The sequence below is a fragment of the Cyrtonyx montezumae genome, unplaced genomic scaffold (genome assembly GCF_038088225.1).
Source record: "Cyrtonyx montezumae isolate F1298 unplaced genomic scaffold, pur_monq_1.0 scaffold_13, whole genome shotgun sequence".
Classification (NCBI taxonomy): domain Eukaryota; kingdom Metazoa; phylum Chordata; class Aves; order Galliformes; family Odontophoridae; genus Cyrtonyx; species Cyrtonyx montezumae.
The window spans coordinates 19,398,462-19,686,819 of NW_027071859.1; the positions used below are offsets into that span (position 1 = coordinate 19,398,462).

Sequence of the window (288,358 nt, forward strand, 5' to 3'; positions counted from 1 at the left end):
TCAAATTGTGAGCATTTGTGGTGTTTTTTTCCTCCAATTCCTCTTTCCCAAATAAAGCTAATATGCAAACTGCCTTTTGTTCTGTTTTATTCATAAGATGCCTAAGGCATGTGTTCAAGAAGATAAATCCCAAACTCACCAACTTGTTTTTCCATGTGTTGAGTGTACACCTACAGCCTACCTTCAGCAAAATTTCATAACATCAATTAATAAATGCATATATATGAGATAAATTGCAACAGCATTAAAAAGAACTTAAATATTTTTGCTTTTATGTAATGCAAACCATGCCTTTTTAGCGAAGTAACTCTCTCAAGCATCGTCAATGCTTAGTTTGAAATATATTTATTCACATATAATAAACAAAGCAGTAGAGAAATACTAGCAAAGCCTATGGTAGAAAAACAAGTAGTGCACGGCAGTGCTCTCCCAGAATTGGAACAGACCTAAATTCTTCAGAATAAAGTGCTTTCTGATACTGTTCTATTTTGCACGCTTACTGAATCACGGTAAAGAAAATGAAAAGAAAAACTTCTTTAAACACATCAATAAACATAATCTAAATTGTAACTACAGTATGAAGATTAGATTGAGTAACAAGGCATCAAAGTGTGATGCTGACAAGGGTGTGAAAGTCATTTTGCACCTGAATTCTACCAGCTGCTAGGTTTAGTACAGACAAACAAGTTTCATCTGGAGAGTCCTCCCAGGTTCAGATATATATATCTGAAATAAAACTCTCCCATTTGTTTTTTCTAATGTTTTCTAGAACGGTTCCCCAGAAACATTAAATGCCACAAATTCCTGCAATGGGGTAGTCCACTATAAATAGAGTTCATGTATTTTAAGTTGATAACTGGTTTTTTATATCCCAAATAAATTTTTTTTTTCTCTTTTCACCAGAATCAGCTTTGTCCCCGGTCAATTTTCCCCCATTTTCCCTCTGCAGAGGTTTTTAATGTACTGGACAGAGATGTTCAATGCTACACATTAAACATTTGCCTGACAGCCTGATGACTCTGCCACATTATCTGGGCTCTTTGTCCTCTTAGCTGTAGTCTCTTCAAATATTGACACTACTCTTCATACACAGAAATATTCATGTTTAAAATATTCTCTGTGCAAAATGTCCCTGAATTTTACAGAGCTTATTTTCTGCCCTCTTCTTTAGGCAGCTGTGAAAAGTGTGATGTAAATCTTGACAGTCCTGGGACGGTGCTTAATGACTGTATTGCACGGTGGCTCATAAAACTGGGCACATATGTTTTTATGGACTTGTGTGGGTTCACTTCCATATTCCCAACTTTAGTACATTTCTGCTGAATTAGCTCCTGTTCTCATTTGACATCCTACTGAACATCTGGCAAGAGGTCTGGGCTAAAAGCAGACAAGGTGCCAAGCCATTTGTTCCCTCAGGGTTGTCAGCCCCAGAAGAAGAATCACTCAGCTACTGAGATATGTTAAATAAGAAATACAAGTAAGGCCTCACTTTTAGCCTATGTTAAATTTTGTTCTTTGTGCGAAGAAGGAACTCTTTAAAGCATTAACTGTGGAATACTGAAGATTTAGTTTCAAAGGTTCCCTTCAGACCACCACAAGTTGTATTTCTGTAAGTACAAAAGCAAACATTTTACCATCAGAGCTGTCGTAGCCCTGTTCTAAGAAGCAAATCTCTAAGCTGTGCTTTCTCCTTCTTGCAAAGAAGTCTTTAACAACCTGACCTGACAAGTGTGAGCAGGCCAAAATGCAGGAAGGGAATACTGTAGATGGGTCTAAGGAAGTACTGTGGCATGGAGATGCTGGGAGAAGAGCACTGCAGAGCACTCATAGGGCTTTGGATAAAAAGAAAACATTGGTAGTTTGGCAGCTTCAACAATAGGACAGGGCAGAAGGAAGGGAAGAGGTACAAATTGGGGATGCTTTTTGACAGCATAAGAAAAATATGACAATTACGTGCTCCTTTGCAGTAGCAGAAAAGAGTGGAAGCGGACAGTAAAATGAGGTGAGAGGGATTTGAGAAAGGGTCCCAAGGGTATTGCAAAATGAAAGAAGATATTGGACATGACAGGAGTTATTTACTAGACAAGCCTGATTACACTGATCATTGCCAATGTCCTCCCTATGAAGACACAGGCACAACCCCAATGCTTTCTTCCTGGGCAAGCAATTACCAACAGGGAACTGGTGCACATTAATACATATTAGCAGGAGCAGGTTAGCTGTCCTTGTTGAGTAATCACTGCTCAGCAACAACTAAAACTTCTATTGCAGGACTGATGTTTTCTGTTGACTGGCTGCTGCACTATAGTTAGCTAAGTGTCTGCAGGAGTCCAATGTTAGCCTAAGACCCCAAAGACAACCTGTTTTCATCTGCTTTTTAAATAATCTTACTGAAAACTTAGTTGTGATTCCTTCTCTCTGTAGTCATCTGGGTGATATTCATGCCAAACTTGGAACAGCATTCTGTTTCACATTTTTTCTGCCCTCTCCAGGTGATCACATATCACATCCCAGCTCTTTTGATATGAATCTGGCTCAACACGTCAACCTTATTTGCTTCATTTGTCTAATATCTGTCTTTGAGCTGCATTCCTGAAAACAAAGGAGTTTCATTTAATATTACCGTAAGAAAGAAAGATTTTTAAACATAAAATCTTCTTAATAAAATAGCTATGCTATGTTTTCTTGTCTAAAGGAGTGTCAATGGTACCTGTAAGTGTATTTTAGTGACTTCATTTAAGAATGTGTCCATGTATAAAGACACTTTTATCTAAAAATACATATCATCAAGTGCCTATTTGGGTGTAGATAAATAAGAACATGTTTATATTGTGTCAGACCAAAGGTCCCTCAATAATGGTTTAAGTTCTCTATCCTGTCTTCTGAGATTAGACTCACAGAACTCATTCAGCTACATCTTCTCAGTTAAAAAATGCACTCAGATGAAGAGGCTTAACACCTATTAATGTGTCCAACAGGAATGCAAATTTGACACATGAGCAGGCATGCAGTGAATTAATGGGAGATCAGCAGCTTGATCATGTAGGAAATGTCTGCACACAGCTGTCTTAGTCAAGCTGTCCCAGGAGCAAGATCATGTAGCCATACATACCACTATGATAGTGTTCAGAAAATAGAAATGTGAAAAGAAATTTAGATGTCATTCTGGTAATCCTGGTGGGCAAAGAGGGGATTAGCAAAGAGAAGAAACATTTTCTCATTATATGCCTATACATTGCTGGTGAAACAATACTAGAATACTGTGTTCAAAGGAATATACAAATAAAAATCTAGAGGAAAACTACAAAACTTGTTACTGATTGCTTAATCATCCTAAAAGCTTGATCTATGTAAATGTTCAAAGATTAAAGGCCCCTTGATCACAATTTATAAATGCCAAATCTAGCTGTTGAAGCTATAATGAAATTCAATGTCTGGGAGATGAAGCTAAACTAATTCAGACCATAAATAATGCTCTCATTAGTTATCTGTGTGCATATTAACTGCTGAAATAATCTATCAAAGATTGTCCATCACGAAAAAGAATTCAATTAATATTGGATTTTTATTTGATAGACATGCTTTAATTCAACAACATCTACTGGGCTTGAAGCAAATTAATTCATGGATGTTCAATGACCTATGTTACAGAAAAGGCTGAAGTAAAGAATTGTAAAGCCAATATCAATCAGTGAGTTCTTTAATTTATCCACCACAAATAACAACCTCATAGCTTGTTTATGTGCTGAAAGGTTCACGCCTTGATTTGTTTAGCCTAATCACAGAATTAAGATATGCTTTGCAGAAGATTTCTCCTTTCTCCCACTTCCAGCACCATAAAATCGACCAATAGAACACATCCTGCCGACTAAATCAAAATGCCACTTCATCAACAATCCTTTGCAGAGGTCACTCTGGGATCAGGTAAGGACATTTTCAACAGCACTTCTGTCCAAAATTATTTGAGAGAGGTGACATTATTTGGAACTGTAACAATATCCTACCAAGAGATGTCCTGAGACATTGTTATTAGTTTTGCATCTTTTAAAATGCATTGCAGCACAGCCTAAGAGCAACCTGCTCATTTGTCAAGATAATATATATCTAAGCCTGCCTCTGTTAAGCTCACAGTCAAGCATTTCTGAAGCCTAATCGTTGCTCTACCATTTTCTGATTGGGTGTTATTCACTTAACCTCTCTGTGACTATCTCAAATGACAACAATAATCTGCTTCCAGGGGACTTGGGAGTGTTAGGTAGCAGTTTGCAGCGCTCTGTAATCTGAAGTTATGTGACTGTTTCTCCATATCAGCATTTTGCATGGAACAGCTCAGTGACTTGTCTTTCACCTGTATCATGGAGGACCAACATAGATGATGTCTGTCAAGAACCAGCTAAGGGAACTTGGCCTTAATCTGAGGAAGAGACATTTCTTAGCAGCAAAGATATATCCTGTTCTTATACACAAATGAAAAACTGAAGCTCTTGGAACTGGACACAAGTATTGACATGGCTCACCACACATATCATCATCCCATAATGTTTTATGGACTACTTTCAGCAGTAAAAATTCACACATCTTTATTATAGCTTGCCATTTCTCTGTCATTACTTGTTTGCTAGCAGTTACTGTCTTCGCATTGGCACACAGAAGTAAAAAGAACTGTATTTTTAAGGAGAAGGTTGTTTCAAATTTGTTAGTTTTATCCAAATTATACCAAAAGCAAAGTGCTTTTGGTGCAATGTTTGCTTTCCTTCTATCATTTAAAGGAACATCGATAAATTAGCTTTACTTACAGTCTACAGTATACAGGTTAGTTCAAGGATTTCTTTGTCATAAAGCACTTACACTCATTTTTTCTATAATTAAGGGCTGATGTTTTATGATTTTTTTGCAGGTGAAGTTGTCCCAGATTTTTAATGCTGAATTTTTATTTGCCCATAGAGCACTCTGAAAGCTCTTTTCCTTATTCGATTCCAACACTTTTTTAAAGGCACTGGTATTGATCTTTCTGTAACTTCTATTATGCAGCAGTACCAATCTAATTAGTACTTGGACTTTTTCCTGACTGTTACTCTGGATGACGTTGGACGTACTTTCTCATGTCTATTCCTCAGGTTTGTTGGAAAAAACTTTGCCTTCTGTGATAGACCATGAGTTTGAAGGTCATAGTAACTCAAGTTACAGAAATTTTATTTCATAGATTGCACTTAATAAGTGATTTGTTCCTTATGGATAAAGTACTCACTTCTTTCCTAATGCGTCCAGCTACCAATCCCATCCCTGTACCAAATAGAACATGGAGAATGGGGCAAAATAAGAAGTGCATATCTGGATCGTCATGGTTGGGCTTCAGGTACAGTTGGTATTTTATTACTTACTGTTTTTGCAAAATGTTGCTGAGGATTAGATTTCCTTATCAATCTGTCATTCTTACATATTCACAGTATGTTTTTTCTTTGAGTTTATTCTCTTCTGTAGTAGTAATGATTAATCTGATTATCGTGGCACGCAGTTTTAAATCCAGTGACTTCAGCAGAATGAAACTATAACTTTAGCAAATGGGAATCTATTGCCTTGTCAGTGCAGAGTCTCTTTATACGTGCTGAGGGCTTGAATGCTCAGCAAACTCTCCTAAAATGATTTCATGAGCACACCTGCTATTTACTTGGCAGTCAGTTTGATTTCTGGTGGTGTAGGCAAAAGTGGAAATTTAGGTTTCATTTTATAGTGAAAAGTGAGTTCACTCCCACTGAAAGACCTTAAGGGAGCTTTCATTCCTCACAATCATTTCAATCCTTTCTGTTCCTGAACTGGAAGTACATTTTGAGGGATCTTTTATTTGTCCCATAGGATACATGGAATTGCTTTGGATCAAATCAAAATGAGAATTAGTTGGTACCCAAAAACCTAGTTCCCAATAGCCAGTCAGCTGGAGGGGATGGAACAGCAGAGATCTTGTACCTTGCCACTGCAAAAGCTGTCTCCTTAATACATATGTTTTGTCTCATTAATTGTCTTCTGCTGACAGTGTGTTCTTATTTTTTTCTTCAAATCCCAATTTCCTTGGGATTCATTGATATATATGATAAACTTTATGTAGTATTTTTCTTTTTCAAATCACCCATGTATAATTACACAGAACTACAGAATGGCTGAGGTAGGAAGGCTCCCCTGGAGGTCACCTGCTCAGGTGGGTTTCCAACTGGAGCAGGTTGCTGTTGATTAGGACCATTGATTTCTGTAGAAAATCAGGATGACTTCATACTTAGTGAAGCTGAAAATAATGAAAAGATAGTGTCCCATAAGAAGTTAATCATTACCTCAAGGCCTGCTTTATCTCTCTTTGTGTCTTTATCGGTTTAGAACTGCAAACTGACAAAAAATATATTTTAATCTTCCTTGTACTCTATCTGCAAATGCCTTAGTCTTCTGAAATAAAAGGATGCAACAAGCTGCAATAAACATCCATCTCGTGCATCTATCTTGTGTGCACCTAGTAAACAGACAGTGTAGTGCTGTAGAATCATCATTTTCCAGGAAAGGAGAGTAGGCATGTAATTGTAGCACCAGTTAGCCTGATCATGAACTGGGTCCTTCCATAGCCTCAGTCACCAGCTATGACCAACAGCTATGACTGCAGCCTAATCCTTTGAATGGAAGGAAACGCGCATGGTTACAGCCTCAGTCCACCAAAGAACCATTCAAGCTTTTCACTGTGAGGAACCCCACTGAAATCTTTAGAGAGTTGGTTGTGATGGTTTTTTTTAGGAAAATCCTGTTAGTGCTTCTGTTAGTGATGGCCTGTTAGCCATCACTGATCACAAAATCAAAATTGTTCAGAGAACAAGCGAAGAAAACTTGGTTTTGTTTTTCTGCAACACTCTTATCTCTTATTTCCTTAATATATTGTCCCCTTCTGTCTTCCATGCCGTATTAACAAGACAGCATTGCTGCTGTTTGGGTTTGTAGAGTTTATTTTTAGCAAATAGTTAAAATCTTATTCTAAAGAAATTTAAATATACTACATATAAAAGGATCTCCATCTTTTACAAGTCTAGAATAACCGGCCTTGTAAGTTCACACTCTTATCTTCTCATACCTCTCACATTTCTCTCAATCATTTCTAGAAAGATTTTTTATATTTTTTTTATAATTTGCTTTTTCTTTTAATTTCTTCTCCATTTTTTAAGTAATTGTTGCTCTACTAAATTTGTGTATCTACTGTATTCTCAAGGATAGAGACTTGATACTGTTGTAATTATTGCACAGTACTGCAAATTGTGAAATACCTGAGTGTCTCTCCACTTCAGTGAAGCTGAAAATAAGAAAACAGCTTGTCATCTTACATCCACCTTATCACTCATGGATTGTTTATTCAAAGAAGTCACCTAAACTGTTGATAACCTTGTCAGTGTGATTGATTTGGTGCCATTTTACTCATAGACCCAAGAGTAAATTTATTAGATTACTGACTGAGGCTACAGAAATGTTCGTGGCTTCCACCCATCATTGACAAGCAGTGATTGTGAGGTCCTTGACTTCATCTCAGATTGTTTCCATAGAAATTCTCTGAAGCTGCCTTACAGATGCAACCAAAAAATGGTTCACAATGTTAATCTTGGACCAAACCCTTGGCAGAGACCCACATCTAAGCCAGCTCCCCTCTGTTTTGGTTTCAACCTGGTAAACGTCATTTTGCCTCCTGGTGAAGCACCTCATTTCCATCCAGTGAAACCATTTGGAGCTAAACAAAACTCTAGAATAGTTAAGTGCACAGACTATAAGGCAGACAGAATTTTCCTTTGATTCCTGAAGAGGCGCTGGAGGGAGGTACCTACATGAGAAATGGGAAAGAAGACCTAGAGATTCTAGATAAACCTGAAACACCAGTTATACCAGACTTGATGACTACAGGTGTGAAGCAAGAACTAACTACTAATGTAGAATAACCTGTTCCAGTTAACACTGTTAAGACATACGCATTAGTGAGGGAGGAATAAAAAGGTTCAGCTGGAAGCTCAAGCTTGTACCATTGCATCATGCTTACTACCTGAAGCCAACCAGAAGCAACCAAGGAACTGGACACAAATGGTATTATTCTTGTCTATTATTTCCATGGGGAAAATAAGCTCTTGTAGTGCTACTGGTAATGCTGGACACTAACAGGTGAGACTCCTCAGAGAGGAACATAAATAGTTACTGGACCTAAGAGGACTGGGAGAAGAGGGAAGGGAAAGAAGATATGATGAAATATATTTAAGTAATGATTAAAGAGACATGTTTACTATAAGCACAGTGTGAAGAGAAGCTTGTAAAACATAAAGAGATAAGAATGCTTGGGAGTGACGTGAACTTAAGCAGATAAAGAACAATTGAAGCAGGGGTGCATCTTATGTATTGCAGGTTAATCACAGGACTAAAGGGAGAGAAGCTCAGATCTAGAGAAACTCTTAAGAGAAAAGTTTGAACTAAAAAGAGTGTTTGAGATAATCTTTCATCAAAATTGCACTAGATGAGGATTATAACAGTAGGGAAGAAAAAAAAAAAGTAGGCTATATTCCTTTGTATGGAAGTAAAAGAATGAGAAGGGAGGAAATGCTGAAGGAATAATTGCCCAAAGGCTGTATTTGGTGAGGTTCAATTAAACAGTGGGCAAGGAATTGCTATATGTCACAGGGTCAGTATAAGCAAGATGTAAACATCCCAAACTGTATTGACTCACAGATGAACTTATAAATGTAAAATATTTATAAGAAAAAAGCCAAATGAGTAACTCTCAACAGGGATTCAAGAAAAGGGTAGATGACAAACTGAGTATCATTTATGGCCGTGGTGGTGATGGGTTGATGGTTGGACTCAATGATCTTAATGGCTTTCTCCATCCTAAACGTTTCTATGATTCTGAAAAAAAAAATACATCTCCAGTTCTTCTATACTATCTGAATTATCTGCACAGCCCTAGCCAAGCAGAAGCAGCCTGTTTCATTGCTACTATTTTTCCCATAACTTAGTTGAAAATCTGGATGCCCAGCAAATCTGGATTTTTAAAATTTTGAGACTATCGAGTGCTTCAAAAAAACAAATAAACAAATAAACCCTGCTATTATTATTATCTGTTCTGGATCATAAGGAGTTAAAGTTGATTAACTCATATAAAAATGACCATAAGTAAAATAGAAAAAGAGTTTGCAGAAACGCCTGCTGATCTGCAAGTACTGATGAAAGCAGACCAGTGTGGGCAGATGAATATGTTATGCAATGAAAAGCCTTTCTGAATCCTTTTTACACATGAAAGCCTTGTAACACAGGTTTTTTGAAAGTAGCTGTATTGGTCCCTGTTAGCCAAGAGGCAAAATACCTTAAACAAGCATGTTCAAAGTGGTCCTTGGAATAACTGTAGTTTGCATGTAGGAATACTGCTTAAGTACTTGTTGTACAAGAAGTGGGAGAACTTTGAGGGTATGTGTAAAATATTAACCAAGTGAGATAATACATTTGCTATTGCCACAGAGTTCCCTTAGGCAGGGTGTATGTAGTACAGCTCCCACAGATTTGAATGCAGACTGTGAATTAATATGTGGTAAAATAACACATTTTGATTTTAAAAAAGAATTCAGGAAGCATGCTACTGAAAATATACAGTTATGTGACGGGTCACCACAAGCTGTTTGCATATGCACAGATCTGTGTCTGCTAATATGCAGGCTTTTTTGAAGAGTGGAAGAGAGGTTTAAAACCTGTTAACGGGATCTTGACTTTTTATATATATTATATAAAATATAATATATTATAGACTTTTTATTTATACTGATAGGACTTATTTCAACACATAGTAACACTGTTTGTAGATTTTTGGTATTCTGGAATTAAAATATCAGAGGTTTTAAGGCATAACTTCAGTTCCTTCAAATGCTATTCAGAGAGATTGTCCTTTTTTCTCTGTTCAGTTATTAATTCCTCTATCAAAGAGTCAAGGTTGAGATGCTGAGGCACCACTAAAAACAGTATATATAAAGGTAAAAAAGAGACTTTGTCCAGAACTCATCTATACTGATTGTCAGCCCAGCTCTTGAATGCTGCCCCAGATAGACTGGCATATTCTCAAACACTGTAGCATGAATATGAATGAAGACTTAAATATGACTGCCAGAGGAGGGCATAAGTCACGTTGACACTCCAACAGAGCTCCAACAGACACTCCAACATAGGACACTCTCCCCCATAGATCTAACACATTTTTACATTCTCATCAGACAGATTTTTGTGTTTCTCCTCTAAAAGTGGTTTCATTTGAACCACATATGAAGAAGGAACAGTACATAAAGTCTCTTCTGTTACTTAGTCAGCCATACTGATGGTATTTCTGCACTATTTTTCACCACCTAAAATATCATGCATAACATTCCTGCAGCAAGAGATATCTGAGCATGACTAACTTTTCCCCTAATGCTCCTTTAATATGATGATTAAACAGATTTTATTTTCTCCACATTTCGTGGCCACACTGTTCACAGTGCACACTAACTGTAGCCACACAGTTGTGCACACAAAACCTGCCTTTTGGACTCCAGAATCATTGCAGTGGTCTGGGACAACATTCTTGTCCCATGAAACAGCTGAGACCTGCTGCAGGAAGGATCTTGTCTTCGTTGGTGTTGTTCCAGCAGAACATAAGGTGGTGATACAAGATTCCTTGCCTCTGCAACTGGACCCATAGATAGCTTATGCTCTCAGGATACCCTCCTGCTTGACCTTGTATCCTCAATGCACATCTCCTAAGACTCTGCATGTAAAGCCTTCTAATACCAGTGAGAGGGCTCCATCTGCCTCTGAAAGTACACGGAGTAGGAAAAGGCCATGCACCTGTAGGGAATGTAGAAGAAAAGCTGCTAAAACTGAAGACATTGTTAACACCCACTAGCTATCTGTATATTAGTAGATACAATAAAAGAGCTATAAATTCATTACAGCATTTAATTATTAGCACGTTGCCTGGAAGAAGTTTGTCCTTTGCCAACTGGTACTTCTCTAGACAATTCCTGGTTTGGGGCATTGGTCCCATTTTGAGCAGGAGTCTAGTAAAAATGACCTTCAGAAAGCAGCATTTCTATGGATGTTTTGGAGGATAGCAAATGTGAAAAGCCCATTCCATGGGCAGTTTGGATGTAGCTACCCCATTCCTGAGTAACTGGCTGCACCATCCATGGGCCTTGGCCTACTTTATTTGGTTGTATAGCTGCAGCCATTCAGGAAACAAAACACAAATATTGTGAAATACAAGAAAAAAAAAATACTGTTCAGTTCTTGACAACAGGCAGGCAATACTCAATCAGTATATAGAAGCTTTTAAGTATGAGGGACAGTTCACCCAAAGTGTGGGTGCAGGGCTCCCTACCTGGACATGCTCTTTGTTCTTCCAGTGGTGGCATTTGTACCATCTCCAAAAAGTTTCCCCAGACCAAGATGGCAGTTGGGATAGTAAGATTTGAACAGAGCATGATGTAGAATACAACTCAATTGACCGTGAAAGAGAAAACTGAACATGGTGTAACTATGGAAGAACTATTTTGAAATGCTTGACATTACTGTAATTACCATAATGAGACAGCTATTAAAAATTGTCACTAAGTATGGTTGTAGCATCAGTAGGCACAGAAAGTAACACTAAACTATTACATCGTGTCTATGGCTGATAGTAATTAAAAAATTAGATTATGCTTGAGAAGGCAAGAAAGGCAGATGAGAAAAAAACAAACTTGGAAGGTAACATAGTATCTGCAATCTTGTTTTTACAGTATGATCACAGTGCCTTATGTTTAAGTAAAATTCAAATTTTTGGCCTCAAGCTGTTACAAATTAAAGGAATTCCTTAAGGAGAGCTCTGGGAAAAAATAAAATCTGGAGAAGCTAGAACACCTAACTTCAGTGCATCAGCTCCAGTAACACATCTAGTTGACCAAGGGGAAATGGTTAATGTAATCTGTTTGGATTTCAACAAGGCTTTCAGTACTACCTCTTACAGTATCCTTCTCGATAAAATGTCCAGCATAGTGCTAGACAAGTACAGGCTGGCAGTCAGTCACAAGTAGGGTCCCTGAGGGCTCAATTTTAGAACCAATTGTCCACAGTGATTTTATAAATGACTGGGATCTAGGAGTCGAGTGCACACTATGTTTGCAGCCGATGTTAGATTGGGAAAAGCTTTGACTCCCTTGAGGGTAAAGAGGCCTTGCAGAAAGAACTCGTAAATTTAAAGGTATGGGCAATCACCAGCTGCATGAAGTTTAATAAGAGCAAGTGCTGGATTCTGCATCTGAGATGGTGCAATCCTCTCTGATTCTCACAGCTCTGATACTATGCAGCCTCACCTTGAGCACTCACTGCAGCTTTGGACATCACAATAAAATGACATCAAACTATTATTATCCAAAGGCAGGCTACAAAGATGGGAAAGAGACTTCAGGGCAAGACGTATCAGAAGTGGCCAAGATCCCTTGGTTTGTTCTGCCCAGAGCAGAGGTGACCGAGGAGAGGCCTCATGGCAGGTACAGCTCCTCACAGGAGCAGAGCTGAGCTCTGCTCTCTGGTGACAGTGACAGGACCCGAGGGAACTGTATGGAGCTGCTTCAGGGGAGTGTCGAGTGGGTGCTAGGAAAAAACTTCTGCACCAGAGGGTGGTCAGGCACTGGAGCATGCTCCCCAGGTCAGTGGTCACTGCCCCAAGCTGCTGGAGTTCAAGAAGCATTGAATAATAATTGTCCTGTGTGGAGCTGGGAGTTGGACTCAGTGATTCTTGTGGCTCTCTTTCACTTAGGGATATTCCATGATTCTACATCACATAGGAGTGCAGTACCTTTCAACAACAGACTGGCCAACTTTTGCTTGTTCAGCTTTCTCATCTTTTTTTATGTTACCAAAGCAGGACTGGCAGCTGTGGGGAACAGAGGCAATTAAATGGATAACTAACACCAGCAAGGTGGTCACCAGTGACAGTTCCTACAAACCTTGTACTTAGCATATCTCAGTCCCTACAGCTTCTTTTCTTCTTCAGGGTTAGCAGACAGCTCTGACTGTAAGTTTTAGAACATATTTGCTCTTCTTGCTGTGCAAAACCAAATCGTTCTGTGTATGAGTCAGTGCACGTCATTAGGACCTCTGTCACCTGATTGTGAGCATGCCCTCTCTAGGAAAGAACTGTTTTGGCCAAAATTCCTTGCCCTTCACTTACTGCTGAGTCTGTGCCTCTTGGACAGAGACTAGGTTACTTCTAAAGTGTCAGGTATGCTTCAACACGTGACTCACCCAAATGACACATAGTGTCTGGGTGTGTGGACAAATCTTCCTGAGACTTCAGTCAAACCATGGTACCCTTGGGGCTGTCTATATAGGAACTCAGAGAAGCCCTACTGACAGCTTGCAGTGCCTCACGCTGAGCATATAAGTAACTTAGGATGGCTAACCATGTCTAAACTCCTGATGTAATTTCAGTTTCCAGGTTGCTCAGGGAGCCCATTGGCAACGGGGTTATTTGCCAATTAAAATAAAACTCTTGAACAAAAACAACCCTCCTCCCTAGATCTCCCTCTGCTGTGGCAGTGCCCAGGTTTCCACGCACGAGGTCAGCGCTCACCTCTCAGCCTGGAAGCTGAACTTAAGTCAGACCGTGAGGGTGTTCATGTCCCAAGTCTGGTTTTTCATCCAAGTTTGGGTTTCAGCTCTTCTATACCTAATGCTTTGTGTAAGGGAAGTAGTGGCTTAGTTTTAACTTTTCATTAATTTTTGGTGGAATCACACGGCCAGCTGTGGGACTGAGCTTCTTCTTGGGGAAAACCATCAGACAGCTCAGTCACTCATGTCAACACCAAACTGAAACCTCGGCATGAGTTCGGAGCACTGCAGCAGAAACCTCCCAGCGTGCTCTCCCTGCGCCCTGCCCAGCGCCCAGCCAGCCTGACTCACTGGGATATGACTGCCCTTCGCAAGCACCGAGAGAATCATGTAACAGCACTCCACGACATGCATTTTGTAATTTGCTGTCTTTATAAGACACCGGATAATTACAGGTAAGGGTAGTTGCTCTGACATCATAGCTCCGCTTTTCTCCCTGCTCAGCGCAGGTCGGCTCGTACCATTGTGGAGGGGGGCAGGGCAGAGGGTGTTCCGCGCGCATGCGCGCTGGGTGCATGGCGCCGTGCAGCCGACGGTGGCTGTGTTGCCGGCCTAGGCGACCCCGGGAGGGCTGTGGGCCGCCATCGTGGGCAGCGAGGAGCGGCGGGGCTGAGCCAGGTGTGTGCGCTGCGTTAGGGGCTCTGCGGGGAGCGGGCAGTTGTCGGTGCCGGTGTTTGTGTGGGGCAGGGGCTCTTGGGGCCTGGCCTGCCGTGCCCGTGCCCGTGCCCGTGCCCGTGCCCGTGCCCGTGCCCGTGCCCGTGCCCGTGCCCGTGCCCGTGCCCGTGCCCGTGCCCGTGCCCGTGCCCGTGCCCGTGCCCGTGCCCGTGCCCGTGCCCGTGCCCGTGCCGTGGGGTTAGTGCCCTTCACCGCGGCTCCTCCGCTTTTGGGTCCGTGGTGTGAGGTCCCCGTGCTCTGGGCTGTGGGAGGTGCTGAGGAGCGAGGGGCCAGGGCGAGCAGGGCACGGGGGGAACAGCCTAAATCACGCACAAAATGAACTCGTATTTAAATATTTAAACGTTTTCCAGCTCTTTTTTTTTTTTTTTTTTCATGATCTTTAGCTTCTGCGCGTTCAGGAAGTTCAGCTGACTTGAGGCACTGACTGCTGGACTGTTTGGTTAATTATGTTAATGTTGCTAACCATACATACAAATGCTGCTTGTCTGCATTCCATAATCCTGTTGCATTTTTTGGGGTTGGTTTTCTGTTAGAAAGTCATGTAATGTTTGGAAACTGATTGCTAAGTCTTGTTTTGAGATATGATCCTGAAAGCTCATTTCTGTGTAACTGGTCCCATGTGCTAGTATAACTTTTTCTATTTTCATGTCCCAAGTGTGTATGTGAGGTTCTGACTTGCAGCCAAAGGTGTAAGAAGTGGTGGAAAATCAGTAAGGGAAAAGCAGAATAGGAAAAGAATAGCAGTTAGTGACAGCACACTGCTGTTGAAATGTGAGTTTTGTGAGTAAGAAAACAGGATTTGCTTCTTGTGTTTTCCCTTCCTCTTTCTTAACTTCCTTCATTGCTTTCTTCCACTTTTGCTTCAAAACATTACATCGTACTAGTAAAGTAAAACTAATCCTAAACACGTTGCTTAAGTTGGTTTTCTTTGTTCATCTGTCTACCTGTCTTTTGATGACTGTGTCCAATGGCAGCAGAGCTGAAGTCTTAACTGCAATGAAAGTGAGTTCTGTATAGTTTACAAGGTGTGGATGCAGATGACTTTTTAATAAGACTCACTTAATTTTTTTTTCTTTTTGTTCCAGATGGAAAAGAAAGAGTTCACAGTTGCTGGTCCGCATAATAGCGGAGGCTGAATAGGTGTAGGGGTATACAGTGTGAGTGAGAAGTATCAAACTCCCTGCAAGACTGTGTTCTATTAAAAGGGAAAAAAAAAAAGAATAAAAAGGAAGACATAATGAATCCTGCAAATAACGATCAAGCATTTGGGACCATTTTTGACTGGGACTATCTCTTATGGGAAGTTCGTTTGACATTTTTAGCAGCTGGTTTTTTAATCTACCTGGGAGTATTTCTTCTGTCTCACTGGTTATCTTCCCGGATGAGTACCACTTACCGTGCCTTGTATGCAAGGGAGAAGGTGTTCTGGAATATGGCAGTCACACGTGGTGCATTTGGACTTCAGAGCTGTGTTGCCGGATTGTGGGCTTTGCTCATAGATCCTGTTTTTCATGCTGACAAGGTGTATTCACAGCAAAAGTGGAGCTGGTTTAACTGTTTAATAGCTGCTGGATTTTTCTTGCTTGAAAATGTAGCTGTTCACATGTCCAACATCGTTTTTAGAACATTTGATGTGTTCCTGGTGGTTCATCACTTACTTGCTTTTGGTGGCCTGGCTGGTCTAGTCATCAATGTGAAATCTGGACATTACCTACCTTTGATGGGAATGTTGCTGGAGATGAGTACTCCCTCAACCTGCATTTCCTGGATGCTTCTGAAGGTAAGAATTTCAGACTTTACAAATTACATTTGTATCAGTTTTCATGCATCTCACTCCTCTGCAAATAGTGTGTACAGTTTGCCTAGACAGTTCTGTAGCAAGGCTGTGCTTGTCTAACTGACATAAGGTTATTGTGCTATCTACTTCCACTGAAACATGATTGTGACAGTTCTGCACGTAGGCTTCTGTGTAGTGATGCGTGCATATGGCTTGTGAGGTGGCTTATAGCTAGTCTGAGCTTGGATTGATGTATACATGTGCTATGTCACAGCTCTACATGAAAAAATGCCTGAGGGGTTGTGTATGCAAAGGCTGTGAGTATGCAAAGGTTGTGTGTTTGCTTTAGTTCTAGGGATTCTGTACTTTCTTATCTTGAAGTAACAGTCACACTTGTGTATACTTTCTGTTCTTGTTTTTTCTAGGCTGGCTGTGCAAATACCTTTTTTTGGAAGGCAAACCAGTGGGTAATGATCCACCTGTTTCACTGCCGCATGATTCTCACTTACCACATGTGGTGGGTGTGTATTTTCAACTGGAATTCTGTGGTAGAAAACCTGGGACTGCTCCATTTTATCGTTTTATTCTCTGGATTATTTGCTGTCACATTAATACTTAACCCATACTGGACATACAAAAAAACTCAGCAGCTCCTCAGCCCAACTGACTGGAACTTTGAAAATAAAGCAACAGAAAACGGGAAGTTAAATGGTGAAACATCACAAAAGAAGGGGATGTAACACTGGAACTTCTGTTTCCTAGTATGCTATTAGACTACAGCAGAATGTGCTGCAAAGTACCCATGAAATTGAAACTTTTGCAAGAAGCTCATTAGTACAGACACTTCTTGCTGTTCATATTCAGTATGCATCGGAAGTATTTAAAAACATTGTATTTCATATGTACGGATGCATAAATCTTCAGCATCTTAGCAAAGAGTTATGCCAGCAGTTTTGTCACTACTTCAACAATATTCCATGATTTAGCAATGGCACACTGTAATGGTATCCTTTGTCCTAGTGCTTCAAAGTAGCTCTATAGCTAACTTGTCCACTAATCTTAGCTTGAGTCAAATTCAACTTTATTCTCATTTCACATACATTGGAGATACTGCTACTGAAAATTGCATTTAGAAAATGAAGGTCAGTTCTGACCCCAGATAAGGTATGGTGTGGATACCTGTGTGCCACTGAATATTTCCTGGTGGTTGAATTGATCACATGGCAGAATGCAGTCACGGTGGAGTTTGTCTTTTTTTTAAGTACACTTCATGAAAAGGAGGCAAAGGTTAAGTGCTGTCAAAATGAACTGTAGTTTCCAGGTTGCCTTCAGTATGAGAGTTCATATCCGCAGCAAACATGGATGTGGTGAGGAGTGGGAACACCAGTTCATTGTGCTGGTGGTCATGCTAGGTAATCGTGGTTCTTTCTGGACTTGAAATCTGTGAAAGACGAGTCAATGACAAAACCTTTGATTGTTTATAGTCCTCAAAAACTTTGCTGGCTGGTTGCTAAGATTATCTTCGTAGTTCAGAAACAAATAAACATGCAGTAGGTCTAGTGTTCCTGTTCTACTTTCCCTTATTTTTGGTTATTTTTGGAATACCTCTTAGTTTTAGAGAGTTTTAGAATCTGAGGTGACTCATCTTTGGAGAAAAGCCTGAGTCACCTCTTAGAAGTTCTGTTATTCCTTTAGTGTTTTTATTCTACTTTGAAGAACACAGATGATGATGCTATCAGTTCTTTGCACTTTATCCACCATATCTTTAAGTTTCTAGGTGACCTAGGGAACAAAGAGAATTGGATAGTGGTTTGGTGACTTGTGGAGGTTATTCTCCCACTTGTAATGACACTTGTTTCTGGATGCAGTTTTGAGCAGCAGATCACAGTATAAAGATCACGATAGAAGAGAGTGCCACCTATTGGCAGGAGAGTGACAAAGATTCCTAGTTAATGTTGATGTACTGTTGAGATAAAAAACACATCATTTGAAACTTCATCATATGCTGTGATATGACACAGATTTATTTACCAAAGTAATAAGATGGGGCAAGCCGAAGCTGTGAAGATCTTTAGGTTGAGGTGTATGTTAGAGGCTTTGTATCCTGCTCTGTGTGGGAGTGTACTGTTTAAAATGGCAGAGGGGAGATGGGGGGAGGAGAGTACTGTCTTGGTGCAATCAAGCCCATTTCATTACATTTGGTGGGAATGTCTTTTATTTTGTTTGGATGAGGAGGTTGCAGTGTTCCATGTTTCCCTAATAAGATTTTTGTATGTCTTAATATATACATAATGTACAATACCTAAAAGCACCTGTTAACCTCAGTGCTGCTAGACGTGCTAGAACAGGAGATCTATGCAATAATACAAGTAATTTGCTTCACTTTATATTTCTTTTGGTTTGAAGGGTGAGAGGGTTTTACAGTCTATATAAAGATATAATAGAACATGAAAATAGGCAACATTTCTTCTTCAGGTCTGTTACACAGAGCCTCTTTTCTTCACTGTGGGTTCTAGTGTCTAATTACGCCTACAGTGTTGCATTTCGACCCAAATAAAGGCTAGCTACAGTTAGTTTAGAAATGTTAATGTGAAACTAATCTCAGGCCTTTGGGGCCTCTTTTATAAGGCCTCAGCTGCCTAATACCTGAGATAGAAAGAAATTTGCCATGAACACTAGTAGGGATAGGATCAGGTCACAGGTTGTGCTGCTGCTGTGATTTGGAAAACTTATGCAAAATATTTTAGGGTCATTTTGCTTGCCTAGATGTCTGTGAAATACTTCATCCTGCTTCCTTGTTGGGCAGGTGTATTTGAGGAGTGCTGCTTGTGTCACGTTGAAGACTCTGAAAAAGATAACTGGTTTGGTGTATGCTTTTTGTACACGTGCACGTGTTTCCGTTGTTGTTTTTTAAAGCCCAACAAAACGTCTGATCTGAGGTTTGGACTGTATCCAAGCATCTAGTTCTGTGTTCATACATTCCTAAATCAGAGTTTGTTTTCCTTCAGTTGTGTCATGTTTTGTTTTCTTTTTTTTTTCCCTGAAACTGGTTGTCATTTGCTAAGATCTGTCTGTAGTATTTATTCCTACCTGCAGTGCTGGTGGTGATCCAGCAGCAGTCACAGTACTACAGTGGTGACTTTGGCTAACAGTTTCTAGCACGCACTGTTGAGCAATTATTTTGTTAAATGCCCATGTCCTTTTTTTTTCCTGCTAACACTGATCACCTATTGATGTCATGTAGTTACAGAAGACTTTTCTTAACCTCAGGGAAATTCCCACTTAAAGTGACTTTAGAAGTATTAATGAATTAATTAATTCAAGCCTGCTCCTCACACAATGTAATATTTGTTGAATGCATCTTTACATGGAGTGCATGAATAAAAGTATTTTATCGAGCAGTTGTATACCATGAGTTTCATTTGCTGATTAAAATAATGCCTTTGTTATTGTTTTTTTTTTTTTTACTTTATGCTTATAGCTGATTGTTCTTGTATTAAGACAACCTATTCTGAGCGGAGGTGATGTCCCATCTGTAGAAGTAGCTCTAAAACTTGTAAACTTGTCTACCTTCATCAACATTTAACGTTAGTGATCTCAGTTATATGGTTAAACACTAGAAGCTGCGCTGTTCATGTGGGTATGTACTAAATTGTGTCACTTGAAGTGACACATCTGGCTTTGTATTTGAAGTGCAATCTCTTTTTGCATTAGGATGTAACTATGAAGACACTTCACCTGGTGTCAAGAGATGCTTCATGGTTTTGTGTGAGCCACCATCATTTTTTTTTTTGAGAAACTGTTCAGTTGCTGAACAGCAAGATAACAATTACAAGCACTGAATGTGCCCGTCTTCAGTAGTGCTCTGCAGGACTTACTTCCTGATCCTTTTAGCATTACTGAGTTAAAGGAGAACAGCGTCATTGCTGGCATTTCAGCTATTCTGTTAGGAATGCACTGTGCAAGCAACTGGCTGGCATCATTTCAGTAGCTGTGTCTGGAATCGTGTCCCTGAGATTCACTGAAGCAGAAGTAGAGATGTTCATATGTAAATCTCTGCTTGCTGTGGAATGTATGTGGGTACAGACTGGGAGGGGAACAATACATAACAGTACTTGTGTGAATAAAGTCCTTTTTGTAAATAATCTGTAGAAGGAACTTGTTGTTAATGTCTTGCTATTCAGATGTTTTCAGTTAATAGATAAATACATTTCACTTTGTAGTTCTTGCCATAAACCCAGAAATGAATTGGCATATGCTTACTTTGACAGTGTTATTCAGCAATTACAATCTTTTGATCCCGTGTCGTGGCGCTGGTTGATAAGTGAAAGTCTCTAATTAAGCAAATTATGCCTGTTGCTCTAGTTAGCAGCCCCCAGATGGTTTTCCAGTGTTGGAAGAGACATTGCAGGCTCCCATGGACTAATTAGTGTGTTCTGCTAGTGGTGGTGTCACAGAAACAAATGTTCTCGCAGTACGTCATGCCTTCCTGTTCTCCCTAAGTGGAACAATAGTGAGGAGGAATGACAAACGCAATGACACAGCGAATGGCAACATTTGAGGTGGCAGAGACAAACCTGACATGAAAGGAAAGGAGCAGGGAACTGCTCACAGGTGCACAAAGAAGCAAGTGAACAAATGGACAGTGCAATCACCTGCTGCTGTTACTGTGTGTGCTCTGATGAGTCGGCTCGGGTCACTTCTGTACCCTTACAGGTATGACTTGAGCAGGGAGAGTTTAATGCCAGATTCATCTGGTGCTGTACACATTACTTCTGAGCTGAAATGTTTGTTCCTTAATATAATTCTCTTTTTAGCTTTCTCCGTGCATGGGATATTTAGTTTGCATTAAGATGACACTGCTTTCACCAGAATGTCTCCTGACATTTCAAGACTCATGAATGAATATGTGCATGATTTTAACACTGGTAATTGGTTGTAGCAGCTCCACGTGCTCACTGGGGCCTGTTTTGTTGTTGATGTTTTTAACAACACTTTCCTTTGTTAACTCTCTGTCACCAAAACTGTGTTCACTGAAGTTGAAGTATGTGGCTTGCACTAAATTAGGGCTGTTCTGTATTTCTGTATATTCTGTCAAATGGGTGATGTCAGATTACCCAGGTAACCCATCTTTGATAAATCCAGGGTGTTTATTCATTTGTTTCTCCCACAGTAGGGCTTCAGGAAAGATGTTATAGGAAAATTTTTTCATAATCTTAACTTCCCATTGAGAAAATATTTTTTTCAGACTGAAATTTGTGATATGCCATACCGGTAAACTATACTTTTACTATCTCTTGATCGAAGTATCAACTACATCAGCCTTAGCACCTATTAATCCTGTGTAAGCAAAAAAAGAAATGTGCTATGGTATATTGTTGGTGAAGGTTTACATAGATAATACTTCAATCTGGACTAAAAAAAAAATCAGATTTAGAATCAAGAGCTCTTGACAGTGTTCATGAAGGAGGTGCTAATGCTGATAAAACATCACAGTGTTGTAATACTGAGCGTGGTAAGTATTGGTGTGCTCAGAACTAACTGATGTTTCCCAGTCCTGTGCTGGTGCTTCAAGGAGATGTGGAGGACTGGGCAGCAGCAGGCATCATATCAGAAAACGAATGAGCAATGCTGTTATTAAACCAAATACTATTTTGATGTAATACTTCACATTTAAAAAATGTTATTTTATTATTATTTTTTCTAATATAGAATATCCCAAGTAGGCAAGGACCCATGAGGATTAATGAGTCCAACTTCTGGCACACAGCACTACCCAAGAGTTTGTTAACTTCTATACAACACCTTTACATATTTAAAAGGTATACAATGCATCTCTTTTGCTCTATCTGTACTAAACCTAACCCTTTTTTTTGTTGTTAACAGGATTCATTTGCAATACCTCTCTTTGTTCTTGCTGTTCTCCTCTGGACTTTGTGTTCCTCAGCCAGCAGTTTTGTCGAACAAAAAGACTGAAGGAGGAAAAAGGTTTCTGCAGATATGTTTGGTTCTCGAAGCAATCGTATACTGGAATGCATAACGGGAAACTGCTCTTTTCCAAACAGTGACTGCAGGAGCCCGGGGTCTTTGTTTTGCTGACAGCTGAGCTATTCCCATGTTCTGACTCATCAGTGGCTGTTTCTACATGGGTAAAAGCAGCTGCACTCTGCAGCACTACTCTAACCCTTATGAGTGAAAATGAGGCAAGTGTTATCCTAAAAGTTGCATCAGTCCTGTCTGTCCCCTGTGAGCATTCATAGAATCACCAAGGTTGGAAAAGACCTACAAGATAATCTGTCCAACGATCCACCTCTCACCAGCAGGTCTCATTAAATCACGTCCCTCAGCACAACATCTAAATGTTCCTCAAACACCTCCAGGGTCAGTGGTTCCACCACCTCCCTGGGCAGCCTACTCCACCACCTGACCACTATTTTAAAAAAGCAGTATTTCCTAATGTCCAGCCTGAATCTTCCCTGGCACAACTTGAGGCCGTTCCCTCTTTTTGCCTGTATGTATCATGTCTCATCATTATGTTTGGTTATGTGCCCAGCACATGTGCTGCAGTAGATGCATGTCCTTTGGCTGCTTAGAGATGAAAGAGACTTTTGCTGGAACTCCTGTAAGGAGTAATGAGAGAATGAGAGTAAGAAAATGGTGGTGAGGTCTCATTGTACATCTTTCACCTGTAAAACTGATTTAAACATCTCATGGTAAGAGATCCTATTAACTTTGGCAGCAGCCATAGGTGTACTGTAGTTATTGACAGTTAGTTACGGCTAATAATGATTTCATTGGAATGATTAGATGATAGCTGCTATTAGGACATTGCTGTAGGAAAATGCTAGGAGTGGAAGATATTTTGGAATGTAGTACCTTGCTGTATCATAACGTGATCTATTACTGTTAGATTTATCCAACAAGGTTTCCCCAGCAATTTTCTACTGCAATCAGAGCAGCGTATTGAAATCCTTCTCCCGCCATAAGAGGGTACTGCTTATAGATAATACTTTTCATCATTGAACGGGTTTGCTGAAGGCAGATTTCCTGCCATTTCAGCTCTTGAAACAATATCTGGATATGAGTGAAATACAACATGTTTTAAAAATTTACAGAAATATTACAGTCAGCTGTAATCATCTGACTGTACTGGAAACTGAACTGAATACCATAGTGGTAGTTCTGGCCTTAACCTTCCCATGTCACCCAATTTTTTCTCTTCATTTTCTTTCCCACATAAACCCTTCACAGCCAGTGAAAGATGCTTTACATTCTCTTTGTAACCAACTGCACTGAAAAGAAATAACTTTCTAAAAGACCTGCAATATTTTTGAAAGTAATGCTTTTAAATGTTTCATGTGGAATTCAATTCATGTGATCTCACACAAAGACACGGGGTATTTTTGCATGTACCTACTGTTAGGCTATAGAGAAATGAAAAATGTAGAAAAATAAGGTGGTAGAATGGTCAAATTTATTTTGAAATACCATCATTTTCAACCAGAAATGGTAGAAATATCTCAGAGTTTTCACATAATGATAATACACTTACTGTGCTTGGGCATATTTCATTACTGGCTGCAGCATGAATACACTTGAATAGGTTAATATCATCACTGGCTGATGCATGGACCTTTGAAGAACATTTAGTTTTACATTTTTCATATTTAAAAGTACTCTACAGATTTTAAATGGTATTGACCAATATTAAATAGTTGCACCAATTAACCAACCAAGTAGTTTTTGGGCTGCTGAAAAGGACCTGGTGGTACTGGTGGATGGGAAGCTGGATGTGAGCCAGCAATGTGCCCTCCAGCCCACAAAGCCAACTGTATCTGGGCTGCACCAAAAGAAGCGTGGCCAGCAGGTCAAGGGAGGTGACCCTGCCCCTCTGCTCTGCACTGATGAGGCCTCACCTGGAGTCCTCCGTCTAGGTGTTGAGTCCAAAGTACAGGAGAGACGTGGACCTGTTGGAGTGCATCCAGAGGAGGGACACAAAAATGCTCCAAGGGATGGAATGCCTCTTCTACAAGGTGAGAGAGCTGGGGCTGTTCAGACTGGAGGATGGTCCAGCAGGATGTGATAGCGGCCTTTCAATATCTAAAGGGGGAGGATGTAAGAAAGAAGGGGACAGACTCTTTGGAAGGGTCTGTTGTGATAGAACAAGGGGGTCTATCACCCCTTGATCTCAAAACTAAATGATCTCAAACTAAAAGAGGGGAGATTTAGATTGGATATAAGGAATCAGGTTTTTACAACTAAGGTAGAGAGGCACTGGAACAGGTTGCCAAAGAAGTGGTGGATGCACTCGCCCTGGAGACACCCAATGCCGGACTGGGTGGGGCTGTGAGCACCTGAGCTGGCTGTCACTGTCCCTGTTCGTTGCAGGGCGGTTGGACTTGCTGGCCTTTAAGGGTCCCTTCCAACTCAAGCGTTTCTGTGATTCTGTGTCAGGAATTGGAGAATTACAATGTATTTAAGAATATTTTTCATCAAGGTGTAACATGCGTATGTGGGTATACTGTAGAGTATGTTCTTGAAATAATCGTAAATGTGTAATTTTTTTTTTACAAGAGGGGGCTGTGACTTGTTTTCATGTTGAGAAACCTTTATTTCACTGTGCCGAAACAAGTTCGATTTTGTAATCTAGCAGAGGGCTTCATTTGCAGGGATAAATGTGATAAAGTTCTACAACAGCTACCATGGGATGGGCTATTCCCGAGCACGAGGCTGCGATTAAAAAACAGATAAATTCTAAAACAGTTAATATCTATTCCGCACGTGCCCAACTTTTCCGTCCCGGCCGCAGGTGCCCTCACCCGACTGGCCGGGCCCCGCGCAGTGCCGCGGGTGATGGAGCGGCCGTGCCCGCCCCGCCGCGAGCGGCGTTCCGCTGCGCCAACCGCGCGTCCGCGGGGCTGCGCGCCGCCCCAATGGCGGCGGGCCTTGCCGCAAAAGGCCCGGCAGCGGGCGGGGCGCGGCGGGCTGGGGCTGGGGGGGAGGTGAGTGGTGAGCGTTAGCTCTGCCAGGTTTCGGCAGCTCGGCCCGGCCCGGCCCGGCCCGACCCGGCGGTGAGTACGCGGTCCGGGCCGCGTGGAGCAAAGCGGGCGGAGCTTCGGCCCGGCCAGGAGGGAGGAGCGGAGCGGGGAGGGCCCCGCCGGCCTCGGGACTCTGGGCGGCGGCCACCGCCCTCGGCTGAGGACGTGGATGGTTTGGCCGGGGCTGCGCGGGGTTGCTGTGAGCCGGTGAGTCCCGGGGGTAACGGGACCGCTCCGCACGGCTCGGGGGAACGGGCTCTGCTGAACGCGGCGTGCGCGTTCCTGAAGTTTCTGCTGCGCGCTTTGAGTGCGGGCTCTGCTCGTGCGGTCCCCGGCCGCCTCACCTCCCCGCAGCGCTGCTTGAAACACAAAGCCTGCGTGTGCAGCTCCGACTTCGTAATTAGGGTTTGCGTTTGCTTCGCCTTTCTCCAGACAAGGGAATGTACCTGGGTGCTGTAGCAACGGCTCCTTCCTTTTTTATTTCATTTTTTTCCGAAGGAAGTGTTAAAATTGTCTTTCGTTTGTTAGCGACTGAGAGTTGGAGCAGCTGTGCAGTTGGTGGTGGGGACCCCAGAGCGTGTGGTTATTTCAGAAGGAAAATCACTCGTTAGCCTGGTGGGCTCTGCCTGCGGGGACAGCTAGTGAGGAGCTGTTGCAAAGGGTTGGGTTAAAGCACGTCCGGTGGTGCTTGTCACTTTGACCAAGAAGATTTTTATCTACCTTACATTCTGGCCTTTAATTTTGGTGTTTGCTCGACCCAGAGCCATGGCTCTCGTGGTGGCGGGTACGAACTTAACACTTAATTGCAAGATAAAATATATACATATATATTTGTGAGCTGTTGCAAAACTTCACTGTCATAGTAAAGCGCATATGTAATTTTTCTGCATGAGCCAAGAGGTAAGTTTTTTTGTTGGTGCTGAGAAGGCATAAGGTTTATCGCTGGAATTTGGGGCTGTGCTTTCAGCCTGCTGTGGGAGGTCAGGCTGCAGGCTTTCCTCTGCTACCGTCACCTGGGCGCTCTGATCTTGATAATCTGTCTGACTTGCTTTGTTTAATCCACCTTGTCTTTTTCCTTCCACCCCCCTGGCTCAGCAGCCCATGAACCAGTTACATGTGTTTATCTGGCTACAAAGAGTAGATCTTTAGACACCATCTTGAAATTGGATATTTCTGAAGGCTCTGCAGTGAAATTTCAGGGCAAACTGGGGACAGCTCGATTTACCTGTGCATGAAACACAGGATGTGATGTGGAGAGTGATCTTGTGGTGGGGCAGGCACTGTGTGGGACTTCTGTGGCTGACACCCACAGGTGGATGTGGGGGAGAAGGGACTGTGGAAGCAGGCTGGTGCTGGAGACTGTGTTTATACTGAATATAAGAAAAAGCTTTTCTATGATAAGGGTAGTGAAGGACAAACAAGTTGCCCAGAGAGGTGACGGATGCCCTGTCCCTGAAGACACTCAAGGTCAGGCTGGATGGGGATGTGAGGAACCTGATACAGCTGCAGGTATCCCTGTCCCTTGCAGGGGGGGGTTGGACTAGATGAACCTTAACGGTCCCTTCCAACTCAAACAATTCTATGACTGTGAACGTGCTGTCCAGCAGTCCCTGTTCATCACCTGCCAAGGAGAGCAGTCACTGTGCTATACAGTGGTTGTCATTGTGACACTGACAGGAGCTGTGCGGGTCGCGGGCAGTTGGATTGGACAAGTCAGTGAGTGGTTAGTGCACCACAGCTCGGGAATCACTCTCTCCCCTGCGAAGAGATGCCTGTCTTCGTGCCCCCTTCTGGCCAGGAACTGCTGTTGCTCTGCAGTGAGGGCATGGTTCTGCCTGCAGAAGCTGTGGTGATCCTTTCTCAGACCAGAGTACTATAAAACATAGTTGATCCTTCTTGAAATTTCAGTAAAACCTCGAATGTTGCCTTAAATGTAATAGTTCTGTAGCTTAGCTTAACTAAAGATTTTCCATTTTTTATTGTTTTTATGTTTTTTTCCTGCTTGAAGGTACTTTAGTGTCAGCACTAATAAATATCTTTATGAAGAAGGACCATCATCAGAGGACTCCGTCCGTTGGTTTGGAGTTGTTCAGTGGTCCTTGTGTAGTTTATAGACATTTGAAGGGGGACAACAAGGTTATCTAAACCTTAAAAAAAACTATTGTCAAACTTCATAATTGTTAATGGAATTTAGTGCAACTGGGAATAGTACATTACTCATTTGTATAACAGGAAGTATTTTAATTGCTTCTATATAAAGTAGAAATTATTTTTAGACTGTTATAAAGATTCGTAAACTTCAGTCTGCTTCTGAACAAGCCAGGAAATCTGTGGGGGAGGGGAAGAGGTATTTTTGATTTGATATTTCACATTAAAATGTATACGCTGTACAGAGCTACAGTTGTTTTATTCTTCATGCATTTTTAATACCACACTTCCCTCAGTTTTGTGGGCGATTGAGAAAGTAGCGGGGTGCAATACTCAGTTTTCCTTCTGCATATGGGATAGTTGTTTTCATTCTGGTTCTGTCAGGTGACTTCTAATTGTTTCTGACTTCTCTTTTCATCAGGTTTGTCCATTTTACAGTTTTAGTTTAGAGCTGTATAAGTTTTAGTTTAGAGATGTATAAGGGATATCGTGGGGAAATTGCCTTATGGCCTCTAATTTGGAAGGCAGTTTTGAAACTGTCTTAATAAGTTCATCTTCTTGGTGGCTTTTAAGTCTGCAGCTGCGTTTCCATACTATGCTTGGGTGCTTCTTGTAGAATGTATGTTGCTGCAATTGTCCCTTATAGATAGTTAATTTGGAGTTATAGCCATCACTGAAATGCTTTGTATGTAACTGTTGAGTACATCTTACATTTTGAATGTTTTGTTTGTTGTAGGGGGGGCAAGGAGCGAGGCTTCGCTGACAGTGTTAGGAATTACTCTTTCATTTTGTATGTATTCTACAGAGTGGGAGTGAGGCATCTTTCTCTCGTCCAACACCTCCTTCTGTTATGGTAGGAACTCACTATGGATATTTTTCCACCCTTGTTCATTCTTGAATAAAATCTCTCTGTTAGCGGAAAACTAATACTGAAAAGTTGTGTTTTGACTCTAAAAGTACCTTTAAGAGTGGAGAAATTCAGGAGAGCTGTAACCCCACTGACCTACTATTCTGTTGGAGCTCATAACCAAGCCTGGGAATTACGGGGGGAGGCTGCAGGTGTGCTGTGAGGGGAGAGGTGCTCCTTGTGATGAGAATGGATGGATGTTAGTGGGACAAAGCCAGATTCATACCATGATCTTGTATGAAACTGTGATTTAATTTTTTGTCTGTTACCACATCTTTCTCAGTAATGTCACTGTGTGCATGTGTAGTTTTGAAGAGAGCAGAATCTTGTGAGTCCATGGAAGGAAACTGCTACATTATGAGCTTCCTCTGAGATTTAAATCTCTAGGATGTTTTTTTTATAGCCATATTTCTGACTTTCACCAAAATACTGAAGTTGATTTTGGGAGCACGGACATGTGAAAGTACTAGTTGCTTTCAAGGGGAACAGTGATAAGTCGTGCTAAGCAAAATTTGAAAGATATTTTTGCAAACCTGTGTTGTTTTTTTTTTTTTCAATCAAAAACTGGATTCATGTTTTTATTCTGAATTGCTCGAATCAGCAAGACTGTGGGAAGTGATGCATAACTGGACAACATTGATTCATGTCCTACACGTTAGCTGCTCAGTCAGGAAGCCTGAAGCTTAATGTCAAATGTGTGGGTGAAGCAGTTAACCAGAGCAAAATAAATTGTTCTACTTACACAGTGGTGAATAGGGGCATTATCTTGGGGAATGTCTGTTTCGGTGACTTACTGTACTGTACAGCACTTGTTACTTGGGACTGTACCATGAATCCAGGCTATTAGGATCCAAGATCAAGGTCAAATGTTCACTCTCATTTCTGTTCTCTAGTCTGCTTTTTAGAAATACTTTCAAAATGATTGCAAAAATAATATGAATATTGTTTCTAGTCAGAAAGTTGGGAAAATGTGAGCATCTTCTAAGATTGCAGAGCTTTTTCTTGTGATCATCTCATTAAATATACATAAGAAGTATACAGTTTCAAGTGGATAAACATTATTTCCTTATCTGTGGGATGAGATCATAAGTTATTAAAAAGTAGAGAGCAAATACGTAAGTCTCCTGCTAGGGCCAAAGTGAATCTTGGGCTTAAAGCATTCTGTGTGTCTGATACTCAGAGTTCCCTTAGAATTTTATACATGATATTCTGTGTTGTTAAAAGTCGTGGATTGTCTATTTTGAGTCTTAAAACTCTTTTACGAAGTAGAATGATAGAAACCAGAGAAGAGACCTAATTAATAATTTTCTAATCAGAGGAATACCATTGATGTTAGAAGTAAGCACAGAACTTACATGGAAGACTTCCTTCCAATTTATTTATTCTTATATTTTTGAAAATGAGAGCTATTCTGTGTGTATGCAATTTCTATGCTTTTTCCCTAGTCTAATGGGTGTTTTAATAGCTGCATTTCTGAATTTATTATCTATTTCAGTATTGTTTTGCTGTTATAAGATCCAAAGAAATTGAAGTTATGTTAATTTTCCTAAGGCATGCATTATGACTTTAATTTATGGTTAAAATGTACTTCCATATTTTACTCCAGATAGTTGTTTTAGAAACACAGGAATAAGAGTCTGTATTTATATTCTTAATAACTTGAGTCATGAGGTAGAAAACAATTCTTTACCTGAGCACTTTTTAGTGGGCGGATATGATTAATTATCTGTAATGGTTTGTTTGTATTTTTTTTTCCAGGGATGAGTAGTAACAACAAAAGTAATGGCTGCTACTTTTGTGAGGACAGTTAGTAACCAAAGAACTGGAATTTTTTAGATAGAGTGGCTCTGTCAGGGCTGGTTTTGCAGTAAAGCAGTGGGAACTGAATCTTCAGTTTAGTGTATCATTTCACTTGAGTCATTGAAAAGAGCTTCTGATACATCTCCTGATACAATTTGTCATCACTATCTTGAATGACAACCTGTGATTGTAAAACCAGCATGCTTGCATTTAGTGCAGGTTTGTCCTCTGTTTTTGAGTGGAGGAATGAATTAGGTAAAAAAATGACCAGCTCTATCCATAGAAGACATCCTCTGCTGTCCCCTTTGTTTATTGTCCTCTGACAAGAAGTCAGGATCCTTGTGTAATAAGAACTTGTTTTGCGGGGGAATCAAAATAATTTTCAGGAGGGGACACTTTTCTGTGACAAAAGTACTGTATTCTATGTGTGAGGGCCATCAGAAGTACTGGAGCAAGTGCACGTTTTTGAATAAAATTTAACAAATCTCTGCATAATAATTCTGTGTATTATTGTAGCATGTACCCATATAAACTATACATAAATTTGCTTCCAAACTGAAGTGTTACACAGCATATGAGTGTCTTCTCTGACTTAGAAACCTTCATTAAGGTGTTTCAAACTGATGTAATACTTAGTCTTTGATATTGGTGGAATGTAATTTGAATGAAGCTTGAAAGATAAGATTTTGGAAACAAGATTGCTTTTCCAGATGATGTTAGTTACTTGAGTTCAATAAAAACTGGAGCATTTTTTTTTAAATGCTGCTAGTATTCATGTTTCTATTTGTATGTGTGATGCAGAAGGTCACGACCGTGGTCCAGCAACACAATCCTCTAGTTTGAATGGCACAGAACAAAGGCGTCAGTCCTGGCTAAGAGGTATGTGACCCTGGCATTTCTTGTAGTTCCTCTGGTGCCTGTGATTGTTTTGGTACAACTGGTCCAAGGGACGGAAGCCAAAACCCAGGGTGATGTTCCTGTTTTACCTGTGTGTATTCAAGCTGTTCCCATCACAAGAGATGGAAGAAGCAGAGGCTTTTTCAGCAAAAGTCAACTTCCCTAAGTGCACACTCAGGAACCTGCTCTGTTCCATGGTTTCGATTACTTTTAATCCATATTTCCCCTCATTTCATAAATATTTGTAGGTCTCAGCTTTCCCATCTGTAAACAGCTTAGTGCTGCAGTTCTTAATGTTTGTTAATGTCTGGGTTAACGTTTGGTTTGGATTCAGCAAGGTCATTCGCAGAGTGTCATTATGATCTATGTTGATGTACTACCAGAGTGAAAAAATGAGTAGGCAGTTGGGCTTAGTGTGGGCTAAATGTGTTGTAACCAGCCTGGAAGTTAATAACAAGAGGACTGCACCAGCCATCTGCTGTACAATGTGGTCTTTTTACTATTTTACATGACTTGAAAGGTGACCACTCCTTGCTTCTGAAGTGTGCCTGTGACAGCAAATTGGGCGGAGAGCAGCAGATGAGATCGACAGGAGGTGGGCAGGTTGGAGGAACAGGTTGTCAGGAGCTTTGGGAAATCCAGCAAGGACGAGTGCAAGGTTGTGCTCATGGGAAGGAAGAGCTCCTTCAAGGGGAAGGATTCCCCTTCACTTAGTGCTTGTCAGACCGCACCTAGAATACCGCACCCAGCATTGTATTCCCAGCTCACCCTGCCCCAATACAAGGAAGATATGGATTAAGTGGAGCAAGCTGAACACAAGGGTGCCACGATGGTGGTGGGCTGTGGTGCTGCCCTGTGAGGGACAATTGAGGGAGCTGTGCTTGTTCAGCATGGAGAAAAGAAACACTGGGGGCAGGGAGGTCTTCATGGCAGCTCACCCCCACCTGCAAGTTCAAGACAGATATGATCATAAATCTGAAATGATCAGGCTTCTGACTTGGTGCAAGAACAATATTTTCCTAGGAGAAAGGAGGAGTTTTCAAACAAATCTGCAAATGGAATCCTTGCTGTCTTTTTTTCCCTTTCCTCATTATGTACTGAGCAGGAATTCAGTCTAGGTTAAGAAATGTTGTAAGTGGTGCTCTAAAAAAAATAAGAGAATACCAATCAATTGTGTTCTCAGTGCGTCCCTGTGGATTGGTTCTTGTTCAGGGTTTGCTGCAGCGCTCTGGCTTTGAGCAGGATGCTGCTTCCTGTGAGAAATGGTGGTGGGAGAAGCCATCAGGCAAGTGGATTCTGTATGTGCTCTCAAAAATGTGCATCTGCAGATATATCCGTGTTTGCATTGTATCTGGTAAGAAAATGTCCCTTGACTGTTTCTGAGTCACAAATTAGGCTTTGTGTTTATACATGCAGAAAAATATACACACAAAAATTAACCTTCCTCTTTCTGTATTATTTTCTCTTCCTGTTGCTTTGTGCCCCCAGAACAGGCTGTCCATCAAATTTCAGTGAGAATTTCTCAGCAGGAGCTCTGCAGTTAAAGACTGAACAAGACTTAGTTGGGCATCACACAGCTATATTGACTATTGACAAGGGCACATAAGTATTTTAGACATTCAGAAGCTTTGTCTTCACAGTTTTGTTGTTTTGTTTTAATTTAATTATTAGACTTGCAGGCTTTCTCAGAGAAGTTACTTTGCAGCTTGCCTTCACTATGATTTCTTTTTGAGTCACAGTCCCTATAGATCAGTCTTCTAGTTTCATCTTTTCTGGTTTTTATTTTAAAAATGCTCACTCGCTCCTTCTTTTTGCGCTGTTAAGAATGAAGAATCTCAATGTCTCTGCAGTAGTAATACATATTCCTTGAAGAAAATGTAGGTAGCCTTTACCTTAGGTTTTATAGTTGGAAATCTTGGCAGCATGCATCTCTGTCAAGTTCAGTGGATAGGTACTGTGTCATTAGCTCTGACCACTGAGCTGCCTCATAGTTTTGGAGGTGTTTGCTATGGTCCTTCTGACTGTTGTGTAAGTAGTGATTTCTAGAAACTAGTTCTGATGAAGTAGAAATGCACATGTCGATCGTTATTTATGTCCTGGTAGCTGATTGCTTATTGCACAGTTAGAGGAAACTATCAGTGTGCAGCCTCAGCTGAGAGCCCTTCTAGTCCTGGAGTCAGGAAAGGTTATCAGGAATAATCTCTGCAATGTCATGGTAGGGGGGAAGGGAAGCTGAGTCGCAGAGAGGAATACTGCTTTCTTCTGTAGCCTTTGGACAAGTATAAAGTTCTTATTTTCTTTGCTAAAATTGCTGTTGTCTGTGGAATCAGAATTTCAGTCTTACATGCCAGACCACTGGTCTTCCCTATACAAGTGTTAGGGCTCCTACAGTTGTTTCAGTGACTAACCCATTCTGTATGAAGAATTAAGCTGGGAACTTGCGAAGTTGGAAAACTCCTGTTCTACTTTCAGTCTCTAAATATGAATGTTACCTATAGCTCAAAGCAATTTGAGAGGAGAGGGCTAGGTGAGAGTACCAGGAAGCAGACAGTGGAAGTGATGGTCAGCCCTTTGGCCAAAAAAGGTTGCCTGCCTTTGTGAAAGAATTTGAGTGTACCTTGGTTTTATTCCCAGTATTTGCTGTATGTTGGGTCACCTGGGGGAAAAAGATGACAAGGAGACAGTCAGTAGGCCACCACCATTGTCCACAGCACCAGCTGCAACCTCTTTACCAGTGCCTGAAGGAAAGGAGGTAAGGAGCTCTAAGTCAGGTGGGAAGCTGGAAGCTAGTAGGAAGTCTTAACCTTTGGGTTGATTAACATGGGTTCTTCATGCCTGTGTTTCTGTGATTGCTGTGAAGTCTGGAAGGAGGTTATTTATGTCATTAATTACCAGTAATTGTGTGTTTCAGGAATCGATTTTAAATGAGGGAAAAACCTTTGTACATTGGTAAAAAAAAAAGTTTACTTTGTGTCATTTGCAGTAGTTGTAGGAAGAGAGGACTAAGGCAATTGAATTGCAGTCCTCTGCTGCCTCAGGAGGTGTTGTAAAGAGGACGGAGCCAGACTTTGTTCAGAGGTGCACAAGAGGAGAATGAGAGGCAATGATCACGGGCTGCTGCAAGGGTAATTCCAGCTGGATGTGATGGAAGAGTTCTTCCTGACACGTTTGGTGAGGCATGGGGGCAAGTTGTAAAATCTCCACTTTTGGGGGTTCTCATAATTTGTGAGGAGATAAAAGCAACCTGATCGAATTTTATAGTTATGCCTGTCTTGAGTCTATGAGAGAATTTTCAGTGGTCCCTTCCAACTTCATTTGATATTTGATTTCTGTGATTATCCCTTAAATAAACTTGAATATTTGCACAGTTTGAGATACCTTTTAGAGATAATGACTACTGGAATCAGTGGAGAAAAAGTACCACAGCTACAAATGCCAAGTGAATTGTGTACTCCTGGCTGAATTGAACTGCCTGGCTTAATCTTGATTTAAATCCTTGTGATTTCAGTTAGCTCCCCTAACTCTCAACAGAAGAGTAAAAGATTTTTATATATCATGCTGTTGGAGAATGTTTCACGGTTGTATCTGGCACATAAAATGGGAAATATTTTATCTTTATGAAGACTATGACCAAAATTCACAATGCACAGGCTGTCTTTGCCACTAGAACATTTCTCTCAGTATCTAAAACACAGAAAAATCTGTGGAACTTGGAAGTTGAATTAATGCAATGTATAAGTGAACTCATATGGCATTCTTAAGTAAGAAAGATTATCTTTCTTCTTGTGAATTACCACGCTGTTCCTATCAAAGAAAGCAGGTCAGTGGTCAGGACTCTAACACTGGGTCTGTGTCCTTCCTCTACACAATTCCTGTGTAATTTGAAGCATGTCACTGGGCTAGATCAAAACAGAAAACAAGTTGGAAGCTTCCACGTAGCACAGTTCTGTATATGCTTATTGTAAGGATTGCTTGTCAGGAGGAAGCGTATTTTTAAAACTAATGTTGAAGCAAGTTCTACATGTGTTTAAAAACTGACATCCTGTTTAAAAATAAAATAAAAAAGCAGGGGGCTTTTACACTGCCTTCCTAAAGATGCATTTTGCAGAGGTGCTGTGACTAACTTCCAGAGCTTTACCAGTTTACTGCATTTCAGATTAGAAAATATGTGCTTCAGTGATGGTTTTAAGGAATGAGCTATTCTTTAAAAGAATAAAGAAATAAAGAAATTCAAACCATATTTTTCCCATATTTTGCCTGACAATTTTGGTTCGGCAAAATGCATTCCAGACATTTGTAATTGGGGCACACCTTTGAGCTCTGCAGATAAAACCTGTAGTGAGAGGTTTTTGGAGGGACTCGAGTAGTAAAAGTATGCAGTGAAGTATTTTGTATCTGACTGACAGATGCTTTATATGAGCATGAATCCTTTCCTAGCTCCAAAGTTACCTGTTTTCATCTAGGACTCAATTACCTTCTAAGGCTGCATCACGTTTTTAAGAGCTTCTTTTATCCACTGCCACCTTTTTGGTACATGGCAATTCATTTTGCCTCCATACTTTAATTCATTTAGCTTATTATTTCTCTACCATTCCTGAATTTCACTGTGTCTTTCAGCTTAACCTTTCTATACTTTGGCTACAGAGACTTTCAAAACACTTGAGCTATTCGCCATAAGGAACACTGACTCCTTGAGATAAACATCAATAGATGAGTCCGGAGCAGGACAAAAACTTATGCTTATATCCTTGTATGCTACCTTTACACTTAGAGAAAAAATGTTTTTTAGTCTGTGTGTGCATGTTTACCCTTCTGGATGACACTGGAGTATTGCTATTAAATATCATTAGGAGGAAGGAAGGAAATTTTTTCTTGTATGCTCCCTCTCAGAGTGTATTCAGGAGCAAAGTATGGGAGTGTTTTGTAGGTTTATCTTTTCTAAAACATCCACTGGAGAAAAGAGATGGTGTGCATGGGGAATGCTCACAAGTGTCTCAGCCCTCTGCAGAAGTGGAATTAAAAATTCTGCTTGAACCATTCTAAGATTACAGTCTTTTCTTTCTCCCTCAAAAAGTGATTTCTGATTCCAAAATGGAGAAAAGCATTATCAAAATTTCTGATCTTCGTAGGACTTTTCTCCCATTATCCTTTAGGATGATTTTGAAGCTGAATATATGCACCGGACGGACATCAGTAACATGTTTTAATAATCTGTTTGTAATTGTCACAGTGGGAGCAGGAGAGTACCAGATAGTTTGAAAACTTCAACTTTATTCATCTGGCTTATTGAGGTCATTGCACTTACTGGCTCAAGTACTGAGAACTATGTAAAAATTTGGACTAGATGTGTTCTGAAGCAAGAAGCCAAGCACATCTCCTCTCTTCCATCATTTTATTAGCTATGAACTTGGCCAAATTGAAAAGGAGTGTCTGCATAGCTGGAAATGATATTCATTTAAAAAAATGTTCGTTTCATTTTTGCAGGGTTTTTCAGTCAGCTGAAGGCGTGGTGGCTGCACTACAATGGACACAGAGGAATTCCCTCCCCCACCACCAGAAGGTAACTCAAATAATTTTTGTTCTGCAAGGAATTTCCATTGTAACAGTGCAGTTATATTTTCAAATGTATTTTGAAGGTTTTTTTTTCCCCACTTTTCCCGGTATGAATGTGGAACTTTCTCCTGGAAATACTGAACTGTGCCCCACTGAAACATGAACTTTCACAGTCTGCTCTGTTTTGTTCATGAATCTCACTTGCTGGTGTTGTGATAGCATGGCAGGACGAAACTGGGGAACTTTACATTCTTTACAGTCCCAATCTGCATACGTACATTTTCTAAGGCAGCTTAGTTTGGACCCTATGATCACACCTTTGTCTTGCATTTCATTGACCCCAAGCCCTCCTGTATGTGGTGCCCTGTGGAGGGCAAACAAGCAAAATCTGTGGCATGGACAGGATATTTCAGGCCTGTGTCTCAAACATCTGGACAAGCTTGCAGTCTGAATTGAGAGGATGGAGAGGAGTGAGCTATTAGGGCATATGCTGCTCGTACACAGGGTGTATTAAATCACAGCAGTGTCTGCTGAGGGCTGTAGCTGAAGGACCTGCTGATGCTGCAGTTCTCTAGCTCTAAGTCCTCAGCGTGCTGCTCAGCCGTTATGTGTCCTCACGGGACTCAGAGGGGTAAACATACACAGCTAAATGTCTCTGTGGTCAGATCATAGAAATTTATGGAAGATAATTGTGTGTGCTGGGCAATGGAACCAGTTCAAGAAAGTGCTCATCTGGGTTGCCCCTTGGCTGCTGGTACAGCTCAGGTTTTAGGTGGCACATAGATAGGATTTACAAAGACACTTTATCATTGTCTTCACCATTCTTGCTTCCTGTAAGAGAATATTGGCTATAGCTACTGTTTCCAATTTTTTTTCCTGTAAATGCATCTTTATTATAATAGTGTTTGGTGTTTGTGTGTTTTAGATCTTGAAAAGATTTGTCTTTTTACAGTTGGATGCTAAGAGACATCTTAGGAGGAGTATCGTATATGCTAGCCCTGATCTTGCTCTTCCCAATATATTTATTTGTTGAGACATGATTAGGTAGACCTATCATTGCACCTAGTAAGCTGTTCTTATTTTGGTAAAGTTGCTAGTACAGTCTGTGTAGAAAGTGACTTTCTGTCATCTTTCCATACATTTCTGATTTGTGTCTTGTGTATGTATTTGTGTGTATATAAATATATATTAATACATATATCAATATATATTAAAAAGCATGTATTAGCATGTGTGTATTAGTAATAAATGTTATTATTTAGAGGACATTTTACTTCCTGTTCACATAACTGTGTGAAAACTTTCAGCTATGAAGGAGGGTTTATTTTATTGTTGTTCAACTATAAATCGTCAGGAATTTAGGAATCATCGTCCTAAATCAAAATTGCTTTCTCTACAAAATATGAAATTGTATCTCTCTAGCTTAGACATGGCCACAAACAGAGATCTGTTACTAATAGTACCTAGGAAATAGGGAATGTGAGAGAAGCAGAGAGATGTGAGATCAGCTTTTAATGGGTTAGTTTTTGGACAGCATTGTTAACAGTTTTATTTATGCTCGTGATGTTGCTGAGGTTATTGCTGGCATAATGCTTTTCCTGTGCTTGTCCTGATTCATGCAGCCAGTACTCTTGAGTTTAACTCTGTTTTGTTTAGTAATGGTTACTGTGAAACTGTCTTATCAGTTAATCCATCTCCAAAGAGATGTAGTGTAGTGGAGGAAGAGTCATCCGTAAGGAATCGATATTTCCACTTGAGCAGGAGCTGCCAACGTTTGAAGACAGACAGCAATTGTGGCAGCAGCTCTAACTTCATGCAGTGTATCAGCATATGGGGTACTCTGACAACAATTCAGGGTTACGTAGTTCAGTACGATTCCAGCGTTCAAAGCTCATAATGGCATGAAGAACTACGTGCTTCACATGCTAATGTTGTTCCTTAATATATGAGGCCTATTGATATTAGTTGATACTCTGCTCAAAATGCTGCTCTGTGTCTCTGTATGCTTTCCTTGTCATTTCAAAAGCTTTGACAGAAATTACCGGAATTAGACTGTTTTTTGACTTCGCCAGTGCCAATATATTTTTAAAAAGCGTTTTTACAAAGGGAATATCAGTGAATTTTAAACAGCAAATTTTAACAGTTACACTAAAATACACTTTTATTTACTTTCTGGGTAGTTCTCATAACCCCTTTTGCAGGTGGGAAGCTGGAGAGAGCTGTAGGGCCAAACACATACCAGAATTAAAGGTAGAAGAGGTATAGGATTGGTTTATAATGGTCAATGTTTTCTTGGAATGCATATGCACTGTCTGCTGGTGGTGTCTGCTCAGAAATGAAGAACAACATCTGACCATGATTTCAGACAGTGGATAATTGGGTGAATTACCATAGCTTGTACAGGGGATGACACTCCCATGGTGTGCTAAGTACAGGGCTCACTGCAACTTTAAAAAATTTTATTAGCTGCTGTACAACCATTCTAAAATTTTGAACTGGGATGGCAGATCAAATCACTTGCTATTTTTTTTCATGCTGTATAGACTACTTTTTATTTTAAAGATGTCCACCTTTAAATCTAAATTTTATTCTTGTCAAGGTGGCTTGCTTTGTTTAACAAGTTACTTTCACAAGATTATTTCTACCAATCATAACGTTTAAAAAGGGAAAAAATAATGGTAAACCTGCATCTTTGCATAAGGGGTGGCTTAAGACTGTATATGAAAGCTATATAATTAAATTTATGTTAAAGAATGTCTTTTCTTTAGCAATAATCTGAATTTCTCCAATGAGAAATGTGAGTGCAGTTAAGGTCAGTAATAGAACTTCCTCTACCACTATTTGTTAGGAAAAATCTACATCCCATAGAAAAAAAGAAAAAAGGGATTTAACCTTTATTTGTTTCATTTATTATGCTTATGCAACATATTTGCTTATAGCTTTTTGGACTTTCCATCCATGTATAGTTAATTAGGCAGTGACAAGTTTGTGCTAGTTAAATCCCTTACTTCAGCACAAACTCAAGTACGAAGGAACTATTAAAAAAAAGCAAAAACACACCACATATTCCTTCTTCCAGAATTCATTACTTTAAAAAGACTTTTTTCTAAGCTTGATTAAAAATTCTCTAGTATTTTTATTTGAATACATTTTTATTGAATATATATGTTAGCAGATAGCAGGGAAAGGGGGATATCTGCAAAGGCTTCCTTGGCCACTAGAATTATCTGAAAAGTTCTCTGAAATTGATACTTGAGTTGCTAGTACTAGTTTTTGTTCACTTCTTGAATGTGTATGTATATATGAAATTATGAACAAAAGCCTGGAATTTATGTAGGATTTCATACATAAAACATTTCATGGCTGTTTTGTGAATTAAATAGAAAAAAATCTTCTTTAATAGTTAAGCATAAATTTGTTTATGAATGGAATTTACAATTATATTTTTAATTGACTGCTGTAATTGAACATAGTTATCCAAACTTATCTAGACAGAAAGGACATGATGTTCACTGCGGACTCTGCAGCTAAGAGAATAAAGCTTGTAATTCTCAGATTCAGGAACTGCATTGTGTTTCTCCAGTAGACAAGTCGTCTTCATGCTGACCAGTGACTTGAGATTGGATATTTAATGCTTGAATGATGTTTGATTACCACAGAATTGCAGGGATTGGAAGGGACCTCAAGAGACCATTGAGTCCAACCCCCCTGCTAAAGCAGGTATGCAAAGATAGGTTGCAGAAGCAGGCATCTGGTTGGGGCCCTGAATATCTCCATAGTAGAAGACTCCACAACCTCACTGGACAACCTGTTCCAGTTCTTCGTCATGGTAATCAGTGCTTATGCTATTACTTTATTAGGAGATAATTAGGAGATAGGTCTCTGGCTGGTCATTTCTTTACTTGAAAAAACACCTTATGGTCTCACAGATAAAACCTTACTCTTCAGCAAGGACTTGTTAGGTTTTGATCAGGGCTGTTCCACAAGGGGAGGCATCTCTGTGTACTGTGGGGGCTGGGTTCCTGAGCAGCCTCTTGCCCGAGGGAGGTGGGGGAGGTGGGGCGGGGTGCTGGGTGTCCAACAGGCTTCTGAATCTGCTCTTTCTTGTCTAAACATGCTGCTTCTTTGTTGTTCTGATTCACGGCAGTATCCCTCATGTGATTTCTATTTGGAAACTATTAGAAAACATAGGGTGTATTTCCTCACGCTGAGTGATTAATTCCAGTCATGCTAAGCTGCCTTTTACTATAGTTCTGAGACCTAAGGTCTGTTCTGTAATGAACTGAGTCTGACAGGGTAGGTTTATGAATAGTGATAAGACTTGGAGCATGGCTCCATTATGGTACAGTTCTGGAGTTGGGAAGAGACTTCCTACTTTGATTTCTATTTATAGGAAATTAAAACTATTTTATTAGAATGAAATAGTGAAAATTCAGTATTTAATAAAAGGACATAGTGAGAGTGAATTGCACTGTCCTTGCATTAATGCCAAAAGCTCTTTACCTGAGTGACAGTCATCTGTAACTGTACGTTAAGATGAGGTGCTGCTAGAGCTGGGTGTGGTGAAGGGCTGCTCCATCCTCTTGCTGACTTATGTCACTGTTCCCAACACTGTGAGTGGAGCCAGGTGGGAAACTTTCATTCTGTTCTGCTGAAGGTTGGAAACTTAAGATGTTCTTCAGTGGGATGAAATAAAGACATTTCCAGATGTTTTCTAAGCTGAAAGCAGGTATCTATTGGACTCCAGTTGTAAAAGCTTTTTATACAAGTTCTTATGTAAATGGTCAGGTCTCTAGAGCTGCAAATGGGATATTTCTTTATTCCCATTATGTCCAGACATAAAGCAGGGAGGCCAAGGACTTAAATCTGGATATCCTGTATATGATTGACTGCTGTGATTGTTTCTTCCTGCTTTTTTGTGTGTGTGTGTGTGTTTGTTTGTCTGCCAGTGCTGGAACACTAAAATAGTCATATTTCCTCTGTGCCTAACTAGGAAGTCTGTCTTGAATCTGAGAGCACTCTCCAATAAGACAGAAGTAGAAACAACTATACTATCATAAGAGATCCCATTGGGGTGACTGCATTTTCTAGTTAAAAAAAAAAAAGTAAAATCCCTTGATAAGCTGTAGCAGGGAGCTGCTGAATGCCTGCCATGTCTCACTCTATAGATAACTGTATTTCTCTGCTTTTTCTCCCTGTACACTTATTATATATATATATATATATATATATATATATATGCAATTTATTTAGATTCTAGCTGTTTTAACAAGCTGTTTTTGTGACTGAGACAGAAATCATGCAGTTAAAATAGAGCTTTTGTTAAGAAAATCGCTTGTGTATTTTATTTTTTATCTTATGGAAGCAAAGAACAGCAGGGCAAATGTGCTTGTTTTCAGTCTAGGGTAGGATAGAAGATGTTACTTTGTGTGATTGGGGGATTGAAATAAGAACACTGCTTAAATTAAATAGCATCTACACAGGGAGTTGGTCTTAGGCTAAATGACATTGTTTGTTAGATATCTATTTTCAACATACAGACAGTTACAAACGATGCTAGAAGGGGAGCCAAGATTTCAGAAGAATGAGAACAGAATATGAATTGTAGTTATGAATGGTCCCTTGTTTTTGAAGCTGGCAGTAGCTTGCTGATGTCTGACATCCCATTTGTAATAGAACAATTTATTTATTTCTGAAGATCACGTTGCTCTCACTAAATAAAAGAAAATGCACTGGTTAAGGTAAGCATCAATTATTTCATGTGACAATTCAGACAAGCTGTGTAACAAAGAGTAACAAGAGCATTCCCATTGCAGAAATGCACTTATGGTGTCACATGTCACTCTTAATTATGTGTTTTTCTTCAAGCCAAGCATATTTGAGAGTTGGAGGAAAAATGGAAAGAGATTAAACTTTTTACTGTTTTTAGCATCTAAAAAAGCATAATTCATTGGGATGCAATTATATATTTTTTAGTAATGTAAAATATTTGCTAGATGTTTGTAGCTTGCTACTTGAAGTGTTCTTCACTAGGACAGAATCAAGAGGTTAACTTTGACATTTTCATAACATCTGATGTTTTTTTTCTGAATAGTAATTTATAGGGGTTGTTTTTTTACTGTTCTCTCAGCTAGTTGGCAATGTGACTTTACTGCTTGACTTAACTTGCTCAGCCGTGTGTAGGGCAAGGCCCGGATACACCGATTGGAAAGAGCAACTGATAAAGAGATAAAGAGATTCAAAGGGATGCCAACAAAACTTAATCTTTGTTCTGGGGCAATTAATATTTTTCCTTAAGAGATAAATAAAGAAAATGTAAAGGAATCGGTACTGATTTTTTGAGTGTTCTTTCAAGGAATATTTATGTAAGTTATACATTTGTTAAAAATTTCAAATGGTGAACCAACATACAAGTAAACTAGTGGATTACTATTATTATTATTGCCTCTTTTGCCTGTTTGTGGTTTGCATCTTGTACTAACTGGCCAGGATAAATCACCGACAATTAATTGAGGGATTTTTTTTTTTAATTCTATGTCAGCAATTCTTATAAATATTCACTAACCATGCCTAAAACCTCTGTACTGTCTCCCTTTGTAGAATTTATGTAGGCAGAGTAACCTTTTAAAACATTGTTGAAATTCTTTTATCTTGTGTGTAAGAGACAGTAAAAACTTGTTTGCATTATGATGGTTTAGATAAAAGCACCTGAATTATTGAATGTAACATTTATTGGGTGCTGCTTACTTTCTCTACAGAGAGGAACTGAACAATCAATTCCTAGCAATCTGAGGAAAATGTGCTTGACAAATATTTGAGGGAAGAAGCCATACAGACCTCTATTTAGAGTTTCTTTATCCAATCCCATTCAAATAAGCTTTCCAGAAAAGGAGACCTTGTCATAGTTTCATGAAATACAGGGGATCATTTAGTTTGCCAAGGAAATGTCCTTGTGTTGTATTGTTAAATAGGTGTGGGTTTTAGCTCAGTGACTTCAGTTAGGTGAAAGCATACTAATTCCTGAAAAATCTGTGAAGCTGTTACAGGTTTCCCTAGGGTCTTGAAGGTCATTACCTTGGTGCTCCATGGAGATACACACACTGATAGGTGACTTTTCAGACTCTGTGTGGATGTCACATGGAGAGACAGAGGGAAAACTGGGTTCTGACACACAATGTTGTCCTGAGAATGCTGAATTCGTTTGGTGAAAGCATCCAGAGGGTCTTTGCAGTCTCTTGTATTGCAAAGTAAAGTGGAAGTAAAATTAATCGTCTGGGAGCATTTTTACATATCTGATTTTGGTGACTCCCCCTTGTGTTTGCACGTGAAGAACATTTGCCAGCTAAGTCTTCAGATGTCTCTTCAGATTGGAAGAAAGCCCTTTCCGATGTCCCATGTGGGCTGGCTGCAGCTTTGAAGCATGTGGCTTGGTTATGGCAGCTGTTTTTGGCCAATATCAGGGCCAAGGCAGAGCTTCCTTTCTGCTCCATGACCAATGGAAGGAGGTGATGAGAAGGGATCTGATGCTAATAGACTGTAAGTTCTTAAGGAAACATTATCATTGCTCAGCTCGAGCCTGAGTACTCTGAGATGATAGGGTTTCTGGTAGAAGCTGTTAAAAGGATATCGTAAAACAGGATTTTGAAGTTTGGTTAATGAACTTTGGTCTAAGAACAGTTTTCATGAGTTCGCTTGAATTCCGTGGATGTACTTTTTTGACCTGTAGCTGAACCTCATGAGCAAAGAAGAGCTCCAAAGACACATTACAACAGTAAGTAAAACAAATGCTAAGAAAGACAGTATTATGCAACTTGAACTTGACAGACTGTATCGGTGACCTATGCCCCTTCAATGATCTGCATTAGCCAGAATTTGGGAGTAGCTGGACTCCTGCTGCCCTGTGTCTGGGAAGTTGTCCTGCTAAGCCTGTTAACCAAAGCCAGATGATTCATACCAGCTTCAAGCTGCCTGTACATTTAAGCAGACAATATTGATCTTTATTGTTAATGTAACAAGGTAGAAAAGGAGTTTATAAACAGAGGATTAACGTCGATGTTAACGCTGACATCTTCCTCCCCATTATTTTCTGAGATAATGGATATGGCAGACCTGGTGTGTATATTAAACTTTGCATGTCTAGTTAGTGTCCCATAGGCTGGAAAAAGAGCATGAGTAGGTGAGAAGCCAGATGAAACCCAGAATATTTCCAGTGTTTCCTGACAGGACATAACCATTATGTTCTAGCTTTTATATTTTTCTCTTGTCTCAAGTGATAGTTTCTGTAAAGTGTAGGTTTATAGATTGTTTCTTCAGAATACATTGAGGAGAAAATACAAATAGTAGTTAAATCTGTTTAATTTTAAACATGTGAACAGGTTGCCTGCACTACTTTGACAGCATTATTAGATGGCATTATCTTTGGGAGAAGTAGCCTGTTGCAGTGTGGCCAACAAGACAAATCACTCCCCAAAGCAGCATGCAGCTTCTGGGCCACACCTTGGCCGTTACCACTGAAGGAAGGAGGCTGAGCTGAAGTTTAAGGGAATGGAGTGCTTTTAGGTGCACAAAGCTCTGCTTTTAGGAGTGCTTCAATTTTGAGAGTGCTAGTTAAAGGGTTATTCAGCCCTGGCCTAATCATCCAGAAAACAGGCATCCTGGTGGAAAGATGTTGCATATTTCACACTTTGCTTTGGGTGAGTTCCAGCTCTTCTTACCGTGATAGACATTCTTTTATACCTGAACGATATGTGTTTTTATTCTATGGAAATGGGATCTTGTGGTTCACCTGTTTCAGCTTCCCCTATGATAAAATGATGCTTCTTGCCTCACTGCACAGCAAAGTCATTTCAGTGCAAGGTATTATCAGATGATGCAGTGGTTTCATGTTGCTAATTAAACAGACTGTATTAGAGAAATGCATGTTCCTCAAGTAATTAAACAAGAACTGGTTCAGTGTAAAAAGTAATCATATGGAAAAGGATGGAATAGATTTAAAAAGTGGAGAAATAAAGGCCAAGCTAGATTACGCTTTCTTGTGGAGATTTCCTTAGCAAATGATTCTTTTCACACAAATACATCTACTATGAGGATAAATAATTTTCTTAGAAAATCTTTATTTTTATATTTGTTTTTCTTTTTTTTTTCACATGGCATGTGCATCCTGTGCTTAACCAACATGCTTCTTCCTTCGTCTTCTGAAGAGGAATGCTTTATTTTTCCAGTGACTTGTTCTTCTGCAGTTTGATTTTACTAAAGCTCACTTCCTTTTTTTCCATATGCGTACTGTCCTTTTGGCAGCATGAGTTCAGTAATTCATACACACAGCAGCCCTGATTGAGCTCTGCTACACATATCACTGTCAGGTGCCATGTCACATCACCTTATTTTGAGGACTTAGCTTGCAGCTCATCCACAATGTTTACTGGTGAAATCTTGGTGGCAGAATCTTCAAACAGTTTTGAGGTGAGCTGTTTACATTGCTGAACAGCGTAATTCATATCAAACACCTTGTGTTATCATGTTGGATGATGCTTTGAGTTTTTAACTTAAAGGTTAATTTTTAGTACAGTGAGCAGTAGGTAAGACTTTCTGGTATTTGCAAATCTTTCCTGTTGTCTTCTTCCTGCAGTCTGTTTTCTTTGACTTGAACAGGCAGATTCATCATTCTTTTGACTTCAGTGTGGAGTTTGCTTTTCATCCAGCAGAGTAATGTCTGTTACCATGCTTGACAACAGAATCAGTATGTAATGCATGTATGACATATGAGAAAGGAGGTTTTGCTTACTTCCTCACTGTTTATTTGGAGAGAGCCAGTTAATTGGTGTGGTTTTGCTTTTGTTTCCTCCACTGGAAGTATTCCTTGTATGCATATGTACTTTTTGTTTGTTTGTCTTTGTGATTGCTCTCCATAGATGCCTTTATTGCTCACATTGTGGTCATATTTTGGACATGTGTATGAGCTTTGAGTAATTAGCAACATGCTTGTGCCCTGGGGGTGTCTATCTCCTGTAATGCCAGCTTAGCACAAGTGCATGTGATTGAGGAGTGATGACCTCTGGCTCCCATCTGCTTTCCAGGGAAAGAAGTGGAGGAGAGCCCACACGTGGTTTTGAATACACTGTCTTGGTTTAGACATTTTTTTTCCAGCAAAGCGGACACTTCCATCTGCGGGCCTGTACAAAAGGAGCTAATTTGTGGGTATTGGTGACCTGCTGGAAAAATGTGAGGAGCCCTGCTAAGGCATCTGCTCCTGCTGTGGATGAAGGCTCTCCATAGGCACTAACATTCCTGACCCCATGTCAGTTCCAGGACTGACTGCGACGCCAGTGAGTGAAAATGCTCCACAAGTGTTTCTGTAGCCTGGCTTTGTCCTTAGAGGTGACTGTATGGGCTTTGAAGAATGTGGAGATGTGTGCTTAAGAATGTCCTGAAAAAAAATTACACATGCATGCTCAAGAGGACATAAAGGTATTTATTAATGGACAACAGAAGTTAGAAAATCCTAGCATGAAAGTTGCTTGGATGATACAAGCCTGTGGAAACTTTGACTGCATGTTACTTCAGAGCTGTTGCAGTGGTGTTTCTAGTCTTGAGTCCTCTGCCCCTCTGCTGGTCCCAGCTCTGTCCTTGCTCTCCAGGCTCCTGCTTTCCAGCTGAGGGGTTCCCATGTGCCTGCCCTCCTCAGCCACTTGATAAGTGTGCTCCTTACATCACGTTCCTTCTTTCTGTTCTTTCCTGTCCATCTACTCTGCACATCACACACAAACCAGCTGGCTTACTTGTGCACCTTTTTCCCTGTGTGGGTGCTAAGTGGACTAATACAATGTGAGAGGCTCAAACTAAATACCAGAGCAAAAGTATACTTAAGTTCAGTTTTCTTTTCTGATACTGAAGAAGTCACAGTCACATGTGCAAGATATGAGTGGGTAGAAAATATTTTGTTGCTTGCTAGCTGTAAATGGAGTCTAATCCGTGCTGAAAAGCTGCCAGGTTATCCAGTGATGACCTGCTAACGCCCTTTAAAAGTTTGAGCTGAATATGAATCATCTGCAGCTTTTGAAAGATTTACAGGTTGGCCAAACTGGAAAACTTTTGCAGGAACAATTAAGGCTGTTCCTAGCATTTCTCAGGACAGACAAATGTCAAGCTCCTGTTAAAAATTTTACCTCAATTAAAAAGAGCTCTAGAGCCCACTCAGCTTTGAGTGTAGTCAGCATGGTGTGTCTGGGCCCAAATAACTAGCTTTACTGAAGTAATGATAATTTTAAAAGCAGTTGTAATGATTTTCCTTCATGAGACTCTGAAAAGGAATGGAGTTCACAGCTCCACCTTTGATAAGATGAGAATATTTGTATGATTATGTGTATTTTTTCTCTTCCTGCAGCTTTAGTATAAGTTCTGTCTTGAGGCTAGCTTTGAAAGAGCTGCTTATATACTTTACTCACGTGAGAGCTACAGTTTCTGGGAAAGTTTTCAGGTGGGACAGTAATTCTTTTTTCTTCAGGGATCGAGGTTTTTTAATATATATATTTGGGAATCAAGTCGACCTCTTTTTTAATATTCCTACTGAATGTTAATTTTGGGGGCCTTTCATTACTTTAATGAGGATATTCTGAGTTCTGTTCATTCTAATGAAGTGCAGTCTCTCAGAAAATATCAAAGTGCTAAAATCTGTTCATACCCATTTCTTGTTGCTATATGGTGTCTTTTATGCTTATATAAGTAACTGTACAGACTGGCTGTTGAGAAATAAGAGTCTGGAAAAGCAAACATCTTTAGTTTTAAATGAGGGCTAAAGAGGATATCTGTGGGATGCATCAAGGTGAAATAATATGCACATCAGTTGTTCAGCATGACTGTTTTGCTTTATCACATTTATTTTTTTTAAATACAGAGAAGTTTTACTATGACTGGTTTCAAGGACTACGCTCATTATATGTCTTCTTTCAATCTCTAAAGGTACTTCTAAAATCTTAAAACAAACATTCTCATAAACAAGTATTTGATTGTAGTATGTCTGTTTCCAAAGTTCCAAGTTTATTATTACAGAGTCCCAGACCAATGAGTTGTTCCTGCTTAGGATTCTTCTTTTATTATGGTATTCTATGGAAAAAGTTCAGTTGACTTCTTACAGACCATCTCCAGTTTACATGGTTTTGCTTCTTTTTTCTTTTTCCCCCCATGTTCACTGTATTCAGTATACAACAAAAACGTATACAGCAAGTGCTGTACTATTTTGTCTTAAGTCATGAAAATTATTGGTGAAGCTTCACTAGCTTCATCTCAGCTTTAAAATTAAGGTCCCTCTCAAACTTGTAACTATTTAGCTGTATTACATTCAACTATAAATAGTTTAAGGTAAATAAGTGGTAAAGCAGATGGTGCCAAGAATGTTTTGGAGTTGGCTGGACAAACAAAAATTGTTTAAATTTGCTTATGCCTCCACAGGTCTCTCTAAACAGAGTTTATTTTTAAAGTAAGCATAAGAACAAGTAGCTTCACTGAGTAACAAATGATAGAGAAGTCATAATTCCATTTGCTTTTTTTTTAATGATTATAATGGTATTTATACCTTTTTCTAATTCAAAATCTACGATTTCACACTTAACCTGAAGGAAAGTTTCTCACTTCCTATTTGTGCCTTTTTTCCCCCATGTTTTAAAACTGCAAATGTAGATTTTTAAGAAAGAGAGGTATTTCTCTGAAACATCTGCAGTGCAATTGCTGGAGAATAGTAATGGCATATGCTAAGAAGGTTTAATTCCTGTATTGTCACTGCTCTGGCTGGCATTTATAAAGTTAAGAATGTGAGCAGTAGCAAAAGGGCAAATTGTGTTATTTGAAGTAATTTCAGATGGATTTTGTAATGCTGATGGATCACCTTCTCCTTCCTCCTCTTTCCCCTCCCCCCCAGATTTTTCTGTAGTCACAGTTGCATGGAAATCATTTATTTTTTTGTTTGATAATCTTGATTTACACCTAAATGATTGGAAGAACTGGAGCAGTCTTTACAAGCATTAAGTTTTAAGCGGCATCTTTTTGGTAGCTCAGGTTTGACTGTTCTTTATGTCTTCCTAATTTATTGTAGAACTCCCCAAGAGCTGAAATATGTTTTAATGTGTGTGCTTTTTATGTAAGACAAACAACTGTAGAAACAGTACATGTTTTCAAAACTGTAGTTATTCAAAATATATATTTTTTGCATGATGTAATCTATGTTTATCTGTAGTGCTGAACAGTTCTTCACTTGAAGCAAAGGACAGTAACCTCCACCCTCAGTTTATTCTTACTATTAGAATACTTGATTTCCATCAAATGAAGCAGTATGCCCTTGAAATTAGAAGTTCAAAGGAGAGTATTTTTATGTATGAATCATTACTTTTAAAGGATTAAGGTTTATTTTCACACCTGCAGAATTAAAGAAATGTGGACGTGATTTAAAGCCACAGTGCAGTTTCAAAACTATCTGAAGGAAGGTTATTTGTTTCTAATTTGTCTCCAACCTGGCATTTCTAAATGTGTTTTATCTAAAAAGGGAATTTCTATTTTTACTTTTGTCTTTTTTCTCTCAGCCGTAACCCACGGCTGAGACATTTTAGATAATTTTTCTACCTTGTATTGCCTAAATATTGAGTTCTACCCCTTGTTTATTCCCAGTGCAAAGTAGATGTTGGTATATAAACAGTTTAGTGTTAGCAACTGTAACAGACAAAGATAGGTAAGACCTTTAAAAAATATTTTTTATCCAAGTTGCGATACTTAATTCTTATGCTAGATGTTTTTTCTTCCACATAAAATGAGTTAGTTGGTTTTTGTGGGAGATGGGTAGAAAAGTTGAAGGCAAGCTGCACATTATTTGACCAGTATTTGCTCCTGAGTCCTGAGTCATTCTTTTTGCTTTTAGTGTCTCAAATTACCTTTTTTACTGGTGGCAGTTCTTGTCTATCTCTGACAAATGACACTGTGCTGGACTTGTGTGCCTGGGGAATTACATCGGTGTGAAAATGCTGGAGTAGAGAATTGCCAGACATCTGATACCTAACTTACCTTCATGTCCCCTAAGGAAAAGAATGGATCCTGAAGGCTCTGTAACTGGCAGCCATAAAACTTCATGTTTCCTCCTAGGTGTCTGCGTGTCTGACATGGATATTTCTTAAATCCATGCTCTTTTGCTGATTTCTAGAACTGACCTCCAGTGAGCAGGTAGATTCAGTGCTCTAACTCGAGCCCTCCTCGTGGCAACACCCAAATTTCCACAGTAGCCAAATCCTGTAGAAATGATAAGAGCACATTTAACAAATTCCTCTGTCTTCTTCCGCTCAGTATATAAAATAAAGAAGAGCTCTCATGTGCTTATAGTGATTGCTGCTGATCTTCACTTTTGTAGTTCAGCAAGAGCAGTGGCAGGTGGCAGTGTATGCAGCTAAAAGTTGTGGTATTCTGTTATTTTCTTGCATCTGCTTACTTATCTGTCTCGTCTGGATGGCTAACCAATATTTCACATGCTGGTCATAAAAAAAAAAACAAACAAACAATCAAAAACATTCTACTTGGAAACCCCAAACTTTACTAAGTTTGAACTACTGAAACCAAGAGAGCAGCAACAAAACCCCTTCCTTTCATTATTCCTGTGACTGTTGAGCAGCAAGCAGTACAAAATCAAGTTGGGTGGATGCTGATGCAGGAGTGTGGTTGTCTTGAGTCGCTCGGAAGAGCTCTGTAGAGTTTTTTCATCTTTCTGAAAAAAAAAAAAAAAATGTTAATGGACAAAGGCAAATATGAAAAGCCCTAATCTAAAGGTTGGCTTCTTACCAAAGAATTTTAAAAAGCATCAAAATTAAATTAAATGTCCTGCTGCCTCAGCCTTAAACTGTGACAATAAATGCAGGATAACCCCTTTCTTGTTCCTTGATATTTTTGCAATTAGTTAACTTTCTGTCCTACAGAGAAACTGCATGAAAGATCTTGTTATTTGTTGCTGTGATAAAATATGCTGGCTCAGCCTGCCTGAAGAAACAGAAGCCTTGGCAAGAATGCTGATTACCATGACAATCTAAGCAGTCTAGAGTTGCAGATTGTGTGGCTTTTATTGTAAAGATACAAAACGGGTCCTGGATGATAGAAGAGCTGATAATATCATCCTGATTCAGGAGATCCAAGTGCCCTTGCAAGACTTTGTTTTTAATGGTGCGTTATCTGAAGAAGGGAGAGAACCATTAAAAACTTCATTTATATGTTTATAAAGTATTTGTGTATTTGCAGAGTTAAATATTTATTTTTGTTTTGTAGTTAGGTGTTACAACATTTTTAAGGCAGAGCTGAACTCCTGTATAAGAGTGTATAAGATTTGAGGAGGAGCTCAGGTGGAAGGGCAGCTGGGCCAAAGACTTTCCACGGATGATGTTTCTGTATGGAGACTTCTGATAAAGAGTGTTCACTGCAGGTGATAGACATCAGGTGGTCTAGGTGGGGGGATGAGGCCCTTATGTAAAACAGAGAGAGGCTTCCAAGTTTTTTGTCTTCCACCCCTGCAGCTACACAGGATCTCTAAGAGAAGCTCCAACAGGTATCCTGCAGTGCAAACACACAGTAAAAATAGTAGCAGATAATGCAGGGAAAAGTTTTAAGTCCTCATGAGTCTCTATACTCGTGCAGATAAGAACAGTAGTACCAAGGAAAAGGGCACAGCATCTCTTCCCACTCTCTAGGCTTGGATGGAGTGGTAAGTCTGTGCTATAAGGTATTCCTAAGAAAAGACAGAAATACTCCCAACACTTCCATGTCCCAGCCGTATTAGGGTGTAATGGTTTCAGCCATTTTCAAAGGTGAAAGCTGATATGTCAGTGCTCCCTTCACCAGAATGCACCTTGATGACTGAAATGAGTGGTAATGGGGTTAACAGGTTTAAACCAATGATCTTATGTAATGTGCAGAGTGGGGAAGGAACAGCATTGCTGTTCTTTAATGATGTACATGAGAAAGTCGTGGACTGGGATTCTGATTTAGAAGTCTGAATTAGAAAGGAGAAACGACTTGGTGTTCAAATGTCCCTGTACAACTGTTTATTTTCTATTGCTTTCCTAGTAATTTTATTGTTTATATCAGAGGATTTGTTGAAAACTGCTTGAGTTCACCAGATCCAGTTTTGTTCCAGTGACCCAGCACTCTCAGGCATTGCTGTATGAGCTCCATTTGTAGCATACAGCACCTGCTGCTCATGTGAAATCATTATTAAGAATAGAAACACTTTTAACTAAAGTCTGCCTTTCTGTACAGTTCTAGATCATGAACCCAAAGCTGTTGGTACAAATGATGAAGATGAGGATGAGGGTGAGCAGTTTGACTTTGACAGTGGGGATGAGATACCAGAAGCGGACAGACAAGCCCTTGTGCCACCTGCTCCTGATCCTGGGTGTGACACAGAGCACCAAGAAGCTAATGTCACAGGTGGGTCAGACCGATGGGCTCTGCCTCCATTAGGCTAAGAATCAGGATTGATGATAGAATGAAATATATATGTAAAAAGTCTATAGCTCTAAGTCCAGGTGGAGGCTGTTGATAAGTGGCATCCACCAGGAGTCTATCTTGGAATTGGTGCTCTTCAGCATCTTTATCACTGACACAGACAATGAGATTGAGTGTACCCTCAGGAAGTTTTCATATGACACCAAGATGAGTGGTGTAGCTGACATAGTAGAAGGGATACCGTCCAGAGGGTCCTGGACAGGATTGAAAAGTGGACCTGTGTGAATCTAATGAAATTCAACAAGGCCAAAAGCAATGTGTTGCACTTGGATCAGGGCAGTCCCAGGTTACGTATACAGACAGGGAGCAGCCCTGCAGAGAAGGACTTGGGAATTCTGGTGGATAAAAAGCCAGACACAAGTCAACAATCCTTTTGCAGCCTGAAACACCAGCTGTATCCTTCAGTGCATCAGAAGGGAGGTGACCAGCTGGGAAGGGGAGGTTATTGTTTCTCTCTGCTCTGCCCTTGTGAGGACCTACCTGGAGTACTGCGTTCAGGCCTGGGGCCTCCTGCACAAGAAAGATGAGGAACTATTGTGGCGGGTCCAGAGGAGGCACAGAGATGATCAAAGGACTCTCCTGTGAAGAAGATTGAGGGAGCTGGCTTGTTTAGCTTGGAGAAGGGAAAGCTTTGGGGAGACTTCATTGTGGGCATCCAGTACTTGAGAGAAGCTTGTAAGCAGGAGAGAGATGGACCTTCTACACAGGCAGATAGTGATAGGACAAGGGGGAATGATTTTAATCTAAAAATGGTGAGATTTAGGTTAGATGTTTACTCAGAGGGTGTTCAGGGTCTAGAACAGGTTTCCCATAAAAGCTGTGTGCACCATTCCTGGTGGTGTTCAAGAGCAGATGGGCAGCCTGATCTACTTGCTGTCATTTCTGCCCATGGCAGTGGAGTTTGAACAAAACAATTTTTAAAGTCTTTTCCAACCCAATCCAACCATAATTCCATGATATGAAGAGCAATTGTGCACGTTTTGATTATTTGTGCTAACTATGCTTGTGGTAGATTTGATAGGGCAAAGAATGAATGTATGCAGTTTGTGCAGGGTTTCCCGTCCACATCCAATACAAAGCAATGGTCTCAGTCAAAGTGCCATGCTACAAGATAACTTTGCCCCCGCAACTATAATAGTTGCAGATGAATCTAGATGAGCTGCTTTCATAGCTAAGCTTACTGGTTGCTGATCTTAAGGTGATATGCATTAAAAAATGAAGTCAGAATGTCAGAATTTTGTTCATAACAGAAGTCTTACTTTTTTGAAGATAAAAACATTATTTTACAACACTTGCAGATGTTTTCAATCCTGAGATATGTTCTGGAGATTACTGTATTCTGCTCAAATTGGCAGCAGATGATTTTGCTGACTTTGATCCAGTTTCCTTTCGTCAACAGATATTGTGCTCATGGCAATAAGAGATAAATAAGTAATCAGTTGATTGTGTAGTTTGACAACTTGGAACTTAAATGTGCCTTTTCCCTGAAAAATTCTTGCTCGCTTGCAAAGTCATGCTTACAGCTGAAAAACTTCCGATCACTTGGGATCCAGTTCCGTAGCTTACTTCAAAATGGACCTTAGTTCCACTGCATTTTTTGTTCCCTAGAGGTACCAGGAGAAAGAGAGTTGTTTTTTTTGTTTTTTTTTTCAAGAAGGAAAACTTGGAAAGCTATTTTCTTTCCCTTTTTCTTAGCTGAGCATTTTCAGCTCCCTGAAGAGTGTCTCTCCAGTGAGCATTTTCTTTGTTCATGGCTGTTCCTGAAATGTTTCTTACATGTGTGTATATAGAGGATAAAAATTCCACTGGAATCTGACTTCAGACTTAGGGCTTAAGGCTGTTTGCAGCTATGGTCTTATTGCAAGCAAGAAGGTATCCTGGTAACCCGTCAGAAGCCTGCTTATTCAGTATTTAGGATCAAGTTATTCCTTTTCATAGGCATTCTTGTAGCTTAGTTGTTTCGCTGCTCTTGCATTCCTTATCTACAGAATGGGGAGGAGAGCCCCACAGTGTGGGAATTTTGAGTCGTAGATTGTGTTAATTGTATGTAAGGACATATAAATGTTTGGGATATTTGTAAAGACCAATATTAAGCAGCTTGAACAGGTACGAAAAATAAAACCTTGTTTAATTTTTCATCTAAAGGAGCAGATAACCTAGAAAAAAGTGAGAAGCTACAAGCATCAGAACCTTCTGCAGAAGATACTCCACGGAAAGTAAATCCCTACTCTGTCATAAATATTTCCCCAATGCAAGAAAAGGATCCATCCTCCTCACCAGATCCAAGTCCTCAAGATGAGCCTTCTAGTCCAAACATGACTGTTGGATATTCTGTCCCTGTGCCTTGTGGCTATGCTGTGCCATCCAATTTACCTTTGATACTGCCAGCATACTCCAGTCCTGTCATAATACGTAGTGTTTCTGTGGATGAGGAAGGTACAGTATTTTTGCAACTTTATTTGAAGGGGAAATCCTTGTTTAACTTGAGATACTTGTGCTGTTTTGTAAATGCTTATGTGGCATTCAGCCTTGTCATCTCTGGGAGATTTGTGACAAAATAGAAGAATAACTTCGTCACGGAGTAGGAGCTAATTTTTAGCTGGACTTAATAGGTAAATATCAGCTCATTTGGAAAATGCACACAAATTTTGAATAACAACAGGAAAAAAACACATTCTAATGGGACTCTGCTTTCTTCATTAGGATTGAAATAGCTAAGTTAAGATGCATGAGGAAAACAAAAAGTGAATAAACTCTAAAATCAATTATTCCTCAACATTTTTACATCTGTGATACTTGGACTTTGTTTTTGCTGGCAAAATATTGCAGGATAAAGACCAAGTTGAGACTCCTGTCTTGTCTTTACCATTAAAAATGATTAATGCTGATTCCCTTCTAATGTCATGAAATCATTTCCAGAGTCATGATTAAGTATTCAAGCCAGATGGTTTATTCTCAAACTCTTAGAATGCTTGAACTAGATTCTAGCAGAATTCTGGTCTCTTCTACCTTTTCTGAGTCCACTTCCATTTTTTCATTTGTGGATTTAGATTTGCTTGAGACTTTTTTCCTGATGATTTGGTGAATTTTGCTTGTCCTTTAGTGCATATTAAGACAGAAGAGGAAATAAATATGGATTATTACAGAAACAGGAACAGTCCCAGTGTTTTATAACCAAAATTGGCAAGATTGATGACTTAATGTCAAGACATCAGGAGGAACAGAAAGCTCTCCATGTCCTGTTTATTTTTTATTTTATATTGAATATATTATTGTTCAGCTAGGTTGCAATTCTTCTGTAATTCTGTGCACTATGATACTTTTTTTTTGCAGCCTTTGCTATCTACTGCCATTAGGCATATTAGAGTATATATGCAAACACATTTGTGCTTGATATTGCTTGTAGAGGAATATATGTTTGAGAGAGAATAATTAAATGCATCAGTCACTGTAATTTTCTCTGCCTAACTCTTATTACAAATTACCCTGTCCCTGTAAATGATCAGAGTTGTGATAATACAAAAGATAGTATGAAGAAACATACTTGTTTTATTCTTAAGCATATCTAAAACAATGTGTAAATTATTCACTAACAATATTAAAAAAAAACCACAACAGTTTCTTAAACTAAACTGTGCCACTTGAACCACACTAACATTTTATTCCAAGCATTTTGGTGATTATATATGTTTTTTTTTCTATTTAGCAGGTATGCAGTCAGCAACTGAAGAATATCATTGTAATTCTTTAAAGTCAGAGGAGCCCCAAAATAGGTGATTGACAATTCAGCATGTTTTAATGACCTATAAAACTTCAATTCCTGAGAAACCTTGGATTCAATAAATCAAATAGTTTATTCTTCATGTCATGTCTTGTGCTTTTGATTTTTATTCTTCTGACTCCTTAACTTTGCTTGTTTACCGAAGTTAGCACAGATTAAGGTCTAATACATGTAACTGTGTATGAAATTTTGAGGGAAAAAATATACAGGTTTTATAGAGTCATCATCTGCAGCAGGCTCAGTGCCAACATGCAGTCACACCAGCCGTGGCTGATGGAATTCTATCACTTTTCTATCTCTCTTTCAGTAGTTACTGCTGTTATTGGATTACCCTCCTCGTCAGGCTAAATAAGCTCCCCGTTTTCAACCTTTTTCTTGTGTGCCTACCATGTCCCTAACAATCTCAGTAGCTCTTGGCTAAACTGCAGTCAATTTCTGCACATCCTCTAGAAGAACAGTCTTAGGGAGCCAAAACTGGATGGGCTACTGCAGATTTGGCCCTAGCCATAGTGTCTAGAGAAGGAAAATGGCTTCTATCAGGCCATTACGAGGCTGTGCACCTGTTGCTGTAGCCTGGAACATCTTTGCTCCTATTTACAGTGGAAACACAAAGAGAATTTTGTGCTCTGGTAAAAATAATTTAGAAGTAAATTAGTTGTCAGACTATTAAATAGATTAGATTATTAAAATCCCAATTACATGCTGAAGCAGCGTTTTCAAGTAGTCGTCAGGCTCAGAGTGAGAACTGGAAGACAATGAGATGTTTTTATTTATTGATTTGTCTTTGTGGTTGTTTAAATGTATTGTCGTGTCAGTTTTAATGCTTTTATTTTATGCTGGTTTTTTTTTTCCCTGAAGTGAAGATAACCACGTCAAGAGAGAGGATGATGCTCTGGCCAAGTGGGTTGCAGATCCTGCAAATACAGCATGGATGGAAAGTAAGTATCAGTGAGCTCAGAATACAGCCATGTAAGGTGGTCACTCTTAAGTTGTGATAAGCAGTATATGTAATGTATGTTGTTATGTGATACATGTCTTACAGGAGTGTCCATGTTCATTTGTATTTTTTTCAGGAGTGTTCTGAAGTCCAATTGTGCCCCAGTTAAAAATTTTCAGTAGCATAATAAGATTATGTGTTTTAAAACAAAGTTAACATTTATTTTTCTGCTTTTTGGAGTCTATAATCACTATCTGAAGGACATTTGGCTCTACCATGTGTATGGTGGAAATTTGCTTAAGTTCACAGTATTCTCTGTGACTGTGTGTAAAACTGTTCTCCTACAGTGACTGGCAGGCAAGTTCTTAAAGAAGCTGGAAGGGAAGGAATTGGCACTATTCCTTTATATGTCCATTTGAAGGCAGATCATACAGTGTAGTTTGCTGACAGGTTATCCTGGCTGTTCTCAGATAGAACAGTGTGAAGGATCCCGCTGGTTTGATGGTTCATCTTAATGTCACTTGGAACAGTTGAAGAGTTGCATTCTTGTCTACCTCTCGACTTTCTAAGTTGGTCGTTACATTATTTACAGTTTTGATTGTTTTTCTGAAAATGTCAGTTACAGCTTTTTACAGCTAACTGGTATGGCAGTGAGCAGCACTTCGTAAGTGCTGTGATGTGAAAAGGAGAGAGCTGGCTGTGGTAGCAGATTTCTGTTTTCAAGCTACCATAGGTCATAATGACAACGTGGATAAAACTGCTCGGAATGTCACACATACCTTGTAATTACAGTTCCTATGCATTATTGCGTTATTGTATCTCCACTGTGTTATAGTTCATAAGTTCATAAGGTTGGAAAGGACCTATAAGATCATCTAGTCCAACCATCTATAGGATTATATAGTGGTTTGGGTTGGAAGGGACCTTTAAAGATCATCCCTGCAATGGGCAGGGATGCTTTCCACTAGATCGTGTTACTCAAGGCCCATCCTCAGACACTTTCAGGGAGGGACAGTTCATTTCTCCGGGCAACCTCTTCCGGTATCTACCAGTACAACCAAATTCTTTCTTGATCCTGCTTAGATTTTATGGGCTTTCTCATTTCTTTTTGTTTGTTTTGCTTTGCTTTTAGACCCAGATGAAGTAATTTATGATGACGTGCCAAGAGAAAATTCGGACTCTGAAACAGGTTTGAAGGCTTTGTAATATGGACCGTATACATGTTATTTTAAGTTAAAAATCATTTATACTGAACAGATGCATTAAGTTCTGTGTAAATAGAATTGGCCCTGACAATCATCAATGTATCTTACAGTGTTGAAAACTAAAGCTAACTTTTGACAGCATCTATCTCAGCATGTCTTCTATGCTTCTATGTCCAGATGCTGAGTTCTGATTTATTTTATAGATACTCCTCCAAATCCCTGAGTGATTCTATTCTGTATGTTAGAAAATGACAGTGCTGGGTGTTACAGCCTTAGTGACCTAGACAAGGCATAGTAGGTAGGGAAAGAGTGTTTTAAATAGCTTACTAATATATAATGCAGTATTTTCACAGTTGTACAGAGAATTGTTCTATTCTTGGGACTCCCCTTTCACATAAAGATTGTTGTTATATTGAAAATGTGTTCAGCTTACTGAGCATCAGTCAGAGGAGATTTGGGGCAGCTGTTTACCATTTGGCTGTGAGCCTACAAAAGGATTTCTTTCAGCTTTGCAGTGGTCTAGCTCCTTACTGTATTTGAAAGGAGGAGCAAAGGTCTTTAAGTAGTTGGTGGAGTCTAGATTTTGCATTCATTGGGAATGGTGAAGTTAGGGGTAAAGAAGCTTTTTAAAGCAAATTTTTGCTATGGTTGGTTGTGTGCTTTTTCTTCATTGTGAAGACTAAACTGAAGGCTTGGTTGTTGCCAACAAATTATGTTAGAGTGAATGTACTTGTTTAGGAACTTGGCATCTGCTATCATAGCTCTTCATTTCTTACTGAAATTGATAACCATGTTAATGATTCAAGAGAACAGTTTCTCGTGTAGAGCACCCATTTATCTTTAAAGCCTTAACATTTTCATTTCTTCTCCTTAGTGCTATCTAGGCACTTAGACAGTTTTACAAAAAGATGTTTTGCAAAATTTATTATTAAAATTGTTTCATTTAAAATTTGAGTTTATGTTGCATTTATGGATAATGTTTTTGTTAGTGGGAAGTTCCTTAGTGGACTAGGCAGGGATGTATTTGCACTGTGGCTGCTCAGCCAGGATGCAGCTAGAGTTTGAACAGTAGCTGTGAATTCTTTCTAACGTGGGATTTGGACATAATATAGTTTGAGTAGGGCATGTTTCCAGTGGTACTGTTATGTGTAACAAGAACACTGGCCATGTGTTCCAGTGTTGTCTTAAAGACAACCCACTGTTTTTCGTCTGTTTTTAATATTGGATTGGATTAATATTATTCAGTATTGTGCATAAAAAGGTCTGCATTGTTCTTTATCCCGATCAAGATTTTTGTTGCTTCAGCAAACAGGTAATTTCAGTGTAGCTTTCTTTTATTTTGGTTTCATTCTTGCAGAGGAAATGATTTATGACGATGTTGAAAACGGTGATGATGGAGGAAACAGCTCACTGGAGTACGGATGGAGTTCAAGTGAGTTTGAAAGCTATGAAGAACAAAGTGATTCTGAGTGTAAAAATGGAATTCCCAGCTCCTTTTTGCGAGGCAACCACAAGAGACATGTATGTATCCTGCAGTGCTGCTCAGTCATTGAGGTTATTCTCATTTTCAACACTTGCCTTTCTCTCCTGTATTTCCTGTCTCCTCAATCCAACTTCAAATGCCTTCATCTTTATAAAGGACGTGTAAATCTGTGGGAGTAGCAGGCCACAACAAAATGCAACAGGGAAAAGATGAAAGTATTAAACAGGAGCTCCTTAAAAGAGAGAACCTCAAGCTGGATGGAAGTGGAATTAAAAATGGTATCATTTTTCCATATGGGCAGTTCCTCACGTTTTCTTTTTTACAGCTGCTGGATTTGTGTAAGTGGTAAATGAGTATGGAAAATGTGAAGAACAAAGCCTGACAAAGCTTGAAGTTTTGGGATCCTTTGGGCAGTCAGAAGTAACCGAACTGGCAGTGTTCCACATCTGTTTGCCTTAGATCTGCATCACTTCAGTCACTTTAAAGGTGACTGAACTTAAAGAGAGAAAGTATTTTTGTGTGTGTGATCAAAGAGAAATCTGTACCATTTATTGAGGACAGAAGAAAGGTGGTGTGGCTAAAATGATATATTGGTGACATCTGTGCTCTGTGCCAGAAAGATACTGACAACATGGGTATGTGCCCTTCCTGTATCTTTTTGACTGCTTGTCAGGAGGAGATCTGCACTCCCGCGCTCTCCCTGCTTCATTTCCTCTCTTTTTATTCTTATGCCCTTACTCTGAGAGGAAAAAAAAAATAGTCTTGTGTGTGATCTGGGGAAGCTGTCAGTTCCCTGACCTGAGTGCAGGGGGAATGCCTACACCCAGGTGCAGTGCAGAGCACTGCTCCCCTGAGATGAGGGCTAGGCTCTGGTGCTTGGAGATCCTGCAGAAAACTTTGGGGTTTTTCTAATGTGTGCTAACCAGTAATAGATACCTGTGATCTGCTTTGTAAATTGAATATAGTCAGTGTGCAAAATGCTTCAGCACCCAGGAATTTGTAGGTGTAATGCAGCAGCAGGAAGGAGAAATACCAGAAACTGAGGACCAAACTTGTGCATTCTGCTTATTTTCTCATTAACCTAGGTGTGCTTGCTTTAGCTGCTTTCTGCTTCTCTGTCTCTAGATACTTTTTATCCTGTTGTAAATACTACTACTACTCTTACTACCACATTTATCACACCTTTATTCTAGGAAATGTAGTCCCCGTACACGTGCACTTTCAAACAGAAAAAGTTTGTGAACGTATTTGAGATGGGAATACTGAAGCACTTGTTCTTCTATGACACCTTTATTTTGAATTTTACAGGCTTCTTATCTTAATGAAAACAGAAGCCTCGTTTCTTTGTTTTCCTCCTGTATCCATTATCTGCTTTCCGTTGACCTCCATCCTTGCTGCCTGTCCTTTGGAAATCAGGGAGTGAGCAATTAGCTGGAAAACTTGATCCCACTCAAATCAGCACTTTGTAGGCTGGGTGCTGATGTTGTGGTTTTGTTGTTGTTACTGTTGTTTTTTTTTTGACCTGACTAGAACAAGTTTAAGCTGTTGCAGCAGTTTCTTTCTGGGGAGGAAGTTTTTCAACTAACCTGAAGAAAACTGAGTTTGGTTGTTGAATATCTTTGGAAGAGACTGGAAAGTACTTTGCACTTCAGCATGTAAGTCTTAACGTGGCTGCTTGTTTGTTCTTCTGAGGATAGAGGAGAGGAGTTTAGGAGTGTGTTAGCTGGTGCATGGAGAATTTGGAGAGACTGCTGCCCCTGTATGGGTCACTGGGAGCTGGAGAAGTTGGGAAACTGGAGAGGGGTTTTATAGGAGGATGAGGAAACATCTGAACTAGGATCTTTAAGATAAAACAAACAAGCCGCTGTATCACTATTTCAGCATAGGCAGAAGCAGCTCCCATTTTTACCTATTCCTTGTATCCATTCTTTTGACTAACTCTCACTTCTCCTCAGGTCTTACGATGGTTGTTAGCAGTATTTTCCCAGCATGTTTCCTTTATAGTCTTTCAGAGCCTATGAGGGACTTACCTTATTATTTTTTCAGTTGCTTGAAAAGTATGGGAAGGTTGGAGGTGTGATTTTAATTGTAAATGGTGGTATGACTTTCCTCAAAGTCACTTTTTAATTGTTTTTTTTTAATTATTTTTTAAATTTTATTTTTAAGAATTGAAAGTGTTTATACTATCAAATATTTCTAGGCTGCGAACCAGATGTTGTTCTTAATTATACTGCTGTAATGCCAGAATCATCGTGTTGGAGGTAACTGCATCCTAACCCATCCTAGTAGAGCTCAGTACTGGACCTACCCCTTTGTTTTCAGCTCAGTAAGCCTTCTCTTTCCTGATGCTTTGATCATTTGCCAAATAATTCTGTTGGCATCAAGCTGAGGGTTTTTCCATTGGGCTTCTTTTCCATTATAAGGCACGCCAAATATCTGTTTGTCTTTTTTTTTCCTATTGAAATGTTGACTGCTTTCATTTGGCTTTCTCAGAATGTTTAGTGATGATTAATTAGCACTCCAGGGCATTTCTCCATGATAACTTACCTTGCAAATGGATATATTCATACACAAGGCAGTTATGTGGTCATGCAATGAGGCTGTGATAGAGCAGAGGAAAGATGCATGCTTCTCAGTTCCCACTCACTGGGAACAAGTCTGTGTGTCCTCCCATATTAGTTTCTCCTTTCCCAACTTGCTAGTGCTGTAGATCTCCATTTTCTCAGGTGTCAGCAACTTTTGCAGCTTCATCAGCCTTTGAGAATTTGTCTGATTCACCATTTTGAAGGAGAGTCAGAAATGTACTGGATAGGATTTGCACTCCACTGAATGAAACTGATGCGTATCCGAACGGTGTGTAGGAGATGTGCGTAATGTAATCAATATGCAGTTAGCTTAGACTAAGTGACTTTCTCTCTCTTTACATAGCTGCCAGCTGACTTTCAGCAAGTCCAGTGAACCGCAGGGGTAAAGGTCCATTCGTCGGGCTGGAGCTTCCCTGCGTGAATATTCTCCTTCCGTTGCCTGTGTTCCAGTAGGCACACTGGGCAAACGTGCATGATATGCTCGAGTACTTTAGCATGAAGTTTGCACTGTGGGCTATTTGAAAAGATTGTGTCTTTTTGTACACTGTAGCTTTCTCATGACCTTACGCGTTTAAAGGAGCATTATGAAAAAAAGATGAAAGATTTGATGGCAAACACTGTGGGAGCAGTAGAGATTCAGCAACTAAAGCAAAAACATGAGCTGAAGGTAGCGTAGTTAATTTCTGTAATTAGCTATGTTTAAATTATTGCTTTTCCAACCCAGGCAATGTTGTCTTTTATTATTATTAAAAGATAATAATAGCTTGAAAAAATGGACAATAATTTGTTTAAAATGAGTTCTAAATGTGCTGGATTGTTAAGCATCTGTCTTAAAAATGTTTTGTCAATACATTTTTCTCATGCTTATTTCTGAATTGTAACAGTTTTCAGGAGATCAGATAGGATGTTTCCCTACCTTAACCCCATGGTCTGTGCTAGGAGTACAACCCCAGTGAGTTCCACAGGGCAAGTCTGACCCTGGCTCTTTGTCCATGTTGCATCAGATTGTAGGACTGAGAATCTTACTGCTATCCATTCTGAATGGAGCTAGAACATCAAGGCTGTCTTTGTAGAAGTTGTTTTATGCTAAAAACTTCAACTCAGACAGAAAAAAAAAAAAAAAACAACCAAAAAAACACCTGCCTGATTGCAGAAAGACAGTTTTGGTAGTATTCTAATGTAGCTGATGATGTCAGCACAGTTCTGGCGGTGGTGGTTTTGGCAGCCACTGGGAAAGGAAGAGTTACAAACCAGTTTAGCTTCCTGTGAAACATGTTTGTTTGTTTCTACTGTTTTGAATTTACACACAAATGAGTGGTCATCAAGTGAGACCCTTTCTCCAGGTTTGATTTGTATTAGGAAGAAGTGCTGATCTTCACACCTGAAGGTCTGTGGCTGTGTATACTTCCAGTATATTTATTTGACTTTGGGCTATTTTCATACCCCCCACTTGACAGTGTTTTTAAAAAGATGTTAGAAGTACTCTGCATGGTATGCTGAAGCACATTTCTATTATTCACTGAACATGTAGACTGTGTTTTTTATCTTACAGATGCAAAAGCTCATGAAAGCTGCTAGAGAAGGTACCAAAGATGGACTTGAAAAGACAAAGGCAGCTGTGAAGAAGGGTCGTTCTTTTATTAGAACTAAGTCTTTTATTTCTCAAGGTATGTGTCTGTTATTTTCCTCCGCATACTGTTGTTTTTTTTTTCTAGTCATCTCTGAGGAAGGATGTGAATAGCACAGTAGGATTTTTACTTGTACTGTGAGCTGAATACTGGATTCATGAAATTATGGAACTGTAGAATGTTGGAAGGGACCTTAAAGATCACCTAGTTCCAACCCTCTGCCATTGGCAGGAACACCACTCACTAGATCAGAATATCAAATCAGCTCTACATCAGCTAATAATAGTTTAGCATTCACTTCAGGTCACTGTGCAGTCATTGCATCTTGAGTAGTTTTAGATTTAGGATGCAGTGACCTCAGAATCTGAAAGCAAGACTGAAGAGTCCACTGAAAAAATGTGTGTAATAGATGCAAGCTAGAAATTTGTATATGGGGATTATAGAAATTAGGTTAAGTTACTTGATCTGTCTGCTTCCCTTTATTGAATAACTGTGCCTGACAGTGGAGGCTTTATCATGGTTATGTGATTTTTGGGTTTAAAAAAAAAAAGGGGGGGGGGAGTGTCTTGAATTGGGAGCTGTCACAACAGAAGGAGGTCTAAATTCAAACAAACATCAATATTCTGATATGGCCCTCAGAAACTACAGTCCATGGGTTGATTTTTGTGTGGGACAGGGAGTAGTAAGCAAACAAACTTCTTTCTTCTTCACAGTAAGTCTGAGAGGCAGCCTATTTTTCTACTCATTTTTATTCTCAGTTAATTAAATGGTTGTAACTTCAGAGCTTTTAGAACTATAGTTTTAAGAAGGCAAAACCACGAGACTGGGATAACATGTTTTTTAGCAAGTAAGCTGACTTAAACCTGTGTTGTATCTGTAAGGGCTAGTGCACATATCACATCCCTATCACAGCCTAAATTTAGGGAATTCACAATCATAGAAAAGAAAGTAAATTGCAGATTTAGTGGTCAAAAATGTATTCTCACCTTCTTGCTGTTGCACAGGAGAAAGTGACCTTCATCAGCACAGCAGTGTTAGAATGGACTCAGCTTTCTGTTTTACATATCTAGTAGAGGTTAGGTAGCAGATTTAGGATATCTATGGATGATTTTATACTTCAGCCACTTACCAAATCAACAGGGACCATGTGATTAATTCGTTGGTTAATCTCATAAGTTCCTCTAGCCAACAGAACTGCTTCCCTTAATTCCTTTTTTGTTATCAGCTGTAGTTTCTCACACAGTCCCTTCATTCTCCCCTGCTGGTGTCTGGCTGTTTGACCGGCTGTATGCTGCCACCTATCATTGCACTTCGGTCGTGCTTCTCACATATATACTGCCTGTGAGAAATACATAGGGAGCAATGTGGAATCCCTTATTCTCTCTTCTTGCAAATTCTGGCGTTTTGATATGTTTGGCTGCTGATTTTAGTTCAGCTTATGGATGGTTGTGTGGATTTTCTTGCACTGAATTACATTATGGATGTGTTTAATTTCTTCCCAGAAGACGTTTATTTCAAACCTGCAGGCCCTGGAGCCACAGAGCTTTAATCCTAGTTGTCACTCTGGACAGCCCCATACTCCTATCAGTAAAGAGGAAGGAAGGGGCAAGCAGAAGATGCATAGGTTATCTGCTTCTGTGTAGATTTTAGGACTTATAAATATCTTTTGAAAGTTGCTGTGTATTAGAGGACTTCACAGGTGTTACAGAAATGCTGAGAAATTTCATTTGTATGGCAAGTTGAGATAAGACTATTCCTCTAGCTCCCTTTTTATTTTTATTTTTTAATTTATACGTTCTAGAAGTTGATCTTTTGGTTATTCAATTATTTTTAGATCATAGATCATCATGCCTGGAAGAAGAGGAGCTAAATTTCTTTATTGATGTGGACTGCATGCATACAGAAGCAATTATGACTCCTATGCCTGAAGGATTATCACAGCAGCAGGTAGCAGGCTTTTAGAAATCTGATCATCTGCCTCTTTTTTGCCCCCTGCCCTCACCCTCCACCCCGCACTTTCCTTCTGCTCTCCATCAGTGGCTTCCAGGTGCCCTTGCTCTTTATGTTGTCATTTAACATGAAATAAGTAGAGATGTAGTTCAGATCTGAGTAAGTACTTTAAAAAAAAAAAAAGTTGTTTGTGTGGAGAATTGCATCAGTCCTGAATTTAGCCAGAAATGTGACATGTTTAGCATTATAAAATTAATATCTGCAATAATTATATTATTTTACTACCTAAACACTTCAGTGGTTTTTGGGTGAAAAATAAGAGTTAAAGCATTTTGTTGAGTCAGAAGACATTTCCACATTTCTGGAGCTCCAAGATTTTTGTTTTAAATATAGAGATATTCTGCATGCTCTCTGAATCTGAAGATTTCTAATGATTTAAAAAAAGAGAAAGTCAAGGCTATAGAATAGTTGTCCCCTTGCAGTCTGTATTAATGCTGGAAAACATCAGCATCAGTTTGAATTTTTGGCTGAAAATAAATCCTATGGACTCACAAAGCTGCTTTGTTACGATAAGTAATTGTAGCTGGATGTGAACTATTTTGTGGTGTCCTGAGTTGGTCAGTACTTTCAGAAAATGTGCAGCACATCTAATGATATTTCTTGAAAATCAAATTAAGGAGAGGTTGAGAAGAGTTGTATGGGCTTTTTTTTTTTTCTTGCCAGGTTTTATAAAATGTTAAAATAAATGTTTGAATAAAATGTTAAAAGTTGGCAAATTTAAAATAAATATATTCTTGTTGGAAAAGAGAGAGAGCACTTAATTTGGAATAAACTACTATTCTTGGTTATCTACCCAGGAGGAGCTGCCCAACTTAACAGGGATGGAGTTGGGAAAGCCAGAGCTCAGTTGGAGCTAGTGAGGTGTGATGGACAAGAAGAAAGGTTCCTTTCATGTGTGTTGACATATATGTAAGAAAAAGGAAAGTTAAGAAAAATACGTTCTGACAGAGGACACTGAGAAGACTGAGAAAGTCAGTGACACTTTTGCCTCAGCTTTTACTACTTAAGGACTGTCCTCAGGCCTTCAGAGCCTCCAACCCTACAGGATGGTTCTATGAGTTATTACCTTCAGCTAAGGGGTACTGGTGCTGTGACCAATTGGAATTAGATGTCCTTAAAACTAGGCAGCATATATTTAGTGGTGCTGATGGGAAAGCTTTTATCATCAGTGACTTGAAAAAATTAGATGTCATACTTATCGCCAAGAAGTGCAAGGAATACCCAAGGAAAATAGGGTCTGGCTGGCCTGACCTCAGTCCCTAGGAAGGTTATGGAGCTCTTGGGAGCTATTTTCAGATTTCCATAGAATCATAGACTCAGTAAGGTTGAAAAAGACCTACACGATCATCCAGTCTTGTTGTCCACCTGTCAACGGTAGCTCTCTCTAAACCATGTTCCTCAACACAGTGTCTAAACATTCCTTAAATACCTCCAGGGTTGATGACTCCACTACCTCTTTGGGCAGTCCATTCCAGTGCCTGACCACACTTTCAGAGAAGTATTTCCTAAGAACCAGTCTGAATTTCCCTTGGTGCAGCTTGAAGCCATTCCCTCTAGTTCTGTCACTAGTTTCAAGAACAAAGAGGCTGATTCCCAGCTCACTACAACCTCCCTACAGGTGGTTATAGAAAGCAATAAGGTCTCTCCTGAGCCTTGTCTTCTCCAGACTGAACAATCCTAGTTCCCTCAGCTGTTCCTCTTAAGCCCTGTGTTCCAGACCCCTCACAAGCTTAACTGCCCTTCTCTGGACGTGCTCCAGGACCTTGATGTCTTTCTTGCAGTGTGGGGCCCAAACTGAACACATTACTTGAGGTGCAGCCTCACCAGTGCTGAGTACAGAGGAGCAATTACAATTAGAATTTTGGGGAGGACAGGAGGATGGTTGAAAACAGACCTCAGGAAGTCCATTTGTGCCTGGCCAGCCTGAGTGCCCTTGAGATTTGTGGATAGAGAAGACAGGATGTCATTCATCTTTTCTTTAGCAAGGCCTTCATCACAGTCTCTAGAATTATCCTAGTTACACAAGACATATATCATTAATACAGGTAGATTATAAAGTGGTAAATAGTTTGAAACACCGTACTCATAGTGTTGTCGTTGGCAGTACAAAGTCCAGTGGGTTGCCAGTGTTAGTGGTGTCCTTCAAGAGCTGATGCAGGGCTGGTGCTGCTTAATGTCATTATTAACAATCTGGATACCTGCTGCAGTGCACCCCTGAAAGTTTTCAGACAACACTGAATTGGAGTAGACTGTAGGTACTATGCTGGAAAGTAAGGCTGCTGCTCAGGCTGACGTTTAGATGGAGAGCCTGGCTGACAGAAAATCCAGGTGGTTCAGCTGATTCAGACAGGACTCCTTGCTCAGGGACAGCATAACCCTGTGCTGTGAAACAGTCTGGGGGACAGCAGACTGCACAGCAGCCCTGGGGGTCCCAGTTGGACTGGGTGGACTCCAGAAGCCCCTTGCGACGTAAATTACTCTGTGATGAATAATCTGAATAACCTGACCTTTAAAATGTGCTTGCTTTAAACAGTAGGTGGCGCAATAGCTTTTGTTTAAAATCAGGCTCCTGTTGGACTACTGCATTCTGCTTCCTGTCTCGATTGTGTTAGCTTCTGCATCATTTTAACACTGTGACTTGAAATCTTATTATACGTTGTTTATGTTTATATGGTACTTTTACTAGCAAAAGTGTGAATACTTGCATGTGGCCCTTGTGTAAGATGTCGTGATAAACTGTAGGCACTATGAAGTATTTTGTTTATTGTAGAGCCTGAAAAAAATATTTTGCAAACATATTTATTCTTTTTAGAAGAATGAAGTGTGATGAAAAGCAGCGATACAGTCTCCTGCTGGAGCAGTCAATATGTTATACCCAATTAAAAAAAAACCCACAAAACTATTAAATCCAGATTAAATACAAATTAGGCACAATGAATTTTTACCATATAAACCTTTAAGTAAGGTCTCACATGATTTTTAAATCTTCTTTTGAAATGCCAGTACTTGAAAGAAAATCCTTACATGACCTGCATATAACTTAATAATATGAAATACAAGCGTGGAGAATTAAAGGCAGCTGCAGAGAATAAAGCAGGAGAACACAGAGAAGAGAGGAAAATCTGACCTTTGAGTTTCATGGTCATTTATGCTAGCTTAAAATAGGAAAAGAAGCAATTTTGCCTTGTCTTGTGCTTGTGGGTAATGTTGTATTTCTGCCCTCGTATTGCCTTCTCCCTCAAACAGAACACCACTTTTGAAAGCCTTGGGTTGAGTTGGATTAGGAAGTGGGTTTGGGTAAAAACAAATCCCTAAAAATAACAAAAGCTGTAAAACATATCAGTTAAAAGTTTTTCTTTTGCATCAGATCAATTCTCCATCTTCTGTGCATGCAATGTGCATTATTGCTGAGGAAGTGAAAAGAGGATATGTGATGAATAGTTCATAGCTGATATGGTAGTGTTTCCTGAAACTCTTCTAATTGTGTCAGTTAATATGGATATAGATAAGGTTTTCACTTAGGCATGGTGATATTGCCACCCTCTCCCCTTTCAGCCCAAATCCTGACTTAGATGCTTTCTAAATTTATTTGGCCTTGCCTTAAAAAGGCAATTCATTTTTGCTTATTTGTTCTACAAATCAGCCCTATAAAGGTTATGTAATATTAAAAAAAAAAAAAAAAAATAGAAAGAAGGAATTCTGCTTGAAGACTGATTTTGAATATGGTTAACTTGTTTTATTATATCTATTTACAGCAATAATCAAGATCATCTGTACTTATTGTTATCTATGTGAATATCTAAATTAATACATCTGCGGTTATAGTGTCTCAGAATTCAAGTTTGGAATAGGAACTGTCAGCAAAGACTGGAGTCTCTGATAAAACTGTTTTTCCTCAACAGGTTGTGAGAAGATATATTTTGGGGTCTGTAGTTGATAGTGAAAAGAATTACGTGGATGCTCTGAAAAGAATCTTGGAGGTACATTAATAATTTTGGCATTTTATAATTTGGAAATTTGAAATTAATCCTTAAAGAATCTGTAGGATGACTCACAGTCTTTCCTACAGATGCTTTAGGCTAAGCATTTAGAGAGATTTTATATGTATATACTGTTACATAAATTGTTGTTATTTCTCCTGTGTATAGGAGACCCCATTTTTAGATGGTTTTAATTTATTTACTTATCTTTTTCCCACAGCAATATGAGAAGCCCCTTTCAGAAATGGAACCAAAGTTACTGAGTGAAAGAAAACTCAAAATGGTCTTCTATCGAATTAAAGAAATTCTTCAGTGCCATTCAATGTTTCAGATAGCTCTGGCCAGTCGTGTATCTGAGTGGGATTCTGTTGAAATGATTGGTGATGTCTTTGTTGCTTCAGTAAGCAAATACATCTGAACAGATCATCTATTTTTATTTTAGGATTGTTATTCAATTGTATCCTTCTGTCTAGCTTGACCATTTTACTCCCATGTTCTTCAGTGCCTGCAGCAACTGTCAGAATATGTATGTACCATTCTGCTAAGAAACACGTGTCTTCAGCTGGCTTAGCAGATGAGAATATTGTGGCTACAATTTTCAGGCTTTGATGAAGCATTGAGATGCTTAACTAAACAGTTTCTTTTTCAGAGGAGAGAGATTCAAAAACCCACCAAAATTAGGGTGAGATTGAAGCTCCTTGTCTCTTCAAAAGCAGGTAGTTTTACATACACGGGACTTAGCGTATTTGTTGAAAATAGAAAAAATCACAGTAGTTAATGTCCTGAATTCCTCAGTGTGAAATGAGCCTTGAACACAGGTAAGGAATATCTGTAAAACCCTTAATGGAAGTCTATCCAGTGGAGGACTGAACTAGCCATTGTTTTGGATTAAGGGAAACAGAAAAGTTGTCGTGTTTGGTAGAAAGATGTTATTCCTGTAAGTATGTGGATGGAAAAGACTACCTACTTTGCTTAGTATTTTGCTTTGTTGCCTCCCAGCTGCTTGGCATTACAGCCTTTTCCTTTCATCCAGAAGAGAGCTGGGATCTGTGGTTTTTTGAGTGCTTTGACCCCACTTTAATGAAAAAGGAATGTTTACTAAAGATTTTCCTTTTAAACCTGATCTTTCTTGTTTTGACTGGAGCAAGTTGGGGCGTATTAATTAGACCAACTCTGCAGAAGAGAGGGATAATCTTTACTAAGTAAGCAATGGGCAGTCTGCAAGCCACAACATCTGCTTTCTTGATAAATGCCAGCTGAAGTTGGGGCATAGCTAGGATTGGGACTCCACTTGTTCATCAAATCTGGAAGGTAGGCAGCAGTGCATTACTGCTGTGGATCATGGGATCCCACCAGCTACTTTGAATCACTGGAGGCCTCTTGATTACTCAGTCCTCAAGCTCTACCCTAGCATTGTAGCCAAGATGATGCTATTTCTGTAAATTTACATTTTGTAGTTCACAGCTGCTACATCATTAGATCTCCAGCCTGTGTTTTGCAGAAACGTTATTTTAGGCATCATCAGTATTTCTGTAGGTCCAGTACTAAGCCAAGCAAAATCCTTTAGCACCTAACAAAATGAGTTCTTAATCTGTCAGGGCTCTAAATAATAATGCTTTCAGGTGTCTTTTGGGCTTATACTTAAGGCTTACCTGTTTATTTTTTCAGTTTTCAAAATCAATGGTATTGGATGCATACAGTGAATATGTAAACAACTTCAGTACAGCAGTGGGGATTCTTAAGAAAACATGTGCCACCAAACCTGCCTTTCTAGATTTCTTAAAGGTGAGTTATTATTTCATTACTGTATTCTCGGAATGATAATGCAATTTTAGATCCTGCACATGTTTTGACGTGCGGAATGTTGGTTTTTGTTGTTGTTCAGATAACTTTACTGGTGTTTATATGACTGTACTTGACAAAAGATTGGAATTCCTTCATTCCAGATGAGCTTCAAAGAGTAGTTCACCATTTGAATCCTTTTATTTAGGATTTGTTTTATGCCTAACCTCCCTGTTATGTTGTGCAGAGTCACACAGCTATACTTCCGTTCCACATTAATTTCCTATTATTTTTTAAATATTTTTTTAGCAGTCTGGAGGGTGAAAGTAAAAATATTTGTACAGAATGCTTATTGCCTTGAAGAATGTGATGCTTCCAGTACTGTTTTTTGTGAGCCTGGCATAAACAACAGAGCTGCTGGGAAGTCTCAGGAATGATACCCTACAGAGGACAGGCAAAATCTACTGCAAGGCTTTTAGGCTGTTAGTTGCTCTGCTGAGTGCCTAGAAGCTTTGCTTGTTCCATTTCCCCGAGAGTTCTGGATTGAGCTGTGCCTTTCAGAGCTGTTACCCTGCCTGATCTTTGGCAGTGGTCAGTCAAACACTAAAGTTAATATTGTGTGTTTTATTTGTATTATTATTTGTATTAACATTGGAGTGATTTACACAGACAGGGCTTCTGCACGTGCAAATTAATTTTTTTTGTTTTATCTGCTAGCCCTGATAACCTGATAAAATAACAAATCCTGATATGTTTCATTCCAAACAAAAATCAATACTTTTTTCCTTAATCCTTATCTCATTTCTTTTAATAAAGTAAATGGAAGTCCCTTTTTGTTTCTGTAGCACTAACATAATTATATTTTCCTTAGATTTTCTCTTAAAATCACAGTGGTTGTTACACCTTTATGGTCTCAGTCCTGAGAAACAGTGCAACAGCAGTAAATTAGACTATAAATCAACGAATCGCTTAGGAATTTTAGATTTAAGACCCTGAACAAGTACATTTGCTTTGTTGTCCTTGATGTTGAGCAGACATTTCATGGCACTGCTTACGTGAAAAGCATGAAAGTATTGCTGGTGAGGCACCATCCTAGCTGTAGTTTTTTAGGGAAGAGATTTCAGTTGAGTGACCGTGCCATCACCTCAATAGTGACTTTTTAAAAAGTGCTTTTTAAAATGAAAATGAGAATCTTTGCAGTACTGCTATAATGAATGGTAATGATGTGAAATAACTTTCAAGACCTCTTTTCCTTTTGTTTTGTTCCTGATTTCTGGAAATAAACAGTGTAACATTCTTGCATTGCAGCAGTGCCAGGAGTCAAGCCCTGATCGGATTATGTTGTATGGTTTAATGATGAAACCCATCCAGCGCTTCCCACAGTTCATTCTGCTGTTGCAGGTAATGAGTATTTACCAAATGGACTTAGCCAGGAGTGTACTCAATGCATTCTTGCGTTGCTTGCCTGTGAGCTTTCTGAGTAGCTATCTTCTGCTGGAGGGGTCATGCTACTGTGGGAGTGACCACTGAATCATGAGGAAATAACAAGGAAGAGAACATCAGTGCACAAAAATGTACTGATCTCTTAGTCTTACTGTACAGACAGGCAGTAAGTATACTGCAGGAAGATCTCAGTAAATTTGATTTACTCTAGGCTACTATGTTTCCTAAACTAGACATAGCTTCTAAGTCCCTTCACATGAAAACTGTAATTGGGAAGTACTACTTATTCATATCAGTTGGTTAGGTAGTAACACTTTAAAATACTAATAGAAACAGTGCAGTATTTTTTTCTGCTTAAGCGAAGTGCAAGATGGAATTCACAGTTCCCTAGTTCCAGAACAGCTTAGTGTTTGTAACTCCTTCCAGGCCACAACAAATCTACACAGTGAGTGCTAAAAGTTCAGTGTTGTACAGGTGTCACACCGAGCAGGCTCTGGGATGAAGGTCCAGGAATTACTGGTGAGATTCAGAAGTAGTTGTGGTGGGAGCGTGAAGCTAGGTAGCTGTGGCAAGAGTTTTAAAGGTAGCAGAAGAGATGGAGATTACTGTGGCAGGAAGTTGTAGTGAATATGTGGTGATATTTAAGTGCTGTGTGAAAGGAGCATTGTTCCAACGGATTCTTTAGAAGCTATCAAGACCTCCATAGAGTAAGTACAGTCTGCTACTTTTGGATGGGACCTGGGGGTGTTGGTTGATCATTGGCTGAACATGAGCCAACAGTGTGGCCAGGTGGCCAAGAGAGCCAATGGCATCCTGGCCTGCATCAGAAATAGCGTCCAGCCGGAGCAGGGAGGTAATCATCCTCTGTACTCAGTGCTGGTGAGGCCGCGCCTCAAGGATTGTGTTCAGTTTTGGGTTCCTTGCCACAAGAAAGACCTGGAATGTGTCCAGAGAAGGACAACAAAACTGGGGAGGGGTCTGGAGCACAAGTCTTATGAGGAGCGGCTGAGGGAGCTGGGATTGTTTAGTCTGGAGAAGAGGAGGCTCAGGGGAGGCCTTATTGCACTCTCCAACTTCTTGAAGGGAGGTTGGGGTGAAGAGGGGTTAGGCTTCTTCTCCCAGGCAACAAACGGAATCCAAGGAAATGGCCATAAGATGTATGAGAGAAGGTTTAGACTGGATATAAGGAAAAACTTCTTCTCTGAGAGAGTGGTCGGGCACTGGAATGGCCTGCACGGGGAGGTGGTGGAATTGCTGTCCCTGGAAGTGTTCAAGGGGTGTCAGGATGAGGAGCTGAGATATGGTTTAGTGCTTGTGGTAATAATGGTAATGGGTGGATGGTTGAACAGGATGATCTTGCAGGTCATTTCCAACCTTGTGATTCTATGATGGGCAAGCTGTCAGTGTACTAATGAGGAATAATAACAGTAATAAAGATAGTATAGTAGAGATAATATAGATATTTATAGTAATAGATATTATAGACTTTATAAAGATATAGTAGAAAGTATCAGAAAAGTTTAATTTTAAATAACTGCTTATACACCTACATACTGTAATACTGTTTTTTAAGATTACTAAATACAATGTGCAACTTGTAGGACTTGTTTACGTACATATTTTTGCATTTGATGATTTTAGATTCTTTCTGTGTACGTTCTCTCCATAAATAAGCTGTATGCAACTCCATCTGGTATCTTTTAAAAACTATTAAGATATCCTGGAAAATAACTGAAGCACTGTCTGAATATTCATTAGATATGTATTGGTTTTATTCTTTAAAGAAGGTGACATTAACTTACCATACAATCCATACAACATCCTCATGTCTTTTGCATTTGAGTTTGAAGTTGAACCTTTTTTTTTTTTTTTTTTTTTTGCTTGTTTGTTTTATCATTACTCCTCAGGATATGCTGAAGAACACGAATAAAGGACATCCTGACAGATTACCCCTGCAGATGGCTCTTACAGAACTTGAAACACTAGCAGAGAAGTTAAATGAACGAAAAAGGGATGCAGATCAACGCTGTGAAATAAAGCAAATAGCAAAAGCGATGAATGAACGTTACCTGAACAAGGTTAGAAATGTGTGATGAATGACTTATTGTTGTTAGTTTCTGGCCTTGAACAATCTTTAGAATGGACTCTGAAGGGACACCTGTAGGCTCTTCTGTGGTGCTTAATACTGTGGGGTTCTAGTGGTAGATGTGAATTGTGCATCATCTCCAGGACTGGATGGGTTTGCTGGTTTTAACCATTTGTGTGTGGAGGGGATAGTTGATTAAATAACAGCAACGTAGGTGTTTTGTGTCAGTGTAGAACATAATGAGATTCCTGTTTCTGTAGTTAAGTTTTTGTGCAGATCTCCCGTGTGAGAAAATTCAACTTTGAATTTGTCTTAGAAGCAAGGAGTTATTCCTGTATAAAGGAAGGAGCCAGTTCCTCATACAGCAGTGCTTCCAAGTGTGGAGCAGTTCAGGGTGTGCTGTGGAATGTGTTCATTATCCTCCTTGTTTTAAGGAACATCACAGTCTGTTTCATTCATACTCCTGGATCATACAGCATAAAAGTCTTTGAAGAACTATAGATGGTATTTGGTGGGAGGGGAGGAACAATTTTCTTTGAGTCTGTTAGTAGATATCTGCACTGTGAAAATATGCATGCTTTTTGGCACCATAACTGCCCTGTCTTTCCTAGTGCTTCAATTATTGTTTTAGTTAAGTTGCAGGTGATTTTGCTGTGGACTTACACTGGAATGGAGTAATGAGGATGTGCTAAAAGAATGAAAGGAGTGTTTTTGTTTGTGATTCATAAAAAGTCTTGTAGTTTTAAGAAGAGAAAGCAGTCAACCAGAATAAGCTCGTCTTAACCTATATATTGAAAATGAGAGACTAAGTTTATTGTCATGTTGAAATAGTATTTCCATTCTATGTGTGTTGCAGGATGGATTTTGTGATTTTACTTTCTTTTCTAGTTCTCAAGCTCCTGCTTTTTGAATTAGCTACTAATGATCGTGTATTGAAGACATAGAATACACCCTTTAAGATGTGGCCCAGATTTTCTTTTATCCGTTGACCTAAACTGTACAGTGTTATATTCAGTACTGAGAGGACTCTGTGGGATATACCTTGTGACTTAATATTTGCTTATACAAATTTGGAACAGTGCCAGTCAGGGTGAAACAGGCAGGGAAGGATGTGGATAGATAGGAAGTGGGTGAGTTACAGGCCATTTGGTTCTCTTGGTTGCTACAGAAATGTCTCTGACCTGTGAGGAACTGGTTCATTCTTGCACAAATTGTTGAACCTCAGGGCTTGAAAGAAAACTGCAGGAACAATTTACATGTCGTGCATCTTTTGTGCATGTCATAGTCTTGGCAGTCTGTGGAAATATGTCAGCTGCACTCCTTAGCTGACTTTGTGAGCCAGACAGAGAAGGTAAAAGCATTCTTGTGGGACTTGTCCCTTTGGGATGCCCGGAACCGTGCATAGCATTTAAATGCACTGCTAAAGAAGAAAAGAGGGAAGGAAACAACAGAAACTGTGGAAACTATGATTTTTTTTCTCACTAGGGGTCCTTTATCAGTATGGAAGACTTTCAGTGAGAACTGCATGTTCCTTATTAGGACTGCAGACCCTTGCAGGCCATACTTTTGGGGGTATATGCTACTGCTTCTGTAAACTTTTCTGTAAATTAAATCAGTAAAAAAGCTTAATTTACTTGGGAAACTCACCTGTGAGAGTTTATATTAATATGGAAAACGACTATTTTATCTTTTTTGCACTGGATGTTAGGTATACTGTATAATATGTCTAATATGGAACACCACTTGTTTTTAAAATCTAGCTACTCAGCAGTGGAAACAGGTACCTCATACGGACTGATGATATGGTTGAAACAGTTTACAATGACAAAGGAGAAATTATCAAAACCAAAGAGCGACGACTGTTCATGTTAAACGATGTGCTGATGTGTGCAACAGTAAACCTGCGGTGAGACTTAATTTGTATTTGTAAAATGACAATTAAAGCTTAAGCTGGAAAGCATGAAAATGAAAAAGGTTTTTTGTTTTTTCTATGGCTAATGAGTTCTATTAGTTGTCATAATAAATGGACAGCTAGGTTTCATACCTAGCACTAGGATAACTTCATTCTTATATATGTTTAGTGGAGTGGAGGCATGCTGCAGTAGGATTTTTTTTCCTTTCTTCTTCCTTAATTTCACACTGTCACACATCTGTAACTTGACAGAGTTTCCAAAATTAAAACAAAACAAGAACCAAAGTTAATGCATGTAGCCAGAAAAACGCTGGAACTTAGTAAAGAAATTCCAGCTGGGGAAGGGTTTTTATCTGAGACCAAACACTGAAGGTTGAAAGCTGAGGTACTTTGAAGAAGGCATTTTTCCATCATGCCTTCTGTTTTAGTTGGCTGTAGCTGTTACTGTTACAGTACCACTGTGTATGCCAAGGTCATACTCACATTCCAGTTTTGCTTGTATCATAAAAAGCTTTATACGTGTTGGTACATTCTGACAGAGAACTTGTAGACTGCATCTTCTCAGAACAGCTTTTCTTAAGCATAATATTAGTTCATTAGTGAAGTGTGAATGCAATGCATATTTTTGCATTTCTGTGAAAGCTTGGTCTCATGTTAATGAGCAAGAAGTACTATGTAACTTGTAAATGTATGACTACATTTCAGAAGATGCACAAGCTTATATCCAATTATCCCAGGACTTGCATTTTTTTCCTTCACAGTTTATTCCATTCTTTTGTAGTTTTTGATTATTTTATCTTTTTCTTCGACTTGAGTGCACTGGAATTTTTAAATAGTCTCTGAAGTGGCAACATGCACTCTGTTTTCCTTGTAAAAAGTTCATAATTATGCCAAGACTCTGGTTTCCTTGTTAAGTCAACAGTTCCAGTTACCACTGTTGTTCTTGTAGACATTAACTGGTCTTTAGTGCAGAAGGATCTACTGAAGAAACTGAAGAACTGAAGAAAATCATCTACCAAATTTAATGTATTGCACCAGCATCCAGTCCAGAGTTTTTGGTCCAAAGAAATGCTCATTTTTGAACGTACCTCTTGATTTGTGGAGCATCAGTTGTTTTCAAACTCTGTTTTGTGCATGCCTACAAATCCTCCCTTGGAGATTTAGTCTTCTTCAGAAACTTTACACATGCAGGAGGAATCAGCTCAGTTTTCTTAAGCGCTTTTTGTCAATCATTACAGAAATAGTCAGATATCCCAGGAGCCTTGGGACCATTGGTTCCATACTAATTTTCTATAACTGGCAAAAGACTCCACTTCTATGGAGTCCATGACCTGCTGTAGGTCCTTCTTCATATGCAGTCTAGATGACTGGCTTGAACCGGAGGCCTAATTTTTAAGAAGCAAGAGTTGGATGAGGTGGATACTATCCCTAGCAGTTAAACAGCTGTGTCCTGCTGTGTTTTCTTTCTTTTGAACTAGATCTAGAGTTCAAAAATATTTATTTAAGTTCTGGCACTTGTGTTTTTTCTGTTCATGCTTGCCTCTTTGTTGAAACAAAAGCATGACTGTGTTGTGAATAAGTAGCTGACTAGCTGGACCTTAGGACTTAGTTACTGTTCCAAGTAAATACGCTGGGCTGATTTCTCCCAAGCTTTTAACTTGTATATTTTACATGTACCTTTTACTCTGCCTCAGCCAACATTTTAGTCTCTTTTGTACTTGAGAGTAGATGTCTGCTACATATGATTGAATGTGTGAATAAAGGAATGAAAAAAAACAAAAGTAGCATGAATACTATTTCTATTTTAAGTGATCTTCCTAAGCATGTTGTTTCCTCTGAAATGCCTGTTGTGATATACACTTCTGTTAGCAGCAGCTCCCTTGTAGATTGCTCTCAGAAACCACAGCAATTACAAAAGGTCTGCTGCAGAGAACATCGTGCGTTGTAGGGCTCAGCTGAAATGTTTGATAGGCAGCCTTTGAGAGGTTGTCTTCACCTTTCTTCTCCTGGTGGTCTCTTGAAGGTTCTAACATCCATAGAACCATTTAAGGTTCTAAATGCAGCAGGTACTACTTACTAGCACTGTTGCAGGTATTGTCCTGAAAGACAAAAGAATCAGGAAAACACGGAACCAATGTATTGTGTAAGCACTTGAATGAAGATGTTCAAGTGCACACTGATCTTAAAAAACGGTAACTGATAGGTTTTTTTTTTTTTTTTTTTTATAGAAGTAAAAACATAGAGGATCTACCGCTGGTAGTCCTGTGCTGCCTGTAAATAAGTTTATTTGCAGCTGCACAGCTGATCTTTTCACTCACAGCAGAGGTTAGTCACAGAAGTCGTCCTGATGCATGCGTTTGTTTAATGCTGTGCGCAGAACTCAGGCTGATAAATGGCAGATTTTAAAAGTTAATATATAGGATGCAGTTAAACAGAGTGACTTGTCACTACAAGGATTTGTATTTCTTCCAGAACTTCCTATGAAAGCGGTGGCACTATGACAACTGGCCAGAGGTATTTATTAAAATGGAGTGTACCACTGGGACAAGTGGAAGTCATAGAGTATGGGAGCAGTGAGAGCCAAGGAGAGAACTGCAGGTTTCCACCCCAGCACTCTGCTGAAAATGTTATTGTTAACTCTAAGCCAAGTAAGTGACAGCTGTTCTGTGCTTATAAACTTTTCTTGTTAAAATCTGTATTTCAATTGCAATGGACCACAGAATACAAAATGTGGTGCATGAAGAGTTCTGTAACATGATAATACCTCTTTCTTTGGAAACTGAGACTCCATAAAGTAATAGAAAATCTCTTGCCTTGCAAAATGAATTACTTGTATTTGTCCTATTTCACAGAATCACAGAGTTGTAGGGGTTGGAAGGGACCTCCAGAGATCATTGAGTCCAACCCCCTGCCAAAGCAGCTCCCTAGCCCAGGTTGCACAGGTAGGCGTCCAGGAAAGTCTTGAATGTCTCCAGAGAAGGAGACTCCACCACCTCTCTGTGCAGCTGTGCCAGTGCTTCGTCACTGCTCTGTAAAGAAGTTTCCATGCATATTTGTGTGGAACTTTCTGTGCTTCAGTTTGTGGCCATTTCCCCTCATCCTATCACCACACACTTCTGAGAAGAGTCCAGCCTCATCCGTTTACCTCCTGCACCTTAGATATTTATAGATGTGGATCAGTTCCCCTCTGAGTCTTCTTTTTTTAAGGTTTAACAGACCCAGGTCTCGGTCTTTCCTCCTAAGAGAGGTGTTCCTTGCTCTTTATCATCTTTGTAGCCCTCAGGCTTTTTCAAGGTTTTATGCATGAGTACGTAAACAGTTGTAGAGTTTTAAGCCATGAATGTGTATGTACATGAATGTGTATGCAAAAAGGTGGAATAAGAGTCCTGTTACAATTGTTACTGGAGGGCAGAAGTTATTTCTGTGAAGCCCATAATATCCTTCAAACACGATATCAAGTTCTTCAGGAGAACAGAAGAACATTTAACATGAGCTTTAATGAATGGTTTTGAAACAATATGCCAATAGGTAACTTTCTCCCAGCCTCTCTACAGAATTGACTTCTGGCTCTGAATTTTGCAAACTCTTTCTGTGCTCATTAATCCCTTCTATAAGCTTGCCAACTATCCTCAAGAAGTATATGAATTTCAGTAGTTTACTCAGTAGCTTGCCCTTTATATGTAAATAATCATTTTGATAGATTTTGTCTAAATATTAGTTATGCTTACAAATACAGTATATCTAGATTGTGATCCCTGTTAATGGATTGTAATTCAGATTGGTTTCATTGCTGACTGGGGCAGTTTTCACACTGCATTTATTTATATTGCACACTTTTGCCTCATGAATTTATTTCTCCTTACAACACAACTGTGAGAAAATATTGTTTTAGAACTGTCTTAGGTACAGCTGCTGCATTTGATACCCTTCTTATTTTTAGTGGCAGTTAGTGTCTAGCCTTCTTGGTCCTTTGCAAATATCCTAATACCACCTTTATAGGTATTTGTGTCTCATTTTCTAGTATGCCTTTATTCTTAAAACTTTTTTAAAACATTAAGAGGCTGTTTAAATAACGAGATGAGAATTCTTAAATTATTATTTATCATCTGCTGTATGCATGACACCAAGAATAAAGTGCATAAGGGAGCATATTAATTAGAATCAGAGTTTCTCTTGTAGGAGCATGTAGGTGGAATAGTTTGTTGGACATTTTTAGTGCAGCTTTTTGCAGCAGCTTCATAGCTGGATATGCCAAGTCTTTCCCAGTCAGCAAAAAAGTGGGAGATGAGGGGGAAAAAAGAAAAACCTTTCTCCAAACCGTCCTGTAGAACCAACTTGAATTTCATGGTATGTGGTGACATGTCCCCTTAGTTCTAGTTTTTTTGTCTGTTAAAAATTAAAGAAGCTCAGAAAATAGTCGTCTTGTAGAGAGGAAGGTCTGTTAAAACTGTGGAATTGTTCACTGTTGCTTAATTTGCGCTTACCAAGATAGTAAAAAATTTTACTGACAGTGCAGCACTATGATGATAAAGATTTTGTCATCATCGAATAAAAAATACTGTATTTACCACAAATGACAAAGCATTACCAGAAAAATATTCATTCACTGCATGAAAATATATGACTTAGTCACCATAAAGTTATGTTTCCTTCTGTTTTTGAAGTATACCAAGATACTGATGTGACCTCATAGAATGTGGTTGTAATCTATCCAAGGTCAAGACAACCTAAACATCTAATGGTTAAGAGCAATTTGTGATGCTGAAGGCAAAATGCTAGCTTCCCATAGGGTAGAATCTTGTTATAGAGCTATGATTTCAGCTCTTGTTTCCAGTTTATGCGATCTGGAGAGATGCAGAGTAGTGATGATTCTGTGTAAAAGCATTGAATAATAGAGAGTCAGCTCTTCTACTACTAGAGAACTGAGAAAGGAACATTTCTATCTGCTGTGTTCTAGGTCGAATACCAGTTAGGCTGACTTTCACATTACTGCTGTGGTCAGCAAGGATTCCTGATGGCTTCTGGTTGTGTGCGTGTGAGGGTTACTGGTTGTTAATTAAATTTCTCTTATTGTGGCTTATTTTTCTCCACCAAAGTCCTTGGTATAAGAAAGCAACTGCCAGAAGTTTATCTCACTATTCTTGGTTAAATGCAGTTGGCAACTTGAGCTATCTCCTATGCTGCAAGAAAGGATAGAGTTGTTTAAAGATACAGACTTGTATGTGGGTGCTATATGAGAAAGTAATGGCTGAATTTTAATTTATTTTCTGTAGGTTGTAATATGCTACTGGTAAAAGGTTGAAAAGTTTTATTAGTACCTGTAAGTAAAGGGCATGCTTCAGCAGAAAAAAGGGTTGTGTAAGCATCTATTTTAGTGGCAAAATGATGCATTTGCATCTTTCTACTCACTTCTGCTTTGTGTAACAGTCTTTTTTTGTCTTTGAATTCTGCAGGAGAACCTGTTTAGGGGTTGTTCAGTTCATGTGTTCAGTTTAAGCTTTCTTGTCATTTGCCAGGAGATACTGTGTAGCCTAAGGGTGTGTGAGGGGAAAGCAAAAATTTCTTCTTTGCTTGATCTGTTACGCTCTTTCTGTCTTTGATGTGCTTTTGCCTTATTCCTGTTATTTTCCCCTAGAACCAAAACCAAAATCTTTTAGTTACAAACATAGAGAAAGATTGAAGTATCAGCTGTTTCGCTGAGAACTTTGTACACTTTGTAGTGCAATAAAATTGTAACTTGTGTATGCTCCCTATAACAATATTTAAAGTACAAAACATTTCACTTTTTTTTTTCCCCTAAAAGCAGAAAAAAAACCCAGCATGTTTATGGAATCTTTTTTCTTCGAGCAGATCAGGCAGAGGCTTGTTCCCTATATTGGACTTAGTCTTATTTGAAAGTCTGTGAGGATGAGCCTCGGCATACCAAGCAGAATCATTACTTTAACTTTGTGTGCCTAAGAGGTCTGATGTGTTAATTTTCATCAGCTAAATCATTTGCAGAAATTTGTGAGATGAAGTTCTTCTCTAGTAAATCAGCAGACTGCTTCAGCTAGGCTGTTGTTACTCTGCTTTCCAATACCTTTGATAGTGTGGGTTCACGTGTAGAAGCTGAAACCCATTTATAACGCTGAGAAGTTGAATTAATACAGGAAGGAAGGAACACTGTCATCATGAACAGGAAGTTATGTGTCCTTGATTTACTTGTACTGGAAGAGTTATGTTGTATAACATCTTTCAGTAATTGGTATTTGAAGTGTGTTTGAGGTGATTATGGGAACGTTTGATTTGTTTTTATGGTAAGATGCAATAAATACTATAACTCTAGGTGTAGTTGCTAAGCGTGAGAGATCAGAACTGTGATTCAAGACCTAAAAGGAGCTTGGCAAAAGGATTATCTAATATGGGGATAAATTGAGGTAATAAGTGGTTGGAAAGATCAAAAGAAGAGACACTCAAACTACATATCTTTGATACTTTATGTCAATTAATGAATTCCGTTCTTCCAGACAATTTTATTGATACGTGCATTGTTTTCACCTTGTGTGTCTACACAACTGAAAACGATGGGTTCAGCATTCACATCTGGACTATTGTTTTGACTTGCCTTGGTTTCCCTTTTGTCTTCTTTCTTTTGTCCAAGATGGTTACAGGTAACCTGATTTTAATGGTCCTGGGAGAATGGGTGTTTTGTTACTTGTTTTGCAATGGGTTTAGGTTTTTGTCCATGGGTGAGTCATGGGAAGCAGAAAACAGTCAAAGAAATTCAGACGTAGTCTGTGTAGAAGGGATCTAATGGAGAATACAGTTCACCTAAAACCACCCACAGGTGAATCAATACTGTAGATAAATGAGCACATAGAAGAATTGGAGAGTAATCCATGACTGTTCAAGTACTAACTACTGCTAACCTGAATTTTCTGTCTTTGTTTTGTTATTTGAGATTATCTAAGCATCTTAAGTATTCAGGTTAGATATTAGGAAAAAAGCTTTCCTCATAGGAAGTGGTGAGGCATTGGAACACGCTGCCCAGAGAAGTGGTGGGCTCACCATCCCTGGAGGTGTTCAAGAAAAGAGTTGTGGCACTGAGGGAAACAGCCTAGTGAGCATGGTGGGATGGGTCAACAGTTGGACGAGGTGATCTTAGCAGTCTTTTCCAATGTTAGTGATTCTGATTCCAAAGTAATTGATACGGTTGTTCGCCTGTCTTTTTTGCATCCTGAATGATTTGTAGCAGTTGAAGGAACTTCCCTGCTGACTGTTTCCTTGCTTTATTGTTTATTAGCGATTTTCTGTTGGCTTTTCAGAAAGCTTACTGCGGAGTTGTGTCCTATTGAGTTGATATTCATTCAGTCAAAAAGGACAGGGTGGTTGAATTTGTGGAAAGAGGATAACAAATTAAATGCTTCCAATGTTCTTGTAATGAAAAAAGAGGATGGGTGAAAGAATGGTGAATACAATTCATTTTTTAATCTACTCTTAAGTGTTTGTTTCCAAAAGCTATAAAAAATATGGTCAAAGGTAGCTTCTCTTAGAAATGTGCTATATTCACTATATTCTACTCTAAAAGAATGAGAAGTTGATCTTCACTCGTAAATCATCCTTCTACAAACAGAATCGCTGAAAATGTTTCACTGCTCCTTAAAGAGGAATAGAGGTACATACTGTCCAGAGTTTGTTTCTTAAACCCCAGTGTATACTGTTACAATTTCTGCTAACTATTGACAAGTGGTCAAACGTGGATTATGTGCTGAGATAATTCCTGTGTGGTGCTGCAGCGAGAGTGAACACACTGAGTTTTCTGTTTTCTGATCCTCAAGGCAGCTCAAAATTAGAGTGAGCTGTGGAAGTTTTTCCACACAGTTATACTTAAGACCATGCAATAGAGGCTCAGAGGAAACAAAGAGAGAGGCCTAAACTTATTGCACTGAGTGAGGAGCCCCTGCGTGTCAGCAGCACCTTGGCTGTTGTTAATTGTATTCATTTGGAGTGATACACAGCATAGGCTATTATATCAGGAAATAAGTATTTAATTTCAATTAAAAAGGCGAAAGAGAAAATGAGCAAGACCCATCTGTATAGCATAGATCATGCAATGTTGAATGTAGGTGATGACAGTAAAATCAAAAAGAATTAACACATTTTTATTTATGACAGAATTTTAGTGTTATTTTTTGTATCACAGGTTTGCAGTTCATAATGAAAATCAAACCTCAGCTCTGCTAAACTGACTTCTCTACTTTCCTGATCAGACTTAGGAGGATAAATCTGTACTCTGTTCCCACTTTCTTGTGGTTTTGATCTGTGTTGTTTTTGTTTGTTGTCAAACGTAGTAGTAACACAACACTGACATGCAGACGTGATACTTCTGAGTTTCCTTCTGCTTTATGCAGTCAGTTCTTGTAGATCTCAGTGTTACCAGGGTAACAGGTACTGTGTCTGATGGGCCACAGTGTGTTCATGCTGTTGTCAGTGTCTCACTCAGTGGAAGGGCAGAATTAGTGCTGCTGTCAGCTATTGCCATTGAAGCTGACTTTTGCTGGTTTGTCTAATAAGAATTGTGGAGTTAAGGAAGGAAATAGTAAGTTTTGTCATCACTTTAAGGCTGGATGATTGTAATAGAATGCCCAGAGTAAGCAAAACTTAAGTATTAAATGACATAGCAACTCTAGCATTGGTGATAAGAATTTAATTGATGGTAATGGCATGAATTGCTAGTTGAACCAACTTTCATCTTTGTGATGTGTGTAGACTAACATTGTAAATCTTAGTTTCAAAGCTAGTCTGCATGCTAAAGCAGATGTAACATGTTCATAAATGTAAACTGTCATTGATATATGTGAACGAAAGGTCAGAGATATTAAATAAATCTCACTCCAAATGCAACAAACTGGTGACAGGAAATAGGTCAGTGGTTGAGCAGATAAGTTTTCAGCTGGTGAATTATGTGTAGGATAAATCAGATGTTATATTTTTGTGTCACCTACTTAAAGAAAATACTCTGCTTTTCAAATGACTTTCAGCAAGGTTCACGTTCAGTTCTTAGCATCCTTTTCCTGACTTACCATCTTGACACAGGGTAGTGAAATGAGCTGAAATCTAGCTATGCTCAAGGGAGTATGGAATAGGGAGGTAAAGTTCCTCACAGTGTGATTTCAACATGAGATACGGACAGTCTAGTCTGAACTCCAGTGAAAACCTCTGTCAGCTTGGCAATTTGCAGACTTTCTTTCTGTGTGTTCACATGCTCACTTTCTCTGCCAGTTTTAGCTGATGTTCATCTTCTCACATCCAGTTCCTTTCTTACCCTTTATACCCACGCAGTCACACCATAGAGGTTGCATGCAGCTTCTCTCTCTTTTTGTGGGCAGAGGTTTCCAGGTCCTTTCCACCCTCTAATGGCCCCTTTGGGACCCTGTAAGAGGAAGAGGTGTGAAAGAACTGTGGTACCTCTTTTCTTTCACTCCACAGTCCCGTTGTTTCCAGGATGTTCCATCCTCATGGGAACAGAGCCAGGAACTGGAAGAGCTCTGACTTGTAACTGCAGTCAGGATACAGCCCAGGAAAACACAGCTGTCCTGATGGTGTATCATAGAGCAACTGTCTGTGTGCTCTGTGCCTGTCACTGCACTGGAGCTCCGATTTTCCTCCCTTTTGACATAGCTGTTACAGTCATCAGGAAAAAAATGTTTATTATGTTATACCTCCATAATTCCCTGCAGTGTCAAGATTATCTGGAATTTAATGTAATCCCTAAGCTGTGTGTACAACATATGAGCTGCTTCTCACCCTCTTAAAAAATTTTGCTCGGTGTTCTTGCATAATTTTACTTGTGAGTGGTACAGCACGATAAATTGCTTGCATTTGTTACTTTGCGCAGTATTTGCAGTTGCATGCTGTTGATGTTACCTGTGCTAATACTGTGCTCAAGCTGTGTGAGTAAGCAGTTCCGTGTCTGGACAGTAATTTTTGTGTGACCTGTTTCTTCAGTGCTGAGATCTGACACAATATTGAGACAGGTCTCAGCATTCATGTAATTACCACTTAAGAGCTGTCAGGAAGGCAAAGCACGTTAAAAAGACTTGTCACAGTTAAGACCTGGGAGATTTGTTTCCCAGATCTGTTTTATGTGTGATTGGTGGCTTTTGGGACTTGGTTCTTTATCTGTGATTAGAGGCCTGAAAAACTCCCGTCTTGCATGGCAGTGCGAAGAAGCACATTAAAGTGTTTTATAAGCTCAGGTTATCAAATTCAGTAATTAAGTTCCTAGAAATTGCTTATAGATGCTTACATGACTATAGTATGATTAGAATTTATTCCCTTGCAGGGGTTAGGCTCATTAATGTCTCCTCGTGTATATGATAATGCTTCTCGTGTTGGGTAATGATGATGATATGTCCAGACTGTATTCGTAGTTAGGCTTGCTTACCCCAAGACTGAATTTAATAGTTTGTTCTCCTGATCTCAGGATTTTTGTTGCTTGTCACTTAGTAGTGTATGTGCTGCTTCTTCCTGTACTGTGTTAATAACATTGGTAAACCTAATTCAGGGTCACTGTGAAGTTACACGTGAGTACAGCTGCTCATCTGTTCATTAATGGCTGTCAACTAAGCTTTTGTTTTCTAATTTTATTCCTGGTTTCCCATTTGCTTGAATTTCCAAACCTAGAGACCAATACAACCTTGTAAATCTTTATGGAGTTTGGATCTGAGAGTTTTTATGAAACCAGAAGTGAACTAGATTTGAACTACAGTTGCTCATACTTTTTCAGGGGCATGCAAGCAATGGAGATCCAGAGTTTCATCTGGCATAAAAGCACAAATGGCATTAAGGCAAGAAGTCTGCTTTTCTTTTTTCATTCATCTATGGGCTTGTTTGTCTTCAGATTCCCTCCCAGAAGCTAGGATTTTGGGTTCCCAAGACTACTTTTTTGGTACTTTCTGGAATTTCAGTTGTCTATTGAAACAGTGTTGTAAAAGAAAACCAGAAAACAAAACCTGCACGCATGCTTTCCTGAGGTGCCTATGGAAACAGGACCAGCGTGTGTAAGCGAGGCGAAAGACACAAATAGGAGTGATGTCGTGGGAGGAGCTGTCAAGTACTTGGCTTACATAACTGTGTGTGCAGGAAGCTTGTTCAGCATCTAAAAATAAAATCTCATCTGCTTTGTCACTGGCTGTAAGATTCATAAAGAATTTTCAGAGTTTTCACCACCCGCCTTCCCATGAGAGTGAGATGTGTTGTTATAAAGAATCATAGAATCACAGAAGGTGTTTTTTGTTTTTGTTTTTTTTTTTTTCAAAGGGCAAGGATGTAGTAATTAGCAGTGAACGTCGTTATCAATTGTTAGATAAATTACAGTATCCCCAATGTTCCCAGTGTTCATAATCTTTTTGCCAACTGAGTTGATCAGTTGCTGAGATAGATGGGTTGTGTTTGAAAATATTATGTAAATAATATTTTGTATTTGCATCAATAATATTAATTCCTCTAGACCATCTTAGGGAGAATATTTTTCTTAATCTATTACTCAGAGCAGCTAGAGGGAGTTTGTTCTCTGTATTTTGTATTCCAGTGTATCTGAAGGTACAGGATCCCATACCACGTGTATTGGAAGAATTCCTAAATTGCAGACATCGAATCTTGGATCTTATTAGTGCTTTCTGTTTTTCCTTCTGTAAATTAATTCTCAAGGTCTCTGGAGAACTGGAAACTATTTTCCTTAAGGTGTAAGGCTGCCTCTGGTTCCAACCTCATTCTTTTGGACATTATAAACTGAACAGTGATATGCTCTATCTGCTGTTCCTTTAGGGAAAATCACTGAAAACTTCCAGGAAAATCTCACATCTAAAGCAAAGCAATGGAGCAGTTCTGATTGCACTGAAATATTTTTAAATATTTTACTGACACACCAGTATCTTCAATAGGCTTAGGCTAAACTGTTTCATGACATCTTTCCAGTTTATTAGGAAATGGTCAAGAGCTCATCTGGTATCATTATTTCCCTTCCAGCACACTGCACAAATATATTAGGTTAAAATGTAGACTCAAGTGTTGTGGAAGGGACTTGTTTTAATGCATCATGCCTTCTTCAGGAGCAGCTTTTCAAGTTACCTCCTACATACATCTACTCAGATCCCGGATGATTTTTATGCTCAAAATGAGTATTGAATCTTTTCCAAATTTCTTTCCTTTGTAACTCTTGATGTTTCAGTATGTTGCCTGGCTACGCACAGATGGCTCAGTGGGAGGAAGCATTGTAAGTGTACTCAAAGACCACATCACAAATGGCAAGTCAGATTTGAGATCTATCAGTCAGCCTTTCAACATGGTCTTCAAATCTGGCATGTTCTTCAAGCATGCTGTTAACTTTGTGTTGCCCCTCAGAAATGCTGTGGCTTAAGTCAGGAAAGTGGCCTTTCCCAGTTTTGGTTAAGGCTTTTACATATGAATCACAGAATCCTTAGAGTTGGAAGGAAACTCTGAAGGTCATCCACTCCAACACCCCTTCAGTGAACAGGCTCACCACAGCTAGATCAGATTGCACAGGGACTGGTCCAGCCTCACCTTGAAAGTCTCAAGGGATGAGGGGGCATCAACCACATCTCTGGGCAGCCTGTAACAGCACCTCACCTCCCTCACCGTGAAAGATTTTTTTCCTTATATCTAATTTAAACCTACCCTCTTTAAGCTTGAAACCATTTTCCCTTGTTCTATCACCATATTAATGAACTTTCCTTAAGTATTATGCATTGTCTGACTTCAGGCTTTACATCTCTCGGTCAGAGTAGTCTGTCTGAGGACTTTGAATTTCTCTAATGCATCAGATTTCAGTTCATATCAGTATGTTGTTTTCAAAGCAATTTATATTGATGATTTTTGAACAATGTGGGGGAAAAGATCATTACTATAACTATGCTCAAAGCAGATCTTGTCAAGATTAGTTACTTTGCAGTATATGAGATACCCAGGAGGGTATTTGATAACCATCTTCTACTTTAATATGACATGTAATACAGATATACTTGTAAGAGTACTCGCACTATTGAGACTAATCCTGGCTGAGGCTTCTGTTTTACATACTTGCCATTTGGGTTTATTTCATATCACTTAAAAAAATAATTATCCTAATCAGAAATTAAGTAGAAGTTTTTTGAATTGGAAGGGACCACCTGAGCCATTATGTCTGCTTATATAGTAACAGGCATTTAATTTATAGGTGGCTGCGTCTACTCTAGGCATGGCAACACTTTTTTTATCCCTTTAGCAGCATAAATCTATCATAAATTAGTTACTCACAGTTGAGGAAACAGAACACATCAGAAGCTTGTGGAAAATGTGAGTAACAAATCATCACAGTGAATAAATTGGTCGTGTGGTAATTCTTTGGGATGAAGAACAGGGCACGTTCAGTTCAGGGTGACAATACCCAGTATGCCTGTAGTACCCATGAGAATTTAGAATTGCAGGGAACTGGATAGGCAGTGATCCCAAGGGAGTGGTGCTCTGCCAGTGCCCATTAAAGCAGCTGTTGCTGTGCTGGTCATGCAGTGAGAGCTGCAGCTGCTGGCTGTACTCCCTACCAGAGCAGCATGCAGCTGTGGGTCTGCCAGTGTGATGCTGTGGAATCAGCCAGGGGTGGTCACAGGAAGATTGGCTGCTAGGAAGAGGAAAAACACCAATGCGAGTCTTTAATTCAGGTCCTGGTTCATGTTGGTTCCAGAGCATGACAGATCTCCTCTACATAAAGGTGGTAATGAATCATTCCTCCCTCTGACCACATCCAAGGCATTTTTTCTATGTGTATATTTGTGCACAAATACTAATTTTGCCTGTACCAAGTTAAGCAGACTTTAACCACGCCCAGGGAGTTTCCAGCAGGCTTTATAAGTGGATTGATGTTAATGGGCTGGAATTGCTTCTGCTTCAATTACAATTACTTCAAATCAGGCAAAGCTGGTGAATTTAACATGATGGTCCACAGCATAGGTCTGAGAAACAAGAAGGTAGAAGTTCTAGTGTTATACTTACATAAACTCAACTAAAGATCAACAGTTTAACTTAGCTGCAAAAGTTAAATTTAACTTCCTTTTTCCCTCTAAAGTAATTGATAGCTTTTTTTTTTTTTTTCATCTGTTGTGGATACTTTTAAAAATAATGCTGAGTAAGGGGTTAGGCATTTTGCATGAATTTCTGGTTGCTGGCACTGAACTTACCTGTTGCAAGGAGGCACAAATTCTTCTGGTAATACCTTAGCAACAAAGGATTTGATGAAAAAAAAATTCCTCTGCTAACTTGCATGTGGCCAAGATTTTACCCTTGATCCGTAGGCGGAATGCAAAACTCTGCTTCCTGAGTGAGGTACGTGGTTATTTGTTACAACACGTGGTGTATTCCTTCTGTCTAAGTGCACCATTCTATTCAACATGTAGGGTGCGTGGAGATGGGAACAACTGTCCCTAAATTCCTGTGGTTTTTTTTTTTTCTGACATTGGAAAATAAAATTGTTTTGGAATTTGATAGCAGGAGTGGCTTAGAAATGGGAAGGAAATTACTTTATCATTTCTAAAAGTTTTCGAAGTACAAGAAACATATCTTCCATATCATCTGCCTTGGAATGAAGCCAAGAGTTTATCAGTGCTTTCTATGGAGAAAAAGAGAGAACGCTCATCCAAACTAACCAGCAATGTAATGGACAGGGAGCATTTTTATTGGGAAAAACTTTGGCTCTGCATTGAGAAACACATCTGATGAGCAGACTGTATTGCCCCCACTACCACCTACTTCACCCAGGAAAAATCCTCCATCAGACAATTCTCAGCTAAACCAACTGGTAGCTAATGCATTTTTAGCCACCAGGGATCCTGCACACTAATCCTATTTTAAAAGATGTTATAAGTAGCTCTTTCAGGACCTGATTCAGTGGTGAAGTTGCAGTAACTTTTAATTCATTATCCAGGCACAAATTAAGTGGTGAAATCTGAGAGAATTCTCTTCCAATGAGTACATTGTTATGATCTCTGTTATTTTTCTGCTTCATTTTCTGCCTGCTAAGGACCTCCAGAAAATAGCGATGATGGCTGACCATTAAAATTTTGTTTTAATTTGTCATCTTGGAATATCAAAGGATGAAAACGAGCTCTCTTTATTTACTGGTTTGGTGTTTTTTGGCTTTCTTTTCTGTGCTAAGAACTTGCCCTTTAATGAGTGAGCCTAAAATAACTTCAGTTTGTTCTTTCTAAATGACAGATTTTCATATACCAGGTTATTTTATTTGCTTTGACACTCTCCTTGCTTCCTTTTTACCTTGATTTATTTAAATACTATAAAACATGCATGATGCACACAAAATAGACTCAGGTGACAATCAGTGAATGAAATTAAAGATATATCCCTTATTCTCAAGGCTGAAACCAGAATATTTATGAAAGCATTTGGAGCTGCAGGGAGAAGCTTGTAGAGGAGATCGGTTTTCTGGTGTGATGGCAGGAAAATCCATTGCTATAAGTAGTTAAAGCTTGCTTTATGGCCTCAGTTGAAAACTATAGCTCAAAGTCATGCTGCCTGGGTGCTTGCTATTCTGTGGCACTGGGTAGTTTCCTGTCCCTGGCCTGCTTTTAACTCTGTCTTTATTTAGCTGCATAGAGTGATCCTGGCTTTTAGATTTCAGAAATAATCATAGGATCATAGAATGGCTTGTGTTGGAAGAGACCTTTAATATCGTCCAATTCGACTGCCCTGCTGTAGGCAGGAATGCCTCCCGCTAGACCAGGTTGCTCACAGCCCCATCCAGCCTGGTCTTGAATGCCTCCAGGGATGGAGCATCCACAACCCCACTGGGCAACCTGTTCCACTGCCTCACCACAATCACAGTAAATATTCTTCCCGATATCTAGTCTAAATCTACACTGTTCTAGTTTAAAGCCATTTCCCCTCATCCTGTTCATACATGCCCTTATAAAAAGTCCCTCCCCACTTTCCTGTTGGTCCCCTTCGTGTTCAGGAAGGCTACTGTAAGGTCCCCTCAGAGCCATATCTTCCCTGTAGTAAAGGGCTCCAACTCTCTCAGCCTGTCAGTAATACAGCTGAAATTCACTCAAGTGAAACTATCTGTCCTATACGAGGGAATTATCACCTTTTTACAGCTTTTCACTACATTTCGTCTCTTAAGTTTTGCATTGGTCAGATCCATAAGTATAAATTTTGGAAATACTTGTGGTGTGTTTTTCAGTGCAACAGTTTGGTTTGTGTAACTATGTAGTTTATTAATGACAGGTAAGTGAACAGGCTTCTGCCAACAACTCAACTAACTGCCAATTATTTAGAAACAGGCTAAATTTTGTTTTGTAAAAGCTATCTTTCTGTTATTTAAATTTGTGGCAAAAATTATTTCATTTGTGTTCTTTACAATGCTGAGTATATTATAGCTGTCATCCAGGTTTGACTAGACTTACAACATTGAATGATCCTTTTCTTTGAAAGCTGTCCACTTGAAATCAACAATTTGATGTGTCCAGGAACTAGCAATTCTTATGCTTGATAGTTCATAATTATTGTAGAGAATAGTTAGTAAAAAGGCTTAAGCTACAGATTAAGAGAGGTTTTCAGATATTGTTTTTTCAAGTGTTTGGACTGGAGAAAGTGAAATTGCAGCTTAATGAAATTTCATGGTCTACAATTGTAGAAGTGATAAAATTTTGTTCAACGGTATCTAGAAGCTCTTCCTCTTAGGTCTGTCTACTTTGGGTTTCTTTCCTTTCATTGTATACAGTGAATGTAGTGATCTTTTCCTAAAGACTGATTTGTTTGTGAGGATAAGAAAGGCTCCATTGTATTTTTAATTAACATTCAGAACAGGCAAAGGAGGGTGGATGGAAGTTGCATCTATTCTCTGCTTGGATAAGTAGTGTAAATGCAGCTGTTTGCTGCTCAGTGCTTAAGGGCAGTGCTTGGAAATCCTTTCATTGGTTCCATTTACCAGAACATCTACAAGCAAGGGAATAGTTTTCAGTTTTCTGGGCAAGTGCAATATCTCCAGTTTAAATTTCATTTTCCTGCAGTGAAATGGAGAATTCATAGATAAAGTAACCCGTTACATTTCCCTTAGGTCTTGTCGTTTTACATTTTCAAGGTTTCAGACAGATTTCTTCAAGGTTTCAGACAGATTCCTGCCTTAACGTCGTGGATTATGAGAACAGCCTTGATCTGTATGATAGCTCTGTGTTTGGTTTGTTGCATTTTGTTGGGCTCCTGGTTGGGTTTTTATTCCATGCTGGTCCCAGCCACGCAGTGCTGACACCCAGCTGCCCTGCCCACCACGGGTAGCACAACGTGGCCATCCCTGTGCTGCTGCCAGCCTGCAGCCCTGGGCCCCCTGTGCTCCTGCAGTGTAATGTGGAGTTACCTGGGGGGAAATGGCTGCCTGGAACAGCAGCATGCTGCTGAGTGCTCCTGGGTCTTCCATCAGCTGCAGTCCTCGGATTAATAACAGAATCACAGAGTTTTCCATGTTGAAAGGGACCTACAAGAGCCACTGAGTCCGCTCAGGAGCACTCAAAATTCAGGCCGTATTTTGAGAGCATTCTCCTTGTACAGTGGGGTTTGGCATATGGACTTGGTATACGTAGCTAGAGTTAGATTTACTTCACGTTCTTGCCAGCACAGCATTAAAATCCTCCTGGTCAGGATGATTTGCTGCCCACAGACTAGCTTCCAAAACTGTGTGTTGGTGGAAGGGGAAAGGACTTGTAGTTTGAGCGCTGCACTGCATTGAGATAAATAATCTGCAGGGGTTTCCTGGAAAAATAATCCAGCCTGGTTCCTGTCATTCCAAAGGGCAACATGCTGAGTCTGTGTGAGGCAGTGTGGGGCTTGGGGGAGGGAGGTTGTTGCTTCCACAGGAGCTGTATATTCATCCCTCTGCTAGCATTGTGTCTGGGAGCCAAGGTGCTAGCAGGGCTTCAAAAATTTGCACACTAAACTGCCTATTTTATCCTATCAGAATGCTTTTCTGAGTTAGTGTTTCTTCGTAAACGTACGTACTTAATAATGGCTTGGGCAAGATATTTCTGCTGCTACTAAGACTGGGTGCTGTCCTCAGTGCAGATCTTTTTTCCACTTGTCTGATTGCAGTAAAATTGCACGTGGTTCAGTGAAATGATAGGTTTGTGAGTTAGGTTCATGGATAGAGTTAGGATGTGGGTATACAGTCCTGAATTGACATGCTAAAAAAAATTTGGAGTTTAAAACAGACTCAGTATAGACTACAGATAAGTCTTATGGCTTTGTCACATGATGAATTGTCATATAACAGCAAGCCTGCTGGTTGGTGTTAAGCAAAAATTCAATTATCTAGAGATTTAAGGCTCAGTGAATCTTTGCTATTTGTCATAATTCTCATGAATTCCTATTAAAGATGTAGATGACGCTGTCCTTCATAATGGATGAACAAACTAAAAAGACAATATAAGGTGAACTAAAATGAAATGGGTATGGTAACACCTGTATATGGATATGTATGCCTGTATACAATAATATATTGCAACTGCTTCCCGTGATGCATTTCATAAGTATCTGTCTATAGGAACACTGAAAGCACCTGGAGCAGCAAAGTGAAATGGCTATGGTGTACACATAAATAAAACTGATTTTGGGATGTAAAGAAGACCCTATCTGCATATTGATGCATCAGTTGTTTTATGATCTTGAAGGGGCAAAGCCTATTTTGATAAACCTAATTTTCATAGTGTTAAGAAGCAACAATATGTATTAATGATATTACCTTTGTTATGCTTTCCTCCTTTAACAGAGAACTACATCTTTTTGTTATATATAACATTATGTTCTTGTTCATTTTAGACAAGCTGTATATGGGACCAGGGCAACTATACCATGATCTGCAGAACCTTTTACATGATTTGAATGTAGTTGGTCAAATTAGTCAATTAATAGGCAGCCTTAAAGGAAATTATCAGGTAATAAACAAAGCTGGATTTATTTTTAAAATGTATTCTTGTTGTAAAATAGCCCACTTGTTTTTCCCTAGGATCTGTGTAAGATGTTCTCTCTGTAAAGAAACCATCTTTATCTCCAGTAATTCGATTGCTTTTAAATGTTTAATGCTGTAAGTAGATTACAGCAGTCTTTTAATCTTGTTTTGCTTCGTTGTTTTTAAGTGTAGGTGGAAACTACAAGTGTCTTCATTTCCTCAGTAGCTGATAAGCTTATATGGAAACAGAATTATGTTTTGATCTTATGAAATTAGACTCTTACTGTTAGAGAAGGTAGTAGGAGGATGGTTGTTTGGAGTAAGCTCTTGATGCTCATACGAGCTTATAGTCTTAGCTTTCAGGGAGAAATTGTGGTTAAGTGCAAATCACAAAAGTGTTACTGGATGTTCTGATGATTTTTGAAAGCAATTTGCTTTGATTTTGTTCAAATCCCTTTCATTTAGCCTTTGTTCTAGCAAATAGATGTGGCATGCTAACACTGAATTTCAGAATGAGTTTTCCACATTTGTGAGACTTAAAAAATAAATCAGTAATGTTGCTTTCTTGTTTGCCTTTTGTTTTATGTTTTATATATACTTGAGTACATTTTGAAATTCCTACCTGCCACCACAGACTGTAAGTAAATGTGTGTGTATATGAAAGCTGAGTTTCTCTTGGAATATCCTGCTTCCAGAGTCAAGGGTATTAAGTAGAACATAAAAATTGATGCAAATGCATACTTTGAAGGACATTTATGGAAGCAGTCTGTTTGGACAAAATTTCACCAGGATATGGAGATGAATTTCAGCTGCATTATTGGAATTAGGCATACAGTAATATGGACTTTCATCCACTAAAATCATAGAATTAGAATATACAAAACCTTTCCACTTTTTGCTGCCAGTGACAGCCAACTACATTTGAAAAGCAAAACATTCAGTCAGTCTTTCCAGATAGAGATGTGTGAAGTAATTAGAGTAATTTAGATGAGGAATGAGGTCAGTTTATATTTATTTATGAAAAATACTTTAATTTTCATAAAATCTAACAATTGGTAATTAATGTCCTTTTGCATATGAATAACTTGGTTAGGTTGCAGAGAGTGAATGTTTGAGCATCTGACTTAAGCAGGTTGTAACTACACAGAGCTTCCACAATGGCTGTGTAAACATTTTTGCCTCGAAGATTTGAATAAAAACATTGGCAGTATGATTCACAGAGATTTTCTTTAGAAATAGAATGTATAGATTCTTGGCAACTGTTTGTTGAAATGGAGAAAAGGATTGTGTGTGCAATTGATTCAAATTTACATTTCTCAGTTTGACAAATCCTTAGTTGTGTTTTATACGTATCATCAACATCTGAACAGTGTGCAAGTAAATTAGATAATATGTGTTAAAAATCTTTTCAGGTATTTTTGAAGTGTTTATAAATTTGTCTGAATTTTCCATGATTAAAATGAGGACTAAGTGTGAGCCAGGTACTGGGAACACTTTGTACATAAATATCACCTTCAGTAGCTCATTAGAAATAGGTCAGTAGATGGTGTTGATCCTTAGCTTTTTTTTTTTATTTTAATTTTTCAGAATTTAAACCAATCAGTTGCACATGACTGGACCTCTGGTTTACAAAAATTGATCTTGAAAAAAGAAGATGAAATCAGAGCAGCCGATCGCTGTAGAATTCAGCTGCAGCTTCCAGGAAAACAGGACAAGTCAGTAGTAATTCTTGATTGTGAAACTTTCTAAATGGGTTTGTGCGTTAGGCAGAGTTGTACCAGAGAGGATGTGGGAATCTTTAGGTCTTCCTGCTCTTCTGTCTCTACAGTTCTCACCTCCAAATTGTACTTCATGTTAAAGCGTTAGCAACTTCCATGTTCCAGAACAGCACTGTAGTTTTTCTCCTTTTTCTCAACCTTAAATTCCTGATGCAAGAAGTCTTGTCTAAATCTCATACTTAGTACATTTAGAATGGCCTCTTTTTGTCTATTTGTTTTTGATTTATTTTATTGTGGTTTTTTTCTTGCAGGTCTGGGAGGCCTACTTTCTTTACAGCTGTATTCAATACGTTTAGCCCTGCAATAAAACAGTCCTGGATCAACAATTTGCAAATGGCTAAACTAGCCCTTGGTAAATCTTATTTTCTTACACTTTCCCTTTCAAGTTAAGATACAAAGTATAAAATGTACACTGTAATATATTCTTCATAGAAAATGATTTTTTTTGTCAAAATTCTATCCACAGATGTTGAAATTGCAGTACAGCAGATAATAATGATTGTGTATCGTTACAAAGTAATGATGATCTGTATGAGCTGTGATAACAATTTCAGTTTGGTATGTCTCAGTCAAGATGAATGAAATTACACTACATGACAGACTGGTGATGGAGTTACTCTGCTGTATAATTATCTTTTCAGATATTACAACTTTTCAGCCATATGCATTTGAGGCTCAAATTTCTCAGTTTGAGTTCAAGAAATTTTAGCTAGAAAATGATAGTAAAGCTGTTGGGTTCATTTGTTTAACTTCCTGAGCATGAAATAAACAATCGTGACATTTTAATAAGATAATTATTTAGTTGGATACGAGAAGCAAGTTTTTGTCTTTGGGATCAGAGTCACTTTTTTTAATATAATTACTAGCCTGTGCTAGAGAAATTACTGCTAACAAGTCTGATCTAAGTGGGAGCAGTAAAGAACATGCTGTCCTGTGATGTTATTAGTTTCCTGTGTTTCCTCAGAGCACCTAAGTTTCAGAAGTAACCTGGGATGTTGAGTGCCTAAGTTGAAACATAGAGGATATGCAAAATAGAACCAATTTTTGCCAGCACTTTCTCAAAACACGGTGTTTTTATGGCATCTCACAGAAGACAGATAAACAACAAAAATGAGGGGAAGCTGGACATCACCATCATTGCAGGAAGTGGATCCTTGGAGTAATGATAAATCGCACATGGTAGCAGTGTTACTTAGCTTGCAGAGAAACGGTCGTATTTGTAGGTGATAGATCTGGTAGGTCTGAGGAAAGGTTTGATAACATTTAAGTATTCAAAAGAGGAAGAGGAAGTTGTGCCTTTGCCTCTTTTAATAAGCTACTGACAAGATCATTAATGCTTTGCTAGTATCAAGTGTTGCTCTTTTGGTGTTGACAGTAGTTACATAATCTACTGTATTCAATTTCTGCTCAGATTTGTTGTTTATTCCAACAAAAGTATATATGACATGAGAAAAGCCTGATCAGTACTAACCAATTGTAAGATAATTATTTTCTATTTCTGAAGAGAGATGTAAGCAGTCATTCAGTAGAAGTGTCGTTGGGTGTTTGTTGTTTGCTCTTTCCATTACAGCGGAGGATAACCTGTTGGGTTGGTTCTGTGTAGAAGATGATGGGAATCAAATCAAAAAGGAGAAACATCCTCTCCTTGTTAGACACATGCCAGTGATGATGGCCAAGCACCAGGAGTTTAAGGTGAATAGAACTGATTATACAAAATTACAGTTTGTTTACTTTAGTGATGTCACTTCTAAGGAAATCTGTATTGTAAATACATCTATTAGTTCTCTTAAGTTACTGCTAATGTATACTTTGGTATAAGACCAGTAGCGATAGAAAATCCAAGAGGGTCACAGGAACACAATCTTTGAGACCTCACAGAGCAAAGTATGTAGTTTTATGTGATATGGCATTTATTTTAGGTGTTTGCTCATCTCTCAAGGAAACCAACGCATTGGAAATGTGTAACAGTTTTAAATGGAGCCAGAGCAGAGCTGCAATTTACAGCAGCTGAGGTCTGCTGAAAGTCCTCAGTCTCCTGTATAACTTCAGTCATTCATATCTTACTAGACACTCAGATTTATATTTATTGAATACTTTCTATGTCACCGTTGGATAAATAACCAAACTGATATTTTAAAGGGAGTTCTAAATACTCACATCTTCTTAGAGCCTATGTATCTGTAATTTCTGGAGATCTGTGCCAAGTGCCTTAAAGGCTCAGATTCATCCCCTGTAATCAAGTTTCAAAAGGGTCTGTTTGTTTTGAAAGGAAGGGAAGGTCACATGCCCCTACAGTTGTGTAATGGTCTTTGCTATGATCACTTTAACAGAAGACAGCGTATGGCAGAGTTTGCCTCAGCTCCAAGACAACTCTGCTAGTGTTACAACTCCAAAGGAGAACATAGGAGCTCAGCTGTCACTCCTGATGCTCTTGAGGGCTTGAGCTTGAAATCATCTAAATAGTTCTGCTTTTCTGCAGCTTCAATTGCAGTTTTGATGTAGAGGTACAGGTTGGGGTGGGAAGAGCCCTTTGCTTGACTGATCCTGCTATCTCTTAGCATACTGCTCAGACTGCCTGGTAGTTCAGGGAGTCAGTAACATCTGTCAGAGCAAATTTGCATCATTCTGTAAAAGGCTTCTATTGAGATGGAGAGCTAAACTACCAGGATTTGACTGTGAAAAACATCATCATTTTTGAGTAAGACACAAAGTAACATAGAGATGTAAAAAACAGCCTGAGAAATACCTAGCCAGCAGGTTAACTTTTTCTTTCTTTAGTGATGTACTTACCTGTCACAGCTATTGTAAATCACCATTATGAATAGATAGTTTCAGAATCACAAGCAGTATTATGTCATTGATGTCTGAAACAAGCACGAGTGTGAATTGTATAAGATGTTGTCTAAAAGCATAACAATTCCTCATCAGAAACCTTTTTACTCTGTTAAAAATATATTAAAGAAGCTAATAATAGCAAAGTGTTTATATAAAACTTTTTATTAGGGGAAATCAGGGAAAATAGAAATAAATCATAAAAAGGCCTTATTTTTAGAGCTTGTATGCTGGTGTTTCAGTGCAAGTCTATCCTAGCCTGGAAAATGATGCTGAGTCTGGTGTTGCTCTTGAGGAAGGAGTTGGGTTGATTACTTTTTCCTTAAATAACCTGGATGATAAAATCATGAATGTAGTTTTTAGCTTATTGTCAGTGTCATGATAACAAGAAGTGGGAGGGAGTGAAAGTATTTTGAAGTATAGCATTAACTTTCAAAATGAGTAGAACACTTGGAGAAGTAATCTGAAGAAATAAAGAGGGTGATAGTAATTAGGACACGTGCGTGGTATTCTCTGGCAGAGTTAAGTACCTTCACAAGTACAGACTGAGGAGGTGATTGAGTAGAAAGTCCATAAAAGCAATTTTTAAGCAAACAGCAAGGTAAGAATTGGTTAAAAATGTGATATTGTTACAAACAGCAAATAACCAATAGAATGAACACAAATAAGGTTCAGAGGAGGTATTCATTATGTAGTGTTTTACATAGTATTTTATAGATTGGCTAGAACAGGGTGTTCGGTTTACAAAGTTCTGCACTTTCAAATATATGGAGTTGATAGAGAGATGCCAGTTGTAAAAACAGCAGTCATAAGCAAGTATTTTAAAAAACTTACTTTAAAAGTTTAAAACAAGATTTAGCAAAGTAATTGAATGAACTAGTGATGGTGTTTGCTGAGCCTAGTGAAGAGACTCGGGGGGGGTTGTGACATATCGCAACCTTACTTGTGAAAGGACACTATAGAAGGGAAGGTTTGCTGATGGTTAAGATGAAAATGCTGGGTCAGGGATGACGTTAGGTTGGATGTCTGGGGAAGAAAAAGTGATGAAGTTTGAAGCTCTGTGAAGCTTTTGAACAGATCAGGTGGATAATTCGTACTCTTTAGATTTTAATGTATTTAGGAGTGGACAAAGAATGTGCTAGGAATGACACACACACAGTTGACCCTACACACTGGAAGCTGGATGGGCCAGATTGACTTCTTGACTTCTTTTCTGACATTGTGATATCCTTAAATGATTTCTTTAGTTAATTGTAGATTAAAAAAGATTGAGTCAGGCATATCTTTTTAACGTTAACTGTCTTTTGTTTCTGTTTGTTTGTTTGAAGATCGAATGTGCTGCTTATAATCCTGAACTGTACCTCTCTGGAGAAATGGAATCAGATTCCTGTTCCATGGAGCATGGTTTTCTATGGGTAAGTTTAGTCTTTGAGAGAGGTTTGTCTCCTCTTTTTGGAGTTGTTTTTTGTTTTTTGTTCTGACAATCAGCAGCATATGGATCTGAAATTATTATTTCTGTTATTTCTGTTTATTTTATTTAAGGGGACTTCTGTAGAGGATAACTAGTAAGTTTGTCTGTTTGATCTCACTGTACTCAGTGTGTGTGTGTGGTTGTTAGTGTTGCACGGAATGAATTGAGCACTGTTGGACATGTTATGTGCTGCATAAAGCTGTATGAGCTCACTGTCCTTTTGTCTGCATCCATGTTTGAAAAATGTTTTAGGTATAAGAAATCTGTTTAAGCATTTAAATAAGAAAATAATATTCTAGCACGCTATTATGACCTAAATGTGCTGAAATTGTAAAGAACAAGGTGACATCACCAATTTTTATTTTGTTTTTTCAAATGCTAAAGATTTCAGTAGGTTTTCTTGTTACTACAAAACCGAGATTTTGAAGGACAACATTTTGGAACCCTTGAGAGTTAAAGGTTAAAAATAGTTCTTGTCTTTTTCAGTGGTGGTCATTTTCAGGTTGACTTGTGTAATTGCTTTTTGGCTCCATTATTTGAAAGCAGTCAATACATGCAATACATTCTACATGTACATGTCAGGATAGGCCATTTCTTCTTTCAAAAAAAACCCAAACAGTTTCTGTGAGCATACAGGGGAATTCTGTGTTCTTAAGTCATGTTTTAAAACATATTATGAGCTGGATCATTTTCTTGTTCAACTTGAGATGCACTCTTCAACTCTACAGTATTTCTCCACATTAATGAGGCTCCTGCTGGAGATGGTCATCAGTCTTTGTCTATTTGTTTTTATTTTTATTTTTTCTCTTTCCAATTCAGATTGGCAGTTGTACAAATCAGATGGGCCAGATTGCAATAGTGTCATTTCAGAGCTCTGGCCCTAAGGTTATTGAGTGCTTCAATGTGGAATCACGGATTCTCTGCATGGTCTACATACCAGAAGAAGAGAAAATGAAAGAGATAAATGTGTCTCTCAACTCTGAAAATGTTCCTACAAAAGCTTCTAATGTACCTACTATTTGCCTTGGCATGGAAGAAGGAAGGTGATTCTCATTTTTAGCATACTGTGTGTGATTTATTCATTAGCTTTTTTATAAATATTATTTTTACAATGTTGCAGCAATTTTTTTAAGTATTGGAAAGTTTTATAAATGGCATAAGTGTTAAATGAGGAGCACATTGACCTCTAACAGTGTGATGTTGTTCGGGATCTGGCATGCAAGTAAATACCATTGCTGTTTACTGTTGATATGAGTTACTTTGCTTTGGTTGAATGGATGACCTTACTGAGTCATGACTCAATTGAAGAAGCTGTGTTTTCTGAAACTGTGGCTCAGTAAGTGAACAAATCTTGCTTTGACTCATGAAGACATCAGTATGCAACAATATGCAGTTTCTATAGGGCTTTCTGACTGGTACAAGTGAAGGAGAAATAATATCTGTGTAAGGAAAATGCTGTGTTTCCAACAATTCCAAAGTCTGCTTGCACTAATGCCTTTGTGTGTGAGGTGCAATCAATTCCAGATTTAATTATTCAGTATTGCTAACATACCCATGGTGACAATCTGTAGGAATTATGGGAATTTTAAGTGCAGTTGATGTCTGATTGTGTTTCTTTAATTCTCCCTAGTTCTATGGGTAATACTTAATCTGTTTTGTTCTTTCTAACCAGTGAGAAGTTTTGGACAGTTGTAAAAGGAACTTTACAGCATGATTCTTCCTATGTTTCTTTGGTGAATAAATGCTTCTCCATTTTATTTCCCTATACTTCCAGTGCCTTTGTTAAGTAATTGCAGATGATCTACTTAAATATTTTGAAGGGTCAAGAGAGTTCTTTCCATATTTGTCTTCCTATAAATGGAAGAAAATATTTTTCCCCACTATTTTTTTTACAAATCTCTTTAGTAAATAATCTACTAAGAATTTTGCAGATTTATTTTTTTTCTTGTTTCTTTTTGTAGTATTTCTATTTACAAAAGTTGCCAAGGCTCAAAGAAAATTCGACTTCAACACTTCTTCACTCCTGAAAAATCAACTGTCATGAGCTTAACATATATGTCGCAATACTTGTTTGCTGGCTTGGTAAATGGAAACATTGCAATCTACACAAAAGCAGAAGGTAATGTAGTGATATGATTCAATAACATCCTGAGGAACTTGCATGTCAGTATATTTTGGCAGAAATAGTTTTCCGTGATTATATTTTCCCTCTCTGTACAAGTTCTGTAAGCTTACTTACGGTTACAGGGGAAAAAAAGATGATTCTGAATTATTTTAGTTTAACACTTTCATTTCTCATTTTGAAAGATACTAGATAATTTGATGCTGTTCTCTTTTTTTTATTTCCTGCTGCAAAATGCATTTTATGAGATCTGATCTGTGCCCCAGTTTAAACACATTTGTCTTTAATATCACAGAAGTTCAGAAATGTACGTGATAATAGGCAGTTTACTCTGTTTTACATAACACTATGTTACTTCCACTCCCTGAGTAGAGTGTCTCTGAATGCAAATTCCCTATGGGTAGAGTTTTCTGTGTATCTCATGTGAAACGATGACTCAATTTTTATTTAACAGATATGAATGTTTATTATGTGTGCATCTCGTCTATTTCATAGTAGAACTCCTTTGTCATTGCAAGTTACTTCCTGTCTAGCTAAGTAATTGGATGAAATAATCTAAGTAAAGGAAAATCACAGATAATGCTTCTGAACCAGACTTGGGCTTCTTCAGAGCTGGTGTGTGTGCTTGTCTGTGCTCTTCGTAATGTCCCATGAACTTTCCCACAGTACTGCATACATCTGCACGCCAGCTCAAAAGCAGTGGGGTTTTGCTCAGTCTAAAACAAGGATTTCTAGGAGGCTCTAAGTAAAATGTTTGCACAGAGTCATCTTGTGAAGGGCAAAGCTGGCACTAGTGTCCAGTGAATCTGTGCCAGCCTCCGAGTGGAAAGGCAGGTTCAGTGTCTGACATCTGTGGAACAGTGTATCACAGTAGGTAACACAAGTCATGAAGATTTGGCTTGGTACAATGTATGGAGTTTTTCCTGTTGCTGTTTTGTTTTTTTCTCCAAGCTATGAAGAATCTGAAAGATGTGTTGGGAAGGAGATTTTCCTTCACCAGTTGCCATCTTCAATGCAGTGGGTTTCCTCTTGAGATGTCTGAAATGATGTCTGAAATCAGACATTACATGTTAGACTCTTTTTTTTTCCCACTAAATAGCAAATCTCTCCTTGTTTTGGAGGTACAGAAGACCTTGATCCCACTCTCACAGCATCATTTTTGGTGTTTCAGTTTCTGTATGTACCTGTCTGGGGTAGAAAGTTGAACTGCCATCTTCTCTGAAAGGGATGAGTGCAGTTGCTGTCACTCGACTCGTATGAAAAGGACCACTTGAAAAAGATGAGTGGCATCCTTAGCAGCATAGGTAAGAAAGGATGCATGGGCTTGCGTATCTGCAGAGGCAGTTAAGAGTGGAATGGAGCTGTTAATCAGACAGAATTATATTATAAGCAGGGGGTTATGTTGTATTCGTGAGGGTCATAGCGTCCTCTTCCTCTAAGAGAGGATTCTGTGCAGCTGAATATTCTAGGAACTCATCACATTCTGCTTCAGGATAGCTGAAGCTCTGAGATTGGAAACTGTCTTTTGTTGTTGTTATTTCTTTTTCTGACTCATTCTGTAATGTTTTCCTTCGCAGTTTGGTTTGTGTTTGTATTTCAGTCTCCCATGCCTCTTAAAAGTAGTGCAGCGCAGAGAGATGGTGGAGTCTCCTTCTCTGGAGAAGTTCAGGACACACCTGGATGCCTACCTGTGCAACCTGGGCTAGGAGCTGCTTTGGCAGGGGTTTGGACTCCGTGATCTCTGGAGGTCCCTTCCAACCCCTACAGTTCTGTCATTCTGTGAAATCAACTGCTCCCATATTAGCATCTGTATTCCTTATGGCTTGCTGTGGTCACGTGATCGTTCAGCCCTGAAGGGGTGTTTTTATGAGCACTGACCTATTTTGCCAGACAAAGGAATCTGAGCAGTTAAATAGGATGGACAGAGAATGCAGACTAAGAGGAGCTTTGTTTAATTCATCAGTGTTGTCTTCTTTTCTACAGAAGGAGTTACATTCCAACCATATATGAACCAACTTGTTTTTTGGTCTGTCATAGTAAGGGAGATTAAGGAAAGATTTAAAAGTGAAAGTGAAATATAGCCAACTGCATTACTGGACATCCTGATATGAAGCCTACATTCAGAGATGGACAAATGCTGTGTGATACACAGGTAAATTAGCTGTGCAGCCTTTTGTGTTACTCTATGAATAAAAGGGAGTAAGTAATCTTCAGGGTGAAACCTGCCAGCTTCTATTACATCTGTGATCCATGTTTCTTTCTCTTGTAGGGAAAGAAAAATAAAATAAAAAACATGTAGGGATCAGTTCATTCACTGACGTTCTGTGCCCGTATGTACAAAGATCCATGACTTCTGTTATTCAGTGTTCAGTACCAAAATAACTCTACTTGTTCATGTCTTCTTTAGATGGCTTATTACGTGTGAGCAACCAGCTTGTTTAGAAATGGCAAGTGTCTTCTGACTTTCTTCATAAGAGAGCTTTGTTCGGTTGATACCACCCAGAGTGCTCTCTGGCTACAGGGAAGCTTTCTCTTGAAGTAGTTTAAAGTGGATAGTAAGAAACACGTATGGTAAACTGAGGAGCACCTGCTGTGTTAGTGAGAGAGAGGAGGATTCACACTGTGGCTCCCTCCATTGAGGAGGGCAATCCATGTTTACTCAGGCAACTCTGTATTGGTGTGCTTTTACTTAGGAGTTAAAAAAGGTTTGAACCCGAATGTATTCAAACAAATTAGAAGGCAAAGTTAATGGGCACTGATATCTTAAAATCTGTGCAGTTCCTAAATGTGAGCTAACGTGGGTGATCATTGAAAATAGCAGAGGGGAAATAGAATGTAGGTTCAACTAACTATGATCAACCAGTATGTTGATCCTAGAAATACGGCCTTAATAATTATCTCTGATAATCCTTAATGTTTTTTGAGTGAGAAAACTAATTGGAGGAGCCAGAAAACTGCTAGTGCATTAAATGTTCATATAAGAATGGTGATGTGATGTGGGCTGTAAAGTTTATATGACGCTTTGCATTTGAGAACTTGTTTCCAGGGCTAGTAACTATGTAGTTATTCTGAAATATTGTGCATGCAATCATTAGGAATATGTCCAGGAAAAACTCGTGCAAATGAAGTTAAGGAGAAAGTACACTGTATTGTCTCTGTTTAACAAAAACCCATTTGTGATGGTTGGAGACAGCCCAGCAGATGTGTTTTCTGAGTGACATAATAGCAAAAAAGGTCAGCACGTGTTTGACTTCCATTCACAAAAGTATCTTAGGATAAGGAAATCACAGTCTTTATGATATATACATGTATTGTTCCTGGTATACTATTGTCAGTTCCAGGTACTTCCTTTCTTTGTGACAGTGATATACATTTCTTTCCCCATAACGTTCCTATAAAGAATATGAAGAGAAACAGGAAAAAGAATTAAAAATCAGAATGATTGTGACAAAGTCTATAACATATTACTTGTAACATTACTGGTAATGTATCAGTCATTTCAGAAAGAATTCGGTTAAGATGAGAGAACAGATGCAATAGAAAGGCTTGTGCCTTTGATTACAGTGCCTAATTTCTAGGCACACAATTGCAGTCTTGTAGCCTCTCACTTACGTGTGCTATACTTGCAGCAAACCCTTGTGTGCTCAGCACAACCAGTGTAATTCACAGCTCTTGGCATGCTCTGGGATGCTTCCGCTCTGCTCAGCACTGATGAACCTCAGTGAAAGGCAGACATGGAACTGCAGGAAAGAGTCCAGTAAAGGGTATGGAGATGAGGAGAGTTGAGAATTTTCAGCCTGGAGAACAGAAGGTTCAGAGGGAATGGTACCAATTTATATAAATACCTGAAGGTAATGTGCAAAGAGAATGTAGCCAGGCTCTTTTCAGTGATGCCCAGGGACAGGACAAGAAGCAAGAGGCAAGTGAATGCCTAAGCATCAATAAACTCCCTATTACTTTGTGTGTGATGAAACACTGTCACAGGTTGCCCAGAGAGCCTGTGGAGTCTCTGCACTGGAGAGCTTCCAAAGCCACCTGGACGTGGTCCTGGGTACCCTGCTCTGGCTGTCCCTGCTTGAGCAGGGGCTGAGCTACACATGCTCCCACCTCATTCTCTGAGTAATGTCCACACGAGCAATTCCAATGAGGAACTGAAACACAGCATTTATTAATGTCATCCTTCTTCCATGTGCTGCTGAGCTCTAGAGGAGTGCCAGTCTCCACTTGTGATTCACAGTGCAAAGCCTGCATCTATAATCAGTTTCTTAACCCAAGGATTATTTTTTTTCCTTCTTTTTTTTTTTTTAATAAAAAAAAAAAGCAAGATAGGAGGAAGAAGACATGCAGTCTCTCATTGCACAGTATCCCAGTGGCTAAGGCACTAGACTCCCAACTGAAGAAATCTCTATTTTATCAAATGATTATTTAATACATAACCTCTGGCTCTGTTGCCCTTTCACACCTGGACTTTTAGTATGTTTCTTGAAAGGCTTTGACATGAAGAAGTGACTGGGAGCGTTGCCAATTCCATTTTGAGTGGCCCTCACCCAGGTGACTCGAGGTCTCTTCTGCAAGTCAGAAGATGCTTGATTTGAGTTGTCTTTTGCCATAAAGAGAACAGAGTTCACACATCCATAAGAGGAGGCGTCTTAATGTATTTTAATGAGAGCAGTGTTTGCCAGTAGATTTTTCAGAGCCTGTGTGTATATGCTGCTAGGCTATGGCCCTAAGGTTTAAGAAATGAATGAAAGCTCAGCTTTGAGAATTATAATTGACTTTAAATGTGCTATGAGAACTACAATGGAGTTAGTCTGGGCTATGCACAGGGCAGAATTTTACATTCTTTAGGTGGACTGTACTGGTAACAAACAAAGGCAGCTCTGAAGTTAATTGAGAGCTTTGGTGACTTAGCTGTCTATGGAGGCCTCAGGACACTCATCAGTGATGCACTGAGAGGATTAAAAGTGAGGAAAAGGAACAAAATTAGAAGGAAGCGTAAAACATTTAAGAGAGGGCAGATAATTTCATTAGCAAGATGGATGTCTTCCAAAGTTGAAGAATGTACGTGTACTTTGACAAATGCCAGTGAGGGTGAGCATGTGGAAAGATATCAGACTTCAGGGCTTGGGTTGGGTTTGTGCACTGTCATGACCTGTCTGGAGAGTGCAGTTCTGGCATGTGATGATCAGCACTCGAAGTGGAGCTGATGTTCTGGTATTGCTATGAAAAGTAAGGAATTTTACTAAGCTGTTAGAGAAAAGCATGATACTGAAAAAGAAACTTTTGTCTTGACTATGTTATTGCTGTTAGCATCATTTCCTAATACTTGCTATGAGAAATATGCTGACACTATTTATATTGTTTGTATATTTCATGCTGGGGCTTCCAGAGCCTCTCCTACATGTTATTTTAGGTAGGGTGCTGTCAGTCACATAGCATGAAGAATTTATTTTACTTTTAGGAAGAATCAACTGCTTCATGTGTAGCATGGGACTTTCACCTTTATGCCTTGTTTAGAGCAGGCCTGGATCCTTCGGCTTCTTCCCATGCAATAAGAGATGTACTAATAAACTTTTTAGTTCTGTAGCTACGATCATACTCTTCAGTAGTGCTGTTTTATGTGCCATGTGATGGAAAAAATGTTTGTGCTCCACTGCACAAATTAACCAACAACTGCTGTTCCCAGGGCTGTGCTGGCAGCTCTGTCGAAGTCATCAATAGTGCTTCTGAACAAGAGAGGAAGTTACCAACAAAAAACCGTGTACAGTTCAGCTCTAGTGAAAGCATGAAAGAAGGGAAAGGTGATGCAAACTCTGAAAAGGCTTTCTGAGGAGGAAGATTGTATTTATCAGGTAATCTTGTGAAGACTTGGGAGCACCAGCAAAGACAAAAATATTAAACAATTTTAGAGATACGTTATGAGCATAGAATATCTTACTTTGATGCAACTTTGCAGCCTGATATGGACATTGCAGGATACTGTTCAGTGCTCGAATGTAAACTATGGCACAATGGAAAAATATAATTTTCAGAAGATGCATAAACAATGACATAGCATATATTGGTGTGTAGGTGCAATGGTGCTTAAAACTGTCCTCGCTTATTAATATTCATACAAGACACAAATATAAAAAAATAGAACGTACTGTTTATAGAGGCCCCTGTATTTCTTTTATGTATTTGACGCTGTACTCTGAATTTGTGGATGCCTCTCATTCTTGCAAATGCTTATTTCTGCAGTCCATACTGATGACTGTGTTCTTCTACAGTAATGTTTATGAAGATTACCTCAGACTGTCATGTCACCTTGTATGAGCTATTTATCTGTAAGAATAGATAGCTGCTTTGATGTGATCATTTTAATGTCTGAGTCCACTAAATCTCACAAATACAGTTATCTTTATGTGTAGTTAATACCTTCACAGGCTTTTCTCATAGAGTAGAAGGAAAATTCTTTTCCCCTGTTTCTTCCCATTTCCACAGGTGTCAGGCCTTGATCTTGTATTTGCTCAGGGGGCAACTTGTTTTTCTACATGCAGGCAATCCTCTGGAGATAGCATCTACGTTCTGCATATTGTCTCTTGATAGTATCTGTATGCTTACCTTGTAGGTAAGAGTTTGTAGCTTTTCAGTATACTACATGCAGGGAAGAACCAGAAAATCTACTTAAGATCTGATCACATCTATAAATATCTAAGGTGCAGGAGGCAAAGGGATGAGGCTGGACTCTTCTCAGCAGTGTGTGGTGATAGGATGAGAGGAAATGGCCACAAACTGAGGCATAGGAAGTTCCACACAAATGTAAGAACTTCTTCCCAGTGCAGTGACGGAGCAGTGGCACAGCTGCACAGAGAGGTGGTGGAGTCTCCTTCTCTGGAGACGTTCAAGACCCACCTGGATGCCTACCTGTGCAGCCTGGGCTAGGGAGCTGCTTTGGCAGGGGGTTGGACTCAGTGATCTCTGGAGGTCCCTTCCACCCCTACAGTTCAGTGATATTGTGATACTTTCAGTGAAATTGTGATACTCTTGCTTGCTTCTTTCTTCTTTTCTTTATTTCACTCTCTGAGTTAAAATATTTTTTTTTCACTCAGGTTTTAGAAGCAATGAAATTTGAATCGAAAGATAACATAAAGAAGCAAACATTAAACATGAAATCTGTGCAGGCAGGTATTGAATAGAGTCTGGTGAGACCTAGAGGGAGAGGCAGAGAGTGTGATTTAGACAATCTTGAAAGAATTTATGAACTAGATTCAGACTTTAAGTAATTTTGTTAATGGAGGGGAAAAAAAAGATTTGGTCAGCAGAGTAAAGTCCTGACCTTGCTTTTAGCTGGGAACTTGTGGTTAAAGCATTCACAGAATCGCATTGGATTACCAGGCTTAATCCCTTGCCTTGCTTGAGAGGATTAGTACCCATGCTTCCAGTTCTCAAGAGATTTCCATTTCCCTGGCCACTGCAAAATAAGGAGAGAGAAACACTGCTTGATTTCTCCTTCTGAAGTCATCCCACTTTGTATGACTAATTAAGCAGTAATTGTGGCAGGGACAAGAACACAGCTCATTTAAATACTGTCCTCATTACCAGATTAGAGACTCTTCCCCATGCCCTCTTTTTCCCTCGTCTGTCCCATATGCTGTCTGATCAGGAGGACAGTGATGTCTGCAGAAAGAAAGAAGTACAACAGGATGTCCTTATTACGTGGTGAGGGTTTGTGGGTAACACGACCCTGAACTTCAGATTTTTCCCTGTTTGATATCCAGTGGAATTGCCTTTTCTTTGCATAACGTTGTGGTAACAAAAAAGACTTCTGGTCTCAATCTTTTCCTATTCTTTTCCCATTCTGAAATATTAATACTAAGTTGGTTGGAAAGTGCTATACTGATGGTACCAACTGAAAATGGTGTTGTGAGAAGTGTATTTTGATACACATTTGTCAAATCCAAAATCTACATGTTGATGTTAGTCAGTGACATTGAACTCTGCCTTCTTACTTTGCAGAAAGTTGTTTTAGGAATTTTATTTCAAAATCAACATCCACCTGAAACTCATCAATCCTTTTCATTCAGACTGCTGCCAATGCTAGATAATGATTTCTAAAAAGACTACATCAAAACTAATAAAGTGGCTTTACATTTAGCTGAGGAGTTGCACAGGATTTGAGGGCGTTAAGATACACAATCAACAAATGCTTTAGGTGTAGAAAGTGTACCTATGTGAGAAAAAAATAACTTATTGCTTAGCATACTTGCTCTCTGTGCAAATGTACAGTCTTTGTCCTTCAGAAGAGGCAATAAGAATATATGGGAGTTTTGCTGTTTTCATCCCTGAAAAAGGAAATCTAGGGGTGCTACGTACTGGATGCAGCTGTAGCTTCTTTGCTCAGTATAACGTAGGCAGTGAGAACCAGGATAAACACACGTGTGCAGCTTCATTCTTGGAAGCCTTTGCACTTAACAGCATTCACAGGGTGTGGGCAGCCTGCACATAACAATTTAATTCGAGAGTAACGTGGTTGGCATCAAATGCAAACTTTTCCTCAAGTTACTTTATTACTTGTGGTGCACGTGAGTCATGGAGATTGAGTGACTGACATTGCTGGGAGAGCTCGCTGGCTAATAATTGGAAACACGCTTCTCCCTTGCAAACTGAAATTGTGAAAATGATTTTGACAGTCTGAAACTAAATGCCATTTTTCACAAAGATGCTTTGGAAACGCAGCCACATCCTGAGAGTGACTCAGCGAGGACTCTGTAACGCAGATTGCAGAAGCAATCACGAGTACTCCAGAGCACAGACATCATTATTGCTGTTACCACTGTTATTGTGAAGAAGTAAATTCAGTTCTTCTTCACCTAAGCAGATAGTAAAAGGTGGACTTGTTACACAGAAAAAAGTAGCACTGAAGTGCTTGCCTGAAGATGTGCTTATGTAGGTCTCATAAATCAAAATTTAAGTGGATTTCTAATTGAAACCAATGCAAGTAATGTAATGTAAACAACATTTCTGCAGTTTATGTAGAAAGAGGGCTTTCAAGTGAGGAACTGGAACCTTTTAACATAAAAACAGATGCATCAACAGACTCTGGTACTAAATAAGGGATAGAAGGCGGTATTTGAGATTGCTCAGTGAGTTTGTGCTGCAGAAATAAACTCATGGAAGTATTAAAATCATTATTCTGTTTCATATATAAAAGTACATATATGAAGGACGCATGTCCCTAGCTGTTAAATTTGGGAGAGATTAATCTGCTCCTCCTAGTTGAAAAGAGCTGTCAATTGAAAGTAACTGGTGGCATGCAGCTTTTAGTACAGGGCCTCTCAGTAACTGATCCTGCAACATGTACGTGTATGATGCAATTTGGACCTGTTAAATACACAGTCATTTGCTGTGGACAGAAAATATAATGGATTATCACTGGGGGGATGTTGAGGTTTAGCCCACCAGTGGTGGTTGTTCACTCTCTTGCACGCAGTGGGATGGGGAGAAAATTGAAAAGTTCAAGAACGTGTGGGTAGAGATGAGGGCGAAGAAAAGGAAGAGAAGAAAAAAAGATAGGCAGAGGGAATTGCTCACTACTCACTGACTGATGCCTAATTAAACTAATCCCTGAGCAGTGGCAGCCCACACCTTGGCCAGCTCCCCCAGTTTTGTTGTTCAGCATCACACCATACGTTGTGGAATATTCCTTTGGTCACTCTGGGTCAACTGTTCCAGTTCTGTCCCCTCCCAGCTCTTTGTGCACCCTCAGTCCCCTCACTGGGGGGAGCACCAGGAGCTGAAACGTCATTGGCTCTGTGCAGCACTGCTCTACAACAACTAAAACATCTCTGCATGGCCAATATTATTCCCATCCTAAATCCGAAACATGGCACCACACCAGCCACTATGAAAAACTGCATTCCAGCCAAAACCAGGGCAGGGGAATAATAGAAACAAAGCGAAAATATGGCACAGCATTCAGCTGGAATTAAAACAACAACTGCTACCAAAACAAATAAACAAGCCCCCTCCCCACTGCATGTTTTATGAAGCATTGAGTAGCACAACGTCTGTTCCATCGATGTGCAGAGTTAGAGAGCTATTGGAGCTCATTAGAACCCACCATAAAAAACTGGCTGGCTACTTTCCACATGAAGTATGATTCTGTCCAGTTGGAAGTTGATTTAACATGAAGTAGTTCGCTTGTGAGCTCCTTCTAAACTGGAGAATGCTGCATCAACTGTGGCTTGCTGACTGTGTTTTCTCTGGGTAGAAAAGCAGTGATGTGGGGACAGCAGTGTGGGATTACTTGTTTATCAATTAATCCTGATAAAAATGGTTCAGTTAACAAACACCTGAGCATTTTTTCCCTTTTACTATTTTATTACTTTTACAAACTTTCTATAAATTAAATGAAAATGAAACAGATGTAAATCAGAATGCAGCCTGAAGTGGCCCTTCATGAAGGTAGGCTCTGTGATATCACTGTGGCTGTTCTTTGTAGAATTCTTTGTGCAGCTACTCTTCTAGGTGCTCCTTGATCAGTGCTCCCAGAAGCGTTTTAAAACACGGATTGTAATTTTATTGTGTACAATCTTTCTTATTCTTTTTTCTTAAAGATGGGATGTGGAACATGGAACCTGAGAAGACGGTTAAACTGGGGGTTCTGCCTGTTAGAAGTCTGCTTGTGATGGAAGATACCATTTGGGCTGCATGTGGTGGACAAATTTTTATAATCAGCACAGTGACTCATTTTGTAGAGGTAATGCTTTTAAAATTAAATATTGCTCACGTGTTATGCTATGCTGCAAGGTATAAGCAGTAAAATTTAGCCATTAAAATCTCCTTTAAGAGGCTTCAAGGTGTAGAAAGCTTTTCATAAACTATGGTTTCAGTTCTGTTAAATCTTACTCTCTGCAGTCTGAAATGCTACTGTGATGTTCTTTGCTGGTGTGTGATGACGTGCATTTGCTTCTGTTTCCCCACCATGTTTCTGTAAAGTACTTGGGGGGTGTCTGGGAGGTTTGCTTAAAAATGAGATTGGAGGGAAAGGCAGCAAAGAAGCAGCCTATAGGAACTGCCTGTTAATTACAGAAGGCTTTAATTAAAGGAGATGGCATAGTTAGATGTGACTTCTACTTTCTTAATATGATTCGGATCCGTTTTGGCTCTCAGAGGCCTTCAGAAATGTTCCTTATGTAGAAAAACATAAAAACGTTGAGGATTCAAACTTATGTTTACAACTGCATTTTCCAAATAGTGTGAGAACTTCATTTCCATTACAACTGCAACGCTGCATGTAAAGAACATCTTGTTGGCCTGAAGCTTAGAGCACAAGTCTTATGAGGAGCGGCTGAGGGAGCTGGGATGGTTTAGTCTGGAGAAGAGGAGGCTCAGAGGAGACCTTATTGCACTCTACCACTTCCTGAAGGGGGGTTGTGGTGAGGAGGGGGTGGGCCTCTTCTCCCAGGCAACAAATAGGACCTGAGGAAATGGCCATAAGATGTATGAGAGGAGGTTTAGACTGGACGTAAGGAAAAACATTGAGAGAGTGGTCGGGCACTGGAATGGCCTGCACAGGGAGGTGGTGGAGTCGCTGTCCTTGGCAGTGTTCAAGAGGAGTCTGGATGAGGAGCTGCGAGATACGGTTTAGTGCTTGTGGTAATAATGGTAATGGGTGGATGGTTGGACAGGATGATCTTGTAGGTCCTTTACAACCTCGTGATTCTATGAATCTATGATTTATGAAATACAAGGAATTAAAAGCTCTCCTTCAATCTGTGATAGAATTACAGTGAGTGCCCATGATGTTTACAGCCAGGAAATTCATTCAAACTGGAATCTGTGTGAGATCATGGCCTCCTTCACTGTGTGCTTTGTTTTGTTTCATTGATGATCATGTTTTCTCCCACCAATTGTCTGTTTAGTACAATTGATTCTGTGAGTCACTGTCATGGGTTTGCAGGGAAATAGTGAATGTTCTAATTTCTTGCCTTTTTTTTTTTTTTTTAATCCAGGCTTTCTGGGTGAGTCGTTTCATCTAAGTAAACGTTTGAATCTCATGTTTTTTTCCTTTGTTTTTTCTCTAGTCCTTGTTGCCAACTTGGGTATTATGTTAAGGGAAAGATTTGGCAAGAGTGATTTGGATAGTACTTGTGATGGACTTCCAGCTGCCTTAACTGGGGGAGTGGAGTTGCCTCTGGGACACTTAGAATTTCTGTTCTAAACACTTCTGTGATAACTCTCTCTGATTGTCCCTGGAAAATACATAGCAACAGTTGTAGAGCACAATCAGATTGTTCCTGAACGTGCTTATATTAGGACAAATCTCTGTAAATAAGTCTGATAGTTCTCACTTAATTCAATAATAAAATTCTTCATAGATGTTTTTGGATACAGTTTGGTGTGCAGTTTTGGCACAGTAGAACAAAAGCAGGATTAGACTAAAGAATGTATAAAGCTTACAAAAATACAGCATGGCGTAGTGAATTGTAGTAGAGAAAGCAGAAGTTCAGAGAGGTAAAATAAATATTCTATCACTCTCTTATTCCCAGTAATTTCATTTTTCAGATCTTCAAGTTTTCCAGCGAAAACACCATAGGAGGTTTCTTTCAATTTCCAAAGTGCTTTTTAAACCAACCCATTGTTTATAGTGCTCAGATACACTTACTTTGATAGATACATAGTTATATATGAAGTAGTGCAACTGGAAGTGGTGTGTCTGAGTTGAATAATGCTTTTCATAACATAATTTTAATTAAGAATGTTATTAATTTTTCTGTGGTGGGCTGACAGTCATGTTTATTTCAACCAATGAGCATGCTATAAGTGTAATTCCTCTTAGAACTTCAAATAAGTGATGCTTTTCTGTTGCCTCTTTACTGATCCTAAGATACAGACAGGTACCAATCTTGTTTTCATCATCTCACCAGACTAAACAGCTCACTAATCTAAGGGTCTGGGACACAAGTCTTATGAGGAGTAGCTGAGGGAACTGGGATTGTTTAGTCTGGAGAGAAGAAGGCTCAGGGGAGACTCTCAATAACTCTTTGGAAGGAGGTTGTGATGAGGTTAGGGTCAGCCTTTTCTCCCACATTACTAGTGGTAGGGCTAGAGAGAATGGCCTCAAGTTGTGCCAGCAGAGGTTTAGATTGGATATTAGGAAAAAATTTCCTCCCCAGAAGAGTGGGCAGGCACTGCAACAGGCTGCTCAGGAAGGTGATTGAGTCACCATCCCTGAAGGAGTTCAGGAAACAGGTATATGTTGTATTAGGGGACATGGTTTAGTAAGGAAATATTTGTGATAGATGGACGGTTGGACTGGGTGGTCATAGAGGTCTTTTACAATCTTGGTGATTCTGTGATTCTATGAAATTTAGATTCTGCTTCAGAGGTGTATATTTTAACATTATGAGAACCAAAATACATTTGAGACATTTTCCCTGCTATGCAGAGTATAAGTTTTCCTGTAGGAAGGTAAATAGCAGCAAAGAAATGTTTGTTCTCCCTCTGTCCTTTCTGTTAACAGGTAATTCAGTTAGTAGTAAAGATTTGGTTTGAGAGTTTCTGTGTATTAATCATCTCTGCTTTGTCAGCAAGAATCCCAGTGTTGCTCAGGGTTGGTCTTCCCTTCGTGCAATTCCTTTATTTCTGCATGTTCAAGTTACAGCTGCTTGTTTCTTACTTTCCATTATTGTGCATACATTTTATATGTTCTGTCTCACATAAACTATTTTTAAAGGTATCGGGCTAGTTCTATACATTCAAGATAAAGCCTGCCTTGCAGACCTCTCCCTACTCCATTTAACTGCTTCTGCACTTGATAAGAGTATATTATCTTCTGAAAACAAGCTCATTTCACACCTCCCTGTTTTTCGAACTCTGGTTTAAATTAAAAAAAAAAAAAAAGAAAAAAGAAAAATCTGTTACCAAATGAGCAGATTTGGCATCCGATATATTGGTTTTAGATATTATTCATGTTCACAGTTTTTCTTTTTTTTTGTTGTTGGTTTTTTTTTTTTTTTTGGTCCGGATAAAACTCTCAATTCACTTGTTTTAATCTTGTGTTGCTGTAATAGTTGGAACATTTCAGGAAATGGTTTGATTGGGACAGTGCCCCAGAATGGCACAATGCCTCAAGCTCCTTGGGATGGGGCATGTGCAAAATGCAACATCTGTTGTTATATATTAATTATATTTTCTGATACTCTTTCTAAGAAGAAGAAACTTGTCCTTAGTCTTGGTCCTAAATCTGTCAGTGGTATTGCTGCTGAGTATTAACCTTGATCATGGAGCGTTCTCTGTGTTTGTAGACCCTTAGACTCTGCAAAGGCAGCCTGTGCTGGTTTAACAACAGCAGCAAAAAAAAAAGAAGGCAGAGAATTAAAGTCATCGATTGAATGTCATTCCATCTTGTTTTGGTTTGTCTTGTTTTTAAACGGTTGGCTAACTATATATGAGTGACTTGTTTTAGCAACATATGTAGAATAATCTGGAATTTTCAGTTGAATAAACGGAACAAATGGAAATCTTATACCTGAGCGTATTTTTCCCTTTTTTAAAGTAGTCAGTCATTTGTTTTATCCTGTGAATGATGCACCTCTCATTAAGCTTGAAAAACTGCAGTTCAGTTCTTGGCACGGCGGTTGGGTGCAAGTGGGCAACCCCTCAAAGGAAAGATTTCAGCAATGCCACAAGCTGTTGAAACAGTAGTTAGCTGTGTGTGACTCTACTGCAAGACAGACTTGCTGTGGCATCCAGGACGTGCTCTGCCACTGTGATGTTGCCATAGAATTAGAACAGGATTGTCTGAGAAAAACAAAAACAAACAGCAATAAAAAGGATGTGAATAGAGGGTAGAAAGGAATGTAGTTATGAGCAGTAGAATGGAATGAAGTTCAGTTCTTTTATTGAAAAAGAGAGTAAGTCGTTTTTGTCCTCAGTGATTGTATTTCATCTGAAGAAAAAATATCTTGGAAGAAAAACTGCGTTTCAGATAAAAGTGTAATTGAAACAGATGTCAAAACCTCTACACAAAAACATAAGCAATTGCAGAAGTATGTGCAGGTTTGGGTCTGTTGCTCTTCCATCTTAGAAGTCCCTTTGAAGGAGAATCTTTTTTTTATGCTTTTTGTGGTGTTGACAATATTACAGCTTTTCTTTAAGCATTTCAACAAACAGCTGTACCAACTGCAGGGTAGACAAAGTGGGAGGATAGTGAGTTAGCTGGTAAAAATGGAATGTGACAAAAATGCCTGTGGAAGTTGTTTACAGTGGCACTCACAGAATTGTTGTCTGTGGTCAAAACACCAGAGAAAATTCATTTTTTATCGTCAGCTTCATTTTTCTTCTTACTGCAAACAGTGCAGATTGCTAGTGGGATTCACTTAGAGGCCGGAGAAGTTTTTAAAAAGTCAGTTGGTCATCAGCAAGGCTGAGAGAACTGGGGTTATTCATTTTAGGGAAGAGAAGGCTCTGAGGAGACCTACAGCAGCTTTCCAGTACCTAAAGGGGACCTATGGGAAAGCTGAAGTGCTCTGTGTTAAGGAGTGCGGTGATTGGAGGGCTAATGCCTTTAAAATGAAAGAGGAATCAGATGTTTCATTGTGGTATCCAGACCTGCACACAGTGCTCCAGGTGAGAGCAGAGGGGACAACCCCTCCTCTAATCTGGTGGCAGTGCTGGACGTGGGGCCCTTGGGGCTGCCAGGGCACTCTGTTGGCTCATGATTGTACTGTGTATTCTGTCTGATAAAAAAAATGATTGCATTTAACTTGAGGGAAGTGGTGATTATGAATGTGCCTGTCACAGGTGCTGACCTTGCATTCTGCAGTGATGTTATTAGAAGAGTTAAATTAGAATATAGTAATGGTTTCTAGAAGTGAAGCACTGCAGAAGATAGACTTCTCCATTCATTTTTATAAAACCAAACGTCAGGAGAATAACATAAACAGTTTCTTTTTAAGTAATTCCCTTTAATTTTAAGAAGCCCATTTCATGGTGGAAAGTAGTAGTTCACAGATTACTATCTGTTGGGAATTATCTCTTCATACTTTATAACTTAAGGACCTCTAAGTAAGGTATTGGAAGTTATATTTTGTGAAAGCTTTGAGTTCTGTTCTTCATTTATGATCTTCATCTATTCGTTGAATTTAATTGAAGAAATTGAACTGCGTAACCCAAATATATTCAAAACACACTTGTCTTAGGCCAAGAACTCATCCTGAGTTCTTACTGAAGTTGGGATGCAAATAACTAAAATGTAGCTCTTAATTATAACACATAGAAGATTTAAGCATGCTTTTAAAATGATTAATGAGATACTTTTGCACTTTATCTACATACAGAGTTAAGAATGTATAATGAGAACTGTGAATATTAGTGCAGATATTTACTTCTGTATCCCTCAGGGAGGAATTTGTATCCAAGGAACAGTTTGCCATTTATTTAGCTAGGGAAATTTTATGTTTATCAGATTAGCCCTCTGTATTTGATAATAGCTGGCACAACATTAAAAGGCTTTGTTTTACTTCATAGACTGCTTACTTACAAGACAAAAATGAAACCAAAATATCACTACTTCTTGTTAACAATTAAAGACCTTTACTACAGCTTTATTTTACATGTTAACACAAATATGTTGAGAGGTTTCAGCCTTTCTGGAGCCATTCAGAAGTTGTAACTGTGAAGCCATTAGATGAAGGAAGAAAATTCAGGCACTGGATCCTGAATGGCTGGCATTACTACTTGTCTTCAGAAGGAGCATTTTGACCTTTCGTCTCAGCTTCAGCCGGGATGGAATTGTTTTCTTTAGAGTGTCTGTCCAAATGGATATTCCATACCATGTGACATCGTACAGAAAGAGTATTGAGGGAGGTGGGAGTTCATCCCTCTATTCCTCTGCTCGGGATTCTAGATGGGCATCGATCGGGGGGGTGGTGAGCAATTGCTTGTGCATCACCTTGTTGTGTGCATTCATATAGTCCTAACTATTATCCTTTTCCTTTTTTAGGGGTGACTTTGGCCTATTTAGGGACCTAATCGGCAGGGTTTGTTGGGAGACAAGTCTAAAAGGACAGAGGAGTTTAGGAAGGCTGAACATATTTTAAGAATGAAGTCTTGAAGGCAAAAGAGCAAAAGGCAAGCTGGATGACAGAGCCAGGGAGCAAAGTGAAACTGTTATAATCCAAGGGGAAATGGTTAGCAACCTACTACACCACTCGCACACCTGCTGATCTATGTGACTGGATAGAATCCACTCAAGGGTGCTGAAGGAGCTGGTGGAAGTGCTTGCCAAGCCACTTTCAGTAATTTACCAGCAGTCCTGGCTAACTGGGTAAGGTCCAAGTTGGCTAGAGTTTGGTGAATGTGATGCCCATCTACAGAAGGAGCAGACAGGAAGGTCTGAGGAATTCTAGTGAGGGGATTTCTGCTGCAGGTATAAGTAACCTTTTAGAAAAAAAATCTACCCACTCCCAGGAACCTCATTAGTGTTACTTTACCCAAAAGAGTATCAATAAAGAAGTATAAAATGTTTTAAGTCTCAGCTATTATAGGGTTTCCAGTTCCCATCATGCAAAATTTGCAATAAATACGTTATTTAAGTCACTGTTAAGATGCTCAACATTAATTAGAACTTCAGTTCACAAACTGAGAATTTTTGCATGCTAATGATGTTATGTTTCAGAAAAAAAATAGCATAAAAAGCATAAAAATTAACAAATCTTGCGCAGCAGTCAGGACATATCCTGAGCAAAGCAAAGAAAATGAGCTTTGTTCCTGGCACAGAGGACATAGGGCACAGTGCCTGTACTGAGAAGCTGATAATGAAGGTTGAATGATGTAACGTTTCCTCAAAGATTATTTGTTTTTCTTACAGAACCATTTTGAAGCTCATCAAGAGGAAGGTATGGTAATCTCTCACATGGCTGTTGCTGGAGTGGGGGTCTGGATTGCCTTCACATCTGGATCTACGCTTCGCCTGTTCCACACTGAGACACTGAAACACCTCCAGGATATTAACATTGCCACGCCTGTTCACAATATGTTGCCAGGTAGCTGAATCACACCATATGACAAAAAAAAGCACTCTGTTTTGTTTTGTCTCTATCACTGTTATTTTCCAGACTGCTGTAGATAAGGCCAGAATCAGAACATCTGTTTCAGTCTTCAATAGCCATCTCGTGACTGTTTACTTTACTAAATCACAGTCCCTTGTCTGCCCAAATGAACAAAGTGTGCAGTGAGCTCGTTGAGACGCAGTTTTAAATTTATATGATATAAATAAGCAGGTGGATTATTCTTTTTTTGGTGTGTGTGACCATAGAACAGGAGAGTGATGCAGTCTACCATGAAAAATGTGTTTCCTTTGCAAAGCTTAATATTTTCTTCTGGAAGTTGGCATTACAGTACATGATGGAGTCAGTCAGCCTAGGCTCTGAACCAACAAGGCACTTGCTTAGTGTCAGTTACATCGTTGCTCCCAGCAGAACTACTCACATACTCTGTTTAGGAGTACATTCAGTGTTTTCTTGTACTGAGATTTAGTTTGTTAAATTAAAAATGTTTGTTGGGTATAAATCCTGCATCAGAATATTTTAGTCCTTCATTCTCACCCTTACCATGTTTTCTTTAAGATCATGTTAGCCTTGCAATAAAGACATGTCCATTTCTAGTGTTCTAGACAGGATGTTTCTAACACACGTATGAGTGCAGTGCTGTTACTGACCAGCAGCAAATGTCCTACTGTTAAGTAGATTGTATGACTTAATTAATCATGGTTATGCAAAGAGATCAAGGCAAGTTTATAAAAAGATTAACTTTCAAGATGTTCTACTGTTTGTGGGGGGAAGAGGGAGGAAGTAGGGCCTCCCTTACACACATTTTCTGCTAAATATCCAACTGATTTAGCTGTAGTAGTTGTTGCCATAATAATAAAACTGATGATGTAACATTTTTTCATTTAGGAAAATTTTAGCTAATTATATCTCCGTGGTGTCATTCTTACCCATTTTAGTTTCTTTTTTTTTTCCTTTTTTTTTCTCTCTGTCTCTTCCCAAAATGCACTTCAGTGAATGGAAATGGAAATTTATTTTAGGAGCAGAACAGCACTTCTTATTGCAGCAAATGTTCCAAGGGAAGAATCCATTCTAAAAATGAAATGAATTTCAATTATGTAGCAGCAGCTCTTGGGCATGCTTATATTATCCCAGTCATGCTGCAGCAACAAAGGCTAAAAGACAGAGTAGTGGGAGGTTTACATAATAAGCAGCACTAAGAGCTTTTGGAACAAAGAATAAATAAAACTCTGTGTAGTATAACTCAAAAAAATCAAACACAGGAGGAAGAATGAAGTGGCTTCATAGTTACAAAACGAACATTTTTTACATTTTCTGTGGATCTTTAAGAACTGATTACTGCTTAGAAGTGTGGCATGTGCAACAGGACATCTTTTAATTTTAAAAAGAAACAACTCAGTTTTCTGAAATCCAATGAGACTTCTTTAATATGCATAAAGAACACATAAAAAATTAGCTTCTATTAAAATGAGTCAGAAGAAACTGATGTAAAAATATTGCTAAGGATCTTAGGAAGAGAGATTAAAAAGAAGAGTGCAGAGTTATCATGATATAACTTCCTGAAGCTGGACTCCTGTTGCCAAGTTCTTAGTAGGAACAGCAACGTGTGGCAGTGGCCTAACAGGCTGCATGGAGAGCTCGTCTGCATCTTCACTTGAAGCAGAGGACATGAAGTGGACATCGCTTTGTTTACATAATGAAATTACCATTATTTTGTTGACATACAAAAGAAGTAAAAGAAAAAATTACTGTCACTGTGTCAGAAAGGCTACTTGAATTACAAAGCTATATTTAGAGGGAGCTTGCAGTAATCAATTAAGACAGAGCAGGAGGTTTTCATACCCTTGTTAACCAGTTCTCAGGATGTTAGATTTTTCCCATTTTGGGGAGAAGACAGCTTTAAATACCACTGCCTACATTCTTTGTTCCAAAGGATCTGCCTCCTTTACTTTGAGAAAGATAAGTCAGCAGCCCACTAAGCAAGAGAGAATCAAAGAATAATGAAATATAAAGGAAGTAGCACAGGAAATTACTGTCATTATGATTCAGTGGAGTTTAATAATGTAAAAAAGCAGACAGAGCTGCAGACCACAAGCCAAAAGTAATTTTTTTTTTAATCATGATTGATTTGTAGAAATGTTTTATGTGTTGTGTTCACAGAGCTCTGGCGAAGGAAAGAGTTTGACTGGGAAAGTGCCACCTAGGTATAGGTCAGATTTTGGTTATTTTCATGTCAGGTGTCTCAGCTAAATAGCTTAAAAAGACTGAGGAATCTGCTGAGACGTCTGAGTGGGTTCTGGACAACTGTTATATCCCAGAACACCTTCTATCAGCTGTGTCCCTGCAGGCTGTCGTGCAGTTGTGCTCAGTCTCTAGGTAGTCCATAAGGATGTACAAGGGATGTAACTGATACTCCTAGTAACTCTGCTCTGTGCTCAAGCTGATGATTTTCTGGAGCTGTGGGAAGTTTTTCTGTGGGGATGCAGGTCTGAAAAAGTAAACCTGAGCTTTATGTTTAGAGCTCCACAGAACCATCGCTTTATATATCATCAAAACTACAAGCCATAAAATACTTTCTAATGTTGTATAACAAATTTAGGATCTCTTTAAAAATAACTAGAGACATAAGTATCTCCAAAAAGCACAAAGACAGTATAAAAAAAGAAGATTGAGTTGAAGAGCATCATCCTCACTATAGAGCATGCAACTGTACAGTACAGTGAGACTGATTTTCAGTAGCCTAAACTCAGCTGTTTGCTAGCTGACATACTGAGTAGGAGAAAAAATCTATTGGTATTTGAAGACAAATGTAAACATCTCACTAATGTGCTTCATCTATTAGCTTAGTACTTAGGACCAGTGATTGAATCTCAGCGGTTGAACGGTAAACTTTCACCCATCTTTGTCACATCTCCCACAGCCTTGTTAGTAAAAATAAAATCATTAGCACATGAGTATACTGTTCTTGGTCTTATTAATAATCTGGTTTTCAATTTCATTTGAATTTCATTTGACACTTTTGAATAATTTCATTGTACAAATGTTCCTCAGACGTGCTTTTTCAAGAGATTCCTCTGATCTTGGTTCACTGTATTTCTTTGCTCATATGAATGATGAAAGGTTCTCCTGCTGAACGGAGACGTTAACGTTAACACTGCTAACGTTGCTGTACTCTGATTGTATCTGTATCTCCTCTAATGGCACATGTGTGTTTCCTGGACACAGATGGGAAAGGCAAAGAGAAATCATATCATTTCCTCTCTGCGGAAAACAAACCATACATTGAGACTTAGAGCTTCCTTTTGTCCCCACCCCACCAGGTGCCACAGCATAACATGTGTTTGTTTTATGGTTTTACTGCTGAGAAATTATTAAAAGATGCATGAAAATCTGAGGTCAGCCCATTTGATTTGCTTTTTTAGACAGTTTTTTATATAGCAGGAAGAGCAAGGTCATGTAAGAGGATATGCACCAGTATGTCCTTGCACGTACCTAGGGAGCACGTGATTGTTGAGTCTGAGTTGGAAGATGAGAACTGAGAAAGGCTGAGCACAGAGCAGAAACACATTTAAACTATTTCTCCTTGTGTAAATATAATTGGTGGCTTCGGTTCTTGGTAAACTCAAGATCTTGGTAAGATTATTTCATGACTTCAGCAATTCCATCATTGCAGTTTACTTATTTAAAGCAATATTCGCTTGTTTTTGGCAGTTGTATTTCTGACTTACCCTTTGTAACTTGATGATTTCTATGCTGACTGCTCAACATGTTCTAGAGAACTAGTTTTATTACCTTTTTTTTATTTATTTGAAATATATACAAATAAAAGTCACAAAATAACAAATAAAAGCATGAGTTCAAACCTTGGGTAGAAGATAACGTAAGAATTTAAAACTACTATCTATTTGAATAGTATTTTCTCTCTCTTTTTTCTTTTCAGTTATTATATGCTGTTTCAAAGTAATTTCTCAGATGCAGATGTTTCCTGCTTTCAAAGATTTCAAAGCAAACACTGTTCCTTTTGACCTCACTGTAGATGTTTCACGCTTAAGGCTGTGTTCTGTGTTTAAGATTCTAAGTTGCTGGCTGGTAATTTGCTGTTTTCGCCTACAGAAACAGTGAGGAGCATGACTGGTTTTCACTGGGAACAATTACTAGTTGTCCATTGTTTCAGGGTTGGCGTATGGAACCATGCATATTATTTTTACATTTTAAACACTTGGAAAAGCATTAGAAACACGAGCGTCTTCCACAGAGGGTCCAACAGGCAGAATTAAAACTGGTGTCTTCTACAATAAAACGTTGGAAATTGTAGTTACACTGTTTGCACTTTGTAAAATGGCTGTAAGTGAAAAGGAGTGAGGTTAGGCCATCCTGCAGTTACCTTGTGTTTGCTGTGCCATGGGTTGGGGGATCTTAGATATCCTGTGTGGCCTGAGCAAGCCTGAACTTTAAATCACAAAGTTCAAATCTTGATTTTTGACAGCTCCAGTAAACAGAGGTTTCTGAGCATCCACATTTGAACTTGTTTTGACCTGTTATAAAGGTAAATGTAAAATCTGTACTAGCAAACAATTGAGGAGAGGCGAATGGTTATCACATGTTGTATGTACTGCTTTGGCGGTCTTTTATTGTGGATTACTGTTTTTCTTTCACTCTCAAGGCTGCCACATGTCATCACTCTAGGTTTTGATGTGTTTTTGGACAGCATGTGGTTGCCTGACGGCCCCTCACCCTCTCACTCCTGAAGCAGAAATCTGTGCCTCCAGTCCAACCAGTGCTGAGGGTGTGTTTTTGTGTACTTCGTTTTGGAAACTACATTCATCTCGCTCATAGAGGATAGATAAATAAAGCCTTCAAAGGCTTCTAATCTATCTGTGGACATAAACCATCTAAGCTTATCTGCCCGAGGAGGGATAATGCCATAATACCAATGTAAATAATGACGGTTTATGGAAAAAGCATAGGTGTCTCTGCTCTAGTATGCTATCAGTAAGCAAAAATTAAATTAATTTCCCTTCTCCTAATTATTCCTTATGTTTCCATGGCAGTAGTTGGTGAGTGATCCCCTTGCCCTTATCTCAGCCCAGAAGCATTTTCATCTCATTTTCTCTCTGTTCTTTTGAGGAGTTAGAGTGAGAGTGGTGTGGTAGAGCTGAACGACTGCTGTGTGAAACCACCACGCTCACTGAAGGCCTGCATGAGTAGGTGGAGTCTCTTCAACTTATTCATGCTAATTGCAACTATTGAGTGTGACCTAATTGCATTTAGGGTATTTTAGAATGTGTTTTAGGGTAGTCAAAGCTGAGATTCCAGATTTGGCCCTGCAGGTGATGCGTGCCTTTTACAACACACCATTACCGGATAAATATTTTGGTTTTGTAAAGTTCTGTGAAGAAAGACTTGGACTGTGGTCCACCTGCTGCTTTCCAGTTGAGTGCTTCAGCCTTCAGGCTTCAGTCAAACTGCTTCTTCCTTGTTTTCCAGCTGGGCTTGTGATTCATGTACTCTTAGCTGTAAATTGGCCCAGCTTCAAAGGAAGAGATGGAAAATTCATTCACTTGATGTACCATAATTAAGGTATTTTTCCAAGGTGTGGAATGTGTAGGTTCATCTAAGTGACATCAGAGTGGAGTCCAAATTCCCTACTTACTGGTGAAATGATTAACAACTTGAGAGCTCTGATAAAGATGGGAATGGCTGCTCTCATAGCACGTAACGTGACTTGTAAATCCAAGAACATGTAAGCTGTGAACCTGGATGATTTCAACACAGTTTAAACACTTCTTGGTGTAAACTTAGGCAGGAATTATTTTCATCGTTCTCCGTTTCTCCAACCTGTCAAGGGCATTTTTGAAAGCGAAGCATTGTGAGCAGAAATGACTGTTCTCATAAAAATAACAAAACTTTTCAGTAAAACAGATTTGTATGAGGTCATAGAATAGACTTCTGGAGTTCATTTTGTTCATCTTCTTGACACAAGCCAAATTACGTCTGGTTGCTTAAGATCTTGTCCAGCCAAATTTTGAGTATGCTCAGTTACAGAGATATTCCACTACCTCTCTGAGCAACTAGTGTTTGTCCAGCTTCATGGTGAAGAACTTTCTTCCTGCATTTAAAGCAAGTTTCTCGTGTTCCAGTGCGGTGTATTATCCTGTCACTGAGCACATTCTGACTCCTGTGTACACTTCCATTAGATAAGTGCGGGCAACTTGTTTTTTTCAGTCTCCTTGTACATTATTTCCCCCAGTGTGTTGATATCTCAACTGGCTTTCGCTGGATTTATCCCAGTATGCCAGTGACGTTGTTGTACAGGGGAACCCCAGTGTGGATGTGGTACTTCTGACACTATTTTGCAAAACCAAAACTCTTTTGAGTCTCAAGTATAGCGTGTAGTCGTGATACATTATTGAGCACTGAGAGGTTGAATGCCTTTCAGTTTTATTATTAAAAGTCTACGCTGCCAAATTTGCAAAAGCATATTTGTAAAGGTAATGTGTGTCTATTTTTAGATACCGTGGTTTGGAGATGTAGAACAGATAATACAAGGAGTTCAGTTGCATTTAAATCGTGACGTATGTAAAGTTGGGTACAACCCCACGATGTATTTGCCTTCCTGATGTGTGATTTGCTGAATGAGACTGTGCAGCTGATTGTGTGCTTGAGGTTACTTTGACCTTGGCAAGGATGATTACTGAAATAATACAGCACTTCCTGCACTTCACAGGGCAGCAGCGTGTTTCTGTGACCAGTCTGCTGGTGTGCCATGGCTTACTGCTGGTTGGAACAAATCTGGGCATAATAGTGGCATTGCCAGTGCCACGCTTGCAGGGAATTCCCAAAGTAACTGGTGAGTGACATTTCTCAAATGGATCTGGTACGGTGTTGTTATGCTGAAGATTTTTTTCCTGTCAGTAGTTCAAATGACTCTGCCAAACTATGTGTATGGTTGAAGCACTCGTCAGAGCTTTGTGATGAAATTCTATCTGTTCTTCTTCCTTATCTTTGAAATGCTTCTACATACCTGCCTGGATTTGTCTCAGCTGTTTGAGTCAGGACAACATTTTTTCTTTATGGAATAAGAATAGACATTAATCCTATCAGAGTACAGTAAAGAATACAGGAATGAGAGGGCATTGCAGGGAATCTTTCTGCCATACTTGGGGAAGAGATGCATTAGGTTCAGAGACATGCAAATGCAGTGTGTTCTCTGACTGGTTATTTGGTACGTTGTTTTTGTGAGCTTTCTTCCCAAAACTAGAGACTTGGAACATATGAGAACGTGTATTTCACTTTTTGACAAAGAGCAGTATTTTTCATTTTGGAGAGATGCGTTGGTGAGTTAGTTTCAAATGATCCTGTTTGAAACATATGAATGCTGCTGGATCATTTTGTAAATGTTTAAGCTGCTAGCAGAAGCGAGATTTTTTCAAGTGTATGTAATTCCTATTAAGTACCTCTTAGCCCTGCCACGGTTTAGTTTCAATTCTACTGTGGAGGAAAGCTGGCAGATTGTGTGGGGTGAGCTACTTGTAACTTCCTTCAGGGAAGAAAAGATACTATATGTAACTTTTCAAATGAAAATGAAATCCTCCATGTTAAGCAAAATACACAGCAGCAATCAAAGGGTTGGAAGGGACCTTTATGATCATCTAGTTCCAGTGCTCCTGCTACAAGCGGGGACACATCCCATTAAACCAGGCTGCTCACAGCCCCATCCAGCCTGGCCTTGAACACCTCCAGGGAGGGGGCATTCACAGTTTGTCTGGGCCACCTCTTCCAGCTCTCATCACCCTCACAGGAAAGAATTGCTTCCTGATATCTAGTCTGAATCTACCCTCCTCCAATTTAAAGCCATTTCCCCTTGTCCTGTCACTACCTGCCCTTATAAAAAGTCCCTCCCCAGCTTTCCTGTAGGCCCCTTTAGGTACTGGAAACATGACAAATGTTTCTTAGAAGATATGGAAGCAATATTAGGTAAAAATCGGTGCAGTACAATGGACGGTTGCGGAATGAATCAGTCTCTCATTTTGTTCTTCCACATTCTGTTTTGATTGTTGTGGTTTAAATCATCTGTATATTGCATTTATTTAGGGTTAGATCTTGTCAGATTTCACAGGTTTGGCAGCACTGCATTGAGATTTATAGTCTTCAGACACAGCATTTGGAATCTGAACCAAAAAAAAATTGCACTTTTCCCAGTTGTGCTTCCAGTACTGATAATTCATCTTTATATCATTGCTCTTTCTGCGAAAGCACTTCTTTTTTTTATCATAACCTGGAATGTATTAAGGAGTTAGGGACGGTTGGGATGAGTTGCAGAGTGATGGTCTCTTTTCCTTGATAGCCTAACTTCTTTTCATCTTTTAGGTGCTGTTGCATAATGCTTTTTCTTTTCTTGCTGTAAGAGCCCCAAACACTGATGTTGTTAGCGCTTCTGAATTTGGTGTTATGCCATTTATTTTTCATGTATTCTTATGATTTTCATGTGTAAATTTTCCTTGTACTGCTAGCAGCTGCTGCAATGAAAAAGATGTTCATATGCTTTTGTGGAAAGGTACAGGGGTATGGCAGGATTAACTGAAAGCCACTTATTTTCTTTGCAGATTACTGCAGAAGAGTCAGGATGTTATTTTTGTGTCAATGCCAAAAAAAGTTAGTAGAAAATTTCTGTACTCGTGCTGTTGTGAACACAGCACACGTCAACCTGAATTCGTTCTGCTGTGTTCCAACTGGTTTATTAACACAGACCCAAAACATCCTGATGGCACAATAGATTTTTCTTTCTACCCTTTTCTGTAAGTTGTTTACGTACAGTCTGTAGATGGACTGAATGCATATGAGAGGATTTTAAGAGTTATGCATTCCTATGCAAATTTAATCAAGTAGTTATTGTGGAGTGTTAATGGTTGAAACAAAAATCTTTGTCTTTTTCCTTTGGCTACAGGAAGAGGAATGGTGTCGTATCACGCACACAATGGGCCAGTGAAGTTTCTTGTAATGGCTACATCTATAAATAAGAAAAACAAAAACAAGTTAAGGAACAGCCTGCCTCGTGGCTCAGAATCTAAAGACAAAGACCAGAGGAATGTTATGCACAATGAGAGGCCAAGCTCTTCCAATAGCAGCAACCCCGATACTTCAGTTTGGCTGGGAGGTTCAGCAGGATCCATTGCACAAAAAAGTGACTTGTCTTCATCTTCTGGGTCCCTTACATCAAGTTCCCTAGAACACAGGCCAGAAGACAGTAACATTTATGAGCTTTTGAAGGATCAGAATATCTCTTTTAAAAATAAAAGACAGAGATCCAAGAAAGTGAAAGCAAGTTCAGTATTAGTAATTTCTGGTGGCCAAGGACACAGAAGAGTGAACAAGAAGACCAAGCAGCAACGACAAGATGAATTAGTGTCTTCAGTGATGGTCTGGCAAATCCCTCTCTTAAATATATGAGTGAACTAAATCCCAGATACTTTCTGCTATTAAAAAGTCTGATATCTTTATAAAGCAAGTGCCAGCTTAGGACCCAAACCAATAGACTTCATACCGTGGGATCAATTTCAGTAGGATTTGATCACATAATTCTGTGATCTGAAGCAGAGTCTTCACACGTTCTGTGGCATTAGGGTACTGGAAAATGTCTAGCTATTGATGCTGTCTTTCATACTCAGCACAGAAAGGATTTGTCAGACATTTAACAAGGTTTTAGACATTTTTTTTGTCTTATTTATATTCACATTTATAAATCCCATCATTATGTTCTATAGCACTTAGGGAAGGCAAGGAACACGTGCTATGTCACATGCTGGTTTTTGCGTATGTAAATCAGCTGCTGTTTCCTTTTCCAGAATGACACGTTGCATGGGCTGTAGATTTTAACAGATTAGCAAACAGTTTTAAACAATAAAATTCCTAATAGAAGCTAATATTAAATTAGTAATTACTATAAAGGTTTGTAACATCGTTCCATAAGCTGGAGGTCGGTCTGAACAAATGCTATTATATTAATTGATACTTGGGTTTTTTTGTTTTTGTTTTTCAACATAGAAAACAGATTTTTTTATTTCTAATGCTCAGTATTATGAAAAAAGTTGCAGTATAAAAAGTCCATTAATTTTCTCAGTGGATATAACGTGTCTGCTATTCTTTGTCATACAGAGGAAGTTCTAAGGATATTGTGGCACACGTAGTAGAAAATACAGACAAAAACCAGCTGTGCATGGCAGTGCTGGTGGTAACGCATTCCCCTCCTGGCAGTTTTGTGTCAAAGCTGGATACGGACTGAGCCATTATGAACAAGGTATGGATATCCCACCTGTAAATAATAAGCTCAGAAATATACTGAAATCACCTGTGGGAAGCTCAAGTAATCACGGTGGGTATTCATCCTGCATCAGCAGATCTGCGCCTGTGTCCTCAGGCAAATACCTGTCAGGGAATGTCACTGCACAAGTGCAGATGGCACAGATACGGTTCCCATCCGCTCACTCAGAGATTCAGCCAAGCACGGTCTGGTGAACAGATCCTGTAAAAATAGGGTGCACAATGTATTTGCATTTATTCACTCAGTGGGACAAAGTGTTGCTGTTTTAGAGGGCTGAATTCTACGCAAGGACCTAGTTAATCATTTTTTTCTTAATGAATGGATATATTTCCAAAAGGAATTTTGAGCTTGGGGATACTATTGACATTGCTTTTTGCACTGTAGTCTCTGTATGTGAAATACAAGACAAAGCCTTCAGCTCAGAAACATATTACAAGAAGTGGTGATGAGACACCTCGTTCAAAAAGAGTGCACTTAATGTGTGTTGAATGAGGACACTGCAAATATCCTCTTGTCAACAAGCTGAAAGATACAGAGAAATTAACACTCTTAGGTTTAATTTGGATGTGTTAAAAACTCTAATACTATCCACCAGTTCCGTGAAATGTAAATTAAATATATCCAGAGCAGAAAGTCTGTCAGATGTTTATGTTGACTAAAATCAAGTATGAGTTTTGGCTGCTTTTTTGCTTTTTTCTGGCACTCTTCTTGTCCCGGTAAATTATAAATTTACTCTGAATTTTCAGTCTACTCTGAATTTTCAGTCTGCTCTGAAAAGCAAACTTGAATCAAGTCAGCTCTAAAGTTGGTGCATGGGCTTACTCACCAAGTTTGATGGAGCATGGCAGTAAGGTGATGTCTTGCCTGCCATATGCATGCAGTCCAGGTCAGAGGGAATGCTACTGCAGTAAACCTTCTCCTGCTGCCACCAAAGCAGGCAATTCAACAATCAGATACACACCTAAATTCAGAAAAGGAGCCAGAATAGCACAAACTTTAGGAAGTCACAGAAAACATTTGGTAAGAGATTGGATTGTAGGTTAGGGTTCTCCTTACTGCTTTGTGCTTTTATTCTGCATCTTTCACTGTGATTCTTACCAGGTCCTCTGGGTGCTCCTGCTGTTGGTATGGGCTTAGTGTCAGCATCAGTCCCTGTGGAAAACTGAAGAGTGTCTCTAAGGCAGGCTGCCAGAAACATTTGCCCCCAATTTTCTTCTTGTTCTTGTTCCTGGATTACCTTGCCTGAGGGCTCAAGGCCAGCTGTGTTTTTTGCATTTGTCCACAGTCCCTGGGAGTTGCTCGTTTGCCCACTGTGTGGAAATACTACACTGTACAGTGTAATGTATGTGTACTGAAGGACACGTTAAATGATTCTCCTGTGTATAAAGCTATATGACCTAAGGCCCCTTGCTACACTACTGCAGAAAGGCCACAGGTGTGATTCTGCACGCTCCTTGGGTGTGGGCTTCCATGTCCGTGCTTTTGGGACTGGAAGACGATGCTCACTTTTTCATGGATCTTTATAATTAAGAGTGGTAAGCCTAGACCCCATGTATTAAGCTGGAAACCCACATGTGGAGTTATTGCAGGAGCTGCTAGCAATGAGGCATGAGAGAAAATTTTAAGTGATATTCATCCTACTTTCCAGCTGAAATGCAACTTTCTTTAATTTAATCAAGAGAACAGGAGAAACAAAGTACAAATCTCTTCAGAAAGCCCATTGATGTTTTGCCACTGTCTTTAGTAAGAACAGAAATAGATCCCTCATTAACACTTATACTGCTTTGAAAGTAAACATATATGTATTTGTCTTCCCAAGTGGAAAAGACAAGGATAAGCTGTACACCTTTAGAAATATGCATTGAACCAGATCTTCAGTGATGGAGCACGGCGTGCAATGCTTGTTTCCTGATACATAGCATACATGGTAAGGTATTGTCTTGCAATGAAAGCAGGCAGGAACCAAAGTTTCTCTTACAGCAAATGAGTAGACTTTGTAGCTATTTCCAACTGCTGCTGGGTAGACTGGATTTTGCTTTCTGGCACTGCTTTGCTAGATTTATAGAATTTATGCAAGATTTTAGGGAAAAGGGGGAGAAAGTGTAACCACTATGATATATTCTGTATATGTTTTCTAACACATAGTAGGGTATTTTATAACATGAGCCATAAAACGTATGTATTTATGTCCAAAGTATAAGCTGAGAAAATGTTTAATAAAAAATGTGCTAAAAATGAATTTCAGAAGTATGTTTATTGGGCCGCTGTATTAACAAGAGAGCTAGAATTTGGGGCTTGCTAGTAATGAAATAACGTGTAATTAGGACAAAAGAAGTTTTTATACTTTGTAGGATTCAATTGCAAATGCAATTTGTACAAACAATGCAGGCTCACTGCACATTTGACCTCTGTACTGATGGACACAAATAGTATCTGAGCAGGAAAATTTTCACTATGCTGTCTGCGGGGAACACGCATCATTTGGGTAGCACGTGTTGCATAAACACGAGAGGCAATGTTCCAAGTGAGTGTTGTAGAGCACAGCACTAACAGAGGAAATTAATTTTCATTTGGTAACTGGCAATTCGTCCCAATTAACGTGCCCTAAAGGATGTATAGAGAGTCCCGTGATGGTGCTTAAATTCTGAGGGTTTATGCAGCAGGCTCAGGAATGGCCTTTCTGTGCGTACCTGCACTATTACAAATAAAGAGTTATTGAAAAGAGATAAAAGGAACAACTCTCAAAGCCTGCCCTTTGTTCTCGTTTTTAACACCATGTCTATTTTATTTATTGTTCAGGAAAACACTGACATTTCAGTCCCTCTCCCAGAGTGCACTGATATTTCGTTTCCCTGCCATTCTTACTGCTGAAGTAGCAGACACAAAACAAAATTGAATGCCATGGCTGCAGGACGTTGTAAACTTGCACACCTCAAGATGGGTTCAGACCCAGCGGGAATTTGCCACTGCTGAATGGGTGGGATGCTGAGTGTCACAGGTTGCACACTGCCCCTTTGAGATGTGACACAATGCTGGGAAAGATCTGAGTTGTGATTTAGTGCTTAAACTTCACAGTTCCTCTCTGTAAGCCCAATTTGATTCTTTAAGTGCATAGAGACAGATTGCTTCTTATGAGATGCATTTGGTAGGAAAAATTTGCAGTTTGAAAAGTGCAATTAATGGAGGGCTCTGTAGGAGTCAGTCTGTATTTCAGTGGCTGATACTATGGGGTTATTTTTGATTGCTTTATTATATCTTCATAGTAATAATACTTCCTGCACTAATAACCCTGTTGAGAAGGCAGATTAATATTATCTGTAGCTTGGAAGAAACTGAGTTGTAAAGTGACTTGAAGCCTGTTTGTAAAAGAAGACAGATTAAAGACATTACAGCTTGCTAAGCCCACGATGAGCCCTTTAAGCCGTGCTCCTCCTTGCAGGCATTCCATGTGTGTGGCTGTTGCACTGCCCACACTGCATACTGGGCAGGAGCGGGGCGGTCCCTCAAGTGAGGGAATAGAAATAGGTGCACACGGAGGCTGATTCTTTCCACTGCTTTTAAACATTTTATGCTGTTGTAATGAGAGCAGAGATACCAGCACAGACTTTACCCCTATCACGGAAACCCCAGTGACTGCTGCAAAGAGTGTCAGTCTGTGGTGGATTGTAAGCTGCCTGCATCATTCCAGAGCTCAGAATTCTAGTTTACTTCCATCACTGTTCAGACTTGCCATCTTTATAGCTGTGCGTGGGATCTAAATTCTACTTTTCTCACAAATGCTGGACCCGCTTTGCTGGATCTCTCTGCTATCCGATTTCAGAAACGTGGCTCAAGGTCTGCAGAATTAGTTGGATTGTTGCTGCCTTGTACTTGTCCTTAAAGGCACGCCATTACCAAACCGCCGGGAACCAAACATGAAAATAGCAATGCTGAAAGAGCACGGAAAGGATCTCAAAATTTTCCAGGCAAATGAAGATCCACGTGAGTCTATTTAAAATGCAACAATGTGGACGTATGACCAGAAGCAGTTGAAGTGCTGTGGCCAAGCTCCATTGACTGCTCAATAAAAGGCAGTTAGTCATTCGCAGCACGACCTTCAAAGGTGTTCAAAGGGCTTTTTTTTTTTTCCTACAGCAAAGCACACCTTGACAGCAGAACTGCATGCTCTGTTGATATGTGTATTATTATATTCCAGGGATAATCATAGTAATCACTTACATGTGTCCAAGCCCAGAAGATGAGCCAGAGCACCTAGGAGGAAGACAACATGCCCTGGGGGAGAGCAAATCATTGTAAGCATTCACTAGAAACCCTATTTAAGGGATATTTTGACATCAGAAGGTTAAGGTGAGCCACTGGCAGTTTTTGCAGGCTCAGAAGTACCAAATTCCAACTAAAATCTGTGCATTTGCATTCCTGAATACCAACAAGAAAGGTTTTTAACTCATGAAATCAGAGACAGCTTGGCTGCAGGAGCATGTACTTCTGGTTTTTGCTATTAGTCCTAATTGGAGAGAAACACCATGGGTTTCACCTTCAGCATCAGGGTCACATTAAATGCTGGCATGAAGATATGTGCTAACTCACACCTACATAAGCAAATTGTAAAAGCTGTCTCCTGTGGATGCTTCTGTTTCCTTCCCTCTGCCAGTTGAGCGTTTGAGTTGCAGAACACACCTGTGAGGCTGTGCTCAGTGTTTTTTAATGTGCTCTTTTAAAAAGGGTTTATTTCCTGGAGAACTGGGTAGCACGACCTTTAATGAGACAGGGTATTTTTGTTTAGCTAAGATTTGTAACTTAAATAACTTTTCTATAATGTTCCTGTGAGCAGCTTGTGAAACTCTTAACCCAGATCAGAAGCTACGGATGCCATCAGGTAGCTGAGTTCAGCTGCTTCTGTGCTGCTGCACACAGGAGTGCTGCTCACGCATCCGGAGGCTGCGCCAGGTGGGATCTTCCAGCCAGTCCCACCCCTGCACCAGCCCCAGTGCCTGAGCAAGCAGAGATGGCTGCAGCCTGTACCTCTGTGTGGTGACACTTCACTGGTGTGCCAGCATTGTGGAAGGAACGTACCTACAGATCATGAGGTGTTTAGCTCCCAAGCTGTGGTGCTGGCCGTGGATGTACTTTGAGGAGACAGGCTGTGAGGTGGCCCATTATGGCTGGGAAGAAACACTGGCGGGGATATCTCATAGTACTGCAAAGAACAAGGTTAGGTTTTAATTCTGTTTCAAGTCTTTTCTAGTGAACCAGGAGATAACGTGCTTGCTATCCCAATGGTTCACCTAAGTAAATGCTGCACATCCACCATCCTTTAACCTGACCAAATACTTTTAACCAAATTAACAGCTTTTCTGCCTGCTCAGAGCACTGTTTCGGGTGATACAGCTCTCAGTAATCCAGTCTCTTTTGCTATGCTCCTTGTTCTTTTCTCCTAAATTAAAAACAATATTGATCTGTCTCTGGTACATAAAAACATGCAACCCAACCCCAAAGAAACTTTCACCATCTATTTTTCCTCGTGGCTATTACCACTCCTACGAGCTGATCACTCTTCTGGTGGTCTTCAAATTCTAATATTTGAGTACATCACACAAAGGATGTAATAAACAAAGGTAGATCAGCTTGAGTCCTCAGAACTACTGTTCTCTGAATACAATACATGCTGCGTAACATGCCTACAGCACGTATGCTTTTTGTATTCTAGACATACAGGATTTATTTTGCTGCTCAGCAGAAATATAATGAGCTGTTGTCCTGTGCCAGCAATAGCAATCACACCAGCCCTTGAGGCTGTTATAGAAAAAGAAGCATTTCACACACAAGCCTTAAGCTGTCAAACACAGGATGAGGAAAAGAAGCCAGTATTTTTCCCCTATTCATTTTGTTTTGCTTACATTTTGGCTTCTGGCTGTGAACCAGATCTCTGGATGTTGCAGGAACCACTGCTATCAGCTACTGCCACTGTGTACCTGATACTTACCCCAGTATGCACAGGTGAAATACTACTGGGTTTTACCTGTGACGCTCCCAGAATTTTGATGTTGTAATGTTTATTTGTCCAGTATGTCCTTGTGTCAATCTAAACCACAGAATAATAGTCTACCAACAGCTCTGCACATTGTGAAAGCAAGCCTAGTCGGTATGGGCATGCAAGTCCTACCTGGTGTGCTGGACATGTGCCCGTAACGTGACACTGTGCAAGAGCAGGCTGCACAATGCACCCAGTACAAAAAGGGACTTTGCTGGCCTGTTCTCCACTGGACCCATTAGGGTCTGATGCCTTCAAAGAAGAAACTGGGAATCGTTTGTTCATCCTGGTGTGGTCTAAAAAGTGAGAAGAGTGCCTACCTTTGTCTCCCAGTTTATTTTTAGGTGCAATCTTCCTATTTCCAGTGCAGAGCCTACTCGACACTGGGACAACATTTCTCAATTCAGATGTTTAAAATTAATCATTTACTTCTACACCAGCATGACTACAGCTAATGGAGAGAAACAGGTAATACCAAAGGATGATTCAACTCATCCTAAGATATAGTGTCTAAGTTAAGTGAGAAATATATTGCCCTCCAGACATGCTTATTGCAGTACATTACTTACAAGTGGAGCCTCAGCGACCTCAAGCTGCAGGAAAACTGGAGAAATAGAACTGAGATGATTTCCACAGATTTTGCACCATCTTCAGATCCACAAAGAATTGCAAGGCTAGTTGATGAGCAGCCTTATTCTCCATGGGACGTTCCCAGCCTATGAACCACAGAGCAGCAGTAATTGCAAAAATATGCTAATATGTTGGCATATGTCAGCTAATATGTTGTATCTGTTTACACTTTGAGGTTTGAGGACAAATGTTCACAGGGGACTGGGAAGAAACCAGCATTAGGCCAGGGTTCAGAAAACTTGGGCTGCCAAAAGCTAGAATTAAAAAATAATAATAAAAAGAACAGAGTTGTTTTACCTGATCTGCTTCTGACAATGCTCAGCGAGGGCAGAGAATGAAGACTGCAAAGCCAAATGCTACCTAGCTTCTCAGACTGGAACGTCTGCAGTGTTCACTGTGCAGCTCTTCTGCTGGCCCTGGCCACAGGGCACAGATGACCCCTAAATACACATAAATATGCTACTTCCCAGTCACTGGTTATCTACGAGCCATTCTCAGTCACCCCAAGCTGAAACACCTCTGTGTAAACACATACTAGAGTGTGACGTGACATTTAATCTGATGAGGAGCTAAATAGGTTCTGTAGTACTTAAAGTCATCGTATAGTAAGAAAGCATGAGCCAGAACGATGTTAAATGATCCCAAGTATGATGCTGTTGGCACAGTCTTGTTAATGAAAATGTAAGTGAGGCTTTTGAAAATCATTTCCCGGACCTCTATTTGTTGTCTAGTTTCAGTGTCATTTTGAAACATGTAGTATGCAAAATCACACCAAATAACAGGAAGATTTGTTCCTGATGTCAGAAGAGTCATTCCTGGCAAGCTGCAAGAGATCTGAAAGTAATGCATGGAAACTGCTTCCAGCGAGCCAGGAATGAAACACTACTCAGTAATAGATCCAATTGAGAGAAGAGCAGGAAATTCACAATTATGCTGAAGAAATATATCGTAGCCACCAATTATCCTAAAACCCCCGCAACACTATTATTATTACTTATTCACCTCATGGCCCCAGAGAGCACACTGGTCCCACAGCAGAGATGAGACATGACCTCAGCTTGACAACTAGCATTAAAATTAAACTCTGCACTTAAGTATGCACATAAGATAAGTGGAGCCAATGGCTTCAAGAGGTTACACTTATCCAGCACTGCAGGCAGGAGCTGCAGTGTCCTAGGGACAGAAAGGTTGTGACAGAAGCAAAAAGGAGGAGCAAGGGGACAAAATGACTGAGGAGACACCCAGCTTTGCTCAACCACCATCATCATGGAGCAGAAAGATCCCTGGAGGTCTTCAAGAAAAGGGTAGGTGTGGCACTGAGAGACATGAGTTGGTGGGCATGGTGGTGATGGGCTGAGGGTTGGATTAGGTGACCTTAGTGGTGTTTTCCAGCCTTCTGTGATCCTAGGAGCACGCAGCTACAGTGGTGATGTGGCCATTGCAAGGAGAAATGGAGGGATGGGTTCCTTGTGAGGACAGATGGAAGGAGCTCTGCACAGGAGAGCAGTGGGTGCTGCTGAGGAGGATGTGGAGCCAGAGGAGGGGGAAATGGAGAAGAGCTGCAGAGACGAGGTTTTAGTAAAGCATTATGGGAAAATGATACACTGTGAAGGCACTGTGAAATATCCGCGTGTTATTAACGGTTTACAAAGGCTTGGAAACGTGCTGTCAGTGTTCAGGAGGCTGCACGCTGCCACAGCCGAAGCGCAGAGCACGCACAGCGTGACATTTCAAGAAACAGGGAAACCTCTCTAATTCTGACAACCTTAATTAGAACCCAAACGGGATAACGTTGCCACCCAGACCCAAGCTGCAGCCGAATGGAAAACCACCTAGCCCTCATCCGGCTGTTTCAACCGCCCAAAACGCAGGGGCAGCGAACCCCTCGTAGCCCTATTCGCCCACAACGTGAGGGGAGGGCTCCGGAGCCGGCTCCGCCCGGGAGTTCCCCTCGGCTCGGCCAGGTGGGGCCGGCTCCGCCTCCCCCTGCCCTGTGGCGGCCGGCGGAGCAGTTCCCGCTTCGGAGGCGGCTGTTCCCGCCGCCGCCCGCCACGAGCACTCGGTCTGCGCCGTGGGTGCCGCTTCCTCCCGCTCCGGCAAACAAAGGCGCCGAGCTCCGCGCGGCCCCCGGGGACAGCGCGGCTTCTGCGCGTTCAGCCATTTGCTGCGCCCCTCCGCCTCCTTCTTTCCCTCCTCCTCCCACCGCGCTCCCCCTGCCGCAGGCTCTGCAGCGCCGTAGAGGCGGGCTGGCTTCCTGGAGCCGCGCCGCCCGAAGGTAAGCGGAGGGTCGGGCCGCTCGCGGGGATGCGAACCGGCGGCTGCTGGGAGCCCGTGAGCGGTGCTCGATGCGTGCGTACCCGCGGCAAGGGCGGGCTGGGGCGGCGACACGACTGAGGTCCCACCGAGGGCTGCTGCCCTGCACTCTGCAGGGTGGGAGGTGGGTCCCCAGCTTTCCGCGGAGGATGACAGCCAACTTCTCCAGCTGTATCGGGGAGAAGAGCTCTCTAGAAATACCGGCCCGGCACGGCAGTACGAATGAAGGGTAGAAAGTGGAATAGAAAGCGAGTAAATGTAGGGCAGTAACAAAGTAGAGGAGGAATAAAAAATAGAGAAGCAGTAACATGGAGCAATCTTTCTGTATGATCTGAGATGCTAAAGAGCGCCTCTGGGTTTTTTTGTTTGGTTTTTTTTTACGGATTTTATCATCTGTCTCCCAGAAATGAATGAAATGCTCATATAAAACGATAACTACTGCTGCGTTGCAGTATTCCCTGATCCAGCCCGCCACCTTCCCTGCCCGTGCTGTATTCCCTGGGCCCATCCCACGCCATATATTCTCTCTGTAATTAGGACGTCTGCTGCATGCCAGCAGATCTTGCAGCCATCCAGCACTGAGGGCATTGTCTGGTCAGGACCCGTTGAAGTGCCAAGGCCGGGCCCCTCGCTGCCCTACAGCCCCTCAGCCTGCGGGTCCTGTTCCCAGCACCGGTGGTATTGAACTCAGGGTCGTACTTGGAGCTGGGCTTTGCAGCTCTGCTCCTGCAACAGTTATGTGAAAGTCTGAAATCCTTAATAGCTTCCTTCCTTCTTCACTTGCATCACTTTCTTTTTGCGTAGCAAATAGTCCAAATAGGCGGGCAGAGTGATTGTTTGAGACGTCAGTCAATATTTAGATGTCTGTTGTTTGGCAAGTGCATTCAATGAACGCCATTAACTGGCTTTACTGGAGTAAAGCTGGATTATAGTATTTAGGGCTAGCCTGGGTTACCTTAGAGACAGGGCTGCGGTTAAATGACTGGATCCACATTTCGCCTACTGGGGGCTCAGCGCCCTGCAGTGTCCTGTTGCAAGAGGATGTTGAGGGCAGCTGGCTGCTAAAGATGGCTGTAATTAAAGAAACATTAAAAGAAACAGTGCTGTTTCTTTTAGAGTAGAATTTAACTTGGTTGTGGTGGTTTTTGTTTTAATCCTATGAGATCCTGCGTGGATTTTGCAGGGATTTTGCTGTTGATACTTACTGAAGTTCTGCAGCACTGCAGTGAGGAGGCTATTTCTTTCCCAAGAACAGAAGCTGAGAAGTTATTTCCTACTACTTTAGCTCCTCTGAAACGCTTGCTTTACAAGAGAGCATGTTTTCATTGTGTTTGATCTCACTGGCCTTCCTGGGACATGGTGGTAGTTAAACCTGCTGCTTTGCTTTTTACTGGAACGGTCATCTGTCATTGTTTTTGTTTTGCTTCTGTTCTGAGTGTTGTTTTGTCAGAGAGCAGGTGTGATTTATTTGGCTTTACTGAAGAAGAATTGCTTTACAGCAGTTGAGGGTTTGACAGCCAGCTTAACCTGATCTGTGGCTGAGCCATCATAAAATGAGAGAAAACCTTGCTCCTACCCCAGCCTGGGCCAAGACACCCTGCCCTCTGCCTTGTGCCAGCTACAGAGCACACAGCAACACAGTGAATGGATAGAGATTTCACCTTCTTCCTGCAGTGACCTGAGCAGTTTACTGATGTAGATTTTTACTTTAGGACTATGAGTGGGGCTGCTCCTGTGTATAGCATTTAAATCTGCAGGATTGGGCTGATTGCTTTTTTATTAGATGGTAATGGTAATCCTGCAGTCTTTCTCTGTCCTCCTTTGCTGACTAGCAGTTGTGGCTTTGAAAAATTTGTTCAGTAATCTACTTGTTAATACAACTGTGTGTTAATACAAAGAAGGGTTGGCTGTGTCCTTTGTTCTGCAGTGATCGTTTCCATCCTTATGCCACATCAGTGAGGAGAACGGGAATTCACGATCAGTTAAGTCAGTTTATTTTATGCAAAACAAGCTGAAAAAAATCCAGTAGTTTCTCAGATAGTGCGCTATGCATCGGAAGAAGAAAGACATGTCGCAGAAATGCTTTTCAGGTGCGGTATTTCACGAGCTGCCACTGCTATGCCTCTGGCTCACACAGCCCAGCTGACAGCCTTTGTAAATCCACATGGAAGCATGCCAGAAACTGCAACCTTTGCATACAGATCCACATGAGTCAGACAAGCAGCTTCCATGCGGTTGTCTATCTCAACAAGACTGGCATGAATTAATAGTCCTGAAATTATTTTGCACGTACACATGCACAGAGTGTGTACATGCGACAACAAAAGCTGTTTGTTCTTTCTCTGGACACTGACTGCTCCAGGAATGTTTAGGGAGCAGAGTGAGCATCTTGTTTGGTTTCCTACTGCTGGAAGGTTCTCAGACTTTTGGCTCATTTGGGGCTATCAACCTGTCTGAGATTGGCAGTGCTTTTTTTTTTTTTTTTTAACCTTGGAAACAGTTCTGCTTTTCTCTCTTGTAAGCAAATGGGAAGAACAGGCCCTGAGAACTGGAGATAAACTCTGCTTTCTGCGACCTATTTTTTTAGTGTTAGATGCTTAGAACCTAACACCAACCCTTTGCTTATGGAAATGGCATGGTAACAGTAAATGCTCTGATTCACTCAGTCAAAGACAAATCTCGTCATGGGAGAGCTTTCCTCTTAGCATGCAGTTTGCTTTCATCTCTTCGCTGCACTCCTTCAGTTCAATACAAGCTACTGTACACATTTGTATGTACAGTGTGAGAAATCCTGATGTTCTTGAAATTAATAGGAATTTTCCCTTGGCTACAACAGGGGTGGGATTTAATGTGATGCGAGATTCTGCACTTATTGAAAAGCACTGTGAAACTGATATGAAATGGTTGGCCCAGAGATTAAACATTCCTTGTTTAATGACAGCTGATAATAGAGTCTGAAGGACTTTGGTTTTCACAGCAAAGCAGCAGAGTAAACATTGTTGGAGTGTTACTGCTTTGTGAACTTTGGAATTAGCTGCACGTTGCAAGATGCTTTACGCTGTGGTACTAGAAAAGGAAGGCACAGACTGTTCACATCTGTTCAAACAGTGACATTCACAGGTGCCCTTGGTTGGTCAGGATGAGGTCTGTACCTCTCTGGTCTTCTGCTTTTGTGAGGGTAAGATCGGAAGGTCTTTGTGACAGGCAGCGGTGTTGCAAATGTCTGTTGGACTGTTGGTATCTTAGCCCTGTATCAGGATGGAATCCTTGCCATAACATTCTGCAGCCTCACAGGCTAATATTCTTCTATTGCATCCCCCAAAGCAAGCAACTTCGCAGAGAAGTGTCTGAAAGCCTTGCCATCTGTTTTGAGAAGGCAATATTGCTAGGTATCTAAATCTCTGTCTAGTCAGAGGCCACAAAACTTTAGACATGGGATCAAAATCCCCAAATGGTCAATAATCATAAATTGGGATTTCTGAGTCTGTGCTTCTACTCACACTTTCAGAATCCTAACTGTGAAACCAAGCACCTCTGCCTCATGTTCTGATCTGATGGCCTTGGTTCTTACTGTATGTCTGGCTCTCTTTAGCTCTGCCCAGGTTACGACATAACAAATGCAAGAGTAACACCATGGCTGCTGTGTCTGATGCAAATTTCATCATATAACAAGCTTTTATCACATTGTGCATGAATGAGATGTTTGGGAGGCTAGGCAGCCATGCTGCAGCTTTCTCCTCTGTGTAAGGAAGTCCAAGAGGAGATGTGGCAGTTCCGAGCTAGCTGTGATCATCATCCTTCATGATTATGCTGCCAGTCAGTATGTTTGTTCAGAAGGAGCACAAATCATTTGGTGGCTTGTTGGCATGTATGAGAGTGCAGAAGATGAAAAAGTGAACTCCAAAGTAAAATATAGCATGTGTATACCTTAAAGGTATCTACAGTGATCCACTAAGGACTTGATTTTCCAGCAGGGTCGTTAGCTGAAACAGAGAAGTTCTGTGGCTGTGAGACAGATTATTTGAACAGAAGATTGCTTTGACCTAATTCAACCAGAATTTATTGGCTTGGTACAGGAATAAAATTCTTTGGCCTGTGCTTGCAGGAGTAAATTAGATAACCAGGCCTCGCTTTCTGTGCTTTAAATTCGGGCTTATTAACTGTTACAAAATCTGCCATGTTAAATGAAAAACATATATATTTATTGTGAGAAATAGTGAATTACACTAAATTATAAATGTCAAAGTTGAGAAATCAGCACAGCCAGAAAGCCTTTGCCTCAGCACCCAGTTCAGCTTATGAAGTTCACAGTATGATTAAAGAAAGAATGTCATGCGTCAAATGCAGAAAGTGTGAGACTCTGAAAACAAAAGTGTTTTAATAGGAACCTACTGTCTTTCTGTGTCAGACTGGCCAGAAACTGTTCCCTTCTAGTAATGTAAACAAGTATGCAACTCACTCAATTTTCTCTTCTTCCCTTGTTTAGTTCCAGCGATGACATGGCGTAGCCTCATATTTTGTTGAGCCCTCGGTTTCACTGTTGCTGCTGAACATATTTCCCATTGCTTGGTGAAGTCAGTGCTGACACCTCACAGGTATTTCTGACAGGAGAGTCTAGCCACAAGAAGTACCTGTGACTCCAGCATGTGTTACTGCTTTGAGATCAGCACAAGTATTTTTAAAACCTAACATGAGCCGGGATGGACTGTGTCCCCAGACAGCTTAACTGAGCCCTGCCCCACAGAGAATAATGGGAAGAAAAGTGGGAAGTTCCCTTTTATCAGGGAACACAACCTTATAATCTCTTTTTTTCTTTCTTTCAGTAACATTTTGATTGTTTCTCTGGAAAGCTGTAGCCTGAAGGAGAGTAGATTTCCTCTCAGTACATAGCTTGATGATTTGGGAGCTCATCTGAGGGTTTTTTAAGCTTGTCAGTTAAAGGAAGGAAAAACAGCTTCAGTATTGGTATCTTTTAAAATAACTTAATTTGTTTTGGACACAGTTCTGGGCTAAGGAGCTGAAACCAAGAATTAATGCTCCTTAGTCACTTATATTAAGCACTTAATCACTGTAATCTTCATTATTTCTCCATTGGCTAGCCCTTGGGATGTAGCTCTCATGTCCCGTTTCTTAAGAATCTGGTGTCTGGATGCCACAGGTTCCCTTGCAGGAGCTGGATGCGGATGGATCAGCAGTATTCCATACAGCTCAGAGGCACTAAAATCCATTTGTTTCTTCCTCTGTAGGAGAACTGGGAGGTGCATCCCACCCACGGATCAGTTCTGTGTAGGAATATGGCCCCAGGCCTGTGCCATCTCCCTCTGCATTGGCCTGACTTCCATGAAATAAAGAATGTCAGACTCGTGAGTCACCTAATAATTCAGAGTAATAGGTCCAACAGTGTACTCTACCTGCAGCACTTCACTGGCAGATGGAGGTCTGCGCAAGCTAATTGTTTCCTTTCAGATTAGAGAGTATGGGCTTTGTGCTGTCGTGTTGGACTACATTTTCCAGTCCAATCTGGCTGTCTTAGGTCTATCTCTGTTGCATTGTCACCTGTTATATAAAACTACTCTCAGAGTCACTTTGACTTTGTTAAGAGGTGTGGCATATCTCTCCATCTTTGAATCCAGTCAGCTCCACAGGCTGTGTTGTGATAATATCTACAGAAATCTGTAACTATTTTGTAAATCCAGCTAGATGTAGTATAGCTTTCCGTTGTGGCTGTAGTGGTTCTAAACCTTCACTTGGAAAAAGTGTCTGGGTGAAAACAGCAAGGAAACTGTGTGTTCTCAAAAGCTGAGAAGGATGTCATCCACTGCATATCTGAAGGATCTCTGCCTCTCTAAGCATTGTTTACTTAATTGGCCAAGAAATCAATGAACCTGTACAGTCTAAAGGGGAATTTTAGTACCTGGTTTAGAGTTTGTCTGGAAGAAGGTGTAATCTATTATAACATTCTCTTGAAGTTTTTCTTCCACTTTGTTTTCATAGACATAAGTCTCAGAAGAATGGGGTATTGTTGGCCGTCCTTTGAAGTATGTCATGACTTCTCAAGATCTTTCTCAATTACAGTGGTGGTAGACTTTGATAGATTGCTGGTGCTTTCAGCTCTGTCATGTGTGTCCTTTCTGTAATGATACTAAAAGCAGAATCCAGTTTTATCTTAAACAGGGAATTTCGATTCATCCAAGTTTCTTGGCCCATCTTCTGCGCAATACATAGCAAGTGTGGTGTAAAAATTCAGTGCATTCATTAAAATCAAATACTTTCCTGTAACATGCAATGAAACTGGAATCTTCTTCCTATTATTTTTTCCAAAATGTTTGTAGAAATCTGTTGGTTTGCTTGACTTGGCTTTTTTGGTGTATATTCTCTCCCTCCTTTATCAGGATCATTACCAAATGACCAGAGACTTTGAACGGCTTTCAATTATTTGTTTGTTGACAGTACTGTTTAATGCTGGAAAGTGTTTCTGCAATCAGCATTACAGCAGTTAACCACACTAATACGACTGCTGGGTTTTCAGTCATCACAAGCTGATGCCTTTCTCATTGTCATTACTTCCGGTGCCTGGCAATTTCCCAAGGCTGAAAAGGATCACTAGATCTGTTAGTCTGATAATAGAATCATAGAATCACCAAGGTTGGAAAAAAGTTCCAATATCACCTAGTCCAACCATCTACCTACCACCAATATTTCCCCACTAAACCTTGTTTCTTAGTACAACATCTTTGACATTTTGTGTATGCTTCCAGGGGTTGTAACTCCACCGCCCTCCTGAACAACCTGTTCTAGTGTGTGATCACTCTTTCAGAGGAGAAAGTGTTCCTAATATCTAACCTGAACCTCCCCTCGCACAACTTGAGGCCATTCCCTCTAGTCCTATTCCCGCTTATGCGGGAGAAGAAGCTGACCCCCACCTTGCCACAGCCTCCTTTCTGGTAGTTGTAGAGAGCAATAAGGTCTCCCCTGAGTATCCTCCACACTAAACAATCCCAGCTCCCTCAGCTGCTCCTTGTAAGACTGCATTACGCACCCTTCACAGCTTTGTTGCCCTTCACTGGACACAATTCACAGCCTCGATGTCCTTCTTGCAGTGAGGGGCCCAAAATCAAACACAGTACTCAAGGTGCAGCCTCACCAGAACCGAGTACAGAGGGATGATCACTTCCCTACTCTTGCTGGTACTGCTAAATGCTATTTCTGATACAAGTCAGGATGCCCTTTGCTTTCTTGGCCTCCTGGGCACACTGCTGGCTCATGTTCAGCCAAGCGTCCACCAGCACTCCCATGTCATTTTCCTCTGCACAGTCTTCCAGCCATTCTGCCCCAAGCTTGTAGCACTGCCTGGAGTTGTGATCAAAGTGCAGGACCCGGCACTTGTTCATGTTGAACTTCATCCCATTGCCCTCAGCCCATCAATTCAGCCCATCCAGATCTCTCTGTAGGGCCTTCCTACCCTCAAGCAGATTCACACTTTCTCGCATCTTTGTGTCACCTGCAAACTTGCTGAAGGTGTCTTCAATCCCCTCATCTAGATCATCAATAAAGGTATTAAACAGGACAGGCCCCAGTACCAAGTCCTGGGGTATACCACTTGTGACCAGTCGCCAGCTGGGTGTGACTCCATTTACCACCACTCTCTGGCCCTGACCCTCCAGCCAATTCTTTACTTAGCAAAAAGTTTATCTGTCTAAGCCACGGTCTGCCAGCTTCTCTGGGAGAATACTGTGGGTGACAGTGTCAAAAGCTTTGCTGGAGTCTAAGTTGACTGCATCAGCAGCCTTTCCCTCATCCACCAGATTGTTCACTCGATCATATAAGGAGATCAGGTTGGCCAAGTGGGACCTGCCTTCATGAACCTGTGTTGTCTGGGTCTGATGCCGTGGTTGTCCCACACGTGTTGTGTGGTTTTTCTCTAGGTTGTCCTGTCAAATTTAATCTCTCCTGTGCCCCAGAGTACCTTCCAGCAAGGCTCTTCATTGGAGAACACTTAGAGGTAAAGAACCTAGCAGTTCTCATCATTTGTTTCAGAGATTGATGACACTGGAATGAGGGTCTTGGTCAGATGTCCAACATCTAGCCTTCTACACAGACCAGTGTGCAGCAAGGTGAAAATGTGTATTTCCTCTCTGAATATTAATTTATCTTTGAATATTAATACTCTGACCACTTTCCTGCTCAGCATATTCCTAACCTCATTATAGTTTTAGTGTTTAGCATACGTGTTCATTAATTCCTTCAGTTCATACTGTCAGTGGCTCTCCTTTCCATGAACCTGTTCTTCATTCTCCTCATTAATTCATGGGAACTTTCAGCATTCACAATATGCTGTGGCAGTCTGTTTTTCAGTTTTCCTCAGTGGTGGAAGTGCTTTGTTTAAGCTTCCACCCATTGGTTTGTTTAGGCCTTTCTCCACGAGGGCCATGTGTATGCAGACTTCTCACGCGTCCACACTTGTGCACAGTCTTGAGTCACAAAACAAACATACCAAGCCCTGAAGAAGTGCGTGCACTTCATTTCTCGGGCATACACTACCTGTTCTCCCTGCTGCTGGCACAAGCTTCCTTCTCTGAGGCATGGAAGTGTGGCTGCGGGGTGACAGAGGAAGGCACACACAGTGAGGAGTTGAAGCAACCAAGTGTCTGGCTGCGGAGTGCTGCTCTCAGTCTCTCTCTGAAGGGTTTTCTGTAGGTCTTAAGTTATTTGGTACTATCTGTACTCCTTCCAAGACGTAGAGCCTGGAATGTCCATCCATCCGTTTGTCCATCTTCACTGTAAACTGACTAATGCAGTAGGTGTAGAGGTATCTTTCTCCCTTCTGTTTCTTCCTGTTTCCCAGTGTATCCAGTTCAAGGACTGCATTCATCCTTTCAGCTGTGTCACTACACTGGTGAGTTGTGTACAGCCTTTCATTTAATGTGCTGTTAGCCTCTGTCCAGATATGATCAGGTATATGTTTGTATCGGGATATCTTATATGAAGGTAACCAAACTTCAGTTTGTCATAGAGATGACTACAGGCTCTCACCTTGTATCTAAACAGTAATTACAAGGCCATTTCTAGAACCGGAGGGGATACTCTGTTGCCATACCATTACCTCTGCAGTGCATTAGTGACAGACATCAGCCCTGGAGCTTTCCCCAGAGGTACTGTAACCCTGCAAAACCCTGCTTCTGACCCTCTTGTTTGTTAGACTTTCGTTCTTCTAAGAGATGTCAGAGATGACTTGCACTTAACCTCTCCCAACTTTTGATTTTGTGGGAGTGTTATTTCCTTCTTGGTGTGAGAACTCCAGAGGGACACCACTCCTCCTTAACTATTTCAGAAGAGTCTAAACTAGAAGGAACTAGAGAATGTTCCTCTCTACAGATACCATTGTTAAGAAGGCTTTTCTGTGTTCATGATGATTCTTCAAAACCTGTTTATTTTTAGTTTTGGTTTGCTAGCTAGGGTATCTGTTTCATCAAGATTTTGATAACATTTTTATTATCACTGATTTCCTCTCCCCTGACCCTGCCAGATGCACTCATATCCTTTTTTATCCTCTTGAGTTCCTGATGAGGAACTGCTACCCACGTGTTTCTTGTGTGGTCTGTAGTTATAAGCTGCATTTCTTAAATGTTTGTTTTTCATCTTCGTTGTATGAAAATGTTAAGAGATAAATATGCATGCCTCCAGTGCATGTTAGGAGAAAATTAAAGCACCCTGAGACGTAACAAGGAGGATGCATATGCAACTTGAGTGTGCATACATTCAAGGCATACATCCAGTAGGTAGGCTAAAACACTGGGAATGTATTGTTCCATTTTGAGCACTCATAATTATAAAAATGGAAAAAAACTCCACACATTCTGCAGTTTTCTTGGTGGGCCTCTGGAAGACAACCTTTTATTTTCTTAACTAGCCAGAAATTAATCGAGTGGTTGAGGTCTTGAGTTTAAATCTGTAATAGAATGCAAGATTTCAGATGCCACAAGCAGCTGCTTTCAGATAAGTGGCATCTATTTTCCAGATGCTTTCTCCATTTAGGTGAAACCTTTTATTTTTTTCTGAGATTTCACAGAGCTGCTTGGTGAGCAGGAGTGTATCAGACTGTTTTTGTAAAGGAGCAAACCTCTTTATACTTAACTCCAGAAGATTTTGTCTTCTCTCAGACTGAGCTGGTTGTTCTCAGTCTGCACAATATTACTGCCCAGTTCCACTTTTAACAGCCTTCTTTCCATTTTTAAAATAAACACAAGAGATGTTTTCTCTCTTTTGATGATCGTGCCTCTTTGGACTCCTTAATCGTCTCAATCAGATGACTCCTCTATCCTGAGGGAATTCTCCACTGGGGTAAGATTTGGCAGAACAAGTTTTAACAAAAGCATTTCCTGGACTAAGGTGGAGCAGAATGGCATTCTGTCAGATCTGAACTGGTCTGTGGTCTCTCGGGGAGGATAGCTTGTTAATGTAAATTAGAGTTGCTTATGATAGGGAAAGCTCTACTTTAATTTATCCTGGGACTGAGTCAGAGTAGTTTCCTTTTGTGAACCAAAGGGCAGTAACCCAATTTCTCCCACGTGCGCATAGTCCCCAGAGAAAGTGGGCCTTGCTAGAGGACAGGGTTTATGTCAAAGGTCGTTGGCATTGGTCAAAAAAAAGAGAAATAAATAAAGAGAGAACAAGGCAAAACAGGCATTTAATTTGATTTTATCAGAAGAGCTGCCAAATGAATGCTGTGCCAGGAAACTTTACCTGCAGCTCTTAATTACACTTCCTCTGTCACGATAAAAACTGTGCCTCCTTATCTGCTCTGTTGCTTGAAGTAATGCCTCTCATCATCTGAGGTTGGGGGCACACATCCAGGGTATTGCAAGCATGTCATTGCCAAGTCTGTAAATACAGTTCATGTTTGTTGGCAGTTCCTCTGTCCATTAACATTACATCATCTCTAGACCAAGCCCATGATAATTAAAACAGTTTCAGTCCATGTAATTTAGCTTAATCTGACTTAAAAGACCCCAGTATCAAAGGTGACATCAGTCCATGGATGCTACGTACTCTAGACAGCTTGCATCCTTTTCCAGTTCTTGTCTTCTTTGCCAGTTTTGAATAAAAGTACATAAAACTATGTTGGCTTTAATCCAAACTATATCATCAGGAGCTCTGATCTTTTAGAAGCAGAAAAGTTACCAAGTATCTTCCGTGACTGTAAGTTTTGAATGCTTTGTCAGCAAAAGAGCAATACAGCTTTCTGATCATTGAAGATAAGTAAAAAAGAGAGAGAAAAAGAAAAAAAGGAATTCAGTATTGTATTTCCATTGACCCCTTCCAGCTTCTTCCTGTTTTACAATAAATTTGTGACCTTTTAACTGAGGATCAGTTGTGTTGCTCAGTAGTAGGAAGGTTCTGCAGGTTCTGTGTACTGTTTTTTCAGCTTTATCTTTGTGTAATCCTTACGCTTTGTTTGCAGCAATAAAGGTGCTGAGATTTCTAGAGCAGTCTTTGGTTTGTGGGTTACAAAGTCCTCCAGACCCTCTTTTAGCTTTTCTAGGTCTTCAGCTTCCCTGTAGAGTTCTTTGTTGCCTAAATTGCATGTGATTCTTTGATTTGAATCCTCGTTATGCTCGGCATGAATTTCTGCATATTCCTGTTATTAGCTATAAATATACCAGAAGACAGTTTTGTACAGAATTCCTCTGCTTGCTATTAGCAAGCTGTACCATCAGCCCTTCTTCCTCAAAGTGATTGCTCAAGAGGATGTTAACGCGGGTGTTCGGGAGGACTGTGGTGGGTGGCATCTCTTTCTCAATAACGCTTCAGTTGCAAGGCAAATTTCTAACCAGGTAGATATCTGTATATGGCAAAAGGTATGATTATTGTGCTAGAGGAGAATCTCACCCTTTTTGCTTTCATTACCCGAGAACATTGAAAATACCGCTTTTTCTGCCTGCCATTTTTCCCAACTTCAGATATTATAATTGGTGATTTTCCTTTGAGATGTGGTACAGGCAATACATTTCACCATAGATAGATAACCCTGGTTTGGCAGTTTCCTGCTTTTGACCTCTTGCATTTGGTCACTCCTGTTTGATTTGGGTAGTGTTCTCTTTCAGTCCTCCTTTATTGTTTCACTTGCAAAATCAAGAAGTTTACAAGTCACAATAAGCAGAGGTGGAAGCTACATGTAGGAGGAGAGTGGAAACCCTGAGGAGAAGGTAGGGGAGGTGGTCAAAGAAGCGAGCTGTCTAAATCTACAGAAAATCACAATGTTGGCTGATGATGAGTAGTGGGGAAAAGCATATTAATACCCTTCAAATGTTAATGACAAGGAGGTCAGGCTGTCCAAGAACTGTATTGAGGTACAAGTAGAATATCAGCCCCTGGAAGAGGAGGCAGACACAGTATGTTTCAATCACTTATGTTACACTGATATTATACTGATAGCAGTTTTCTTTAAAAAACAGTACATCGCTGCTTGGCATCCTAGATGTTTTTCAAACCATCTCCATTTGACATTTGTCATTTTGCAAGTGTCACTAACAGAAGCTGCTCTTGTACGAAGCTGATCATTGGGACTGTGGAAGGCCTAGGTCAGAAAGTATATGTCTACAGTATAATAAAATAAAAAGTGGTTGGATAGTGAATTTGGTACTGTAAAGAGTCACTGAAAAATAAGATATCAGCAGGGATGCTGCCCAGTAATAAGTTATTAATGAAGCAATTTATCTTACGTACCAAGTGTACACAGGGAGCCCTTTATTTCAATTCATCTAGGTAATGCTACAGCAAATAAGTCAGCAAAGCCTAACCTGATGAGTTAGGTTCTGGCCCTTGGGAAACTTGCTACTAAGTCTATTCGAAGTTCATAAAACTTCATAAGAAGATCTTAAGTGCTAGATTTTAAACTATCTCTCAATGAGAAAATGATTGTGAAATCTGTTCTCTCTCGTAGGGCATTTTCAAGTGTTGCTTAAGCCTTGGAACAGTCTGAAAGGCTCAAAAAGCCAGAAATCAAACCTCAGTATTGATTTGTCCTCTAATTGAATGTTCTCAAATGTAATAGAAAGCCCTTTGTAGGGCAAACGCACAAGACAAACACATAGGAGAAGACTGATGTAAGAGAAGTTTGCTTGTGCAAGCACGGGTATCTAGATGCCATGACCGTGTCAGAGGTTTCCAGACAATGTCATCTACCAATTATGTTTTCATGAAAAAGTTTCCAAAAGTTAGACTAACGTAACGTTAATTTAGTGAGATAAATAAGTAATCTATACTGAGAGGAAATTTGATGCTATGATTTGCGTGGAATAGACTTAATTTCTTTCCAAACAGAACCTGGTCTACACATCTTCGTTGTATGAAATAAAGTGCTTTTGGACAATTTTTGTGTATTGTTTATCAAAATTTAAACCAAACCCAGGAAATTCATAAACAAACAGGCAAACTTATTTATTTTTTTTTGTGAAATTCTGAAAACTACATTTCTGAAATGGAGATGATAAAATTCGTTAGTGATTAGGCTGACAGGGACTAACCTACTTAGAGCCATGCTCTGCAGCCTTACATTTTCTCATTTAACAAGTCATGTTCTAATTATCTGTTGAGCTTTTTACTCTTTTCTGCTTTTCTGTAGCAGAAGTCTGAAATCTTGAACGAAGCCTGTGAGGTTTGATTACATCTTGCTAATGGATTGTTGCTCTGTCTGCTGTTATATATATGTCAGATTGCTTTTGTCATAAGAAAATAAACTTTGGTGTGTTTTGTGAACAATAGAAGTTGCTGAGTTCTGTTAGCCTAATTCTGTAGGGTAACTGTAATTGTATGGTGCTATTGATGTGCTTTTAAAGGAAACATAACTTTAGTAGTCTTGAACTTAGGAGTGAGCTGAGGATAAATCTATTTTAAAGCTGATCCATTTTTTATGCTTCTTTTTTTAAACAGGAGGAATGCATATAAGGAGCAGTGATATGAAGAAACCTTCATGAAGTTCATGTAGAAGAAACCTTGGCTTGTAGGAAATCTCCTTCTGGCACAGATTGCAAACAGTGTCTTCCCCTGAAATAGTTGTACGAGATGAACAGGCTGTGATAATACTCCAAACTATCTGACTGAAAGGACGTGTTTCTGTGTTGCTCAGCACAATTTGGGGACCAGTTGCTACGAGAAGATTCTGCACATGAAAACAGTTTAGTATTTTGTATAGTAGCAGGAAAAACAGAACTGCTTTGCAGGCTGTTGAAGTGTGATATTCATAAAGAGAAGTTTGCTTGGGCAGTGTCTTCTGACTGAGGAGAGGCCATTGCTTGCCAGGCCACGGAAGCTCAAGGCTCTCCGATGTCCTCCAGCAGGTGATGGGCATTCCACTGAGACCAAGGCCTGTCCAGACCAGTGCTGTGCAGCGCCAGAGCAGCTAGCGTGGCTGTGGCAGAGTGTGGCTCCATGGAGGGCAGCAGCACGGTGGAGGAGGAGGAGAGTGGGGCCGGGTCTGGAGCTCCGCCACTCACCCTGTCCTCCCCCTGCAGCTTCAGCTCCTCCCTGTGCTTCAGCTCTGCTACCTCTGAGCAGGGGGCCCCGTCACCATCCTCTACTGGCAGCCATGTGGTGGAGAGCCAGTGGGAGCTCAACAGCGTGGCCTCTGAGTCGGAGGAGGAGGAAGCGAGCGCACGGGAGCCGCCATCTGGCACACAGCCTACAGGGCGGCCAGCCGAGGAGCCCGACCTCGTGATTGAGGTGTCAGGGCAACGCATCCGGGCACACAAGTCAGTGCTGGCGGCCAAGAGTGACTACTTCCGTGCCCGTGCCTCGCGGGACATCCTGCGGGTGAAAGGGGTGAGCTATGGGGCGCTGCGGCTCCTCATTGACTATGTCTACACAGCCCGCATGGGCGAGGTGCGGCACGACAACCTGGCCGAGGTGGTGAGCGGGGCCCGTGTCCTCCAGATGCCCTGCGCCTTGCACTGTGCTGCCGAGGCCATGCGTGCCCAGCTGCGCCTTGACAACTGCTACCAGCTCCTCTGCCTGGCCAAGAAGCAGCGACTGGCGGAGCTGCGGGAGGCTGCCTACCGCTTCATGAGTGACCACTACCTGGAGGTGCTCCGTGAGCCAGGCGTCTATGGTCGCCTCAGTGGGGCTGAGAGGGACCTTATTTTGCAGCGGCGCCTGGAAGCTGGCCGGCGCTGTCTGTTGGTGGCTGAGGTCAGCGATGCTTTCGAGCGGCCAGGTGGCGGCAGCCGACCACAGAGCCGTGAGAGCAGCCGCCCGCAGAGCCCCTCCTCTGTGATGTCTTTGGAGGAGAGTGGCTCCCTCATCCATTGCTACCATGAGGCCAGCCGTGAGTGGAGGGTGCTGACGCGTCTGCCCGAGGAGGCCAATGCCAAGGGCTGCGCCATGTGTGTTCTCCACAACTACCTCTTCCTAGCAGGGGGCATTGTCGCGGGGCCGGCAGGCAGCGAGCCAAGGGCCCGCCTCTCTGACAAAGTCTTCTGCTACAACCCCCTCACTGACACCTGGAGCCAGGTACGCCCACTGGCTCAGCCTCGCTCACAGCTCAAGCTGTTGGCTCTGGACGGCTACCTCTATGCTGTGGGGGGTGAGTGCCTCTTCACTGTGGAGAAGTACGACCCACGGGCTGATCGCTGGAGCCCTGTTGCGCCCCTGCCCAAGGGAGCCTTCGCTGTTGCTCACGAGGCTACCACATGCAATGGGGAGATCTATGTCTCGGGGGGATCCCTATTCTACCGACTGCTCAAGTATGACCCCAAGCGTGATGAGTGGCAGGAGTGCCCTTACAACAGCAGCCGCCGGCGCTCTGCCGACATGGTGGCCTTCAAGAACTTCATCTATCGCTTTGACGTGAGCAGCGGCCGTGGCGGAGAGCAGGGCCCAGGTGGTGGGACTGGTGGTGGTGTCGAAGTTTTCCGGTACAACACGGTGGCCAAGCGCTGGAGCCAGTGCGCCAGCTTGCGGCCCAGCAGTGGCCCCATCCAGCCCTTCCGCTGTGCCGCCTTGGGTAACACCATCTACTGCGTCAACCGGACCGGCACCCTCCGCTTCAGCTTAGCCCAGGATGGTGAGGTGGAAGCGGATGGCGGGCTCAAGGGTAGCTTTGATGGGGAGCTTTTCAAAGCTCCATTTGATGCTAAGGGCCTCCTGCTACCCTTTGTGCTTACCCTTCCAGAGAAGGTGGAGAAAGCGGAAGACCAAGAGGGCTCCCTCTCGCTGTGAGTGGCCAGCCTTGCTGTGGCCTGCCAGTCAGAGGGCTGGGTTGTGGCTTTTGGGGGAACACACAAATTCCCTCCCACAGAAGGGACCCTCTCCAGCATGTCTGCAGAGAGAAGGGGCTTCCCCTTTTCCCCTTCCAAGGTTTTGGTCTGGAGGTGCTTGGTTATTTGGGTGTAACTCCTACTGCGTTTGGTGTGCTTTGTGTGAAAAGCCAAGCAAACCAGAGGAGAAGCTGCTATAAAAGGATAATTTCTGGATTATGTTTGTCTCGGTTCCTAATATCAGAGAATACTTTTTTGTACCTGGATTTCTAAAAATTCCTGACAGCAGTGTCATGACGAGGTGTTCCAGTTAGTATTGGTTGTGTGTGCCCGTTGTTGCAATCTGGGCAGGAGCCACTTCTGCCACTTCTTTTCTTTTCGCTCCTGGATGATTCCAGGGGTTAAGCACTGCTGTGTTTGTTCTTATGGTAAATCAACTATTTCCTCTGCTAGAAAAGTATAGGAAGATCATATCAAATGCAGCATTCGTAGATTGTTCGAGGAGGACGTGGCGCTGTGTGGTCCCAGGAATTTCAACCGCAGTGATGTAACAGATAGCAGACTTAAAGCTTTAAGCAACCCGAATGTGTTGCTCATATTTGGAATATATATTAAAAAAGAAAAAAAAGAAAGCAAGATACTTGTTAAAAATGCAGCATGCTATGGCAGATACGAAATGTTAATATGTTCTTTATTTGAAAAAGGCAATGGTTTCTGTATAAAAATACACTGTTTTATTACTTTTTTATCAGAGATTTTAAATTATAACAAAAGTGGACTGTAGCTGTTTGGACTGTAGCAGATTTACATGATCATGTAGACCACTAGAGCTGTGGGAAATATTTTGTACTTTAACTACTCTTTAATTAACTGCAGGTTGAGGAAAGTTAATTTACCAAATGTAAATTCTTTGAAACTGTCTGCAGACAGCTTAAATGTTTCGTTGTATGTTCAGTATCCCGTGGCAAGAGGCTTTTCCAACTTAATGCAAGACCATCAAAGGAGGACCCGGAAAACAGGAATGTGCTACACATGTTGATTTTGTTGTGCACTAGCGTGATGTTATTTCCCTATCTTTGGATTGAGAGACTGTGTTATTTATTTTGATTGATTGCTGTAGTCAATAAGCCCTTGTCAACTGCAGTACATGCTGATGGCGTATGCTGTCACTGGGATTCTCAACCACTTGGGTGCTGTTTGTGGAGCAGCATCCTAACGAGACACAACCCCAGAGAAATTCTTCCTGCCTGTGGGAAGTCGGAGCATACTTTTTTTGTCGCGTTACTTGGAACTGGAAAAGTATAAACTGTCTACATAGACAAACTATAATGAAAAGGGCACTTGCATTTATTTTAAAAACTTTATATATATAAAAAAAAGTCGATAAGGCAAATGTTTTAGCTTTACAGTAAACCACTGAGACCTTTTCTGAAAAATAGAAGCAGTGTTTTTACTATTAGTGATTCAGCCTGGAATTGGCATGGTCTGTGGAAGGGAATTGTTTATATTCAAAGTTCTGGTATAGATTCATATTTTAGAAATAAATAGGGACCTTACATCAAAGAGCAGCAGATCTTTTTATGTTTTATTAAGATGTTTTCATTAGCAGAACATTAGCATTCTTATATGTTATGGCTAGTTCCAAAGGGAGGCAGCAGGCTCTGTCCTAAGAGACACCGTCTTCACAGAAGACAGTAGTGAAGTTAATAGATATTTTTTTCCTTCCCAGTTTTTTTTTCTTCCCACTTCTTTTTTTCCTATTTTTTCCTCACTATCTGTCCTGAATTTTAATACAGCCGATCTGATTTGCCATCTTTAGAAAACATCTGTTTGGTTCTGACAGTTCTTAGTCAGTGAGCCCATTCCCAGTGAGCTAATTGAAGCATCTCCCAGGTGGGAGCTGCACTGTGATGCTTATCTTAGCCTCACTGGGGGACAGTGCAGTGGAATTGAGTACCACAGATGGTGTATTTGTTAGTGATTCACAAAGAATTATTTTGTTTTTCACTGAATGATGGTCTTAATTCTTTGACGAGAATGCTTAGAAACATTGACTCAATTAAATTACAGTGTTGTAGTTTGAGCAGGAAAGAAAATGATGTATTTGCCTTCAGCATCGTTTTTTATTGTAACTGTAGAAAGTATTTCAAGCTGTGTACTGAAATACTTAGGTGGATATTTAAACTAAAGTCTTACGTGCTAGGCCAGGTTTTGAATTAGCAGAAATACTCAAGTGTCAGTTCTGTCTTACAGTACAATACAGTTCTGTAGTTCAAAATATTTAGTAGTACAGTTTTTATGTTACAGCATAGTAGAGAATCAAAGGGAATCTTTGTTACTCTTATTAATTGGTCATTAATTAAGCATTCTTATTTCTGTTAACGCTTGAAAATGCTGCTAAACGAGTTTTGAGAAGTCTCCCTGATTTGAGATGCAAAAATACGTCACAGACTTTGAGGAAAGAATAAAACACATCCTTTCTTCCAGAACTTGTTGCTATATCCCATGAAGAAGTATACTTGGAAATGATCTTTACAGCACTATATGTCTGCCAAATGTGTGGTGGTTTGTGTTTTTGCTAGCTTACATCATTAGCAGAGGTTGTTTCAAGTGCCTTTCCACTCTGCTGTCACACAGTGAGAGCAGAGCCTGGTCTCCATTAGCAGCTGTCCATCACGCCTGTTTCCTTCCTACACTCTGCATAATCACAGCCCGATGCCTGACTGCAGTTCTGTGTTTCTGCCCACATTTCCTACTCTGTGGCCTCTCTTTCCTCCCTGCTGAGCCTGAGGCAGATGTGCTGGGAGCTATTTTTTTCTGCTGCTTGCATCTTTAGTGTATTGAAAAGATTAATGCTTGGGTACTAAAACCAGAATTTAAGTAGACTTCAGGAGTGGAAGACCAGATGATGTGATACCCAGGAGTTGTAATATGTTTGTATGGCAAGCTAAAGTGCCATGCCAACGTCATGCTGTGGTTGTCTATGTTTGTCTTTTAAAGCAGTTATTTATATAATTGCCCGAAGGCTGCTGCATTTGCATGGGAACATGGAGAGACAGTGTTTGCTTTCTTAGCCTACAATGATCTAACCCAAATCTCTGGAGGACTGGAGGACTTGGAGCTAATCCCTGATCTCTAAATATTTGAATTACAATATAATACAATGGTTTGTATTATGCACCAGTTGGCTAGAAGTCTCAGAAATGATCCAGATAGGTGAATTCAAACCACCATCCTCACTGAGTGATCTGAGACGAGCTGGAGAGCCCTGTTCCTCCCCACTCTTCTTTCTCCATGAATCTCGCAGTCCCCTCTCCCACCTTTCCCAGAGCATGCAGGAAGTATTTTCTCCGCGTCCTCTTTCCTAGCATGCTTCAGTTTTCAAGGTCATCTTCCAAAAGACATAGACTTGAATTCTCCTGAGCTCAGGCCTCCCACATCACACGTGTATTCCCAAATTTGGATATTGGTAGGAGAATATTGGTGCCACGTCCTATAGCTTCTTTCAAAGATTAATCTCATACAAAATCTTCAGAAGCACATACAGGCTCCTGCACCCTGAGCTCTGGTACATTCTGGGCTCCAGCTCCTGGATGGGTCATTCAGGATATGTTTAGGATGAGTCGGTACAATGGGACAAGTTTTCTGGAGAAAGTTTTTTCAGGCACGCTCTGAATTTTGGTTCTCCAGTGTGAGGTGAGGAGCTCCATGCACTGTACCAGGAGACTGTAGAGGAAGTTTAGATCCTGCTCAGGGGCAGCGCCTTGGTTAAGAGGCATTGCAGTGCATGGCATGGAAATGCCCAGAGCAGAGCCTTCATTGCATCTAAACTAAATCCCTGCATAAACAAAGAGACAGCCCACCTCAGCAAATGCTAATAGCAGACAGAAATGTACTGTTTCCATCTATTAAGTGGTTCTGTAAAAAAAAAAATTACTTACAGCAAAGCCATTGGTACAAATTCTGTTTACTCTTGGAAAATAAGTCAAAGGAATAATTGGAAAAGAAATAATCCTATTTGGTCAAAACAGGCACTGTTAAGCAACATGGGAAGGATGCTAATCATACCCTACTAAGGAATAAAGTTATGCAGCAGCTGATGTAAATTCTGTCCACAAAAACAAAATCTTTGTATGTAAGTACCTGGTCAAATTTGAAGTGATAAAGGAAGGAATGATTCATATGAAAGCTGTAACTCTGTGTGGTTTGGCTCTCATAGTACAGTATGCTAATGATCACTGTTCGTGAGTGGCCTGTTGCTTTTCTTGCTTTATGGTATCCGTTCCAATGACTGCTCTATGGATGGGTCACCCTTCATTATCACAAAGCTTAACACTGGCACTGGGGTGATTTGCTTTGTGTCTGAACTGACATGTAGTGCTTTCTCCTTGAATGAATCCAAAGGATTTGGAATTATCTTTCTTCAGCCTTTGTACTTTTTAGTGGCGTTGCTCTTGGGAAACTTAAGAGAGCACGGGAAGGGAAATGGGAGTACAGTGGAGGAGCTGTAGTAACAAGCATTTAATGATTTTCTGTCTACATCAGATGCACATTGGACTGAAAAAGGACATCTCTGTATAGCTATTAACAGTGTGATCCCAAGCACTGCTGCAGCAAAGTATGTTTTCATTTAAGTGTATTTACTGGCTCAACTCCTGCTCTGAGATAATTTAATGAAAGTTAGTAGTAACTCCATAATGAAGTAGATTACTGGCACTATTCTGAATTGACATAACAGCTGCTAAAAGTGGAGATTGACACCCAAATTCAGTAAAACCATACACTCAGAATATCTAATAATGCACTTTTCATTTGTTTTGGCGTAATTAATGCTGTTGTAAGAGCTGCTGGAATGAGCCCATCTGAATTAGGAAGCAGCAGGCTATTTTAGAGGCTCTCTAAGCATCGTGAATTACTCAGTGAGAGGAAATTGGAAAGTGAGGAAGAGGGAGAGGAAGGAGAGGAAGAACTGGGAAAGAAAAATACCTACTATATATTCAGAAGAAACAAGTAGCAGAGAAGGGAAACGGGAGTTTGTATTGAGACTGTGATGACTACATGACCAATTTTTTTTCCACGTATTTTTTAAGTAGCTTGAGTTTTTTTATCTATTATGTTGTTGGTCTTAAATTTCTGTACCTGCGATTCATCTCTGACAACCACAGTGTTCAGTAATCTGCTCTTTTTTTGCAGGAGCTTTGTGCTTTGCTTTTACGTTTTGGTGGTTAAACCTCGGACAAATCTGTGAAATCATAAAGTAACCGTGTTGATGCTGCCACTTGAACCAGGTTAAGCAATGGAAATGCTTTAGATGCTGTTCACAGTTCAGGTGAATTACATGTGTAACTGATGCATTAACAGTTTGTTTTCAACGTGTATATAGGTGAGGTCACTGTAAAGCTTTTTATGTACTCCAACTTATGCTGTAATGAAATAAATACGTACAAAAAGCTTATGCTCCCCCTCAGGGGTTTCTGAGTAACTGTTATTTTTTGTCATTGTTCTGATCAGTAAACTGCATTGTGTTTGCTCTTACCATAAAAAAAGAAAAAATTACATGGATGGTCACAAAGGCAAAATCTCTAGGAAATGTTTCTGAGGCTGAGCTAAAGGGAAAACTTTTATTTTGCCACGCTCTGAATGTTGAGAACACAAAATACTCAATAGTAAAAGCACTTTATTGAGTACAGATTTGCATAAACTCCAGTTGCATTGGCTTTTATTTCCTGTTAGTTTTTTTTTTCCTGGCAGAATGTGTGTGTATGCTGTTTGTCGGTTTTCCCAGTGTGCTCTGCTGTGCTATGTCACACCGGATTTTCGATGGCAGTAGATTTACAACAGTGTAAGTAAAAGCAGAATCAAGCACAACTTGAGCTTTGGATGTTGTCTCCTGCTTATTTTCTCATCAGTTAGTTTGCTGAAATGGAGGCATAGAACCTGTGTGAAAACTATAGGATTCATAGTGAAACTCAGTGGAGTTTGACATGATAACATACATGTTGCCATCATTTTTCTTTGCCATCCCAACATGCAAGCTCTGTTTTGGCTTTCTTACATTTTCTTGGTAACACCCAAATTATGCTGCTAGGTAAACCAGGATAAATTGAGTACAACTTAACCAAACGTCTTAGGTTGCCAAAAGAGTTGTTTCATTAAGCTGTGATCTGAATTTATTAGGATCTATATAGGAAAAAAGAAACAGCTTATGGATTAAATCTTAAGCACTCACCAATTTAAAGTGTATTTTTTGTTTGCTTGTTTAGAAAAAAAACCATTTCATTACAACATATATATATATATATAAACTGTGTCACTTTCTGTTTGTGAACCACATACCAGGAAACACAGTGCCAGTGCCATTTCATATTAAATGTATATTCCCTTTGGGTTCATTGACCATTGTCATAGAATCATAGAATGCTTAGAGTTGGAAGGTAACCTTAAAGGCCATCTAGTCCAACTCCCCTGTGCTGTAGGGACATGTACAGCTAGATTAGAGTGTTTTGAGTCCTGTCCAGCCTCACCTTGGCTGTCTCTATGTATGGGCCATCCACTGCCCCTTTGGGCAACCTGTTCCAGTGCCTCACCACACTGTTTTCCATATATCTAGTCTGAATAACTTCTCTTCTAGTTTGAAACAATTTCCCCTTTTTCTATCACAGGAGATCCTGCTAAAGAGTCTGTACCCTTCTTTGTTATGCCCCCCGCCCCCCACATTCATCAGGTTAGCTAGCCCATAGGCCCTAGCTTCAAGACTGGTAAGAAACATGAGTGAGCCCAATAACTTACATCCCATCATGACATTAATTTTCCAGTTCTGAAACTGATGCCAACAACTGTGGCACAAAGGGTTTGGGTTATCCTGATTTGGGCACAGAGCATACCCTTGTATCACCTGTGTCCCAGTACTTTAGCATGACATTTAGCATGTTTTTTTTTTAGTATCCACACATTTAGGCTTGAAAATTGACACAGGTTTCTGTAAGAAAACATCCAGAGACATGCAGTGTTGTTTTGATTCAGCTGAAGGCAGAGAAGTCTTGCTGAAAGACAAATTGCTTTTGTTCTTAGACTGCAAATAGTAGAGGCACACATACCTGGGAAGTGCTATTGCATACATTGTGATTAGCAAATATTCAAAACAGTAAGCTCGTGAAACACGAGCTTACAACCTATGGACAGATACGTGTTGTGGATGGAGACAAAGGCAGCTAATTATTAGTAATTATTCCTGATGCAACTACGCATAAGGAACAGCTCCTGATCTTGTTTCAGGGCCACATTGTCTGGGTACCTGTAAACAGAAAAGAAACAAGTCAGACTAAATATAACTGGGTGGCTAAAAGTAGATCAGGGAAGCAAGTAGCATTTATTACTTAGCTATGACAGCACCTGCAGGCTTGTGTTTGAAGTGAGCATGGGGAGCATCTGCACCTCCAGCAGCACCTGAAGCAAATGCAAGCAAACAGACTCAGCTGAGAGGGAGGAGAGCAGGCATGACACAACAGTGACACAGAGAGGAGCAGAACCAGGATCCTCCAAATGAGAGCTGTGCTGACAAGCAGCCCTTGAAGGGTAAGGGGAAATGATGTGTGCCTGGCAGTCCTGCTGCTGCTTCTCTGCCACGGTGCCCTCTGTGCTGAAGGTGATGCACACAGTCATTTCTTACCACCTGTTTTCAGTTTTTTCTCCTCTTTCTCTTGTTCTTTTTTTCTTCTGCAAGCTGCTTGGCTTGAGTGCCTCAATAGGTCATATGCGGGAGGCTGAATTTGAAAATATTACCAATTGGAAAACAATGGAATTCCTTTTATTTTTTTTATTTCCCTTGGGAAATCCTTAGCTCATTAATTCTCCCCCCTTAATAAAGCCCCACTTTTCCAAATCAGGTGGGGGTATGCTTAATCCACCTGCTCCTGGGCAGAATGGTGCAATGAACCCAAGCTGTTTGCTTCCTAAGGAAGGAGCTGTGAGGAGGTAAATGAGTCGTGAGGCAGACAACACGAGAGCTCTGCTCTTTTTGCTAAGGTATTGGTGCTCTCAGACGCTGCAGCCTGTGGCTCAGCAGAGAGAGAAACTGCAGGAGGACAGTACTGAGCAGGTGGGAGATCTCTGAGGAGTGGAGCACAGACTGAACTACTGCAAATTTAGGTTAGTTCCCACGCCATTTAGAAACCATTATCTCAGGGCATAATTTACTGTCTGCTTGGTAGTGTATTGTGGATTCAGTTGTTTTGTTGTGTTTGAGTTGTTTCTTGTGTTTGTTTTTTTCTTCCTCCTGCTGCTTTGCGGTTCTTTGCATTTTTGGAAAAGCTTTGCAGAGCTTGCATGCAGAAAACACGTAGCAATTTTTACTAATTTTCAAGGGTAAGTGAATCTGTCATCTGTGGTGATGGATTATACTTCTCTCACGTCCTTTTCTAATTAAATAAAATGCTGAATCTTGATTAGAAACAGGGAAATAAAAGATGAGATTAATAGTTTCTGAACTTCAGGGAAAACAAAGAAGACAATCAACTTTTGCTACTGTTACCTGTCTCTGCTTAGATCTTAATGAAATCCTAAGCTGGCAGATAACCTAAAAAATTTGAGTTATGCTGTTACTAAAATTTCTCAGAATTGTACATGTCCATGAGAGATCATAAACTTTTTAAGGCTGAAGAAGACCACTATCAAGTCCAGCCACTGACCCATCCCCACCGTGCCTACTGGCCGTGTCCCTCAGTGCTACATTTACATAGGTCTTGGACATCTCCAGGGACGGTGACTGCCACCTCCCTGGGAAGCCTCTGCCAATGCCTGCCTGCTATTCCTAAGAAAAATTATTCCATAATATCCAACCTGAAGTCCCCTGGCTGGCGAGCAGTGCTCTGTAGGTTCTTCTGGAAGCTGTACCTCTGCGTTTTTCCTTTACTAGTTCTGTGCCCTGCATATCTTTTGAAAGCAAACATGAATTCCAACTTCACAAACAAATCAAATATGCTTTATGATTTGATAACACACTTTGGAGGCATGGTACTCTGTCGCACCCTACTAAAGAAAGACCAAAGGTGCAAAATATTAAAGGTAAAAAGGGAGCGAATTGACTTTATTCATTCCTGACTCTTTGTTAAGCACTGCTTCAATTAACTAAGTGTTATTTTGATGCATGTTTTTGCTATGTCTTGCTCTGGTTTGCCTTTGGCAGAGTTGCAGTATAAAGGTGCTATGACAGCATGTGTTAATTATCACCTGTAAGGTTGGGTTGAAATCTTAATCCAGATTAGATGATGCTACCTGTTACTCAGTTGACTAGTGCACTGCAGACAAGGAGCTCAGCCTAGCATTCAGCTCAACCTATTGCTGTAACTGATAGTAGCCTTTTCCAGTGGGCTGCTGATGTGTAAGCACACATTAGCATAATTTATAGTTGCCTGCAACACATTTTTATCCCAACCTAGAGAGAAGTTGTGCCTCCAGCCAAGAAGAGGATGAAGCAGATCTGAAGCAGAAGCTCATCTGATACTCTCTGTTGTAAGCAATGGCTGCAAGGACGTTGGGGAAAGAGCCTGTCTGATTCCGGCTCCCTTCCTGACTAGACTGCCTGGCTTGTTGCCGGCCACGAGGAGGGAAGCTATATTTCCCTCCCAAGAACAAGGGAGGAACAGGAGATCGGTTGTTCCCTGTTTGTAGCTCTCTAGAGAGAGCACAGCTCCAGGTTTCCTCTACCTCAAATTACAAGGTAGCCTCTGATTCCCAAGAGACAAGGAATAGCTCAGATTACATTTTGTAAGGGGGAGCTTGTAGAAGAAAAGTTATTTTTGAAGAGGCAATGAAAAATCAGTATTTTCATTGGCTGCTCGTGGTATTGCTACTGTGTTTGAAGCAATTAGAACATGTAGTGGACTTCCTTGTCAGTCTTAGGGCATCTTGTGCACAGTTCTAATGTAGAGGTGCCCAGACAATTCTCAATTTTTTAAGTTGCCCAGCTCTCTGAAGCCACTAAAAGGACAAATGATTATTGTGGAATCCCAGAACCACAGGACAGCCTGGGTTGGAAGGGACCTTAAAGATCATCTAGTTCCAACCCCCAGATTACCTGGGAAATAGCTCACAGTGAGTGCTTTTCTTCTCTTCTTAGGCTGAATATATGCTCAGCTAACAAAGGAAAACGGTAGAAAACTGTATGAGCAATGACTGCGCAAAGAAGTTATTGTTAATTTCTGATGCTCTTACAATAGGAAAAGTGGGCAAAAGGAGGACTGGTTCTGTATCTGGTTCTGCCACAAACTCCCATCGGTGACTGGGCACAACTGCTAAGTCCTCAGTTTTCTTTGTGAAGTGTGTCAGGGAGGAGAAAGGTAATTCATCCCATCAGGTGTTGGAAATAAATTCTTTTTTTTGCTTGAGTATAGCACTATGGGAATGTCAGGTGACACTGCAGAGTACGTTATTTCTGTTTCATATTTTACTATGTTTTATCCATATAAAAAGAATATTTCCTTCCAGTGAAACAGAAAAGAATCAAAATAGTAGAGTAAAACCCTTCCTGTTTTGGTGCCTGCTTGTGGCCTTTAGCAGCAGCTGTTGTCACCGAGGCTCTGAGCTCTGACAGGTGGCAGATTGTCTTTCTGCTGGTGTTCAGAGTTCTGCAGTGCAGAAAGCAGGTGAGTTACTATGTGGAAATAGGTGGTTTGGGAATGGTAGTTCCTCACCTTCACCTCTCATCCATACATTTTATACTTGCCAAAGGATATGTAGTCCAGAGAGAAGTGGAAAGAAAAAGCAGAGTTCTCCCTCTCACTCTCTTCTCTATTCCTCTGCTCTGAAATGAAGTTCAGTATTTCAGTCTGAATATAACAGCAGTTACAAATGTTCAAGTTTTAATATTTTTGCACCTTGCCTTTTTAAGATTTTGGGGATAATTATGTCTATGCCTTAACTGTAACGTCCAGAGCTGCCAAGCAGTTTGTTAGAATCCACTGTGTGAATTCAAATGGGATGTCCATTAATATTCTCATCCAGATGAAATCCTATCTTAATTCTTTGTAGTGCTCCTAATGGACTTTAGAAAATTTAACGTCATTATAAATAAATTAATAAATATATAAAATTAAATATCCTAATGTTTTGGAGAAAGAAACAGCCATACAATTTCCTGGGAAGAGCTGTGTTTTTAGGTTTTCTAGGTCTTTTCAAGGGCTGCAAATCTAAATATGTGAAGTCAGGAGGACTGTGCTGATTTGTGCCTCCTGAGAACCCAGTTGCTGGGTGACTTTTGCAAGTGTCCTTTCGTGTGCAAGGATCTGATGGTTTAAGGACATCCAAAATGCACTAGCTATCCCTGTGCTAACCCCGTGCCAGAATTCTGCATGCTTTTGGTGGTGTAGTTCCCTGAACATTCAGTTCCTGCTTCTGTCAGCCAGCTGATGATTGCCATAGCACCTCCGGTCTAAAATTTCAAAACAAATATGGGGTAGCCCTGGCCAGTTCCCCGTAGCGACACAGGCAGCTCTGTCCTCATCCAGACTGGTTGGCGAGGCACAGCCAGTTGTTTTGAGGGCACAGCAGGTCAACCTGATGAGTTGCTTCATGCAGTCCTGCTATATGCAGCTTCGCCTTCCCTTCTACATTGGAAGATTTGTGATTTCTAAGCCAGAAATCCTCTACAGATCTGAATTTATCAAACTGGGCCAGTTACTACTCCTGGGTGTTAAAAGCCCTGTCCAGCCATCTGGGAGTGGAGGGGGGGGAACCCATGAAAAGCTCTCATAGAAAGAATCCTTATTATCAGTCTCCCCATATGTCCATTTTCTAGCTTTGTCCCAGGCTGCTGACTTGCATAAAATTTAAAGCTGAGTGTATCTAAGCTTGGCTATGTTCTTTTAATAGTAAAGAGGGCATTCTCCTGAAGCCTGGGGCTACCCAAGACAGGCACTACAGCTTGCTGATCCCAGCCTGGATATTATGTACTTCAGACTGATTATGGTTTCAGTAGAAACTCCACTTAGGAAACCACACAGAGCGCAGGTAATTGGAAACAGCATCTGCCACAGGGGTCTTCCAGAGCTTTGCACTGGGCTTTGACTTTGTAAATAGGAAAGGGCTGTGGTTCTGCAGTGAGGTTGTGGTTCTCTCAGTAAATTTCATAAAGGAAACAGAGACCTTATTGTTTCCTCTCTCCTCGTGTAGTTTGCCTTGGGTTTTGTTTTGTTTTGTTGGCTTTTTTTTCCTTCCTTTCTCTTTGATCTAAGAAAACTACAGGACAGTTCCTTTAATTAAGGAGCAGTAGGCAAGGGTTTGCCTGCAATTTGTCTGCAAGGCAGTGTTTATGATGACAAACAGAGCTAAGCCTAAAGGTTTTGTCTTTCTCCACATCTATATTTGGAAAAGCGTGACACTTTTCCTATGACCTTTTTAAGGGTATAGTACTCCTTGTTTAAAGCATATCTTTCTCTTCTATTTTTCTTTCTTTTCCTCAAGGGTTTGTGCCTCGGCAGACTATATACAAAAGACACTTCTTTCTCTCGTGTCCACTAGTATTTTTATGGGCTTGGTGCCAATGGTAATTACTCACACCATCTTGTGCAAGAGCTATAAGCTTCACTTCTATGGCTGTTGTTAGGTAACTGGGATTTCAGTCATTTCCTTAGATTGTGTTGCTTCTCACTCTTGCATGCTTCTTCCCTTTTCTGACTCTACCCAACTCCTTTTACTACTGCTTATAAAGTGCCAGATGTGAGCGTAGTTGTAAGCAACCACATTTTCAGAGCAAATTATTTTTGATGCTTTATTTTACAGTAGTCACATGGCCAACTTCCCACCTAAAGAAAGGATTATTTGATTCACTCTATAAAGTATGACTGGTCAAAATCATCTCTGGTTGAACTCCTCCTCACTCAGCATCTCCTAGGTGACAGTGACTGCACGTACTCCAACGTATTTTAAAATAAAATATCCCATGGTTACAATTGCCGGTTGAATTATGGGGATAATAGAGGTGTTTGGTATCTCACATAAAGAACTCCAGGAGACCACTGGGACTGTAAATACTGTGCTTGTTAATCCGGATCAAAAAGACCCACATGGGACAGAATGTAAAGTGCTGGTTGCAGTGTTTTCATTTAAATTGTCTGAACAGTGTGAACATCCACGGAGTTGGTTCGGAGTTAAGAAAAAAAAGGGAAAAAAACATTCAAAAATATCACAGGGTAAAAAAATACAGTTTTGAGTCTTTTGGTGGATTTTGGTAGGACTGTTGAAAAATCAGTAATTACTCATTGCAGGAAGAACAGAACTACTGCCTTAGCGCTAATAGTTGGCATATAAATCTAACTGAAGCAAGCACTCATAATGCAGAAGGCAGCTGAGATGTGTGTAACTGTGAGCCAGTGGGCTTGGTGACAAATATTGAAGTGCTGCTGTCAGTACAGGAGTGCTGGGACAAGCAGGAGGAACGGTGATCTCTTGCTGCTGCTGAGACATAGCTGGAGCATGAGCATGGAGGAGGGTTAAGAGATGTGTTCATACAGAAGGTGTGCTCCTACACCCAGCTTCCTTCACCAGCACTACAAACTGCAACTCTGGTAACTAACTGCCATATAAACAAAGCAGAGACTTGTGTTTGTGGCAGATGATAGGCTTGCAGTGCACTTGGGAGCTGTGCTCAGCTCCTGCCCAGGTGCCTCCTCTGGGTCACACATCTGGCTGCTTATTGCACTTCCCTAAAAACATGTTCTACGTCACTAGAATATGCACCATTTGTATTTTGTGGTTTCCGATCAGGATAAGGAGGAACGACGAAGGCACTTGCAAAGACAATTGGTTCATTTTTAAACATTTTGAAGATTTGAAAGAGTTGTTTTTAATTGGATACCCTGGGAAAATAGGACTGCGTGTTACCAGTTGCAAGCGCAGTCTCAGCTTAAAGGCACTAATGGCGTGAAGTACAGCCACTGACCCTCGTTAAGAAAATATGGTGGTGTCCAGCCTGGTGGGGCTCTAATGCTGCTTGTCCTATGGCTGAGGCATGCAGGCTGAGAGTAGCTCAGCTGAATTCCAGAGGAGTAGAGTACTCAGCACTGGTGAGCCTACACCTTAAGTACTGTGCTCTGTTTTGGGCCTCTCTCTAAAGAAAGACACTGAGGCCCTTCACTGGACACAATTCGCAGCAATGAAACTGTAAAGGGTCTCAAGCCTTATGAGGAGCAGCTAAGGGAACTGGGGTTGTTTAGTATGGAGAATGCTCAGGCAGACGTTATTGCTCTCTATAACCTGAAGGGAGGTTGTGGAGAGGTGGGAGATGGCCACTTCTCCCATGTAACTAGCAGTAAGACTATAGAGAATGAATGGCCTCAAGTTGCATTAGAGGAGAATGGACTTTAGGAAAAATAATTCTCCAAAATAGTGGTCAAGTGCTGGAATGGGCTGCACAGGGAGGTGGGTGATGCAGTTACCGTCCCTGGAGGCATTCACGAAACACTTAGGTGACGTACTGAGGGGAATGGTGATAGGTGGCTGGTTGGACTCGAATGATCTTAGAGGTCTTTTCCAATGTTGGTGATTCTAGGATTCCAGAGGAGAGCCACAAAAATGGTCCAAAGGATGGAACACTTCCCCTACAAGGACACGCTGAGAGAGCTGGGGCTGTTCAGCATGGAGAAAAGAAAGCTTTGGGGAGACCTGAGAGCAGTCTTTCAGAACCTAAAGCGGGGAGGGGGTTGTAATAAAGAAGGGGACAGACTCTTCAGCAGGGTCTATTATAATAGGACAAGGGGAAATGGTTTCTAACTAAAATATGGATATAAAAACTGGATATAAGGAAGAAGTTTTCTTTACAATAAAGGTGGTGACACACTGGAACAGGTTGCCCAGAGGGGTGGTGGGAGCCTCATCCCTGGAGATGGTCAACGTCAGGCTGGACAGGGCTCTGAGCAACCTGCTCTAGCTGTAGGTGTCCCTGCATATTGCAGGGGAGTTGTTGGACTAGATCAACTTTAAAGTTCCCTTCCAACTCAAATGATTCAATGATCCTATGACTCATGCTTCTCAGGGAGGGAAGGTGGAGGAGCTGCGGTAGGTCTCTGAAGCATGTTGGTCTTCAGACAGGCAGCAGCTGGCTGTAGGTATGGCCTGGTGCAGATGGAGTGAATTAAGCTGGCAGAAGGTTGCTCTGCTTGTGTTATCGATTCCAGTCAGGGGAAAAGTTCAATGCTATGATTAAGAAGATAACATCTTCTGACAGGATAATCTGCATTTCACTTAGGAAAGCTTCATGGTAGAGCTTAGTAGGAAAGTAGGCAAAACATTACAGTTTAAGTAATCAAAATGCTTGGATTTGTCAGTGTTTCAAATTGTTTTTAAAAGAACCTTGAAGGAATGACTGAGAATGTGTCAGGAATGCATGCCCCTTGTCTCCTGGTATCTACTCTCCAAACTGGGCTGTAGTGTCATTTCCTTTACATCCCATCAGACATTTCGTCACTCCATGTCACATGTAGTAACCGGTACAAAAGAGACTGAGAAAGGCATCTGGAGAGCCCTTCAAGCTCCTGGTTGTATTAAGGAGCTGGGGTAATAAAAATTCACGTTTCCCTGGATAGTGAAAAAGGCTGAAACACTTTTTCCCTCACTTGTGTTAGAACTCTGACACATTGCCACTGAAACAGAAGATTAGCCTCCCTTCCTGTATTTTGTGCAAAATGTGAACCAAAAAGTAGGTTCTGAGAGATCTGGGTAAATGAGACCTTACAAATGTAGTCTTCGTAGCACATAGCGATAATAGGGAAATATTCATTTGCGTGAGGATATAAAGGCCCTACAGAGGGATCTGGATGGGCTGAATTGATGGGCTGAGGGCAATGGAATGAAGTTCAACATGAACAAGTGCCGGGTCCTGCACTTCGATCACAACAACTCCAGGCAGTGCTACAAGCTTGGGGCAGAATGGCTGGAAGACTGTGCAGAGGAAAATGACATGGGAGTGCTGGTGGACGCTTGGCTGAACATGAGCCAGCAGTGTGCCCAGGAGGCCAAGAAAGCCAAGGGCATCCTGACTTGTATCAGAAATAGCATTTAGCAGTATCAGCAAGAGTAGGGAAGTGATCATCCCTCTGTACTCAGTTCTGGTGAGGCTGCACCTTGAGTACTGTGTTTGATTTTGGGCCCCTCACTGCAAGAAGGACATCGAGGCTGTGAATTGTGTCCAGTGAAGGGCAACAAAGCTGTGAAGGGTGCGTAACGCAGTCTTACAAGGAGCAGCTGAGGGAGCTGGGATTGTTCAGTGTGGAGGATACTCAGGGGAGACCTTATTGCTCTCTACAACTACCAGAAAGGAGGTTGTGGCAAGGTGGGGGTCAGCTTCTTCTCCCGCATAAGCAGGGATAGGACTAGAGGGAATGGCCTCAAGTTGTGCGAGGGGATGGTCAGGTTAGATATTAGGAACACTTTCTCCTCTGAAAGAGTGGTCACACACTAGAACAGGCAGTCCAGAGGGTGGTGGACTTACCCTGGAGGTGTTTAAGGAACATGTAGATGTGGCTCTGAGGGACATGGTTGGTGGGCACTGTGACCCTCCAGGTTGAAGGCAGTCCTATACTGAGAGAGCACCATGATATTGAGAGATATCGGGCAAGAGAGAGGGGCATGTGGACGTGCATGACTTTGCTGCAGACAGGTTTGGATGCAGTTCCTGCTCCCACAGTTTATGTTGCACAGTTTTGCTGCAAAAGGGCCCTGGGCCCAGGGCTGAGAGCCATCTTCCTTGCTTGGCTGCAGGCCCAGTGCTGCGGGCAGTGATGTCTCCTGCTGTCTCTCCCATCTCCAGGCGCTTGCATTCCTCTCAGCAGAGGCGCAGTGGCTTCTGTGCATCTGTCTTGCTTAATGAGTGAAGCCAAAAGGAACCAACACAGTGTGTTGTGCAAGCAGGAGTGCAGGACTGGGCTTAAATTTAACTTTGCTCTACTTCAGCTTTAACTCACCCCATCTTCCATTGCCTACCACAGAGTTCCTTTGGCATCTCATATTGATTCAGCAGCGTGGAGAATTGAGCCCAGCGCTGGAAGCTTAGCCCCATCATTGGAGCAGCAGCTGGACTTATTGCTCACGCAGTTCTCAGACCTCTCCCTGGCTGCTTCTTTTCACGGCAGTTTCTCTTGCTGTGTCAGATCTGTGGTAAATTATATTGCTAATATTTCAGACTGTGCCTCTGTGTACAAAATGCTTCCTCTCTGCTAACAACTTGCCTGCAAGGGATTAGTGCTGCAGAGCCTGGAAAAAAAAACCCAAAAAACCAAAAACAGAAGAGAGAAGTGTTCCTGTTCCCCTTTGTCCGTGTGCGAAGTGAGTGTGCGGCACTTTGCTGGCTAGGCTGCACAAAAGGGCCTTTCTCTGTGCTCGGCCCTGGAGCTGTTCCTGCACTGTTCCCACTGCTCTGCTCACTGGATGCCATTCAAGGAACAAATTGGGGGAATGAAATGGCCTCTGCTATTCAAAGGGGTCGCTGCAGCTTATATAAAACGCACCAGCTCCTTAAAGCCACGTCTAATTCCTCAAGGTGATTACTATTCTGCATCATTTTTTGCTTTTTCAGTTTAATACCTTTAATAACTTGAAAGAGGATCGTATCATCCCACACATGTACATTATTGTTCCTCCCTAGTTGGTATAAGATATCATCAAGCCTTGACTAGAATAACTTCTGTATTGACAAAACATTGTACTTATGTTTGGCAGTGCTAAAATAGTGTTACTGGTGAAATGCTGTACCCAGGTAAGTCAATGGAAAAAATGAATATACATATTTTATAAAGTAATCGGATGAGATTTCACCTGGGGCTCCACTGGGATTGTTATGTGTGGAAATGTAGTGTATGCTGTGGTGTCCCTGCTTGAGCCACGGTGCAGGGATTTGATTTAGTAGTTGGGTAGGGATAGTGATAGGAGGATGGTTGGACTAGATGATCTTGTAGGTCCTTTCCAACCTTATGAACCTATGGACCCAGTGACCTCTGCAAGTTCCCTGCAACTTCACCCACTCTGTGTATCGGTGGCTCTGTTAGTGGCACATTGCTGCTGTTTTTGCAAACAAGCAAAGAGAAATACCTCGGGGAAAAAAAATCTCATTTAATGATTGGTTATATTAAAAATAGGTCTTTTCTAGAGTACTTTGCTTTAACTGGTCAGGACAGAATAAAATGCTGTGGCTTCACCTTTCTGCTCTTTTTGGAGGATGGCTTTGAAAATGCGTAGGAAATTGCAGTGCAGATGTGGACAAGCTGGCTGCAGTTCCATACAGAGAACACAGCACAAGAAGATTAATGAAATAAGTAAATACAGAAGAACTAGAAGGTACACTAAAAAAGAAGGCATGAAATCTCACAACTGGTGAATCTAATACATGAAAAAAACAAAATGATGTGAAAATTTGGCAGATGCTTTTGCTGCCCCAGGTTATGACTGGAGTCATGTGGTTTTCAGGCAGACACCTCTGAGAGACTGCCTCACCTTGCAAATGAAGCTCCAGGTGGGTGGCAAACAGCTCAAATGCTCTGTGGCATATCTGGTTCTGTAGGTGCTCAACATGACCTGGTTGAGTCTTTGTTCAGGAGCTCACCAGAACAACACTCATCTCCTGGATGTATTACGAGGCCAGCTTTCCTCCATCTAATCCTAGAAAGTTTAGACAATGTAAACATTATATTTTAAAAATCTACTCCATGTCAGCTTACCAGATGAGATCTTGGGAACCCTACCTATGCCTGCTTTAACCATTTGGTCTGTCCTCATCTTGTAGTGACAAGAACAGTTTCCTCTTACTTCCTTTTCAGATTTTACCTTTTGCACCATCCATGCAGAGGTGTCTGTGGCTTTTTCCATATGAAGTTGCTGGCAACAGAAATTTACTCTATGACAGCAAGGAGGAGTTTTGCTTGTGCAAAAGGAATGAATGGCACAAAATGCTGCTTCTGTGGATGAAAAATTACAAATGAAAGGAAGGGAGGGAATAGTTGGCCAGGTGGCAGAATCCCACCACACCCCTCAGGATGTTACTGGAATGCAAAAGAAATTGGATTACAAACATCATGATGCAAATACTGTACCAAAGAGAAATTAGCCCTGAGAAAATTCTGAACAGCAGCACTATTTGTGAAATGGAGATTAATTTCATTTCTCTTCTTGGCAGGGGTGAGACCAGCTGAAATACTTCACCAGCTTTCAGGCACTGACCTTGGCTGGAAATGTGGACCCACTGGAGAGAATTTAGAGAGCTGTAAAAAGAACATGTGGATCAGAAAATGAGGAAAGTTTTCAGAGCAGTGGGTATGCTTAATCCAGAAAATGAAACATTCAGTAAGGAACATGAGAAGCTTTCCACTATAGAAGGCTGCTATTAGAGAAGATAAAGATCAGTTGTTCTTTTTGATTCTTTAGAAAACACATAATGAAATCAGACTTATTCTTCCTTACTCTGCAATTAAAAAGTCTCAGACTGGATACTGAGTAAAATATGTCCTATGTCGAAGTAGTAATATTCTTACCAAAATGCCTGAGGATGCATAGCATCCTCATTTCTTAGTTTGTTACCAGAAATCTCAATGACTAAAAGGTGTTTAAGAAAAACTAACTTTGTTTTTCCTAAATTCTTGGAGTGCCTTCAGGCTGCAAAGGGCTACTGAGTAATTTCTTGATAAAATGAACAAAGATATTTTGTTCCTAGCAGTATATACTTCTAATTTTCTTGAGAGGACTGTTGCAGTGGCTCACCCTTTCAGAACTAACTCTGATACTGAGCTTAAGAGAGAACTAGACATGTCAACACAAGGAAAGTAACTTGGAAAAATAAAAACTCCTAAGGAAGTTAAGCATGGGAAGTCATTGACTAATTATGTGGTTAATGAAAATAATGTATGAAGATGCTGTGGGAAGAAGAAACAGTTGCAAGCATGTGACAGAGTGACCTTGGCAAAGCTGTACATGCCGGTGATGAAGGAAAATCTTCCTGACAGAGAGCTGCAGAGGAGCTGGTTGGAGAGTGGGTAGATTAAAGCAGTAGCAGATGAAGTGTAGGAGGCAGCAAAGAAAAGCTGCAAAATACGTGAGGATGAAGTAAAGGTTTTCCTTCCCACTTCCTAACATTACAGGGTAGGTCTTTGAAAGAGCTGAAAAAGAAAACATTCTTCAGCCTGGAGGTGCTCTGCACAGTTCCCAGGGAGGACGGAGTGTCGTCAGATACCACTGCCTCACTCCAGGCGTGCCTGTTCAGATGTAGTTTGCTGTTTTGGACACCACAAATGGTATCTGGATCTCATATTCCTTCTCCTGCAGCTAACTGCATGTACGTAGAAAAGTCTCGCCTGTTATTTCTTTACTCCTGTTGGGTCCCGAATTTGCACTTCAATGATTCCATTCCTTCATTTAATTTTGTTAGTTCTAATTCTGCATGTATTTCTCTCTTGCTAAATTTACAAGGATATTGGTGACCTCGCCTTAAAATGCTTAAGTGACATAACCAACATGCTACTTCTGTGGTGCATATCTCTTATCCTAGAATCTGAGCAAGTGCTCCATTTTTTAAATCTACCAGTTATATACCTATAAACACTAGCCATATATAAATATACGTATACAATAAGCAGGTTATAGCTGTTTGCAAGGTCACACCCACACTATAAAGCTCTCAAAGCTACCAAAAATGGAGGACCATGTCCAAACTTGCATGGGCAATGCATCCTTGGCCATGCTGAGAGCAGCTTGTACACAGGAATTGTTTGGGAAAATGACATGTTCTAGCCCCAAAGGGTGCCAAGGAACACTCTAACCCCATGACAATATTAGTTCCTGTTTGATTCATGATTAGCCACTGTGTTCTATCTTCAGAAATCGTTCTTGGAGAAGGCGGTCTCTGCAGAGTCTGATCCAGACAGGCATAAATGGGACAACAGTTTGGCCAACCTTGGCCTGTCTGTTGTCCATCTTGGCATGAGCAAGTATAAGAGATCTGTCCTGCCCACTTTGTCTTTGTCCCAAATGGCTGGTTCCTTTCACCACACACGCTGCTGTGCAGAGCTGATAGGAAACTTAACCGTGGCGTTATCTAACCATAATGTGACTAACATTTACTTGAGTGATTAACTTCAAGTCTCAAGGTCTATGTTCTCTCCTCCTGTGTGTGATTTACCATGCTAACAACCTCCCACCCCACATTTTCCTTACTGTCAAACAAAACTTTGAATCTTCTGGTGTTAACACTCTCTTGCTTAAATTTGTAAACCTAGGCATAGAAGTTTAAGCTAAAAGCTTAAATTCTGTCACTTCTGAGAGGCTTTGAGAAGAGAATCAGATAGGCTGGTTTCAGACAGTCTTACAAGATTGATGAACCTGAGGAGAGGGAATTCTCATCTTAGAAATAAGTGCTACTGCTTGTGCAGTTAAATACAAATGCAATGAAATTTGTCTCCTCCCCTTTTGCCCACCTTTAACATCTCTGCAACTCTGACACTATATCTGAACTAATGCACGATGATGACCAAATTTATATATTTATTTCAGAATGGGATGAATTGCATTTGTGCAGTGCTTTTCTCCACTGGCAGCCTATGGCGATGAGTTCAGGTATATCTGTGGGGGTAACCTTTATAGTAATAGTAGGTTGCATCACATTGTAGGACAATAACCTTGCAAGATGGTAAATCATCATCTAGGGGTCAACTGTGAACTGTGAAGAAATAATAGCTGAAGGCCAAAATGAATATGAATCAGAATGATGCTGTGGATCCATGGTTGTGGCATTGGGTGTGTAGCACACAGAATTTTGATTCTCAATCCCATGTCTTGTTATAACACTGAGACCAATGTTTTCTACAGGGGCTGATCTATGAGTCAGAGGCCATGCTGGGGAGCTATTGTGTTTCTGAAGAGGTTAGGTGCTCAGCAGGCAGCCATAGCTGAAAGGTCTCCAACTACTATTGCTTGTGGTAAATGTGATTTCCTAAGGGATGCTGTCTTTGCTGTTGTTTGGACAAACAGGGAGGTATGACATGATGCTGCTTGTGTCATATTATTTTACTAATGTCCTCCTTTGGAGGTGGAGGAAGCTTCAGTCTTGGTCAGAAACAGATATGTAAACTTTTCTGAATTTTGCTGGTAAGTTATGGGGACCTCATTTCTTTCTTTCTTTTTTTATTTTTAAGAACAGTGTTTTTAAGAATTAGGTAGCCAGGGATGTGGGGTTTAGAGAGTCTGTGTTTTAGCTCTGGAGTAGATATTAGTCTCTAATGGAGTTAGATATTAGTCTCTAATGGAGTTAGATATTATTAGATATTATGAATCGAGTTCCAAATTCAGCTCGAGCTCAGTTCTTCAACTTCAGGCCCCTTTCTGCCCCTAATTCGTTTATCCTTTGGAAATGCAGCTTCTCGCGGTGAACGCGGCGGTGTGAGCTCAGAACTTGCCTTGGAGCCCCATCTAGTGGGCAGCAGCCAGCACTGAGCAGTTGGTGGTGCTCTGAGAAATAGAAAGCATTAAAAGAAGCTGATAGGGAGATCCCTACGGAACGTAATAACTGCAAACAAAATCACTATGTTCCTTCATTGCCTGCTGACATTCTGCCATTTTGTTCCTGTTTCTAGTTCCATACATAATGTTATTTTGCCTTGACATACTGAAGAATTTCCAGAACATAGCGGGAGCATATCTCAGTACTACATGAACAAGCAAACAAAAGGGGCTAAAAAAGCAATGAAGCCAAACTAAAAAACAAACCTGCCCATTTGTTCTGTACCCCCACAACCTCTACATTTCTTGTACTGTTTTGGAGGAACTGGGCATTATTTCACTGACTACTTTGTAATCATTGGAAAATGATTCCAGTATGTCAGAATTACTGTGCAAAGTAGTCTATAAATTGAGAGGTTTCTTTGGTAACCTTGGAAATAGGAAGCATTCCAGCACTATTAACTGGTCTGTCAGAGCCAAATGTTTTAAATCTGCATTTTACCTTGAAATAACTACTTATATACTTGATTGCTAAGATGGTTTATTCCAACATGAAATATTGTGAACAGTGGTATGTACGTATTAGGAATAGAAAAGAAAATTGCCTAAGGAATGGAGAATGTTTTAAGGCTATACCCAAGTTACTTTTACAAATGACACCTTTCTAGTCCATCTGTCAAATGGATTTAGAGAACCAAATTTGGGTTTCAATTGCACTTAAGTAGTTCAGTATTACCTGGGGGAGTAAGGTGGATAGCCAGACAGAACATATGGCCCTGACTGTCTAAAAAAAGAGAAGAAAGAAGGAAATAGCTGAACTATCTCATAATGATAAAGTTGTTCTCCCTGACAAATGTGTTTTACAGAACTAGCTATTTTCAAGGGGCTCTCTGTAAACTCTATGTGGCCCACTCTCTCAATTTAAAATAAACCTGGACAAAAACACTTTATGAAGAGTTTTTTGTGCTATCTGTATTTTCATAGAGGATCACAAGAGGCAGAGATTGAGTACTCCAGAATTTTTTTAATGGGGTGTCTTCACAAAAAGATATTTCACAAAGGATGGTCTGATTATTTTCATTAAAATGTATAGCAGAGTTATTTAAGCGCCCTGCGTGAAATCCCCTGGGAAGAGATACTGAAAGACAAATGAGTGTCTGACTAAAATAAAAAGAGCATTGTTGGGAAATGAACCTTTTTTTTTTTTTTTTTAACTTTGACTATTGAACCATGATCTTGAAGTCTTCTTCATTTATTTTTTCCCTTGTGTATTTTTTTTAAACTTAGTGAGGAAAAAGGACAAGTTACTTAGTGGCTTTCCATGTCTTGAAATTCATCTGACTTCAGTTTGCTGCTTATGAAGAAGAGTTTGTAAGGGAGAAATGTCTCTGCGTGAAGAAAGTAATGGACAGATGATGTATCCTTTTTTCTTATTCCATATAAATTTTTACTATTTTCTGTTTCTCTCATTTATTTATTTATTTATTTGACCTCTGCATCAGATGTCACTTTTGCAGCATACTCACAGTTCTCTCTTTTGACTAGTTTGGTTTTACACTGTCTCAGGAGTCATGTAGAGAGTGGGTCAGAACTTCAGCTGCGCAAATTCTTTGTTCTTAGGCATGGAAAACCTCTTCCTTCCCCAACCCTTCACCTCTCTTCTCTTTTGTACTTTGTGTCTTTCAGTCTGTAAGAGCTAAAAAAGTTTCTGAAATAAATGATCCTGGAAAAAATGACTTTCAGAATAAATGATCTGAAGCACAGTGCTGGAATTACAGCAGCTGGAATGGTCCCATAAGAGCTATTACACTGACCAACAGTTGTCCTAGTTCAGCTTCTGACAAAAGGCATGAAGGGCTGACAGAGGTGAATAATGATAATGTTTTCAGAGAATAGATTTTATTTGTATTGCAGCTATATTCCACTCTAGACTAGACAGAAAATGTCTTTTTCACCATAATAATCACTAAGTTTTTGAAAAAAAGGTTCTCAAACTGAGACAGTACTAAAACTCTTGATAAATGGAAGTCCTCCCATTACCCATACTGTGGATCAAGTCCTGGCCTTGGTCTCCTCTGTATTCTCCTATTTAATTACTGTTTCATTATTCAGATTTTAGAGAGACTGGGCATAATGTCAGAAATGTTTATTTAGAGAGGGAAGATTTAAATCATTTTAAATCCATGTAGCAGTTATTGCCAAAGAGGAGGAACAGCAGTGGAGAGTACTCCCAGACAGCATGAGACTGAGGACAAGACATGGGATAGTATAGGTGTTATTGTTAACGTACAAGATATATGATGGCCAAGATACAATGTCCAAGTGCCATGGGCACTGAGACTCTCACAGCTTAGTGGGCAGACTGTCTCTTAAGATACTTCTGCATAGATTTTGTATTTAAAGATATATTTACCTGGAGGTAGAGGTTCTTTTTGGTACAGGTATTTTGCATAGAAATAAAATTTTATCTGGAAACTCCTAAAAAAACCCTAGTCATCTCCCCAGAACATCAACTCCCATGCAAATATTTTCACATCATGCATGGCTAATGAGTCATACTTCAGATGTACATAACCTAGTGCTGAGCTTTGGTAAACATGTAAGGCAGTGAAACTCTTTGAGGGAATGTGGCTGTGTTAACCTGTGTTCATGAGTAAACAAATAGATCTTCATGGCCTTTTTACCTTGGGTTTAACTTCACGTTGATGAAGCTACAGACTGCATGGATTGGTAAAATGTTAGATCCTCTTCTGCTGAGTGCAAGTAGTACTTCATATATTATAAATATAATACTAAATATGTACTTGGATTTTTAATATTGGTAGTTTAGAAGTTTTTTTTAGAAGTTTAAATAATTGACAGTACCAAAATAGTTACTGAAACTTACTTATTTAAAACTGGAGCTTGAGGGTCATCATTTATTGCACAAGTTATATGGGACCTTAAAAGAAAATTTACCATCTTTGAGTGCCCTTTGTTTAAGGGTGAATATATTACCACAGAAATTCTGTTCTCTTAGTTTGAATTCCTTACAAAATGCTGTATTCTGTATTGTGAGTAAAACAGTAGACATTTCCAGGTCAATGCATTTTCACTGATGGTCTACATTATGTAGTGTGTTTGAACAGAAGTCTTTGGAGGAGGCTTTCACCATTTATTTCAGTTTGTGTTTATCATCTCTTGTCCTGACACTGGACACCACTATGAGAGCCTGGTTCCATTTTCTTTACACCCTCACTAAAGGTATTCACATGATCCCCCAGAGATATGCATTCACATGATCCCCCAGAGATCTCTCTTCTCCGGAATGAACAGCCCCAGGTTTCTCAGCCTCTCCTCTTGTGTCAAATGTTCCAGTCTCTTAATCATCTTCATGGCATTTCACTGGAAATATTTATTTAAGAATACATAAAGCAATTAATTCAAAGATGGTGAATGAAATATTAGTTGGTAATCTTACAAGATTATCAAGTAATGAAACATATATATTTGACATATATATATTTTGACATATTTGGACAGCTACTATTTAAATTCTTTCCTGGAGGGAGCTGTTGAACTTCGGTGCTGATCTTTAACTGTAATCCATCTACCTGGAAAGACGTCATTGTACTTGGCTCTTCCTCTGATATCTTTCATACACACTCTGATTTATCTAACCTCCTAGATCAGTTGCTGTTTCCTGTTTTTTTCTTTCAATAGATTAGATTTATCAAACAAATGTTTATTAGATTTTCCTCTTTGAGGTTCTTTGGTGCAAATTTTAAGTGTGCTACCTTAAGGATGACTAAAATTAGACGAGGCCTACTGTTAGATCTTGTGTCCTCTCCCTGCCTATGGTGAACAGTGGGTACTTCTAAAGAATTTAAAGACCAAGGCAAACAAGTGTGTTCTGCTGCTCCCCGGAGTAGTTTCCTTCCTCTTAATCAATTTCTGGTCAAGGGATCCTTGAGAGCAGTATGGTACTTTTGCAGCTGTGAATTCGGAAGGTGTTCCAGGTGCCCATGTGTTCTGTCAGCAAGAAGTGTGACTCCACAGAGAGCCCAAGCAGAAGACTGAGGGATGTTATGCTGTTAAACTTATATGTAACCCTGCTAATTCTATGTCTTGGTAAGTGGTGAGAGATGGTGGCATTGTTTTCCTGGCTCTCATCTCATTTTCAAGGGTTGCATCAACAAAAAGACACTTTCTTTTCTCTTGCTTCCTGAAAGTTATTCATAGGATGGTGGGAAAAGAAGAGGAATAGCAAAAAGTGATAATGATCAAGACGAACAGTGAGCCAGAAATCCAAATATTGAAAGAACTGTTCTCTATTACTTGAGATGGTGGCTTTAATTGACTATTTCCAAGTATTGTATTGAGGTGCTGTTATTTCCCAGGGCATATGACGTGCTAAGAAGTTTCTGCCTAATTCCCATTGGAAAGGGTGTGACATTGCACACGTGTCCTTTCTGCTGGTAGGGAGATACACAGGTGTTCTCTTTTTAAAAACTGGGAACATAGGCATTATTTCCATAGAAGATATATCTTGCATGACTTTAAAGCACACGATAGATCAGAGAACCACAGAAAAGCAGGCCTCATTCATTGTTGCTTCTATTTAAACTGATCAAATCCAGAGGAAAACTCTTACTTTCCCTTGCAGATACTTCTTGCTGGCTCCTTTTATGATTCCTGTGCAGACATGACCTTCCAGCTAGGCTTTGAACCACCAGCCGTCACAACCACTGTTCCACTCTTTACACATCAATACTTTTTCTACCTGAGATTAAGCAGGAGAGAACTATCTACAAAGTACAATACACTGTCTTTCTGTACACACAGGTAAAGTTCAGGCTGAGGCTTTTGTATCGCAGAGGAGTAATGGAATGCAGTCTTGCACAGTTAGTATTACCTGAAACACTTCATAAAATAACCCTAAAGTGTCCTTTTTTGACATGATTCCTTTCTAGAGGCTTCTTTCTTCAAGATTCTATTTTTTTTTTAACATAGCACTGCAAACTGTTACTTCCATTGCTTAAAGTTTATTATGACCAGTGTCCATGCCACATCTCTTATTATCCAAAGATCATCACATAATATGAACTTTCTTCTTCATTGTGTACTTCTGACGGCTGTCTAGGGAATCATTTTATTTTCTCCCTAAACTTGGAAAATGACAATTACAAATATCCCAATGCAAAACTTTTTCATGATGAAAACTTTATCTTTCCTTTCAAGACTTTCCATGCAGTGGAAACTGAACTGCTGATTTGGGTCCCTTTGCCAGGAAGAGGGCAAGGATCGGTCACTCCCTGAGGTATCCTAAGCAATCCCAATGGCTTCGATCATGTTACGATGTTGCTGCTGTTGTTGTCCTGTTGTAAATGCCCAGACATCTTGACGACTGTAGTCAGCTCAAGATTTTTTCCTCTCCCGCTGTGCTCTGAAGTATTTGTGTCACTTGGGGAATACTGCCAGTGGATTGGATCAGGTACAATCATAATCAGGCAGGCCATCGAGAGAGGGAGGACAGCTGTCCTAAGCATTCAAAGCTTTGCATTCTCTGCAGCTCTGAGGTGATCTGGGCCTCAGGATATTTATTAAGCTGGAAGAAGGCCTTTTTTGGTCTTGCAGCTCACTGAATCTGCTTACCTATTACATAGATGCTTTACAGGAGAATCCAGAATGGTACCTAATGCTACCTGATTGCAATAGAAATTCAAGAAAGAAACAGGTTTAATGCTCCTTGTGGAGATAAACATATACTGCCACTTCTGCAGTGCTATTAAGCTATTTGAATATCTGGAATCCATAACTTCAACTGTCTAAAATCAAGAATGATGAACAAAAGCTATAATTAAAATGTCAGTGAAGCAGGAATCCAAATTTATATACCTCTATCTCTAAAAGTTTTTTGGTCAGCAACTTAAATATTGCCTTGTGATAAAAAATATAGTTGCAGAAGAATACTCAGTAAGCCCAGCACACAAAACAAGACACAGGTTAGCTGACATAGGTAAAACAAGATAAAAAAAAAAATAGACCGGAATATCTAGTATAAACTTACATAGTGTAATTGTGGGAAACAGTCTCTATTTGGTTAAATAGAAAACTTTGAAATCAAGTATGTGTATAACTTGAGGATGAAGGATGCTGGTGTCAGCTACCCTGGAGACACATTTAATGACACCTGACTGTCAAGGAGGGAGAAGAGTAATTTGACAGTTAAATGGCATGACGAAAGAATTCATTGAAACCTCCTGTCAGGAATATTTGTTGCTGTAGAACAGCTGAGGGGTGGTAGTGGTAGCTGTGAGAACTGGTGATCACCAAATGTATCTTGGTTTGAAGCACTAGCAGGTCTGCAGCACTGTTGCTGAAGTCCTGGTGAATTGACTTATTGGTATTTCTGTAAAACAATAATCAGTTTCCTCGTCACTAAAAATACCAAATTATGTCTCTTAAGAGTGTGTAAACTCTGGGCTTGGCTGGGCTTGACAAGCTCAATACAGTTATTGTTGGACCTATTTGTACTGGACTCAATCCTTTTGTTTGTAACTTCTGAAATGTATGTAACTAACAAATTTATAGAATACCAGCAGTAGCACTAGCAATTACAGAGCCCAACTGCTACCATTTCTAAAGAAAATCATGCATGAGCTGCATTTCCAATGGTTCTTGTCTGTTCACAGTGAAATCCTGCTCTGACCTCTACTATATTATTCCTTTAAATTGCTGTCCTTGTGAGTATTTAATCCTTGAACTAAATCATAATATATATATATATTTTTAATGAGAGTTACCTGCTGCCAGGAATATACAAAAGACTTAGTACTCTAGAGCACATTTATAATCATACATAGATCAGAGAGTGGATCTTGTGTGACATGGGTCATACATTGCATAACTAAGTACTTCCACTGACATGAATTGATGAATATGTCATGCAAAGTTCAATAACCCTAAATAGTAGGATATGCCTGAAATTGATACCATTTGGTGATCTCACATGCACTCACACTGGACTCCTGCAGGTGATCTGCTGTGTGATCTGTTACTTAATTTTTCCTTCTATTTTTTTCCCCCAGTGAAACAGGAACAGTTAATTTCTGTGTTGCCTGTGTAGAGATAAGTGGAATGTGAAAATGTTTTTTCTCTGTAAGAATATATGACTTTGTTGTGTAAGGAGGGAGAGAGGACAACCAAAAATACAGAGATAAAAAGTCTGACTATGACAAAGTCAGTAACAAAAATGTGTTTTGTTACGTTATTTCATGCAGGTAGTGGAATGTGAGAATGTTTCTTCCAGCAACGTGATTGAGGAGCTCCTAGCGTCAGGGTGACAAGAAAAGATGAAGACAATAAACAAACATTCAGAGACACAGACCTGACAAGCAGTGATGGAGAATGTGAGGAGAAACACAGCTCACCAGTCTCGCTGATTGATGGGCTATCCCAGGAAGACTAACCTGGACTTGGCAAATGGTAAGACTGTAAACTGGGAAGATATGAGGAATGTAGAGATTCTGAATACTGGACTGGGAGTGGGAGTTGGTAGAACTGTGCAAACAGACGAAGGTGTTAAGAGAATGGGGGAGGAAGTAAAGGAGACAGAGGAGGTTCCCTCTGAATATCAGGACGCACTTCTGTGCTGTGCAGGTGTCAGAACACTGGTGCAGGCTGCACTGAGTCTTCGAAGTCTCCTCTGTGTGTATAGTCCTGGGCACCCTACTCTGTCCATCCCTGATTGAGATGGTGACAGAGGTCCATGCCAACCTCAACCAGTCTGCAGTTCTGTGACTTGGTGTCATAGTTTTATGATTTTTGTTATTAGTATTCCACATCATAATATCATGTAGTGCAGTGGGAGTTAAAGAATTAATGCTCCAACTCCAAGGATCATTGAAAGCTCTGGGTATACCTGTCTCAGAAGAGAAGAAGAGCTATGTCCCCCAGAGGACTTTGCATTACTTTGTATTTTTATATTTTCTGCTCAGAGGGAAAGATAAAAGCTGTTTTCATGTCACGAGACACTCTCTGTCCTTTTGGATAGACTCAGCAGCAGGTGCTCACTACCATCTCACCTTCAGCATTTAGTGTAAGGCCTTCAGTTTATTGGACACTCTCTTGCTCATTTTATTTGATTTATTAGCTTCAATTCCTATTATATCGAATTATATTGTATTATTTTGCATTCCAATATCTTATTTAGTAAATTAGCTTTCCTCCTCAGATCGTTGCCACTGTTTTGTTTTTAGGCCCATCTCCCTTTCCCTTTTCCTTTTCCTTTTTCCCTTCCCAGGGCATGGGTCTGTGGGTCCCCCACCCCAACCATCATGGAACTGGGCTGAAGCAGCCCGCAAACACTTGGTTGTCTGTGCCTATGTTTGATGTGAGTCCTATGTTTAGGAGCAGTTGATGCAGTGCCTTGGCTTTGGTAGTCTTGGAGACCATGTTAATGTCTTCTATGTATGCATCTGTGTACGTCTGCATGTCTCTGCCAGGCATGCTCAGCTTCACTGTTGATTGAACTTGCAAATGGAAAGCAGCAGCTGTGTTCCCCATCCTGGCAAGAGATCCTGGGTCATAGAATGAGGTCCAGTATCTGGGCAGGAGGGAGGTTGCTCCTAACATCCTTTATAAGCAACCTGAATAAGCAAACTGTACTGCCCTGTGTTTCCATGGTGAAATCCTGACCTCTTTTTTCCCCAGAAACCCAGGAAAGAATATTCAGAGCAGGGCCAGTACTGGATAAGTCCACGAAATATGACCATCTAACTCCCCGTCAGTGATGAGAAGATGGTCAGTTCCTACTCACTCTGCTGGGATGCAGACATCTTGGATGTCATCTGATTATTAAAATGGTGGAAAATAGGTCTCATGCTCTCTACAACAGTATTCATCACAGCTGGCATCTACCAAAGCCTGATGGCATTTAAACACGTTCTGTATGGTGTTACTTAATGGTGGATTCAGGGGCTGTAGCTGTCTTCCCAGTGCAGTGATGTCTTCAGGGCACTTGACGGCAATGTAACTGGTTCCTGTCTCTGTCCTCCTACCAACTGAATATGTCTAGATTTCATCTCTCCTTGCTGACACTGAGATCAGTTAAGTGTTGGTTAGAGTTACGTGTTGGTACTGTGGATGCCTGCAGAACATTTCATCAGACACTGTGAGACACTTGAATAAATATACCAGAGTAAGACAAAATCACAATGGTCCTTGTCATTGTACCTGGTTGAAAAAGAGAATGCCATGGTAAATTAAGAAAGGGCGGCTTACGGGGTCTCCTATGGTATGGCTTGTAGTAACTAAATGCAGCTAGCTCAGCCTAAAATTTAGCAAAGCACTCTTAGTTAAGCAATCCCACTGTGTGAAGCCCTGATTTTGATTAAAATATCACTGTCAGCCCATTACCAGCTTTAGAGTATTTTATGCTGTCCAAAGCAATGTAAAATATGTTCTTCTTGTCACTTGCAATAACTCACAAAAGAAGAATTTGGAATGCTTTACCACATGAAGCAACTCTATATTTTCTGTTTGTGTTTGAGCTAACCCACTGTCAACTCCTTAAACAGGCATTAAATCAAGAAGAATATGATTCAGAGCCTTCCTGAGTCAGTAAAACCTTACTGCTGACTCTGGTGTGCTCCAGAGTAGGTCCTTAGACAGCAGAGTGACACATTACAGTTTAAATACCTTTTAAAATGTTGACTCAGAGAATCATGGGCATGTTTGCCTTCTTAGATATAAATAAGGATAGTTATAAAGAGTTTGACTTTATTTTATGTTTCAGGGAAAATGTTTCCAACATGCTGTATATTCAGGTATTTGAGCATTTGTTCCAAGTTTCATATTGTCTGATGTTCTGGATGCACTTCAGTCTACCTCTGCAGAATAGTCTGGACGTTTAAAACTGCCTCTATCAAGAGCTTTTTTGCAGCTGTTTCTGTCCTGTCTCCCAGCAGCTCCACACGCTTCCCTTGGTTGCAAGTGTCTTCTCCTCCTGCAACCATTGTGGCTCTTGCATGCGCTCATCTTCACACAGCCTATCCTCATTTCTGGGAGGGGTAGTTGGAGCTTTCAGTGGTGTGCAACTGCATGTATCTAGCTCTAAAATACTTGTGAGTTGTGTGTCAAAAAAGAAAAAAAGGCTCTAGTAGAAAAATGAAAACAAGCAGAAGGAAGAAGTAGAGAAAGAAGTGTCCAAGCTTCTCAGGAGCTGGGATGGGGCTTTCCTTTTCCCACCTGAACAAGGCTGTCAGGTACATTTCATGTTTAACGTTTAAATGGGCAAGAAAGTTTTAGAGTACTTTATATATTCTTCTGTTTTGAATAAGAGATATTTTATTCGTCATATACCTGGCACCCATAACTGACAATCTCGAGCTTCTGACCAAAAGCAGTAGTTGAGTAAAGAGCCTGATTTCTTTATGTGGTTAGTCTTGCATCCATTGTTTTGCCTTTCATTTATAGCTACAAGAGAGGTGCTATGACCTGGATAACTATGAAGAAAATCCAAGGGATGTTTAATAAAATCACAGAATGGCTTATGTTGGAGGAACTCAAGGATCACCTAGTTCCAGCCCCCTGCCATGGGCAGTGTTGCCTCTCACCAGATTGGGCTGCCTAGGGCCCCATCCAACCTGACCTTGACCACCTCCAGGGATGGGGCATCTACAGCCTCTCTGGGCAGCCTGTGCCTCACCACCCTTTAATTGAAAAATTTTTTCATAACATCTAAATTAAAACTCTCCCCTCTTGGAAAGTCATTCCCCTTTGTCCTACCATGATCAGACTGTGTGAAAAGTCACTCCTCCTCCTGCTTGTAAGCTCCCCTAAAATACTGGAAGGCTGTAATAAGGTCTCCCAGGTTTGCTTTATGATTCCCAGGGTACACTATCCATTGTCATGATGCAGCATCAGAAACATTATCAGAGGGCTTTATAAATAATTAGGACTACTGCAGAAATGAGGAACTTCATTTCTAGTTACCAAACCAAGTCATATGTGACTATAAATATACTAAAAGCATTTGAAGAAATCAAGAGCTAAAATATTAAAGCCAGACTTCAGAACATATCTTACACAGATGTAATAGGTTTTCCTGGAAACGGAGAGAGAAAAATGCACAGGGCCAACATTAAGGCACTCTTGCAGGCAAAAAGCACTGTTGTATTTCCTTTCATTACTGTTTTGATGTTTCCTCCACTGGCTAATAAAGCTAATGCATCTTTCTTTTTTTTTTTTCTGAGCTCTCTTGCAGGTCTTGGTCTGCCTCTTAATGGGAGAATGGGAGTAGCTGAGCCATTACTTAAGCCTGTGTGCATGTAAACATCCCACATCAAGGGACTGGTGTAAGATAGATAATTCCAAAAGACCACACTCACTAAAGGATTTTAGCACAAGCTCAGTTTTAAGTGCTTGAATAATCCTTTTGATACCCTGCTAAATCTCGGGTTTAAAAAAGTACCTCTTAGGGAAGAATTTCTGTTTGGGAATTATAGGGATCAGGGAGAGATGCCTTTAAAGAGGAAGTTTGTGCCACGCCATAATCTAATTTTTTTTTATAATTAATATGTTGGATCATTTTGGGATTGTAAGTGCCCTGCTGCCTAAATTTCAGTACCACTGAGTGACGCAGGATTCTGATTCTCCCTTCTACTCTATATTGTGAATAACTACAATGAGAAGGAGAATTTTTTTTTTTACTTACCTGCAAACAGCTTGGAGTCAGCCCTACTGCATGACTGTTTCTTGCCCTGGTCTGCTCCCCAGAGCTCTCAGGATGCACTCTCACATTTTTGACATCCAGCCACACCCTGAGGAAATAACTTAAAATAGAAGAGAGAGCAAGTGTTAGGACAGACTGACCAGGCTCTACATTCCTCCACTTCTTTATAGAAAATAAATATAGCACAAGAAATTTACAACAGAGTGTAATGAGAACTTTAAATTTTCTTGAAAACCTACCTTTTACCTCCTAAAAGATAATGAAATAGGAGAGCAGGAGCTGTATAAGTAAAGGGGGTTGTTCTGTTTTATTATGTGCTAATTACTTTGACAGCTGCTTCTGTGGAGACATCTATGATCAGTGCATATGCAGTCCACCATGTCTGTCTGTGTAGATCTAATTCTGTCAGACTGAGTATTTTAAGATTGAAGGGAGGAAGGCAGAAGTCTGCATCAAGGAAAGGGTAGTCCTAGATAATGAGAAAGTGAGAAAGATCCTTAACCAGAGTTATTTAGGTAATTTGGATGAATGCTGCAGATACAATTAGAGTCAGCTGGTTAAAGGCTTTTCCACATCCTCCTTTGCTTCCCTTGCATGTGTGCATAAGAAGGAAGTATGACTTAAAACATATTGTTCGTGTATCAAAATTTCTTATACCATGCACTGAAAAATCTTAGTTGACATTTAGTGACTTTGGTCTTGATGCCATTCTAGCAGAAGTAAATTGAAAATAGATTTTGTTGTTTTCCAATATTTTGGACATCAGTTAATTGCCGTTATTATATGCTGATGATTCACTGAGTAGACTCACCCTTTGTGCCATTATTAACTCTGTTACGAGGTACCATTAGGTGTGCCATTAATTCCCAGTAATGTCCTTACTTCCAGACAGAAAAACAGGCATGTGATTGTTCCTTTATTGTCATAAAGCCTTGTTAGGGACCTGTTCCCTTCCTTTCCTGTCACTCCTGCCTCATGGCAAATCTCTACAGGGTTGCTTACCACCAGAGGAGGGTACCACCACTGAGCCCATGCTAGCTAGCTCAAGCAAGCACTGCTGTCCCATCACATCTGGATGTGTCTGAGCCACGACAGCAGTCCTGTGTGATGCTAGCATCTATGCTTCTGCCCTGGACTTACCAGATGGAAATCTGGGAACCCTATAGGCTCTGAATGTACATTTTAGTTGGTAGTCATCAGGGGATCACCAGTATCACAGAACTGTGTGCTTTGGGTGGTTTTATTTTCTTTTTTTCTTTCTCCGTTTTTCTTTTTTCTTTTTCTTTTTTTCTTTTCTCCCACCTATTGTATGTGTTAATTCGTCTTATTTTACCTATGTGAGGTAGAAGAATCTCTCTTAGGTCAACTAGTGACATTATGGAGGTGGAAACAGTGAGTAGGAATTGGACTCTCCTTAAATCCATGTCAGTAGGCTTTTTATATAGTTGCTGTGTCTTAATATATTGCAGTCATGTTCTCCAAAATCCAAGGTGCTCTTAAAGAGGCAGGGGAGAGGCTCATTTTACAGCCTGAGGCACCAAGGGGATCTCATGTCTCTACTAATAAGATTCTAGAGTTTATGACTCCTTACTGGTCTAAGTTACTGATTATTTTAAGTCTTCAACCACTTCTAAATTAAATGTTTAAACTGTTTTCTCATAATAAACCGTTTCCCATGTGCTTGGTGTTGCACTTCCAACTGAAACTGCTTTAATCAGGACTGAGGTCTGTCTTTTATGAGAGTATAGTTTAAACTGCATATGGGTTAGGGCTTTTCTCTTCCTTATACCACACCCTTACTGCCTATTAGGCTGACCCCAGTTTTGGGAGAATTACTTGGTTAGTTCTATATATAGCATTGTATCTGCCCTTAAATGGGAGCGAAGGGGCAGTAGCCTTTAGAGAGGGGAATTATTTTTGTTTTCCTCAGCCAGAGTCTACTAAGCTGGGAAAGGCTGGTCTGCTTCTCTGCTTTGCAATATTTCTGTATCCCTTGGTAAGTCCATTCTTCATCTAACTTGCTCTTGTTCAGAGAAAGGGGAGGGATTATGGGGAATGTGTTGCATGTTGAGTGCTTTTCTGTACATAATAAATAATCATTCCTTCTTTGGGGAAAAGCAGCTATAAACAGGACACTGATTAATTTATGAAAAAAGCAAATGAAAAACGAAAGTAGATTTGTTTCACGCTGTGCATAGCTAGTTTGATCTTAGTGTGAATTATGTACCTTTATTTTTCTTTCTTCTTTCTTTTTTTTTTTTTCTGAGTATACAGAATTACATTATACCAGTATATAGTTCTGTTGGTATATGTGCATTCACAGTTGCACATATATTGATAAAGTCCTTATTTTTTTTGTGGGTTCATGATATGTGAAGAAAACATAAAACGTGAGTTTTATGATGGATAAACTCAAAAAAAAAAAAAAGCATAAAAATTCATCCTGTAGTAGCTGGCAAAACTATTTGGTATGCTGAGTAATGAAATGTAGCTGAGACAGAAAGTTCTAGTTTTATTTTTTGTCTACCATACTTTTAAATACATCTTCAGAAGATGCATTTCTAGTGCATCTATTGCTTTAGGCTACGTGATGTGTTCTGTGCCAGATAAAAATTCCAGCCAAATTCCACTGATAGTGTCTGTGGAAATCATGTTCATACTCTTGAAACTTTGCCTGTGGGTTGATAATACCTGTGAGCCAATGAAAGTATCATAATGAAAGATAACAAAGCTTGGGATGATGGGAAGTGGCTGAGTTTCATCATCTCACTGTCTCGCATTCCTTGCTGTCCAGCTGAAGGGATTTTACTATACTTGCCAAGTCAACGGAAATCTTAAAATCGTGCTGGAACTTGTTGCATATCCTTATATATTTGGAGTGCTGGGATGTCAAAGTTTCAGGTCAACATGGCCAAATGCAGCCACATTTAATTTCCAGCGAAATATTCAAAATTCTTAAGAAAGCTTCTACTTAAATAGAAGAGGGTACATGGTGCTTGGCTTATAGCAGTGATAAGGCAAAAGATGTTAGATTGTGGTGGTGGGTTGCTGTGTGTGTGTACTCAACTCCCTTCCATCACAAGAGCTGTGAAAAAGCCACAATTGCAGATCAGACTTGTAAGAATGCAAGAACCAAAGCTCCCTGCATGGCAGTGACCTCACTCAGAGGAAGGGTAGCTGGGGGGCAAAGCCACGGCCCTGCCTCCTGTCTGCACACTGCAGAGCATAGCAGGTGGTGGACTTTACCAAGAGTTATAGCTGTGACCATGATTTGTGTTAAATTGCCTCCATGCTAACTGTGATGGTTAGAAGGTAAAGCAGACCAATGTCTTTGCAAACAAGACCACTTTATATAGTGAGGTGTTAAATGTCTCCTCATTCATAATGTGAACTTATTAACAAAAACCAGATGCATCTGTGATGGTCATCATCAGATGCTTGAAAAGGTTGCTTTGCTGGATGTTCAGGTATCTAGAAATTGGTAAGGGAGTCCTTTTTTTAGGTTTAATGAGGAAAGTGATGCATGTATTTCTCAGAATGATTTGAACCAGATCAAACATCTCATCCACAAGGCTTCTGTTTAAAACAAATATGCAAAACTAGGCAATTCTATTCCCAGACAATTGAGACATGATCAGTAAAATATGAGACCAGCTGTAATATAGCTAAAGACAAGACAAGGAAGAAAAAAAAGACAAAGAATTTTGAAGCTTGATGACTAATGTCTGGAGTTCCATATGGTTTAAGCGTTGTGAATTCCGTATGCTTTTTTAATTTCAAAAACATTTATATTCTGTTGCCAAAGAAGTTGAAGCTGACTTCTTATGATGCAGAAGGAAAAAAAAAACAAAAAAACAATGGGAAAGACAAGTGTCTTAAACTAACAGTAGAGTATGAGGTTGAGTTTCTTTCTTCAGTTTATCCTCTTTTGTATAAGATCTCAATGCAGACATACACACAGGGATAAAAGACTGAAGAAAAATATTAACATTTTAGAAGTTTATTATTAAAATGGAGAAGATGTTATCAGACCCCCTACGTGCCATTCAGTTTTAGACTGCAGTGTCTATGAGTGGCATGATTCATGCAAACTTTACAAGTATTCTACCACAGTGAAGTTTCCTGGGGGAAAATGTTCTTATGTATCTGCTGTAATTTCTACAGAATTGCTTAAGCTATCTGGAAAAAACTACATGTTTTCTGAGGCAGAATGGTAATTTTTTAAGAAGGTTATTAGAAGCAAATGATGTCTGCACATACTTCCCTCCCTCTCTCTTCTTCCTTTCTTTTTATCTTTCTTTGTGACAGGTAAGTAGTATGGAATTAATTGTATTTTAACAGCTAAATATCACGACCTTTCATGTACAAGAGAAACATTAGTTGGAAAATTAGGGCTCCTGAAAAACTTACTTTGAGTAGCAAACAGAATTACAGATTTTCAGAGGGAGCAGTTCCATGGGGAAAATCAGAACAAACCTTTGATTCAGTGCAAAAGTTCGAAGTTATTTAAGAAAGATGAGATGCTGAGGAGGCTCAAGGATTTATGCCCATAGGAGCAGGACATACTGATCTTTCAGCCAGAATGAGAAAGATAGGCTATGTGAGGGCAGACAAGAACTTGAGAATCATTTTTGGCACTTCTGCAGATAGACAAGGACAGAGATGAGCGCAGAAAGTGCAAGTTGCATGGTGTAGCACTGACAGGTCAGGCAGAGAGAGTACATACTGTATAGTGCATCTCTCATGACACGAACCTCCTCAGTCAGAGAATGCAAGTTGTCTATCTGTGGCGACCACAACTGTGTTCTCTTTCCCATGACATCTGTCAATCCTATCCATCAATTTATTTGGTTGTGTGCCTGCTCTCTGAGGTTAGGTGAATGATCATGCTAGAATTTACTGCCAGTCCTTTAAATCTTAAATTAACTCACTTATCAAACTCAATTCCTTCATATCAGACGCTTGGCTTCCTGCTCCCAAATGTGGCCCCTTGTCACATGGTCCTAGATTATTGCTTTCTATTCAGGTCAGTATTACGATGGCATGAAACTATGCATATTCTTGCCTCGGAATTCTGCTATCTACTCTCAAGTTTTTTATTCACATATATAAGTTATACAGATGCTACCAAATGTAAGGAAATGTATATTTGTGTAAACTGATTTGATCAATCTAACTTACACAGATTTTATATTGTTAATCATCATGGGCATTTTGGTTGATGTATTATTTTTGTTCGTATTTAATATTCCTCTGAGTGCTTTATATAGCACACAGATCCTGCTGATGTCAGAAATATCATTTAGAGTCAGAGAAATAAATAGCTATAAAAAATAGAAATGTAAGGATACAAAGGTACTATGCTCTCCCAAAAGAGTTAAAGTCAGATAAGAAATTAAACACCTTGAACTGTAACTCTAGATCTTTTTCTTGAAATCCAGGGAAGTTAATTGGATCTGCATGGATGAATTTCAAGGGTTGTTTTGTGACCAGTTCCCTTAAACTCTTGCAGTCACATATCACTAGAACTTCATGAATAAAATTAACATTATTAATTTTTTACAATTATTCAAACAACTATTTTGTCTTTCTCTTGGGTTATTTATGTCATCCTTTCATTGATTTCTCAATTCCCCATAGGGAAATGCACTTTTTTCTTTGATGCCTCTGTCAGATCATTGCCCACATCTTGCTATTGGATCAGTTCCACTACCTGGCATGCCAGTACAATCAGGTTTCCAGTAGTGACTAAACCCTGATTTACCTAAGTCAATAAATTCAGTGTGGCTAAGTTGTTATTTGTGTATCATGTTAACTAACTCTGTTTCTGGAGCGTTGACTAAATATCAATACATATTTCAAACACCTTGTATAAATGTATATCAATGGAAAACTACAAAACCAGTCAGTATTTTGTTCCTAGTAATACAATAGAAAATTATCTTATCCTAAACTCGAGATACCCTATGGGTTCTGTAGATTCTGCTAAAGCTGGTTTTACACTGGGGCTGTGATTTTGCTCTTCAGATAGTCATCTTTGCAGGACTACTAAGTATTAAATACAAAGTCTGCAAGCATCATTGTAATTAACTGACGATGATTATTGTACTTGGAACTGTTGCCAGGCAGCTCCCCTCTGTGTTAACAGAAGGCACAATGAGTCTGGCTGCTAACAAGCTCTGCTAATTGCTTGCATGTAGGCTGGGAGCAAAGGACTATGCCTGTTTGTGTTCTATAAATGCTTGGGTAAAAGTGAAAAATATCTTAACTGGAATTTCGAGATTTGTGTGCTGGTTAACAGAAAAAGACATGCTAGTTAAAATGTAAGTTTTACGTTTAGTGGGAAAGGCAGAACTGTAAACAGCAAAGATATTTCCTCCTATCTCAGAAATGAAAATAACCTCGACTGCGATCCATCCAGGCATATGGAAATTACTGTGCAACCCTTGTCCACAAATCAGATCTCAGGGGAGTTATACACATAGCAACGCATAAGTTGCATGTTGATAAATTCATAGAATTTTTTAATGGGGCCACATGTAAACATGAGTAGCTCTTCACAGCTGAGTCAGCTCAATCTATGGGTTTGCCATTTGCACATTCATTTAAGTGAAAGGGCTAATTAAAAATAGAACAGAAGGAACATAATACTATTAACTGTTCGGTTAACATACAAACTTATGAGAAAGACAAATGTCATACACACAATGGGTACACAGACAGCAGGAAGAAAATCAGTGTTTGATCTCTGCAGGCATCACATCATGTTCAGATACCAAAAATAGGAGAAGCCAAGGCTGCTAATCTGTCTGTGTAACTGTGTTTATGTAGCTAAGACAATGTGTTACTCCTATAATGAGTTAATAGGTCCAAGTCAGCTCAGCATTGTGTTAGGGCACGTAACCAAATCTGCATCTCTGCAAGGTGTTGTGCCATGGTATACTAACTTGAATGTTAACTTTCTTATTTCTCAAGAAACGTTGTAATACATTTTCTTAATGTCTCTAACTGCTGTTATAAACCTGCTTTATTTTTGTCTCACAGCATATGGTATTTTGCCTAAAGCTCTAATTTCTGCGTGTGTGATGGTAGGTTTCACCTCTCTTTAAAAAAGGAAGGAAAAGGTAACTTTTCAGAAGGTGCAGCTGTCAGGTGGAAAATTATAAAACACTGCCTGATTAAATCTTATGTCTTTTTTTTATCTTTTTACTAATTTGTTTCTGCTATTAAATCTATCTACTAAATACACCTAAATATACCTGCAAGGAGATTTTTTTTTTTGAAAACAAAGACTAGGTGATGTGAAAATGCCATGACTTGGAGGAGTCTGATTCAGCTTTTGAATACTTGAAACTAACATTCATATGGAGCTAAAATTTATAGTACCATGTGCTGGAAATGGGGTATTTGTGGGTCCTTCACCAGAGTTTAAAGTTAAATTTCTTCACACTTTAAACGTTGGTTTTCTTGTTTGCTTTCAGTGAATCTGGATGTAATTTTGTAGGGTTCAGACAAATTGCCAAACACACACAAAAAGTGGAGGGACTTATTAAACTTAGTTCCTGTTTTTTAGTGAATCATCTTTCCTTCTTCCTAGAAGTCCAATGTGCTCTAAAAGTAATCTAGCTTAGATTTTTTCAAGAAAAAATTGCTGCAACAAGATGTACAAAATGATTTCTTCTGCATACACAATCTGGCTAATAATACAATTAGTAAAATCTAGGCCACACTAAAAATTCATGCAAAATTCTTGATTATATTTGTGATTTCCAACAATATTATAGTTGTCTCCCTATTCTTAAATAGGAATTTCACAACTTTTTTTTTTTTTTAACTTGAGATAACATTAAAAACTCTGGTACTTGGAAGAAAACATCACTGCTTTCAAAACAAATATTCCATATTTTAAAGCCTATTTTAAGAAAATGGATTGCATGTGCTTTTCCCAACATACAAAGAATAATGAAGTAAAAAAAAAATCTTAAAAATTGAAAGTTGACACTGACATGGTGTCTGAGTTTATTTAATTTTGAATTGGATTTCATTTTACCAGAAACATCTGTTCTCCTGAAATAGTTATTCTTCTAATTTTGAAGTGCGTATTAATTTTCCTCCTCAGAGCACAGGTATATGGTAGCAGATTGAAAATAAATTAAAATCAGCCATTACTAGTGCCTTTGAAATTAATTAATGGGAGTTCCCACTATATCTAAGCAAGCAGGGCCTGATGGCCCCAGGGGTTGTCATGGACCCCTGGGTCACAGGGTAGGCCCCAGGAGGGCTGGGCAGGGGCAGTCAGGTCCATGACTACCCTGTGGCCTTGAAACCCTTTCACTGTGGCCCCTGAGTGACCTAGCGATGTTTCATGACACAGAGGTGTGTCCCAGGCCATGCCATAGCTACTGGGCAAAAGAATGCATCGAGTAGAAACAACTGGGGCATTCTCCTTTCCTTTAAGGAGCAAATTGGACATTATTTCAGGAATTTGTCTAACTTCAGGATTTGACGCTAGCTACTTTATAGACAGGAAAATTGCTTATTTTGTCACTGAAGAGCAGCCTTCTCTTGGGGAAAGTGTTGGCTGTTTGTTTGCCTGCTGGAGTCCTTCATAGCCATTTAGGCCAAGTGGCCCAGGAGCACAGAGCTCCACAACCAACTGAGTATACAAATAAGACTTACAGTTGCATAGGCTGGCACCTACTCAAGATATGGCCAGTAGCATTCCACACATCTGCAAGTTTTCATCGTGTTCCTCATGAGCATAAAGGGATGCGGATACCTCTGTCTGCTTTCAACACCTCAGCTAGGAATTAATGCTGACACAGTGGGAAACATTTCTGGGAGCTCTCCAATCTTATATCCTAATCAAACTTGGCAAATGTTTTGGAGGCATTCTGCAGGACCACAAGAATGAGTGGTCTAGAAAAGAAAAGAAACACATGAGAAAAAAACTGCATGAGCCAGCTTAGTTTGGTTTATATAGGAGAACAGAATGGAAATGTGAATGCAGTGTTGGAATCCTCAACCTGCTGCTGCAGAGTGGGTGAATACAATCTATTTTGTGTTGTCATGGTGAACTGGGCTAGAAATGGTGAGTGTAAATTGCAGCAAGGGATAAAGCAAAAGGATTGAAGAGTGGAGAGGTTAAATACTTATAAAATGTCCCAAAAGCTGTCAAGTTCTGTCCCTGGAGACTTTTAAGGAGATATTAAATGACATCTAGAGAGAAGACAAAAATGATCCATCAAGATCTTCTTGCTCCATCATCTATGATTTGTGGCTTACTTAGAGGCTAATCAACAGTCCGAGGTGACCATGTGTATAATTGATTGCTCTGTTTGCCACAGAGTGATGAAATTTTGTACTTTTGTACTTGTACACATGTACATGTATATATCAAACTTAAGTATCTGAAACGTATGGCTAAATGTGATTTCATTGCAGGAATTGCTGATTTTAACAAACTGAAGTATGTCATCAGTAGCAGTGCCATTTTACCAGAGAAGACACAAACACTTTGATCAGTCCTATCGCAACATTCAGACAAGATATGTACTTGAAGAATACGCAGCAAGAAAGTGAGTACCATGTATTTCTCATATATCGCACAGAGATTTTTCTGTTCTGGATAAGTCAGGTATTAGTATCAAGATATTTACATTCTCCTCTCCCTCACTGGTGATTTATTCAGAATGGTACTTCTTCCATAGAGATCCTTTTTGTCTGCCATCTCCCACAAGCATAGCTAGACAATCTAGTTACATAGCAACTCACCTACACAGGCCTTTTATATGAGGTTTCATCCTGTTTACTACCTCCAAGTTGGCTCTGATTGAAACTCACTCTGACTTAAGCAAAATTACTGTGAAATAAACTGTAAGTCACAGAAGCAGTTTTTAACTCATTCTTCCATACAACATGAGGAGGATATTCCTTCTCCTGAAATTGGCTATTCCTAGTTATGCCTTTTTTTGTCAGTCAAATTTTTTCTTTCTTAAAAAGCCAACTGAGCAACAAAGCAGTTTCAGTTCCTCTTATGGAATCTCAGAGTTTTAGTTTTAAAGCCTGGAATTTTGAATCTGGGTTGCTTAAGAATTACTGTCCTTTCTCTTCAGTAATTAAGTTGCCTAGCAATTAAGTTGCCTAGCTAACTGTCCAGCTTCTGCAGATTCCCTTATGAAATAGGGATTTTACAGGGGAGATTATGTGAAGTGTAGAAAGGCAAGAATATTTAGAAATATGCAATATTATAGGGATTCTATGTACTTTGATTCTTAGACAAGCTAGTACCCTTGTGATTCATTAAACAGTGCTACCACAGCACTTAAAGGATTGGAGCTGAACTACAGAGTATGTATTTAACAGAATCAAATGAAATAAAATGTCTAATGACCTCAATTGATGAATGATGGGCATTAAGCTTCTCAAGGTCAAGTGGGAATCAGAGTATCCTAGTAGCACTGGAGTTAGTGAGAAATGAAAAGGAGCATCCTTACTGAAATATGCACAATTATTGAATTCAACTTGTTTAAAGTAATTTATTTGACTTTTGTGAGTGCATTTTTCCCCAGAATTGCTGGGTTATAGCAGTGTTTTTTATATTTGAAGGGCTGCTTCTAGACAGGCTGCTCACTATGAATCAATTGGCCTGGGAAAAACAACATGCAGACTCTGTGCCAGGAGGGCACGCAGCTTGGCTCATGAAGCAATGCAAGAATCCAGGAAAAGGTAAAGCTCTGCTGGTCCATCTGACCTGTGTGGTGGCTCTAGTCCCATTCAGTATCTCTCTTTTGCCAGGGCTCTCTTCAAAGTCAGCAAGACTGAAGTCTTCTCTGTTACTGTTTGACACTAATCTATTTTGGCTAGAATACTATATCACTGAGTATCACTTTCGGTCTCATATTTCAATCCAGAGTTGTTCCCCTTAATCCCTAGGCTGGTCCTTGAAAATAGCTTTAAACTCCATAAAAGTTAGATTCTGCTTAGGATCTAAAACGTTTTCAAACAGATCTACTTCACTGTTACTACGTTTCTGGTTTGGATCAGTTTAAACATTCTGAATGCTTTCCTTAATACCAAGATGGCTTATTGTCATGTCTCTATTACAGCCTTGGTATGAAGTCTTAGAATAAATATGCTGGCAGCAATACTCCTGTTAGAGAATCTGTTTCTGCTCCAGCATGCTTTACAGTGACTGCAACAAAGATATAGAAGGTGTATGATACAATAATGAATTCTGCCTTATTTTTGTAGAAATGTGTTGAGAGTATCATACACGTTTAGGGTTCTAGAACTTTCTTTTGAAAGATACGTCCTAGAAGTAGAATGTTGCAGGAGAATAAAATACATTTGCATAATATAACTTACCTTTTAAAAACCATCTTAAATTTTATCAAAATTAAATTATACATGGCAAAACAAGGCTGGCATTCAAATTACATTGAAGTAGCAAAACCAAATATTTAAAAAGTACTAGCAAAAATAATAGCTTAATCTACTTGTTCACTGAAGATCATGAAAGTCATCTCGCTTCATTGCATCTTGGGTTATACTTTTAGATTCTGTAATTATAGCCATGTTAGAAATTTCTGATAGCTCCTTGCTTTTGTGCTGTTGTCAAGGCCAAGTAGTGTAGGCTGCTTACAGAATCATCACGAATGAAGGAGCAGGAGTTAGCTCCTCCTAAAAATGTTGATGAGCTTTTTATAAGAATTGTGAAAAATATATGCATTTAGTTCTTCCTTAGTTTCCCCAGGTGGCTCACTAACCCTTTTAAAAGCCACAAATTTCTAAAGAGGTTTTCTCTTACTTGTAGTTTCTGTAGCATGTCCTTCTTGCTCCTGTCCAAAGATAGTTTTTGTGTATGCAGCGGTTCATCAAATTTTTGTGAACTCCTTGGTGTGTATCTGTCAGGTGAGGCCATCTGGTGCAGCCCTTGAATCTAACAGTGCTTCTCAGGTGCTAGAACCAAGGGCATACCAGAAGCATGGCCCAATTTGTATCACAGTATGACAGACATAGAAACTGCCTTCACTACTCTGCTTTATTGAATCCTTTGGAAGGAAAGTTTAAGGCCAGAGGGAAGCTAACCAGGATCTTGATCTTGAATAAGGCTGTGAAGTGTCAGGTAAATATGATCATGACAGCTTCCAAGAAATACAAAGCTATGGTACAACATATACAGGGGAAAAAATAGTGAAAGAATCACAGATTCACAGAACTGTGGGGGTTCGAAAGGGCATCAAGAGATCATCAAGTCCAATCTCCCTGCTAAAGCACGTGCCCTACAGTAGGTTGCACAGGTGGGTCTTGAATATCTCCATACAAAAAGTCTCCACAACATCTCCGGGCAATCTGCTCCAGTGCACCACCACCCTTATTGTAAAGAAGTTCTTCTGCATGCTAGTATGGAACTTCCCATGTTCAAGTTTTAGACCATTACTCCTCGTCCTATCAGTAGGTGCCACCAAGAAGAGCCTGGTCTCATCCATTTGCCTCTTATCTCTTTTTTCTATACTTATAAACATTAATCGGGTCCCCTCTCAGTCTTACCCAGGCTGAACAGACTCAGGTTTCTCAGTGTTTCCTTGTATGGGAGATACTCCAGGCCCTTTATCATCTTTGTGGCCCTCCACTGGACTAGGAGATCCCTGTCTTTTTTGAGCTGGGAAGCCCTGAACTCGACTTGCTAGTCTATATGTGGCCTCACCAGGGCAGAGTAGAGGGGAAGGATCACTCCCCTTGACCTGCTGGCCAAGCTCTTTTTAATGCGTCCCAGGATCCTATTGGCCTTCTTGGCCACAAGGACACACTACTGGCTCATAGCCAACCTGTTATCCACCAGGACACCCAGGTCCTTCTCCACAGAGCCCCTGTGTATCAGGTCAGCTCCTAACCTGTACCAATACATGAGGTTATTCCTCCACAGGCACAAGACTCCGCACTTGCTCTCATTAAATGTCATCAGATTCCTTCCTGCCCAACTATACAATTTGTGCCATATTCATCACCTCACATGCTCACTAGGATATGCTGGTAGATAATTCCTAAACTAAGTTTTCCATCCTGACATGGTTTCAAAGCCCTTAGCTGCCTAGTATGTATAACTGATAATCTTAAAGCTTCACATTGGTTGTTCTTATCTGATATTTCTTTCTTGTTCTACAGGACTCATGAGCAGAAGTCTCATGCTAGTGATGAAAAAAGGATCAAATTCGCCAGTGAGCTGTCATCTTTGGAAAGAGAGATTCACATGGCCAGGCACCATGCTAGGGAACAACTGGATAGACTTGCTATACAAAGAATGGTACAGTACTGATTTTTTTTGTCCCTATCCAGATACAATTATAAGATATACTAAGATTTAGGTCTATGTTTCAAATATTAGTAGTGACTTAACGTATTTTGACATTGTGGATTTTAGATTAAATCTTCCAGACCATTTCAGTCTAGTGCTGCTTCCTTTCTTTTCCTACTTTTATTGTTTTCCTTTGTTTAATAGGTAGAAGAAAATATGGCTCTGGAAAGGCATGCTTTTGAGGAAAAAATAAGTCGAGCTCCTGAAATTCTAGTGCGTCTGAGGTCTCACACTGTCTGGGAAAAGATGTCTGTGCGTCTTTGCTTCACTGTACAAGGATTTCCTTCCCCTGTTGTTCAGTGGTAAGAAACTGGCCTTATCCAAGCCTCTAAAAATGTTGTAAAGTTTTCCCCATTGGGAATTTATGGCATTACTGATAAGCGACACATACATAGTGGCTATGTTAAAAACACCTCACAATCCTCATGTATGTGCTTTATCCTAGTACTTGACACTGCAATGGGAAGAGTGGTAGGAAAGCATGCTGAATGGCCACGTGCAGTGTGGGAATTAAACCTGAGCATTTCAGAAGGCAAACTGTGGAAAGCATTCTATTCCTTTTGGCCATTCATTTCCCTGAAGATGAAGCAGAAAATGGCACAACATGCTAAGTTCATGGACTACTTGCTAGGCCAGGTTTAACTTGCAGAGCACTATTGTTGCCATGGGCAATTGCCACACTGTGTATTTGCTTTGTTGTCAGCTCCTGTTGAGGTGAACACTGATTGACTCTTAAGCTGCCCTCCAGTCTAGATAGGTGCTACCTGGTATATGGTGCATATATCTAACCCTATTTCTGTTTCCCTTTTGTGAGCTGAAGGGCTTTACTGTGATCAAAGACAAAGTTTGCTTCCCATCCTGTGTCAGGGCTAGTAGACTGGAAAGTTCAAGTCACATCCTGTCTTTTTCTACTGCCATCTCTTCTGGTCTGGGTGCATTCCTTTCCACTTTATGCTGCAGTGATGGTCCTCCTTCACCTTCATGGCCTGAATGTGTATTTATTCATATAATATTGGAAAATACATGAGTAGAGAAAACATATAGAGTTCTCAGATTATAAAAAATGGTTCCCAAAAGTAAAAAACAACTTAATTATTGCAATGAATAGAAGCTGCTATTAATTCATTTTTTTCTTGATTGACAGGTACAAAAATGAGGAACTGATTACCCCTGCAAGTGATCCAGCAAAGTACAGTGTTGAAAACAAATACGGAGTACACGTGTTGCATATAAACAGGTATACAGTAGATTTTTATACTCTATGCAAATTCAACATACTTCTCTCACATTTAGACTAGAGATAGTTCACTAAATAGCTGGGTATTATGTCATGAAAATGAACTGAAAATGAAAAATATATTTCCATTATTTAGCTTTGTCAGTCTATAAAAAGATGGTAAAGTAGACATAAGTGGCTGAAAGAAGTAGTTCCTTTTTTATTAGAATTTTGTTTTCTGGTCAATCCAAGTAAAAAACCTGTATATTTAATGTTGTATTCATTCTTTTTAAGTTATCTAGAAATTCATCTGGCCATGGCAACAATACCCAAAGTTAGTTTTTGTTTTATTATATGGTAGGTTTCATTTCCTCTTGATCTCCATTTGTTTGTTCTCTGGAAACTAAGGAAGTGTTAACTTAGAGAAAAAAAATCATCTAATTTATTTTGTTTTTCAAACTGATGTTAATCTTGCAGTATAGAAAATGCCTGTATAGAACACCTTTCTAAACTAATGCTCCTACCAGGCTGTCTTAAACAACTAAAATGTTGCCTGTTGCTTATGAATCAGTACAAATTATTTTTTTAAATATAAAATCCCAGATTAAAATGAGGAAGTAGCAGCAATTTCAATTATTCAATTAGAAAATTAATATCTAGAGAAGAGGCACAAAAAACAACTTGTAAATTTCTCCAGAACATTAGTATCAACTGTGGTCAAACAGCTGGAATATTTGTAGCTAGCACTTGTCTAGTCAAACTTTTGATCTTCTACTGTTTTCACCTGTCAGCAGTGGAATAAACCCTGATCACAGCCTTGTGGCTTTAGCAGAGAAAATGACTGCATAATTCTTTCTACTTCTGGAAGGGAATACTCGTCTTTGTTCCTGAACTGAAGTCCAGTTTGACTTGTCAACTTTCTGTAGCTCAGAATAGGAGAAGAATATCCCTGTACAGAAGTTCTCAGACAGAACCACTCTTGCTTCTTAAGGGATATTTCTCAAGGAGTAGTAGTACTTACAAGTACCTCTAAGATACAGTCTTCAAACCCAGGATATCAGTAATCTCCTGACTGCTCTCTGTATCCATGGGATGTCTCAACTCAGCTGGTTCTATCCTACCAGCATTACTTTTGGAGGTGAGGTTGAAGGAAAAACACAAGTTACTTCACTGCAATCCTCTCCCTTGCAGGGGATGAAAAAGAAAATTGCTTTACTCTGTCTGGGTGTGTGTGGCAGTGAGTGATAGATGAAACACAGGTGACTTTATGCAAGTAAATGATTGTACTTGTGTTTCTATTGCTTAGAGTTAATAAGCTCCTGCCTAGTGAGTCCTGACACTCAATATGTAGCACAGTATCCTTTGGTGACTTTTAGGGTGTAAAATGCTTTTCGAGGAAGCAAGAATCAGTGAGGAAAGTGCTTTCTGAGTGCCTGTAGCTACCATGTTGAAGCTATCTTATAATTCCCTAGTGCTATTTTGTCCTTCTGGTACTGGTTATCAGTCATGTGGACAACATTCACAAGCACCTTTCGGATTGTTCAGATACAGCTGTACTTATTCACACATACCTTTAGAGCCATTGACTGCCATCCACTTAAGAGTCCATACCTACCTGTTGACATTCACTGTTCACTAGGTGCATAATGCTTTATGTATGCATAAGTGGTCACTCATGCTCAGTCAAGCTGCCCTCTCCAACTAACACTGCTTTGTTCTTTTTCTGTTCTGTCTGGTAGTGTGGTCTCTTTGCTAGCCAAGGTTACCTAGGTGCTCTCTGATAGGCCCACCTTCTCCACTTAAAATAATACTGGGGAAATACAGACCCAGAGCTATAATTTGTTTACCATACACTCATACAGTTTATTAACTTAAAAAAAATAATAATAAACTCTATTTGAGTAGAGTTTTTTATTACTAATCTGCTTTATTTCAAAACTTCACCATCAATTGTTCAACGCTTTCCAAAAGTTGGAAAATCAACTGTGGGAAATGGAAGAATGTTTTGATAGTTTTTCTATTGCTAGTATTAGATGTACTCCTATTAGACAATTAAATTATATGTATTTGGTTAATAGATATTTTAAAGTTTTAAGTAAATATATATATATATATAAATTCACTTCAGATCTTCCAGAAATATCTCTATGCATGCATATTTGGAGCATTATTTTTTTTCCTAGAAGTAGAACAGTTTGGATTTTCTACCTATCCACTGCAGTGCTCTTCTCAGCTGTTCATACCAAAGTGCTGAGCTGCGTATCATCTGATCCACAGCCACTCAGAACTGCCTTGGAATTTCTTGGCTACCTTTTTAGCACATCAGGGAAGCACAGGGAGTGAACTTTTCCTTCTGATGCAAGTGTGATATTTATTCCTATGAGTATTCCTTGATCCCAGTGGAAAAATTCTTGAGGTGCCAAAACGAAGACGTCACCTTGTCAACTTAAAGCAGTAACTGGACACAATTTCATCCCTCCCATTTGCTGTATTCCATGGCCCATGTCTACAGCAGATCATTTTCATTTCTCAGTCTCATATTTTCATGATGCTTTGTGCTCAGTTTACCACTTTTTCTACATTCATTCAGCACTATTGTTACCATACAGTTCAACTCTTGCTCATTTTAAACTGTTTCAATTTGGAGCTTGAGCTCAAGATCTCCTTATGCAGTAAAGAAGGGGGATACAGAGTTTTCATGGTAATTCTTGAACACCTCACAGTTATAGGGCTCATTTAACATTTATTTCTTTATACCATCTAATTTAACTACAGATAGTCAGGTAATCCATGAAAATATTTCTCTATCAGAGGTAGTCAAGATTAGTACACTTTGTTACTCTATAGCATGGCTGAAAATATTTTATGTTAGTGTATACCTCAGTATTTAAAATATAAACATTTTGAATTTCTTAGTTGATGCTATTTGTTTAGCCACAGGGTTTTGTTTTATTTCCTTGTCTTCTTCTTTTTGTTTTTCTATGATACATGGGCTAGTTCTTTAACTGATATGAAAGTCAAGTTGCTCCTCCAATGAACTGGTTTTACACAATCATGAAGGGCTACATTATGTATTCTGATATAGTGATAGAAGAGACAGTAGCATGCTCCAGGTGTTACAAAAGCCCTGCAGTGAGCAGGCAGATGAACTGATGGGAACTGATAAGCAGAGAAGGAAGTTTGATTTTCTAGAGCTCTGTCAGTGTGTGGTGCAGTTGTACACTACCACTTGTACAGCGCTCAAAATTTGGCAGTGTTTATGTTTTATTAGGTCTACCTCCCCTTCCTGTTTCAGTAAGTCACTGATTAAAATAAAGTTACATCTAATTGCAGCAAGAAAGGGTTTGTGGTTCCATCAGAGAAAATGTGTGGCAAAGCCAGCAGAGTGCAGTGTAATACCTACAGCCAGAAGGAAGAGCTAGCCTCTAATCAAGCACTCAGCTCCTAAGCGTCGTTAGCACTGCTTTAAAAAAGAAAAATAAGCTTAAAAAATGGAATGAACCTTCTTTTCTAACTATTCTCATTTAACAAATGACACTGTGCAGTCAGTACAGTGCTATTTTAGTTTGATTAGGAACAAAAAGCTTGAAATGATTTAAGCTGGAAGTACGGAATGAGGCGTGCCCTTCCTCCTGCTGTGGGTGGAAGTGGGACAGAGTACAGGCACTGCAGCAGAGGTGCTTCTGTTCAGGAGACAGAGCCTTAGAGCTGTGTATAGTTGATTGTGTTGTGATAGACTTCAGGTCCTGGTGCTTTGCAGGTGTGCAGTGCCAGTGTATGTACAGGAAGAAGGTATGGTGCGCTTCTGTTCTTTCTGCTTTGCAAAAATGCAAACAACATCCCCCACATGAAATGATCTATAGTTTTCTGACCTGTCAGTTACTGTCCCCTATAAACTGCAATGGTTGGGAGCCAGTGAGATGGGCATGAGGCAGCGTCAACCTCCATAGGTCCCCTATTCAGTAAGAACAGAAACCAACCAAACAAAAAAAATCTATCAGGTTCAGTCTGACTAGAGAATCAGATGATGAGATGGTAATCTTGCAAAATGTTTCCACATTTTGGTGTCATATAAATGTAACACTGAACATTTTGTCATTTCTGTTCAAGGAGGCAATTTTAACTCTTGAAATTTTCTATGTCATGCTTCCTGCTCTTGACATGCACTGAATTGTGTTCTCATTCAGGCAAAAATATTATCTTAGTCTCAACCCCTGTGTTTAAATCTACATGATGCAGATGGGTGAATACATGCATTTTAAATATAATTATCTGCTGGGGAGTATTCTCCACACAAGCATTAGAGCTTCAGAACCTCATGTGGATTCAGGACAATTTAATTTTCACAAAAATTATTAGTACCTTGGAACATGTGTGAAGTGTTCTCACACCTCATGCTTTCTAAATGTACTCTATGCATATTTTATCTGACCTTTGTAAAGGTTGGAAAATACATTCTCCATCGTGACACAAGGAAAAATGTTGGACAGGCTACACCTCCTCTCCTGGGTACTTCAAATATTATTTATAGATGGTCTTGACTCAATGCACTTTAAAGTGCATCTAGAGAATCTATTTTTTTTATAATCACAGAGTAGAATGTAGTTTTCAGGATAATCCTCAATCTGAACATTATCTGGAACTGAAGGAGAATTAGGATTTGATGTACCTTGCCATCTTATTCAGCTTCTTTTGGAGTGTGTATTAAGCCAGTGTGATGTGTAGTTCTGGCCCACTAATCTCATACTCCTCCAATATCAAGGCAGGCCATTGTGTGTTAGGCTACCCAAGATGGTTTGATTTATCCCTTTGTGACCTGGGTTAGAGGTCATAGCAAGGTTTCAACTATAAAATGGTTTCAAAGGAGTGACCTCCAGAAAAATAGATAGAATTGCTAAGAGCTCTTAAAATGCCTGAACTGTGGAATTATTATCTGTATGATCAAAATAACAATAAGTACCTTGTTCCTCATCATAACAGTTTTGTAAAAAATAAGTGAGGTCAGTCTTGTAAAACTAGTTCTCACACCATCACTAATACAGACTATTCAGTCAAATAGGTCCTTTAAGACATTGAGATGATTGGGCAAAAGAAACAATCCTTTTGTGACTCTTCTGTCTGTTCTGGAGACTTTTATGATTCTCTTTCATTTTTATGATTTTCTCTTTCCTCTACCCTGGAGACTCAGAATACATCAAGGGAGGCATTTTGCTGTTCCTTATGAGAGCGAGAAATTATGGAGAGGACTGAGTAGCACAGCTATGTATCTATTTGAAAATTTAATCAGATATCTGCCATGCTGTTCCCTTGTTTTCTGATTTTTTGATGCTTTGAGTGAATTCAATATTCAAGCAGAATATGGCCTCACATTTGTTCAGAATACTTCTCTCATTTCTGAACTATTTTTATGCCACGTTACTGTTAATAAATTATGTTTCAGTTCCTGAATCCTGAGTGATACTTATAGAAATTAATTCCTATTGATTATTTTATCTGCTGTTCTGCTGGAAAATGAAGCCAACACTGAGAGCAGATGCTGACTATTTTAAAGTAGTAGCTGACTTAACCTCACTGTATATATGCTCTTATTTCATCTGTGTCAACACTCCCGTAAGAACAAAATGTTGAAGATCAGCTAAGCAGTATTTGAGAGGAGCCTGAAGTTGTGCATTATTTATGAAAGGGAGCAGCCTGTTGTAACAGTGGTGGGGCTGCCATCCATCACTCCATTATGGTGTGTGTGTTGTAAGCTGTTCGAACTGTATCCAGCTGGGGATGGATCACACTGGCCCTGTAGCATGGCTCCTGGAGAAGCCTGGAGGTGTAGGTTGGAGGAAGATGTAGTATACCCCCATAGGTCTTCAGGCAGGGTGGGGAGTGGCCTGGAGAACAGGAAATCTTTATGAGGCATCCCATATTTTATGGGTATCTAGGGATGAGGTCTGCAGTGTATGCTGTCTCCTGAGCTGTGCCTAGAAATCTTTTGGAAGCTTTTACACACTAACACATGCCAAAGTCTGTTCTAGCTGGGTGATCCCTGTATATTACATATCTTATTGTGTATACTGCATACTATATAGTACGATGTAGTATATGTATTTCCTTTATAATAGATGTAGGGCAGAGTGAGTTGTACAACTTGAGTTCTGCCCACAACCAATTTCCTAATGCCCCTTGTAAAAACCTTTTGAGATGCCTCATTTGTTGTTGGCTTGTTCCATTACAGCAAGTCACTGTACTGAGCTGTGAACAGTGGGTAAGTTATTTCAGTATAGAAACATTGACTTAGGAATAAAACAACAACAACAACAAAAACTGTACTAAAGTTTTAACTTACTTTTGACACTTTACCACACAAATGTTGATACAGTGAAACTGGGATACTAAAAAAAAAAAGGTTTTTATTATTAAGAAGTTAATGTCACCAACTCCAACAGGTTTCAAGGAAGTCCAGAATCATTTATGCTTTGTGTAGATTTGTGAACAGGTATTGACATTTTAAAAATAATTCCAGAAAACTCTGAAATACTGAATAACATTTAGCCAAGTATTTCAATTCTTCTCTAGTGTTTTTCAGGCTTACTTGCAGCCCAGGCAGTAGTAGAGTGCTAATGGGCTTTACACTCTAACTCCAAGCTCTCTTAATAGGTGGGCTAATATCAAGAGTTACTCCTCTGGCTTTGATAATTAAACGTATGACTGATTCGGTAGCAGGGCGTGCTATTTTGTGAATTGTGTGCCCAAGATTTGCCTCTAGGAGGAGCTGTGACTCCTGTACATTCAAAGAGTTAAATCACAATTTAGTAGAGCTTTCATCCAGTTGTATTTTAGGCATCACAGTACAGATAGTATCATTTTTTTATAGTATGACACTGCCCAGAATATATGTGAGAGCTGAAAAAAAGGTGTCTGATATGCCTGTCACAAGTGCTACATGACCCCAAATTGGCTTTCTCTTCTGCAATTTACTTCAAACAATTTTATGTATTCTTTCTTCTTTCACACCTGGGAGATAAGACTTCTTAGAAGACAAGTACAATCATAATTTCATCCCTTTAATCAGGCAGTTGCCAAGAATATACAAATTCATTCATTCTTCTTAGGGGAAACTAAATGTGTGCATGTAGGATTTTCTATATCATCACTGGAAATTCCTGAAGGGTCTCCATTAAATGCATTGGAATACATAGAAGCAGGATTTAATTGTTTGTATTTCAGATAGCACTCTGATTAATTGATGGCTAAACATAATAGAAATTCCAAGAAATAGAAAAAAAGGTAATTGCCTCCCAAAATTTATGTGCAAATGAAGAATTAGTTTTCTTCCCTTTATTTCAATTTTATGTCATACCCATTGGAGTAGTATTTCTTGTGGCTGACCACATCTCTAATAGAAAAAGGTTTGGACTTGTATCTTCATTAGCCACATATCTGATAGCATAAATTCTTCTTCAAGTTAGGAAGTAGTAGGTGAGATATTCCACCGCTGGGCACTTTTTACCATTAAATAATGTGTTGGTTTTTTTAAATTATTTTGAATTCCCTCATATTCTCCTTACACAACAGATACATTTTTTCACTAAAAAAATAAATCAAACTGAAATCTTTATGGCACAATTTAGGTCAGATTTCTTTCTGTTTTGTTTTATTTGTTTGCATTTCCTAGGAGGTATGAGAGAGGCATAAAATGCTAGTATCTACTTTCTGTGTATCACTGTAGAGGGATGTACTTCAGCAAGAGTCACATTCTTTTCTTCCATGTATCTCTATTAAAATGTGTGACAGAAGGGCAAGACAGATTAAGGAGAGAAGTTACATAGCGGAAAAGAATAGCCAGACTGATATACTTGAGCTCTCTCCTTTTGATCATTCTCTAAAGGTCATCTCTCGTTTGCTCAAGTTAATGCAACCTGCACATTAATCCATGATAAAACTGCAGCAAAAAAAGTACCAGCTTTTTGATTGTCTTTCATCAACTTTTACACTGTTCAGTGTGAGCAAAGAGCTTTGCTCAGAGTTGGCACTGGTTGGTTTGTGATATTGATCATTAAGAGCATTTGCATTTGGCCTGAGTCATTTATTTCCTTCTTTTCCATTCTCAGAGCTGATTTTGACGATTCTGCTACCTATTCAGCTGTTGCAACAAATGTCCATGGGCAGGCATCAACTAATTGTGCTGTGGTTGTGAGAAGTAAGTTTTAATTTATGATTAAAATAAGAAATAATTATCACATTCATGTTGTTGAATCTTTACTGTGTGTTTTATAGGGTTCAGAGACAGTGAAGAGCCTCACCCAGCTGGGATAATGCCCTTCCACTGTAAGTAATCTATAAAATTTTTGCTAAGGTAGTTTATATTCCCTTATCATTATTAAGAGTCATAATAATGTCTTACATATGAGAAAATTAATTGTAACTTGTTTCTTCTGGTAGCAATATTAGCTGTCCAGATGCTTTTTCTTTTTCATTTGCATCTATAGATCAGAATATAGTATACTAGAGAGTTCTATTTTCTATACAGATTAGATAGCAATCTGCTTGTGCCAACTACGATTTACTTAAGCTTGTTTTCATTTTCTCATGCATAGTGCCACTGTTGCATGATGTTTGCTTCACACACTTCGATGTCCAATTTCTGGAGAAATTTGGAGTCACCTTTGCAACTGAAGGTGAAACACTGACTCTTAAGTGTTCTGTGTTGGTCACCCCAGAGCTGAAAAGACTACGGCCTCGTGCTGAGTGGTATAGAGATGGTAAGTTAGTTCACTGAATAGAAGCTACCTGGAAAATGCTAGAGGAGACACCAATCAGTTTTGAACATGAAATTCACAGGTTTTATTTCAGAATAAAGCAAATAAGCATATCTATTTAAGCATTTATAGACTTAATCTCTCCTTAAATAGTGACTTGGTACACCTTTTCTGGAGCTCACATTTGCAGCAAAGGAGGTAATCTCATGTTGTCTAATAACATAATGGTTAAAATGTTTACTGACCAGATGGAAATCTAAAGTCACTTCCTCACATGAGCGCCCCACGTTGTTCCAGTTTTCATCCACCATGAATTATTGGTGCTCTATGAAGCAACAGCTTATGGCCCTTTCAGATTAATAGTGTTGCCAACATAATTCCCTCTTGATAAGTAATGGATATGTACATGGATTACATTATTTCCAAGAGGTGTAAAGCTATATCAACTGGCAGAATTTATCCCCAAATAGAGCAGGAAATCATGAGGTATGCACCTCTGCTATGTGCTACAAATCTCTGTTGAATCTCTTGAGATCTGAAGGCAATGCATAAATACAAATGATGAGAAGGTTAATAATTCGTAGAACATTATTTTCTGCCAATGTTTTTATGATTTTTAAGATGATACTACTCTTTAATTTTTCCTAATATTTTTCAGTTTATATTAATCAAATAATATCAATTGAGTCCCTGAGAAGGATGTGTAAGGTTCATTTATAATAATCATACACAAAAGAAGTATGTGTTTATTCAGTATTAATAAGCTTCACTCATGTGAATCTTATTGAGGTTGTCTACTAGACTCCTAGGGGTGTATGAGTCAACTGAATCAAATCCTCTAACTGTGGTTTGGGATTCAACAAACATGAATATGATGTCTACAATTCATGGTCCACTTAGAACAGTTTAAGATACTGAAAGAACTAAATCAAGATAATACTTCTGAAATGTATATCCAGTCTTAATAAAAGTTCAGCTGGTAACTGGAGCTTTCTGATATTGATCTCTAGTGTAATATAAACATTATAAAGTGATATGCACCAGCATTCTGCAATTATTTATACTGTAATACAGAATAAAAAGTAGAATTCAAAGGAAAAAATCAGAGTGCTCAACTGAGCTGATATTTTAGCAGACTAAAATAACTGATGAAAAGAATCGTTAACCTATAGCATTTCCCCCTCTATATATGAATTTTCATAAGAATATTGTTTTAGGAAACATATCTCCTATGCTGAAAACAGCAAGTGAGGACTGACTCACACTAACTCTGAGGGTTTCTCTCGATAAGTCTTGGTAGAAGTGATAGAGTATAACATGTCAGTGTACTAGAGATTTCATCACAACTGTGAGGCTATAGTGTTGTAATATTATTGTGGTCACAGGTACATAAATACCTTCCCTATTAAAATTAGATAATGTGTTTGTGGTCTCTGAAATTTACTCTTCTTGGTTTTCTTGTCAACCATCCAGGCTTCATTAAAAAGAGACTTCTTGTTTTCTTAAAGGATTTGGCCTTCTGTGAAGGAAAGTTTTTCTGCTCTTACCAAATACAACTATCATAATTTTTGGTGTAAGATACACTAGGGAGCTACTTTGGCAGAGGGGTTGAACTAGATGATCTCTAGAAGTCCCTTCCAACCCCTACAATTCTGTGATTCTGTAATACCAGGCAATAAAGGCTTGCTTGTATTTTCTGTATATTAATTCTGGAGTGTCTACAATTCCTCTCAACATGGAATGTACATAAGTGGCCTTTTATTCAGAGGGGCTGGTTGCTCAACTTCATTTTTTTCTTCAGGATTTTCCACAGAACTCATGCACTGGTTAAAGATTCTAGGTGGAGATTTTTTCATTTAAAGTACCTCATGTCTCTCTGCATAAAGTGTCAGTTCCACCGTGACATGACAGAAAGGGAACAGGCAGATTTTCTTGGCAAGGAACTCATGATTAGGGAACTCATGGGAATAAATGTGACTGAATTTATTTTATACTCTTCTCTTTAAGCAGCTGTACGCTTAGATGATCATGTAATTTACTGTAAGTTTTAGTAGCATCTTATTATCTGACTGTGTTATTTTTTTATACCTTTCTATGTAGCTGGAAAAATGAATTCCTTTGTGATTGCTTGAGTATCTGGACCAACATTTATTTAAGCAATAGAATAATAAACATTTGTAGATATTCATTTCCTTTAAATATAATTCTGCTGAATTGATTAGAATAAATTAGTATGCAATAGGTCTTAGGGAGTTAGAAATAAAAAATAATCCAATCAATTATTTAAAAAGTTGAGGTGAAGAAAGTCCCTTGGCCAGCATAAAATATCCTGCTCATTCATTTGCTCAGATTTCACTAGGCAATCTGATTAATTTGCATTAATCATGGGTCACCACCTCTCACCTGTGAGAAATTCAAATTTAATTTCATTCACTGCTCAGCGGACATGCCTTGAGGATTTAAATTCAGTGTATGCTTATAGCAGTCCAGATTAAACAGAAATCTCATTTTTAAGCTTGGAGGAAGAAATTGAGTAATCTGACATTTGACCTAAACAGGTTAAAAAACTTATTAATAATGAAACAAAGTTCCACCCCGCATTTATTACAGGGTATGGCAGGTTTTCATATAATTTTTTCAAAATGTGAATAACATTTTTTCTCTGTCAGCATGTTCAAAATAACAGTGATGAAAGTTCTGAAGTTTGCACTGTATAGGGTAGTCTGAGACCTTATAATCCCAAATTCATTGAAGAAATATGCTTGGGGAGACACAGTACTTTCTGTAGAGTTTTTACAGCATCAAAGCACCATCCCTCTGAATAAAGTTAGTATAAAGCTGGTGTAGTTAGTTCCTCTGATTAGCACAGGGTTACACTAAGACATTGTTCTGGCAAGTGGGCTAATGTGGGTCTTCTGTTCTAGATGTATTGATAAAGGATTCAAAGTGGACAAAGCTCTATTTTGGAGAAGGTCAGGCAGCTCTGTCCTTTACTCATCTGCACAAAGATGATGAAGGTTTATACACCCTGCGGATGGTTACAAAAGGTGGAGTGAATGAATGTAGTGCATTCCTGTTTGTCAGAGGTAAGGTTTTCACCTCTTTCTTGGAAGAAATGTAAAATAGCAGTGAAAGAGCAGTTTTATTAAAAAACCCTGTGCAATAAATGAAGCAGAAAGAAGGATGGTATTGCGGTATTTAATAGTAGTCTGTACTAGAAACAATACAGTTGTTTTACATGAGTGAGAGCTTCAAGAATGTGTTTCTTCTTGAAGGTACATCATTCTTGTAGAGAAACAGCTTCTTTCTTTCTTTCTTTCTTTCTTTCTTTCTTTCTTTCTTTCTTTCTTTCTTTCTTTCTTTCTTTCTTTCTTTCTTTCTTTCTTTCTTTCTTTCTTTCTTTCTTTCTTTCTTTCTTTCTTTCTCTCTTTCTTTCTTTCTCTTCTTTCTTTCTTTCTTTCTTTCTTTCTTTCTTTCTTTCTTTCTTTCTTTCTTTCTTTCTTTCTTTCTTTCTTTCTTTCTTCTTTCTTTCTTTCTTTCTTTCTTTCTTTCTTTCTGTCTTTCTGTCTTTCTTTCTTTCTTTCTTTTCTTTCTGTCTTTCTGTCTTTCTTGTCTTTCTGTCTTTCTGTCTTTCTCTCTTTCTGTCTTTCTCTCTTTCTGTCTTTCTTTCTTTCTCTTCCTTTCCTTCCTTCCTTCCTTCCTTCTTCCTTCCTTCCTTCCTTCCTTCCTTCCTTCCTTCCTTCCTTCCTTCCTTCCTTCCTTCCTTCCTTCCTTCCTTCCTTCCTTCCTTCCTTCCTTCCTTCCTTCCTTCCTTCCTTCCTTCCTTCACTTCCTTCCTTCCTTCCTTCCTTCCTTCCTTCCTTCCTTCCTTCCTTCCTTCCTTCCTTCCTTCCTTCCTTCCTTCCTTTCCTTCCTTTCCTTCCTTTCCTTCCTTTCCTTCCTTCCTTCCTTTCCTTCCTTTCCTTCCTTTCCTTCCTTTCCTTCCTTTCCTTCCTTTCCTTCCTTTCCTTCCTTTCCTTCCTTTCCTTCCTTTCCTTCCTTTCCTTCCTTTCCTTCCTTTCCTTCCTTTCCTTCCTTTCCTTCCTTTCCTTCCTTTCCTTCCTTTCCTTCCTTTCCTTCCTTTCCTTCCTTTCCTTCCTTTCCTTCCTTTCCTTCCTTTCCTTCCTTTCCTTTCCTTTCCTTCCTTTCCTTCCTTCCTTCCTCCTCTCTCTCTGCCTGCCTCTCTCTCTGCCTCTCTCTCTCTGCCTCTCTCTCTGCCTCTCTCTCTCCCTCTCTCTCTCCCTCTCTCTCTCCCTCTCTCTCTCCCTCTCTCTCTCCCTCTCTCTCTCCCTCTCTCTCTCCCTCTCTCTCTCCCTCTCTCTCTCCCTCTCTCTCTCCCTCTCTCTCTCTCCCTCTCTCTCTCCCTCTCTCTCTCCCTCTCTCTCTCCCTCTCTCTCTCCCTCTCTCTCTCCCTCTCTCTCTCCCTCTCTCTCTCTCTCTTTCTCTCTCTCTTTCTCTCTCTCTTTCTTTCTCTCTCTTTCTTTTCTCTCTTTCTTTCTTTCTTTTTCTTTCCTTCCTTTCTGTCTTTCTTTCTTTCTGTCTTTCTTTCTTCACTTTTTTTCCCAATAGCAAATAAATGTCTTTGTACACTAACTGTTCTGTAATTGTTTTATCTGCATTACCAAGTGGGAGTGAGCCTTGTTGGGCATTCTCAAACTCTGTGCCTGGCCATAGGTGGAGACACAGGAAAAATATTCCCACTGACATACCAAGCACGCTCAGCTTAATAATCAGAAAAAGAAGCAAAGTAAGAAATTAGCTCATTGAAGAAATACCGTTTTCACAAGAGACATAGCTAAAAGGAAGATAAATGCATTGAAATAGATTAAAGGTCAGAATTTGCCCTCACATTTGCATATACAACTCTCAGTGAAGGGAGAATGAGCTCCCACGTGTACATCTGTGCAAAACTTAGTTTTTCCCTATTAATTTTTCTTTATTGAACAATGAAAATAAATGGCTGAGCAGTGCTTTCATTCTCTTAAATACATTTGACCACATGCTCAGTGGTGGCAAACTGGTGCTACCACACTGAAGCCATTGGAGTTGTAGTAGTTTTAAATCCAGGGAGACCTGAGCTGGTCTTGGGCATATGTTGTAATATACCTGCAGAAGTGCCTTACAGCATATCTATGTGGAGTGGAGAGGCATGAATGACTTTTTGAGTGTCTGAGATCCATCTTCCTCACAGGAGTAGCCCATGGGCTTCATCAGCTTTGCAATATAGTCTAAACAAGTCACTCCAATCTCTCTGGAAACAATATGCAAAAAATTTTTAGTACCATTTAACTTCTAAGATAGAAATTATCCAACTGAAAAAATGTTCACTAATTTATAGTAAAATCCCTAGATTTTCTTCTCATACCGGTGAGTTATTTTTAGGTACCTCAGTGGTCCATTTAGCGCTTTGTCTGATGTATTCACATGCACAGAATCTTGGCCTTGATCTATGTTCTCCAGAGTCTGTTGTGCCCTTGTTAGCCTTTCTCTTGCCTGTTTTTTCCCTTTCGTGTGTACAGGGATTGCAGTTTGATCGAATTTCAGCCATCTCAAAGTTGATTGCTTTTGAAATATGGGAAATTATGTTCTCAGAGCATAAGGTTCCTCTTCTAAAATACTTCAGATTGAGCTGCAAGAAACATGCATAAAAGACAGCAAATCTGCAGGCATCTTTACAATATGTAGATTTTTATTAAGGGACAGCACTTAAAAAAAAAAAGAAAATTTGAAAAAACACCAAGATTTATGTTCAAATTTAACTTGTAATTTTTACTTGCTTATTTCAGGGAAAATAAAAGCATAAAAGAATACTTTTGGACTCTCTACAGGATGTATTCATGTTATGGAAAACCTTTTTTTTTTTTTTTTTTTGAAAGAAATCTGTTAAAAGACTTTATAAGAAGGTTTGGTTCTATATGAGTCAGTACCTCAAAAATGAAGCCACACAAGGATATCATAATGAAAGTACATTCATTACTTAGGCCTGTTGGTACTGTAAAAATTTATATAAAAAGCAGCCTTAGAAATGAACCAAGAGTTTGAAAAATTTTAATTCCCTGAGAGATTTATTTTCCTCAGCTATATATTTATTACTGAGTACCTTGGTCTAATCAGTAACCTACTTAGCTGCAGCTTTCAGTGGGAAAGATCAAAAACACATGGGATAGCAGGGCTTTTAATTCCTGTGAAATGTAATGCAGGTTTGATTCTTAAACTGTTTCCAGAATAGTTTTTATCCATGTGGAGAGAGAGATACAGGTCTGATTCATTAGTGTAGTGGATTAATGTTTGACAAATCTTGTCTCCCATTCACATAAAAGTCTAGCAGAGCAACTAAAAAATTTTCATAGGGAAAACCTGTGTTGTAGATTTCACAATCAAAACTGATTTAATTTTATTTGTGATCCAGATGCTGATGCGCTGATCCCGGGAGCACCAGGGGCTCCAATGGATGTTAAATGCCATGATGCTAACAGAGGACTATGTTATTGTTACCTGGAAACCACCAAATACAACCACTCAGAACCCAGTCATTGGATATTTTGTTGACAAGTATGTAAGCATTGGGATTTATTTAGTTTTGTTTATTGTCAAAACCACATGCATTCTGAAGAGTAAAAATGTCATTATATTCCTGTATACTTATATTCTTCAGCTGTATTTTTTTTTTTGTGGACTCTAGGCACTGTAAGTTACCTACTTTGCTAAGTTACTAGAATGTTTTCTGGCACACTTTTAGCTGATTTTCTACTACATTCCTGGGCAACTCTGGACACTGTCTTGGAGTTAGCAAAGGCAAAAAGTCCTTCCCAGTAAACATTTGCAAGCACCCACACTTTATCACACAATGAAAATGCTCAGTAGCATGGATGTGGCCAAATCAGAGAATGAGCCCTGGCACTACTTAATTTACAGGAGTCAGAATCTATGGATATCTTGAATCAGATTAAGACTTTTTAATCTGTATACCGCAAAAGCTGGAAACTAAGAGTTATTACATTATCTTTTTATTTTAGCCATAACTGTTATAAGAGGAGCTTGAGGCATAGGCTCTCAGGAGCTGATAGTTTAAATGAGAATGGCACTTCTTTCTCTCCTCCAGTCTACTCTGCATTTTGCTCACTTTCAGCTCAGTGCAGGCAGCCCAGGATCAGAGAGTCCAATTGCCATTTTGTATCACTCTTTCACTGAAGTGCATGGCTGTCCCTTGAAGCTAGGGTAGAATACCTGACCTTTAGTGTTTGAAGCTGACAGTCAGCTAAAAACATTACTGAAATGATTTCACAATGTGCAATGCTCTGCACTTAAAAGCAACGTTTATTTTCATTGTTATTTGCTACCCTGTAATTTAGAGTAGTTCAGAGACAACTGTCTGGGAATTGCTGGAAAATATTGGTTTATGAATAGCAGTCAGCATGAGGAGATAAATATAAAAACTGAGGACTCTACCAGTTATATCCAATTTGTGCAGCACATAGACCATGGGAATATTTCATCTATTTTGTATGTAATCTATCCAGCTGTTCTCTTTGACATTTTGCCTGGATTACTGCAGCATGAAGTAGCCTTTGATCATGACCTTGTTTTTCATGGTACTGTCAGGGCAAAAGGTGGTCATCTCCATTAAAGTTTATAGTAGCAGGAGAAAAAATGTGTGGGCACACAGTGGAGCCAGTGTGTGGATGTCACTGTGCTTCTTGATGCCTAAATAACTGAACCACGGTAAGAGAGAAAAGTATGTTTGATTAAAAATATGACAAGAATGAGAGAAAAGATTAGGTGAAAGTTGCAATTTCAGCATGTTCTGTAGAGATGCATATAAAAAATAAAAGTGGAATAACTTAAACCTTGTACAGCAAGACAGAGAATTAAATTGTTGCAGAGTTGACAAGGACAAAAACAACCCACAACTGTGCAAGAAAAATGACCTTTGCAATTCCATAATGAATAAATATGAAGAAGGTGAGCACTAGCTGTCTTTTGATAAGAAGAAATAAAAAAAAAAGTGTGGCTTTTATTAATAAGTGATATAGTTCAATGGCTTTTGTGATTCTGACTTGGTGTGTGTAGGATGGTGTATTTTCATTGTGAAACAATGCTGATAAATGCTGTCTTCTGCTACTCCAAGATGTGAAGTAGGTCTGGAGAACTGGGTCCAGTGCAATGATGCACCTGTAAAAATCTGCAAGTATCCAGTGACTGGTCTTTATGAAGGACGGTCTTACATCTTCCGTGTGAGAGCAGTGAACAGTGCTGGCATTAGCAGGCCTTCTCGAGTTTCTGAACCAGTTGCAGCTCTTGACCCTGTTGACCTGGAAAGAACACAAAGTACGTTGTACTAGGCTGGGACACATATTGAATATTTGATCTTACTTCTTTTTTTTTTTTTTTTTCTTTCAGATTCTGGTTGCTAGATAAATTCAGGAGCAGCTTTTGCTTCTTCCTTTGAATGAATACCTCACTAGTTTCAAGCTTAGGGGGATATAAATGCAACACCAAGGTCCACATGAATAATTTGTCAGGACTTGGGGATTCCATTTCAGTTATCATTGGTTTTGCTTAGCATTCGATATAAACAACATAAATTACTACAAGGAACAATGTTTTCAGAAGAGCCAATATGCCCAAGCAGCTTGTATCATTTCCAATGTGATATGGACCCAGAGGTCCCACAACCTTCTGTTTGCTGGCAGTAACATTTGGAAAAGTAATTGAATATGCCTGCTTTAGAAAAAAATAAGAATAGAATTATGATATAAATTAATCAACCCATGAACTGATATATTTATCCACATCATTTTTTTTTTTTTCCCCCTCAGAGAAGTGCCAGTACTGGCACAGAACCCCCCTGCTACTGGTTGGGGTATCTGATATTATCACTTTCCTGGCAGATAGAAAAATTATATGTAACAAAATAAAACAAAACAAAAAAACAAAAACCCTTTCTGAAAGCTGGTCTTGTGCTAAAGGCCACTTAAGTCCTAAAGTCTGCAGAGAACCCTTATGAGAGTTTCTCCATGAGAAGAGTAAACTGTCATGCTTCGGGGACTATTTTTATTCCATATATCATATATTTCTGAATCTTCTCTTTAGCATGCTTCTTTTATATAGAAAGGAATTACATTCATTATGAAGATAGCACAGCACTGTCCCAATATAGTTTGTAAAACCTTATCCGAAATACACTCTTTCCATTGCCTTTATGATTAATTCCTATTGCAAAATTCCAAATCACAATACAATTGTTTACCAGACTGTGACAGAACAGAATAAAACTACCGTGACTATGGTTCATACAGTTCATCATGTCTTAAATAGTAGTGTCTCACTCAGTTTACCTATGTAAGTAAATGAAGCAATACATGACTTCTAGCTAATCACAAAGTTATGGAAATAGAAGTACACAGTCTTTTTAATAGATGACATACAGTAATTTGTAACATTTGCAAATATGTTAACAGATTCAAGAAACTAACTGAAATTTTGCTTAACAGCTGTTCATGTGGATGAAGGAAGAAAGATTGTAATCAGTAAAGATGACCTCGAAGGTATGTTATATTTCTGTGATTTCATTCCATCTGTTTTAATCCCAGGAATTCAGCATTGTAATTTGAAACAGCTTGAAAAGAAATCCTTCTAGTGAAATACGCTTTATAATAATAAATATAGTCATATATTTTGGCTTGCAAGCTTGAGAGAACACAAATGAAAGGTAAAGGTGTAAAAGGACAGCCGGTGCCACTCTCCTGACTGCACTAATTGCATTAAGTGCTGAGAGTATCTCCTCACCTTTTTGTATTGGCTAGTGCTAAGCTGCATTTAAACAACTGAATATTGTGTTTTGTCACTCACATTTCCTTTCCTATCCTTCTAGGAGCTCAATATAGTTGGTTTTGTTGTTGTTGTTTTTTTTTTACACAGCATTTAATGTTCTGAACAAGCTGTTTCTGCTTTCATAGAACAAAACAAAACAAAACAAAACAAAACCCACATACATAATCCATCCTGATTATGTAATAATTATGTAAAATATCTTTCTCCGAATGGAGATGTTGTTATTAAGGTTGAAGTTATGGACTAAGCATTGTTTTTTCTCTAGAGAACAGTATCAACCACTGACAGCCTTTGAGCTAAAGCCTGACTTTCTTCCATCTTTGGTTGTTTCTATATGCTGTTTTTTTTTGTTTTCTTTTTTGACTTGGATATTGACATTCTTTTTACTTAAACTGTCAAAAATGTTAACTATAATGGCTTGATAGACAGAAAAATCTATCTACTTTCTTTAGCAAAGTAAGCTTATAATGCTGTAACTCCAATAATAAGTTAATAAAAGAAAATCCACCTGAGAACAGGTGTAATTAAATGGAGAATTAGAAGCTAAAGTGTTTCTCCAGTGCATAGGTTGGATAGATGAAATTTCTCTATTTTGGCCATGGTATCCTAAATGAATCTGTATGGATAATATAGAATCCAAATCACATTTTGAAGCAGAATATGTTTGTCCTTTTTGGTTTCAAAATACATATTCCTCCTTTCAGGATTGCCTTATCATGATCATGGGGGTTAAACAGCCAAACTAATATAGGTATGAATAATGATATTTGGATTTCTGTTTCATTATTTCTTCATATTTAATAAAATAATGTGATTCATAAAAATCACTAGTTTAATTTGTGAAATTGGAAAACATTATTGAAAAAGTGATCTCATAGACCACAACAGATTTTTTAGTGCTCAGTGACATCTTGTTCTAAGAAAGTGGGCTTTATCATCATGTTATATCATAAGAAACTGTCAGCTTTGTTTTTTACAAGGACATAAAAAATACATTGAGTTATGTAAAGCCAATTGGAAGCCTTTTGACTACAATCATTGTAGTCAAAATGTAAATGGTTATTTCTCATGCTTAAAATTGTTTTCTTGACTACAAGTTGGCAATTTTGTCTTAGGCTTATCTGATTCATGTGCCTTTCTTAAAGAGAAAGAGTATCTGTAGGAGATCAAATACTAGAAAACACTATGAGAAAAAATAGATTTTCTTGGGATATGTCAGTTTACTTCTAAATGGTCTGGTTTTGACTGGAAAATGTATATGACAAAATATATTTTTTTATTTGTTTGTTTGTTTTTGCATTGTGAGCCCTATAGGTTCTAGAAATGTTTATATTTCCACAATTTAAACATTCCTATTGAAATATGTTTATCTTTTTTTATTGTTGAAATCTGGAAATTTAGGCTGCATATGCTCCCTGCTAGTATGAGAAATGAATAAATTGACCTTAAAACAATGAAATATTTCTTTATTTCTCAATTATAAGCCATAAAAGAATAAAATATTTGCAGGTATTTGCTGAATTGTAATTTCTGAACTATTATGATGAGGAAGATTCACTCAGAGCTGTGTAGCTGTGTCTGAAGCGTTCCTTCATAGGTCTGGGCTTTACAGCACTATAATCCCATTGGCATGGAAACTGGCTTCTTCTCATGCTATGCAGGGTGATAGTGGACATGAAGAGCCATGCTGAATTCCTTCATCCTGGAACTGGGCATGCAGGTCCTGCCTCACCTTCCTAGTAGCACTACAGTGCAAGAACGGAGAGGGATTTGGTTAGGCCACTCAAAGTGGTGGAGTCACCAAAGGGTTCTACAGTTTTTAGAAATGCTTTAGGCTGGCTGGTAATACCATCACGTTATATTGTAATGAGTTCTTGTTCATTCCTGTTTTTCACTTTGTTTTAAGCTGTTTCTCTCCTTCCTGTTCTTCTTTTGCAGACATTCTCTAGATTAAGTTCTTATATTAACACATTGGGCTTCTGTCTTTGATCAAAAAATACATCTTATTTGCATATACGAGGAGATTTTTCCAAGGCATTCTGCCCAGCAGATAAAAGTAATTCAAACGTGATCAAAGAGAAAAAATGTGTGACAAATGCACAGCTTGTCAGGGACATATTTAACTTTTACTAAAAAAGTAAATAACTAACTCAGTTCCTCAAAATGGAATTGAAGTGAGCAAGTGGACCGCAAGGATGATATCATAGCTGAGATTGTGCTGCAGGGTGGGAGGTCAGAAAGATGAGCTGTAGCATGAGCTGACTCTGAGGTTAATCCACTGTTTAACACTTGCTATGCTTATTGCTCTTCCAGGCGATATTCAGATTCCAAGCCCTCCTACCAACGTACATGCTTCAGAAATCAGCAAAACATATGTTGTGCTCAGCTGGGATCCACCTGTTCCTCGTGGCAGGGAGCCACTGACGTATTTCATTGAGAAGGTACTGTACTGTACAGATGCATTTGACTGTGAGGGGTTTCACTGTCACATGCAGTTATACTCAACTCATTTTTAGAGCTGCAGAATGAACAATGAAACTGGCACTTTCTGAAATTTCAAGGGATTTGGTAAAGATATATCCTATCTGTCTTTCTGTCTGTCTGTCTATCTATCTATCTACCTACCTACCTACCTACCTATCATCTATCTACCTATTTAACTACCTATCTATTCCACAGATATGCATGGACAATAAAATGTCTTATTACACGATTTAATGAATATTGACATTCAGGGCTTGGGGAAAAGGCTACCCCTCTGCAATTTGCTTACTGCTGTCCAAACTGAGAACAAACTGCAAACTACCTGTGTAAGGTAGCAGTTTAATGGAAAAAAAGATCTTAGATTTCAAATCACTGCAGAAAAGACTGCTAGTTTGTACCTTGTCTGTATTAAAGTAGGTGTTATGCTAGTCCTGCAAAAAAGCAAGGAATAAACAGTGACTTGTAACTTGATGCTCGCTTTTCTTTTTGCAGGCTTACTGCAATTTCTACTAGAACTCAACATTTCCAGTTTATTCCCTGTTAGACCTGGAGAGAGGCAGCTGTCACTTTCAGATTCACTGCTGCCTACCAGTCTTCATTGTTGCTTTTTTTTTTCCCTTGGACTTGATAGGGAACTTTGTTAGTCACAGTAGGGGAGTTTTGTTCTTTTCTGTTGGCTACAAAGATTTAAATACTCTGTCCCCAAGTCAGGCATCTATATTAAGTATGTTGAAATACAGCCAGAGGTTGTAGTCTTTCCTCCTTGCAACATTTTGCCATCACTTCAGTAAGTAAATTGGGCCTCATACCCGACCTCTAAAACTCCTACATGCCAAGCTATATTTAGTTTTTATGAATGATGTCTCTAGCATATGCCTCCTCTTAATGATCCACAAACAGTGAAACCATACATAAAACTGCCACACATTCAATTTCCATCTTAAATATTGTGACAACATTTTCTTAGGACCTTACTGTGCAAGTTTTTTCTTTTTTTTCAACTGTTCAGTGCATTCCTTTGAAGCTCATTTCTAGTCAATCATTTTGTGGCTATTTCTCTACATTTTGCAGCCTATTATCTTGCAGTCCCCTTCTAAGTCACTTTGAAACCTCCAGTCTGAAAGCCCTTCATTTCTACTTTATCAGCATAAATTACCAGTAGAGTGCTGTAACGTGAAGCTCACTCACAAGATTTCCCACAAAATATGTTTATGATTTCTCCCCTTCTGCTTTTCACATTCAGGAAAACTAATGTCAAATTCCATAGAAATAACTATTTTCTTGTCAACGGTTTATGGGCAGGTTCGGCCTGGTTCTGTGACAATTGGTGCAGGGGGCCCATGGACCCACGCCCCAGGAAAGGGGAAGGGGGAAAGGGAAAAGGGAGATGGGCCTAGGAACAAAACAGCAGCAGTGATCTGAGGAGGAAAGCTAATTTACTAAATAAGATATTGGAATGCAAAATAAAACAATATAGTACAATATAATTAGAATTAAAGCTAATAAATGAAATAAAATGAGCAAGAGAGAGTGTCCAATAAACCAAAGGCCTGTGTGCTGAAAGCGGACAGCAGCAAGCACCCACTGCTGAGTGGATCCCAAAGGAAAGAGAGTGTCCTGTGACTGCAGACAGTTTTTATCTTTCCCTCTGAGCGGAAATATATAAAAATGCAAAGCATCGCGAAGTCCTCTGGGGAATGTAGTACTCTCCTGAGACAGGTATACCTGGAACTATCAATGATCCGTGGAGCTGGAGCATTAACTCTTTAACTCTAAATGCACTACATGATGTTATGATATGGAATACCAGTACCAAAAATCATAAAACCAGGACTTTTCTATTTATGCAACAAAATACCATGTCATTTCTTCTTTATATTTATTCCTGGATGTATATATGTTCTCTTATGTACAAGCTTAATTCAAACTAAACTATGAATTTTGAATTAGATTTTCGTTCTGTATTAATACATCAACTGAAAAATGACTTTTGTTTTGCCAACTATGGTTCCCAGGAAAAAAAACAACCAACCAACCAAACAGAACCAAAAGAACTCCAACATCAAAAACCCCATATAAGGGACATTCTTTCCATTACAATCTGACATCAAATATGGGATTTAACTTAATTTAACTACTTACAATCTGAGCTAATTACCTGCACTTTTCTGTAGCAATGAAAATGGAACTCTGTCTGTATTAGATAATGACTTGGATGAGGCACGGCCTGAAAATTCCTACTTGTTTCCAGAATATACATAATTTATCAAGATGAAAAGCTCAGATGTAAGTTTCTGTTGAGTAGACATTAAGATTTAGTTAATTTCAATATAATAATGAATTAGAAAACAAATAACTGCATATTTTACAGGAAAGGCTTTATATATCTTCAGAAACATTGTACAGCAGTGGCAGAGAGGAACAAATGAGTCTTAATTAAATGCCAAACTTACTGACAGAAACTGAAAATGAAAGACTAAAAGGTTATTATTATTAGGAAAAAAAGGTTCATTACACTAATTAATACCTGACTGTAAAATTATTTGGCACATAAATAACTTATATGTGTGAATAGCCCATTCGGTACATAAGTGTATGTTCAGTTTTTGTTTTGCTCGATCATTTGTTAATTTAGGAAAGCACAACTTCTAATTAATATCAAATAAAGAAATCTCAGTCCTGAAGAACAAAAAGATATTTAAAGGCCTCAAGAGACATAAATTGAAAGTGAGTTCTCCATGATGCATATCAATGTTCTCTTAAAGCATTTTTAACACACAAATTGAATCAAAATGAAAATAATAAAATATAGTATTGATTCTTGCCTCTGTGAAACCTAAATGCAAGAATTAATGTTTTTCATGTTGAAACATAAAATTATTTTTAAAAAGCTCAAATTTTCCATCATATTAAAGAAGAAAATGTTACTTTTTTTTTCTTTTTTTTTCTTTTTTTGACAACAGTAGATCAATTCAGTATCTATGAAAAAAGATTTTGATAACTGGGCTCCAGATGTTTACTCTTTTATTATCTACCTATAAAACTCATAATGTACAGTGTAGTTTCCACAGACCTATGAAGCATTATCCCTTCTGTGAGAAGTCTGCAGTCTATTAGGCTTGGTTCTTGGACTCTTGGCTTGATAATTTATGAAAATTTAATTTTTATGCACGCTTCTGTGTTGGAAGGCAATTTATTTATGCTATTTAATGGGCACTTGTGTTCTACTAGAGGTACTGAACTACAACATGATTAATCTTTCTTTTGGGTCAACAAATTACCTGAGGAATCTAATGGACAGCAGAACTTTCTGAGAGTGCTGGTTTGCTGGTTCTCTTTTATGTGCAGTTATGATACTAATTAGCTCAGCTACTTTACCAAAAGCATATAACAGAGAGAATTAAAGGTAATTATTTCATTTGATGAATGCTTTTAGGAATGTAACCTTTCTACACAGAGTATGTAAAGATGTGGCAGTGAGTAGGGTAACATCACGCCACGCCATACCTTTCTGCTTAATCTGGATTATAATGAACCTTTGGGTATACAAGTAAATTTTGCAGAGCATGAGATCTTTGGGACAAATTTTTCGGGACCAGTCATAGCTGACAGTCATGGCCCTAAATGAAGGTTATCTGTATGTACAAGACAGTGTATATGGAAGTCTAGACAGACAGGGAGACAATGAAGCACTCAGACCTTTCATGTAGAGTAATTGAATGCACAAGTTATGAGAATTTGCATACACTAAAACAGGACATTTGAGAATAATCATCTTCCATTAGCTCATGAACAAATTCATGGCAGGATGCAATATAGCAATACATTTATTTTTGACAGTTCCCAGAAGAAATGTGCAGCTTTTTTCTTTTTCCTTTTTATTTTTTTTTTTTTTTCAGTCCATGGTTGGCAGTGGAAGCTGGCAAAGAGTCAATGCAGAGGTTGCTGTAAAATCTCCTCGCTATGCAGTGTTTGACCTTGCAGAAGGAAAACCATATGTCTTCCGAGTCTTGTCAGCAAACAAGCATGGCATCAGTGATCCATCTGAAATCACAGAGCCTATTCAACCACAAGATACTGTTGGTAAGGCATTAATTGTAAGGCATTAATACTAAAGACAATTTATACTGTACAAAATATAAAGAGACAACTAACATTGTAATTCGATTACTCTGATTACAATGATAGTAATCAAATTCATTTGCGTTCAATACTGCAGAATTTTAAAAGGACCAAGTTGTTAAATTTTGGAAATATTCCAAAATTTTCATAATGATCACAAGTCTCCTTGCTGAGAACAATAGCTGCTAAAAAGCGAAGTGAATTTTAGTTAGTCATTCCTCACAGTGCTCTACATATGTGACTTGTCAAAAGATAACATGGGTTAATCACTAACTTAGATAATTACATTGTCTGGCTCAGGAAATTATATACTACTTAATTTCCTACATTTTCAGCTATATAAGGTAGCCTTTCCTTTCTTTGCTAGTATTCTAAGTTGCAAATTACATTTGGTGCAGAATTCCAGTGCATACAGAGTATATTTCAGTGACAGGGGAAGATACATCTTCATGGTCAAATGGCAACATTCCACATGAAGACTAAGTATGTATTCTAATGCCATATTCAGCCTCACAAGTGAAAATTTAGGGACTGGTTATTCCTCTTGATGCTGAAATATTTGGTCTACTCTTGCAGTTTAGCAAAGGTTAAACAGAACAACCTTATATATTGACAGCTGTCACATTCAGAGAGTGTAACTTGTAAGTACACTTACTAGAAGATGAAAATGTTATTACAATATCTGATATACCACGTTGCAATAAATGTTGATAGATGCAGCCTTCTTTATATTTACCATAATTTTTAAAAAAACATCCCACTAGCTTTAGCTCGATCTCTTACTATATAAAATGAATTAAAACCATCTTTTGTTTTATGAACTGAAAGCATATAACTGAAAAGGCATATAACTGAAAGCAGAAAGCAGAAGATTTTATTTTAAAGCAAAATTGCAGGAGTACTTTCAGAGATGAATTTAACCACCTGAGCTAAAATACATCAAATATACAACTTCATTTAATTTCTCGCACACAGCACTATTCAGCATTCCTAAGGGTAGCTGAGACAACTTCATGGGACTGTTAAACATTACATGCAGATTATGGATTTGCTTCCTCTCTTGAGTTAAAACTAGAGTGTATAAGGCTTATGCTAGGCCATTGAAAATGACACAATTGAATTGAGAGGTAAAAGTGGATTGAATTTGAGATTGACATCTACATTTAAATTTCTTTATGTAAGCATCTATGTAGGTGCTCTAAATTTTTGTGCTCTCATTATAGTGAGAGAAGCCTGAAGGATAAACTCGCAGACCAGCAATGAAGCACTTATGTTTGAGTAAGATTAATTATTCTCAACACTCTACCTCTGATCAGAGGTTCAGTTCAATTGTCCAAATGGACACTGGATCACAGAATGGCTTTGGTTGGAAGGGACCTTAAAGCTGATCCAGTTTCAACTCCCTGCCATGCACAGAGTCACCACCACCAGGTCAGGCTGCTCAGTTCCCCATTCAAACTGGCCTTGAATGCCTCCAGGAATGGGGCATCCACAAAGTCTCAGGGCAGTGTATTCCAGCACTTCACTACCTCCTGAGTAAAGAATTTTCTCCTAACATCTAATTTAAAATCTCTCTTTTTCTAGTTTTAAGTCGTTATATCTTGTCCTGTTACCTTAATATAGTGTAGAAAGTCAGTCAGCATCTTTTTGCAGGATCCTCATGAATACTGAAAGGGTGCAATGTGCTCTCTCTGAAGCCTTTTCTTCTACATGCTTAAACAAAAGCATCTCCCTCAACCTTTCTTCATGGGAGAATTTTTCAGTCTCAGAATTTAAAAAAGAATATTTAGACAGTACTATAATGTAAAAAAAAAAAGTTGCATTTTGTGTTCCTTTCTTCAGCTCTAGTTCTTTTAAATTGACAAATTTGAGGAAACTAAATGCCTTTGATAAGAGAGTGCTGAATTCCTTTCAACATACAATGAAGGGCTGACACTGTTCCTTAAGTCATGAAAGCTCAGATAAATGTTTTGTAGTGTACAGACTGGGCTGGCTGTCACTAAGTCATTATGTTCCCATTTAGTTATTGAAGTTTCTCTTCAATCTATGCACATTCAAGTTGTTTGAACAGATACAAATCAACAGTGAACTTTCACACATGTAAAGTGAGCTATGTGCTATGCTCCTTTGGGAGGACTGGAGAAAACATATGGAAGAATGCTTTGTTCACCTCTACTTATTGCTGTGGAGATTGATCCTGGAGTTCAGGTTCTAACTTGGGCTCAGTTAGATTAAAGGCATATAGAGGAACTGAGAGGTCCAGTGAATGGTAACCAAGATGCCCAGGGTCCTAGAGATTGTAAGTGATGAAGAGAGTCTGAGGTAGCTGGGTTTTAGACTGGTTACTTACAAAGATTATTGTGCCAAACTGTTCTTAGCAGATCCAGATGAGGAAACATAGAAACAGAGATAAACTGTAACATAAAAGATTAAGGCTGGACAGTGCTTTCTTGGTGAAAAAGGTGTAATAGTACAATACTAGAACAGGTGATGCAAGGAAATTTAAATTTCCATTGTTAGAAGCTTTCAAGATTCAGACAAATACATCACTATTTTGGCTTAGAGTTAGTGATAGTTTCACCAGGTGATAGGATGGAACAGATGATCTCCAATATCCCTTCCATCCAACATTCCTATGCTTCTGTGAAATCCACTGAGCTTATTTTAGCTGAACACTTAGCATTCAAACATATGCTTAAAGATATCCTGAACTGTGGCTTTATCTGAATTGTGGTCATCAATTATTGACTGGAAAGCAGTATTTCCTAACTCTTCATTTATAGTTTACATGCATTTTTTGTTGATGCACCAGGAGCTACATATAAGCATCTTATTTGAGAAAGAATTCTTAAGAGAGAGCACTTTCATTCCTGTATACCTTTGTAAACTTTATATACATGTATACATACTTGAAAATATTTTCCTATAATTCAGTCTACAGAAAACCTATATAAAATCATACTAGTAGAAGGCCTAGCAGCTCAGACTGTTTTCTGTAAGTAAAAAAAAGAAACAAAAAACATATAAACACATACACAGAATATAGACAACTTTACAGTTAAAAAAATATTAAAAATAAATCATATCATAAATAATATAATGTATAGAATTAATATAACAGGAAAAAACATAGGCAGGATAATTAAATATTGTATACATGTACAGCACTGAGTCTACTTTCACTTATTTTTATTTTTATGTGTTTCATAATTATACATATTTTTCTCTTTTTCTTAGTTGTCCCATCAGCACCTGGTCGAGTAGTGGCCACAAGGAATACAAAAACATCAGTTGTAGTCCAGTGGGATAAACCAAAACATGAAGAGAATTTGTACGGCTACTACATTGACTATTCTGTGGTGGGATCAAATCAGTGGGAACCTGCTAACCACAAACCAATTAAATACAGCAGGTATTGACAATTCTTCTGAATTTTGGGGAGTCTTAAAAACTGTAGTTAGTTTAACTGCTAAGCAATGGTGTTCTCATAGAATGTAAATGCTGAATGAGTGTGAGGAAAACAATAGTCTGCAGATTCTGAGCTAAGCTTTGCTGGGCAAACTCTTCCTGCCCCTGTCTACCTTTCTATTCTATCTAAATGGGAATCCTTTTTTGTCTATTTGATTAATCATAAAATAAGGTTCTAGAGGCATGATTCTGAATGTCTTGGGCATGAGAAAGTGTAGAAGTCTTAAACTCTTGGTTATGTTAAAAATGAATAGACCTGATGCATGTGATAAAAAATATGAGAAAAAGAAGGGACTCAGAAGCTTTCCAGCTTGTTTCTCCTAGGAGCTCAGAATACATGAGGAAAAGGCATGTACTTTGGCAAAAGGGCAAGCTGTGTCTGCTATAGATTTGGTGTGGAAAGTGCATCTTTTGCTGAGATCGCAGTGAAGAAAATCCAACTGTCCAGTTGCAAAAATATCAGGGCTTTCTGACTTGCTACATGTATGTGTTAAGGGCATTATCTCCTTTTTCTATCACTCCTATCAAAATGCTAGACCTTACTGTACTTCTGATCATATTTTATTCCCTCATAGAAATATCACATTTACTATGTCATTCCTCAGGCAATTTTGTTTGTAACAATCATGATTACTTTTGTTGGAATCATTCACCAATTGCAAAGTTTACAGAATCACACAATCCGAGGTCCACATGTTTCTTGAGCACCTCCAGAGACAGTGACTCTACCACTTCCCTGGGCAGCCTCTTTCAGTACCTCACCACTCTTCCAGAGAAGAAACTTTTCCTAATATCCAACCTTAACCTCCCCTTGTACAACTTGAAGATGTTACTTTTTACCCTAACGAGTTACCTGAAAAAAAGATTGTCCCGTACTTTGCCACAACCTCTTTTGAGGTAGTTGTAGAGTGTGATAAGGTCACTCATGTGCATGCTTTTCTTCAGAGTAAACAATTGCAGTTCCCTCTGCTGATCCTCATGAGACTTGTGCTCCAGAACTTTCGGCAGCTTCATTGTCCTTCTTTGGATACAAATCTCCGAGATCTTCAAGGAGAACTCTCTGCAGTCCCTCCAAAAAATCCTATGCCAATGCTCCACCGCCTGCTCAGCACAGAAATTCATCATGTGGGAACCTCCTATGTTCCCTTTTGTCCTGTCACTGGGCATCATGGAAAAGAGACTGGCTTTGTCCTTTCTGAGCTTCCCTTTCAGAAATTTATGAATATCGATGAGATCTCCTGAGTCTCTTCTTCTCCAGTCTGAACAATCCTAACTCTTTCAGCCTCTTCTCATTGGAGAGCTGTTCTAGACCCTTAATAATCTTGATAGTGCTATTCTGGACTCTTACCAGTGTGGCCATGTCTTAAGTTTAGGTGTGTAAGGCATATTTTCCTATGGGTGTATAACAAGCACATCACATTGTTTAGTATATTTTGTCAGTTACTACTTAATTTTGAGTGACTTTGTATTCTGCTGAGTCCTTTGATCAAGCAGTTTGATCAAAGCAATTTGAACAGAGAAAAAAGTAGAAGAGTAACTTTTGGTCAGAAGGGTAGGGACAACACAAAAGTAAGAAAATAGTCAACTGATCCTGCACTGAGATAGTTCTGACTATTCTAATGCTACAGTAATTGCCCAGAACTTCAGAACATAACCAAAAGTTTCCTTGGATGGTTACTATGAAGAGAAAACTGTCTTCCAAGAATAGAATAGAATTTGGCAAGCCAATACTTACATAAAATATACTACAGTTGGCATGATTCTACCCTGTAGATCATCACTAGCAATTCAATATGAATCCTGTGATTGTTTTTCCACTGTTACATCCAAATACGTTGTATTGAATCATAAAATTATATTTCAGTTTCCCTCTTGAAAATATATTCCTTTGTGAAGCATTCGTGAAGTTGAATTTATTGTAGCCAAAATTTCATGTTACAGTGAAGAATAGCTTTATAGGATATATTAAAAAAATCTGATGCTCTTTTGTTTCTTTGAACACAGATTTGTTGTTCACGGTTTGGAAACTGGTGAACAGTACATCTTCCGTGTGAAAGCTGTGAATGCTGTAGGATTCAGTGAAAACTCACAGGAGTCAGAGGCTATAAAAGTACAAGCAGCCCTTAGTAAGTACAATTCTGTGCAACTAAACTTATTTCTTTAATGAGTTACATTCAACAACCAGCTCATTTAATGTAACAGCATATTTTGTAGCCGTTGAACACGTCTCCTCACTGAAGTTTATGCTCTGGGATGTGGCTGTTGTGTGAAGAAAAGATGATATTAAAAACAAGTTATTCATACAGTCTTAGAAATACTGGGTCAGATTCATTCATTATATTCCCTAGGATTCCTACTGTTCCTCAGCTATAAGAAATAAACAGTAAATCTTGATGGTGTTAGGCAGTAGCTTCTGGGTGACTTGGAGTGGTGTAAATCAGTTTACAGTAGAATATGCTCAATTTAGAAGAGTTTTGGAAAACTTTATTACTACATGGCTGGACTAAATAGCCTTTGGCTGTTCAAGGTCAGAAAGCAGTCTGCCTCCTCTTGTACCCTGCAAGCAAAATTCCCATGTGAGAACAATCCACTGTTCTACTTTCAGTAGGAATGATACATGACATGTGGAGGGCTGTAAAAATATTTAGAACATAAAGTATACAGATCTGGGCAATTTTCCTTTCTTACTGAAATACTTTCAGTTTCTTACTAAAGTACTTCAAAATGGAACTTCTCCCCAGCCAAATGGCCTGCGCTTCTTAGGGACGACCAACAAGCATCCTTGTCAAAAATACTATCTGAAAGTTTTACAATTCAGAACCAATATTAAAGGATGCCTTCCTAACTTTGCATGAGATGTTAATGACAAAACTACTCTTGAATTTTTTGTAGGACAAAGTGTATCTCATATGGGTAGGTGGGACACAAACTCTTTTTTTGCCTGTAACTCATATTTCATAAATGCACTCACACCTTTTATTCTGTCACTGTATGTTTTTGAAAATGAGAGTTGCATGGAGTATGTCACCAAACACTGAGCAAATGGACCTCATAAAAATGTATAGGATGTGAATGGTTCTAATCCATTTCAGCTGTCTTAAAAGAAATTTAGCTTAACTATTTATAAGGGACTTACATAGGTCACTACGAAAGTAATGCTTCCTATTTATTTCCATGGAAATAAATACAAACAGCACAATAACAATATTTGATAGATCAAATTCTCAGCTACAAAAATACTATATTTCAGCATATTCACCACAATTAGCTATGCATTTTAACCAGTAGTGAACGAGAGCCTGTATGTCACACTTAGAAAAAATTGCACCAGAAGAGATGACCCACTGTTGCTGCCACCACTGCTGAAATGCACCACCCACTGCTGCACTGTGCTCACATCCACTTTTATCTCTCCAGAAATGTTCAGAAAGTGTTGATGAATGTCAGTGTGTGCAATTTTTCTGCATGGAGGAATTAGATTATACACCTTTGCCTCACTGTGCACTTTCGTGTGAGATGCCATTTTGTCAGACTGCCACTTGATGTCACTTGTCACGTGGCAGCAAAATGTAATGGAGTACCGGTGGGAAGGTTCAGTCTCTTGCCGTACCAACATCTGCTGCTGATGTTGTGGGCCAACCTAATAAAATAGGAGGCATTACTTTCAGAGCAGCCCTTGTACGTATGCATGGAAAGAATCTTTAATATTATTTCAGTGATTATTATAGGAGTTTGTTATATTTGTTTTTAGTTACAGAGAAGTTAGAGTAATTGCAAAGGTCATGTTTTATGGCCTTGGAGTGCCTCACTGTATTTGAAAAAAAGGGTTGAAGACCATTTTTGCTGATTGCTGTCTGTTTTCATTCTGATCACTAGCACAGCTACAAGGTCAGGGTTTGTATTAATGTCTGTATTAACATATTATCTTCTAAGTGAAGTAAGTCACATTGTCTCAAGCAATATTAGCAATTCAACTGAAAAGTTAAGATGAGCTTTAATGGCAGGACCTTAGCTTGCCTTGACTGTAGTACAATAGGGCAAGAACAGGATGTCTTCTTGAGAACTTTCATACACTGATGGAGAATAGAAAATGGAACTTGCTAGAAAGAGTGTTAACTAATACGACAGATCAAAAAAGCATCTCAGGAAAACATTTCTTTTCATAGGAAGCTGCCTGCTTCTGTCGCAGGTAAAAGGAAATTCATGAAGGTAGTCTCAGACTATTTTTTGTTCTTTAAAGAGCAAATATTACTTTTAGTCTGAAGTAGGCATATCATATTGGATTAGGAAGAAAAGTCATGATGGCCATAGATGAGACAATCATATGACTTAATTATGTTCAAATTCATAGCCTTTTTTTTCTTCTTACTGAATGATTCTTAAAGTATTCCAAAAGTAATTGATCAGCATATTTGGCTCTTGGCAGGAAGATGTGTTCTGAGCCATTTTAATCTTGCCATGGAATCACAGGTTGGAAAAGACATTCAGACATCAACCCTCCCCACAATGCCCACATATCTCTAAGTACCACATTTACACATTTTTTAAATAACTCCAGATGCAGTGACTCCACCACTTCCCTCGGGAGCCTATTCCAATGCCTCACCACTATTTTAGAGATGATTTTTTTCCTAGTATCCAATGTAGCATAATTGTCTAGTACAATATTTAGTATGGAGACACTTTTGCTAGCATTACCATTCCTGTACTGAAGATCTTCATCTATTTCTTCTCACCACCTCCCGAGAGGGCAGGACAATAGGTAGATGTTTCATACAGAAGCTTCCTTGTTTATGTTTGGAGAGAAAATTAATTTTGATAATTTTCTTATAGCTTGCCCATCGTATCCTCATGGCATCACACTTCTGAACTGTGATGGTCATTCAATGACTCTTGGCTGGAAAGCACCAAAGTACAGTGGAGGTTCCCCAGTCCTTGGTTATTATATGGATAAACGGGAAGCTAACCATAAAAACTGGCACGAAGTCAATTCTTCCCTTATTAGCCGGACAATTTATACGGTTGGTACTTTTTAATCCTTAACTTTCTGGACTTGCTTTGTACTATTTCTTTGCTCTTGGCAGAGTTCTACTTTTATGCAGATAAATTATTTAAATTTACTTGCTACAGTACAAACAAGCCATCCCGCTGTGTATTTTGGAGTGTAACAAGCATAAAAGCTAGAGTAGAGACAGAGTAAATCAGCATCATCATTGCTATGAAATTGAAAGACCAATATGGCCATTTAGATGAGGAAATTTCGAAGAAAAATTTGCAAAGCATATTTCTCACAAAGGACATGATGAGCTATAGAATGCTTCATAAAATTGAATACAGTTTTCACTAATGAGTACCATGTGTATAACCACTGTAGTAATATACAGAGAAAGGATGGCAGCATTTAGTAGGACTGATGATCATGCTGTCTGTAGAACTGGGGACTTGAAAATGAAATGGAGATGGGCTGAAAACAAATATAATGAGCCTTGTTCTTTCAATTTTTGCCTGCACCTGGAAACAAGAGTATATTAATAAACCTACTGTTATGTCTAATATCCTCTTTCCAGTGTACCAGATCAGTAATTTTAGTTTTGAGATAAATTACATCTGGTAGCTCCTATAATTTATTCAGTTGATTAACAGAAGAAATTTTTACTTAACTTGCATGAAGAAAGAAAAGGAAGATAGGATATAGCAAGTAATTTATCAATATGATGCTTATTAAACAATCAGATGTTTTTCTCCAAATAATTCTTGAAATTATCTCTGCAAGCCAGTAAATTGTCTGCCAAGGAATAAATAAGTCTTTAGGAAAAATTTGACACTAAATTAAAAAACACTGTAGGGGAACTCAAAAAGAGTGTTTCCTGCATAGAAGTCAGTCAGCAATATTCAAGTGCACACATACTTGTGATTGAGTTTATAACTGACATCTCTGACATAGCAGACAGAACATGGATAGTGAGAAATAAAAAAAGGGTAGATTGGATAGACTAGAAATGGCAGTGCTAAGCAATGCTTTTCTGACATTTTCATTTTTTAATGCATTTGTAAACATATGAGTAATGTAAATTAAGGGAAACCATTCAGAGTTTAATTTAAGTATCCATCCTGTTAGTAGCTGGATTTGTATCTGAAGGTGCATCTTCATACATTGTTTTTGTGGAATCCAAAATACTCAAGGGAAATAAAAGTAAGGCAGCTTTTCATAGCCCAGAATATTTTATGACACTGCAATCAGACAAAGTCCTCAGATACATAGTACAGCACTGGGAAATCACTGAAGTGTAACTGTTTCTGATTAAATAATTCTATGGGAACCCACAAATATTCTTTCCTTAATAACCTGGGATTTCACAGTCATATTTACTGGCTGAGTTATTGTTGTTTCTTGTAAATTACAGCATATTGCCCTTTATTCTGAGGAAATTCTGTCTGAATTGAAACAGTGCACGGCTTAGCTTACTGTTTGCTTTGGTCTTGCATTTAATACTCTATCAGATTATCATCCCATCACATATTTATTACCATAAAGAATATCACACTAAAATCCTTTTTCTTTTAATCTCTCTTTTTTTTTTTCCTCAGAGAATACATGTATAGTTTGTTTAGTCATGAAAATCTAAAACTTTGCAGTATTTGTACCAGAAGTACTGCTGCATCTTTTCTCTTGAGACATATGAGTGATTAAGTATAACTTTGATAAAGTACTCAATATGACTTCAGTGTAGAAGACTTATTTATTGTATTGAGGTGGTCTGGCAGAGGAAGGAGGTGCTGAGTGTTAAGAAACACTTGCCTTTTAGATTGTATACATTGATCTCACAATCTGAGAAGATAATGTGCAGACAGACTCATTGAATAAGTCTGGTTTCACTTACCAGGCAGGGAGGTTGCATGGATTTTCTGCTCATCCCATTTCCAGTGCTTACTTCCTCACTATCTGATGATAAGTTATATTAAGAACACACTTACAAGCTAGTAAAAAATTGCCTCGAGACTCTTTCCCTAAATTATATCTGCACAATGCAGGTATTGATTTCTCACTGATTCCCTCTCTTCTCTGATCAGTCCACTGTGACCTCTCTAGACCAAAAAAACATTTGAACTCTTGCTTAAATGAATGAGGTATAAATAGTACAGGAAACTATTTTATCTTAGAACACTTCTCCCTTAGTATCTGTTGATGGTCATTGGATTCCCTGGACCATTTTGCTCTAACCTTTTACAGCCTGTCATGCAAATACATGAAATGCTGATACTCCGAGGATGATGTGTTTGAAAACATGCCTATATTACTGTAGTGTGTTTGGTTTGAGAGAAAAATCTCTAGCTAAGAGCCTGCCAGTACTCTAGGCACAGAAGTCAGTCCTGATAATGTATTAACCAATGGCAGAATCCTTATTTTTTATTATTTCAAATATTTAAACACTATAATTGTAGCTTTTGATATATTGACTTGTTTCCTCTATAAAGGTAGAGGATTTGACAGAAGATGCCTTCTACGAGTTCAAAATTACTGCTGCAAATGTAGTTGGAATAGGTCATCCTTCAGATCCCAGCGAACATTTTAAGTGTAAAGCCTGGACTATGCCAGAACCCGGTAAGTCTATTAGTTTCTCATGGATTAAGTTTATAATAAACTCCTTAGATAATCCATGTAATGCTCTAGTGAAGCTGTTTGATGTCTTTTCTTTCATATGTGCTGCACTACCAAAATCTCCCATTCAAAGCTGTTTCTGGATCTCCACTGATGACAGCAGATGTTCTAAGAAGTGGATGATCTTTACTTAGCTTGCGAAATATTACCTTCATTTACTGTCCGTATCAGGACAAAGAATCATCAGCCTTTATTGTATGTTTTTATTACCATCATCATTTTAGCTCTGGGCTACGAGCTTCATTTCACCCTCTCCATCAGGCCAGCATACAGTCATCCTAGCACAATAATTGAAGTCTGTTGTAACTATTTCTGGAATTTCAGACTTTAAAACTGGGATTTTGATCATAAATAAGATTCAGTAGGGACCTGTTTCTTAGCCTAAAGGAAAGTAGCACAGCATACCTGACAACTTATAGCTAAATTCTCAGTCTTGATTACTGTGCCCCTGTTACCTATATGATTACTACAGACTGTACCCAGGTGTTACCTGACAGATTGTTATTAGCCAGGTGTAAGAACAAATGTGTTAACAACTACACAGTAGGAATGATTGTGTGTGAAAATTTAAACTGGTGTTTAGGTTGTCTGTAGTTCAGCAGTGCAGACATAGCTAAAGACTGTTAATTACAATGCTAGCTCCTTAAAAATGCTGAAGAAGCGCTGTGAATTTAAAACAGTTAGTAAGAAGGAAGTTAACTGGTAGCTACCCCGTATATTTGTGCCTGAGTGTTAGATACCAAGAGAATTGATTTATGTGAGTAATGATTGAGTTCTGTAAATAACCTATGAAAAGATTTTGAAGGCCAGTGTGCTTATTTTATAATACTCTCATTCACAGTAAGCAACAATTTTGCTGAAGCTGTTTCTGATATCTGTTACTGATTTGCTTAAGCAAAGGGTGTCACAGTACAGCCCAAAATGAAAACAAGGGTACCTAGCACTTTTATATGTTTCTACCATATTTTCCTCCAAATGCAGTAAAAAACTACTCCACTGTTAGACTGAATTCTATTTTTGCCACCGAGTTTTGGAATGCTGTTAAGGATCCACTTTAGTACCTGCTTAAGTAATCAAGATGTCTGACACCTACACGCATCTGCTTTATACTTCAGTGGTCATGCAGTCTTTCTGTCAGTAAACCAAAACACTTACACTATTTTTGCAAAACTGTTGAAAGCTTCAGTGGTACCAAAAGGCATAATTCACTTAAGAAGGCTGGAAATGTTCATTTTTCCTTTCTATGTAAAATGTAGCTCTTGCCTAGAACAAGAAATACTTCAGAGAGATAATGAATACCTGTATCACTGTTGGCAGCTACTTGTTTAATACATCCTTAAAGTCTTCCACCTATGAAAGAGGTCCAGGCTCTATAGGCAAGATCTGCTCCAAACTTTACCACACTTACAATTCAAAAGTTTTTCTAATATTTCGGAATCTTTCTTCTTGTAATTTAATCCTACTTACACCTTGTCCTGTCTACAGGGGATGTGAAGAAGAGATTGTTTCTTTCCTCTTCTCAATGTATTTTCTTTGTTTTTAAAAACTTTTTCAGGATCCCAGCTTTCTTCTAAACAAGAAAAACAACAGTCTGTGCAGTGTTTCCACATGGATCATTTATCTGCTATCTCTAAATAAATGTATTTTTCTCTCTTTTGAACATTTTCTAAGTGGTTCATGTCTATCTTGAATGGCAGCACACAAACTGGAGATATTATTTCAAATAAAGATCTGTCAGTACTAAGCTGAGAAGTAGTAACTCCACACATCCTGCAATTATTTGCCCCCTTTTAAATCCTTTCCAATTTGTCATTTAAAAAATCTTTACATTATTATATTAAGATTTAGTTCTTTTTAGTGCCAAGATTATTTTCTGCAAAACCATTTGTCAGAGAGTTCTGCATGGTTTCTAGCTAAATTCTCTGATTTCATAAACCTTGATTTCTGGGTTCAATGACATGGCAAAGCTGTCAATAAGAGAATGTTTAATCTCCTAACGTAAACTCCCATTCTGTTAATTACATTTTCTTACCATTCTGTAATATTTAGTATAAATGTGTCATCAGAGGGACAGTTGTTTTCCTTAAAGAACAGATCCGTGATTTATACTCTCTGAAGTTTTTCAAAAACATGAATGAAATTGCCCAGCGTGTAAAACAGATAAGATTATCCTTCATCATTCATTTTAAATGATATATAAAGAAATTAAATAAAAGGCATTTTCAGGAAATGAAGAGAGTGAAATTCTCATTTTCATAATGAATAATCTGACCTTTCTGTTCCTCAGCTGATTACATTGTTCACATTATGAATACAGCTGAATGGAGTGCTGCATTCTTGCTTAAACAATAGAACAAACAAACAACCTTCCTGTACCCCCAAACTTGTAAAAACATTTCTCAAGCCTTCTCCAAGATAATTTTTTTAACAATAGCTTAGCAATAGCAAAACAAAAAACAACAACAACAACAACAACAAAACTTGATAATTAAGACTGTGAAAAAGAGACTGATCTTTTTCCCTGACTGGCTGAAAACATTGATGACTAATGTGATGTGACTGCAAAGTACTCCCAGTGTCACCAAAATGTTCTTCCACATTTTGATATAGAAGATAGGTTTCATCTGAAAGGCCAAATATATATATATATATATATATATATATATTACAGGACTTCTAGTGTGAGTGATGGATTCTGTGCCCAGAGACAATTATTATTTAATCGTTCTGCAGAACTCCAGTCCTAGGTATATCTGTGATCCTCTGTGAGTTAGTGATGATAGCTAATGAATTATTTTACATGACTTTAAAAAGAAATGAAACATCTGTGATCTCAGACTCCTCAGAATAGAACATAAGTCTTTACACATTTTCTTCTATTGTCTAGATTTCTAGTAGGTACATCTACCAGCAGAAATTTAATTATCTTATGATATACAGACATTTAGGTAGGAATCTTAATAGAGCCCTAAGATAAAGCTTTAGCTTCCTGGGAAATTGCAGACTTTCCATGAGAAATCTATTATTTAACCTCATAAGATCTGCAACGTGCATTCATGTTACTTTTCTGAAATGTACTTATCTGCTATTGAGAAAAACTCTTGCTGTTATGTGCTGTTATCTCAGCCCTTAAACATTTCTCACAGGGTGACATTACGTAAGCTGGAATGGCAATCAGATTCATTTTCAAGGTTTTCCTGCTTTTTGTTGTTTTACATGATGAGATATATACAGTAGGAAAAAATAAGATTTTGATTTAGGCCAGACTAACAACACTGGAAAATCCCTGTCTCAGGTTTCCTTAATGTAAATCTAAAGCACAAGAAGCAGGTTTCCAGCTACATTATTTGTCTGAAAGGCAGTATTTGTCATAGATGTTGTCACTTTGCTAGTAAATGGATATGATTATGGCCTGATAGTCTACAGATAGAAATAAATACCAAGAGTGTAGTAAAAACTGAATACTATAAATTAAACTGAATGGAGCTGGAGCACTTAAGTGAGGGTAAAGTAAGAATAGCAGTGAAAATATTCCTTAATAGCTGCAAGGGAAAGAACGCTCATTTATTCCTAGAAAAAATCAGAATGTTTTTGATGTAAACAGTTCTCTTAGCAGATATACTATGTAAAAGTTATTCTTGGCTATCATTTTCCTCCTTGTAATGAAGAATGCTCTTCTGCAAGAGATCTTGAAGCCTAATCCAAAGTCCACTGGTACCAGTGGCTTTTGAACCAGGCTGGGGGATGTACACCAAGAAAAAAATATCTTGCTGCTAAGTTTTGAACCTGAATCTAAGCTCAGTGCAGCAACTTTGATTTGAGGCTAGAGAATTAAATAATACACAAGAAAGATCCATTTCTTGTAAAATTTTGAACTGTGGAGATTGTCCAGGTGAGTAACTTTCCCTTATAATGGAACTATTGAGATCCAGATAAGAATGTATGTTTTGGAATATTAATGTCACTCACCACATAAAGCAGATATTGCCGTTCATGTATACATATCATGAATAACAAGTTTATTATATAGGAGAAGATATTTGGAAGGAAATATAGTCAAAACAAAATTAAAATTGTACATTTCCCTGTCCTCAGGAACAGTTTTTAAAACTTTATATTACACTGAAGTGAACTTCCATATGTATTATGAAATATTTGAAATATTTTAGGTCCTGCATATGATCTCACAGTTTGTGAAGTTAGAAATACATCACTGGTTCTTCTATGGAAAGCTCCTGTGTATGAAGGCAAAAGCCCCATTACTGGGTACTTAGTGGACTATAAGGAAGTAGAGTCAGAGGACTGGATCACTGCTAATGAGAAACCTACTTCACACCGTTATTTTAAGGTAACATATAAATATTGAGTTAGTTTTAATTCAAAACTGAATTTTAAGAACATCTGATTGAGTGCAGCAAAGATATAGATTTGAATGAAGTCTTCTGCTAACATCTTTGTATAGCTAAATGAAAGGGCTTAGACTATTTTTTATTTATTTTTTTCTGAATTGACTTTGTTCTTCATCTTTTTCAAGGTTACTGATTTACATCAGGGTCATACCTATGTTTTCAAAGTTCGTGCAGTGAATGGTGCTGGGGTTGGCAAGTCGTCCGAGATATCTGAACCAGTGTTCGTTGAGGCAAGCCCAGGTAATGAACTGTTTTACTTCCTCTGCTTCTGAAATACCCGAAAGTGGATTTAATCAATCTGACTAGATATTGTAGCACAAATAAGTATTTCAAGAGTTCAAAAGAGTTAAAAAAAATGAAAGAAAAACTTGATCTGGATTCAGAGGTGCTGCCAAGTGTTGTTACTTTATTTACTGCAGGAAATATTTTGATAATAGATTATTATAGTCTTTGTTTTTTTTTTCTCATAATCAGAGGTGCTGCTATTGTGAGTGAAAAGTATAACCTGATTCATTTATTTAAGCTTCAAAAATGATAATACAATTAATTAATTTCAATTGTTTATATCTTTTCATATTCAGTCTCATTTTGTAGCTTTGCTTATCAATGAGCATGTATTATTTTTAGTATTCTTTATTTGTTTGAGTGAGAAAGTTGCTAGATTGTGATGGTGAATCAGAATATGACACAAACATGCTTCAAAACATACAAGTAAACCAATATTTATTAGTGGAGATGGATAGAATCTGCATAGGTATTTATAACTTCTGTATAGCAATGCTAATGAGAAATGCAGCTTTGACATTTGATTTGATTCTCATTTTGCAGGAACAAAAGAAATCTTTTCAGGTGTGGATGATGAAGGTAATATTTACCTTGGTTTTGAATGCAAAGAAGCTACAGATGCATCTCATTTTCTGTGGGGAAAATCATATGAGGAGATTGAGGATTCTGATAAATTTAAGATTGAGACAGAAGGAGATCAGTAAGTCATGCAATCTGTATCTAAGTCCCAGGAGTCTGTACTGTTAATAAATCTCAATAGTATGATAAAACCCACTAACTATATCCTTCATTATTGATTATTTTAGTTCTAAGCTGTACTTCAAGAATCCAGATAAATCGGACTTGGGAACTTACTGTATCTCAGTTAGTGACACAGATGGTGTTTCATCTAGCTTTGTTATGGATGAGGAAGGTAAGGTTCTTGCCATTTCAGGTCTGTCTTCATTTTGTCAATAAAAATTCTCAAAGAAACTAAATAAACAAACCTCCCATTCTTGCATAAAGGGCAAACAAAGGAAGACATCACAGCAGGCTTCTTGTTAATTGTTTTTCTTATTATCACAAGAATGAAAGTTAGTATGTGTTAAGGCAATATGTTCTTTTTAAAAAGATAAGGAATACATTCAAATAAAACTGCTTTATGTTGGGGCGATAATGCTGTTTGTGAAGATCTGTTTCATTTTCACTAGAAAATCAGTTAAATGTCTGAAACTGGATTTTTTTCCCAGTATTTTGTATACCTCTTTGTCTAGTATGTCATTTATGCAGGACTTTGACTTTCTAGCTTTTTACAGCTTATAATAATTGGTTCTTTATTAGCTACCTATCAAGGAGCCTTATATATTATAAAAAATATAGACAGACCTTAAGGCTCTCTATATAATTTAATAAAAGTGAGGTGCACAGAATTAGAGAGAAGAATGTATGAAAAAGAATGTTCCTTTAACAAAATGCAAATATATTAGGTTCAGTCATCTTTTGTCATAAATTTATATTAATTTTGTTGTACTTCATTGTAGCTGTTTATTTCATTGGAGTTGCAGTGAATTTGATTCAGTCTGACCTTGGTATACCATATAGGGTTAAGGAGGTGAAAGGCAGAGTACTTGCCTTTTCTTTCATAAAAATAATCCTGGAGCTTTTCCAGTCCACAGTCTGCGATTGTTCGGTTTCTAAATTAAGCATGATTATCCCTCCAGATACCTTCTTTTTAAGACACTTAATGAGAAGCAATGAGACTGAGGTAAGAGTCCAATTGTAGTCAGGATTTCTGTATCTGTGCAATCCACATCAGTAGGTGGCAAAGTAGGTGTCAAGAAGAGGTTTTTGTGCAGGAACAAAAACTAACAAACAAAGAAACAGAATTATTCTCCAGGACGTGGATTATTTATGTATGTTCATTACCATTATTCTCTTCTATGGAAGGTAAACTTGCAGTTTTGAAATTTTTGTTCCAGTTTATGGTTGGAAAAGGCAGGCCTGCATTTGATAATGGTTACTTCCCTTTGGTTTAGTTTTCAAGCATATTTCTGAAATCTTTTTTATAAGTCTTGTTACCTTAAGTTCTGTCTTCTAAGTTTTTTTGTACAAGACAAAGTGATTCCCAATACACATTTAGCTTAAGTCTTCCCTTGACATATCTGTCACTCAAAATTATATCTGCATATGCACTCGATTCCTGCACAAGTATCTGTTTTTGTATTTCAGCACCAAAAAACATTATTTCACTGCCACTTCCACAAATGCTGTAAATTCTCCTGTAATTTAGCTAAATATGTCATAAATCTTTCCTAATTTATGCTAGTATTTACTTTATCAGTAACACTGGAATTGGCAGTAATGTTCATTTTCCAAATCTTTATTAGTAATGAATATGAAAAATAGGGTTAGTCTGAAAACCTAATAATGTGATTTTTAGACACGCAACCTTCATGAGAGTTTAGTGCATTTAATAGAACTTCACCTTTTTCAGATTAAGATACACTCAATGTTGTTTCATTCCACATTAAGCAAGATTTTCAGGTTCTTTGTCAGAAAGGATGTCAGTAGATAAAGAAAACTTATGAACTGTTTGAGCTGCTGTCTCCCATCCTTAGTTTAAAATTGAGAGTATGCATGAAATCACAGAATAATAGAATGTCTTAGGTTGGAAGGGATATTGAAGATCATCCAGTTCCAGCCCCTCTGCTTTGGACATGGTTGCCACCCACTTGATCAGGCTGCACAGTGTCCCATCCAACCGGGCCTTGAACACCTCCAGTGATGGGGCATAGGAAATAGGAAAAACAAACTCATAACAAATCCATGCATCCGAATTTTAAGTTTATTAAATCTTACTTTTAGGGCATAATTTTCTAAAGAAAATTGGGTATTTCACATATAAAACTTGAGATTACTTGCTGATGCTCACATAAACCTACTTTGACAACTATATTCTGACTGTATTTTTCAGAATAAATTAAAATGTGCTTTTCTAAATTTCAGAGTTTGAACGTTTGATGGCAATAAGCAATGAAATAAAGAATCCAAGTAAGTTGAAGACCTGAACATCTTTTGCTTCAAAAATAAATATAATTTCATACTAGTGTCTGGAATTCTCTAAAGGTTCTTCCTGATACAATGGCAGCCTAACTGATGAACTAGATAATAGACTAGAAGTTGTTTCTAGCCTATTCCTTAAATACTTTACAAAATATAAATTGTAAACTCTGTTTTCTCTTTGAGAAAGTAACTTAAAGATGAGTCAAAGTCTGCATTAGATGCCTTTTCACTGCATAAAATTAATTCTGTATTCAACGTTCCATAAATAATGGAAAGATATTTATGATTTACTATGATAATCCTTTTTCTTATTCATGCATTGTTGACTTTTGATTGCTTTTATTTTTTTATTTTATTTTATTTTATTTTTGTTTCCTGCAGCAATACCTCTGAAATCAGAATTAGCTTATGAGGTTCTTGAGAAAGGAGAAGTTCGTTTCTGGATTCAAGCTGAAAGCTTATCACCGAATTCTACCTATAGATTTGTTATCAATGATAAAGAAGTTGAAAATGGTGATGTAAGTGTATATTGTGTACTATATATTTTTGAGTCTGCTTAATGTAACTTTATCCATTATTAATACATTTTTACTAATAGTTTTAAACCAATTTATTAATATTTGAAAAAAAAATAGAGAAAAAGTAACCCTCAGAAATCCATGCTCATTTTTTGGATCTAGATGAGCAACAGGAAAAGAGAATGAGAAGTTAGGTCCTTAATTAAATGCAAGTGATTAAAACTAGTGCACAATTATTTTAGGAAATTTGCTGAAGACATACAAAGCTGCTTCAAAGTACAGTTTTTCACTGAAAACCATCAAGAAATGCCATTCCCTGAGACCCTCTAAAGCCAGCACTGACAGTCTTATGTACAATGTGTGAGGCATTTGACCATGCAAGAATAGTCGTGGACATAAAAGCTTTACATGATATTGCTTTCATTTTCTTTAATTATTATTATTATTTTTAATTTTGGCCTAGACATTAAATTGTTGCTGACTGGCTACATGGAGATGAAAGAGCAGTCCACAAGCTTGTTAGCTCAAGGAAAACCTTTCATGCTAAGGGACACTAAAAAGATTGGACTTTGAAGGAAGCAAGGTCATGTCCTTGTGGGCCTGCAGTATGGTTCATTTACTTGCCATAAAGTTCAGCACTGGAAATATCTTCTCCTGTGAGGAATATACATACAGGGCAGCTGATTGAAAGGTTCAGTTTATTCTTGAGCTTGCAAAGCCTTTTTTTGGCCAGAGGAGCTTGTTAGCATTTTTATACCATACAAAAACAAGGATTTCCTTTAATGACATATTGATATGTGGAAGACAAAGTCTTTCTAAGCAAAATACCTCCTTATTTCTTACTTTAAGAAATAATAAACTCTAGCACTGAAAACCTGCATTTAGTGATGAGAATGCATTGAAATGGCAATATTCTCTCTTGGCAGTCTCAGTGGAACAGAATAAGCTATTTTTAGAGCACATATGTTTTGAAAGTGTTGACATCAGAAGGAGAGTCTTGAAATGGAACTGCATTATTTCACCTTTTTAATTAGTAACCCATAGGTGACATTTACTTTTGGAGATTGATGATATTTTTGTGGAAAGTCACATAAAAGCCTGGTATTTATGGTGCCCATAAAATCATTGAACTTCATCTTGCAGCATAATGGCAATAGTTAGAAGCCTAATTACACTTTAAAACCTGCCTGGAGACTGGACTAAAGTCACTGAACATGTTCAATAGACCGTTGTGCTGGTGAATTGTAGTCTGATTCTTGACACTGAATAAAATGATAATTTTTTCCTTCTAGGTTCTACCAAGAGAACAGTTTCTGTAAGATTTTGAAATAATATGAAAATGGAACAAACCAGGTCTCGCTTAATCAGCTGTCCTTTTAATCTTTTAAAATCTTTTTCTTTACCCAAACTGAGAAATTCCAAATTTTTTGGAGGTGTGATAAGGGATCAGACTATAACATTCACTTTGCTTGTTTTCTTCTGCTTCTAGAAAATCTTGATTTAACATTCTCCCTGGAAACTCATTAAATGAATGCAAGTTTTGTCCTTGACTTCTGTGGGCAAGAGAGTACAAGAGAGAATTTGAATTTGCATTTCTTCATATGTTTCTGCTGTTATTAACTCTCTTTTTTCAGTTCTCTCTACTGGCCTATCTTGTTCAGTTTTAGACATCAATACTTATCTAAGTAATTTTTCTACTTAATTTCCTTACTGAGTAAAAGTCTTATATTTTCATATGATACCTTTCTACTATATATTGGAAAATGCATTTCCAAATTATAAAAGTCTTTTCTCCTGTTATTTTAGCCAAATGATATAGCTCAGTCTCTTCCCTCAAGGCATTTATTTGATCATTAGTTACCCAAATCGATCTGTTGGCTACTGCTTTATTTAATTCCATCATCTTTTTCTTTTTCTTCATTCCTCAGTCACCTAACAAAGATTTAAACTAGATTAGTCTAATTGTATTTCCATCAGTGATAGTACATTTTTAGAGAATGTTTCCTAGCACCATCCTGTTAAATATTTTATCATGCACACAGTCCTTGCTCTTATTTTTTGTTATACTCCAGCATAATTGTTTTGGAATTACCCACTTTGCACAGAGTCCTATATAAGAGAAATAAATCTCTGAAGTTTACACATTCTCTTCTTTTCTAATCAATTATAATCTTTTCCTAATGCTGTTCAGATTTTCAGGAGCTCATAGTTTCCTTATGAACTGTGCTCAGTTCTTTTGATTACCAAACCTCAGTGTTCCTTATCGTGACCTTTAGAAGAGGGCAGGCATCGACACTGTTCAGTTAAAAACAAGGCCGAGGTCATTTGCTCCTACTTTCTTCATCTATTTTAAGATTATTTTGTTATTTCATGATCATATAATGTGTTCTTTTCCTGATCTTTCAATTTTAAGAATAAGGGGAGTGAAAAGACTTTTCATTAGTGGATTTATGTCACATTTTTACTGTCCATATATTTTTTTCTATTATATTCATAGAATCATAGAATGGCCTGTATTGTAAAGGACCTCAAAAACTATCTAGTTTCAACCCCCATACCATAGGTAGGGTTGCCAACCACTAGAGCAGGCTGCCCAAAGCAACATCCAGCCTTGCCTTGAATGCCTCCAGAGATAGGGCACCCACAGCTTCTCTGGGCAACCTGTTCAAATGCATTGCCACCCTCTGAGTGACAAAATTATATCTAATATCCAACCTAAATCTCCCCTGCCTTAGTTTAAAATCATTCCCTCTTGTCCTATCACTATCAACCCATGTAAATAGTCATTCCCCCTCCTATTTATATGCTTTCTTCAAATATTGGAAGTCCACAATGAGGTCTCCCCAGAGCCTTCTTTTCTCTAATCTAAACAATCCCAGTTCCCTCAACATTTCCTTAAGGAGAGGTGCTCCAGCACTCTGATCATTTTAGTGGCTCTCCTCTGGACCTGTTCCAAGAGCTCTGCATCTTTCTTGTGCTGGGAGCCCCAGGCCTGGACACACTACACTAGATGGGGGCCTCACAAGAGCTGAGTAGAGGGAGACAATCTCCTCCCTCTCCCTGCTGGCCATCACTTTTTTAATGCAGCCCAGGATATAGTTGGCCTCCTGGGCTGCAAGCGCACACTGCTGACTCATGTCCAGCTTCTCATCCACCAGGACCCCCAGGTCCTTCTCTGCGGAGTTGCTCTCCAGAAGTTCTTCCCCTAGTCTGTAGAAATGATTGGGATTGCCCCAGCCCAAGTGCAACACCTTGCATTTGGCCTTGAACCTCATCAGGTTCATATGAGCCCACTTCTCCAGCCTGTCCATATCCCTGTGTATGGCTTCCCTTCCCTCCAGTGTATCAACTGCACCGCTCAGCTTGGTGTTGTCTGCAAACTTCATGAGGATACACTCAATTCCATCATCCATGTCATTGATAAAGATGTTGAAGAGCACTGGTCCCAAGACTGACCCTTGGAGGACACAACTTGTGAACGTTCTCCACCCAGACATAGAACTGTTGATCACAATGCTTTGGCTGTGACCAGCCAACCAGATCTAACTCCATCCAACTTTCCATCTTTCAAATCCATACTTCTCCAATTTAGAGAGAACTATGTGATGAGGGACCATGTCAAAGGCTCTGCAGATATGCAGGTAGATGACATCTATCACCCTTCCCCTGCTCACCGATGCACCAATATTGACCAATGGCTTTCTATTTTCTTTCATTTACTGTATTTACAATATTTGTTTTGTTTTCATTTCAGTGTTCTTCTATGTACTTTTGATTCATTCTTTTTCGGGTGCTCTGTAGCACTGTATCATTTATATTATACTATTTAATAATTTTTTTAAAATTATAAACTTGACAGCATTTTACAGATTGAAATTGATATAATTTGTTTTTGTAGTACTGATATGTTTGAAATTACCAGTAATAAATGCTAGCCATCTTACTATGTCTCAGCTATTCTTTGATATGTACCTCAGATAGCTGTAAATGTGGTGGATTTGCTCACCCTTACAGCTGTCCTTCAGATGACTGCTTTTACAGGTTGTCTCCAGCTGGAAATTTTGTGTACCAAACAAAACAGTGAGTGGAAATAGTTTGCGTTAAGTCCATCTGTTCAGATGCTGTCCAGGAGGCTTCTCTTAAAGCTGAAGACATATCTGTGGAATCATTCTTTTTATGTTTAGACCAGTATTTTAAGTTTCTACCACTTAAGAAATTAGTCTAAGATAGTTTAACAGGTGGTATTTTTATTGGATTTTGTTTTCTTCCTTCTTTCTTCCAATTTCTGGAACTTTGCTTGTGGCTTTAACTATTTATGATTTTGGATTCCAAGAAGATTAATCAAAATATTCTATTAATAATGCCTCTTGTCTTCATATAGCAGTTACAGGGTGTATAGTAATGTACTGCACAGAACTCCTCCTAGTCTGTGATACTATTCTGTCCCCTCATGAATGGAAGAGTTAGTGTGTAGTATCCTTGACCACATTTGTCACCCCAAAATATTAATAAATTCTGTGAATTATCTTTGTTTTGCTATTGGAATTTCGTAGTTGATATTCAAACAGTATAACTGCCCAATTCTCATACTTATTACTCACTGAGAGAAAGAGGATATTACTTAGGAAATCATGTTTGTATATAAAATAGTACCTGTACATTCAATAAATATTTTTAAATTAGTGTCGAATGTTTGCATGTAATTTTCTGTTTTCTTGAAGATTCCTGCTAAGAAGTTATCTTTCTAGAATGTTTAATAGAAAGCACCCATTAACAGTGAAATAATTTTAATCCTTTTAAATTCAAGTTGTCATTTGGTATTTTCAGTATTCTCCAAGGGCTGTCATAGGTAGCTAGATGTTTTGACAGAGTTTTAATTTGCTGGACCTTGATGGTCTATTTATTTCCTGTCAGTTCAGTTGGCTCTGAACAGGAGGGCCACAAGTTATTCTTCTACCTCATGGTCTTAGTCTTTGGGGATCTTTGGAAAGAATTCATAGCATAAGATGAGCAAATTATTATGCCCTTCCTAAAAATACATTTTTAATAAGAAAAGATCCAGTGTCAAGCTGCCACATTTATCTCAGAAAGGGTTTAGTAGCTATAATGGCTTGAATTTATTCTGAAGATTTATTTACAAGTTGAATATTTTGATTTCTACATCTGTACCTATAAACACAATATTCCAGCTGCCTGTGGAATAGTGCTTCAGAGTAGCAAAGCCCTTTGCTGAACTGAAAGCTATAATGCAGCTGGCTGTAAAGGCTTATCTCCAAACATGCATAGTGCAATAAATTATTATTTTTAAATGTAGAACATCCATATTATTGTAATTTGAGGGTCCCAAATGCAGCAGCGCACAGAGGTTTCTACCACCATTGGGTCCTTGATGTACAACAGTGAACTCAATCACAGTCCTGTTCTCACGGTTCACAAAGGACACAAAAATAATTGTGTAAGTGGAGTTACAAAACATGTTTAGTTTGGTAGAGAATCTTAAGTATTTGACAATATTAACAATGTAGTAAAGTTATCGCTTGTTTATTTCAGAGGCATAAGATACGTTGTGACCATTCAAGTGGCATTATAGAAATGGTGATGGACAAATTTACGATTGACAATGAAGGTACCTACACAGTACAGATTCAAGATGGAAAGGCCAAAAATCAGTCTTCGTTGGTTCTCATTGGAGATGGTAAGTTCAATGAAAAATTGAAATTTGACTTATGTGAAGAAATAAACTTCAGTTATTCCTTGAGTACCTTTATATTTAACTGATTATTCATTCACCTCTTCCAAAATTCAGCATTTAAGACGATATTGGCTGAGTCTGAGCTCCAGCGAAAGGAATTCCTCAGGAAGCAAGGTAAGAGAGTAGACTGGTGACTTCAGGCCCATTTTGCAGCTAATGATGCATTCCTGGTGAATAATCAGTGCTTCTAGCTTCCATGCAACTTCATTAGAAGGTCAATATACTGCACAGTTGAACAGGACATTGAACCCTTGCTGTATGTGAATCTTATTTTCCAACACTGTCATTTAAAATTTGCAAACTGTGATATCAATTAATAAAAATATTAATTAGAGAAAAAGTGGAAATCCTTATAAGAGGTTATATTTGCTGAATATTCATGAGAAAAATGATTATTTTCTGATACAACAGAACACTTCATCAGGTTTTGTTTCAAGCAGATAATTTGTCCCTTCATTATAACTGACAGGAGAGCTGCCAATTCTTCACTCTGTGTATTTGTTATATAGTTGCTAGATGGTTAAAGTTTGTTCTATACTTGTTATAAACTTTTTATGTGCAGCTAAAAGTAAGAATTACTAATAGCTATCTAATTAAGAATTGTATCACTGAGAAATACTGAAAGAATTGAGTTTAAGCTTTAGTTTGTAGTTTTTACTTGTCAAGAAGATGACTTTCAGGATGAATACAATGACAATAATTACAAAAAAATTATCCTAAATAGCTTAGGTAAAGATCTCTGAATAAGTACTGCAATTTTTATACTCTATAAGAAAAATAAAAACAAAAAATAAAAAAAGAATTATACTGTTTACTGCATAAACTCACAAGAGTTTCAGTTCTCAGTGATCTAAGCAAAAGGCTAGAACTTTGCCATCTCTCAGATCTGAGTATTGCAATTACAGGCTCACATTCTACAGACAGAAAAATATATTCATAAATTTGCTGATATGAGTCACCATGATAATTTCAAAAGGACTAAACACATCAGCAAATTTTCTTAGGGGCATATATATTTGGATTTGGAACTTCAGTGAGAAACAGGGATATTTTCCACTCTGCTTGTAATGTTTAATATATTTTTAAACTTCAAATAATTTGGACAAAAATTGTCTGGCATGGTATTTTGACTTAAAACATTTGATTGGTTGAGTGTCAGAATACATTCATCCATTATCAAGTCCCATCTGCATTCAGTACAGCATCTTAATTGCAACTGTTTTGTTTGTTTCCCATGATTACTTGGAAATTGGGCATGAACTTATTGTTTTTGTCACTCACCTTTTTACATGTTCGAATACTACATGGCTTACCCAAAAAACAGACACGCGCCTCAGGTTTCTATGCTGTATATACTGTGAATGCTTACTGCAGGATCTTATTTTTTTTTTTGTGCATGGGTAATTCAGGAGTGTCCTCTGATCATTCACATATATGGATGTTGGAATGTAATTATCTTTTTACTTTTGTTTCTTTTGCTAGAACTGTCAGATATCCTTTCCTTCCCTCTAGAGCATATGCTTTAAGTCTGTTCTGTTCCATAGGTCCTCACTTCTCAGAGTTTCTGTATTGGCAAGTTACAGAAGAATGTGAAGTTCTGCTTGCTTGTAAGGTGAGGAAATACACATGAAATAATTTTTAGAATGTGTTGCTTAATAGTTGAGGAGGAAAATGTGATGAAAGATTTTGATATTTTTGAAAAGAAATCTTTTTAGACTTATTTTAAACTAAACTTTCTGACATTTTCAGCATAAAGCTAGTCAAAATCTATCCTCTTTCTGTTGGCCTTCTGGGCTGCAGGCATGCATTGCTGGCTCATTTTGAGTCTTTCCCCAACTGACATCTCCAAATCTTTCTCTTCGGGGCTACACACAAACCATTCTGCACCCAGCCTTCATTTGTGCATGGATAATCTAATTGTTTGTAATAACTATTAGCCATAAAATTATTTAAGTGCAAAAAACAGTCCTAACAGGTCCTTCCTCCTTTCTCAAAAAGCAGTCTCAGTTCAAACTCTTTCCTCTCTGTTTTCTGGAGTTTCCTTTACTAGTATATGCATATAAAATGTAATTAAATGTAGCCAAACATGTAACAAAAGTTTTAGAATTAGTGTTATAAAACAGGATTTTTATTATGTTTGTCTAATGACATTTGATTCTTTTGAAAGCTAATGTGCACTGAATTCGGAGTAACTTCTCCTATTAAGGTCTTCTATGCCATTCTAAACTGATGTATTTTCACTTTTGTTGCTCTTTTCTAGAAAGACTAATTAGAGGCCTTAATTAAGGCCTCAAACTAAGTTAATTGAATTCAGTAAGCATCAAACTGTTTTTCAGTGACTTTTCCTGTTGCACAGACTCTATTGTATTCGTTTTCTCTATTTCTGTTGAATAAATTTTTGACTTTTAATTAGACCAACTTGAATCACTCATTATGAGTAATTCAGATGCATCTTTTTAGTTTTTCTCTAATTAGGAGGCCTTTAACCTCAACTTATTCCCAGTAGAACTGACCTGGGTGGTGAAGCTGCCACTCGATGAGCCCCCATTTTACCACCAAGGCTCATTAGCTAATGTGGTTCCTTTTCTGGTATTGAGATGCATAGCTGCAGCACTTTATAATCTCAACATGCATTTGCCTCAAGCATGAACTCTGCTTATCCTTTTTTTCACATGGGGAATTGTATTGCTGAACGAGTTATACTACTTGTTAACTCTCTACAAATTAATCTGAAATTGTCCTTCTTTTCTTCGAAGATAGAGCCTGTTTATAGTGCTGTGAAAGGCAGATATGCTTTTCACTGGTGTATCTTTTGTTCATAAGGTCAAAAAATTTTGTGTAAATGCAATCTAGGATGTGGGCTTTCTGCAAACTCATCATTTTAACTATGCTGTTGACCTTATAATGTTTATTACTGTTGGTGTGTGACTGGGCATTAGGTTCAGGCCATTGTTGATTATGTCTCTTCAACTAATATTTATACATAGGAAGAAGTCGACAGCTAAGTCTGTATTTGTCTCACTAACTTCAGGCACCAGCCACTTAAATTAGAAGAAGTGCTGCTGCATAGACCTATATCTGCTGTAATAAAATGTCCAAGGAGTAATCTCTGCCTCCCCAGACCATATGTTTCAGGGTAGCTTATGTTCACACGTCTCAGTTGGCTCCCTGTCTAGAAGATTGGGCATGCACAGGCTGCTTAGCACAGGTTTCTTCTAGACTCCATCTTGTGCCTGTGTACAAAAATAGTTTTCATGGGTGTTTTCAGTTCTTGAAAGAGCCTGGGATAATGTGAAGGAGGTGCAGTGATCTGCAAGAGAAGGCTATTGGCCAGGATTTTATCAAAGGCTGTGGAATGAAATGGGGACTTTGGGAACTAACGCTTGGTTAGAGCAAAGGGCTGATGGTACGATCCAGGTTCTTAACAGTAATAATGAGCAAATATGGATTTTCTTATATAGCAACACATCTAAAGTAATATACCACTTCCTTTCCATGAGATTGGACCTGATTAAATTTTTATTTACTTAAACTTTAATTTTAATGATCTTATTATTGCTATTATAGACTCTGAATGAGAGGGGTATTTTTATCCATCTGAATGATAATTTGATGGTGATTGTCTTAATAGCATGCTTATTTTTCTATACATGCCAGTCTCTACTATGATTTTTCTTCAAGAAATTCTAAATTTCAGATTGTTTGGAAGCTACCTACTCTTGTATATCTTTGACTCTTCTTTATACTGTATCTGTTAAAAGCAAGATTTTTGGTGTGTGACTTAAGAGTGTATTTATTGTCAGATTGAGTACTAACAGTCTTTGATGAAAAACTGTTTAAAATTGTTAAAGGCTTGCTCCTTCAGGCTTTGTTCAAATAAAATTGCCACTCATGTCATATGGTTACAGGAACAGCCACCTTGTAATTTCTGGTAAGTGTAAAGCACTTCTCATTTTTTCAGGAAGACATTGCTTTAGGCCCAATTGTGATCCCATAAACTGTCAGAGGTAAATAGCAACCACACTAATTTTTAAATAGCAGTATATGTGATTATTATGAGCAGATTTTAAAGAGCTATCTGAAAATAGGAGAGAGCAAAAAAAAAAAAAAAAAGAGCTACTAGGAGAGAGCGAAAAGAGAGCTCATTTATCTGGTAATCTCTGTAGAGAATTTTTGTAGAGCATCAGGAGTATGATTCCTCTAAAGTAAAAGGTTTAGAAGTTGATGCATGTATTTTCCTCCAAGCAAGCCAATTGATATAGAACTGAATTAACTTCTAGGCTGCCCAATATCTATTTGTGTAGTTATTTTTCAAGAAGATTTTTTTAAAAGACTGGCTGGAGACTAAGAAATATCTTGCCAGCTATCTCCTTCTACCAAAGCTCGGGTGCAGAATAAAACCCCTATGATTCAGGGAGAAACTATTAGAGACCTACTACTCCGTTTGGACTACCGTAAGTCTGTGGGGCCAGATGGGATCCACCTCAGAGTGCTGAGGGAGCTTGTGAGGGTGATAGCTGAGGCACTTTCTATCATCAATCAGCATTCCAAGCAAAGAAGTCCCAGAGGACTGGACTCTTGTCAGCATGACTCCCATCTACAGGAAGGGTCATAAAGTGGATCCAGGGAACTACAGGTCTATCAGCCTGACATCAGTGCCAGTAAAGGTTATGGAGCAGAACATCTTGAGGGAGATCACACAGCATGTGAAGGACAACCAAGGGATCAGGCCCAGGCTGCTGCATGGGTTACATGAAGGTTAGCATGGGTAGGCAGATCCTACTTGACCAACCTGATCTTCTGTGTTCTAGTGACTTGTCTGGTAGATGAGGGAAAAGCTGTTGAGGTAGCCTACCTAGACTTCAGCAAAGCCTTTGACACTGCCTCCCATAGTATTCTCCTGCAAAAGCTGGCAGCCCGTGGCTTGGACAGATATACTCTTTGCTGGATAAGGAACTTTCTGGAGGTCCAGGCCCAGAGAATGGTGGTAAATGGAGTCACATCCAGCTGGCAACTGGTCACAAGTGGTGTTCCCCAGGGGTTGGTACTGGGGACTATCCTCTTCAGTACCTTTACTGATGATCTGGGTGAGGGGGTTGAGTGCACCTTCAGCAAGTTTGACACCTAGTTGGGAGGAAGTGTGTTTGAGGATTAAGGATCTGCTTGAGGGTAGGAAGACAGGAACACACAGCAGTGTGTCCTGGTGGCCAAGAAAGCCAAGGGCATTCTGGCTTGTGTCAGGAGTAGTGTTGCCAGCAGGAGCAGGGATGTGATGGTCTCTGTACTCAGCACTGGAGAGGCAGCATGTTTTAAATTTTGAGCTCCTCACTGCGAGAAAGGCATTGAGGCCCTGGAGTATGTTCAGAGAAAGGCAGTGAAGATGTGAAGATGGTAAGGAGTCTGGAGCACGAGTCTTATGAGGAATGGCTGAGGGAGCTGGAATTGTTCAGTCTAGAGAAGACAAGGCTCAGGGGAGACCTTATTGCTCTCTATAACTACCTTAAGGGGGGTTATTGTGATGTAGAGAATGGTCTCTTTTCACATCTAACTAGCAATAGAACTAGAGGAAATGGTCTCAGGTTCTGTCAGGGGAGATTAAGGCTGGATGGTAGGAAATACTTCCTCTCCAAGAGGGTGGTCAGGCACTGGATGCCCAGGGACATGGTAGAGTCACTGTCCCTGGAAGTGATCAAGAAACATTTTTTACTTAGGGATATGGTTTAGTGGGGAATATTGGTGATACGTAGACTGGATGATCTTAGAAGTCTTTTCCAACATTGGTGATTCTATGATTCTATGATTCCGTGACTGAAGATTCAGGCTAAGCACACAAATACCATTACATTTCTGTGATTTTTGGAATGAAAAGGGGATAAACCCTAGTACTTCTGAAAATGAGAAAAGTAAAATATATTGCCAAGATTTCTAAACACAACTAAGCTTTTGGCTTCTTTGAATTCACGCTTCTTAGCCATCCATCCAGCAATATTTTAAATGTTACTAATGCACAATTTATATTTCAAAATTATAACAGTACATGAGGTATAGATGTACACTATTTATGTACTGTTCAGATCTGCTGCTACTAGTACAGCAACATTTTGGCTTTCAAGAACCTTTTCCACTTTTACACACTTTTTAAATTCCTTTGTATCAAGAGACAATCCTAATTTGTAGCATTCCTCAAGTCTTTGTATTCCCCATAGGACCTGTAGTGGAAAAAAGGATTTCTAGTGCAGCTTGCAATTTTGAAGTCTCAAATGCCTACAGAATAGTAATTTCAGTGGCTCTTTGCAGTTCTGCCCTAAAAGGCATTGCTTAGGTAGCCAGGATAAACATACAAATCAGCTGAATATTCTCCAAAATAGGGTCTAGATTCCGTGTTACAGGTCTCTGAAGGCACGTGGCAAACACGGACAGAGGAAATTTCAGCAGCTCTAATTTCAAATACATTTTTTACAGATAGCTCTAGACAAACTGGAACCAGATAACAAGTGTGTAAATCTCTTTAAGGGAAGAGACTGATGGAATTGTCTTTAAGGATTTGACAGCACTCTGAAGCTCTAAGCTGCCTACTTCTGTCCAGTTCTGTGCTGCAAATAAATGCTGTAGTAATAACATTTTGCTGAATAGGACTTGGTTTTCTTTCTTCCTTCCTTCCTTTCTCTTTCTTTTTTCTTAACTTTATTTGACATGTGTTATAAAAAATAGGCTTCGTATTCTGCAAGTATTTTTGTGACCATGTATAGAATGGTATTTTTCATCAGGATATAACCATGATTATGTACCTTTTTCTGTTGTGCAGATTGCAAACACAAAGAAGGAGACTGTTTTCAAGTGGTATAGGAATGGTTCTGGGATTGATGTTGATGAGGTGCCTGATCTGCAGAGGGGAGAATGTCACCTCACTATTCCCAAGGTACAGTATCACCTACTGATTAGAAATGACAGCTTCTGCTTGATGTGCTGTAGATTTGCCAGATCCAGCTATCATGATTTCTATGAATAATTTTAAGAAAAGGCATATTTTCTACCCTTCAATTAGCTAGTGAGTACATATTGCTAGTAATAGAGCATATATTTTTGTTATAAATTCAGGTGTGTCTTGCTTAAGTTGCTTCAGAATCCTTAGGTGAACCCCCCCCTCCTTTTTTTTTTTTTAATTGTTCCTCAATTTTTCAGATTGTTCCAGCACCTTGTATTTCACAATAGTTTTAGTCCCTAGGGTATATGGCTTCTTAATATTTATCTTCTTGTAAGAAAAATAACCTAACTTGTAACTGAAGCTTTATCTTGAGTAGTTGCTTTCTCAACTACTGAACCCTTCAGCCCCCTCAGATCAAATCTTTGTTCTTTCAGCATAATGTGCATTTGGTTAATTTTTTTTTCTTCAATTTGTTCTGATCCTCATGTTTTTAAAATTGATTCCCCTCATTTCACTTGCAATAGGATGCTGGCTTTCCAGCTTTTAATGAATAGTCTTTTTGGTGGGAGGGTGGTTTCAGCTTGTCTTGAATTGCTATCTTAACTTTTAACTTCATGACAATTCTCCTATTATTACTTGCTTGATGGCTTGTGTAAATCTAAGATTCAATTAACCAGCCTCCAACCTGAATATAAGTATTTTTACATTTTCCTTTAGGTTTTCAAACAAATTAAAATAAAAATACTACAGCAAAAACTACTGCATTAAAAGCAGTTATCACTGTGTTAGTTTTTAGAATGTAAGTTCTCTAAGGCTAATTAATGCACTATTGTAGCATAAGTGTAATTTGACTATGGCTGCTGCTTGAAGAAATTCACTTAGTTGATGCCTGGAAGGTTAAAGAGTATAGATTCATTGTCTTGCCCTGTGTTTAATGACTAGTAAAATAAAATAAAATAAAATAAAATAAAATAAAATAAAAAAGAGTTTAAGGTGAAGAAAAATTGCATTTCTAAAATTTATGTGGGTTGCAGTTACCCTCTATTACATCTTACTAAACTACTTCTAATTTCTACTGGTAAGGTTGAATCCTGTTTGTTTCTACGGAAGAAGAGGAAGAAGAAAACCCACATTTCTTAAGGCATTTGAACAGAACTTGAATTACATTTTAGACTTAAGCACTAGCTATAGTTGCAGAAAAAAACAAACAAACATGTACAAGCCATTTATAGTTTCCCATCTTTGGCAAGATTACTTAACTAGAATGCAGTACAGTGTCTGTTGTTTGATTTAGGGGAGCATGCAGAAGTTAAGCAAATAAAGTCATATCAAATTGGTCAGTAAACATCCTGTGCTTTTCTTGTAGTTGTCTCGCAAAGATGAAGGAGTTTATAAGGCAACGCTATCAGATGATAGAGGTCACGACGTTTCTACTCTTGAAGTATCAGGAAAAGGTAATATTCAGTTTACTGTATCAAAGTAATGATCTCTACATTGTCTCATGAGGGGTTAATTCAAAAGCAATATTTTCAAATGATAAGCTGGCAAGCGTATTTAGGGTTCTTCATATTTCAGTGCCTTTCTTATGATATTGAGGCCTGAACTGCAGATGACAAGTTCAGAAGGAGTGACACTGTGCTTTATTTTGATTACTTTCTAGCACCATCACAGGGAAGAAGTGAAGTAAGTTTTAATCAAACAGGCACTGCCTTTTATGTGGGATCTTTTGTAAAGAGTACTTTCTCTCTGTCAAGTTCAGTAAGTTTTAATGTCTACAAAAGACCTTACAGCATCAAGTATTTCAAAGTGCCAAAAATATTGAGGTGGGAGTCTCAGTGGGGATTGTTATTCTGACAGTAAAATTTTAAAGCTGTAATTCAGAAACTGTGAAAAAACAGACTGAGTTGTAGAGAAATATGTATGCTCACACTCTAAATTAATTTGCCATTCAACAGAATAGGATTTTCAAGTACAGGTAATGCTGACCACTGGAATGAATAGAAGAGACTATGGTTCTACATCTTATAGTCAGAGGTCCTTCCCAGGCAAGAAAGAATCCCTGCTATATAAAAAAAAAGCTCCAGTCTTCTGTTACTTTCTATAAGGTTCTCCCCTTCCACCATCCCATCAATCCTGTGATTTTTCAAAAGTTTGGTATCATACCTGGTTTGCTTTATTTGCTGTCAAGAAGTTTATATTTGCCAAGTGCTCTGCTACTGGGAGCAGATGGGAACAGCTTTCTCCAAAAAATGTGGTATTTTTTCCCCTTTCACTCTCCTTTGAATGTGAACTGTCAAATTAATGACCTTGTATTGTTTCTGGCGTGAAGGATACAATGCCAAAGATCTGACAGCACATGGCAGATGCTGCATATAGTGGGTACATTCATTGACACAGCACAGAAATCATTTATTGTACACAGGTAGTCTCCAATTTGTCATGTGCACCTGTTACAATTTTAATGGTTTTCTTTGCCTGAGGATATGACGATTTCCCATATCACTTTAATTAAACTAAGCATAACAAAGCTATATTCTGATTAAATTTTGATGGTACATTTTCTTTGTTTCTTTCTTTTTTCCCTCCCCAGTGTATGATGATATGATTTTGGCACTAAGCAGAGTCAGTGGTAAGTAAATGCTGTCTTGGATTTTCGTACAGCTTTTTTTTTTTTAATAATAAAGTCATCTCAGCCTGAGGCAGACATTTTTTATTGTAAGTGGAAAATCTATGACAGTCATGATGCTTACATTTTTATGGGCATGATGTTAAGTTTTTGAATAACCATTCAACCTTGCTAATTGACACTATTAAGAGGGAACAAAGTATTATTCCACCTGGCTTGTTTGGTTTAGATACTGTGACAATGTTATAGCAATTATTTTCTTTATACTTCCCATTAGTAACTGAACCTTATGGTACAGATAGAACTAGATCCTGATCCTTATACCAGTAAGAAATCAAGAGTCATTCCAGTGAAAGAGTAAGAATTGCACTCAAATAAATTTTGCATGCTATTAAAATCATAGCACTATTATTTTACAGCAATTATATGACTAGCTGACTTTGGAAAGGATCTTACTAGTCATAATGTTTGTATATGATCATAAAATCATAAAATCCTGCTAAAATTTCATCTGATATAAACCAGAAGATCTCCCTTGAGAAGCATGAATCATCGTCCCTTTAGGGTACTTGAGAATAATGTTTCCAATCTTGAAATGTTTTTGGTCATCCATTTGACAGTTTCCAGTTCATTTCATTGTAGTGTTTGATTTACATATATTCCATCTTGTGCAGGTAAGACGGCTTCTCCACTGAAGATACTCTGCACTGAGGAAGGAATAAGGCTCCAGTGTTTCTTGAAGTACTACAATGAAGAAATGAAAGTCACCTGGTCTCACAGGTAGAAGAGAATATATTTTCAAGAATGCCTACATTCAAATTTTCTACATTTGAGAAAAAATGCAGTCTTTAAGATTTGCTATTTAGTATTTTATGGCATTACTGTACTAAATGGAACACATTAGTGAATTTCTCTTTAAAGCGTTTTATATTCTCAACTCATATAGGTGGTAGATACAGTAAACAGACTTATCCAATACGTAGATATAACTATACAAAAAAAGTACCTATAGTATTTCAACTTCCTACTCAATTCCAGACTTTTTGTCTTCCACTATATTATCTAGCTGGTTCAAAGACAGTAAAGAATTAGAGCATAGTTTTCTGTTCAAGGTTGTTCCTTTCTATGAATAGATGAAATTGTCCTCCAGAAGTAGGTGAATACTGAGGATCTCTCTTACCACTTAATAAAAGCCCGTACTAAGAAAGCAAAAACCAGCAACTTTCAAACTTCTTCAAACCAAATTTTAATGCTATTCCTCTTTGAAAAGATAGACAGTGACACAAGAGGAAGTGAAGGAAGTACAAAATATTTTAAGAATAGCCATCGGAGTTGAGACTCAACTACAATTCATCTTTAAAATTTCAGATATTTTTTTTTCACCCTCAAGTTTCTTTAATCTTAGACTTTGGATATATTTTTATTCATCTTTGTATTTACACTTAAATGTGTGTCCAAGTGCTTCGGTATGTTAGCCCTTCATTTATTTATTTATTTATTTGAAAACTGCAGTGAAGATTTTGAAGGATTTTAAACCTCTTCAGGTATTTTCAGCTTTCATATTCCATGATGACCTCCAGAGACTGATCACAGTGTAGTAGTCTGACCTGGACAGGAAGAGTATGGTGTGGCTGCACATTGTCCTAGTCGATTAGGAATGTGAGAAAAGTATCAGTGATCATTAGGTTCAGGGAGTGCAAGCAGACTTCTATGAGGATGCTCAGCTGTACTATTAACTCAAGCTTTGTTTTCAGTAAGTTCTGCTCCTTCTTTCAGTAAATTTGATATTTGTATCGTGAAAAGGAGAAGAAACTTTTTTCTTTTGCCTTGACTTCAATCAGCTCGAGTTTTAAAGGTGATTTATTTCATTCCACCGTACACATCAGAGAAATGTAAAACCAAAGAATATGGATGCATGCAAACTTATCTTTGATAGCTGACATCCCCCACATACTCATATTCCAGATTTTATAGTTAGTCTTCCATGGATTGGAAGTTAAGCTGGGTTATTAAACATATTTTGAACAAATAACATTTCAGTAATTTCTTAAATATTATGATTAGGAGCTGGAGTTGTTATGAAGAGCTAAAACAAATACTAAAACCAACCAACCATAAATAACCAGCATCCTCCACACTCCATCAAACTTGTTGCTTTTTCAAATGGAGCTCTATCACATTATTCCTGAACAAGAAGAAAGACCGAACATTTCCTGTTTTTAAAATAGTCTGCATATCATGAAACATAGTAAACAAATTTCCAGCTAGCTTTGAATTATCCATTATAATGAATAGTAAGAATATAAGACCCAAAACCAGAATGCATTATCCACTCATGGCACAGTAGGGAATACAGTATTTTGTAATAAATAGTTATTTCTATCCAGGTATGTATTTTAATATACTGAACTCAATGTAGTCCTCTTACAGCAAGGGAGATAATAAAAATTCCTATTCCTCATCAAACTAGCTATGAAGCCAAATCAACCATGTCTGTGCAAATAAATTAACTGATCAAAGAGAAGCTAATGTTGACTTTATCTGCTAACAAATTCCAGTTAAGTATGCTCTGGGAGGAAGGAAGTAAAAAAATCTTTTCTTCAGTTAATGAGAGAAAGAGAAAACTTCTTTGCAAGCCATATTGAAAATAGGGTGGTTTCTATACTCTCCCTAGATAGCTTCTTTTGTTTCCACTCTTCAGGATATATTATAGGGCAGAAAGACCACTGATCTAAATTAACAGAGCATTTCTTGTAATTGGGAAGTGTCATTAGAATGGTAGTGAGTTATTATTATTATTATTATTTTTTAAGTACATACTTACTAATTATCAGCAATTAGAAAATTTGCTTCTCCCTTTGTTCTTAAAAATAAATGGACAAACAAAGGTGTTTTTTGCCTTGATGCAAGAATAATAAATTCTATTTAACTCTTTCACTATTTTATTAATCTTTTTTTGAAGCTAATGAATGGTGATGTTTTTTTTTCTCTCATAAAAAAAAAAAAAAGGATTTTTTTCCTCTAGTTTATTATTCTGATGTGTTCAGCAGTATCGTGCATGAAGCCTTTAGAACTCTGAAGTCATATAGCATATTCACATTCAGATATGTATGAGTAAATAGACACAAACATAGATGTCTGTGTATGTGGGGAGGGAAAAAAGAGGGTATAAATCTTCAGAAGGAAACTTCAAGCTAATGGTTCTAAAGTGTTTCATACTGACACTAGAAAGAAAGTTATCTATTGCCTGTGAAATTGTACTCACTAGTTACAGTTTATTTCTAATTTGGAAATAGTATGTTGTCCTTTGTAACCTTTTATAGATGATCTCCTATGGAGAGTATATGTGAAAAGAATGTTTGAACCCATGTCTATTGGTTTTTCAAGGGAATCTAAGATTTCTTCTGGTGAAAAGATGAAGATTGGAGGTGGAGAGGATGTTGCCTGGCTGCAGATAACTGAACCCACTGAAAAGGATAAAGGGAACTACACCTTTGAAATCTTTGGTGACAAGGAATCCTTCAAACGCACACTTGATCTGTCTGGGCAAGGTATATTTAAGATCATGCTTATATGGTAATTTTTCATGGATTAAACAGAAGTAGTCAGTAATAAGAAGAGGAATGCAGTAAAAATAGCCTGTGTTCAAAATAAAATGCAATTTAGTTGCACAGCTGTTTTTACCACTAGTGACACTGTAATCGGGGTTTGTTTTTCCATTCTGCCACTGTTTAACATTTCTGTTTTTAAAAGAATTTATTAAAGATATGTGTTTAGTTGCTTATACTAGAGTCCTAAACTCAAATGGTGTTCATGGACAATAACTCTCTCAACTGTTTTGTTACAGCTTTTGATGATGCACTTACAGAATTCCAGCGACTCAAGTAAGTGCTACATTTTTTTCATTTTAATAATATAACAATAATCAACACAGAAAATTATTTCATTAATAATTTTATTAATAACATTAAATTTTTTTTTCCTCCCCTCTACGATTTTAGGGCAGCTGCTTTTGCTGAGAAGAGTAAGTTTATTTTACATTTTATTTTTCATGTTCAACAATCTAGTCTAATGTTGTCCTTAAGACATCTATCACGATATATTGACATAGAATTATTGACATAGAATTATTACAGAGTTCTGTAATGGCAGAAATCACCTGTTACTGCAGAATACTGCAATAACAATAGTAATTTGAGGGTTTATTTCTCTTTAATTCCAATGCAAACCATCTGAATGTGAATTTTACACATTGTCCTATGATCCACTATGTCTTCCTAGGATCCACAGAATTTTTGTGAGGTGTGAGCATCTGAGTGTAACAGAAGGAGATGTTAACAGAAAGCTAAGAATGATACTGAATATTGTGTTCTACATATTAAGTAGAAAATAACCTGCTAATGACCATTGGATACAGAGCATGTTGAAAGAGGGATAGTAGGGAAGCTTGTTACTGTAGGAATTCTGGTACAAAGATCCAATGTACCTTGATAATGAAAGATGCTTCTGCCCAGAAAGATGACGGCAGAACAGATTTTCCTCTGATCTTAGATACCACTACAATGCTGAAAGTATCTGCTTTGCTTTGCTCTTTGCCCAAAACTCAAGCTGACAAGCTCAGTAGCAGCTTCAAGGCTGTTGTGTCTATCAGCTTAGAACTTCATAGCACATCCTCTGCTAAAAATGTGAGGGAACCATAAAATACATTAATAAGAATTACCATTGTATTGTAAAAACTGTATTGTTTCATATTTAGTTAACCAAGAATTCCAGGTCTTACTGGTAGAAGAGAATATATTTTCAAGAATGCCTACATTCCAATTTTCTACATTTGTTGAATGTATATTTATTCTAAGATAAGCCCAAACAGAAGCCATGACTAGTATGATACCATGTTAATTATATAATTAAGAAATTAGTAATTTTGAGCTCTAAACTTCGCTTTATTTATTTATTTTTATTTATTTTTAACTCCTAGACCGTGGTAAAGTCATTGGTGGATTGCCTGATGTTGTTACTATAATGGACGGGAAGGTAAGGACAGTTTTTTGTCAGTGAATCACTCTGGTGAAATTTCACACTGTTGAAGTGTTTTCTTCAATGGGGAGAGGGAAGGAATACAGATGATATTTGCAAAATTTGAGAGAAAAGAAGTAATTTAATTGAGTTGTAAGCGAGCATGGGTACCATAAGCTGGCTACACAGTTAAGGCAAGCATGGCCTAGTTCCTATCTCATACAGGCAGGGTCAGCCATGAGAGGTGCTGGTCCTTTGTCCAGATTAAGTGGAGAATGAATTAACTGCAGACTAAAATCTGGGCTGGGTCTCCGTTCTGTATACTGAGCAGAGCAGTTCAAGGGGAGAAACCTCTCTTGCCCTGTAGGAAAAAATGAAGAGGCGAGACAGCCACTCTGACACCCAATGAAACACAAGAGGAGGTACTTGGAAATGATTGCTCATACAGTATAAGAACTAAGGAGTGCATAATTAAATAGTCACTCAAACTAAAAGGAAGTATTTTTTCAAGAGATTCATAATTTATTTGTCCCTTAATACTTTAGACCAAAATAGACTTAGGTCCAAAAAAAAAGAAAATGGCAATGGTATGAAGAGAAATCCAGCAATGGCTATTAAACACAATCATCTCAATACATCTCATACTAATAAACAGTTTGTAATCTACCAAATTGAGGAAAGAGGGAATATGTACTGGAAGCAGGATCACAGCATTCATTCTCATTTTTGTACACTTTTTAATGTGGTTACTTTTGACCTCTAAAAGAGCTAGGACTTTATTCCAACTGGCTGTAGTAGATCAGCTTGTGAGCCAGTGTGACTCTTACTATCTGCAGTTTCTTAACAGCATTTTGAAGGGGGTATCTAAGTGTATTGTGTGATGTATATCTTCAGAGACTACAGCCATGTTACCATGTGTGAAAACTGTCCTTCTCATGGCCAGAGAAAGGGTAACATATAGCTCTTCCACATTTTACTGTACATGGCCATTTCTAGATATTCAGACATAGTCTCTTTAGAAGTGGTGAATAAAAGAGGCCTTGCAGTAGATGCTGAAAACTGCTCAACTTTGGACCAAATCAAGATGATTTATTCTTGGACCATTTCTTCCCTTATGGTGTCTTCTCATTGTAGTAAACAAAGGCACTTCATGGCAAGAAAGCCAATCTCTTGGGAAGTTCAGCATTATCTACTTGATGACCAACATCTTAGTGTCTGCTGGGAAAGAGCCAGAAGAAGTCAAACTGCATACTGATAATAGCTGCAATTTCCTCATACAAAATAATGCCCTAAAGCCTATGTCCTTAAATTAAGGACATGCTACATTAAAATTTTCCAGAAGGTAGAAGGGTTCAAAGAGGCTTAACCATGTGAGGATTAAATAACTGAATATCCAAAGGAAGAACCTCTGATTCCTAAAATCAAGGAAAACAAAACATACCAGAAAGAATTGTAATTTTATAATTACTTGTAAATTATATATGAACAGATACCATGCAAAATTCATGTAAGTACAAGTGAGAAGCAGCTTTACAAAAAGTAGAAAACAAAACAAAGATAAGAAAAAGAATAAGGAGGTTTTCTCATGCAATGGAATGGTATATCTTTGCAAATATGTGAACACAAGACAAAGCTTTACTAGCTCCTTAAGATGGTATAAATGATTTTAGGACACATCTATAATTTAACAAATTAGAAAAGGCCCAAATGATCTAAAATGAGTGTGGAATATATCTGCTCTCTGGCAAGCTTTTAATATTAACATATTAAGACTTGATTAATTATTATTAATGAATTATTAATTCCTCTTAAATGAGGTCATTATTGAGGGTAATAGTCAAGAAATGCTGCTCGTTATGGTAAGGACAGTGAGATTTAAGCTTTCTATTCTCTATCAGAATTAGTTTGATTTCCCAAAATTTATTTTCATGTTTACATCATTACTCTTTCAAATATTTTATAGTAAAGTCAGTTCTTATAGGTTATTGGTTAACTTTACATTCTACATGATATCACTTCTTTAAGGGTACTTGCATATGTAGGTAGTCATCAGGTTGTACAAAGTGCACATAAATCTTTCTCCAACAGTCCCCTCTGATTTAGGAGGCACACCATAAGCAAAACTGCTTCTATTTGTGTATGTATGGCACTTCCAAACACTTAAAATTTGTCTGGGTTTTTTTTTTTTCACTGTGTTTAATCTTATCTATTTGTTCATTGCAATTCAAGAAAAATAGTGCAAAATAATGCTTGGACTTTCTCTGCTCCCTGTAGTTCAGGATCTGTGGATCTTGAAGAATAATTCTGAGGGGTTGGGCATTCTGGTATAAATTATTTAATTGGTTTTTTTTTAACTCAGTGGTACAATTTTCATGTTGATGTAAATTACACAGACAAGAAATTTGTGAGAATAAAATTCAGTAGAAGATGGATTAAGTAGGCAATAATCAGTGCAGTTTCTCAAATCATTATTTAATGTATTCTGTCATAATTACCTAAATACATAAAATTTGCACACATATACAGTGATGAAAATGGGTTTTAAAAAGTAATCCATATTGATTTGGAGGAAAAACCATCAAAATTCTGCGGGCTTCTTCAGTCTTAGTTCAGTTCTGAGAAAATACCTGAACTGTCAGGATGGCCTATGAGGTCATTTCAGCTATTCTCTTAACATGCACGCAACACTTTCACAACCTATATGAATTATTTAGTTTTCATAAAATATTTCCATTTTACAAGTCAGCAGCATTTGTAATGAACATCTGATGATTCATGTTATGTACTATTTTTAAATGATTTTTTTTATATATAATCTGAAGTAATAACCTCAAGAGGCCTAGTCTGAAAAAGATTTGCTCAGTTCTCCTCCCTGCTGTGTACAGGGAATCTTCAAGGATGTTTTTAAACCTATCATTGCCTGAATATCATGTCAGATTAATGGGTTGCCAGGAGTCTCCTGCAGGCAGGACTGCATTGACAGTCCTACTTACTGTATTCAGAATCTTGCCCTGGGGCTATTACTGCATCACAGTCACTGGTAAGACGATGGAAAGTCTCAGTGGTAGAGAAAAATATAGAAACTCTACTTTTCAGTCCTCAAGAACATGCTACCTGTCTTACTTTAATTTACTAGGAATAAATGTCTGAAAGTAATACTGAAAATATTCTATTTAAACAAACTTGACTAATCCTTAAAAATATTTCTTTTTTAACTCCCTTAGACTCTGAATCTGACCTGTACAGTGTTTGGAAACCCTGATCCAGAAGTGGTTTGGTTCAAGAATGACAAGGCACTTGAGCTTAATGAGCACTATTTGGTTTCACTGGAACAAGGAAAATATGCCAGTTTGACAATTAAGGGAGTGACCTCAGAAGATTCAGGCAAATATAGCATTCATGTCAAGAACAAATATGGTGGGGAAACAGTGGATGTCACTGTAAGTGTATACAGACATGGTGAAAAAATACCTGAAGTTAACCAAAGTCAGCTTGCAAAACCTAGACGGATACCACCATCAGAAGCTAGTTCTACCTAGAACCTGAGGGCAAGACAAAATCCTATAAGTAAAGCTTGTAACTATGATGAACAAAAATTGTACTTGAGCTGTACCTAAGGTATTCCCATTCATAACTACTTGGTAGGAAAACTGGGCTTTTAGAAGTTTGCTTTAGGGTGGTAGCTGTGCTACAGTGCTGTACACATGTGCATTGAAATAATTATGACTACGTGTAATAGGATAGTACTTCCAAATAGCAAAAAGCCAAAACCTGCCAGAAGTTCCTATGGGCAATGGCAGATTGCATAAACTTACAGTAAACCTCCATTTCCACACCTCCAACAAAACCCACTGAGCACTCTCTTGAGAACATTGAGAACAAATGTTTCATCAATGAAGGTAGTGAACTGTAGTTACATGCTCAGAAATGATTCCTGCTCTGTTACACACACAGTCCCTTTGGCTTTGAAGCCCCTGATTGCGTAGGTTTAGTGGATAGTCTCTTCTTAGTAATTACATTGTTATTTTATAGTGTGAATTTTAATTCAGTAGTTTTACAAATGTTTACTGTTTGCTCACTGAAGCATAGGTTACATGGTTGTATTTTGTTTTTCTTGCACTGTGCTAATAAAACTTTGAAAGTCACCTTTGCTACTCACTGCTCCAAATCACACCTAACTAGTTTTGTTTACTCTCTTTTGTTGTTTAATTATTGCTTATTGCACAATTTCACAGCTGGTAGCATGCAGACAATCAACTTTCAATAAATGCAAATTATGGTTAATCACAGTCACTGGGTGGCACTTATGATATTAATTTCACTCTTTACAATGCAGTCCAAAATGCAAGATCAAACTGGTATCAAAAGACATGTATATAACTCAGTCACTTAGGATAATTACCTCTTTGATTCTCCTCTATCCAAAACGAACTCTTCCATGGGTGGTTTAATGTTCTACTAAGCTAACATTTAAATATGTTTATAATATATTTATACATATGAATGTCTTCAGCAAGACTAGCCATATCTTTCATACAATATATGACTGAAGTACTGTGTTCGGTTGTTTTTGTTGCTGTTGTTGTTTGTTTTGTTTTGTTTTTAGTTCAGGTTCTCTATTTCAGTAAAAATCTATTTACCTACTTAGATGAGCCTTTGATACTTGCTAAACAGCTTCCAGCAAGGAGTTTAATGGTGAGTAATGGTGGTGATATGAACTCCGTGGATACAGCCCTCCTCTCTTGACTTCTCCCAGTCTCTAGGATAAAGGAACATTGTGGGAGGCAAAGGTGACTGGATGAGCTATGGTCTATAGAAAAAGTACTGCAAAATCTTCACCAGGGAAGCTGGTTATGAAGGTGCTTGGTAAAAGTGCCAGGAAAGGAAGTTGTGTTTGGGGGTTGTGGCTGAAAGCCATAGTTCAGGTCTGAAATTATGGAAAAAGCATTTAACTTTGTTTTGTTTCTGTTTGTTTAAACAACAGTAATTATATATGCATATATACATACATGTGTTATATGTATTCTCATCTAAGTGACACAGAACTCCCTTTTTTTTGACTGGAAAAGAAATACTTAACTTGATTCACAGTTATTTTATTTTTGAGACAGATTGAAAAGCAGAGGATGTGAAAATACAATTTACAAACTGCCAAATATCATAGATTACTATTCCAGGAGACAGAAGAACAACATTACAACATTCAGTTATTCCCCTTTTGCCTCTTCTCCATCCATGGGGATTTTGAATTTAAATCTCTGACCATCAAAGGTGGTGCACTAATCCCCAGTCTTCTCTGTGTTTTGTATTTGTATTTGGAGTGCTGCTTCTCCCAGTCATTCATACTTTTTCCCTCTGTGTGACTAGGTAAATAGACACTGGAAAGATCTGTAAGTCCTACCTCTAATGTGAGCATGTTAAATGCATGATAAGTAAGGTTTTCTCCATTTCAGGTATTTCAACTTACTTTCCAGTACTGAGGAAGGATATGTGAGTCTGCTGACTGCAAACTACACAATAATCTGATTGTTTGAACATGAAACTTTTGATAATAGATTAATTGTGATTTAAAATTGCTCAAGTGCAAGCCTGTTTTGCAATTAACTATCGTCTGCAAGAATTCATGAAGAAAACAACAGGCAAGGTCATAAAGGAAACAGTCTTTAATCACACTTTATTAAAGGTTAACTCGTTTTTAAATAAGTTTTTTTGAAGAGTCTATGAAAGGTAAAGTTACATATAAATACAGAATTCAGTCAAGCGTGCATTAGGCATTGATAAAAAACACTTTTGGGGAGTGAAAAATTCATGTGGTCATGGAACCAACATACCTAGACATTAAATGCAAGTAACTGATAAGGTTCAGCACTCAAGAACATGACACTACCATAAAATAGTTTAATTAGGAGGTTTTAGCACAAAGCAATGATTTATCCTCAAAGTATATAACAAAGTAAGAAAATATTATTTCTATGGATCTACTATCACAAGAATTTCATCAAATCCTTCAATTACATAACTCATTTTTTCTTCTTTTCTATTCTAATTTAGTCTTTAAGGCCTTTAAGGTTTCCCAAATCTTGCTAAGGCAGGCTCATAAAGCAGCAGAGCCAGTCTCTGTAGCACACAAAGTGAGTATCAGCAAGAATTTAATATTTTTCTTATCTCCTTCTACAGTACACAGGTTCATTTTAGCTGAGACTATCAAATTATTGCATGTTACGGCAGCTTTTCAGAGGTATCCTTGGGCACAGGAGACAAGGTTAGCCTCATCTCGGTTATACCTTTAGCTGGCCTTAGTTAAGCAAGCTTCACTTATTTCCTTTCAGGCAAAAAGAAATAATTTATTATGACAGTTAATCCTCTGCTGAAGTACAGAAATTATCATTCACAGGAACACAGCATTCAGAAGGCTAAGGACTTCCAATAAACTCTTTCACATTTTTCAGTGTTCAGTGCAGCTTTGGGTCCCCTGTCTACATTTAAAAATCTCGTTATCAGTGCTAGGAAATGAATCAGGTTAACTCTCTTTAAAAAGTGACTATCTTTTCAGAGGGAGTGGGCATCCAGTTGCATCTAGGCCATGCAAGCCTGTGGCTATCTGAGGGACAATAAGATGCTCTGGTAATTGTCAGATGGAATGCATGATGAGGCACATTAGCATTTGCATACACTATCCAGAGATTTAGTCTAGTTAATAAACATTATGAAGGAAGAAAAGAAGAAAGTAAGAATTTCTTGAAAAGGTCTGATGTCAATAAGCCTATCCCCATGGAGGTCAATGGAGATCTCATTTATACTGCACATGAATTTAGCCTATGGTTTCCTTACGAGGGGGGAACAGGGAGGTAGTACTGACCTCTCTTTGATGACCAGTAATAGAACCCAAGAGAATGGCATGAAGCTGTAACGGGGGAGAGTAATGTGAGCTACCAGGAAAAGATTCTTAGCCAGAGGGTGGTCAGGCACTGGAACAGCCTCCTCAGGGCAGTGCTCACAGCCCCAGGCTGCTGCAGTTCAAGAAGCATCTGGACAAAGCTGTCAGACATATGGTGTGTTTTTTGGGTGGTACTGTGTTGGACTTGATCCTTTCCAACTTGGAATATTCTATGATTCTATGATTTTTACAAATTCAAGGCCTCTTTTCAGTGAATTAGCTATTTCTCTTACCATAAAGGAAAAATTCTGAAAATGATTTTCTGTCACACAGGTAAATTTTGTGTTGAGTTTCATGTTGTGCTCTTCTAGGAGTGCTAGCATGGAACAAAGCTTCTCTGTCAGAGAGGCAGATAAAACATCACCCAGTTGAGCTGACAGGCCCAACGCCACGGCTGTGTCTGTCATGTTGGCCGTCTGCTACAAGGCTGGCAAGGCTGCACTTCTTTCCAGCACCAGCTTCTTTTGAATCAGCTTTGATATGATACTCTTTATTTGATGAAAACAATTTCTATGAAAAGTTTCCCTAAGGCCAATTTGCAGGTGCTTTCTATGAGGAAAAGTTATTTTTATGTGGCAGTATTAGCCTCCAGTATAAACCTTCATCCAGCCCATGAGATTCACTTGCATCCCACAGCTTGAAAAGTTATGTATACTACATTAATCTCCTCTTGTATGGAAACAAAGGTTCGGTGATAATAGTACCCTAAGTGGTGTTAATGCACAGACAGTTTTTAAAAGAAACTTTTGAAATATAATAAAGCACTTCAGTAGTGTTTAGTAGAATTAAAAAAAATCAAACCTCTAGATGGCACCAGAAGAACAAGATAGAAATGAACAGCCCTAAAAAAATTCAGCCAGCTATAGCATATCCATCTTTTTGATGCAAACACATCACTTAGGGAATGGAAGATTATTAAAAGCATTACACTTATGCCAGTGACAAGGACAGGTCCAGCAAATGACTGTTTCCCGGAAATAGCTGGTGATTTTGCAAGCAATAATGCTGCCTGTTAATCTTTGCATCATGCACATTAAGAGGTTAAGTATGCTTCTGTAAAATATCACAAATCATATTATAGCAAGTTTCTCCTTAGGATGTGATAATTCTAACCATGGCACATTGACTATATTTACAAGATTCAGGCTCTAGAGCTAAAACTCTCAGACTTATCAGCCTCCACTGTTCCTGATACTGTTAGACCCTATAAGTTTTGTTCAGTCCTTATAGAGGGATGATTCCATTTGAAATAAACAGAAGATCTAGGAGAAAAAGATCTCAGGGTCCAGCTCCCAGCACTGCCACTGCAAGACTCAGTGATGCCAAGGCCTGTAAGAAACTATCAGTAGCCTTCTATATTAATATTTCATTCCTCATTGGAATGTGCAGTAACTCAGTACTGGCTTTGTCCTTGGATATTAGCTCAAGGTTTATCAGACTGTTATGTTTTAAAAATAGTTCACTTGACCTCACATCATTTCCATTATGAGTATTTGAACTTTGTGTGGTAACATTAAAGAACCGTTAAATTGTAATAAACTTGTCTAATTTTTAAAGTTAATGTAACTTCATTTTCTGTTATTGTTACTCTATCTTACATTATATTGTACATATGAGAGCCTAATAGGAAAAATACAACCCACTGCAGTTGGTTGTATTATGGTTAATAGCTGCAGTTGAAGCCTTTCCCTTTGTATCCTAAACTATCCAGTAGGATTATCCCACGATTTCACCTGGTGCCAGTGTCTTCAAGAGGGAATTTGCCCTCTTCTCTGGAAAGAGCTTCTGTTGGAAGCCATTATCCATCTGATGATGGTGGTGAACACAGCATGTAGAAGAATGGCAGATGGAAAGAGCTACAACTAGATTTAAACACAGAGCTAATACAGATTTTTTACATATTAGGTCACTGTAAAAATGATGATCAAAGTTTTAGTCTGCTGACTTAGTGACCTCCACAGGACCATTTTGAATGAAGTGCACAAAAAGCCAATCTGACAATTGTAAATCAACTCAAAGCCAGTCCTCCTGATTGCAAGATAATGTGTGGAAAAGAACCCCACATAGTTGTGTGCCACTTTCGCTATCTGGGAAAAAAATGCCTTCCATATATGAAAATGGCAATCAGCCTCCTGCATGGTGCTTAATGGGAGGTAAAACACAATATGACTCCCTGGCTGGCAGTGACGAGGCCACATGCAGATGTCTCCATCTGAGCTAATCACTGTAACCCCCTTCTTAGAAAATGGAGAGAAACAACTACTAGTAGGGCACAAGTCATGTCATTCTGAAGTAGGTGTCTCAAATAATTGAGATCAATCATGTCTACTATTTCCACTAACTGAAAATGAAGATTAGTGTAACCAGCTTTGATGAGAGACATCTACATACTTGATGTTTGAATTTAGGTGTGATAAATTCTGTAGCATGTTTCTCTAATTTAATTGGTTCTTTAGTTGAAGAATCTAGTTAAAGGGATGCTTCACAATACTTGGAAGTTTTGCCATGTGTTTACAGGCTGGCTTCCTCCACCAGACTGTTGTGTCTCGCACTCTTCGCTCCCTCATCTGATATTCGTGTTATCTTGAAATCTCTGCGCAAGTGTTTGCTGACATCCAGCTGCCACTTCACCCCAATTCATCACCATCTCTTATGATTTAGCCCTTATCGAGATGATGTGCCAGGGTTCCTGTTCTTTCTAATATGTAGTTTTTAAGTGGCTGTACTATTACTGTTAGTGTGGGACCTGTTTCTACCTTTGCTCCTCTCAGTGCCATTGCTTTGTGGCAACATATCAACCAGTAGAGCCTGTAAGCATTTCATAGTCAACTAGTGCACATCTGCCAAGCTCATAAGGTCTGCCTTGTGCAGTTTCTCTGACATTCTGACCAGACACATCCTCTGGCTGGAGAAACACGATTCCATGGGGCTTATATGCCAAACTTCTGCCACTGCACCTAAGGCAGCTAAGCAACTGGCCAAAGCTCTGAATACTCTGGGACCTGGCTTTGACCTGGTATGCTCTTGTCTTCTAGTGGTCTCTAATGAGTTCCCGGTTATCTTTCTTTTCAACTCTGTTACCCTCTGGACTTCCTGTTTACTTGATATGACCTACATTTCTCTGTCATTATGTGTTGGTTTTTTTTTATACTGTTTTAATGGCAGCATCTTTATGAATTAATAAGACAGTGCTTGATTATCCAGTCCTTAAGCCAAACTCCTGTACCCATTATAACCTTCTAGCATCCCGTAACACCTAAGTAATCACACAGGTAAGACAGAAAACAGGCATGGCTGGGCAAGGACCTTCTGGTCAAACTGAGGTTTTGAGGGAAATGTACAGGCAGTGAAAGCAGGGATGTGGGGCTTGGGAAGAATATAAGGATGCCATTCAGACACTTAGAGATGGGATGAGGAAAGATGGGGCACAGTTGGAATTGAACCCTGCAAGGGATGTGGAAAATAACATGCAAAGTGTCTACAGGTACGTTGGTCAGAAGAGACAAAGGAGAGTGTACTCCCTCTGGTAAATGAGAAAGGAGAACTGAGTTTGACAGGCATGGAGAAGGCTGAAGTACTCAATGAGTTCTTTGCCTCAAATCATCACTGGCAGTCTTGCTTCCCACATTTCCTTCATAATCCTTGAATTTCAATGCTGGGATGGGGAAATAAAATCCCTTCTACTGTATGCAAAGAGCAAGTTCAAGACCACCTGTTGAAACTTAACACATACAAGTCTATGGGGCAGGGAGACGTACATCCCAGGGTCCTGAAGGAATTGGCTGATGTTGTTGCCAAGCTGCTCTTCATCATATTTGAAAAGTCATGGGTGTCAGGCAAAGATCTCAGTGACTGGTAAAAGGGAAACATCACTCCAATTTTCAAAATAGGAAGAAGGAAGACCTGGGGAACTACAGACTTGTGAGCCTCATTTCTGTGCCTGGGAAGATCACGGAGCAGATCCTCTTTGGAAGCTATATTAACACACATGCAACATGAGGAGGTAATCATGAGACAACTAGCATGGCTTCACCAAGGCCAGATATTCCCTGAACAATCTGGTGTCCTTCTATGATGGAGTGATAACAGCAGTGGATGAAGGATCTACCTGGACTCCTGCAAGGCCTTTGACATGATTATAGAGAGCTTAAAAAAGACATCGATGAAGACTGACTTTTTGTATAAAGTGTTCTGAAAGTGATGCCTCATTTCTATGGAAACTACAACAGATACAAAGAACACAGTAACAACATTTGATAGAGTGATTTCTCAGCTACAAAGCACTATTTTTCAGCATAATCACCACCACTGCAGTTTCACCAGCAATGAACAAGAGCCTGCATGCTGCACCATAAAAATCTGCACTAGTGGAGGTGACCCACTGTCACTGTCACCACTGCTGAAGCACATCACCCACCACATCACTGTGCTCACATCCACTGTTTTTTCTCCATAAATGTACAGCAAACATCAATGAATGTCAGTGAGTGCAATTTTTTTCTGCGTAGTCAAGTTCAGTTCCACACTTTTTCTTCAGATGCACTTCCATGTCAGACACCATTCTGTCAGGCTGTTCCTCTGCTGACATTTGTTGCACGACAATAAAATTTAGTGGAATGTTGTCAGAAAGGTTCAACCTCCACTGCCTGACTTTCTTCTTATCACACGGATAGGCCTCCAGTTTACAATCTGTAAACACCCCTGGAAGCTTTTTGTAATTAAAGGTTATTCTCTGACCATTCAGGAAAAGGTTGGGCTCTAAGTAGACATTTCCCCTTATCTCAGTGCTTACCCTCTGTTGCTCCAGTCTGGCTGGCAATTACGGCTGGACAACAGTCTCCCAGGTTACCTCAGACTGGTCTACATTCTCCAAGTGTGACATACAGAATTGTTTTATGTTGTCATCAATCCTTAAATCTGCTTTTGCATTCACTTGAAATACAATCTTGTTTTAAATGCATGGCTCTCCTTTTACTTGTTTCAGGTGAGTAAATCTTGCTCCTTCCAGGCTTATTCATCTGAAGTGTGTGTTCCATCCTGTTGTGACTACTTAAAGCATCCCATTACACATGAGAGAGTATGTCTTGTAGACCTCTATCCTGTATCATCAAGTCACCTACTTTCTAGTCCACTTAATTAGCCATGATTTCTATTGTCAGTACCATCTCCTCACCTCCCAGGACCAGACTCTGAAACACAATTTGGACAGCGTTCAGAGCTCAGCAGTGTCTCCTACATGTTACTTCCTGGTGGGTTGTTGGAACTCATGTCCATTCTGTGCCAAAAGGTGAACTGATAGAATGGTTCCATTTGGAAGAGCACATCTAGTAATTCCTCTTCCATCTGAGCACAATCCCTTTGGGCCTGGCAGGTTTTAATTGAAAATGCCATAGGCCAGTGACTTTGCAGCAACTGTGCTCCCAAATCTCCTCCTGAGGCCTCAGGCTGTAATTACAGATGCTCCACAGGCATTATAGGATTGGCAGCTTACTTGTATTCATCTCTCTTGTTTCAAATGATCTTGTAGCCTAATGTTCTGCTTATTGTCTAGTTTCTTACTTACTCATAAGCTTTGCAAATGTCTGATATGAATGTGCAAAATATAGAAAAACTGCTATCCACACCTGCTAGACATTTCCTTGAAGGCTTTCAGTTCCTCAGAATCTATTCAGACATGTAGAGGAGTTAGTAAGTGCTGACATTTTTGGGAATTAATTTAACTTTGTACCAGTAGCCATCTTTCTCACCATAATATATAAAAATGATTGCAGATAGCCAAAAGTCCAGCACATGGATGCTTCTTTCTGTTTATTTCCATTATGTAGCAGCTCTCTGGGGCTTCACTGGTAATAAAAAGTCTACTGGTGGTAGGAGGGATCTGATTCTTCTTGCATGTTTAACTTGAACTTTCTTACATTGTGCTAGCAACAACTAAGCTTTGAAATGTTTGCATTACATTCCCAAGACTTCCCATTCAATTTACTTACTGCAGCCCAGGAAAATAAAATTATTGGTCTGCTGTGGACCAAGGACTAACTTTTTATTGCATTTTTTCCCCCATGAAATATGGTTGAATTATTCCCCTACATGCAATTGTTTAGAGTATTTAATGTACAGGATTCTTGACCTTCTCCGTGATCATTTAAGGAGACAGAAAGATGTGGTAGCAGAGGAAGTGGTGGCATTCATGCCCGAAACATCCTTCTGTCATTAACATTCAAAGCATACTATTGTGCATAAACAGCTGTCAGATAGGAAATTCAAATGCAGAATATTTTAATTTCAAATTCCTAATCAAAGAAATACTGGAACTGAAAACTAAGTCTAAAACAATACTGAAGGATTTCTAATTCTGTTCATATCAAATTTGCTTGAAGTACGACTGTTATAATACTATTTTTTCTTCAATAAATATGCAAAACCTAAGACTATTGGAAGAATTCTCATTATCTGAATGTTTCCAGTTCATTCAGGTATTTTGGATTAACAGATAAATATATCTCTGCAGTCTTTTCAACTGAAATAGCGTAAAACTGGGTTGGTGCCAAAGCAACTAGAATTGACTAAAATCACAGACAGTCAGAATACCAATTGACTGGTCTATATTCATTGCCTGAATCAAGAGAAAGGAAAAGAAAGAAGTACAAATGACAAAATTGTTTTTTAAATTCTATATGAGAATAATCTATGTGTTATGACCACAGCACCATAAAAAGAATAAATCTAGAAACCACTAATATTTTATTAATGTTAATTATCTAGCTGTATTAATTTAAAACATCTTCCTTCTTAAAGCACTTTGAGGTGATCTTTACTTTTTATTGGTCACTAAATAATACGTATTATTAAGCAGAGTTAGAAAAACACATGTAGAAACACACAAACAGAAAAGTGTGCAGTTTGTGCAGACTTTGTACTTGATGACATTAGCACCGTTGTCCTTCATTTCAGTATTGCCAGCCCAATTCAATCTACAGTGAAAAAAAACAAAACAAAAACAAAAACAAACAAAAAAACCCACAATCTAAAAGCCAACTTTAACAATTCTAACTCTTTCTGAAGTGGCTTTGGGTAGCAACACTGTGCAAGAGAAAAATTCTGTTTCCCTGGTCTACTTACACGAATAAACTGAAGTGTATGAAATTTCTCTTTGAAATCAGCACTCCCACTGACTAAAGATGTCACATATGAAACCTCACTGGCAATTCCTTTTTGAAAATCCTGTTTGCTGCTGCTTTTATGTTTGACTTACTAGTTCATTTCTTTATAAACTGAAATCTCTGCCTCAAGTTGTTTTTCTTTTACATTTATTTTATTATAAGATGGAAACAAGATTTTTTGGGTAAACATAGCTATGCTTGAAAGCAAGAGAAATTATGTAAAGTTTATTACATATGCACATACACAAATATATGTTATATATTGCAAAAACTGCATCTGAAAAATGTGCTAATTACCCAATTTATGAAAATAAAAGTTTTCTTTTCTACCTCCCAGACTTTTGGGACGTGACCTTGAGGCAACCAAAGGGAGAGGAGTGGGAAGGGAGTTGGCAGAAGAAATTTGCCTCTTGCTGTCCTCCTGTAAACCTGTCTAAATCTAGGTAAGTTAGTAAACTGCAGCTTACACATGAGTAGCGATTTTCCAGAGGTAAAAGCCTGCAATGGCTCCTGTGTGCAGAGGTCAAGCTCCAGCTGACAGGCAGCTTGCCCTTTCCCTGAGATGACTCTGTTGGGATGCTGGAGGCAATGTATGCCTCCTTCTAACTTGCTGCTACAGCAAAGAGCATCTCTTCTTTTCCTCCCACTGCCCCTGGGATTCAGGCAGTGGTTGTAGGAAGCCTGGGACCACAGTGAGCCCAGGGAAGAGAGGAAAAGAGGGGCCATGCAGAAGCAGAGCGGGGAATGGGGCAACTCTGGGGAGCCTGGCTGCAAAAACAGGGAAGAGTAGGGAAGGAGGACAGCTTTGAAACAACGAGTAATGGGGGGAGCTGGCTAGAGGGGATGTAGGCTTCAGTGAGAGGAAGTAAGACTCAGATGAGGAGCTTGATATGTGAGAGGAAGAGGCAATAGTGGAATAGAAAGTAGCTGGATAGGGAGGTACATAAGCAGTAGGACTGGAGCTCATCCAGCACAGAAGAATGGGCTGGATGACATCTCTGCAGAGCTTGAGATCATGGAGGTCTCCAGGTATATGAAATTTGTACATTTAATGAAACCCGCTGTTGATTCTTCAATATTATCACTGGTAGCAGATTCTAGGGAGCAAAGCATGGCAGAATAATGGGAAGATATAAACAGTAAGACAGTCTTACAGGAAGAAAGAGACTGGTGAGAACCTGAGGGAAAGATGCTGCCATAACTGGAAAGAATGCATCGGAGTGCAAGCCAGAATGATAAGGAATGGAAGCAACAGAGGTACTCAAGCAAAACTTGCAGTAACACCAACCCGCATGCAGGGAAGGGAGAAAAGACATATTCCAACAAGCTTGCAAGCTGAGGAGATGCATAGTAGGTGTCCTCATGACTGTATGTGGGCATTTGCTGTGGAAACATCAGATTTACAGTGGAAACATCAGATTTTCAGGTTTTTTGCTGAAAATATTAGGTGCAGAAGACACTGGAATCAGCAGCAGAATGTGTGATTGAGCTGCACAAGGGTCCGACTAGTCAGATGAATCTAACAGTTGTTCTTTTGGTTATGGCAAAGATCTGACCCTCTAAATTTGAAGACTGCCAAAACTTACTAGAGACTCAGCTACCCAACTCTAAATAAATCACTGAATGTCTGTCAGCAGATCTTCAAGATGAACTTTCAAAATCTCAAGGTGAATCTTTCTACTAGTCAAACCCACAACCTTCTCAGTAAATCTGTACAGCATGGGACTCTGCAAGGTTAACACACAGAGTGTTCTAAATGAATTATTTATCATGGGAAGTGGGATGCTCTCTTCTTCCTGAGGGGATGCTGTTTGCAACTTCTTTATTTTGGGGAGATCCTTGACCTTACTCTCTATCTGAACACTAACAGCAGAACTACCAATAAAAAATAAGTCTATCTCTAAACTACTCAACTTGATGGTTCTTTTCTGGTTGGCTGGCAGTAGGATGGATCTCAA

The 288,358-nt window shown here is 39.0% G+C and overlaps 4 protein-coding genes across 10 annotated transcripts; all 4 read left to right on the forward strand.

The window, feature by feature from the left end:
- Nucleotides 1-13,971: 13,971 nt before the first annotated feature.
- Nucleotides 13,972-16,902, forward strand: CLN8 (CLN8 transmembrane ER and ERGIC protein). 3 transcript variants are annotated; one of them, XM_065730767.1, is made up of 3 exons: nt 13,972-14,066; nt 15,432-16,126; nt 16,549-16,902. In XM_065730767.1, exons 2-3 carry the CDS (start codon nt 15,584-15,586, stop codon nt 16,861-16,863), a joined length of 858 nt encoding a protein of 285 aa, XP_065586839.1. In that variant the 5' UTR covers nt 13,972-14,066; nt 15,432-15,583; the 3' UTR covers nt 16,864-16,902. The 3 variants fall into 3 exon arrangements, with proteins under 3 accessions (XP_065586839.1, XP_065586837.1, XP_065586838.1); XM_065730765.1 differs by lacking the exon at nt 13,972-14,066 and adding an exon at nt 14,173-14,289; XM_065730766.1 differs by lacking the exon at nt 13,972-14,066 and having other exon boundaries at nt 14,918-16,126.
- An 8,364-nt stretch (nt 16,903-25,266) lies between these two features.
- On the forward strand, nt 25,267-133,360 carry ARHGEF10 (Rho guanine nucleotide exchange factor 10). Of its 5 annotated transcripts, none has more exons than XM_065730771.1 (29): nt 25,267-25,368; nt 36,398-36,473; nt 52,742-52,912; nt 55,136-55,426; nt 56,697-56,763; nt 57,630-57,709; nt 58,841-58,897; nt 60,271-60,434; nt 63,532-63,648; nt 64,534-64,648; nt 66,444-66,556; nt 70,522-70,599; nt 70,820-70,999; nt 72,268-72,384; nt 73,690-73,782; nt 75,732-75,902; nt 77,671-77,816; nt 80,295-80,470; nt 96,678-96,793; nt 98,395-98,522; nt 98,837-98,937; nt 100,156-100,277; nt 102,746-102,832; nt 103,708-103,931; nt 104,850-105,007; nt 115,609-115,751; nt 122,868-123,042; nt 129,794-129,916; nt 132,014-133,360. In XM_065730771.1, the coding sequence occupies exons 2-29, from the start codon at nt 36,437-36,439 to the stop codon at nt 132,514-132,516; spliced, it is 4,053 nt and encodes a 1,350-aa protein (XP_065586843.1). In that variant the 5' UTR covers nt 25,267-25,368; nt 36,398-36,436; the 3' UTR covers nt 132,517-133,360. The 5 variants fall into 5 exon arrangements, with proteins under 5 accessions (XP_065586843.1, XP_065586845.1, XP_065586844.1 ...); XM_065730773.1 differs by having other exon boundaries at nt 73,693-73,782; XM_065730772.1 differs by having other exon boundaries at nt 56,700-56,763.
- Nucleotides 133,361-156,649: 23,289 nt separating this feature from the next.
- On the forward strand, nt 156,650-162,038 carry KBTBD11 (kelch repeat and BTB domain containing 11). Its single transcript, XM_065730768.1, has one exon. It carries the CDS (start codon nt 156,792-156,794, stop codon nt 158,574-158,576), a length of 1,785 nt encoding a protein of 594 aa, XP_065586840.1. The 5' UTR covers nt 156,650-156,791; the 3' UTR covers nt 158,577-162,038.
- A 32,697-nt stretch (nt 162,039-194,735) lies between these two features.
- Nucleotides 194,736-276,596, forward strand: MYOM2 (myomesin 2). The gene is given in 38 exon segments (XM_065730769.1): nt 194,736-194,796; nt 202,245-202,378; nt 203,409-203,528; nt 205,968-206,106; nt 206,302-206,459; nt 207,302-207,394; nt 215,476-215,564; nt 215,642-215,692; nt 215,962-216,126; nt 219,048-219,209; nt 222,572-222,639; nt 222,641-222,714; nt 224,291-224,490; nt 225,657-225,710; nt 228,310-228,437; nt 232,380-232,563; nt 235,840-236,014; nt 238,075-238,196; nt 240,904-241,091; nt 243,547-243,673; nt 247,900-248,078; nt 248,265-248,379; nt 248,968-249,124; nt 249,231-249,337; nt 251,410-251,454; nt 251,848-251,984; nt 257,535-257,679; nt 257,791-257,850; nt 259,281-259,348; nt 264,542-264,655; nt 266,028-266,115; nt 267,252-267,290; nt 267,962-268,067; nt 270,675-270,838; nt 271,135-271,171; nt 271,289-271,311; nt 272,266-272,321; nt 275,528-276,596. Coding segments are annotated over 37 exon segments (4,359 nt in total). The 5' UTR covers nt 194,736-194,796; nt 202,245-202,271; the 3' UTR covers nt 275,843-276,596.
- The last annotated feature ends 11,762 nt before the right edge of the window (nt 276,597-288,358 follow it).

Coding starts and splice junctions, on each gene's coding strand:
- CLN8 (XM_065730767.1), top strand. CDS start 15,584: ATGAATCCTGCAAATAACGATCAAGCATTTGGGACCATTTTTGACTGG. Junction 16,127..16,548: donor TTTCCTGGATGCTTCTGAAG/GTAAGAATTTCA, acceptor TGTTTTTTCTAG/GCTGGCTGTGCAAATACCTT.
- ARHGEF10 (XM_065730771.1), top strand. CDS start 36,437: ATGGACACAGAGGAATTCCCTCCCCCACCACCAGAAG. Junction 36,474..52,741: donor CCCTCCCCCACCACCAGAAG/GTAACTCAAATA, acceptor CTTTCTGTACAG/TTCTAGATCATGAACCCAAA. Junction 60,435..63,531: donor GAGGCAACCACAAGAGACAT/GTATGTATCCTG, acceptor TGTACACTGTAG/CTTTCTCATGACCTTACGCG.
- KBTBD11 (XM_065730768.1), top strand. CDS start 156,792: ATGGAGGGCAGCAGCACGGTGGAGGAGGAGGAGAGTGGGGCCGGGTCT.